The sequence below is a fragment of the Pongo pygmaeus genome, chromosome 9, assembly GCF_028885625.2.
Source record: "Pongo pygmaeus isolate AG05252 chromosome 9, NHGRI_mPonPyg2-v2.0_pri, whole genome shotgun sequence".
Lineage (NCBI taxonomy): Eukaryota > Metazoa > Chordata > Mammalia > Primates > Hominidae > Pongo > Pongo pygmaeus.
In genome coordinates, this window is record NC_072382.2 from 8,381,043 (window position 1) to 8,603,591 (window position 222,549).

Here is a 222,549-nt window from a genome sequence, read left to right on the forward strand (position 1 = left end):
TCGGGCCCCAGGACCAGCCGCGGCACTGTGGCCAGGCGACACCAGGCCACCACGGCCCCGCAGGCGTGGATGAGCAGCGTGAGGAGCAGGCACTTCCAGTGCGACTCGCGGCACAGGGAGCTTCCCAGGGACTGTTTCAGGGGCCGCTGCTGCAGGTGAGCAGAGAAAGGGAAGTCTGTGTCAGGTGGGGCCATCAGTGGGGCCTGCCACTTTGCTTAACCCGGCGGAGGGAGGTGATACCGTGAGCCCCATTTTACAGAGGAGGAAACTGAGGCTTAGAGGGATGAGCAGCTTGCTCCAGGCTTCACATTTCCAGCTCACTCACAGTGGCGCTGCAGATTCAAACCCAGGACTTGCTGCCCCAAACCCATCCTCCACTGTGCCCTGCTAGCAGTGGGCCAACCGCACACAGGACACAGCAGGCCCACCTCAGTCAGGAGGGATGGATCCTGACACTGGCTATTGTGGGTTCTGGTCCTGGCTCTGCCCTGATCTGCTGTGTGGACTTGGCTATATCTCTGCCCTCTCTGGGCCTTGATTCTTGGTCCTGTGGGTCTGGGAAGCCAGGGTGGAAGGGGTCTGAGGTGTAAACAGCATGGGTTTTGGAGTTCCACTGCCCAGGAGCCAGTGCTGGCTCCACCACCTACTGTATGACTTGGGCAGGTCCCTCATCCTCTCTGGACCTCAATTTCCTCATCTGTAAACTGGGTCTATTGTGAGGATTCAACAAGATCATATGTGTGACGAAGTGAGCACAGGGTCCGGCCATGGGAATAAATATGATCACCATTACCCTGAGGCTCCCTCTGGTCCCTTGTTCCACAGGGACTCAGAAGTCTCGGCAGAGGCTTTTGAGTTGACGAGAAAGAGGGAGCCTCAAGAACGGGGGAGGTGCGAGTCTTGGGGTGGGGAGCAGATGGAGGGCCATCCTCCACTCCCCATCTGTGCTGAGCAAGGGGGTGGGACACAGCTACTGGGCAGCAGGGGCCACTCCCTGGCTCAGAGGGCTTGCCACACCCTCCTTGGCAGGGCTGCCAGCCTAGCCACCTCACCCTCAGGTGCCATGGAGAGAGAAGCAGGTAGGGATAAAGTGGGGAGAGGGGAAGGGTAAAAAGGGGAGGAAAAAAGTGGAAACAACAGAAGGGGGGTTAAGGGGCCACCTCTCCTACCCCAGACCTACCAGGCCTCCAGAGGCCCAAGAGGAGAGGAACCACCCCCCAGCCCAGCCCAGATACAGCCTGTCCCCGTCACCCAAAAGGGGAGCACAGCGCCAGCTGACCTGCAAGGCCTGTCAGGTGCACACACACTTGTCCACGCCCCTCCAACACATGCTCATCACAGACCCACCCACCATGGAGGGCCACACTGCCTGTCACCCAGGAAACTCCAGACCCTCGCCTGTCCCCAGGGCAGACTCCCAGAACCGTAGCATGGTACACACACATACACACACACACACCACATACCCATCCACCACAGGACACACACGTGCACATACACGTTACACATGCAGTGAAGCCCAGAGACATACCAGACCTTCACCTGACCACAGTGCACATCTCCCCACCCCCCACTGCAAACTGGCCCCCACGCTCCTCAGACTCCACAGGGAGAGACCCGCCCACAACAGGACTCACTCACATGCACACACCTAGACCACTGGGTGACAACCCGAGCCAGGCACCCACTCGCCCCTCACCTGACTACAGGGCACACACACCCAATTCACACACCCACACAACACACACACAGAAGCAGGCTACATTCACCCAAATGCACACACAACCCCACTCACCACCCTATCACCCCACACATCACTTGAGGCCCCAGGTCCTGCATACCTTCCTGGCTAGGGCTGAGGAGGGGCCGTCGGGGGTCCCAGCCGCAGAATGGGCCCTCAATCCTCACCTCGAGGACAAGGAGAAGGGGTACCCAGGCACCTCCCTTCCTCTTCCCCTCCTCCCCTCTAGGCTCTGCGACTGCTGCTGCATTGCAGGCGCTGCCCGGACACCTCGTGAGCGGCTGGGCCGGGCTGGGGACCTGACCCCGCGGCCCTGGGGGTGGGGGCAGCATCCCCCGCTGCGCTGCGGCACTGGGACGCGTGGGGGCCAGGCGCTGACGTCACAGGACGGGCGAGGCTGGATGAGGGGGCGCCGGGGGCGGAAGTCGCCCCGCATATTGCTGTCCAGCCGCCCCACCCCTACCCCCAACGCGGGCCCCTGGACCCCTGGCAGGGCGCAGGTGACCCCAATGACGTCATTGGCCGTAGGAGCTCTGGGACTTCCCTCCTCAGCCCTTCTCTTGGGGTCGCCTTCTGCACTGGTCCCTCTCACGCCGCCCCAGGCCCGGCTCCGGCCCCCCCAGCGCCTGTACCTCTTCCCGCAGCGGCTCGCCGTCCGGGATGAGCGCGGGCACCTCCCCGCCGTCGCCAGCGCCGTCCTCGGGCATGGTGTCCTGGCTGCTTGGGCGGCCCCAGCCCGGGCACCGGGCATGATAGGAGGAAGCACGGAGGGCTGCGGCGCGGCCCCCGGGGGCGTCCGCTCGGCTCGGCGGCCGCGGAGGGAGTGCGCGGAGCTCGAGCCCGAGCGCGGCGGCAGCGGCGGCGGCGGCGGCGTTGGCGGCCCGGGTGCCCGGCGCCCCGCCCTCCGCTGACCCCGCCCCCGCGGCACCGGCGGCGCCGCCGGCAGCGCCTGGCACCGCGGGCGCTCCGCCCGCCCCCGAGAAGCCCCCCGCTGGGCGGCTGGACCCCTGGGTTCTCCTCCCTCCGCGCTCGCGCTCGCGACCTTGAGCTGGTCTAACCCTGTAGCGCCTGAGCTTTCCGGGCTGTAAAACCCTCGAGGAAGGAGAATCTCCAAGGTGGGTGGGCGCTCGCGGGGTCCCATCTCTAAGGAGTAGGCCCAGAGTTAAGCCCACCCAGATCCCATCCCCGAAACCTCACCTGGAGAAGAGGGTAGTTACAGCTGAGAAAAGCGTGATGAGTCTCACTGGCTGGGCAGGGGTGCTGGGCTCAGCTTAGGACAGGCAGGCTGGGGCCAGGACACAAGGGACCCTAGGCTGCGTGACCTTGGGCCAGCACGCTCCACTCTCAACCTCAGTTTTCCCATCTGAGAAATGTGGATAGAAGCTGGACTGAGTGGCTCATGCCTGTAATCCCAGCACTTTGGGAGACCGAAGTGGGAGGATCACTAGAGCCCAGGAATTCCAGCAGCCTTGGAAACATGGCGAAACCCTGCCTATACAAAAAATTAAAAAATGAGCTGGGCATGATGGTGTGGTGTGCACCTGTATTCCCAGCTACTCGGGAGGCTAAGACAGGAGGATCAATTGAGTCTGGGAGTAAGAGGCTGCAGTGAGCTGTGTTTGCACCACTGTTCTCCAGCTGCGTGACAAAGTGAGACCCTGTCTAGAAGGAGAAGGAGAAGGAGAAGAAGAAGAGAGAAAGAAAGAAAGAAAAAAGAAAGAAAGAAAGAAAGAAAAGACAAGACATAGAAAGGTTTTGGATTCAGTTTACAAGCATCCATCATGCCCTGTACTTCAGCCTGTGTGACAGAGTAAGACCCTGTCTTGAAGAAGAAGAAGACGAAGAAGAAGGGGGAGGAGGAGGAGGAAAAGAAAGAAAAGAAAAGAAAAGAAAAGAAAGAAAGAAAGAAAGAAAGAAAGAAAGAAAGAAAGAAAGAAAGAGAAAGAAAAGACATAGAAAGGTTTTGGATTCAGTTCACAAGCATCCATTGTGCCCTGCAGTGACATGGGAACTGACTTGCATTAGATGACCCCCTCCCAGGTACACGTGGCCCCAGTGCTACTTCCTAGCCCTCCAGGGCCTCAGAGCTTCACATCTGTGCCTGGGTCTGGCTTTGCTCCCAAACTAGACAATCTGGGCAGAAAATGAGCTGCAATACTGGTGGGTTAATTCATTTTGAATGTGCATGTGTTCAGGCAAAGAGCAACTCAAAGACCATTCAATTAAACATCCTTACCCACTTAAAGATTAGGTAATTGAGATGTGGACACAGGAAAGGACTGGTCCAGGGTTTTATCTATTTATTATGTATTTCTTGGACACAGATGTTTATTGGGTGTCTTCTATATGCAAGTATTGTGCTTGGCACTGGGAAGACAAGGGTGGAAGTGGAGAATGACAACAGGGCCTGTCCTCATGGAACTTACATGCAGGGCAAATTGGGTGCACCCAGAGGGGGCCTAGAACCCAGCCTATGACCTCCACCCCTGACCAGGTCAGGTCTCTGTCCCCTTTGTCCCTCTGAGAGGCACGAGATGAACTGACTCTTAAAGACAACTAGGCTTATGGACAAGTGGATATGAGGGGGAAGGGCATCCCAGGTGGAGGGGACCTCTGGGCAATGGCACTGCAATCAGACCACGTGGGCTGAGTTTGGGGAGCAGGAAGGTCATCTGGTGTAACTGGATACCTGGTAGCTAATTAGAGAGGTCGCAGAGAAGCTGCTCATGCTCTCTAGAAAGCGGTGGCTGAAGGTCTGTGAGAGGGAGACCCCTGAAGACTGTCCCCGCGGGGGTGGGAGTGATCAGAACCTGGGTGGAGAGAAAGGAACCCCCGGGACTACAAGTGAAGCTTGGGGGCCTCACTTCGAGAAGACCACAGGCCCGGCGATGACTCAGGAGTTTAGGCTGCAGCTTCAGGACGCAGATCAGCACACCTCTGCCCCCAAATCTGCTGGACTACGGGAGAGTCTATGGGACAGGCCCGGGGCAGGATCCTGCCCCACCTATACCACCCAATCTCTCAGACTTCGGATCCTCTGGGCCCCAGTTTTGCAGTATGCGTGTATGTGTGCGTGCGGCCACGCGCTCGCTAGGAGCGTGTGGTTCGAGACCCCAAATCTTCCCATCCGCAGGCCCCCGGGAGTCTACAGGATGGAGGCAGAGGCGGGAGGGCATTTTCAGCACCGGACGACGGACAGCACCCGCGCGGAGAAGAGGAGTGGGAGGCGGGAGGAGTCAGCATCCTGGGGCTTGCTTGGCAGCTCTGTCACTGATAGGTCCGGCCTCCCACCACCACCTCCGGGGCTGCCGGGGCTCCGTTCCAAGATTGGGTGAAGTGTAGGTGACGGGGGAGGAAAACAAGCCCAGAGAGGGAGGAACAGGCGCCCCGAAGGGCAGGGCTTGGTTGGAGCTTGACCGCCCCATTCCCTCCTGGAGTACGTCCCATCAAGGAAGCTTTGTTTCTGACTCCGGCCGCAGGTTACCTCTCGACTCCCTGGTGTAGTCGTGGCAGGGTGCGTCAAGTGCCTCACCGCGCAGGCGCGCAAATAATTCTCGCCCACCTTCTTCCTTAACTCTTCTATTGGCTGTTCCCACCGTGAACTGGCAAGCCCGTGATCCAATCCCAGGCACCGCAAGTCGCTCCGCCTGTCCCTCACCCGGATGTTGCCTTCTGCCGAATCCGCTCAGGCCAGAGATCGTCAGTGGCCAATTGGGAGAGGGGACGGGCGAGCCGGCGCCGCCGAAGAGCCAATGGCAGGCGCGGGGGATGACGCCGCGGACGTGGTGGCCGAGACCGGCGGGGTGGGGGACGTGTCGCGCGGCCGGGTGGCCTCGGTCGGTACCCTGGGCGCGGAGCAGCTGCCTCATTAGTATTCGTACCCACGAGGCGGCGCAGCGGGCCCTCGGGGAGAGCGAGCGTCGCGGCCATGGCTTATCACTCGGGCTACGGAGCCCACGGTGCGTGGGGCGCGGGCGGGGCGCGGCGCTGCCGGCGGGGGGAGAGTCGGCGGCGCGGCCCGCTCACCCCGAGGGAGATAGCGACTGGGACCGCTGCCCAGGGCGGGGGTGTCACTCGGGTTCCTGCCCCTCGCAACACTCCAACACGTCCCGGACTTCGCCCTCTCGGCCCAGTCCTGAGACCGGGCGGTGGTAGCACAGCTGGGAATCCCATGCCGGAGTCGGGCAAAAACGGGGTCCGCCTCCGCCTCCAGAAACTCCTTTGACTGTTGTGAACTTGATGAGGTCCCTGAGCACTGTCCAGGGCCTCCGGGTAGCCAGCTGTCGCCTCTCCCAGCTTTGTTCGCGGAAGGATGCCCTCCCAGTTATTTTCACCTAGCAAACTTCTACTCACTGTGGCTGAGTTCAGAGGTCACTTCCAATGAGAGGCCTTCAGAAACCCCAAGTGGGCAACCAGTTCTAGGCGCTGCCTCAGCTCTTCCTTTGCCTACATTTAGCAACGGATTTCTCGCAAAGGATCCCTCATCACAGTTTTTTCTCAGTTAGCTCCCCCTCACCCAGCTTGGGGTCCCCTCACTGATCGGTGCCTGCAGGACCCGTGCAGGGCTGTCCAGCCAGGGAAGGGGCGGTGGTTTGGGCTCATGCTTGGTACTTCTGTCATCTACTCTGATACCTCCAAACCCACAGGCTCCAAGCACAGGGCCCGGGCAGCCCCGGATCCCCCTCCCCTCTTCGATGACACAAGCGGTGGTTATTCCAGCCAGCCCGGGGGATACCCAGCCTCAGGAGCAGACGTGGCCTTCAGTGTCAGCCACTTGCTTGGGGACCCAATGGCCAATGTGGCTATGGCCTATGGCAGCTCCATCGCATCCCATGGGAAGGACATGGTGCACAAGGAGGTGTGGCCTGCCCCGGGGCACGGGTGGCAGAATTTTTGGCTAGGGCTGGGGCATCATGGGATTCCACCCGATTCCTCACAGTGCCCTCAGGAATGGAGCACACAGAGGGGCACCCTGAGGCCTGGGGTGCGGCTTGCCCACAGCCTCCTCTCTCCCCTCCCAGCTGCACCGTTTTGTGTCTGTGAGCAAACTCAAGTATTTTTTTGCTGTGGACACAGCCTACGTGGCCAAGAAGCTAGGGCTGCTGGTCTTCCCCTACACACACCAGGTGAGCTTCCTACCAAGGGAGCTGGTGGGCCTTCCTCATTCTGCCCGAGTCTGGCCCCCAGACCTCAACCCCCTTCTCTCCTCTTTTCTCTTCTTACCCTCCTGATGGGGCTGCTGCTGCCACTGCCAGAACTGGGAAGTGCAGTACAGTCGTGATGTTCCTCTGCCCCCCCGGCAAGACCTTAACGCCCCTGACCTCTATATCCCCAGTGAGTCTCCAACCTGGGCTGGGGAACGTGGTGGGGTGGGGTCGGGGGGGGCGCGGACCTGTGCCTTGAGGGATGAATGGGAACAGAGGCTCAGCTACTGAGTCAGCATTTGTTCTTGGTGCTTTGTGTATGTGTGGCAGTTGCAAGACACCAGGCAGGCAGTGCAGGGTGACCAGTAAGGAGCTTCCTGAATGTGCCTTCAGTGTCCCCAGGACACCCTTTTGAGACCTTCCTGTCTCTTGATTTGGACTATATCCCTTCCCAGCCTGGAGCTCTGGGTTTAGACCTGGCTTTGCAGATTCCAGCTGTGGGACTTCAGGCTGGTGATTTGTACTTTTCAGTAAAACAGGACTAATGTAGTCCCTACCCCAAAGGACTGTTGGAGAGATTCAGCGAGGTGATGTTTGCTCAGCACCTCACCTGGCACACAGGAAGGACGTAGGAAACATTAACTCTTATCATCGTTACTGCTTGTCCTCCAAGGCGTGCTCTGTTATCCCTTCTTCCAAGAAGCCTTTCCTGACCCCCAGAGCAAGTGGTGGCTCCCTTCTGGGTTCCCACAACTGCCTGTCCACATGGCATTTTTCAGGCTGCCCACATGTACAGCTGACTCTTCTCTGTCCTGTTGGCTGCACAGGGCCAGGCCCATCGTGGACACCCAGGGTGAGTGAATGTGCAGGGACCAGCCCGTAGATGAGCTTCCAGTGAGGGCAGCCAGTGGGACTGAGGGCAGGCAGCCAGCCTAGGTGTGCTGGGCAGCACAGGGGCTTCCATCCTTCATCCCGTGTGCCCATCGTAGCCACCGTGTAAGGCTGGAACCGGCATCCCCATTCTACATGTTGAAGCCAAGCCTCAGAGGAGCTTTGGTATCATTGAGGCCTCAGAGTTGACAGGTGGTACAGCTGATTTCCTGACTCCAGAACTCCAGACACTCCCCACTGGTGGTCATGTCAGTGCTTTCTTTTTCTTCTTTTGAGGCAGGGTCTCACTGTCGCCCAGTCTGGAGTACAGTGGTGTGATCTTGGCTCACTGCAACCTCTGCCTCTCAGGCTCAGGTGGCGATCCTCCTGCCTCAGTCTCCTGAGCAGCTGGGACTGCAGGCTACAGGTGCCGGCCACCAGGCCCAGCTAATTTTTGTATTTTTAGTAGAGACAGGGTTTTGCCATATTGCCCAGGCTGGTCTTGAACTCCTGGGCTCAAGTGAGCTGCCTGCCTTGGCCTCCCAAAGTGCTGGGATTACAGGCATGAGCTACTGCACCCAGCCAATTCTAGTGCTTTAAGCGGGGCAGAAGACAGAGTTAAAACTGCTGCTAATGCCTGGCTCCCACTGGCTCTGAGCTTTTATGAATACTGCCCAAAGTTAAACTTGGAGTTCCCTGCATTGTTGGGCAGCCAGAGCCCTAGCCAGTGCTGAGACTTAGAATTGCTGATTGCAGTGAGGTCGTCTTCATGGCCCCAGACTCAGGACAGCATGGGTGTCCACTGAACCTGCATTCTGGTCTTGCCAGAAACCAGTTTGGTCCCTGTATAGGCGGAACAATGGCCTTGGCCCATGATAGTTTCTGAGATGCAGCAGGAAACTGATGAGCTTCCCAGCACAGGGGCAGGAAAGGTGGCTTGTGGTTCTGGAAGAAGGGTCTGGTGGCATTTACACAGTAGGAGAGGGCTGATCGGAGACAGGCATCCCAGGCAGGGCATTTGGGAGCAGAATGTGGAGGTCAGGCCATGCTGGGCTATTCAGAGAAGGAAGTATGGGACGTGTCAGTGAACCCGAATGCCTAGTAAGGCAGCTCTGATGGAGGAAGCCAAGCTGATGGCATCTCTCTGGCACTTGGCAGCGATGGCCTTCATTACTTACGTGCTCCTGGCTGGGATGGCACTGGGCATTCAGAAAAGGTCAGTGCCAAACCCCTCCCTTACCCTCCCTTCCCTGTGAGCTTTTCTCCCAACCTCCCTAGGGCATATGTGGTGGTCCCCAGTTCACCCTTTGTTGCCCCAGTCTCTCTTCCTCACCCCTGCCTCAGGATGCCTGGCTCTGAGCCACCCTGCTTTGGCGCAGGTTCTCCCCGGAGGTGCTGGGCCTGTGTGCAAGCACAGCGCTGGTGTGGGTGGTGATGGAGGTGCTGGCCCTGCTCCTGGGCCTCTACCTGGCCACCGTGCGCAGTGACCTGAGCACCTTTCACCTGCTGGCCTACAGTGGCTACAAATACGTGGGGTGAGCACTTGTGGGCCAGGGGGAGGTGGCCTTGGGTCTGGGCCCGCATAGCTGTAGCCTCAAACTGTGACCCTGGACATGTCCCGGCCCCCAGTGGCCTCTAGCACTGCTCTGCTAAGAGGGAGCAGCTGTCTCCAGCAGTCTCCTGAGGACCTGCGTGCCATGCAGAGGTTGGGGAGGTGTTGAGAGTCACTCTGCGAGAGTCTTGGGGAGAGAAGGGGGTCTCAGATCCAGGTCCTGGGGCTGAGTCCTGGGCCTTCCATATCCCTTTGGGGTCTGGGTCCCTGTGGGGACAGATTGAGAGTAAAAGGCGCTGTGGGAGGTGGGGTCTAGCTGGGCTCTGGGCGTTGGGGGTAGGGCCAATCTCAGGCCTAGACCCCTGGGGGTCACCAACCCTTTCCTCCCACCCCCAGAATGATCCTCAGTGTGCTCACGGGGCTGCTGTTCGGCAGCGATGGCTACTACGTGGCGCTGGCCTGGACCTCATCGGCGCTCATGTACTTCATTGTGAGTCTGGCGCACCCCCCCATTCCCCTGCTTTCACTTGAGGGCAAACCTCCCCCTCCTGGCCAGGCTTCAGCTCTCCTTTCTTCCAGGTGCGCTCTTTGCGGACAGCAGCCCTGGGCCCCGACAGCATGGGGGGCCCCGTCCCCCGGCAGCGTCTCCAGCTCTACCTGACTCTGGGAGCTGCAGCCTTCCAGCCCCTCATCATATACTGGCTGACTTTCCACCTGGTCCGGTGACCCCCTGGCCCCAGATGGCACTGAGTTTTTCATTCATTGAAGATTTGATTTCCTTGACTTTGTCTGACCCTTGTTCCTGGGGCCTGATGGGGAGCTACAGATACCTCTGGGCCTCTGCATTGCCCAGGGGACCGGGCTTGGGGCTGTCTAGGAAGAAGGTGGACCCAGGGAGGGCTTCATGACTTTGGTGACCTTGATACTGCCTTGTAAGGGTTTCGGCAGCCTCAGCTGGGAAAGAGAAGATGGAAGGAGGCTGCTGAGGAGACCTGGAGGGCCTCTGATCCATCTGGGGGGCTCCAGCAGGGTCTGTGGGCTAGTGGGGTAAGACAAGCCAGGCTGGGGATTCAGCTTAGGGCTGCCCCCTATACAGTCCCTGTAATCGGCCCCCATCTCCTCTTCAAGCTTTCCAGGAGCAGAACCGGGGCCCACATATTTGCAGTAGTTTATTCATATTTTGTCACAAATGGCCGGGGAGGGGGTGCCGGACTCCTCCAGGCGACATAGAAAATAGGTCCAAGAGACAAGGTGGGCTGAGGTTGGGGCAGATGGAGACAGGGCTGGAGAAAGAGCCTGGGGGAGAGGGGAGGGCAGACTAGGGGTGGGGCTGCCCCCCTGCTGAGCCTGCTCATTCCCGGTGCGGGTACCCCCCCACCTGCAGGGGGAGCCTCAGGGTGGGGGTGGAGGGGGGTGGCCCAGAATTTCCAGGGTCAAGCTCTGCCCCTTGGCAGGGCCCAAGTTTCCCCCGAAATGGACAAGGCCGGAGGTCCTGCCCCTTCCAGGAATGACTGCCATGCCCACAGGCTGGCAGAGGAGCCCCTGCCCCTGTTTAGAGCTCTGCCCAGCCACTCTAGTCCAAGGGGGAGGGCTCTGAAGGCGGGGGGGGGGTTCCCCGCAGCAGCAGTTTGGGGGTTGGAGAGGCTGGGGGCACCAGTGCCCCCTCCCTCCCCAGGGCTGAGGCCTCTGCGGCCAAGGGGCAGGGCTGGGGGTGCACAGGCGTCCGGTCCGTTCTGGGCTCGCTCCCTGGCCGGCTTCCCCCTTAGAAACTCACCAACGTATAAACCATACTGTGGGAAGATGAGCCAGTGAGCCTAGCCCTGCACGCACACAGCCACCCAGATGCCCACCTGGCTACACCCTGGGCTGCCCTCAGTCCTCTAGGGCAAAAGGCAGGAACTTGGGATTGGAAGCGTGATGCCGGGACATCCCTTCCCTGAGTTCTGACTGCCGTGGGCAGGGCCTCACCTGTACAGGTAATAGAAGAAGGAGAGCAGGTAGAAGGCAAGTTTGCACCAGGACTCCTTCTGGCAGTAGTTGAGAATGTCGGCATTCATGATGGAGACCGCATCATACATGGCCTCAGAGCCGTCTGCAGGACGGTGGAAGTACCTGGGGCAGACAGGGGCTTGAGTGTCCGCCATCAGGGCTCCCACCCCCATGCTGCTCCTGTTCCCCATCTCAGCCTCCCCAAGGCAGCTGCTACCCTCACCTCCAGAGGTGGTAGAAGAGGAGGGGGATGTTGAGGCCCAGGGTCACCCACTCTGCTGCACACAGAAACATCAGACAGAAGAGGCCGTGGATGGAGTACTCTGGGACCACCAGCTGGGGGAGTGAGGGTGAGAGGTCAGCGGCCTGGTGCTATGACAGACCCAGGCTTCAAGGGCACAGAGAGGAGCTGGGGTTTGGGAGGTGCCCACCCACCGTGACCTCTGGGGATTAAAAGGCCTCTGGCTTCCCACTCCCTCCCAAGTAGAGTGGATCAAACAGGCCCAAAGCAGGGGAAGGCCTGGTCCTGGGCCACAGACAGTGTGGGCAGCGCTGGGCTAGGAGCCTTCTGCCCCCAGCCCTGACACTGACCTTCCTCAGGAGGCAGCAGATGCGTTCGATGTTTTTTAAACGCTCGCGCTGTTGGGGGAAGGAAAAGGCCGCGATGGGGGAGGCGGAGAAGCAGGTACTGGAGCAGCTCCCACCGCCCTGCATGTGGTCGCCAGGGGGCGCCAGAGCGGTCTCTGCGGCACTGTCGGCGCGGCCGGGAAGCAGCCGCGCCGTCCCCATGGCGACCGTCACCATGGAGGGGCCTTCACCCGCGTCTCCATGGCAACGGCCCAGAGCCTGGCAACCACCGCCCCGCCAGGAGGAACTCAGTCCTGAGCCCGCGCCAGGTGTTTGCTGGGGGCGGAGACAGAGAGGAAGGGGGCATGGCCGTAGGCCCCCCACCCTACCCCCGTCTTCCCGTCTCCCACCCCCAGCCCACGACAGATGGAAAGACAGACGGACGGACACACCTCAGCACAGCACATGTATCACTTACTGCCCGCGCAGGGTTCCCCTGGTCGATGGGGTTCTTGAAGTCGGTCCGCAGCTCATCAAAGGCTATGATCTGGGGGAGGCGCGTGTGCCCGTCAGGGTTGGGGCAGCAGCTTATGGCCTACCCCCAAGTCCTTCTGTGGGATAGTTTACTGAAGAGGACCAGCCAGGTGAAGCTTGTTGCAAAGGTGGAGAAACCGAGGCCCAGGGAGGGGCAGGGCCTGGTCCAAGGTCATTACAACAGTCCAGAAGGGAACCCTAGCGTCTGGATGCCCAGTTCAGGCCAATGTCCACTACACCCCCTTCCAAAACATCCCAAGACATGGCTTCGTGTCTGCCCTGCCAGGTCTCAGGCCCTGTGCTGAGCACTGGGGCTCCAGAGGCCTGGGATGCAGCCCCTGCCCGGGAGGAACCCAGGCCCAGAGGGATGATCGCTCTACCTTCCAGGTGATCAGGGGTTTGGGGTACAGGGATGACCTGGGGTGGGCACTTAACCCTATGTGGGGGGTGAGGGAGTTCAGGCTCGACTCGGAGTAGGTGTTGGTGAGCAAATGGGGGAAATGCAGTCCAAGCAGTAGAAGGTGCAATGGCAGAGGGGTGAAAGGTCAGGAGACATTCAGGAGGCTGCGGGTTTCATGGGGCTGGCATGACAGCGCAGCGAGCAGGAAGAAAAGAGGGAGTGGTGGAAGAGCAGCTGGAGAGTTCAGCAGAGCCAGACATGGGCGCCCTGTGAGGCCAGACTGGGAGTTTGGACTTTAACACAAAAATATTGGGGGGAGGCATTGAAGAGTACACAGCAGCAGAGTGGGGTGGTCAGGTCCATGTCTTAGGATTGGTCCATGTCTCAGGATTGGTGGGGCAGGAAATCCGAGCTCACTGACAGTCACAGCTGAGATCTAAGTGGTGCTTCTGCTGGCCGGTATGTGGATTAACTCATTTAATTCTTACAACCTAATGACTTAGGTACTAGTTTTATTTTCATGTTTGTTTTGCAGATGAGGAAGCTGAGGCAGGTTAAGTGACTTGTCCAGGGCCACACGGCTGGTTAGTGGATTCTAACCCAGTGTGACTCCAGGGTTAAAATTCCTAACCACTGTGTCATACTCAGGCCAGACCAGCAAGGGGATGGTTTGGAGGGTTAGGGGCAGGGCTGATGGTGGTCTGAGTGAGGAGAGTTGTCGTGGAGACGGAAGGCGTGCATGGGATGCTACAGCTTTTTAGGAGCCAGACTCCAGAGGGTTCAAATGGCCGAGAAGTGAAGGCAGAAGTCTAAGGTGGCTTCAGGTGTTGGGGTGTCTGGCAGACGGCAGTGTCCTCACGGGTGGAAACTCTCCAGGGGAGCAAGTGTTTGAGGGGATGATGGGATGGGCCTGGAAGGAGCTGACAGGTGACTTGGGGGAAATGGGCTGGCAGAGGAACCTGCTGGGGTCCCCTCCCGTCGGCTCCAGCCCTAGGATGAGGCAGCAGGCCCACCACCCCCAGGCATCCCAGACCCCAGACGGCTCAGAGAGAAAGAACATGGGCTTCCTGGAGGGAGCTAGGGCCATCTGGATCACGCCCCCCTCCCCCCGCCCAGCTCCCCATTGATTCTGGGCAGCCGCCGCTTGGCACACACAGCAACAGGGTCCACAGGGAGCAGAAGGGTGCCGTCTGTGCCCCAGAGCTGGCACCACCAGCAGGCAGCGGGCGTCGCACCTCCCACCCCCTAGGCTGCCTGGCGCTGACTCAGCCCCCCGGAACAAACAATCCCCCATGGTGACAGCTGACACGCGTCACTCACCACCAGGGTTGCCTAGGAACCACTGGGGCCCGGGCTGAGGGTCTGGAGTGGGATCTGGGGTCCTGCCCTGTAAGAGTCTAGTTCTTAGAAGCTGTGGACTGAGGACCACACCTCCTATCCCCTACCACCCAGCAGGCCGCACTAGGCACTCTGATGTGCACAGGTCCACTTTGCCGGCGAGGAACCAGACTCGGGACAAATGACTTGCTAAGATTGTCCAGCTAAATGGCTGAGTGGACAGAGTACCTCACACAGGTGCTCAATCAATATCTGTTGAATGAACAAAGACATTTCTTCAAAGCTTGGGCCTTTCCTCCCAGCCTGGGCACTCCACAAGGGCAAAGTTTGGGTTTTATTCATCCTTGACCCCCTCAAAGCCACCCAGAGCCTGATCTTTGGGAAGCATCAATGCAGGCGTGGTGAATAAACTGCTGAGAATCCCCTGAGGACAGGGACCCCACAGGGGCTGTGGGAAGGCCCTGGGTGGGGAAGGCCCCAAAAAGGGGCTTCTTGAATTCCAGGAGCCCTCTCCCAGGAGCTGGTCAGCTCTGCATTCCCTAGCCTGTGGCCCCCAGCTCCCTCCAGTCCTTAGAACCCTAGCCCTCCTGCCCCTACCCCACAGAAAGAAAAATAGAGTAACTCTGGGTGCGGGGGAGGGGAGGAAAGACAAAGCAACCAAGACCCAGAGAGAGAGCAGAGCCACGCCAGGGAGTGACAGGGCTGGAGCTGGAGTGTGTGCTGAGGTGCCTGTGGGGGCTCACTCCTCACACAGTAGGGGTTCAGTCTATGGAATCCCGATGTCAAAGAGCAAGGTGGCAGGGGATGGCAAAGGGAGCGCAGGGGGAACCATGGAGCAGGCGGCAGGTCCCAGGAAGAGAAAGGAGAGAGGAAGTGGGGAGCCCGGGAAAGAAGCAGGTGAGGCACCGGGAGGAAGGAGGGAAGGGCTATGGGAAATGGGATTGAGGGAGGGATAAGAGGACCCCCGAAAGGGAATGACAATCAGGGAGGTGTGCGCGGGAGGTGTGAGCAGAGGATGCTGAGCTGAGCCGGCCAGGGCCGAGCTGGGCAGGCTGTTACAGAGACAGGCACGGGGTTTGGGTGGGGGTGGGGAGGGAGGACAGTAAAGTGGGGCCAGGGGTCCCCAACAACCAGCTGGAGGCTGATTGATAGTTCCGTAGTGAGGGGACGGGGGGAGCCAGGCAGAGGAGACCCTGGAGGAGAGGGGCCAGAGGGGAGAAGGAGGGAGCCTGGGGGAAGCGATGGGTCGGATGCAGGATGAGGAATGGACATTTTGAAGAACCAGGTGTGAGGCTAGGCCAGGGTGAGGGACAGACCAAGGGGTATGTGAGACAAAGGGGAAGGGGAACAGGAAGAGGAGGGAAGCTGGAAAATGGAGAGAAAACCTGGGGGGCTGGGAAGCCCCCAACAGGAGGGGTAGGGAAACCCAAGGTGAGCCGGTGGTGGGGGCTAGGTCTCTGGGGGCTGATGAGAGCCAACTGCTGCTTGGTCAGGGAGGGGGCTGGAAAGGCAAAGGGTTAATGGACTCTGAGATCTGTGGGTCCTGTAAACAGATGCAGTTGCCATAGCAACCAGCTCCATCACTCTGGCTGGAAAAACCCACAAAGGGGGGGGGGCAGCAGACAGACAAACTGCCCGACGGACTAATGGAGGCGGCTGGATGGTGGTGGGGGGGGGGACGTAGAAGAAGATAAAGGAGCAAAAATTCCAGAATTCCACCCCCCACCTCACGGGCTGCATGGGGCAGAGGACGAGGGCAGAGGAGGGGGTCAGGGACCGACTGACATACACACAGACAGGCGGGGGCGGCGGAGGAAAGGGGGCCCCGGGGAAGAAAGCCGACCATGGGAGGTGTTAATGGGGGCGAAGCCGACAAGCCGACGGCTGGGGGATAGCAAGTTTCCTCTGGGCTCTGAGACCACCCGCCCTGGGTCCCTCCAGCTCCGCGTGGCCCCTGCCCCCCACCCCGCCCCCAGCCCCAGCCCCAGCCCGGCCTTACGTGCCAGATGACAAAGAAGATGAGGGAGGCGCACAGCACCAGGGTGAGCATGTAGCAGAACGCGGCGAAGGTGAACGCCATGGCCCCCGCGCCGGGCGGCGGCCCGGGGGGCGCCAGCGCGGGGCCCGGGCGCAAGGGGACGCCCCCCGGCCCGCGCTTAGGGCCGGCTGGGCATGGCCCGTGGGGCTCGGGGGAGGTGGGTGATGCGGCCGGGACCGGGACCGCGGGGCCGTGGGGGGCGCGGGGCGCGGGCCGGTGGGCTCGGGGGGCGCGTCCGCTGCCGGCTGCCCGGGCCCCGATCGCTCATCCTGCGATCCCTCGCCCGCGGCTCCCTCGCTCTCCAGCCCGCGAAGCCGGCGGGGCGGAGCCGGGGGCGGGGCCGCCGCGCGAGCGGCCTCGGGCGGGGCTGGGTCTCCGCGCGCCCCTCGTCTGCCCGCCCGGCTCGGGCGCCACCCCCAGCCCCGACGAGCCCGCGGCCCTTCACCCTCCGGACAGCGTAGACGCGGCCGTCCCCCGGCACCCCGCACCCCTCGGCACTCTAGCCACCGGCACAGCCGCACTCGGCCCCCTCGGGCGGGCGCTCAGGGCAGGGGCTGAAGTGCGAGGCACTTGTCACTGTCGGAGGCGGCAGAAGCACCTGGCTGGGACACACAGTGAAGCCAGGACAGGGGCTGAACGGGGGCAGCGGGGTTTTGGGGGGAGCTGAAGGAGGTCGGCCCAGGTGCAGTGGGGGCCCTCTCAGCGGTTGCCCGACCCCACATCTCTGCCCTCTGCCCCGCGAGTTGGCGGCGGCACGCCAGGTATGAGCTGATGGCCGCCCGCCTCTTTCCCTGACAAAACGGTGCTGGGCCCTTGGGGACAGACCACAGAAGCACAAGCAGCTTTCCTGGCCCCAGGAAACGGGGTCAAGGGCTTTCACCAGCAGCCTTAGGACACAGAAACCAAGCCAGGACCCCCGTACACCCCACCAAGCCCAGGGTTCCAGTTCCACCCCCCACCCCAAGGCTGGGCTTAGACCACAGACCACACTTGGCCACCACAACTTCCTTGCAAAAACCCTCAGCTCACCCGAGGGCCAATGGAAATTTATTAATTTTTTTTTGTCCTTTTCCATCTTTCCCCAAGTGGCTTTTCCTTGCAAAATGCCTGACATGACACCAGAGGGGAACCTGGGAGTGGGGGCCACCCCAAGGGGCAGCCCAGGGACTTAAATACAAGCTGGAGGGCAGGGCACAGGTGGGACAGGCAAGAGACAGCACGAGGGACATGGCTTCTCAGGGAGACCAAAGACTTGCTTTCTTGCAGGAAGCAGCTGTGCCAGAGGGCAGGGGACTAGGATCCTGGGTGCAGAGTGGGTGAGCAGAGAGGCCCCCAACCCTGGATGGAATCCACATTCCCCAGAGAAATAGTGGCAGGGGATGAGGGCCTCCCCTGGTGGGCTCCAGAGACCGAGGGGAGAGTGAGCCAGATGTGCTGCCTCGGGGAAAGGGAGGAGGTGCTAGCAGAGTGAGGGTTAAGGCTGGTGCCCAGCCTCTGGCACGGTGGGCCTTCTGCCTCCGCCTGACATGGGGACAAAGGGGCACGGTGGGCAGGCAGCGCATGGGTCTGTCTCTGGCAGGGCAGAGGGCGACAGGAGCAGACTCCCTCCAGGCTCAAGACACAGGCCCAGCGCTGCTACCCGCCCACCCGCCCTAGATATACTCAGACCCCACCGCAGCTGGACGGCTAGAGCTGGGAGTGTGGGAGGGGAGGGGAGGCGATGGGGAGAGGAAAGGGTGGGCTGCTGGGCCCCTGTGGCCTCCATGCCTGTCCTGAGGTCCAGCCCAGGGCCCTGGATCCCAGGTCCTGGATCCCCTGGCCACACTCCTGGCCCTGGGCACTGACTGCAGCCAGGGCAGTAGAGGCCGGGGAGACCCTCAGCTCTTGGGCAGGACAGCAGGAAGAAGGGGAAGGGGAGAAACCCAGTGTCGGGAGGGAGACCGACAGAAGAGCCCTCGTTCCAAAGAAAGGTGTGTAGGGGGGCATCTTGGAAAGTCACCTAGAGGCAGCAGCAGAGCAGGCCTCCGCCCTGCCTGGCCACAGGTCCTGAGTGTCCTCCCTTAGGGACTCTGACAGAACCGGGGCTCAGGGCAGCAGGCAGATGGGCCAGAGGGAGATGGGGAGCCCAGGACACCCCAAAGCCACAGACTCAAATGCCCCAGGAGAGGGAAAGGGAGGCACCTCCTGCCCCCTCCAGGGACATCATCTGGAGAAGGTGCCCCCTCCTGTCCCACTCCATGTGCCCCTCCTAGCAACAGCCACCGCCAGCCGGCTTTACAGGGGTGCTGTCAATCTTGAGATTGGGCCGCTCGCCCCCGGAGGCTGCCCCAGGCCCCATCCGCTTTTTGATCTCAGCAGCCATGGTCATGAACGCCTGCTCGACATTGGTGGCGTTCTTGGCACTCGTCTCCAAGAAGGGGATGCCCAGAGAGTCTGCAAACTCCTGACAAGGGAGAGGAGAGAAGAGGAGGAAAGAGCAGGGTGAGGGACAGCAGGCCCCAGCGCCCCCACCCCAGGCAGACTGGCCCGTCTGCTACCTTGGCTGTGGTGTTGTCCACCACCTTCTTGGTGGTGAGGTCGCTCTTGTTGCCCACCAGAAGCTTATTGACGTTCTCACTGGCATAGCGGTCAATCTCCTGCAGCCACTGCTTCACGTTGGCGTAGGACTCCTAAAGGGGGCCAGGGGCCAAAGTTATTTTGCTCCCAACTGTCGCCCCTACCCCAGGCCTGGAGAACAAGACCTTCTCTGAGGGGAACAGTACAGCTCCAGGCCCCTTGAGTCCTGGGCTCAGCGATGCAGAGGAAGCCCTCTGCTCCAGGCTGAACCTTCCTCCCTGCCCTCCTCCATCCGAGAGCCGGAACAGCCCCAGCAGCCTGCCAGCTGCCCCAACTTGGGCCTGCCAGCTCTGCTCCCTGCAGCTGTCTCTCTCCCTGAGACACTTGCAGGCCTCACCACATGTGAGAAGCAGAGAGCGGAGGGGAGACAGGAGCAGAGTGACAGGTCTGCAAGAGTCACAGTTCCCACCGTGGCCTGAAAGTCCCTTTAAGGTTTGAAGCCTTGGAGCACAGGAGGTTGAGGGGCCTCTCAGAGGCGGCCCTGGCCCATGGGGAGACAGAAATCCTGGGAACAGCCTAAAATTCATCCTACTTTTGGCACCAACAGCCTCATTACTCTGCTTCAGACTCTCCCAGCAGCTTGCGCCCCTACCCCCCACACAAAGGACAGGACTTTCAGGAAAGTGCTCGGGCTAGGGCCACTTATCCTCCTTAGGAGCCAGAGGCCTGGTGATGTCACACTGGCTCAAACTTAGACCTCTTGCCATGTTCCAAGTTGGGTCCTGCGCTAAGTGCTGGGGACAAAGGGGGAAATCATACTTGGGCCCTGCCCTAACACATTCACGGGACAGTAGATGAATAGACCAGGCCACACACAAGGGCAAAACAGGTTAGAAGGCAGGGGCTGGGGAGCCCCCAGATCACCTCTGCTTGAGGTGGGAGCAACAGTGGACCTAAGCCTGCAGGTGAGAACTGGCCTTGTGCGGGAGAGGTGCCAGCTGGGGAGCCAGCATGTGCCAGGTCACTCAACGGGAGGGACATGGTGTCTCTGGGGAATGGGAGGAAATGGAATGTTGTTGGGATGCAGACACTCAACAGGGAGGGGGGATGGGGGGGAGGGGGGAGGCGAAAGGGAAGAGGGGAGAGGGGGAAGGGGGGAGGAAAGAGGGGGGACTGGGGAGAGGCCAGAACACAGACTGTCTTAGCCTGGCTAAGTCTTGGACTTAGACTAGGAGCCAGTGGGCGTTTCTTAGGCCAGAAGCAACAGGATCACACCTATGCTAGTCCTGACAGGAGGCAGAGGCCAGATCAGAACAGCAAGATAGAGACCAACTGGGAATAGTTGGAATAACCCAGGGAAGAGAACGTGCACCGAGCCAGGGAAGCACACAGGATTTAGTCAGACCACTGCTGCTGAAGGCCTGGCTCAGCCATTTACTGTGTGATCTCAGGTATGTCACCTGACCACTCTGAGCCTCAGTTTCCTCATTTCTATAAACAGTACCTCCCAGAAGGGCTGATTGTGAGCATGAAGAGAAGGAACGCAGGCTTGTCTCATAACAAGTGCTTAATTGGCAAGAGCTGCTATTATCCTCATCACCGCTATTATTATGAGGGGACAGATTTGAGAAAGATGATGGGGAGAGAACAGAGGGGACTTGAGACTGACTGGATGTGGGAGGGAAGAGTTTTCTGGTCAGGCTGACAAGGATTGTGTCACAAAGATGGGGATGCAGCTGGGGCACAGTGGTATGTGTTTATAGTCCCAGTGATTTAGGAGGCTGAGGCAGGAGGATCCCTTAAGCCCAGGAGTTTGAGGTTACAATGAGCTATGATCACACCACTGCACTGCAGTCTGGGTGACAGAGTGAGACCCCACGTCTTAAAATAAATAAAAATATTAAAAATGGGGATGGAGGCGCTGGTTTGGGGAGAGATAGTGAGGCCAGCGCTGGACATCTGAGTTCTGCAGAGGCTGCTTGAGGGTGGGAAAGGGTGTGCTCAAAAGCCAAGAGCCCTCCAAAACTGGTTTGCCCTTCCCGTGAGACCGGCGGCAAGTTACTTAACACCTCTCCAAGCAAGTTTCCTCATCTAGAAAACACAAACCCCACCATTTAGTTTACTAGAGAAGATCACGAAGATCAGGATTCATACAGACACAATGTGCCAGTGTAGACATGGACAGAGGAGGGAAGCCACAGCCACGGCTGTTAGATGCAGGAATCACAGAACACAAGGCAGAAGCAAACCAGAGTGGCCGCAGCCATGCACAAGAGTAAGGAGGAGTCCAGGGCAGTGGGGAAGCACCAAACACAGGGTGATGGGAGGCAGCACTGGACAGACCAGCAAATAGACACTGACAATAGAGAATCGAGTGCTGCAGGAGACTGAGGAGCTGGGGACGGTCCACTTTTCAAGGAGAGAGAACAGTGTCCAAAGCCACGAGAGGTCTATCCACTGAAATAAGGTCACTGGATATATGGCAGTCAGGTGGGCCCTGGTAACCTGTCTGGGTGGTATGTAGCTTCCCCACAGCTCGTCCAGAGCTGGGGACATCATGAGTCCCTGGTGAGCTAAAGAGCCCGGCTGCTCCTCAGACCGGGAGTCTTCCCGGCCCACGGCTGATTTAAGCTTCTCCTTATCCCCAGGGATTGACCCTGTTAAGCAACAACATTTGGTAGAAAAAACAAAGCAGGTGGAATGAGCCATCCAGGCCTTCTGCCTCGGCCACCAGACTAGCTGAAGCACCCTCGGCAAGTCACCTCACCATCCTGAGCCCAACTCCTTACCTGTGCGATGGGAACACAGATCTCTTCTGAGCATCAGAGGCAATCTGAGGGCTGGGCCAAGTTCTGTAAACTATAAGGTTTCATGGAACCATTTCCAGCTCTTGCTACCACCGCCAGTCACACGGCACTAACGCTGCTGCTGAAGGCAGAGCTTCTGGGTCTCTGCTCGCATTGGGCCCAGAGCTCAAGCTTCCCCGCTTCTTTGTCTAAGGCCCTCTAATTGCCCCCCTGCACTGTGTCTTCACACAGGAAGCCACAGGCCCAGCATAGCAGCCAACCGCCTGACTAAACTCCCACAACACACAGGTGCCCAGAAGGTCTACAATAAGGTGGCAAGTTTGGCTTGGCGGGGAGGGAAGGTGTGAGGCCTTGTCCTGCCAAAACCTACAGCAGGGCTTTCGGAGGATCCATTTCTGTGGCTGTTTCCCTCCTTGTGAAATGAGTCCAAATACAGTCACCTATTTTTTTTCTTTTTCCTAGTTAGTTCCTGCAAGCAGACAAATACAGTGTCCTTTCCAGGAAGCATCAGGAAAGAGAGGACGGAAGAAGGAAAAAGAAGAGTCAAAGACCTAAGGCTAAGGAGGCCAAGCTGAGGATGGCTAGTCCCGGAGTACCTGGTCAGTGACGTCATACACCACGATGATGCCATGAGCCCCCCGGTAGTAGCTGGAAGTGATGGTCCGGAACCGTTCCTGGCCCGCTGTGTCCCACTAGGAGACAGTAGGCAGAGGAGCAGGTCAGCTGAGGTCCAGAGTCCCAGAGTCCCTTCCCTCCCAAGGTGGATACCTCTGTACCGGGGATTTTGGGAAGAGCGACACTCACGATCTGAAGTTTGATAGTTTTGCCATCTAGCTCGATGGTTCGGATCTTGAAGTCCACCCCGATGGTGCTGATGTAGCTCTCTGTGTACGTGTCATCCTGGAAGTTCAGGGGCCAGTGAAATGATGGGAGTGAATGAGGTGAGGCCCACTTGGAGAGCCTCCCTCCAGCTCCCTGCCCCAGCTGGGTCTCCGAACCACCAAGCCCCAATTCCCAGCACTCAGCTGGCCAGCCCTGTCTTGTTCAGGGCAGATGTGCTGCTGGCAGGTCTTACACCTTCACCCCTGGTTCCCAGATCTTGCAACTACTGTGCTCTGTGTTGTCCCTTCTCCCCCCAGCTGCCAGTCAGGACCCCAGGTGGATGTTATGGGAGGCTTCTTACTCACAGCAAACCGCAGGAGCAGGCATGACTTGCCCACGCCTGAGTCGCCAATCAAAAGCAGCTTAAACAGGTAGTCACTGGAGAGAGAAGATGCGAAGGTGTGAAGGGAGGCAGGGAGCCCACCTACCATCATCCTGGAGTCACAATTACAGGATTCCCCCACCCCATGAGGCATCCCTTGATTTCTTTTTATTTTTTTTTAGCAATAAGGTCTCACTCTGTCACCCAGGCTACAGTGCACTGAAGTGATCATGGCTCATTGCAGCCTCTACCTCGCAGGCTCAAAGTGATCTTCCCACCTCAGCCTCCCGAGTAGTTGGGACTTCAGGTGTCCACCACCACTTCTAGCTAATCTTTTTTTTTTTTTGAGACCGAGTTTCGCTCTTGTTGCCCAGGCTGGAGTGCAATGGCGCGATCTCGGCTCACTGCAACCTCCGCCTGCCAGGTTCAAGCAATTCTCCTGCCTCAGCCTCCCGAGTAGCTGGGATTACAGGCACCTGCCACCATGGCTGGCTAAGTTTTGTATTTTTAGTAGAGATAGGGTTTCATCGTGTTGGCCAGGCTGGTCTCGAACTCCTGACCTCAGGTGATCCACCTGCCTTGGCCTCCCAAAGTGCTGGGATTACAGGTGTGAGCCACCACACCCGGCCCCTGGCTAATCTTTTCATTTTTTATAGAGACGGGGTCTCACTATGTTGCCCAGGCTGGTCTCAAAACTCCCGGGTTTAATTGATTCACCTGCCTTGGCCTCTGAAAGTGCTGGGATTACAGGGGTGAGCCACTGCGCCTGGCCATCCCTTGGTTTAGAATACTATGATGCTCACCAGATCTTCCCACCAGTCCTGGTCAGGGAGGGCTGATGCCTCCCTCCACAAACAGCTAGCCCAAAGGGCTCTCAGCTTGCTGAGTCTAAATTCTCACTTTACGGAGAAAGAAATCAAGACACAGAGAGGCACGTGACCTGCCAAGGCGACAGAGCTGGGTATCCTACCCTGATTTCTGAGACTTCATGGTTTGGTCCAGTAGGGGCTATTTAGGGAATCCCCAGTACAGGCCCTGTGGTGTGCCTGGCTTGGCAGAGGAGGCCCCAGAAGTAGAAGCCAGGGCCCAGCCTAGAACCTATTAAGTGGAAAACCCACGTAAAGAGACTGATGGCTGGGTGCTGTGGCGTGTGCCTGTGGTCCCAGCTACTGGGGAGGCTGAAGCTGGAGGAGGACCCCTGGAGCCTAGGAGTGTATGACCAGCCTGGGTGATGCAGCACAACCCCGTCTCTCTTTTCTTTTGTTTTTTCGAGATGGAGTCTCGCTCTGTCACCAGGCTGGAGTGCAGTGGCACGATCTCGGCTCACTGCAACCTCTGACTCCCTCGTTCAAGCGATTCTCCTGTCTCACCCTCCAGAGTAGCTGGGATTACAGGCATGTGCCACCATGACTGGCTAATTTTTGTATTTTTAGTAGAGACGGGGCTTCACCATGTTGGCCAGGATGGTCTCGATCTCCTAACCTCGTGATCCACCCGCCTCGGCCTCCCAAAGTGCTGGGATTACAGGCGTGAGCCACTGCACCCGGCCAACCCCATCCATCTCTTTGGAGACAACAACAACAACAACAACAAACCTGTTATGAAGTCACCAGGAAGAGGTGATCAAGTTGCAAAGAAAATTGCACTTAAGGCTGGGTGCAGTGGCTGACACCTGTAATCCCAATACTTTGGAAGCCCGAGGCACGAGGATCATTTAAGCCTAGGAGTTTGAGATCAGGCTGGGAAACATATCGAGACCCTGTCTTTACAAAAAATTAAAAAATGTGCCAGGTGTGGTGGTGTGCCTCTGTATTCCCAGCTACTCAGGACGACAAGGCAGGAGGACTGCTTCAGCCCAAGAGTTGGAGACTGCAGTGAGCCATAATCACGCCACTGCACTCCAGCCTGGGTGACAGAGAGAGACCCTGTCTCAAAAAAAAAAAAAAAAAAGGTAAAAGGTAATCACATTTAATATTATTGGGTTCCAACCTGTGGACGGACCCTGTGTGAAGTACTTTAAATGCATCATCTCATTTAATCTTCACAACAGTTCAATGAAGTCAGTTTTGTCATTGTCAACTAATGAGGAAACCAGAGGCCAGAGAAGGGAAGTGACTTGCCCTAACTTACACAGTTTATCGCTTTAAGACTGAAACCAGGTTTGTCAGACTCCAAAGTCCCTTCGAGAGCCTGCTGGTTCCCTTCTCTGTTCCCCTCCCAATCCAGCTCAGAGCTTCACCCTTCCCCAAGGAAATCTGAGACCTGGATGTGGAGGAGAAAAAGGAAGTGGCAGAAGAGGAAGAAGATAACTGATACTTGGGGAAACCTATTAGTCCTGGGCATGAGATGTGGGCCACCTACCCGCAGGGGGAGTGACCAAGAGTGAGGAGAGTTTGAGGACCAGAGAATCCCACTGGAAGGGGGAAAGCAAATTCCATGTTCATCTAAACTTCACAGGCAGTGTGACAGCCAAGGGAAGGGGTGTGACGGTGGCGTTGGGGGCCTGAGCAAAAGCGAGGAGAGGGCGGGAAAGGACGGACTGCCGGGAGCGACAGGACAGCGCGACCCAGGCAAAGCGTAGGAGGCAGCCCCGGAAGAGAGGACCTGTGGGAGACGCGACCCAAGCGGCGCTTCGGGGCCTCCCGCGTAGTTGGCTAGCTTCTGGACCGGCCCCAGGAGCCGGGCTTCAGGAGAAAGAGAAGGGTAGAGGGATTCACTGCCCGACCTAAAGGGCCCGAGCCTGAACCCGAGACCAGAAACTATCAAGACGGGCTCCAAAACTCCGGGACAGTTGTCAAGCAGCAGGTGGGGAAACTGAGGCCTGAAGTGACCGGGACTGCGGGGTCATCTGACCGATAAGGCCTGGTAGGACCGGTGTCTCGGGCTCCAAGGGCTGCCCCTGGGGGTCGCCACGTCTGGGCCCCGGGTGCGAGGGCTCGGGGTTTTGAGCCGGGGTCCTGGGGCCCCTGGGGGGAGGGGCAGAACCCGGATGTGGGGGGGGGGGTCAGCGGAAGAGGGACCCGGATGTGGGGGCGCCGCACAGTCCTGACCCGGGCCAGACAACCCCGGTAAGCGTACAGCCCTGTATTCGGGATCGAGGCTGCGCTGGACGGCGCGGGCGGGGCTCACTCACTATTCGGGGTTCATGGCGGCAGCGGCGGCCCGCTCGGTCGCTCCCAGTCGGCTCTGCTCCGCCTCCCGTTCCAAGATGGTGGCCGCTCCGCCCCAGAGGCCCCGCCCGCGAAGCGCAGGCGCAAACGTCCTCTTCTCAGGCCTCGCCGCGCTGATTCTCGGAACTTGTAGTCTGAGACGTTCTCCAACTCAGCCCCGCTGCGCAGGCGTAGTCGGGGAGCCCGCGCCTCCGCGCCCACTCCCATTACTGCTGACGCATTGCCTTCTGGGGCTTGTAGTTTGCACGCCGGACGCACTTAGGCTTGAGGACAGTGCTGGAAAGCCTGACCGCGACTCGGTGTTTAGAAAGCTCAATTTAGGGCTGGGCTTGGCACGTTTCACATCTGTCTGACGGAGGTAGTCATCCTTGCCCTCCCAATACCCACGCTGTGAACATTAAATGAGAATGTGGGTTCTAGTAAGATTAGTAAAAGTCCATTTGTCCAGGGTTCTTCGTGTACTGGGCAGTCCTAACTCGCAGCCGCGTGTCATCACCCGCATTTCATAGATGAAAAAACTGAGTCTCGGGAAACTCACTCAAGGTCAAAAACTTTGTTAGGAACAGAGCTCATCAGAGCCCGCGGTCTCCAGAACCCCACAAGTGAGTGTTTAGGGAAAGCCTGACTTGTGGGCCCCCCACACAATTCCGGGGTGGGGCAGAATATCTGGGCCCACCTGCGCGGACAGCGGTTGAGCGAGACACACTGTCCCCCACTCACGCACGACCCTTCCCGGCTCCACCCCAGTCTAGAGACGCCGGGGGCCCCCGACCTCCGTCTCAAAACAAGCCCGGCTCAGATTCAAACCGTCTTTATTTCTACAGCAACATCTGAAAATAGAGAGCAGCCGCCTCACCCGCAACAGGGGGAGCCCCTCCTGCCACCAGGGGACCGTCGCCGCCCTTCGCGAGAAGCTGCAGGCGTGGCAGAATGGCTTGGTGGGCGGTGCCCGGGGCGTGCCTGGGCGGGGCCGGGTGAGAGGGGTAGTGCATAAGGCCGGGATGCGGGGCAGGACCCGGCGGTGGGAGGACGGACTAAAGGGAGGTCCCCGTCCTGGGGCACGGGGCGATGGCGGGGGTAGGACGCATCCCTCAGAGGCCAGGAGGAGCGCGAGAAGGTCCCAGGACCCCCTTGGGAGGCGCCGCTCCCGAGAATGTGGAGCCTGGGAGATACCACCGCACGGAATGGGGGTGATTAAGGCCTGGGCGGTACCACTAGAAGAGGGACGAGGGGAGGCCCGGGTAGTACCGTGGACTGAAGGGAGGGGCGCGGCCAATAACTTATTTCTCTATATACAGAAGCAACGGCCGGGTTGAGTCGGGAGGGAGGGCGAGGGTGCCGAAGGGCCGGCGAGTGCTTAGTGTTCTCGGCTCTGGGGTCTGGGGAGGCCGGGCCACTGAGTCTATGGTGGAGACTCCAGCCGGCACCTCCTGCTGGCCCAAACCTAGGGAAGAGGGCCCTGCTGGAAGGAATAAATAAGGGATCGAGCTGGAGTGGGCAGGCCCAGCCTCCAGGGCTCAGGCTGAGATGACAAGGGAGAAGGTTACCCTGAGATTGAACAGAAAAGACAGGGGCTGTGGGAGAGACTGGCGGGACAAGCAGCAGGCCCATGCGCAGGGCTGGGGTGAGGGGGGTGTGCCAGGTGGGCGCTCTGGTGACTGGCTGCCCCTTCAGCATTAGCCCACCAGGGAGCTTCGTCGGGAGAGGTCCATGGAGCTGGAGCTGAGAGTGCGGCTGTCAGAGAGACCTGTGCCTCCAGGCTGTGGGCAGAGGGGGCAGGTGGCTCAGCCTTGTGCTGCTGCCAGTCTGTGCCTCCCTGGCCTGAAGGGGCCTGACCCGGCAGAGGCAGCCGGAGTCCCTGAGCTGGGCAGAGGCAATGGCAGTTCCAACCCAAGGCCACGCCCTGGTGCCCCGACACTCCCGCCCATCTCCACAGTGACTGTGTTAGCACTGGCCGCTTACACGTCCACCCCCAGGAGAGGCTGGGTTCCCCTCATGTGTCTCCCCGTTGTCCAGCCCAAAGTAGGCCTGAGACAGAGCCAGGAACTGTTGCTGGATGAAGAGGCATGCTGGAGGGAAGCTTGGCAGCACGCATGCAGCCCCGGCCGCAGCTGCCCAGTGCCCAGACACCCGCCTGCCCCTACCTGGGTCGGCTCTTCCACGCTCTTGTTGAGGAAGTTGAGGGAACTGGCCCGCTTCATCCTGAGGGAAAAGGACAGCATGGGATTTGCCCAAGGAGGAACTCAGGGGAGATGGGGGCAGGGAGCAGGGTGGGGCTGGGGAGGGAGCAGACTGGTGGGTGGTGGAGCCTGAGAGGGATGGGGAGGTTGTCTGGGGTCAGTGGGGCACATTCTGGGTCAGCAGCTCATCCGGGGTTGCTGGGTGGTTCTTGAGGCTCACCTTGGTGGGGGGCTCACCTGGGGTTAGGGGGCTCCTGGGGGCTGCCCCCTTGCAGCTTCTTTACCAGCATCTCACTGCTGCGCCTCAGGGCGTCCCGGAGTTTCCCAAAGGAGCCGCTGCGCCGCAAGGAGCCACTGCCATCCTGCAGGTGGACAGGCTCGCCTCTAGGCCCCCTGGCCACCTAGGCTCCCAGCCCAGCCCGGCCCAGCCCCCGGACTCACCCCATTCCACTCAGCTGTAGATCCCGCATCCTCGAGGTCAGACTCAGACCGAGGCCCGGCACCCCCGGCCATGTCTCGGCTGCCGCGGCGGTCTCCCCGCCCGCCACTGCCATCTTTCAGCAATTCCACCACCTTGGTCTGGCTTGCGGGGTCCAAACCCTGAGGGAGGGGCAGGGGCATCAGGCAGTGACTGGACCATACCCAGGGCCACACAGGTGTCCGCCCACCCCCTCCTGCATGGAGCCCCACCTGCTTGCGGTTACGGCTGGCACAGTCCTCTAGCGTGTGCGCGGCTTCCAGCTTGCCCTGGCGCCGGTATAGGGCCCCCAAGCTGCGCAGGGTGGTGTTGACTGTGGGGCTGTGGATGGGACAGTCTCAAACTCCATGTTCCCCAAGACCCAGGGCCCATCCTGGCACCTGGCCCACAGGGGGCCCTGAGGAAGCGTGGACCTCCGGGGTAGCCAGAATCCATTCCCTCCCATGTCAAGCCCTGTGCTGGGCCCACCCAGCCTCTTCTGTCCTGGGGAAGTCACCCCAGGGCTGGGGACCTGGCCCCAGGGCCCTCATGGGATGTTGTCACCAGGACCAAAAGTTGGGAGACCCGGAGCAAGAGAATTAGGCTGAGAATTAGGAGACAGAGCCTTCTTGGGACAGGTGACCTGTGAGTTGGGCCTTGCCAGATGAGCAGCAGAGGAGGGGTGTGTTGGGGGTGAGAGTATGGAATGTGGAGCCCGCCCTGCTGTGCTCTGCTCCCCAGCCCAGCCCCGCCCCCCTCACCTGTCTACTTTACAGGCCTTGTACCAGCTGCCGTATTCCCCGTAGGGGGCGCTGTCCCGGCGCTTATCCTGGAGGAAAGAATGGTCACACGAAGTGAGAGCAGGCCCCCCTCTGCACATCCCAGCCTCCCCTGACAACCGCCCAGCCTGCCCCACAGAGCTACCTTGCTTTCCTCCCGCTCCTCTGCGTGCATCCAGATGGGCTTGTTGTCCCCTGGGGAGAGAAAGGGGACTGTCAGCAGCCTACCATATAGGTCTCACCTGGTTGGGCTGGACACAGGACTGGGGGGTCAGGGGAGGGGAGACCACGGTTGGGCTTCATTGAATGAATGAACAAGAGTAAGACCCAAAACACTACTGACCCTCTTCTGGACAAAGAGATGAGCAGAACAGACCCTTGCCCCCAGGCCACAGCCCAAGACATGTGCTAGGCCTGAATGATGGGCCAGGCTCCGAGGGACTCAGGAGCAGGAGACGACTGACCATCCGGGGCCAGAGGTGGTTTCCCAGAGTGGGAGACGCTGGGTCAGGCCCTCAAGGTGAGCAAGAGTCGCCAGTGGAGAAGGGGGATGCAAAGGCGTGTGAGGCACTGGCAGGCCAAGGGGGCTGCGTGAGTTGGGTATGTGCTCATGTGTGCAAACGTGAGCACAGGTGGCTGGGCACCATCTGAGGGTGAGGCTGATGACCAGCCAGGCCAAAGCCTGAGGGCTTGCCCTGCTGAGGGATTTGTCCTGGGTGCTGATGGCAGAGCAGGCCTGGGATGGATGGGCTAGAGGCACATGGTGACCACGCACTCACCATTGACAGAGCCAAACTCTTTCTCATGAGCGCGGGTGAGGATCTCCTTGTACAGGGTCTCCGCATCCTGGTACTTGCCCTGCTTCAGGTAGCAGGAAGCCTGGAAGCGGGAGACCCAGAGAGTGAGCGGGATGCATGCAGCCAAGCCTTTTTCTCTCCTTCTTCCCCAACCTCATCCCTGCCTCCCTCCTTCCCATCCTCCAGCCCCTCCCAGCCCCAAGGTACCAGGTTGTTCTTGGTCTTGGCCACATTGGGGTCATCGGGCCCAAGGCGTGTAGCATAGATCTCCAGTGCCCGCCGATAGTAGTATTCCACCTCCTCAGCTTTGCCCTGGTTCTGGCACAGCAGGGCCAGGTTGCTGAGCTGCTTGGCCACATCTGGGTGAAACTTGCCCAGGACCTGGGATGGGAGAGGGAGCCAGGGGTTGGGCTCAGGGCTGCCCGGGCCCCTGCCTCCCAGACCCCCGGCCTGCCCAGCCCTGCCTGTTCCCACCTTCTCCCGGATCTCCAGTGCCCGCTTGCACAACGGCTCAGCCTCCTTGTACTTGCCCCTCTTGCCATACAGGACCGCCAGGTTGTTTAGTGTCGCAGCCACCTGGAGGTGAGAGAATGGAAGCTTCTTGACCCAGGCCCTGCAGGACTCTGGGACCTGCAGGGGATGGGGCACAGCCCCCACCTCCCACCCAACCCTCACTCACGGCTGGGTGGTCCTTGCCCAGTGTTTTCTCCCGGATGGCCAGAGCATCATTGAGCAGGTGGGCAGCCTCCTTGTACTTGTTCTGATCCCTGGGAGCAGGTAGGAGCATGGTCAGGGCCGTCCTCCAGCTCAAGGCCCTCCCCAGTGGTCTGCAATCCCTGTGGTCACTCCTGTACTCACTGAGTGTGTATGACAGAGTGAGACCCAGAGTGTGGGGAGACCTGCTCAGCTCCTGCTTTCTGAGCTCCAGGGGCTGTAGGCAGTTTTCTCACAATTGGCTGGGGTGCGCAGTGCTGGGGTCCCACCGACTGCCTGGTGCCTAGCGTCCCTGGGCACCACATGGCTCTCCTGCTGCCCCTTTAGCGTGTCCCACTCTCCAGGTCCCAGTGCCTTTGCTCATGCTGGCTTTTTGCCATGGGAACCTTTTCTAGCCCTCTTGTGTTTGGGCAAACTCACTTTCTGGTAAAACCCCTCCTCCAGCCTTGGTGCCTGGAGAAGCTGTGTGGACTCCCCAGGACCCCTGGAGTCCTCATGTGCAGTCCCTCCCCAGTTCTGGCCAAGCCTCTCTCTTATACTAGACAGTTTTACTTGCATCTGTAGCCCAGCTCCATGCAGGTGGGCCACGAGTCCTGGCCCACAGCAGGCACCAAGGGTTAGTGATCCAGGGCTGGAGCCTTCCAGAAGAATTTGGGCATCCCAGAGAGTCCTCACCGATAGACCAGTGCCAGGATGTTCAGCATGGTGGCAACGTCAGGGTGGTCGTGGCCTGACGTCTTCTCCAGGTCTTCGAGTGCCTGCTTGCAGAGTGGCACAGCTACCTCGTAGCGGCCCTGTGAGGCGTATTGGATCACCAGGTTGTGCAGGGTGCGGAGCCGGGCCGGGATCTCGTAGCCCCCATGCTGACCAGACACATCCCCTCCTCCTGGGCTAGGGGCTGCAGGGCCAAGGGCGGGAGGTCAGATGTACCATCTGCCCACTGGGCTGGGATGGCACATGCCAGCTGTGCCTTTGAGCCACTTGACACATGGCCCTGGGCAAGTCACTAACCACTCTTTCTCAGTTTTCCCATTTATAGAGTGGGTCTAGTTACCCCATAGAAATGGGGTAGAGGCCCAGCTCCAGTACTTCAGGCTCTGTCTCCTGGGGCAAGCTGCCTAACCTCTGAGCCTGTGTCCCTGTGTACAGAGTGGAGGCTCCGATGCATAACCAGTACCATGAGCAAAGCAGGCACTGGCCCCACTGTGGCTGTCTGCATGTGCCTCCCTCAGAGGTGACTCGGAGAGGAAGAGAACTCTCCCAAGGGTCAGGGGAGCTAGTGGCAGAGCAACACTGGAAGCCAGGCTGGCGACTCCACAGCTCTTAACTGTGATGTCTGCCCCCCACAGAGCTGGGGGGATGTGAGAAGCAGCAGCACGTACAACTGTTCTTGAAGCTCTCACACACTAGGATGTCATGATCAGAAGTGACACAGGAAGGAACATGGCAGCCAGTCGGTCCCAAGGACCAAGAGTTCACACAACCTTTCCTTCCCCCACTCCGGAACTGCCCATCCGCACCTGGGCTCTGCTCATCCTCATTGGGGAACAGGTCATCCAATGTGTCTTTGGGGACGTCCCCCTTCTCCTCCTGGGGAGGAAGACAGGATGAGCATCAGGGAAGGAGGCACAGGGCAGCCAGGGTGTCTGTGGGCTGGGATGGAGCCAAATCTGCTCCATGCTGCCCCTCCCTGCTCCCAGGCCCCCTTGCTGGGCAACAGTGACCATGGTAGGAGCTCACGTTAGGGGAGGCGTCTTCATCCAACTTGCGGATCTGGCTCATGAACAGCAGGTGCTGCTTCTCCTCCTCGAGCTGGGCCACGGCCTGCTCACTGCGCTGCAGCTTCTGCTGTGTCCCCGCCAGCTCCTCACGCAGCCACTGGTTCTCCTGCACCAGGCGCCGCACCTGCGCCCGCAGCTTCTGCTTCTCTGATTCTACGGCCCCCAGGTGGCTCGACAATGCCAAGATCACCTGTGCAACCAGCCCAGGTAAGGGTCGGAGCCCTGTCAACCCCCTCGCCTATGACTGTAGCCTGGGCCTAGTTGGGCTCTGGGACCCAGTGAAGGGCCAGGCCTGGCCCTACAGTGAGGAGCTGCAGTTCTTTTCTCTCCTTGTCAAGGGAGAATCTCCTCAAGGCCCCCAACACATGGTAGTGCAAAGCCCAAACCCAGGAGGCTTGGGAGTCCCCAGTTCCTTCCTTCTGGGATCAGGAGAACCCCAAAAGAGCTAGTTGGGGTGCTGTGCTTTCCCTGAGCTACTAGCCCCTTCCTTCGTCTCTCCCTGGGTTGTACTCAAGCCCCTGCTGCCACAGCCACTAGGTTACTGCTCCCTGCCCCAGGGCTAGCGCTTGCCCACAGAACTCTGCTAGATGGCTGAAGGGCCACCCAAAGACTCCATCCCCACTTCTGCTGAGGGGCCACAGCATCCCCTGCCTTTCTGCAGCTCCCAGGTAGGGAAGGGGCATGTGTCCCAAATGCTCAGTTGGCATGAGGAGCCACAGGGGCAGGAAAAGTATCCAAAGGCCTTGGCCTCAACCCCCACCCCTCTCCCCAGCCTCTGTAACTCCTGTCCTTAGTTTCCAGTCTCTTCCTGCCTTCCTGCCTAGGGTCCAACCTCCCTTCTTGCTCTTTTTTTTTTTTTTAATTTAAGACAATGTCTCACTCTGTCACCTGGGCTGAAGGGCTATGGCACCGTCACAGCTCACTGCAGCCTCTACCTTCCAGGCTCAAGTGGGCCTTCCACCTCAGCCTCCTGAGTAACTGGGACTGCGGGTGCACACCACCACAGCTGGCTAATTTACAAATTTTTTTGGCCAGGCACGGTGGCTCACGCCTATAATCCTAGCACTTCAGGAGGCTGAGGTGGGCAGATCACGAGGTCAGGAGTTTGAGACCATCCTGGCCAACATGGTGAAACCCCATCTCTACTAAAAATACAAAAATTAGCTGGGTGTGGTGGCGCGTGCCTGTAGTCCCAGCTACTCAGGAGGCTGAGGCAGGAGAATCACTTGAACCTGAGAGGCAGAGGCTGCAGTGAGCTGAGATTGTGCCACTATACTCCAGCCTGGGCAACAGAGCGAGACTGTCTCAAAAAAAAAAAGAAACATTTTTTTTTTGTAGATACAGGGTCTCATGAACTCCTGGATTTAAGCAGTCTTCCCACCTGGGCCTCCCAAAGTGCTGGAATTACAGGTGTGAGCCACCACACCTGGCCTCTACCCTTTCCCAGTCCTTCACGGTGCAGGGTCATTTCTGCAGTGGTGTCTCCAGCTAGTCACACCTCCCGCTTTGCTCCAGCTTCACACATGGCCTTGATGCCCATGCCCTCCGTGCAGACTGTTCCCCCTCTGTGAGAGCGCATGTGCTCCACCAGGTGTGGGGCCCCCGAGTGGTCCTCTCCGCCTCTGACGGCCAACTGGCAGGGAGTGAATGTCGTTGCAGAGGGCCAGGCTGTCTGAGACCCTGTACTTTGTAGTTGGTTAGCAAATGCCTAAGTGACAGGTGTTTCCATAACCACTAGCTTAAAAAAAAAAAAAAATTCCCCCAACAGCCTGGAAGTGTACACAGCAGATGGCATGATCCCTATTTTAAAGACAAGGAAACCAAAATGATACAACTTCCCCAGGGTTCACGTGCCAGGCAGGGGCTCAGCCAAGCTCTGAGGGGAATAAAACAAGTCTAACTCCTTGTACATCCCAATGGCTGCTGGACATCTCCAACTGCATATCATCCTGGCAGCCTCAATTAAAGGGGGCCAAAACAGAGTTCTGATCCACCAAGGCCCTCTCCTCCCTTAATTTGCTTAAATCACAAACCTGGGAGTGATGCTGCCTCCCTTTCTCTCCCTTATTCCACCCCCATGTGTTGCTGGACCTATCTCCAGAACATACAGAACTGGTCCCTTTTCTCCACCGTCATAGCCACCCCTTAATTCCAAGCACCAGCTCTCATTTGAATTCCAGCAGTGGCTTCCTAACCACTCATTGGAGAGTGATTCCATCCTCGACCCACTGAGGTTTATTCTCCACATCTCAGCCAGAGAGAGTTTTTAGAAACTCAAGTCAGACTGTGTTGCCTGCCTGCTTAAAGCCCTCCAGAGGCTTTCTGATTTCCTGAGAATAAAACCCAAACCAACCAGGCCATGATCTGGCTCTTGGCTTCTCCCCAGGCCTCTTCTGTCCCTCTCTCCCTTCCATGAAGCTCCAGTCACACAGTTCTTCCCCGAGTTCCTCCACCACAAGCTCTTCCTACCCCAGGACCTTTGCACATGCAACTTCTCCCCCGCCTCCCTTTCCTGGAGGCTGGTTCATTTCTTCCCTCAGGTTTCAGTTTGTCATTTCCTCACAGAAGTCCTGCCTGACCAGTAGACAAGACTCGCTGCTGTGAGCTATCATAAAATCTTGTTCTTTTCTTTGCAGAACTCATCACAATTTGTAACAACCAATTATTTCTGTATGTGTGTTTTTGTCTCTAATAGGGCAGGAATCTTGTCTATTTTGTTGGGCCCTGTATCCACCTAATACCCTGGCTGGCCCTCAATAACTAATCTGTTAACGAGTGAATAGAAGAATGAATTGGTGGGAGACTGTGTTTCCTTAAGGATTTTCTTTCTGTTCTCATATGCCATCCAGTCTCCCTTAGGTAGAGGGGAGCCGGAAATGGGGCTCTGCGTGGGGGCGAGGGTGATCATGGTCTCCTAGGGCAGGGCCGGGGTCACCAAAGTGCATTTATTTCTTCAAAAGGTATTTACTGGGGTCCTAACATGGGGCTCCAGGAAACAGACGGTTCCCTGCTCTGATTCTTCTCCTACATTACCGGATTCCTCTTGAAGGCTCGATCCCTCCAGTGACCGCCCACCTCAGTACCCCAGACTGACCTACCTGGGCCTCCCCCAGCCCAAGCTCAATGGCTTCCAGGGAGCGACGCAGGAGGATGCAGCGCTCCTGCGAGCCAGGCTCGGCTTCGCCGGCCTCAGGCGCAACCAGAGGAGCCAGCAGAGCACGATGCTCCCCACGCAGAGTCTCCAGTCCCTGGATGACAGCCTTGGTGCCCAGCACGATCTCATCCTGGCTCAGCTTCTCCTCCCGCGGAAGCACCATCATGGCCATGGTTGTGGCGTCTGTGAGGACGAGGGTGCGGGCAGGCGGGCGCCGGGCCTGGGGCCACACCGCCGTCCGCCCTGGATTAGGTAAACAGGCGGTCCCCGGACGCCTGAGTCTCCCGTGTGCCCAGGTCCCCCAGCCGGCAGCCCGCACCGTGCCCGCGCTTGGCCTACAGAGGGCGCGCCCGGCTTGTCTAGGCCTGGGAGACGCAATGCGGTGCAGCCGAATCCTGCTTCGGCCCCAGACCACCGGCTTAGGCCGACTTAGGCAGCTTAGTGTCCGGATTTCCCCGGGGACCCCCTAACCAGGACAGGTATGGGGAACGTGGGGGCTCACTCCTGTGCAGGAGACCCCGGCCCCTCCGGCGATCCGGGCCCAGCCCCTTGGACAGCCCCATCCCCAACAGACAGGCCAAGCAGCGGAGCCCATCCTCCCGACGAGCCGACCCTGCGGAGGCCCTCCCACTAGAGGGGCTGAATACGCGGCCCCCAGTCCTTCCAGGCCACGCCCACGACGACCCCTCCCCTAGGCCAGCGCAACGCCCTGCGGCCTCTCCTGAAAAGGCCGCGCCCCCGCCCCGGGCCACCCGGGACCGCGCCCCCTACCAGTGCTGGCTCGATCCTCCTACAGGCCGTGCCCACGACGACCCCCTCCCCTAGGCCGACCCGGAGCCTCCTCCCCCGCTTTAGGGCCTGACCCCGTCTCCCGGCCCAATCGGCCCGCGCCGACCTGCGCCTGGTGCTCGGGCACGGCTCCGGCTCTGGCTGCCTCCCGCTTCACCCAGACCCGCAGCCGCGAGCCGGTCCCGCCGCCTCCATCCCGCCGGCCTTCCCAGCAGCCCCTGCGCCGCCTTAAAGGTGAAGCCGCTACCTCGGTGGCGTCGGAGGGGGCGAAACACGCTTCTCTCGGCCGGTTCGCTGCCTTAAAGGAGCGCGGGCCGGGCCGGCTCCAGCGGGAGGGGGACAGGGCGGGGCCATCAAGGCGGGGGCGGGGCGAGGACCCGCCCGGGGCGCAGTTCCCGGGGCCCGCCAGCCCCGAGGGGTGCCCTCGGCCGCAAAATGCCGCGGGGCCTCAGCGTGTGGAGCTGCTCGGGAGGTCGAACCCGAAGGTACCTAGTGTGGCGCCATGGCGCCATTGAGGACGTCGGGAGAAACTGAGGCGCAGGGAGAAGGTTGGGCTTCCTGGAGTACAGAGCGAGGCGCCACTAATTGAGCGCCTGCTGCGTGTTGCGCGCTTTGGTGCCCTGGGTTCATTGACTTAACGCTCACGAAGACCCGAGAAGTGAGTGCCGCTGTTATCTGGCTCGCAGATCTGACCCCAGGCTCCGCATCCCGGGGTCACATCTGGTGGGGGATGCACCATCTCTGACAGAGGTGGTTCAGTGCCCTTAGCTCAAGCACATCTGGTGACAGGTAGCTTACTACGTTTGGCTCTGAGACAACTCGAAAGGTTAGCAAAAATTTCCTCTGATAGACCCCGAAGTGCCTTCCTGCAGTGCTCATCCACAGCCCTAGCTCTGTCTTCAGAAAGAAGGCTGCTCCCTTGTGTCAGTTAAGGTATGTGGAGACAGCGATGGTGCCCCGCGTGGTCTCATCTCTTCCCTGGGCTGCCCCTGGTCTCTTCACTCAGTCCTACCGCAGTTTCCTGACCCTTCCCCATTCCAATTTCTCCTTTCTGGGTGTAGTCTAGCTTGTCGGTCTGGGTCCTGCTCAGAAGGTGGTGATCAGCCCAGGGCCCAGTGACCAGAGACAAGGAATGAACTGCAGAGATCAGAGGGACGGTCCCCCCATAATAAGGATGCCACCTGTCCACAAAAAAAAAGCTGCAAATCGGGCTGCCTTTGACACAAGTGAAGACCCTCTATTTTACACATCTCAGTTACATCCAACCAGGTTCTTCTCAAACCTGTGCTCTGCCAATGATTTTTTTTAAGTGACAGGTTCTTACTTTATCATCCAAGCTGGTGTGCAGTGGTGTGATCATAGCTCACTGTAACCTCAAACTCCTTTTTTTCTTTTTGAGATGGAGTCTGTCTCCCAGGCTGGAGTGCAGTGGCACGATCTTGGCTCACTGCAACCTCTGCCTCCAGGGTTCAAGCGATTCTCCTGCCTCAACATCCCCAGTAGCTGAGATTATAGCACCCACCACCACACCTAGCTAATTTTTTGTATTTTTAGTAGATACGGGTTTCACCGTGTTGGCCAGGATGGTCTCAAATTCCTGACCTCAGGTGATCCACTCACCTTGGCCTCGGCCCAGCCTGTAACCTCAAACTCTTGGGCTCACAAAATCTTCCCATTGTAGCCTCCCAAGAAGCTAGGACTACAAGTGCATGCCACTACACCTGGCTTTTTTTTTTTTTTTCCAATTTATTTTCTTAGAGACAGGTTCTCGATATGTTGCCCAGGCTGGTCTCAAGTGGTCCTCCATCTCGGCCTCCCAAAGTGCTGGGATTACAGGCATGAGACACCGTGACTGGCATGATTTTTTCCGGATAGCCAATACTTTCATTTGTGCAACATTCAAAAGACATACAAAGACTGAGCTCAGTGGCTCACACCTGTAATCCCAACACTTTGGGAGGCTGAGGCAGGTGGATCATCTGAAGTCAGGAGTTTGAGACCAGCTTGACCAACATAGTGAAACCCCGTCTCTACTAAAAATACAAAAATTAGCTGTGTGTGGTGGCACATGCCTGTAGTCCCAGCTACTGGAGAGGCTGAGGCAAGAGAATCACTTGAACCCGGGAGGCGGAGGTTGCAGTGAGCTGAGATGGCACCACTGCACTCCAGCCTGGGTGACAGAGACAGACTCTGTCTCAAAAAAAAAAAAAAAAAAAAAAAAACTTAAAAAAAAGAAGCAAACAAGCAAGTTACAATGAAATGTATCTCTGTGACTGCTGTCCTCAGCCATCCAGCCCCCCTCTCCGGAAGCACCTTCTGTTGTTTCTTATGTCCATTGATTATGTTATTTGCATCAGTGCTGAGCTTGTGTTTATCCTTATCCATTTCAGCTGGTCAGTTTTCCTCCAGGGCCCCTGAGGTTGGGGTCTGTTGCATTTGGGATCTGTGATCCTTCAGCCCTCACACTGGCCTTATTTTCCAGATATATTGCCACTGGTTGGGCTGGGCTCAGTGGCTCACACCTGTAATCCCAGCACTTTGTCAGGCTGAGGCGGGCAGATTGCTTGAGCTCAGAAGTTCAAGACTAGCCTGGGCAACATGGTGAAACCCCATCTCTACAAAAATACAAAAATTAGCTAGGCATGGTGGTGTGTACCTGTAGTCCTAGCAACTCAGGAGGCTGAGGTGGGAGGATGGCTCAAGCCAGGAGGTGGAGATTGCAGTGAGCAGAGAGAACATCATGCCACTGAACTCCAGCCTGGGTGGCAAAGCCAGACCCTGTCTCAAAATATATACCTACATATATGTTGCACTGATTGCATTTTGGTAAGTCTGCCTCTGTGCATAGAGACTACATCCAACCATGACTGGACTCCCATCTGGCCAGCATGTTCTGTTCACAGGGAGGAAACAGAATATGGAGCGCAAGGCACTTTTGTTCTTCATGACACTGGGTTTCAAAATCTTTTGAGAAATAACTTTCTTAGAAGGCTTTTCCTCTAGAGATTGAGATTTAGTGGTGCCAGGGTGAATCCTGGGCACCTCTTGGGACTTTTTTTTTTTTTTTTGAGATGGAGTCATGCTGTGTGGCCCAGGCTGGAGTGCAGTAGTGCAATCTTGGCTCACTGCAACCTCCGCCTTCTGGGTTCAAGCGATTCTTCTGCCTCTGCCTCCCGAGTAGCTGGGACTACAGGCGCATGCCACCACACCTGGCTAATTTTTGTGTTTTTACCAGAGATAGGGTTTTACCATTATTTTTACCATTTACCATTTACCATGATCTGCCCACCTCGGCCTCCCAAAGTGGACTTTTTTTTTTTTTTTTTAAGAGCCGAGGTCCCATTGTCACCCAGGGTGCAGTGCAGTGCCACAATCATAGTTCACTGCAGCTTGAACTCCTTGGCTCAAGTGATCCTCCCGCCTCAGCCTCTTGAGTAGCTGGGACTACAAGCAGGTGCTCACCATGCCCAGCTAATTTTTATTTTTTGTAAAGATGGGCTGTCCGTATGTTGCCCAGGGTGTTCTTGAACTACTGGGATCAAGCGATCGTCCCACCTCGGCCTCACAAAGTGCTGGGGTTACAGGTGTGAGCCACGGAGCCCGGCCACCTCTTGTGGCTTTAAAACTTAAGTGGTGCCTGTGCTGTGCACCCTGGATTGAAAGTGCTGTTTCAGTGTCTCTGTTTTGCAGGTGAAGAAACTGAGGCTCAGAGAAGTGAAAGGCGGCTGCACCAGGCTTAATGGGCTTTTTTGTTTGTTTGTTTGTTTTGAGACAGAGACTTGCTGTGTTCCCCAGGCAGGAGCGCAGTGGCACAATTTCGGCTCACTGCAACCTCTGCCTCCCAGGTTCACGCCATTCTCCTGCCTCAGCCTCCCGAGTAGCTGGGATTACAGGCGCCTGCCACCACACCTGGCTAATTTTTTGTTGGCCAGGCTAGTCTCAAACTCCTGACCTCAGGTGATCCGCTTGCCTCAGCCTCCCAAAGTGTTGGGATTACAGGTGTGAGCCACTGCGCCCGGCCAAGGAGCACATTTATTTTATCACCTTTTTTCCGGTAAATGGAGAGAACACTTCTCAATCTCCCTGTGTGAGTTGTGCAGGTTCCTCACTCCGATTGTTCTGCTCACCGTCTGTGGGCTTCAGTGGTTCCTTTGTGATTCTCCTTAGGTGCTGGCTGCTCCACCCCGTGTGCTGGTGGGGGAAGGCTGGGCCTTCCCTGCTGGTTCTCATGCTGTTATCGCTTAGCCTCGCATATGTTCGGCCCTTTCAGCCACTTGGTTTTTTATCTTGTCTCTGAGGATTGCACTGTGTGTCTGGAAGAGACTGTTACTTCATCCTGCACTGTCCTGTGCTCCCCCAGCAGCTGCTGATCTCATGCCAGGCTGCTGATGGGCACTGAGTAAATGGAGAATAAAGGAAGAAATCCATGCCCAGTGGTGATTCAGCTCCTTATGCTCTTTCCACAGTGCTCAGCAGCCCCCTGCCATCCCATGCCTGGGAAGTTGTTCTTGCTACTTTTAATATTACTGTTTCCTCCCTGAAAATCACTCCCACTTCTCTTACTGCATCCCTTTAGATCCTCGGAAGCCCTCGTCCCACTGAAATCTGCTTTCTTAAATTATTCTTTTTCTTTTGGCTAGATTCCTTCCCTTTCTCTGAAGTGGCTGGGGCACTTTTGCCAAGGCTATCATCCCACTTGAAATGTCAGCAGATAAGGGCGGGCACAGTGGCCCACGTCTGTAATCCCAGCACTTTGGGAGGCCAAGATGGGTGGATCACTTGAGGTCAGGAGTTTGAGGCTAGCCTGGCCAACATGGTGAAACTCCGTCTCTACTAAAAATACAAAAAATTAGCCAGGTGTGGTAGCTCTTGCCTGTAGTCCCAGCTACTTGGGAGGCTGAGGCAGGAGAATTGCTTGAACCTGAGAGGCGGAGGTTGCAGTGAGCCGAGATCGTGCCACTGCACTCCAGCCGGGGCAACAGAGTGAGACTCTGTCTCAAAAAAAAAAAAAAAAAAAAAGTCAGCACATTCACCCATAAGTGCTCAAGATGGGAGGCTCCTTAAAGACCATGTCTCCCCAGCTTCCTGAGCTTCCTGAGGGGCCCTTGTCTACCTTGGACACCACTAGTTGTTGGTTCTTTCTGCCACTGAGCCAAGAATCAGTCCACTCAAAGCTGTCCCCAGAGGCTCCTGGTTCCTGTCCTGTGGCCATATGGCAAATCTGCACCCTCTCTTCCTTGTGACCTCCCAGCCAGGGTAGACGGGTCCTGCCCTGCTCAGTGGAGGGACCGCAGGCCTTGGGGTCAGACTCAGCTAAGTTCAAAGCCGCGTTCCTCCATTTCCTAATGGCTTCACTTTTTAGGCATGGTCTGTTATTTTACCTGCTTCCTCATCTGTAAAGCAGGGTTCCTATTACCTACTTTGTTGGGTCATCCAGAGAATGCAATAAAATGGCATAAAGGGGCTGGGCGCGGTGGCTCACGCCTGTAATCCCAGCACTTTGGGAGGCCGAGGCGGGGGGATCACGAGGTCAGGAGATCGAGACCATCCTGGCTAACATGGTGAAACCCCGTCTCTACTAAAAATACAAAAAATTAGCTGGGCGTGGTGGCTCAGGAGGCTGAGGCAGGAAAATGGCGTGAACCCGGGAGGTGGAGCTTGCAGTGAGCCGAGATCGCGCCACTGCACTCCAGCCTGGGGGACAGAGCAAGACTCCGTCTGAAAAAACAAACAAACAAACAAAAAAGGCATAAAGACTTAACATTAGGCCTTGTACATAACAGACACTATTCCTAGTGGTTGTTTATTCTCATCACCATCAAGCTTAGTAGTCAACAGACCCTGAGTGCAAGGTGTGGAAAAAGAATGAGAAATATGGGGCAGCTTCTGCCTGCAGTGTTGTTGGACAGAGATGCATTCAGAATGAAGGTGAGCCATAAATGAGGCGGCAGAGACTGAACGGAAGCAAGCGTGAGCTGTGTGGTGTGGACAGCAGGTGCCCATGTGATCAGGAAGGAGATCAGCCCAGCGAGGGATGAGCTCACCTCTCCCCAACGTCAGCTCTCCCACAAGGTGGGGAGGCCCACATCTCCATCTCTGGCCCAGATCAGTCCCCTGAGCTCTACCCAGACCCATATATTCCACTTCCAGTTGGAATAGCACTAAGTCCTGTCCAAATCTCCTGCAGGGATGTTCTCACAGGGCAGTCAGTCTGTCCTGGACTCTCTTTCAACTCTTGTTTTCTTTTGTTTGAGATGGAGTTTCACTCTTGTTGCCCAGGCTGGAGTGCAATGGCATGGTCTTGGCTCACTGTAACCTCTGCTACCAGGGTTCAAGTGATTTTCCTGCTTCAGCCTCCTGAGTAGCTGGGATTACAGGCATGTGCCACCACGCCTGGCTAATTTTGTATTTTTAGTAGAGACGGGGTTTCACCATGTTGGTCAGGCTGGTTTTGAACTCCTGACCTCAGGTGATCTGCCCACCTCAGCCTCCCAAGGTGCTGAGCTACCATGCCAGGCCTCTTTTTTTGAGACGGGAGTCTCACTCTGTCGCCTGCCCAGGCTGGAGTGCAGTGCCGCGATCTCGGCACACCGCAACCTCTGCCTCTCAGGTTCAAGCGATTCTCGTGGCTCAGCTTCCCAAGTAGCTGGGATTACAGGTGCCCACCACTATGCCTGGCTAATTTTTGTATTTTTAGTAGAGACAGGGTTTCACCATGTTGGCCAGACTGGTCTCAAACTCCTGACCTCAAGTGATCTGTCTGCCTTGGCCTCCCAGACTGCTGGGATTACAGGCGTGAGCCGCCATGCCCGGCCTCAACTCTTGTTTTCTAACCAGCTACCAAAACCTGTTAATTCAACCTCTTAAGTCACTCTCAGATTTATCTATTCCCCTCCAACCCTTCCACCTTTACAATGTCCTCATCACATCTTTTCTAAATGGCTGCTGCAGCCTTCAAGCTCATCTGCTGGTCTGCAGAGCAGGTCTTGTTTCTCCCGGCATGTTGTATTAAGGAGATCTTTCTAAAATACATCGTCTCACTTCTCTGCCTAGGTCCCTTTGCCAGCTCCCCTGTCTCTCAGGACAGAGTGTGCAATCCTTGCTCCGGCTCACAGTAGTAACAGTAACAGCTACAAGGCTCCTCAGGGCCTAGACTCTTCCTCCGCTCCTGCCCCATTGGCACTCACCATCCCCATCGTCTCCAGCTGCACTGAGCCCTGTGTGGTTCTCGGCATCGGCCACATTCTCCCTTATCTCTGCTTTTGACATATGCTACTTCCTATGCCCAGAACATCCATCCTTGTCAGATGTCTTCAGGATGCCACTCAGGTGTCATTCCCTTTGGGACATCTTCTTGGACACCTCTTCCTGCAGGGTGGACATCCCTCCCGTGTGCACCAGTGCAACCTGTCATGCTGTGTGGTGATGGTCTGTTTGTCTCCCCTACTGGCCTTAGAGTTCCTGTATAGGTTGGGACCCAACCTAGGTTCATGCTGTACCTAGGACACGAACTAGTAGGAAGTTAATAAAAGCCAGATGTATGGATGGTTGGGAAGATGGGATCTGAGTAGGGCCCTGAGATATGGCCTGAGTCAGATGATGGCGTTTAGAAACCTGACCTCTTCTCAGCCGATCTGTGTGCATTGGACAAGTGACTTAACCCTCACTCACGCATTGAACCAACCTGCATGCGGGTCCGCCGCATGCCAGGGTGCTGGGTACTGCAACAGTGAGTCCGGCGGCTTGGGTCTTTGTCCTCCTGGAGCTCTCATTCGAATGTGGTACAGAGACATTTGCTGCAGGTAATAGTGAACTCTATGACTGAAGAGACAGAGGCTAACAACCAGGCTTTGGGTGGGGTGGTTGGGGAAGGCTGTTGGAGGAGGTGATACAAAGGCCACATCTTAAAGGAAAAGGAGCGTACTCTGGGGTTGGGAGAGGGATGTGAGCACGGAAAGGTCAGCTGTGGCTCGAGGGTGGTGAGCATGGCAGGGGGAAAGCAACTAGAAGTGAAGGTAGTGAGCCAGACCATGGGCCTGGTGGACGGTGGTTGGCCTCTATTCAGAGGGCACTGGGAGGACAGGACGACAAAGGACTCTACGCGAGGAAGGTGCCCTGGCTTACAGTTGGAAACAGCATTTGGGAGGCAGCGTGGACAAGAGTTGCTGATGGATTGGGAGGGGAGGCGCAGGATGAGTCCGGGTTTCTGGCTGGAGTAACAGGACTGAGGCTGGTGCCATTACCGACTGGGGAAGATCAAGGGAAATCAGGAGTCTTGCTTTGGCCATGTGAAGTCTGGGATGACTGTGAGTGTTCAGGTCGCAACATAAGTGGTTAGATGGGAGGCTCTAGAGTTGGGAGGGGAGGCTCTGACCTTTGGTTTCCTCCTTTGCAAAAGGAAGCATCAGCAGAATTGATTTCACAGGGAGGGCTGCTTTAAGGACTCCATGAAATAAACCATGTAAGGCACTCAGCAGCAGCCTGGCTCAAAGGAAATGCCCTGTAGGTGACGGTGACAGCTATTAATGTTGTCAGTCCTTGGACACAGCAGGTGAAAGGGGTGGCGAAAGAAGCAGTTTAAAGATTAGTCCGAAACCTCCTGTACAGGAGAATCCCAGATGATGCATGTAGGGACAATCAACGCCTCACCCGAGTGTGGGCTGCACCAGCGACTTCCTTCCAAAGAGAACAGCATGGGAGCAGGTGTGTGGAACTTTACAGTGAGGAGCCCAGGTCAACCTCATCAGTGATGTCATGTTGACGGCATGTGCCCTTCACAGGCTGTGCTGAGAAGGGCATTCACCTTTGAGGTCTTCCTCCCCACAACCTATAACCTCCATCCAGCCATGAAAAGAACATCAGACAATCCCCAACTGAGGGACATTCTACAAAATGCCTGACCAATACTCCTCAAAACTGTCAAGGTCATCAAAAATAGAGATCAAAAAGTCTAAGAAAATGTCACAGCCCAAAGGATCCTAAGAAGGCAGAATGGGCTGGATGTGTTGGTTCACGCCTGTAATCCTAGCACTTTGGGAGGCTAAAGTAGGAGGATTGATAACTGAGGTCAGTTCAAGACCCTATCTCTACCAAAAAAAACAAAAGAAAACAAAACAAAACAAAGAGCCAGGTGTAATGACACATGCCTGTAGTCCCAGATACCCAGAAGGCTGAGGTGGGAGGATGGCTTGAACCCAGGAGTTCCAGGCTGCAGTGAACTAAGATGGCACCACTGCACTCCAGCCTGGGCAACAGAGCAAGACCTGGTCTCTAAAATCAACAACAAAAAAGAAGACAGAATGATCAAGCGTAGTGTGGCATTCTGGGTGGGAGTCTGAAATGGAGAAAGGACATTAGGGAAAAACTAAGGACATGCATAAAATAGGGACATTTATTTATTTATTTGAGACAGAGTCTTACTCTGTCGCCCAGGTTGGAGTGCAGTGGTGCAATCTTGGCTCACTGCAACCTCCGCCTCCCGGGTTCAAGCGATTTTCTTGCCTCAGCCTCCCGAGTACCTGCGATTACAGGTGCCCACCACCATGCCCGGCTAACTTTTGTATTTTTAGTAGAGACGGGGTTTCACCACATTGGCTAGGCTGGTCTTGAACTCCTGACCTCAGGTGATCCACCTGCCTCAGCCTCCCCAAGTGCTGCGATTATGGGAGTGAACCACCGTGCCCGGCCAAAATAGGGACTTTAGTTAATAATCATGCATCATGACTGACTCACTAGTTATGACAAATGCACATGAATGCAACATGTTAACAGTAAGGGAAACTGGCAGGGTGGTATATAGCCACTCTTTCTACTATTTTTGCAACTTTTCCATAAATCTAAAGGTATTCTAAAATAAAATAGTTTACTTAAAAATAAAACCAGTCTGGAGTTGGCGTGCAGGTTAGATAGAGGCTCTTCCACTTTCTGCACCAAAAGGCCATCCCTTTGCCTTTAGTCTCTGGCGGACCTTGGGCAGCTCTGCTCTGGTCCAGCCTTAACTCCTGGTGACTGGGCACAGCTGCTTCAGGGTCTGAGTCAGCACCTTCCACCTGAGTTGCCTTGTGCTCCAAACTGTCCCTACACAGCTGATTTCCTCTTCTCTGCTCGGGCTTCTTACTTCTGAGCCTATGAGAAAACCCAGGTGTCTTTTGGGCTAAGGCATCAGTTAAAATGTCTTGAGTAGCACATCTGGATTTGGGACCCAATTCCAGCAGCAAGAGGGAACTTCATTCTGTAAACGAATATTTATTGTGCACCTGTGATGGGCCAAGCAGTATTTTGGGTGCCAAGGATACAACAGGGAAAAACATTTCCTCTTTTCTTGGAGCTTGCATTCTTATGGGAGAGACAAATGAATAATTAATGCCAAGGAGTGGGAAATACGAGTAAAAAAAAAAAAAAAAAAAGAGGGGTCGGAGAAGCGAAGGCCTCCTGAAGTGACATTTCAGCCAAGACCTGAATGAGGGAGCAAGCCACATGGGCCTGAGGGCAGCAGCAGGATGGACAGGACCAAAGGTCCTTGCAAAGGCCCTGAGGCCGAGTGGTGTTTGAGGAATGTTGAGAGGCCAGTGAGGAGGGGAAGCGTAAGAGGAATTAAGATCCAGCAGCTCCTGGGAGATCAGACCATGTGGGCCCCTCACAGGTGAGGCTTCAGCTTACACACCTAGGTGGGTGGGATACTCTGCACAGTTTGGATCAGCAATCCAACACGATCTGCTCAGCTCTGAAAAATCTCTGGCTATTGAGTGGAGAACAGGCTACAGGGAGAAGAGGGTGGGAGCAGGGATAATTAGGAGCCTATTGCAATATCCAGATAAGATAATCGCAGTAGAGGAAGGGGCGAGGCACTGTCAGGGTAAGCCTGGAGGATTTGCTCATGGATTAGATGGTGGGTACAAGAGAAACAGGAATCGAGGAGGATTCCCCAGTTTTCGGCCTCAGAACTGAAGAACTGAGTTAGCATTTACTAGGAGGGAAGTCTTCCCAGGGGAGCACATTTCACACCATGGGGCCAAGTGAGCTCCCTTTAGGGTTGAGTGTGGGGAGAGAGGAGGCTAGATTAGAGGCTGGAGCCCCAAGTCCTCCAGGGTTTCGAGGCTGGGAAGCTGAGGACACCGTAGCAAGGGAGGCCAAGAAGGAGAGGCCAGGGAGGTGAGAGGAGAGCACAGAGCTGTCCACAGGCCAGGTGGAAAGACTCACGCGGGTGATTATTTGCATCCAATGCTACTGATAGGACTGGGCAACCCAGGTCACTGGCAACTGTGGAAAGGAAACTTTTGGTGGGATTGTGAGGAAAAAACTGGAAGGGAGTGGGCACAAGTGGAGACGGGGAGCACACACAGCTCTTTGGAAGAGTTTTGCTCTAAGGGGAGCAGAGACAAGGCATGGCAGCTGAAGGGAATCTGGAAGTCTCCGGTCTTTAATATCGAGCTATATCCACTTGGGATGCATGTAAGTGGGTGCAAAGTCCTGGCAGAGGGGAGAACCTGCCATGCACGAGAGAGGGCGACTGTAGGAGAAAAGCCCTCAAGGAGTGAAGAGGGATGGGCCCCGAGAATGGGAGCAGGGTGGGGCATTTATTACCACAGAAGGGGAGGCTGAGGATATGGTGTCGGATGCAGACAGGCTGAGAGTTCACCCTTCACCCTCTGTCCTAGGTCTAAGCCAGAACCTAAGAGGGCCAGAAGCTGGGGTCCAAGTCTACTTGTCCCACCCCCTCCACTGGAACTCTCTGGCCCCCAGCTCTGCACGTCTCCTGCCCTGCAGCCCTCGCCTGGCTGTGCTCCGGGAAGGCCTCGTGGGCACTTCACCCTGCTCTGCAGCCACACTCACACTCTGGGTCCAGGTCACACTAGGTATGATTTGCTTCTCCTGGCCTTTCCTCTCACCAGCCCCGCTATCACCTCATTTAGAAGGCAGGTATGATTTTCATTTTCTAGGCTCAGAGAGTTTGTGCAGGGCCACACAGCTGGGTCCCCGAGCCTCTCTATGTGAGGTCGTCTGGGCACAGGGCTTGGGGAACCCAAGACTGAGGCCAGTGACAGCAGGCTCTGGATGGCCATCCACTCCTCTGGGGCTGTAAGCGCTGCCTCTCCTGCAAGCCTTCACCTCTGGACACTTCTTTTTTTTTTGAGACAGAGTCTCATTCTGTCATCCAGGCTGGAGTGCGGTGGCATGATCTCAGCTCACTGCAACCTCCGCCTCCCGGGTTCAAGTGATTCTCGTGCCTCAGCCTCCTGAGTAGCTGAGATTACAGGCACACACCACCACACCCGGCAAAATTTTTTTTTTTTTTTTTGAGACTGAGTCTCGCTGTGTCACCAGGCTGGAGTACAGTGGTGCGATCTGGGCTCACTGAAACCTCCACCTCCTGAGTTCAAGTGATTCTCCTGCCTCAGCCTCCTGAGTAGCTGGGATTACAGGCACGTGCCACCACACCCAGCTAATCTTTGTATTTTTAGTAGGCACGGGGTTTCACCATGTTGGCCAGGATGGTCTTGATCTCCTGACCTCATGATCCGCCCACCTCAGCCTCCCAAAGTGCTGGGATTACAGGTGTGAACCACCGCACCCAGCCAATTTTTTATATTTTTTAGTAAAGACAGGGTTTCGCCACATTGCCCAGGCTGGTCTCAAACTCCTGAGTTCGGGCAAAACGCCTGCCTTGGCCTCCCAAAGTGCTGGGATTACAGGCGTGAGCCACTGTGCCTGGCCACCTCTGGGCATTTCTTCATGGGGAAGGCTGTGTGTGCAGGCCTGTCTTGGAAGCCAGCGGAAAAACCGGGCGCCCAGGGAACAGTGGCTACCACTGCTTTCCATCTCTAAGTCAAGGGCGGGCAGGGAAAGGAACTCCACAAATGTACCTCAGCCCTATTCCCTCCACCTGCAGAGGCAAAGACCCCACTGGCTCAGACTTCACCAACCTGGAGCAGGGGAGAGAAGCTAAGTTCTGACCTTTGATCAGAAGATGGGGAAGCCACACTCAACACGTCACTGCCTTGGGAGGTGGATTTGGGGATGGTGGGTCCTGGGGAAAAACGGGCTTTTGGTGTGGAAATGACATCTTTCCTGTTTCTGACGTCTGCCTGCCTCATGCCGGGTGAGACACCTTCACGCCTGTCTCCATGACTGAGAACATGGGAGTATGCTTTTCTACCTACGTTCCTGGTGGATTTTCACTGGAGTCGGGCTGCACTGTGGAAAAGGGGTTGGGCAGCTCCTGTGGCACAGTGAGGGGGCACAGAAGCCCAAGGCAGTCGGTAAGAAATCACCAGTTTATTGAATGAAAAACCCAACATCAACTCAGTCCCTCCCACCCCCATCTCCTCTCTCTGGCCCAGGAGACGCTCAGGACAGCAGGGCTGAGCCCTGGGAAGGGCTGGAGGAGAGCTTGGGGGAGGTATGGAGAATGAGAAAAACACTTTCAAAACGAAGTTCTGTGCAAAAACTTCTGGGAAGGAGTGAGAGGACAAGAGAAAAGCTCCAAAGGGGCTGTGGGGCACAGAGGGCCGGGCTGGGGGGGTGCGGAGGGCTGGGCTGGGGCCCTGTGTCCTCAACCACTCCTGAGAACACGGACGGTCAGGATTAAGGGGCTCAGACCCCGGGTTGGTGAGAGGGAGGTGACAGGGAGGGAAGGAGCCTGCTGGAGGGAAACCTGGCTGGGAGGATGGGTCTGGGCCCAGGCCAGGGCCTAAGGAGGGGGAAGAACAGAGCAGGGAAAGGCAGAAAAACTGACACGGTGGGAGGAGGGAGATGAATGAGAGATGAAACAGAATGTCTCAGGGGCCGCAAACAGCATGTATGGTGGTGGGGGTCTGCCTCCCATCTCTCCAAGTCCAGGCAGAGCTGTGCTGGGTGAGGGGCTGGGAGGCAGAGGCAGGAGCATCATCAACAAGGTCAGAAGCCACGAAGACAGCGACCAGTGCACAGGGTGTGTCACATGGTACAACCAAGAGACTTGGCGTGCAAAGAACCAAAGAAACACTCAGGACGTACACGACATCTGCAGGGAACCTGGGGGTGGTGAGGAAGTCGTGCACGGGTGGTGGGGGGAGACTGGGAGGCCCCTCTGTCCTAGAAACACTGCGTCACCATAGCAACAGGGTCCTGGAGGCGGGGGAGCTGCCTCCTGCCCCTGTGAGCTGTGGAGCAGGGGTCCCGTGGGCTCAGGGTGCCCCCTTACCCTCCCTTGGGAAGCTCTGGGGCAGGTGGAGAACGCCACAAGAGTGGAAAGTGGCCCTGGGTCCTGCTGGAGGCGACAGAGTGAGTGGATCTGGCAGCTGCATCTTAGAGGACACCCTGGTGGCTGGAGGGGCCGGGGAAGGATTAGGCTCTCCTGCTGGGGACCAGGATTCCAGCTTTCTCATTTCCGGGAAGGAAACTGATAACCACAAGGCAGAGGTTGGAAGTCGGGTGAAGGAAGGCCTGGGGGACTCAGTCCTGGGGACTATGGGCACCAGAAGGCAAAACCAACACGGCTTGGGCCTGGAGCAGGAGGGAGAAGGGGAAAAGCGGGAACGAGGAGGGGCTGTGCAGGGGTGGGCTGGAGGGGAGGGGAAGGGAGGAGAGGCGTCCCTGTGGCAGTGTCCTTCGGGACCTGGGCGAGTGAGAGGCAGACCCTGGTGCCAGGGAAGGGATGCTGGGCCCGGGCCTGCTGGCCTCCCCCTGCCCGCAGGCGGTGAGGCTGGTGGCAGTGCCAGGAGGGAAAGTGGCTGGGAGACAGGGCCTCAGGTGGCCTTGCTGCCACTGAAGAGTCCCACTGGAAAGTGCTTGACATGGGTGGGCCACTGGGCTGCCAGCTGGAAGAACTTGATGTCACTCCACTCGACCCCATCGATGGACACTGGGGGTGACAGGAGAGGAGGGGTGACCAGACTGCTCAGGCCATCTCCCCAGGGCCCCTTGGGAAAGGCCATTGCCTGCCTCCCTCTCCAGTCCCTTTCTTGCCCTCCTCCCGGCCCTGCCCGCCCTCGCACCTCTCAGCATAGTCTGCTGCTGCTTGGCTGAGCAGATGAGGCGGCTGATGCCTTCAATGACCTGGCTCTTAGAATCCACCTCCTTTTCTCGGGGTTTCTTGCTCAGGAAGATGGTGGGAACTGGAAAGCAAGCAAGGCCACCTGTGTCCCAGCCCCTGGGGAAGCTACCACCCCTCTCCTCCCCAGCCCACTGTCCCCTTCTTCCTGTGGCGAGGGGAGGTGATCTGCAAACCAACCCCTCCTCCCTGGCACTGGGCTGTGGGTCAGGATCTTCAGGTTCCTGACTCAGTCCCAGCACTGGGCTGGTGACTTTGGCTAAGGTCCTACTCCTCCTCCCGGGACTCGATATCTTCGCCTGTTCAGCGAAGACCTTGGTCCAGATGGTCTCTGAAGTCCTTTCCAGCTGGAACGTTCTAGGCAGCCTGTGGGGCAGGGGCCTGCCTCCATATCAGGCGCATGCTCTATGCAGGTGCCAGTGCAGCATGAGTTTGTCCTCACGCTGTCCTGGGGATGCCGGGGAGTGCTCCCTGTTCCACTCTCACTCCAGAAAGGAAGCAAGGACAGGGAGGGCACTGCTGAGCAGGCAGCTGCCCCTTGCAAGTTTCTGTGCTGCAGGCCGTGGGTTTTGGCTGTGGGCCTGGCACAGCCCCATGCCTGACCCCCAAGGGGAACTCTGCAGAGGGGAGTCACACACAGAAATAGGCACAGCTGCTTTGCAGCACCCAAAGGAGGCAGGGTCGGGGTCATGCCAGTGCTGCAGGTGCACTACCAGTTGCGGGTCCCCAGCTGGCACCAATGGTGGCAGGCGCTGCCGCAGCACTGGCCCAGCCATGGGGGTTCCTGCCTCACTCCCACGCACAGGAGCTGGGCCAGCTCCAACTCCCCTCCAGCTCCTTAAGCTACCCCTTCTATCCAGAATGGACTGTATGCCCCTTAATCCTGAAAACACAACCACGTCCTTTCGCTCATGAGGCCTCTTTGGAGCGGCCTCCAGGGCTGGGTGCAAGTGCTCTACTCCTGCATCACAGGGACCTGGAGCTGTGGTATGGAGAGGCCTCTCCCTGTCTGCAGTCCACCCCGGACAGCAGTGGCCAGAAAGGCCCCCTTCATTACACAGTGGGAGCTGCCTCAGCCCCTAAAGTACTGGAGCTCAGCAGAGAGTGACGAAGCAACTCTCCGCAGCCTCGGTTTCCTGCATGACAGAAGGAATGGCCGTGTCCCTCGAGGGGAGGTGGGACTGCCCCCTCTGCACCCCATGCCAGACCATGGGATGCTTCTTCATCCCAAATATCCCAAAAGCAGATTTATTCCCAGGCCCTGAGAGAGGAGATGGGAGGCCTGGTGGCCCCTGGTCTTCCCGGCCTTGGGGGTACTTACCTTTCTTGTTCTTTTCTTTGGTGACCACAGTCATGGCCATGGTGCCAGAAAGCTGGGCCTCCCCACTATGGGGCAGGCGGGACACCTGCACCGAGCGGAAGACACTCTTGAGGGTGTTCTTTGAGCTGGCGTCCCTCTTGTCGCCTTCCCTCCTCCGCTCTCCGGGGTGGCCCAGCCAGTAGTCCACCTGGAGGCCAATCACGTCCCCATATGGGCTATTAGGGCTCCTGAGGAAAGGGAACAAAGAGGAGAGGTCAGCTCTGCCTTCAGCTCCCAACTACACAGGCCTGATGGGGTAGGGGCCACGCCAGCCCCCGGGGAGGGCAGGCTGAGGAAGGCTGCGGCTGTGTTCCCTCCAGCCACACAGAGCAGCTCATGTAGGAGAGGAGAATCAGGCTGATGTGAGAACAAAGCCAGGGAGAATAAAGGCCCAAGTCACGAAAAGGAAACCAAATAAAAGCTTCACAGGATGACAAGGGCAGCAGAGAAGGAAGCTTTATGAAGGAAGAAAGTGTGTGTGTACAGAAGTGCATGCGTGCACACGCACACACACACACACACGCACACACACACATGCCCAGCAGGCAAAGCCTGGGCTAAACTGAGTCTCGAGCTGGAGAGAAGGCCTGAGCCCAGGAGAAGCCCCTGCGGGCGGCTCTAGTGCAGCCTCAGGACAGCGGCTGGTGCCGCCCGACCTGCAGCTTTCTCCTTTTCATGGCACTCTTAGCTCAGCGATAATTTTAGCTCCCGGGAAAAGGGCTGATGTGTCTTGAAAGGAGGTGTCAGACACAATAGGTACACAGGCTAGGAAAGTCATCTGATTTTTCTCTTTCTGCCTCATTTCGGAGGTTCCATTAAAAAACAAGATTAACTTGGAAGGGAAAGGAGGTGGAGGGAAGGGTTGGTGCCAAGGCTCCCCAAATCCATGCTGGACAGAAACCCTTGCGCTGTGGGGTGAGATGAGAGAAAACGCCTCCAGGAGGCCAGGAACCTGAGGTCCCCAGGGCAGAACTTGGCCGCGTGGGTACTTCCTCCTTTCCTCTACTGTTCCCTCCAGAAGACCCTGGAGAGAAGTGCCCCGAGGAGCAGAGGGTGAAGGAGACCAGGGACTGGGATTCTAGCTCCGGGGCAGGCCTTGTGCCACCCAACACATTACTGGCACTTTGGGGGAAGCCGCCGGCCAATGCCACCCTCGCTGTTGCTACAAGGAAAGGGAAGAGGTGAAGGCAGAAGGCAGCGAAATGGGGGAAGGGAAGGCAGGCTGCTCCTTCCCAGCGCCGACCACGCCTGCTCTCCTCACCTCAGCCTTCTTGTCAGGAGCCCACCCCTCCACCCTCTCTCTGCCCCCTGCTGCTGGACCCTTGATCTAAACTGTAGATACTTGAGATCCTAAAGACACGGCCTCCTGCTATATCACCGCTTCCAGTGTCTCAGAGATTCAGCCTGAACCTGAGCTCCGCTGCTTGCTCCCGCTCCGGCTCCAGCTCTAGCGCCTCAGCAGGGCCGCCTCACTGTGCCAGGCGCTGACACGCATGTTCTTTTTCTCTTCTTTTTTAGAGACGTGGATTGTTTCCTTTAGAGAGGCCCTCTGACTGTCACCAAAGGAGACAATCCACGTCCCTAAAAAAGAAGAAAAAAGGAGGACACTAGAAAGGACAGCCCAATCCACGTCACTACGTGGCCCAGGCCTAGCTTTGAACTCCTGGGCTCAAGCGATCCTCCGGCCTTGGCCTCCGGAGTGGCTGGAACTACAGGATGAGGCCCAGTTTCCAAGTTCTTATGTAACCTGCTCCACAGTCCTGCGAGGTGGCCCCTTCACCTCTCTTCATTAGATGAAATTGAAGTTCAGTAACTTGTCTAAGCTAAGGCAGTGGAGAGACAAGACAGAACCACTCAAACCCACGTGTGTTTTATTTCCCAAGTGCCATGCTCTTTCTACCACCTGGGAGGTCCCATAACAACACCTGGGAGGTCCCATAACAACACCTGGGAGGTCCCATAACAACACCTGGGAGGTCCATAACAACACCTGGGAGGTCCCATAACAAGACACTTGCACAGCACTTCACAGGCCTCTCTGCCAACATTGTCTCATTCAACCCAATACTGTGAAACAGGGCAGAAAGTGTCCTCTCATGACCAGGCCGGCTAGTGATATGTCTCTGAATTCTAACTTTAGTGTTTTGGGTTTTTTTTTGAGAGACAGGGTCTTGCTGTCCCACAGGCTACAGTGCGGTGGCGCAGTCATGGCTCACTGCAGCCTCAAATTCCTGGGCTCAAGCAATCCTCCTGCCTCAGCCTGAGTAGCTAGGACCACAGGTGTGCACTACCGTGCCCGGCTTCCTGTGGCTACCTTCTGAGCCCATGTGCCTGTCACTGGAATCAGGTGGGTGGGCCTGATGGAGGGCATGGCAGGACAGGTACGGGCAGGAGCCTTACCCCACGATGGCCAGGGCACTGCTCATGGATGGGGAGGAGGGAGGGGTGGCCGTGGCATCTCGGCTCAGGCCCGAGCTGGAGGGTGGTGACGTGGAGGGCACAGTAAGGCTGACCACAGGAGAATCGTCCCCATCGCCTGTCAGGGGACAAACGACAAACACAGTTGGCCAGAGGAAGCTATCCCTGACTCGGTGGTGGCGAGGAGCCGGGGTTCCTGCCATCCCGCGGCCTGCTTTCCTCCTTTGGCCCCAGGCTCCTCCCACCTCCCCCAGCCACCACCGCAGCAGGGGAGTGAGGGCGCCCACAGGCTTCCTGCTCAAGCTCCGACTTCCCTCAGGGCATCCAGAGCTTAACTTCTGGCCTGCTGGACTAGAGGGAAGACAGGGAGGGCACTAGCCTCACTCCACAGAACAAGGGAGCCCCAGGCTCACCTGCTGTGGAGGGAGAGTCTTCAACCAGACCCACCTTCACCACCTGCAAGGAGAGAAGAGGCACTCATTAGATCCTCCTGTTAAAGCAGGCATGTTCTGATCCAACCAGAAACAGATGGGTGGCACAAGAGCCATCACTACACATTATTTTATTGTCGGCTTTAAAATCTTTGCACATCTGGGCCGGGCGTGGTGGCTCACGCTTGTAATCCCAGCACTTTGGGAGGCTGAGATAGGAGAATCGCTTGAACCCGGGAGGTGGAGGTTGCAGTGAGCTGAGATGGCGCCACTGCACTCCAGCCTAGGTAACAGAGCGAGACTCCATCTCAAAATAAATAAATACATCAAATAAATAAATAAGTAAATAAAAAAAATCTTGGCAAATCTGGAGCAGCCCAGCTGTAGAAACAAACAAAACAAAACAAAACAAAACTCAGTTGCAACAATGAGGTGGGGCATGCGAGACTTTGCAGCTCTTCTCTGGGGATAAAGCGCTGAAGGCAGGAACCACTGTGATGTCCTGATGTCGTTTCTCTAAGGTCCTATGGGCAGAGGGCCTAGGAAGATGGCTCTGTCTCTGCCAGGTGGGAGAGGCTAAAGGCCAAGTGGACGTGCTAAGGTGTGGACACCAGCCCTCTCCTCTCTGGTCTTCCTGGAATCTGGAGGTGTACTGAATGGGGGTGGGGGGATTCCTTAGGAATTTTCAATTCTCCATAGAGAATTCTGGAAAGGACAGCCTGGGCCCTCCAGTGGCTAGAAAAGAACACAGCCACAGACTAGGTGAGCATCCAGGCTGTGGTCTGAAGTGACAGGTAAAGTCCTGGGCCCTATCACCTGGGCCCAGTCCCAGGCAAAGAGGCAGCTGGGCTGGGAGTCCAGAGGGCTGGACCCTGGTGGGGCAAAATCTACCGCACAGGCCTGCAGGTGGTTGCCTGGAGGCTGCCGCGACAGCAAGGCTGTGTTTGCTGAAGTCTGTTCCGATTCTCTATGCGCCCTTCTTTTGATTCCCAGAGAGGAACAAATTGCCACTCTGGGGCTTCCTGGATACAACTCCCCTTCTCTCCTTGTTCGCCTGGCATTTGGTGAGGTTGCTAGCTCTTTTGGTTTTTAATTTGTTTTCAGTTTGTTATCTCTCTCTCTCTCTCGGTTGCGAGGCCTGAGTGAGCAGCAACTCACAGCTCCACGAAGATGTGTCAAACCACCAGCCACGGCTATGGGCCATGGTCTTGGGGCCTGTAATGTGGCTATGGGAGCAGCCCAGGGGCTAACTGGGGACTGGCTAGACTGCAGGACAGCAGGCTCTGCAAGGCACGAGAAGGGGCTGCTGGATTTCCCCAGCTCAGGTATCTCCTGAGATCACTCAAGACATCCACATCTTGGATGCGCAGAGATCAGGGAGAGCAGGGAGCTAGGCCCCCTCATCCACATGACCTCTCCCTGTCTAGAAGCTATGAGGGAGCCTCAAGGAAATTACAAAAAAAGATACAAGCTGGCAGGGCACGGTGGCTCACGCCTGTAATCCCAGCACTTTGGGAGGCTGAGGCAGGTGGATCTCTTGAGTCCAAGAGTTTGAGACCAGCCTGGGCACCATGGCGAAATGCCATCTCAGCAGAAAAATACAAAAATTAGCCGGGCTTGCCGTGCACGGTGGCTCAAGCCTGTAATCCCAGCACTTTGGGAGGCCAAGGCAGCTGGATCACAAGGTCAAGAGATCGAGACCAGCCTGGCCAACATGGTGAAACCCCGTCTCTACTAAAAATACAAAAATTAGCTGGGTGTGGTGGCACGCGCCTGTAATCCCAGCTACTCGGGAGGCTGAGGCAGGAGAATCACTTGAACCTGGGAGGCGGAGGTTGCAGTGAGTCGAGATCGTGCCACTGCACTCCCGCCTGGCAACAGAGTGAGACTCTGTCTCAAAAAAAAAAAAAAAAAAAATTAGCCAGGCATGGTGGCATGTACCTATGGTTCCAGCTACTCAGGAGGCTGAGGCAGGAGGATCACTTGAACCCAGGAGGCAGAGGTTGCAGTGAGCTGAGATTGTGCCATTGCACTCCAGTATGGGCAACAGAGTTAGACTCCATCTCATAAAAAAAAAAAAAAAAGTAAAAAAAGATAGAAGCTAGTTTGGAAGGGAAATGCAAAGCTCTTCTAAGTGGAAATCGGAGTTTTCAGTCCTGCTCCGGTGCCATGCTCCGGCCTCTGGCAGGACTGCACAGCTCCCCCGGACCCCTCCCTAGGTCAGGCTGAGCCTGTGGCCCAGCTGCTGATGAACAGACAGCCGGCAGTGCACCTGCCATGAGACATCCACGGGGTTCTTCCTTGACTTTCAAAGTTTACTAGTCTAGAGATTTCTCCTTGGCTAAATAGAAAAGGAAAGAAGAAAGCCTTCCTCTCAGTGGCCTATCCAACCATGAACACAGAAGTATCTGTTTTCAGACTTTTCTGAATGCTGCCTTCCACTACTACCAAAGCAGCTCCCTTTCCCGTGAGCCACATCTGGACATCACTCCCTGGGCGAAGGCAGCGAGGTCAGGGCCTGGTGTAATAAACAGGAGACACCAGTGATGGACCCAGGAACAGTTCGTGATTTGGAAAAGGTGGACACTAAAAGGGACAGCCCAATCCACGTCCCGGCCCAGGGTTTCTCCACCTCTGCACTACTGACACTTGGGGCCAAGCCATTCTCTGCTGCAGGACCTCCTGTGCACTGGAGGATGACCAGCGGCATCCCTGGCCTCCACCCACTGGGTATCCCCAGTATAACAACCAAACACGTCTCCAGACACTGCCAGGTAGTCCCTGGAGGCAAAATCTCCAGTGTCTGGAGAACCACTGTTCTAGATGAATCTTTTGTTTTCCTGTGTAAGGGGGAACAGGAAGACCAGGAGAACGGGTGGGGTGCCAAGCAGAGGGAGTCAGTACTCACGCCAATGAAGGGAATAAACTTCTGATAGGAGTCTTCATCAGGGCTGTTGGGAGACACAGGAGAGCTTCATAGTTAGTAGGAGAGACAGGGAGGAGTGCTGGGGACTTGGCCTTTCCTATCTCACTGTGGCTGTAGCAGAGTCCAGGATGCTGAGCTGCTTCTGCCCATCACATCCTGGGGCGGCATGGGGAAGGTCTGGGGCTTGCTGTGCATGTGGAGCTCACAAAATGAGGGCAAATGAACTGATCATGCAAACTACGCTCCCTGCTTCCCACGTCTGAGTTCCAGCTACGAGGATGGGCTGCTTTATACTGAAGGGCAGGAAAGGAAACTGATGAACTCAGGCTCCTATGGGTGGGAGGCCCTGGGCAAGGAAGGAGTGCTGGGGAGGTGGCGGTAAAAACCACTCATATCCTTTTGGGTTCCTATGAAGGAATATAGCATGTGGAGAAGGAAAATGTGAAACAGCAAGGAAGATTCAAGATTCCTCTAACCCACCCAACCTATTTTTAAGAAACCCCTCAAGGTCAAACTTACAACTTATGCCGGCAAGTCAGCATGGCTTCGGCCACGGGAAGCTGGTGTGTCGTGGCCGCCCCGTTGACGTACTGCATCACCCGCCCTGCCACGTCCAGTTGCTCTGCAGAAAAGCCAAGAGATCACTAACTGCCTACTGACTTCAGCTGGCAAACCTGCAGACCCTCTCGGAGAGGGCTCCCTTCCTGAGACCCGTCAGACTCTAGGAGTTGAGTGAAGGATGGGGCTCCACGGTCCTTCTGGTTTGAAGGAATCATGAGCCCAAGGATGGTCCTCTCCCTTCCAATCTTTGCAGTTCCTCAAAGCCCTGCTCTTTCTTGGGCCACGCACACCCTTCTTCTCATGTCCACTTGCTCCTGCCTGTCCTTGCACATACCCATCTGGTGGCCTGGAGGAGCCTCACCCCACAGACTTTTGACATCACCTCCTTCTCAGCTGCGCCAGGCCCTCACTACCTCGCAGCCTGGAAGAGCTCAACCTCATTCTGATCCCTGCCACCTTTATTTTTTTATCATTTTATTTTATTTTATTTTTGAGACAGAGTTTCACTCTGCTGCCCCAGCTGGAGTGCAGTGGCGTGATCACACTGCAGCCTCAACCTTCCGGTCTCAAGCAATTCTCCCACCTCAGCCTCCTGAGTAGCTGGGACTACAGGCGCACACCACCATACGCAGATAATTTTTGTATTTTTGTAGAGACAGGGTCTTGCTATGTTGCCCAGGCTGGTCTTGAACTCCTGGGTTCAAGTGATCCACCCACCTTGGCCTCCTAAAGTGCTGGGATTACAGGTGTGAGCCACCGTGCCCTTGATCCCTGCCACCTTTATTTGATATTCAAGAAAGCACCTGGTTGGTGTGGTGTTATTGATTTATCAAGTGACTGCTTTGTCACTTGACTGCTATTCTCTGCTCCTTGTATTTCATCTCTACAACTAGAGATGCCCTGGCCACTATGCCAGCATGGCCCTCGTTCCTTCCAGATGAACAGGAGCAGAGCAAATAGCAGAGGATGAAAACTGGCAGAGTGGAGGGGCTGTGTACAGTGAGCCTCCGCTTAATAAACACTTCTGGAAAAATGAATGGACAGAGTGACCGGGAAGGTGAGAGCTGCAGGGAGGAAAGCAGCATGACCTCAGCCTCCTTCTGCAGCCAGGCTGGCACCTGTGGACCCCGGGGGTGGGAGTAAGCTCCTTACACGGGGCCATTACCTGACACTGGTGGCTCTGAGCGACTGAACAGATCTCTCCAACCAGAATCCAGGAAGGAACTACTGTATTTACTGTCGACTGACCCCAAGTATTTGGCCACAGGGTGAGAACCTGGTAGATGGAAAACCAGAGGTGGTGAATTCGTCAGGAGATGAGACAGTGTGGGAGCAGCTGTCCCTGGCCACGGCCTTGGTCTCCTTGACTGTCCCTTCCTAGGCCCCAACCCCACCGTCCTGTTCCAGATGAGGCATCTGTCTACGGAACCCTCATGCCCGACGCCCTCCTGGTGCCTCCCGTCTTTACCGAGGGGGATGATGAGGAAGCGCATGTAGCCAAGCCAGTCGGAGGTCTTGTTGGCCAGGGACTTGACAAAGAACCTGAGGATGGAACTCAGGTAGCTCTGGCCTCCCACAGCAGCCACCTTCACTGGCCTCGGCATGGAAGAGTTGCAGTTGCAGCTGGGGAGGAAGGGGAGCGTCATAGCAGTGCTCAGGGGGTGCCAGGATCCTGCCCGGGGGAGGCCCAGAGCTGACTTTCTGTGATCTGAACAACTCACAGGGGAAAAGCAAACCAATCCACAAAATAAAACAGAGAGGATCATACAGGGAATAAGCCACAGTGCTTTCACAACCAAGAGAAAAATCCAGGGTCAGAGGGCATTGCCCATGAAGCAGACAGAACCGCTGAGGCTAACGTAGGACTTGGCAGTGTGCCTGGGATGCCCGCAGGGTGCGTGCCCCCAGGCCTGGAATCCATAGTTCTCTTTCACAAGGGCAAGGAACTTGGGCCTTTTAAGAAGGCCCTGAGGGTGGGGGAAGCACTGACTCTTGAGTGTCTAGCAGCATGTTGCAGATGGAAGGAATAAAAGATCTTTTTAAAACCTGTGTGTCCTCTCCTTCATCATGGGTTTAAGAGGATAAAGAAAGTCAAGGCATGGCAGGAGTCCAGGCAGGGAGGCAGGGAGTACAGGAATTGATATTTCCACCCCCGATCCTCTGGGGTCTGCAGGGGCCTCGAGCCCTACAGCCTGCTGCCGCCACCCCCCTAAACATACGCCGCTCTGCAGATTCTTGGTCTGATGAGGCCAGGAGGGTCTGTCATTGCTTAGAAGTCAGGGTGGGAAGATGAGGTCAGAGGGAATCTCTAAGGGCAAGAGAAGGGAGGCCAGAGCCCTTACTAGCGCTGGATCCGGGTGAGCAGGGCAGACAGCACGGCCTGGACCTCCACGGTGGAGCAGGTGCACACCACAGGCTTCCGCTGGTCCTGGAGCAGCTCAGCCACATACTGGGATGCGGAGGGAGGAAAGCAGGGACACAGGTGAGAACACATCACTCCTTCACAAAGGCCAAGAGGCAAGCGAGACCCAGACCAAGCTGCAGGGCTCCTGTCCTCTGCAGTTCAGACCGAAGCTGGGCAAAGGCAGCCAGGTCTCCAGACTGCCAGTAAGGAGAGGGTGGGGCCGACCCACAAGACACGCAGAGTGTGAGAGATGGGAAGCCTTAGGGGGTTTCACATGCTAGGACACTCCAGGTGTCCCCGGCACCAGTGTCTAAGCCAGGTGGACAGCGGTGAGGGAGCAGGCAGGGATACTCTGCCCTGCTGACCTGCCTTCATGGGGCAGCCCTGGAGGTTACAGCACGGTGCTTCTCGAGGGGCCTCCGTTCCGCTATGCTGCCTGACGCATGTGGCGCCCTGGAGGAATTACTGTTGCTTTTTGTTTGTTTGTATTTTAACATATGAGGAAGCTGAGGTACAGCAAACTTAGTGATTTAAGATCCCGCAAGTTGGACAATGACAGAAGTTGGACTAGAACTCAGAGTTCTAGGCTCAGTTCAGAGCAGGCGAGGGCTGATGGAGCGGTGAGTTTCCCACCTCCCCATGCAATAGCATGGAGGCCACACTGACAATGCAACCGGGCATTGCCTGCCCTCCAGGACCCCACATGGCCTCGCAGTTTCAGCACTTACCTGGCCCTGCCAGTCAGTGGTGTTCACCAGGATGACATTTTCTGGGAGGGCTGCATCTGACACCAGGATCTGATTGAGCTGGTCATACACCACCTTTCTTGGAATCTGCAGGAACAAAAGAAAGTGTCTCTTGTTAGGGAGGCCCCGGGGAGCCTGAGGACGGCGCTGCTGGACTGATGCATGAGGAGCCTCTGGAGCAGGGGTGTTAGAGAGAACAGATATGAGGGCTTTGGGAGGGAGACTCAGTCTCCCACTGGCCAGACCACGATGGAAAGGAGGAGAAAGAAGGAGCAAAGCGAGTCCTTAGAGGACACATGGAGCTGAGGAACAAAGCCACAGCGGTTGTCCTGCCAGGGCAGGTGGAGAGGATGGAGGTGCAGCAAGCCTCGCGGACGGGAAACGGTGTGGGTGGCAGGAGGGGCAGCAGCGTAAGAACCAGGAAGGGAGAGGCAGAGGGCGGCCAGCAGGTGCTCAGAGAAACAGAAACGAGGGCAGTGGGGAGAGAAATAATGAGAGTGGCAGCGAGTGCTGTGTGGGTACCTGCTGTCTGAGGGAACAAAAGGTATTTCAGGCACAGTGATTAACAAGAAGGACAATACCTCACCCCAGGCACTGGGCTATTCTAGTCTCAAGTTCATTTTCAGCCATGTAATAGCATGGAGCTCAGGAGGCCACACTGACAATGCACTTGATAAGTTATCAGGGGAATGAACAGGCTGGCTGTTTAACCCTAGCAGAACTGGAACTGTGTAAGGTGTGCCGGGAAAATCCCTGTCCCAGATCTCTGACACCACAGGCCTTCAAAAGGAGAACACAATTCCCGAGGCCCAGTTCTTCTGACTTCTTCTCCAGCCCACTCTCAGGTCCTTCCATTGAAACAGTTTAATATTGTTGGCTTCCCGGCTTGAAAGCACGATGACTGACCACAGCAATACTCAGGTCGGGAGCTCGGGTCACGGTGTCCCATGAGATCCAGAGGCTGCTGTCCTCTGCAACAGCGGATTCACGGCACAATCTCCAGACTGACGTCTGATGGAGGCAGAGACACCGGTGGTGTGGAATCGACACTCACAGCCGTGGCAGGCCAGGACCACACAGCGTTTTTGGCTCCCCTGCCTGCACCCTAGAGGTCAGCGTGGAAGCCAGTTCCACACTGGCAGTAAGCAAGGAATATAGGAGACCTCTCTAATTTAGTCCTTCTTCAAGAGTTTTTGTTCAGAGCATTTCCAAGTATTCCTCTTCTCTCCAACTAACTGTCCAAGGAAGCCAACAAAACAGAGCCTGAAGTTCAGGGAATCTCAGAGGGTCCTGGTGTTTTGGGGGCACCCAGAAGTACCTGTGTGCTGTGGCCCAGATCTGGGGAGCGCTCGCTGTCAGAACTGTTGGTCCTCTCACTCAGGGGCTTGGAGAGCTGCCGCTCCTTCAGGGGCGTGCTCCTCTTCTGCCGGGGTGTGTGCACCCCCTCCACTTTGCTGCCAGGGAGGTGGAGAAAGGGTGGTGAAATAGCCCCTCCAGCCCCAAACCTGCTGCCAGCCCCGCTTTTCCTCAGCCCTGAAGCCTACGCTAAGCACAGCTGCAGGCTGTATACTCTGCTTCCTTTCCATCTGCAGTACCTGGGGGAGGCAGAGCCCTGGAGATCTGTTTTGCTGGACTTCATGGGAGTTTTGACTTTCTCTGGCACAACCAGACTCGTGCTGGCATCTCCAAACATGTCCTGGTCAGTGATTTCCTACCATAGAGGAGAGGAAACAGTGAAGATGACCTCCCACTCAGTGACCACCCAGGAGCCTCCTTAGACTGGCCAGGCCCCACCACCATCCTGAGGAGAGAGTTACTCATTCTCTTTTCCCGAAAGCAAGTGGTCCTAAAGCTCCTGCCTCAGCTGAAGGAAAATCGCCACTGTTCACGGGTGACTGAGTACACCCCATGTGGGCACCATATGCTGCAATCCAGTAAATATCCAGTTAGAAACAACCTCCTGGCACACGATGAGTGGACTGATGACCTGCTGTCTCCAGGAGTGAAGAGGGGACCCCTAGATGCATCTCCCTGGTGCCCTGACCGGACCTTATCCGGTCTAGAAGACCAGGGAGGGCCATAGCCCCATTCCTTACCTTGGCCAAAGTCACCTGCATCTCCGTTGATTCTCCCTTCCTTCCTCATCCCCACGCCACTGCTGTCTGTCCCCGCTCTGGCCACACTCTCACATCCACCCTCTCTATCCCACCTTCTGAGCCCAGGACTTTGCCTTTCCTCAGATCACTTTTTTTTTTTTTGAGATGGACTTTCGCACTTATTGCCTAGGTTGGAGCGCAGTGGCGCAATCTTGGCGCAACCTTGGCTCACCGCAACCTCCGCCTCCCAAGTTCAAGCAATTCTCCTGCTTTAGCCTCTCGACTAGCTGGGATTACAAGCATGTGCCACCATGCCTGGCTAATTCTGTATTTCTTTTTTAGTAGAGATGGGGTTTCTCCATGTTGGTCAGGCTGGTCTCGAATTCCCGACATCCTTTTTTATTTATTTTATTGACTTATTTTATTTATTTATTTATTTTTGAGATGGAGTCTTGCTCTGTCGCCCAGGCTGGAGTGCAGTGGCGCGATCTCGGCTCACTGCAAGCTCCACCTCCTGGGTTCACGCCATTCTCCTGCCTGAGCTTCCCGAGTAGCTGGGACTACAGGCGCCCACCACCACGCCCGGCTAATTTTTTGTATTTTTAGTAGAGATGTGTTAGCCAGGATGGTCTCGATCTCCTGACCTCGTGATCTGCCCGCCTCGGCCTCCCAAAGTGCTGGGATTACAGGCGTGAGCCACCGCCCCCAGCCTAATTCCTGACATCCTTTTAAATTTTTTTAGACAGGGTCTTGCTCTCTTGCACAGCCTGGAGTGCAGTGGCATGGTCTCAGCTCACTGCAGCCTTGAACTCCTGGGCTCAAGTGGTTATCTTACCTCAGCCTTCCAAGTACAGGTGCATGCCAGCATGCCTGGCTAATTTTTTTGTATTACTATTTTTTTTTTTTTTTTGTAGAGACGGGTTTTTCCATGTTGCCCGGGCTGGTCTTGAATCCCCAGGCTCAAACAATATGCCTGCCTCAGCCTCCCAAAAGTACTGGGATTACAGGTGTGAGCCACCACACCTGGCCAAGTCTGATTCTTTAGTGGGGCCTCTGAGGCCCACCATGACCCAGCCTGGGCCACCTTTCTAAATTAATCTCCCATGCCTCCTCCCTGGGCCCACTACCTCCCTAACGGATCCAGCCCTCAGGGAGGACTCTGCTACCGATACAGGCCGCACACATGCCTACTTCCCTGCCTCTGCCTGGTCTTTATGTTTTCAAAATGTTTACTGAGGGCATAACTTCTATAAAGTAAGAAGCACAAATCTAGAATAGTCAACTTGAATTTTTATGCAAATATGCCCCCAGGTGACCATTAACCAGATCAAGACAGAACGTTCCAGCACTCCTGAGGGCTCCCTATGGCCCTCCCTCTCCCCGGGTAACAAGTATGCTGACGTCACCCTCATGGATTAGTTTTGCCTGTTTGTGAGTTTCACAGAACTGGAATCCTATGGTGTGCATTTTTTGGCATTCGGCTTCTTTTACTTACTCAACATTAAATTGCTGAGATTTGGCCAATCACTGAAGAGTTTTAATCAGGAAGTGACACAATTGGAATTTAATTTTGAAAAGGCCACACTGTACTTGCCACGTGCAGTACGGACTACGGTGGGGCCACAGTGGAAGCTGGTTTATTCAGATTACTGGTGAACTAGAAAATGTAAGTTAGGGTAGTGAGTTTTAAATCAATCTTGAATCAAGCCTAAATATATAAGATTTTTAATGTAGTCTTATTTACTACAGAAAACAATAAGGCTAAAATAATTCTTTCACAGATTCTAGTCAACTCCCAGCAGGTCCCACTGTAAGGCTCATCCCTAGATGGCATTCCGTAAAGTTCTCTGCTCCTTCCCCATAAGGGTCCTGCCTCTGGTCCCACGGGATGAACTTTGATGTAACCTGCAAAGCCCAGCTCAGATGTCGCTTCCCCAGTTTGCATCCCCTGTACCTCCCTGGGCCAGAGTCTCAGGGAGGTACAGGGGATGCAAACTGTGGCTCGCTCATGTTTGCATCTTCAGTGCCCAGCACAAGCAGGTGCACAGTAAATGCTTGTGCAATTCGACCTGTAAAAAAACTGGGCATCCCAACCAACTCAATTCCACTTCACCGGGGCTTAGGCCTGCACTCCTGGGCAGCTCCAGCACCTCTTAGAACACAGACCAGTACCAGTCAGAGACTAAATGTTGTGGGTTGCCTGGCCACGGAAAGAGCAACATCCAATGAGGAAGGGATGATTTTTCCAGGGAGAACGCTGGTGACAGATGGTGAGAAGTTTCCCCAACTAGCATTTGGTCAGCTCTTATTAAAGGGCAGAATGAGGACATTTCTGGTATACTAAGTTTGAGAGCAACCTGGTGTCTACACCAGGCAGTAGGTTGCATTCCACAGGTAACGATTTCAGGAGAAAGAGAGTGCAGGACATTCATAAGCCTGCAGATTTAGGTGAAATTTCTACGGTGGTCCTGAGGGTCCTTCTGCCTTTATTTCTAAAGGGACAAACACTATTTGAAACAGCTGAAACAGGAAACTGACCCATACATACCAGAGTGTCTGTTTCAGTCAAGCTGTCATCTTGGTTTTTAATCCAAGTAGATTTAAATTTTTCTAGAGCAGCCAATTCCATCTGCAAAAATTATAAGAATTAGTTATCGCTGATCCAAATAACTACCACTTTAATTTGGTTTACTAGGTCCCTATGAAGCTTAAAATACTTTCATTTAATCTCAAACCTCATAAAATCTTCAGGGCTTTTTTCTTATGTGGGCCGGGGGTGGGGTACATTTCTGTGAAAACCAGGTTTTGGAGGGATCAGTTATCTTTGTCATCAAGTCAATAACACGGAGATTCAGAACCCAGAAATTCTGACTCCACGAGATGTCACTAGGCAAGAGAAGCTCAAAATTTAGATGGCTTTGCTATTGCATCCATGAAGTCTTTGACCCTGGATCCAGTGAATACCCTTGCCCAGGAAGGACATAGAGGGGAGGCCTCCTTTGCTTGCCAGAGAAAGGAGTACGCTAGGTTCAGGTCTTTGATTTTGAGACTAAAGACATCTATGGTAGCCAAATGCTTTTTGCCTGCTGGGAACATCCAGGAAACCCTCTAACAGGATATACTAAGCAGAAAGACACCCAATGTTAAGCCATTTAGGTGTAAATTAATTCTCATTTGTCCCCAACTCTTATTAGCATTTCTCATAAATATTAAAAATTTCCTTTGCAAATATAGACACATAACCAGATTTTCCTGTTTGTTAATATTGCTTCTTGCTGTGCAGACAGCAACTCAAAGTCACCAGCAGTGACTTGTGGGTTGTACGTCTTAGATGCAGGGAAGGTACTAGTAGGCTTTAGTGAATCTTTTTGTTTCTTGTAGGGAACCATAGGAGGCAGAAAATATAAATGATATCCCACTTCCTCACAATGACTCAAAGTCCTTTCTCCAAGTCAATCATATAATACTGAGAGGCATCAGGTAGTAAGTTCAGGGTCACCTGGTAAACTATGGAACAAGGATCACCACAGCAGGCTCCCTATGTCACACTCTAAACCAGGGTTCCTCCACCTTGGCACGATTGACTTTTGGGGCTGGGTCATTCTTTATTGTGGGGGCCTATCTCGTGTGCTGTGGGATGTCTGGCAGCATCCCTGGCCTCTACTCACTAGGTGCTGGTAGTGACAACTCTCCACTCCCTACTTTGTGACAAACAAAAATGTCTCCAATCATTGCCATATGTCTGGGAGGCAAAATCATCCCCAGTTGAGAACCCCTCCTCCAGGCCATTTGCAGGACTAACTCAGCATGCCTGAGCCAGACCCTGGGACCCCAGATCTTCAGACGGTTTGGCTTGTGTAATGGCTCACAGCCACAGAACAGGTTGCTTCCAGATTGCAGAGCTAGCTCATTTACACCTTGTCTATATGATCAGCCAATGTTGTTGTTGCTGTTGTTTTTTTGAGACTGAATCTCACTCTATCGCCCAGGCTGGGGTGTAGTGGTGCGATCTTGGCTCACTGCAACCTCTGCCTCCCGGGTTCAAGTGATTTTCCTGCCTCAGCTTCCTGATTAGCTGGGATTACAAGTGTCTGCCACCATGCCTGCCTAATTTTTGTATTTTTAGTAGAGACAGGTTTTACCATGTTGATTGACCAGGCTGGTCTTGAACTCCTGACCTCAAGTGATCCACCTGCCTCAGCCTCCCATAGTGCTGGGATTACAGGTGTGAGCCACCACACCCAGCCTTGGCCAACGTTAATAGAATCTAGAATCATGGAAAAGCTCTGGTTACACCTGAGACTAAAGATAATTTCACTCCATTTTCGATCTCAATATGACAAATTAATTAAACGTGTTTTAAAGAGAATGAACTGGGTGATAACACAGGTCTGCTGGGAGGTTTTGAAGTAGCACGCCTTGTTGTTAAGCCCTATGACAGCTACAGCATTGCTTCCATGACAAAGCTGCAACATTTAGTAAGATCTTTATTCCCCCCAGCTTTATTAAGCTATAATTGACAAATAAAAATTGTATATATTTACAGTATACAACACGTTTTGATGTATGGATACACTGTGAGATGATTAAATCAAGGTAATTAGCATATCCATCTCCTGATCATATCTTTAACTTGGATTGGGCTTAGAGGACACCTGCTGGCTATTTACTGGCTCTTCCAGATGTCCCAGACAATCCTCCTGGGGACAAATTCCCAATTTCACCACATTTCTGTTCCTGCTTCTATAAACACTAAAGGGCTTTTCCCCCCAAAAGATGTGGGAACACCAGCAGGACTCCGGCTGTGTCTGACCAAGTGTTTGGCATGGGATGTGGATGAGGCATCACTAGAGGTCCCGGAAGTCTGCAGCACTATGCTCATGGACAATGTCAGCTGCTGCAGGGTGAGAGTGTAGGCCCGTGTCAGAGAGAAGGCGACAAGAGCGGGGAATGTGTAGGCTATCATTTCATGAAGAACTAGGCTCTAATGCCATTATTTATAGTGCTGTGGAAATCGCGACTTAGCAGCAGGCAGTCCTGGCTGGAAGTCTGCATCTGTGGCTGCCCTAACTGAAGCACTGTCAGGGCTCATTGTTATCAGCTTGGAGAACCAAATTATGTTGCCATTGTGTGCTCAAGCCTTGGGAAAATTCAACAACTGGAATAATCTGTATCAGCAGAAATTCTTTCTGGTTCTAGTGATAAACTGAATCCTCTAAAATGTGGGGAACAAAAAGCAAGATTAAGAAAAATAAATAAATAACAGTGCTAGGAAACCAGGGAAGAGAGGACACAAGTTGAGGTGGTGTGTGCACGCCTGCCTACATGTGCACAATCTCGTGGTTTTTCCTAATCCATTCAGAAGTTCTCCATTTAAGAGCACAGCCTTGTTCTGCTGTTCCCAAAGCGCCTTTCATAGCAAACGATTCCAAAGTTTCACACCCACATCCAGACATATGGGGCTCTTCAAAATAGAAATATCAGCACAGAACCAGCAAAGTGAGTCTGAAACGTGGCCAAGGGAACCGGAATTTGAAGGACTCACTAAAAAGACATCTAGATTCTATCAATTTTAGGAGTCCACAACTGAAATGGCACTAAGGAATTATAATAATAAAAGCAATAGTAGTCGGTGAGCAATGAGCAGTGCTCCGTGTGCAGTAAGTCAGTCGGGCACACCCCACGCGGCAGTCTGATGTGCATGATCCTGTTCCATCTCCTCACTACCTTGGGAGGCACGAGCTTTAACATGTACCTCGTAGATGAGGAAGCAAAGGCGTGGTAACACACCCAAGATCACACAGTCAGTGGAGTGGTGGAGTCAAGACTCAAACTCAGAAGCTCTACCCTGTCCCAAATGTGTTTTTGCCCTGACAGGGGCCCTTAGGCCATCATATTATAAAGGCTGACACTCAACTGGCTTTTTTTTTTTTTTTGAGATGGAGTCTTGCTCTGTTACCCAGGCTGGAGTGCAGTGGCGGGATCTTGGCTCAATGCAACCTCTGCTTCCCAGATTCAAGCAATTCTCTGCCTCAGCCTCGCGAGTAGCTGGGATTACAGGTGTGCACCACCATGCCTGGCTAATTTTGTATTTTTAGTAGAAACAGGGTTTTGCCATGTTGGCCAGGCTGGTCTCAAACTCCTGACCTCAAGTGATCCACCCACCTCAGCCTCCCAAAGTGCTGGGATTACAGGTGTGAGCCACCGTATCCGCCCTCAACTGGCTTTTGAGCCAAATGGGCTCCTATACCAACACCACAACCCTACAGATGAGGCACCGAGGCTCAGAGTGTCTAGGTAATTTTTTCTGTAAGTTTTATAGGTCAGGTAACTAACATTTATTGAACATCCACAGTGTTAGGTGTTCTGCTTACTGCTTTTAGGGCACTGTCTCAGTTAGTAATTTAGTTACATTTTGTTACATTAGGGCACTTGCTCTACATTCCTGGAACACTGAGAAAGAGTCCTCCCTCAGCCAGCTCCCAGGTATCTTCCTAGAGTCATCCCACATAGTTAAGAGGGAATTTGGCTCTCATGGCCAGGGGTCGGGTTTGCCCATGTGGATGGTGTCAATTCAGCAGGGCCATTCAGCAGTTCCATGTGAGGAAAAGCATCTCCAAGCCACATCCTAAACACTAATACTAAAGAAAGTGAGGTGGCTGGGTACACACTGCACTCCAGCCTGGGGAGTACAGCGAGACCCTATCTCAAAAAAAAAAAGGCCGGGCCCAGTGGCTCAAGCGTCTAATCCCAGCACTTTGGGAAGCTGAGGTGGATGGATCACCTGAGGTCAGAAGTTTGAGACCAGCCTGGCCAACATGGTGAAACCCCATCTCTACTAAAAATACAAAAATTAGCAGGGTGTGGGTGGCACGTGCCTGCAGTCCCAGCTACTCAGGAGGCTGCGGCAGGAGAACCGCTGGCACCCGGGAGGTGGAGGTTACATGAGCTGAGATTGCTCCATTGCACTCCTGCCTGGGCGATAAGAGCGAAACTCCGACTCAAATAAAATAAAATAAAAAATAAATTTAGAAAGTTTTTTTTTGTTTTTTTTTTTAAAGCGAGGTCTCCTCAGTTCTTGGATCCCCATGAACCCGGCCTGGAACAGCATCTAGGGTGCAGGGTCTGCAGGGGCAGGCCTTGGGTTTCTCACAGGGAGGAGTCTGTTTGGGCTGCAGTTTCCCACGCATTGCCTCACTAACGTCACGTGGGGCGCTGTCCTAAGCGGGAACAACGGTGAGCTGGGAGAGAGCCCCACCTGGTGGCAGCAGGCAGAAGGGCAGTCAGGGGATGCCCCAAGAGAAGGTGGTTTCCAGGACAGGCACCTGCCCTTTCAGACCCGTGCTTTTCAGCGGTAGAGGCCTCTCCTGTTTCCTATCATCTCCGCACAATTACTACGGATCTGCAGGGCGAGTTTGGTATTCCCCTTGGTGAACCATGACTAGGCTTCATCTGCCAGTAAAGCAGGTGAACAGGAGGACTTAAAGGATTTGTTTCTTTGATCCACAGAAAAGACACTGGGCTTTGGAGGGCAAATCCTAAGCTGGGCACTCACATCGCGACAACGCTCACTTGCCTTCCATTGTAAACGAAGGAAGAGCAGCTTCCTAGGGCCTGAGGTCACTTCAGGCTCACACCCACCCCTGCCTGTGATCTGCTGAGGGAGCAGGGCGTTTCTAGGAGGGGTGGAGCAAGGCCCAGGTCATGACTCCGGCTGCTACAGTACATGCCCCCTTTTCCCCTTGGTCACCAGGAAAAATGGAAACCTCTTGACTAAATTATAAATTTTCTCGGGGCACTGCTCCCCTGTATGGATTCTTGGCCCAATAAAGCCTACTAGGGCCTCCTGAGCACATCTCAGTGGCTCCCCTCCTCTCCACACCTGCTCCTTCCCCAGCCTGGTGCAGGGCCACTCACCACTGGCCAAACGCCCACTCCGTGCTACACTCTCAGCTACCACAGAACAGACACGAAGGGAGAGGTTTTTGTTTGTTGAGATAAGGTCTTTTTCTGTCACCTAGGCTGGAGAGCAGTGGTGCGATCACAGCTCACTGCAGCCTCTGCTTCCTGGGCTCAAGGGATCCTCCTGCCTCAGCCTCCCGAGTAGCTGGGTCTACAGACGTGCACCATCATGCCTGGCTAACTTCTGCATTTTTCGTAGAGACAGGCTTTCGCCATGTTGCTCAGGCTGGTTTCGAACTCCTGGGCTCAAATGATCCACCCGCCTTGGCCTCCCAAAGAGCTGGGATTATAGACATGAGTCACCATGCCCAGCAGAGGGGGAGATTGTATGTGTTCTGAGAGGGAAGGCTCTGGGCCATGGCAGAAACAGACCAAAAGGAACAACCCGGCCTGAGACAGCAATGACCCCAAAAAGCTAAGCTCCCAGCCAGACTGAGGGGAGGAAAACTGAGGCTGAAACAAGATGAGGCCATTTTCTTTTTTTTTTTTTGAGGGAGTCTTGCTCTGTCGCCAGGCTGGAGTGCAGTGGCTCAATCTTGGCTCACTGCAACCTCTGCCTTCCGGCTTCAAGTGATTCTCCTGCCTCAGCCTCCTGAGTAGCTGGGACTACAGGTGCACACCACCATGCCCGGGTGATTTTTGTATTTTTGTAGAGATGGGGTGTCACCATGTTGGCCAGGATGCTCTCGATCTCTTGACCTCATGATCTGCCCGACTCCACCTCCCAAAGTGCTAGGATTAGTCATGATCCACCGTGCCCAGCCAATGGGGCCACTTTTCTAAGGTCACAACATGAGCCCTGATCAGAGATGCAGAGGGCTGGAGCGCCAAGCCCTGACATGCCACGGTCCCGCCCCGCCCCATAGTCGCGGTCGTGCTCACAGGGCTGGTGGTGTCTTTTCCGAGGCTGCCCTTGCTGTTGAGGCTGCCAATCTCCGTCTGGGAGCTGGACTGCGACATCCCCTCAAAGAAAGGCCTGCAGTGAAGAGCACAGCCAGGGTCAGTGCTGCTAGGGCTCAGAACAGCACGCTGGGAGAGCTGAGTGGAGCTGGCATTCAGGGCGGGTCAACAAGCTACGGGTGTCCAGAACGCCCGGTGAGCAGGGAAGTGCGGGGTGAAGAGGAGGGGCGGGGCGGGAGAGGGGGTACTTCCTGAGAGTCCTATAGGACTTCTGTCAGTGAGAGGCAAAACAGTGACCTTCTCCAAGAGAGCCAGAGGTTCAGAAAGGATGAAGGACCAAGATTCCCTGGTAATAGAGGGGACAGCGAGGGAGGGGTCAGGAGACTGCTATGGCCAGGAAGGAGAGTCCGGAGGCCAGCTACAGAGATGGGGGCTCACTTGAGCTTGGGCTTTGGAGTGCTGAGGATGCTTTCTGTCTCCTCCATCTCAGGGCCACTGTCGCTGGGGTTGTACATCTCCAGACTGTCATACAATTCATCCAAGTCCTCTTCCACCTCCCGGATCTGCTCGCGGGACACATGCTCCAGCCCAAAGCCCACCTGCAGGGAAAAAAGAGTCTCTGAATTTAGGATCATCCCTATTAACAATTTTGGTCGACGAGCAGCTCCTTTCTCCTGGGCCACCCTTATGGTCCTGCTTAAGGGACACGCCAGAGCTTCACACTGGCTGGAGTAACCTTCATGTCATTTCCATGATCCAGCCTGAGGGCGGGGACATGGTGAGGCCACCTTCCCCCCAGTTCCTGCCACAGCTCCACACTGTGAAGCTGTGCCAGGAGGGACAGCTGAGGAATCCCGAGGCCCATCGCCCATGTGGGCTCTTCCTACCCTCCTTACAGCCCACAGGAAGGCGAAGCAATCGCTCTCAACAATTTTCATCTTTATCCCTCTGTTAGCCCACTGAGAGGCCTGTTTTAACAGGCCCCTCCCAGAGCCCAGGGAAAAGACTGCTTCTCTCTCAGCGGCCCATTCCTGTTATTCCAGGGCTGACTGCCAAGGACATTTCCACCTCACAAGCTGCTGCTCACTGATGTTCCCGTGGGATAAGAGGGAAAATTAAGTGACAACCGCAGCAGCATCCACCGGGTCTGTCCCTGTATCGCACGCCAGAGGCTTGGGCATCACCAAGGGTCAGGCGTAGCTGTGCTGCCCTGCATTGTGTGCATAGCCTCTTTCTCTTCTCCGCTCGCTTAAGTCCTTCTTAGCCACCCTCTCCCTTAGGGCTCTAGCAGGTATGCCACGGGGAGCAGGAATATTAATCCCGGAATCCTGACTCTCAGTGGTAATACAGAGTGTACTCCAGGGATGCTGGGTGAAAACCGGGGAATTCTACTCACCATTAACCTTGGGAGTAAGAGGCCATACCTCATCTGAAACTTTAAACCGCTTCAGGAGGGCCACAAACTTCTGTTTGATGTTAGGTTGCTGTAGGGACAAATTGCACGATAGTTCTCAGCTACGTCCACTTGGGGTCAATTCAAGTCAATAAACACCCACCAGAGCCCACTTTCATGACGAGCTATGGAAGGACACGAAGACTGGAGGACTTGGTCTCTGCCCTTGGCACTCAAAGCCTGTCAGGAAGACAGGCCAAATTCCAGTGTAGCTCCTGGGTCTTGGGTGCAGCTGTGGGGAGAAGGAATGTCTATCCCCAGGTCCTCTGCCCCCCTGTGCCCCAACACCTCCCAAATGTGGGTCTCCAGCTCATCTCTTTCTCTTGCCCTTTGGATTCACAGTGCCCACTGCTGACTCCTACCTGTGCATGCACAGTGCGGGCACCTCAGCCTTACCACCTCCACGGTGGAACGCAGCGCCGTGTCTTCTCCTTGCACTCCGATCCTCTTACTGATGTCACCAACACACCTGAACCCACATCTATGCCCGGAGTCTCTCCTTCTCGTTCTCCCCGCAGGCCCATTCTAGCTACCCCAGATCCTCCCTTTTCCATCTGTGACACCACCATTTCCAGTCAGGCCTTTCTCCTCGCCTCTCTGGGATCATAGCAACAACCTTCAGGAGACATCTCATAACCTGCCTGCCTATTTCTGGTCTTGTTCCCTCTACAGCCCACAGTGGTCCTTCCGAGTGCAAACCTGCTCATGCTACCCTCTGAAGAAGTCTTCATTGGCCTCCACTACTTGAACAGAGCTCAGCGGTCAGGCCTCTCCATGTCCGAAGCCTGGGTCTGCCTGTTTCTAGCCTTCTCTCTCTATTTGACCCTTCACACCCCATAGTCAAGTGGAAACTCACTGCTTTGAGTTCCTGGGAAAAACTGCATGCTGTTGTACTGGGCCTTTTCTTTTCTTTTTTTTTTTTTTTGAGATGGAGTCTTGCTCTGTCGCCAGGCTGGAGTGCAGTGGGGCGATCTCAGATCACTGCAACCTCTGCCTCCCTGGTTCAAGTGACTCTCCTGCCTCAGCCTCCTGAGTAGCTAGGATTACAGGCACGTGCCATCACACCAAGCTAATTTTTGTATTTTTAGTAGAGACGGGGTTTCACCATGTTGGCCAGGATGGTGTCAATCTCCTGACCTCATGATGCACCTGCCTCGGCTTCCCAAAGTGCTGGGATTATAGGCATAAGCCACAGCACTGTACTGGGCCTTTATATAGGGTATCTTCTGCCTTGAATAAAAATTTTCCCCAAATCCACTTGGTGAAGTTTTATTTTAAAAAACCCATCTCTCAGCATATCATCTGGGAAGCTGTCCTGGCACTCCTGGGACAGGTGGCCACAGTCCCCTGGTGTCATTGCAAAGCTCTGTCTTATGGCACCTGTCCTACTAGGCTACAATTATTTGTTGAAATCTGTGGTGTCACTAGACGCTGTGCGCTCGATGGCATGGACTAGGCCTTATCTCTCTGTCTCTGGGCATGATGCTTAGCTTGTGTTTATATGTACTTCCTGCCTGAATGACAGACTCGCCATCTGGGGATGAAAACAATGAACTCGCGAGGCTGATAGGTCTTCAAAGAAAGGGCAGAAAGGGCATTCACAGCAGAGAAAAAAAGTCAAGCTCCCAGTGACAGAGCAGCATGAGACATGTTCAGAGAAGGTCAAGTACATCTGTGTTCTTGGTGGGAGAGAAGAATGCGCATGCACAGAGGAGACAGGCACTAAGGGAGGTCACTAAGTCTCTGGGATAGAACTGGAAAGTGCCTGCAGCTTAAAAAAAAACATCTCGGAGGGAGTGAACATTATTAGCAGGAGCACTGAACTCCGGTCGTGTGCCATGGTCATGACAAGGAGGAGACCCCACGTAGGAAGAGGTGACTTATGAAGCTCTGGGGGCACCCGCTGGGAAGAAAATAGGGCCGCTTTCTGGTTACAGAGCAGGAAAAAGAAAGACTCAGCAGTAGGGGCTGACTAGAGAGAGATCCTACAGCTACTCCCTATTTCCAGAGTGCAATGGAGGTCAAGCATTTGGGGCACTGGTGACACACCTCATGGGGACCATTTGGAGCACCAATCAAGAGGTGGATACCTGAGGACAAGGAAACAGTCCTCCCACTCCCTAGTTGCTGACTGGATGGGAAATCCAGGTCACAGTCTCACGGATTTACCTGTAAGTCCAGTGACACCTCGGTGTGATGGGAGAGGTGACAGCATCTGGCCTCCGTCTCACCCCTGAAGGGGTGGGCATCTCGGCTCTCAGGGGGTTGGTCCCTAGGCTAGCTCTGCACTGGGGAGAATCAGGATGCCTCTGGGGAAATGGAGCTGTGAATTCCCCTTCGGAAATGCTCCCAGCACTTCTGGCCCTCCCACACTTCATGCAGGCACTCCAGAATCTGTCAAAGACCACCTAGAAATTCAGGTTTTTAGCTTCTCAGTTCAGGACTCAAATGTCATCAAAACAGTGACTCTTGAGGAAGTCTTATGGAGGAAAAGTATCAAAAGGCACCTGGTCTCCAAGGTTATGGATCCATTAAGGCAGGAATGATATCTGATGTAATTAAAGCTTAGCAAGCCCAGGGTCACAGGAGCACCCCACGACTAGCCTATTATCTCTGCCTAAGTTCAGCACATGATTAAAACTAGTGCTACTCCTAGAGGGAGCTGGCTTTCTCCCTGCAGAGGACAGCATGTGACATGAAGCAGCCACTGGAGTGGGTGGGAGGCGGTCTGTTCCCTGATGGACTACTATCTGTTCTGAATTCTACAAGAAGGGTTCTCCTCCTTTTTTCTATCTGACGATAACCTGAAGGATATAACACTCTTATCAGTAATTGTGGTTCCCAACAACAGTGAGTCTAATTGGGCGGTAGTGAGGATATAGAGCATGCATCGGAATCGTTGAAGGGATGACCCTGTGTTGATTTTAAGAAGCCTCCACTAGGCCTGAATATGCTGCTGCCAACCTACCCCCAGACTGAAAATCTTAGCCAACCACTCCCCAGACCTTTGAGGCTCACCCTTGTGATGGCAGACGTTGAGGTTAGTTTCCTCCGGGTCTTCTTCACTTTCCGGAGATCTTCGTCTTCGTAGAACAAGTCCTAAGTGGGTACAGGGACAGAATGAGGGTGGGAAACCCCAGGAGCTTCTTGGACATGCCATGTGAGGGACCACAGAAAGTTACCTGCCCATGCAATGGATCATCGCTGCCTTCCTGTTCTGATGAGAAACTCTCTTCCTCTTCCTCAGAATAATTGTCAATATCAGGAGAACGATCTGCAACAGACACCTGAGTAAGATAACCTTACAATGGGAAGATCTGGCCTAAGAGACTTCGATGGGCTGGAATCAATGGTTCTCTTTGGGTGGAAACACAGCCAGGGTGGAGGGGAGGGCCAGGGCCGAAGCCACATTTTACTTTCAGGGGTCTTTAAAGGTCTCTTGCCCAGGAACATCTCGGGCACTGTCTTGTTCAGCTTTCCCAGGATGGGCTCCCTCTTCGTAGGGTCTCCAGATGCTGCATGCATCTTACCAGAGAGCTTGGATTTGATTCCTTCATGGTCAATGGGCTGGCTGGACAGGGAGTAGATCTTTATTTCTGCCACAGGCACAGAGACATCCTTCACATTGCTGTGTAGGCCAAGCACCAGTGCGCCTTCATTAGGATGCTGCATCACCTAGGAGCCAGGAGAGGTGGTGGAGGCGTGTTACTACAGAGGCACCTGGAGAAACACAGCCAGGGAATGCACAAGCCCCCCAGGGGCAACAGCATTCTGCTGATACGTTTTCTTCCTTACTTTCAAATCCATGCCTACTTGCTTCACGGTCTTACTTTGTTTATTATTATTATTATTATTTATTTATTTATTTTTTGAGACGGAGTTTCTCACTGTCGCCCAGGCTGGAGTGCAGTGGCGTGATCTCGACTCACTGCAACCTCTGCCTCCCAGGTTCAAGCAATTCTCCTGCCTCAGGCTCCCAAGTAGCTGGGATTACAGGCATCTGCCACCACGCTCAGCTAATATTTTTTGCATTTTTAGTAGAGACAGGGTTTCACTATGTTGGCCAGGCTGGTCTCAAACTCCTGACCTCGTGATCTGCCTGCCTCGGCCTCCCAAGTGCTGGGATTACAAGTGTGAGCCACTGCACCCAGGCTGTTTTTTATTATTATTAAAGACAGGGTCTCACTCTGTCACCCAGGCTGGCACGCACTGGTGTGATCACAGCTCACTACAGTCTCGACCTCCCAGGCTCAAGTGATCCTCCTGCCTCAGCCTCAGTAGCTGGGACCACAGGCACACACCACCATGCCTGGCTAATTTTCTAATTTTATGTAGAGATGGGGTCTCACTATGTTGCCCAGTCTGATCTTGAACTCTTGGGATCAAGCAATCCTCCTGCCTTGGCCTCCCAAAGTGCTGGGATTACAGGCATGAGCCACTGCACTTGGCTTAAGGTCTTAACTTTAAAATTATCCCCAGAAGTGCTGGTCAGGGCCATGTGCTTAAAGATAACAATCAACGATTGAAAATGGCTGCTCGGGCCGGGTGCGATGGCTCACACCTGTAATCCCAGCACTTTGGGAGGCTGAAGCGGGCGGATCACGAGGTCAGGAGATCAAGACCATCCTGTCTAATACAGTAAAACCCCATCTCTACTAAAAATACAAAAAACTAGCCAGGCGTGGTGGTGGGCGCCTGTAGTCCCAGCTACTCAGGAGGCTGAGGCAGGAGAATCACTTGAACTCAGGAGGCAGAGGTTGCAGTGAGTCGTGATCGTGCCATTGCACTCCAGCCTGGGTCACAGAGCAACACTCCGTCTAAAAAAAAAGAAAAGAAAAGAAAATGGTTGCTCGGCCAGGCACAGTAGCCTGTTCCTGCAATCCCAGCACTTTGGGAGGCTGAGGCGGGCAGATTGCTTGAGTCCAGGAGTTTGAGACCAGCCTGAGCAACATGGTGGAACCCTGTCTCTACTAAAAACAAAAAAATCAGCTGGGTGTGGTGGCGCATGCCTGTAGTTGCAGCTACTCAGGAGGCTGAGGTGGGAGAATCACCTGAGCCCAGGAAGTCGAGGCTGTAGTGAGCTGTGATTGCACCACTGCATTCCAGCCTGGGTGACAGAGTGAGACTCTATCTCAGCAAAAAAAAAAAAAAAAAAAAAAGAAGAAGAAAGAGAAGAAAAAGAAGAAAGGAAGAAAGAATGGGGGAGAGAGAGAGAGAGAAGGAAGGAAGGAAGATGGAGGGAGGGAGGGAAAGGAAAGGAAGGAAAGGACAGAAAGGAAGAAAAAAGGAAGGAAGGAAGGAAGGAAAGAAATGGTTGCTAATCTCTAGGACTAATTTTAGTGTAAGTCCTTCACAGAGAAACTCGCTCTTGAGTCTGGGTGAGGCCAGGCCTATAGGTGGTGGTCGCCTGTCACTGGCTATGAGGAAAAGGAGCCCAGTCTACAGGGAATGGCAGAGCCTGGCGTAGCAGGGGCAGTGGGTGCTGGTGGGAATTCACTGTCCCCTGTCTCCACACTGACACAAACACTGACTGAGCAGGACAGAAAGATGGGCTGGGACTATCTCAAATTTTCTATCATGGCCACAAAATTGTTCCTATTTAATTTACTAAAGTACAGAAATAATTTTAAAAACAGATTAGTAGCTGCTTTCTTCTTCCCGTTAGGATTGAGAGGAACTGCCTGGCACACAGGGAGCTGCACCAATGAGTACATGTATTGAGAATAATCACAGCCTTTTTTTTTGAGATGGAGACTCGCTCTGTCGCCCAGGCTGGAGTGCAGTGGCGCGATCTTGGCTCACTGCAAGCTCCGCCTCCCGGGTTCACGCCATTCTCCTGCTTCAGCCTCCCGAGTAGCTGGGACTAGAGGCGCTCGCCACCACGCCCGGCTAATTTTTTGTATTTTTAGTAGAGATGGGGTTTCACCGTGTTAGCCAGGATGGTTTCAATCTCCTGACCTCGTGATCTGCCCGCCTCAGTCTCCCAAAGTGCTGGGATTACAGGCGTGAGCCACTGCGCCCGGCCCACAGCCTGACTTCTTACTATTCCAAAAGGGAATTAGAAACATGGAGAAAGAAAAGCTATAAACAGGCATTGGGTTGGAACTGAAATTATCAATGTATGCTCACGGTTAGATAGATCTGGACCTAGACCTGAAAGGAGCTGTGATGTGTGTGTAGACACGAGCACATGTGTGCATACAGACAGATCTTTCTCAGCTCTGTCTGCTCAGTGGGAGTGCATGACACCCAGTTGGGGACATGGGCACTCCTGGTACCCAGATCTTGGTTTCTGAACACCATCCTCCACTGAAAAGAACCAGGGCTCCTCAGAGAATCTGCTCATTCTGGGAGCTGGGTCAGGGAAAGTACAAGATGAGCCTGAAATGTTTTGTACCAGAAAGTATGGTAGGATGTAAAGAATGATGAGATATAGTACTAAGGACTCGAAGCCGGCATGAAGGGGCTCCCATGGGCCAAATCTGATAAGTTTGTGCATCAAAATAAAAAAATGATAGTAGCAGATTCAGCCCCATCAAATAAAAAAGGAATCCACGGTCCATAACTGATACAAATAAATGAGAGCAAAGGAAAAGCACTATCTTACTACAGAAAGCCAATTAATGAGGCCGGGAGCAGTGGCTCACGCCTGTAATCCCAGCACTCTGGGAGGCCAAAGCAGGCGGATCACTTGAGGCCAGGAGTTCAAGACCAGCCCGGACAACATGGTGAAACCCCATCTCTACTAAAAATATAAAAAAATTAGCCGGGCGTGGTGGCGGGCCCCTGTAATCCCAGCTACTCTGGAGGTTGAGGCAGGAGAATCGCTGGAACCCGGGAGGTAGAGGTTGCAGTGAGCCGAGATTGTGCCAGCGCACTCCAGCCTGGGTGATGAAGTGAGACTCTGTCTCGAAAATAAATAAATAAATAAATAAAGCCAATTAATAAATATGTAAGGATTGGTGGGATTAGAAATTCACTGTCTGGTAAGCATCAAAGTATAGTGATGACCAATTCAGGCAAGAATCATGAATAGATGCTAAAACTAGTGGGTGAAACGTGATAAGGAAAAAGATAGTTACCTTTCTTTTTCTCCTCGTAATATATTTACTTCCTCGTAAAATATTTTTTCCAGTAAGTACAAAATGCGTATTAATTAACTTTGTGGTGGAAAACCCCTGCAGACTCCATGTTAACCAAGTGATAATATCAGGCCGGGCACAGAGGCTGATGCCTGTAATCCCAGCACTTTGGGAGGCCAAGGAGGGAGGATCGCTTGAGCCTGGGAGTTTGAGACCAGCCTGGACAACAGAGCAAGACCTCGTCTCTAAAAAAAAAAAAAAAAAGTTAAGGCCAGGCGCAGTGGCTCACGCCTGTAATCTCAGCACTTTGGGAGGCCAAGGCGGGCGGATCACAAGGTCAGGAGATTGAGACCATCCTGGCTAACACGGTGAAACCCCGTCTCTACTAAAAAAAAAAAAAAAAAAAATTAGCTGGGCATGGTGGTGCACGCCTGTAGTCCCAGCTACTCAGGAGGCTAAGGTAGGAGAATCACTTGAACCTGGGAGGCGGGGGTTTCAGTGAGCCAAGATCGTGCCACTGCACTCCAGCCTGGCAACAGAGCAAGACTCCATCTCAAAAAAATAAAAGTAAAAATAAAAAAAATTAAAAGTTAATATCCCTGGGAAAGGAACCAATTGCCATCAGGTGCTGCCTAAGCTGCAATGAGAACAGAGCACTTCTGTGTTAATGCTGCCAGAAACACACAGGTGGAATCTAATCTTGAGGCAACATCAGGCGAACCTGGACTGAGGAGTATTCAAAAAAGTAACCAGCCTGTGTGCTTAAAAAATGTCAAGGTCATGAAAGGTAAGGAAAACCTAGGGGCTGCTGCAGACTGAAGGGGACGAAGGACACAGTGATATGCAGCACGTAATCCTAGATCAGATCCCAGGCCCATAAAGGGTATCACTGAGACACTCAGCACAATCCCAACAGGGACTGTGGGTTAGACGGCAATCTTATCTCAACATTAGTGTCCTGATCTTGATGGTGGCAGGGAGTTTAGACAGCAGAGTATTCTCATGTTAAGGAAATTAACATGGTGCAGTATTAATGTGTAATGGGGCATTGTGCCGGCAACTTACTCTCGGATGGCTCAGAAAATAATACCTATCAATATATCTATGAGGAGAGCGTAAGAAATGTGGTGATATGTTAAAGAACTTGGATGAATCCACATATGGGAATTCTTTGTACTATTCTTGTAACTTTTCTGAAAGTTTGAAATTTTATGTAATTTCTTGAGTTTTACCTTTTTAAAAATTAAAACTTTTCATGAAGGAGAAAGTACTTGATAAAAACAAGTATACTCTGAATTTCCAGCAAATAATTAACTTGTAAAACAGAATTAAGCACCTAGCCAGCAAGCTGGGAAAATCATCTGGAAGGCTCAACTGGCTGGGCTGGGGTCTTCCTTGGGCTCTGTGACTCAAAGGCCAACAGTCTGGAGACTGTGTTCCTCTCACCTCTGCCATGTTGATGAGTCCCACGGCCAAGGTCTTATAGCCTAAGATGGTCCGATTCTTGTAACGTTTTCTCCTTTGCAGCATGATCTGCAGCTTGTTGGCATCTCGCTTGAGGAAATGAGGGTACTACGAAATACAAAACAGAGTCGAGCATGGTTAAGGGGCAGCTGGGTCCTTGAGGGGTTCTAGAGGACACACAGTCTTTCTGTGCTTCAATTCTTCCTGTCTCTAAAAGGGGGCAGTCAGGGTTGAAAGGAGAGCCATGAAGTTGCTGCTGGTGGAGCTGATTCGGCTTGATGCCTGGCTTCCACGCCACAGCTCTGGGGTCCACATCCGTTCAGAAAACTGTCTCTTCCCTTGCCACTTTATCAGGTGTTTTCTCCGTGTGTTTCAATCCGGGCATGGAATTACTGGAATTACGATGAGAGGGACACCGACTAGGAGGGATACGGAGTAGAGGGGAAGGACGGAGATCCCGATGTGGAGGCTGACGGTGGCGCGGTCCACGGGGTGTGCGAGGATCACTAAGGAGATGTGATGTGGTGCAGCAGATGGCTAACAGTGTTAGCCAAGGCAGAGGAAGGGAAGGGGCCACGGTGCCTACCCAGGTTTCCACACCCTTACCGTCACTGGCTAAAGGGTTGCTTTGGCCCTCCAGGCCAGCCATAAACCTCCAGGTGACTTTTATTCATTTCTGCCCAAGTTAGGGAATGGGGGCTCTGGGCTGGCTAAAGGGTTGCTTTGGCCCTCCAGGCCAGCCATAAACCTCCAGGTGACTTTTATTCATTCTCGTCCAAGTTGGGGAATGGCTCTGGGATAAAACAGTCTCTGGGTTAGAGGACTATCTGGGGACTAGCCAGGATATAGCATGTTAGGGGCCTAAGATTAGGAGAGTCTCACCTGAAGGGAGAAGGTTAATTGGAGCTCTGTTTCCACCAGTCCACTAGCTGGAAGGACGATCTCATTGGAGCGAAGAATTCTTTTTGAACCCTGAAACCGAGAAGAAAAGTCTGGCCAGGTGCAGTGGCTTGTGCCAGTAATCCCAGCAGTTTGGGAGGCTGAGGCAGAAGGACTGCTTGGACTCAGGAGTTTGAGACCAGCCTGGGGCAACATAGTGAGACTCCTGTTTCTGCAAAAAATAAAAAAAATTGGCTGGGTGTGGCGGTACACATGCCTGTAGTCCAGCAACTCAGGAGGCTGAGGTGTGAGGATCACTTGAGCCCGGGAGTTCAGGCCTGCAGTGAGTCATGATCCTGCCACCGCACTCCAGCCTGGGTGACAGAGCGAGACCCTATCTCAAATAATATTAATCATAAAAAGAAAAAAAAATCTGTCAAAGCTGTGTCACCAAAAATCAGACCAAAAGAAATACTATGTTTGCAAACAACTTCTAAACTCTACAAGCATTCTTTAAAAAAAAAAAATTAAATTAAAATTTTTTTGAGACGAGTCTCATTCTGTCGCCCAGGCTGGACTGCAGTGGCATGATCTCGGCGCACTGCAACCTCCGCCTCCCGGGTTCAAGCGATTCTCCTGCCTCAGCCTCCTGAGTAGCTGGGACTACAGGCGCCTGCCACAATGCCCGGCTAATTTTTTTGTATTTTTAGTAGAGACACGGTTTCACCATATGTTGGCCTTGAACTCCTGACCTCAGATGATCAGCTCGCTTCAGCCTCCCAAAGTGCTGGGATTACAGGTATGAGTCACTGAGCCCAGCCCAAACATTCTTACAAGTCCAAGTATTTCATGAGTCTTTATTGTACTTATTTGAATCAAGCCTCTACCATAAGTCTGATTTTACATGTATGATGCTGTAGGGTGCATAAAAGGTTATCACAGCAAAATGATTTGTTAATGTCTGTGAGTTCCCAGCACCCCTGGGGAAGAGGCCGGTAGTGTCAGTCTCCAGGGTGTGTATGACCCTCCCTGCCCACTGTTCCTTTTTTTCCCCAGGAACTTCCTCTTTAACCTCCCTGCTCTCCAAACCTAATATTTGGGTTAGACAGCCCTCTTACTGCCATGTTGGCCGGGCTGGCCTCGAACTCCTGACTTCAAGTGATCCTCCCTCTGCCTCCCCAGGCATACTGCCTTGTCTCTGGGCCTTTTCATGTGCTTTTCTTCTCTTCTTGGATGCTTTTTTTGGCTTCTGAACACAAGTAACCAACTCGTCTTTCAGGTCTCAGCTGAATTTTTTTTCCAGGAACTTCCTCTTTAACCTCCCCGCCTCCAAACCTAGTATTTGGGTTAGACAGCCCTCTTACTGCCAGTTACTGAATCTCACTAAACTTCGAGATCCATGAGACAAAGATATGTCTTGTTCAATATGATTCCCAGCACACAAACGGTGTTGAATAAATTTGTCTAAAAAAAATCAGTTTTAAAATTAATACCAATAATAAAAAAACCCACAACATCCAAAGTTGGTAAGGATGTGGTAGGATTTCCAAATTCATTCATTGTTGAAGCAAAGTAAATTACAATAACCCTTTTAGAAAGTAGCCTGGCAATAAAGAAACATTTCCATTCAAAAATTGTAATCCTAAAAAATAAATTCTAAGGGCATGATTTTTATATATTATTTTCTTTTTTCCCCCTTGATCCCATGACCTTGGAGGGAATGATTTTTTTCTTTTTCTTCCTTTCTTTCTTTCTTTCTTTCTTTTTTTTTTTTTTTAAATAAAAAGACGAGGTCTCACTGTGTTGCCCAGGCTGGTCTTTAACTTCTGAGCTCAAATGATCTTCCCACTCAGCCTCCCAAAGTGCTAGGATTATAGGCCACCACGCTGGGCCGGGAATGAGTTTTAAAAAGAAGCAAATCTGTAAACAAGGAGCTGTTCATTGAAACACTATTTTTACTATTTTTATTTTTTATTTGTAGAGACAGGGTATCACTACATTACCCACGTTGGTCTTGAACTCCTCGGCTCAAGCGATCCTCCTGCCATGGCCTCCCAAAGTGCTGGGATTACAGATTTGAGCCCCACACTCATCCCTGTTTATAATTAATGACAAATTTTTGAGCTGCTCATCTCTCACGTGTCTCGGCAAAGCTGTGATTACTCTGGGAGCTGCTTCTGTTGAAATGGTACTATGCTGCGGTGCTGACCCTTAGGGGAAAATTCCACACATGGAAAAACGCCTCGGCCACCATGAGGCCACAATGAGACCAAGGAAGTGGAGCCCTGATGGTTATGTCATTCTATAGCGATGCTGCCTATGGGTAACAGCCACAGGGGGAAGGCTGGGTATAAAATCAGCAGAAGGCTGGGTGTGGTGGCGCCTGTAATCCCGGCACTTTGGGAGGCTGAGGTGGGTGGATCACCTGAGCTCAGGAGTTCGAGACCAGCCTGGGCAACACTGGGAAACCTCGTCTCTACAAAAAATACAAAAATTAGCCAGGCATAGTGGCGTGCACTTGTAATCTCAGCTACTCAGGAGGCTGAAGTGGGAGAATCATTTGAGCCTAGAAGGCAGAGGTTGCAATAAGCCAAGATCATATCATTGCACTCCAGCCTGAGCAACAGAGCGAGACTCTGTCTCAAAAAACAACAAAAATAAAATAACATCAGCAGAAGCACACAGTCAGCCCGCACACAGGCCAGGGCCTCAGGACACCCAGAAGCTCAAGTGCTATAGTGGCAACTGAAGACCGAATGCATCAAATAAACTATAAAAAGCAAAACTGACAGCCACTCTCTCCCACAAGACCCACACATTTATGAGATTCATGCCACAACTGGAAACTTGAACACTGATTTTGTGATATTAAGGTTTTTGTTTTGTTATTTTAGATAAGAGTCTTGCTCTGTCGACTAGGCTGGAGTACAGTGGTATGATCTCAGCTCACTGCAGTCTCTGCCTCCCAGGTTCAAGTGACTCTCTTGCCTTAGCCTCCTGAGTAGCTGGGATTACAGGTGCGTGCCATCACGCCTGGCTAATTTTTGTATTTTTAGTAGAGATGAGGTTTTATCATGTTGGCCAGGCTGGCCTCAAACTCCTGATCTCAAGTTATCCGCTCTCCTTGGCCTCCCAAAGTGCTGGCATTACAGGCATGAGCCACCACGTCCGGCCAAGGTGTGATAATGGTATCGTGGTTTTGTTTAAAAATACTGCCTACGCTTTTGAAATACATATTGACATATTTGTGGGTGAAATTCTATGATGTATGGATTGCCTCAAAATAACACTGGTGAAGGGAAACAGGTGGGGACACAGACGAAACGAGACTGGCCATGAGTTGATAACAATTGCAGCTTAGTAAGGGGTTCCAGGGAATTGTAAACTACTCTGTCTACTTTTGCACATGTTTGAGATTTTTCCAAAATAGAAGTTGAAAAAAGTAATCAGTGCTTAGGGTTCTTTTAAGATTTCTCAGCTTAGAGCAAATATTCACAGAATATGAAGACCTGAGGGCCTGGTCCTGGGTCTTCCCTCTGCCTGGAAGGCTCTTCTTCCAGATACCTGCACGGCCCTCACCTCCCTCAAAGTCTTTGGGTAAATGTCATCTTCTCAACCAGGTCTACCATGACCACCGTAGGGAATCTGTTAACTTCCTCCACCCCAGCCCTCTCCGTCCCCTTCATCTTATTTATTGTCACTATAGGACATCACCGTCCAACAGCAGTAGCCTCATTATATGATTATATGAACTCTCACCACCCAAGTATGTGCTCTAAATACCTGTAAAACTTTTATCCCAAATTCACTATCTGAATTTCAAACTCGCTAGAAGGAATCTGCGTGTGCAGGTAGCAGGATGCGGAGTGCAGTGTGTCACGGGATCACAGCCAGGCCCGGCCCAGCCCAGCCCTTTCAAGCACGGTGCACTACTGTCCTCATCTTTCCTACCCTTCCCCAAGGGTTAGCTTTCATGGGTTCCAGCATTTGCTTCTTCCAGGTGCCTGGGGCACTACCAACCAGGGTCCAATTTCAAAATTATTTTTAATATACTTTTGTATCATTTGTTTATCTATATAACAGTATATCTTCTTTTGCAGTATAGAAGCAAAACCATTTATATTTAATACTAAAGTAACATAGCACATTAAAATATCCAATATTGATATTAATATATTTTAAAAATTAGGTTACTGGTGTTTTATTATTATTATTTTGAGACAGTCTCACTCTGTTGCACAGGCTGGAGTGCAGTGGCGTGATCTTAACTCACTGCAACCTCCGCCTCCCGGGCTCAAGCGATTCTCCTGCCTCAGCTTCCCAAGTGGCTGGCACTACAGGCGTGTGCCACAACGCCCGGCTAATTTTTGTATTTTTAGTAGAGATGGGGTTTGACCATGTTGGCCAGGCTGGTCTTGAACTCCTGACCTCAGGTGATCCACCTGCCTTGGCCTCCCAAGTGCTGGGATTTACAGGCATGAACCACCGCGACCGGCCAGGTTACTGGTGTTTTAAATGCTTCTTATTTAAACCAAAAATTCTTATCATATAGATATTTAACAGTATTGTTGCTGGATGTGGTGGCTCATGCCTGTAATCCCAGCACTTAAGGAGGCAGAGGTGGAAGGATAGCTTGAGCCCAGGAGTATAAGAGCTGCCTGGGCAACATAGTGAGATCCCATTCTCAAAAAAAAAAAATTAAGAGTATTGTAGTGATATTCGAGGAAATTGGTTGGGGTTTCTTGGATGTCTGAAAATAAGTTGTTATTTTTCATTTATTCTTTATTTCAATTTTTAACTAATAATTTTTATGGGTACATGGCATATATATTTATGGGGTACATAAGACATTTTGGTACAGGTATACAACACGTAATAATCACATCAGGTTATATGGGGTATCCATCACCTCAAGCATTTATCATTTATTTATGTTACAAATATTCCAATTATACTTTTAGTTATTTTTAAATGTACTATAAATTACCACTGACTGTAATCGTCCTGTTGCACTATCAAATATCAGATCTTTAAAACATTTAAAAATTTTTTATAATTAAAATAATTTTTTTGGCTGGGCGTGGTGGCTCACGCCTGTAATCCCAGCACTTTGGGAGGCTGAGACGGGCAGATCACCTGAGGTCAGGTGTTCGAGACCAGCCTGGGCAACATGGTGAAACCCTGTCTCTACTAAAAATACAAAAATTAGCTGGGCATGGTGGTGCACACCTGTAATCCCAGCTACTTGGGAGGCTGAGGCAGGAGAATCGCTTGAACCTGGGAGGTGGAGGTTGCAGTGAGCTGAGATTGCGCCATTGCACTGCAGCCTAGGCAACAAGAGTGAAACTCCATCTCAAAAAAAAAAAAAGTTTTTAAAAAATAGAGATGGGGTTTCACTACAGTGCTCAGGCTGGTCTCAAACTACTGGACTCAAGGAATCTTCCTACCTCAGCCTCCCAAAGTGCTAGGATTACAGGCGTGAGCCACCATGCTTGGCTAAATACCAGATCTTATTCATTCTATGTTTTTGTATCCATTAACTATCATCACTGCCCGACTGCGCATATGAGCCTGTGGTAACCATCATTAGACTATCTCCATGACTTTAATTTTTAACTCCCAGAAGTAAGTGAGAACATTCAAAGTATGTCTTTCTGTGCCTGGCTTATTTCATTTAACATAATGTCCTCCAGTTCCATCCATGTTACTGCAAATGACAGGACCTCATTCTTTTTTATGGCTGCATAATACTCCATTATGTATATGTACATTTTCTTTATCAATTTGTCTGTTGATGGACACTTAGGTGCTTCCAAATCTTGGCTATTGTGAATAGTGCTACATGGGACTATTTTGGTTTTTTGAGGAAACTCCGTACTATTTTCCATATTCGCTGTACTAACTTACATTCCTACCAACAGTGTATGAGGGTTCCCTTTTCTCTACATCCTCACCAGCATTCACTATTGCCTGTCTTTTGGATAAAAACCATTTTAACTGGGGTGAGATGATATCTCATTGTAGTTTTGATTAGCATTTCTCTGACAATCAATGATGTTACACACCCTTTCATATGCCTGTTTGCCATTTGTAGGTCTTCTTTTGAGAGATGTCTATTCAGATCATTTGCCCATTTCTTAATCGGATTATTAGATATTTTCCTGGGTTGTTTGAGCTCCTTATATAGTCTGGTCATTAATCCCTTGTCAGATGAACAAGGGATCCCTTGTCGGCCTCTCATAGTGCTGGGATTACAGGCATGAGCTACCGTGCCTGGCCCAGAAGCTTTTTAACTTGATGTGATCCCATTTGTCCATTTTTGCTTTGGTTGCCAGTGCTGGGTATTACACAAGAAATCTCTGCCCAGATCAATTTCCTAGAGAGTTTCCCCAATGTTTTCTTTTATTTTTATTATTTTAGTGGCCAAAGCAGTTGGAAAAATGTTTTCTTTTAGTAGTGTCATAGTTTCAGGTATTAGATTTAAGTCTCCAGTCAATTTTTATCTGATTTTTGTATATAGTGAGAGATAAGAGTCTAGTTTAATTCCTCTGCATATAGATATCCAGTTTTCCCAGCATCATTTATTGAAGAGATGACTGTCGTTTCCCCAGTGTATGTTCTTGGCACCTTTGTTGAAAATTAGTTCACTGTAGATGTATGGATTTATTGCTAGATTCTCTATTCTCTTCCATTGGTGTAGGTGTTTGTTTTTATGCCAGTACTGTGCTGTTCTGGTTACTATAGTTCTGTAGTATAATTTGAAGTCAGATAATGTGATTTCTCTAATTTTGTTCTTTGTGCTCAGGATGACTTTGGCTATTCTGGGTCTTCTGTGGTTCCATATACATTTTAGGATTTTTTTTTTCTATTTCTGTGAAGAATGTCATTGGTATTTTGATAGGGATTGCATTGAATCTGTAGATTGCTTTGGGTGGGTGGTATGGACATTTTAACAATATTGATTCTTCCAATCCATGAATATGGAATATCTTTCCATTTTTTGTGTGTCCATTTAGATTTCTTGCATCAATGTTTTACAGTTTTTAATATAGAGATATTTCACTTCTTTGGTTAAGTTTATTCCTAGGTATCTTATTTGTAGCTCTTGTAAATGGGATTACTTTCTTGATTTCTTTTTCAGATTGTTCACTGTTGACATATAGAAATGCTACTGATTTCTGTACGTTGATTTTGTATCCTGCAACTTCACTGATTTTGTTTATCAGTTCTAATAGTTATTTTGTGAAGTATACGTTTTTCCACATAGAAGAGCATATCATTTGCAAACAAGGATAATTTGATTTCTTCCTTTCCAATCTGGATGCCTTTATTTCTTTCTCTTGCCTGATTGCTCTAGTTAGGACTTCCAGTACTATACTGAATAACAGTGGTGAAAGTGGGGATCCTTGTCTTGTTCCAGATCTTAAAGGAAAGGCTTTCAGTTTTTCTCCGTTCAGTCTGATACAAGCTATAGGTCTGTCATATATGGCTTTTATTGTGTTGAGGTATGTTTCTTTTATACCCATTTTTTGAGGATTTTTATCACGAAGCCTTGTTGAATTTTATCAAATGTTATTTCAGAAATATATATATATATATATATATATATTTTTTTTTTTTTTTTTTTTTTTTCCTAGAGATGAGGTTTTGCCGTGTTGCCCAGGCTGGTCTCAAACTCTTGGCCTCAAGTGATCCATCTACCTTGGCCTCCCAAAGTGCTGGGATTATAGGCGGGAGCCACAATGCCCAGCCATTTGGCATCAATTGAGATTATCACATGGGTTTTGTCTTTCATTCTGTTGATATGATGTATCACATTAATTGATTTGTGTATGCTGAACCATCCTTGCACATCCCTGGGATCTCACTTGATCATGATGAATGATGTTTTTAATGTGTTGCTGAACTCTGTTTGCTGGTATTTTCTTGACGATTTTTGCATCAATGGTCATCAGAGATACTGCCCTGTCACTTTCTTTGGTTCTGGTATCAGGGGAATATTGATCTCATAGACTGAGTCAGGAATTATTCTCTATTTTTTGAAATAGTTCTTCTTAAATGTTTGGTAAAATTCAGTAGTGAAGCTATCAAGGCCTGGGCTTTTCTTTGCTGGAAGACTTTGTTAATGGCATCTAGCTCATTTTTTGTTATTGGTCTATTCAGGTTTTGAATTTCTTCATGGTTTAATCTTGGAAGGTTGTATCTTTCCAGGAATTTATCCATTTCTTCTAGGTTTTCCAGTTTATTGGTATATAGCTGCTCATAGCAGCCACTAATGATCCTTTGAATTTCTGCAGTGTCAGTCACCTCTTTTTTCATCTCTGATTTATTTGGGCCTTCTTTTTTTCTTAGTTGGTCTGGCTAAAGGTTTATCCATTTTGTCTTCTCAAAAAACAACTCTTTGGCCGGGTGTGATGGCTCACACCTGTAATCTCAGCACCGAAGGCCAAGGCAAGCAGATCACCTGAGGTTGGGAGCTCAGGACCAGCCTGGCTAATAAGGTGAAACCTTGTATCTACTAAAAATACAAAAATTAGCCGCCATGGTGGTGCACGCTTGTAATCCCAACTACTCGGGAGACTGAGGCAGGAGAATCACTTGAACCTGGGAGGCAGAGGTTGCAATGAGCTGAGATTGCACCACTGTACTCCAGCATGGGCAACAAGAGTAAAACTCCATCTCGGAAAACAAACAAACAAAAAAAGACCCAAAACATTTCGTTTTGTTGACTTTTTTTTTTTCAATTTCATTTATTTCTGCTATGATGTTCATTATTTCTTTTCTTCTACTAATTTTGGGTTTGGTTTGTTCTTGCTTTTCTAGTTCTTTAAGAAGCATCATTAAGTTGTTTATTTGAAGTTTTTCTTCTTTTTTGATGTAAGCACTTATAGCTACAAACTTCCCTCTTGGTACTGCTTTTGCTGTATCCCATAGGTTTTGATATGTTGTGTTTCCATTATCATTTGTTTCAAGAAAATTTCAATTTCCTTTTTAATTTATTCATTGACCCACCGGTCATTTAGGAGCATACTGTTTAATTCCATGTGTGTCTATTGCTTTCAAAATTCCTTGCTGTTGATTTCTAGTTTTATTCCATTATGGTCAGGGAAGATGCCTGGTATTATTTCAACTTTATTTTTTTGAGACAGAGTCTCAGTCTGTCGCCCAGGCTGGAGTGCAGTGGCACAATCTCCACTCACTGCAACCTCCACCTCCAGGGTTCAAGCGATTCTCCTGCCTCAGCCTCCTAAGTAGCTGAGACTACAGGCGCCTGCCACCACATCCAGCTAATTTTTGTATTTTTAGGACAGACGGGCTGTCACCATGTTGGCCAGGATGCTCTTGATCTCCTGACCTCATGATCCACCCACCTTGGCCTCCCAAAGTGCTGGGATTACAGGTGTGAGTCACCACACCTGGCCTCAACTTTTTTTTTTGAATGTTTTAAGACTTGTTTTGTAACCTAACATATGGCCTATCCTTGAGAATGATCCACATGCTAAGGAAAAAAAAAAGTGTATTCTGCAGCCATTGGAAGAAATGTTCTGTAAATATCTATTCGGTCCATTTGGTCTATAGTGCGGTTAAGTCTGATGTTTCTTTATTTTGTCTGGATGATCTTTCCAGTGCTGAAAGTGGGGTGTTAAAGTCTCTAGCTATTGTTGTAATGGGGTCTAACACTCTCTTTAGCTCTAATAATATTTGCTTTATATATCTGGGTGCTCCAGTGTTGGGTGCATATATATTTACAATTGTTATATCCTCTTGCTGAGTTGACCTCTTTATAATTATATAATGAACTTGTCAATTTTTACAATTTTTGTCTTGAAATCTATTTTGTCTGATATAAGTATAGCTACTCCTACTCTTTTTTTGTTTGTTTCCATTTGCATAGAGTATATTTTTCCAACCCTTTATTTTTAGTCTCTATGTGTTTTTACAGGTCAAGTGTGATTCTTGTAGGCAATAGATGTTTGGATCATGTTTTCGTTTTTGTTTTTCTGAGACAGCGTCTCACTCTGTTGCCCAGGGTGGAGTGCACTGGCACAATCATAGCTCACTTTAGCTTTAACCTCCTGAGCTCAAGTGATCCTCCTACCTCAGACTCCTGAGTAGATGACTCTACAGATGCACACCACCACATCCAGCTAATTTTTCAAATTATTTGTAGACCCAAGGTCCTACTATGTTGTCCAAGCTGGTCTCAAATCCCTGGGCTCAAGCAATACTCTCACCTCAGCCTCCCAAAGTGCTGGGATTATAGGCATGAGCCACTGTGCCTAGCTGGGTCTTGTGTTTTTTTTTTTGTTTTTTGTTTTTTTGAGATGGAGTGTCGCACAGTTGCCTGGGTTGGAGTGTAGTGGTGTAATCTGGGCTCACTGCAACCTCCGCCTCCCAGATTCCAGCGATTCTCCTGCCTCAGCCTCCCAAGTAGCTGGGATTACAGGCGTGTGCCACCACACCCAGCTAATTTTTTGTATTTTTAGTAGAGATGGGGTTTCACTGTGTTGGCCAGGCTGGTCTCGATCTCCTGACCTCATGATCTGCCCGCCTTGGCTTCCCAAAGTGCTGGGATTACAGGCATGAGCCACTGTGCCCAGCTGGGTCTTATTTTTTAATGCGTTCAACTACTCTATGTCTTTTGATTGCAGAATTTTGTCCATTTACATTCAATGTTATTATTGATAAGTAAGGACTTACTATTGCCATTTTATTATTTGTTTTCTGGTTGTTTTGTGGTCTTATCTTCCTTCCTTCTTTCCTTCTTGTCTTTTTGTGAAAGTCATTTTCTCTGATGGTACGTTTTTAATTTCTTGCTTTTTTGTGTGTGTGTATCTGTTTTAGGGTTTTTTGATTTGCAGTTACCACGAGGCTTGCAAATAACATCTTATAACCCATTATTTTAAACTGAATGGTAAGTTAACTCTGATTACAGAAACAAAAAACAAAGAAGCAAAGAGAAAACCAATTAAAAACTCTATATTTCAACTTCATCCCCCCTCCCTCTTTTTTTTTTTTTTTTTTTTTTTTTTTTTTTTTTTTTTGAGATGGAGTCTCACTCTGTTGCCAAGGCTGGAGTACAGTGGCACCATCTTGGCTCACTGCAACCTCTGCCTCATGGGTTCAAGCAATTCTCCTGCCTCAGCCTCCTGAGTAGCTTGGATTACAGGCATGTGCCACCACACCTGGCTAATTTTGTATTTTTAGTAGAGACAGGGTTTCATCATGTTGGTCAGGCTGGTCTCGAACCCCTGACCTCAGGTGACCTGCCGCCTCAGCCTCCCAAAGAGCTGGGATTACAGGCATGAGCCACCGCGCCTGGCCCATAGTTATTATTTCTGATAGGCTTGTCTTTTAGTCTTCCTACTCAAAATATGAGTAATTTACACACCACAATTACAGTGTTGTGATATTCTGTATTTCTTATTTTTCCCACTTAAATAATAAAATATAGGCTTCTGCCATTCAACATATTTTCAGGAATGGATTAGATTTTAAGGAATGTGGCTGGGTGTGGTGGCTCACACCTGTAATCAGCACTTTGGGAGGCCAAGGTAGGTGGATCACTTGAGGTCAGGAGCTCGAGACCAGCCTGACCAACATGGTGAAACCCCATGTCTACTAAAAATACAAAAATTATGAGGTGTGGTGGTGCATGCCTGTAATCCCAGCAACTTGGGAGGCTGAGGCAGGAGAATCATTTGAACCCGGGAGGCGGAGTGTGCAGTGAGCTGAGATCACGCCATTGCACTCCAGCCTAGGCAACAAGAGCAAAACTCCATCTCAAAAAATAAAACAAAATTTTTCAGGAATGCCTATATATAATTTTCTTATTTTGTTTATTGTTTCTTTCCTTCTACTATAATAATTCTCAAATTTTTGGCCTCAGGACCTTTTTACACTCTTTTTTTTTTTTTTTGAGACGGAGTCTTGCTCTGTCATCCAGGCTGGAGTGCAGTGGTGCGATCTCGGCTCGCTGCAAGCTCCGACTCCTGGGTTCACGCCATTCTCCTGCCTCAGCCTCCCAAGTAGCTGGGACTACAGGTGCCTGCCACCACGCTTGGCTAATTTTTTGTATTTTTAGTAGAGATGGGGTTTCACCATGTTAGCCAGGATGGTCTCGATCTCCTGACCTCGTGATCCACCCGCCTCGGCCTCCCAAAGTCCTGGGATTACAGGTGTGAGCCACCACACACCCAGTCCTTTTTACACTCTTAGAAAGAATCCCAAATAGCTTTTGTGTATGTAGGTATATCTATCAATATTTTGTTTATGTAGGTTTATCTATCAATAGTCACCATATTATGAATTAAAACAGATATTTAAAAATATTTATTAATCCATTTAAAATTAACAATAAACCTATTATGTGTTTACATACAAAGTTTTAAAATGAAAAATATATGTTCCCCAAACAAAAATAATTTAGTGAGAAGACATAGTTTTTTAAAAAAATTACAGCTTTACTGGGATATAATTCAAATACCGTACAATTCACCCATTGAAAGTGTACAATTCAATGGCTTTCAGTATGTTCAGCGCTGTGCAACCATCACCACAGTCAGTGTCAGAACATTCTCATCATTCAACAAAGAAACCTCGTATTCTTTAATTATCACCCTCCGCAGTCTGCCCACCCCCACCCCTAACCCCTGGCAACTACAATCTATTTTCTGACCCTAGGGATCTGTCTATTTCATATAAATGGAATCATACAATATGTGGTCTTTTGTGTCTTGCTTCTTTCACTTAGCATCATGTTTTCAAGGTTCATCCACCTGGAGCATGGATGTACTTTGTTCTTTTTTATTGCCAAATAGTATTCCGAAGCTGTATGACTAGACCACATTTTATTTATCCATTCATCAGTTGACGGACTTGTATTGTTTCTACTTTTTAGCTTGTGAATAATTGTGTTATGAACATTTGCATGTTAGATTTTGTGTGTTTTCATTTCTCTTGTGGACATACCTAGGAGTAGAATTGCTAAGTCATATGGTTACTCTGTCTTTAACCTTTTGAGAACCGGGCATGGTGGCACAAGCCTATAATCCCAGCACTGGGAGGTCAAGGCAAGAGGATTGCTTGAGGCCAGGAGTTTGAGAGCAGCCTGGGCAACACAGCAAGACCTTGTCTCTAAAATAAAAACACAGTGGCTGCATTATTTGACATTCCCAACAGCAGTGTATGAGGGAAATGGCATAATTTTACATTTCTGTAAATCTTTTTAATGAATGACTTAATAGAAAACAATTAGATTCTCATTCCTATTTTGGACTCAATGTTTTGCAAAACATTACTTTGGCTGAGTATACGAAAAAAATCCAGACACAAAGTGATATATAGTTGGAAAAAAGAGGAGCATTTTAACCACCTTTTCAGACAACTGTGAACTTTTTTATTTATTTTTATTTTTTATTTTTAGAAACAAGGTCTCGTTCTGTTGCTCAGGGTGGAGTGCAGTGGTGTGATCATAACTCATTGTAAACTTGAACTCCTGGGCTTAGGCAATCCTCCTGCCTCAGCCTCCCAAATAGCTGGGACTGCAGGCATATGCCACCATGCCCAGATAGTTTTTATTTTTGGTAAAGATGGGGTCTTGCTGTGTTGCCCAGGATGGTCTTGAACTCCTGGGCTTGAATAATCCTCTCACCTTGGCCTCCCAAAGTGCTGGGATTACAGGTATGAGCCATTGTGACCAGCCAGTTGTGGACTATTTTCCTTTGATACTACACCATTAACTCTCTAAGTGGTAGTTTCCTAAAGATTAGTTGCAAAGTAAAAATTTTTTTTTCCAAAGTAGAATTTTAAATAATATCAATAAGACTTTTGTGCTCTTATATGTTAAAATCCAATTAACATAAAAAAATTAATGAAAAAACTAGGAAATCTGAAGTCTAATTTAATTAATAGTATCATACCAATGATAATTTCTTAGTTTTGATAAACGTACCATGGTTAAGAGAGATATTAGTGTTGGGAGAAGCTGGGTGGGGTATATACAGGAACTCTTTAGACTAACCCTGCATCTCTTGGGTACATTTAAAAGTATTTTAAAATAGAAAGTTAAAAACCCAATCCACTGGTCTATTTTGTTCTTTGAAAGGATCTTTTATTCAGCATGATTTTGTAAACTCACGCATTAGTCATTTAGAAAATATTCAAATGTTACATATTATACAATATAAAAAACTAAAAATCTTTAATATCACTTCTGACTTCTTCAGAAAAGTCTTTAAGAACTGGGAAGCTGTTAAGCTTTCAGTGACAGAAACAAGTTTTCCAAAATTCTAATTTTTACTTAAAAGCTCAAATTTTGGCCAGGTGTGGTAGCTCATGCCTGTAATCCCAGCACTTTGGGAGGCCAAGGTGGGCAGATTACCTGAGGTCAGGGGTTCGAAACCAACCTGGCCAACATGGTAAAACCCCGTCTCTACTAAAAATACACAAATTAGCCAGGCATGGCGGTGGGCGCCTGTAGTCCTAGCTACTCGGGAGGCTGACGCAGGAGAATCGCTTGAACCCAGGAGATGGAGATTGCAGTGAGCCGAGATCACGCCACTGAACAACAGGGGCAAGACTCTGTCTCAAACAACAAAAAAAAAGGTCAAATTTTATTTATCATTGGCAACCAATATTAAGTTGTTTTCCTTGAATTGATAGGGTAACTCTGTTCATTTTTAAGGAAACACTTTCCAAATACCTGAGTCTAAATAACCTGTTTGTCTGTAAGTCCCTCTTTGAAGTAAAAATGGTGTTCATGAAAAAAGCAGCTACTGTAGTTCACAACTCAGTAGCTCTACCTCACACAGGCACTAGTCTTAGAGACAGACATCGTACTTTGCTGTGAGGCAGAAGTGCTCAGTGTATACTTCCCATCTCATCACACAAAGTATGAAAAAGATGCAGACTCAAGGTTGAGATATAATAAATTAACAAGTTTTACTGCTTTCTTAAGAACATTCTTAAGCAAAACTGGCTTTCTCTCCCTTTTTTGAGTCGGAGTCTCGCTCTGTCACCCAGGCTGGAGTGCACTGGCACAAACAGCTCATTCCAGCCAGCTCCTAGGCTCAAGTGACCCTCCTGCCCCAGCCTCTCAAGTAGCTGGGACTACAGGGGTGGGCCACTGTGCCCAGCCCTTTTATCTTCTTATTTCACTCATGAGATGGTAAACAACACAATGACCTCTGGGACACTGGGGGCATGTGTGCTGAGGCACCAGCAGCTTTATCCACTGTTGCTCTTGTACTTTCAGTGCAAAAGTCAACATGCTGAAAAAGGCAAATAATGCCACAGTATTATCATGAAAATAGTTGTGGCCTCCTGTACCCCCTGAAAGTGTCTTAGAGACCTCAGGGTCTGCAGATCTCCTTTGGGGAATTACTGCTCAACGCTTCTTAAAGGCAGGGATTTTTGTCTGTTTTGATCACTGCTGTATCCCCTGTGCCTAGAACAATGTTTGGCACATAATAGATGTTCAATAAGTATTTATTATATGAATGCATAAATAAGTGACTGAATAAATGAATGTGGTGACATCTGTAATTACTTTCAGCTGCTTGGAAGTAGAACAATTTAAAAATTCAAAATATTTGTAGTTTTGGTATAATTTAGAATTATAGAATGTTAAATATTTAATCAGGAAATAAATTGTTTCTTTGGCAAAAGCATTTAGCTGCAGGGATGGCAAACACAGTGGGGAACTTTCAAAACCACCCCAACGGGAACTTTCAAAACCACAGGACAGCAACATTCTTTAGCAAAGGAAGCAATTCCTGAAAATGGGAACACTGCCTGTGACCTAGAAATGGGGACCAAAATTGGGAGAGGAGGACAAGACACTAATAGTTCACATCGCTGTCCCACACTTGCTTTCCCAACACAGTGTTTGGGAACATTTCATAGATTTGGAAGGAATTATGCATAAAATGAACAGAGAATTAGAATATAAGGTGGGACACACAGGAATTCATGAGTAATTAAAACATTTTAAGTTTTTGTTGTTGTTTTGAGATGGAGTCTCACTCTGTCACCCAGGCTGGACTGCAATTGCACAATCTCAGCTCACTGCAACCTCTCCCTCCCAGGCTCAAGCAATCCTCCTGCCTCAGCCTCCTGAGTAGCTGGGACTACAGGCACGCCTGGCTAATTTCACCATGCTGGCCAGGCTGGTCTTGAACTCCTGACCTTGAGTGATCCACCGCCTCAGCCTCCCAAAGTGCTGGGATTACAGGTGTGAGCCACAGTGCCCGGCCAAACATTTTAAGTTTTGAGGACTAAATTATGTATTTGAGACTAATGTCTTTATCCCAGAAAGAGGCCCAGGCACCTCAATATATGATTCACATACTGACAGTGATATAGAAGTGGATTTTAATGAAGGTGATATAGTACAATGAACTAGCTAATAAAATATTCTGGTTAGTAGGGAGTTATCATACAGTTTGCTATTTTTCAATGAGTAAGACTTCAGTAAATACACCGTCCTTAAGCTGAAGACTCCAGTCATTATTTAGTGACTCCAGAGGCACTGCAGAATCTCACTCTACTCCAGGGAGTCATAAGCAGAAAGGATTAATCAGTTAAGGGAGGTCTGGTAATGGGATTTAATGAGCACACAAATTACCCACTCTTTAGTTTCTGGTCCCAGTTCTGCCACTTGGTAATTAGCTGGCAACAGGTAAATTCCTGAGCCCTTCTATAATTCAGCTTTTCCCTTCTCCTTTCCTTAAATTCAGGAATACTTAAGAATACAAATGTTTGTGAAATATTTTGGGTCCCTTGAAAATACCAAATGTAAGGAGTTATACGTGGGATTTATATAGAGATAAAATATCCCAGTAAACTTTAAATTGCCAAGTCTGAAATAACAATCTGTAAGTTTCTTCCACCCTATAGAAAACCTCCAAGGTGCAAGCCGGGCGCGGTGGCTCACGCCTGTAATCCCAGCACTTTGGGAGGCTGAGGCAAGCGGATCACGAGGTCATGAGATCGAGACCATCCTGCCTAACACGGTGAAACCCTGTCTCTACTAAAAATACAAAAAATTAGCCGGGCGTGGTGGCAGGCCCCTGTAGTCCCAGCTACTCAGGAGGCTGAGGCAGGAGAATGGCGTGAACCCAGGAGGCGGAGCCTGCAGTGAGCCGAGATCGCGCCACTGCACTCCAGTCCGGGCGACAGAGCGAGACTCCGTCTCAAAAGAAAATAAAAGAAAACCTCCAAAGTGCTTCCCACACCTGTGCATCTACCTGGATCTAGCAATCCTGGGACTAAGAGTGAAACCAAAGCTAGCCAGCCTAGTAATTTCTGAGTAGTTTACAATAAACACTTTAGGATCTATATCACTTGATCCTCACAGTATGTGTAGGAAAAACCATTTCTGTTCTTCAGACAAAGAAAGGTTTGAAGAAACTGAGTGCCTTAACCAAGAGGCAGAGCTGGGCTCAGAAGGTCCCTTGAGCTCTGTTATCTTTCCACTGTGCACCTTGCTGTGCTGAGAGGAGGAAGACAGAGGTGGTCCCAGTGGTGTTTCTGAAGCCCCAGCAGTGGGCAAATGGTTATCCAGCTTCCCTGGGCCCCGAACAAACAGTCCTGCCCCACTCACCTGCAGCTTCACAGCGATGACCACTGAGTTAAGATCTTTGTCCATTTCTTTTAGCATGACGAGTTTCTTCAGGGTCAAGCTGAATAGCCTAGAAAAACAGAGAAGGAAGATGCTGTCATATGTGAGGAACTTACGAGAAAAGTGATGAACAATTGGTTAGGCAATCTGCCTTACCTGAAGCAAGAATGTGAGAACGCTGTCCTCAGTCCCAGGGGTCCCCTCTCTCAGTAGAAGAGCATCCCCTCTTACTTAATGTTTATACTTTTAAGAGATGGGTCTCACTATGTTGCCCAGACCAGACCCCTGGGCCCAAGGATCCTCCCCGTCTTGGCCTCCTGAGAAGCTGGGACCACAGGCACATGCCACCATGCCCAGCTTCTAAAGTTAAGTGTCAAAAGGTACATTATTGCGTGAACTTCCATGGATGTCATTTATCTCAAGCCAAAGGCAAAACATTTTCCATGCTTAGTATGTCGGAGCCATTTCTGAGGGGGAAGAGGAGACCAAGGGAGGAGAATCACACAGTCCCTCTTCTACTTTCCACCTGATCACACCTGACAGATGCACAGATGTAAATCTTTAGCAAGAGGAGATAATCCACATAAACAAAACATACATCATTTGGCAGGAAGTGGTTAAATGGCCACAAATTCTATTTCAGCTGCATTTTGCTCCAAATACGCAGAAAATCTTCAGTGCCCCAAATCAAGAAATTCCCTGCAACTCAAAAGTAACAGGATTGTCCCTCACTGTGGAGTCTCAGTAACTCTGCTCTGACTTGACCCTGGCCTTACCACAGCAGGGCCACCCTGGACTTCCAGCAGGAGTGGGAGGGAGACTCCGGACGTTGCCTTTCTGTGGCTGCCCGGGTGGTCAAAGTCTTTAAATATTCTTCTCTCGGAAGAGGTTCTGGGGAACGGGACACATGAGGGATGTTGCTGACCTGAGTCATGACAAGTCCAGAGAATCTGGCTGGATTTCATGCCTCTTTTTTCCTCCGTGCTGAGGCCCTCTAGGCCCTGTTCAGGTCCCTGTCTTGCGTCTCCACAGCCCTCCCTCAGCTCCAGCCACACTAACTTTCCTTTGGCTCCATGGCAGTGCCACCCTCTCTCGCCTCAGGGCCTTTGGAGGCTGCTGTTCTTTCTGTTGGCACCACCCTGCCACCTAACGCCTCCTCAGCCTTGGGTTATGCATTTTTGCCAGGAGAACTTCCCCCAATGCCTTGCAAAGTCTGTGATGTGTCCCCAGCACAATTCCTATCCTGCCACTGGAGTGTAACTTCCGGCGAGCAGGCAGCAGGCTTGCCTCTCCATCGCTTTTCCCCCAGCATCTGCCCAAATGCTGGGCACAGTATAGTTGCTCAGCAAATATTTGTTGCTCAGCAAATATTAAGTTTCCTAAAGTGGCTTCTAGATTAACAAAAGTATGTGAAGAAATTAATATAATTCATTTTTTTTTTTAAAGGCGCACAAATCCAGGTCAATAGAACTAAATTCTGGTTTTGAATTAACCTCACCCAAGTACTTTCTTTCTTTTTTTTTTTTTTTGAGACACAGTCTTGCTCTGTCGCCCAGGCTGGAGTGCAGTGGCATGATCTTGGCTCACTGAAGCCTCCACTTCCCGGGTTCCAGCAATTCTGCTCCCTCAGCCTCCTGGGTAGCTGGGATTACAGGCGCCCGCCATCATGCCCGGCTAATTTTTGTATTTTTAGTAGAGACCGGTTTCACCATGTTGGCCAGGCTGGTCTCGAACTCCTGACCTCAGGTGATCTGTCTGCCTCAGCTTTGCAAAGTGCTAGGATTACAGGCGTGAGCCACCACGCCCAGTCACCCAAGTACTTTCAAAGACCTGCTGACTAACACAAAGAAAAACAAATAGATCTCTTTCTTTGCTTTAAGCTAGAATCAAAATCATATACAATGTATGAAAGCTTATCAGGTCTCTTCATCTATATCATTTCACCTGGACCTCAAAAACAGGACTGTGTGGATGTGTTGGGGGCTCACTGTTCTACGCATGCAACAGAAAACATTTCAAGTGGAGTAGTGACCTGCCCAAATTCACTTATAGCCAGTAAATGACAGAGCTGGATTTTAACTCTAATCTCCTTGTGGTGGACCGAATACCCAATCCCCACCACCCAGATGTCATCTCCTAATCCCCAAAACCTGTGAATATGGTACCTTGGCAAAGTCCCACGGCAAAAGGGACTGTGCAGATGTGATTAAGTTAAGGCTCCTGAGATGGGGAGATTATCCTGGATTATCTGGGTGGGCCCAATATGATCACAAGAGCCTTTAAAAGAGGGGGCCAGGAAGGGCAGAGTCAGAGGAGGAAGCAGAGACTGGAGATGTGGCTGATGGCCTTGAAGATGGAGGGAGGGGTCAGGAGCCGAGGAATATGCAGCCTCAAGAAGCAGGAAAAGGCAAGAAAACAGTCCTTCCTTGCAGCCTCCAGAAGGAGCACCGCCCTGTCCACACCTTCCATGCTGCCCAGTGAAACCTATTTTGGACTCCTGACCTACAGAACTGCAAGATAATAAACGTGTGTTGTGTGAAGTCACTAAGTTTGTGGCCACTCGTCACAGCAGCAGTAGGAAGTGAACCACTCCTCATCCCAGGGCCTGGCCCTTCCCCATCACGTCACTGCCTCCTCAGCCTGTGACCTGGGTACCCTCAACTCTGATGTCCTAAAACACTCTCCTGACATCTGTTGCTCTGGAGCCTACTGGGTTCATGCTCTCTCCTCCAAAATCCCCCCTTCAATGACTGCCCACAGCACCGCCTGTTTCTCCCTTCCCTTCAGAGCAGAGATGTGCTGTCCCACAGGGAACTCTGGTTCTACTGATGCCAAAGGGATTGTTACAGTTCACAAATGGCTATTCAGAAATGTAGTTAACTCCTGCAGTCCCAGCTACTCAGGAGGCTGAGGTGGGAGGACTGCTTGAACTCAGTAGTTCGAGGCCAGCCTGGGCAACATAGAAAGATCCCAGTCTCTTAAAAATAAAAAGAAATGTGGGAGGCTGAGGCAGGAGAATCGCTTGAACCCAGCAGGTGGAGGCTGCAGTGAGCCGAGATTGCGCCATTGCACTCCAGCCTGGGTGACAGAGGGAGACTCCGTCTCAAAAAAAAACCAAAAAAAAAAAAAAAAAAAAAACAAAAAGAAATGTAGTTAACTATGTACATTGTTTGACTGAATTTTGTGCCTTGATGAAGGAACAAAATGATGGCTCAAAACGAAATGGGACATGACTGGGATGAGCAAATGGAAAAGACTGAATATGCCCAACGTTCGTCCTCATCTGAGGCTTGCCAAAATCAAATAAAATAGAAACAAATGTGAAATTCAAATGTTTTATTTGAGAAGAAAAAAAACTTCTGCAATTGGGGGCACACCTGTAGATCAGGTAGTCTTTGCTATGTCCAAAGAAGAAAGAGAAGCTTAGATGTTTTATAAAAAAGAGAAATGTTACTATTGCTCTTCACGAAAGTTCATCGGCCCAAGTAAAGTTTTGGGAAATTGGCAAGCTCTGATAGGTGAATGAGAGTGGAGGGCAAAACTAGTCTTAGAGCTGCAGCACGTCGTCACAGTAGACATCAGACAAAATGGGTTTCAGGTTATAGCAGGCAGTTTCAGCAGCCAGGTTTGCAGAGAATTCCATTTCTGGAGCAATGCCCTGAGTGCCTTTCCCCTAGTTTCTCGGCTCTGTTTTGGTTGGGTATGACGAGGATAACTCAATGTGTACGATCAACTTTTGCAGACGACTGCTAATCATGAACGCTTCTGATGGGTTAGGTTTCTCCTTGTTTTCAAAGCAAACATTTTCCACCTTCAAATTGATTTGTGGCTGCTGAATAAACTCACTGCAAGATAAAAGTCTCACAGGAGTCAGTCAGGGACATGCGTTTCTTCTCTGCTTAAGATTCTTCACTCATCAACACTGCCCACATTTGGAGAACATTCGCTCTGCGCCTGGTACTGAATCAGTTGTTGGAGTTGTAGAAAGATGTGGGCTACATAGTCCAGTGGGAAAGGCAAACAATCACGTTACGCTCTGTGCCGCTGCTCTATTATGCCCCAGAAGGCTCTTACATAACATATAAAACATCGTAGGATAATATGGCAGAATTATGTTAGGAGGAAAAAACATCACAGACCAATAAATATTTGTTGAATAAATAGACAAGACAGACCTTTATGCCACAGCACCTCATGTTAACAAGATGGCCAAGAAAGATTTAGTACCTTAGGTAAAGCAACAGCAAGACTGGATATGTTCCATGTTTTCATAGAAATGCCACACAACACACTGATTTTGAAACCTGTGGCAATCAGTTCAACAGGATTTTTTTGTTTTCAATGGCATGACTCAAGGGGACTTGGGGACTCAAATGTACTCTAATTCTTCAAAGTACAAGAAAATGTCTATCCTTCATTCAGCATCTATCAGGTACTAGTTGCTTGACATGCATTTCATTATCTCTTTTAAGTTCCACAGTAATGCTAAGAGGTGGGTATTATACCTATTTTACAGATACAGATGCTGGAAGAGTTAAGAAAATGTCCCCAGGTCACACAGGAAGTAGTCAAGACATGACGCACACTTAGGCCTATCACAGTCCAGAGACCAATTTAAGTTGGTATAAAGCATTTTATTAGCAAATTAGAAGAAATTATTTTAATTATAAGTGAACATTTTTAACATATATCTTAATATAACAGAGAACACTAAGGAAATAAGATAAATTTCTCTATAAACCTGCATTCGCACACATTTGATGGAAAGACTCCTAGATATAGTTGTGAGGATGACTCACGCTGACTGTGTCTGGCAAGATGTTGTAACGAAGTAGTCTCAGTGATTAGGAAGCTGAGTTAGTTAGCTGCCTACCCCAGGTTTCTTGCTACCCTATGTTTCACTGGTGGGCGCTTCTCATGCAGTGAAAATGTAGGATACAAGGCCTGAAAGGAAGAGTCTTTCCCTGATGACACTCCTGCTTTAATTGGTTTTTCTACAGCAGAAAATAATTTTACAGCAAAATTATAAAGGCTGATAATTCCAAGTGCTGGTGAAGATGTAGGGTAACCAGAACTTACACTTATGGCTGGGGACAGTGGAAAATGGTACAGTTACTCGAGAAAACCATTTGGTAGTTGATTAGATTTTACGTGTGTGTGTGTGTGTGTGTGTGTGTGTGTGTCTACTCCTATACCAAGCTCCCAAGGGAACCCAAGAGAAAGGAAGGCACACCACAACAAGACAGGTACAAGAACATTCAAAGCTTCTGCACAGCAAAGGAAACAATCTACAGAGTGAAAAGAATAAGATAAAATATTTGCAAACTACTCATCTAATGGGGGATTAATATCCAGAATATACAAATAACTGAAATATCTCAACAGCAAAAAAAAAAAAAAAAAAAAATCCGGTTAAAAAAAATCGCCAAACGATCTGAACAGACATTTCTCAAAGGAAAACATACAAATAGCCAACGAACATATAAAAAAAATTCAACATCCCTAATCATCAGGGAAACGCAAATCGAAACCACAATGAGGTATGATATTTCCCAGTTGGGCTGGCTACTATCAAAAGGACAAAAAATAACAAATGCTGGAGAGGATGCAGAGAAAAGCAAACTCTTCTACACTGTTGTAACTAGTGAATGTGAACTAGTGCAGCCACTATGGAGAACAGCATGGAGGTTCCTTCAAAAAACTACAAATAAAACTACCACATGATCCAGCAATCCCACTACTGGCAATCAGTTCAAAGGAAAGGAAATTATTGTATCAGGGAGACAATGCAGACCCCCATGTTTACCGAGCACCGTTCACAATAGCCAAGAGACGGAATCAACCTAGGGGTCTGACAACAGATGAATAGATAAAGAAAATGTGTTGTGCACATACCATGGAGTACTATTCAGCCATAAAAAAGCGTGAGATCCTGTCATTTGCAGCAACATGGATGGAACTGAGAATACTATGTTAAGTGAAATAAGCTGGGAATAGAAAGTAAAACACTGCATGTTCTCACTCACACATGGAAGCTAAAAAAGTTAATCTCATAGAAGTAAAAAGTAGAACAGATGATACCAGAGGCTGGGAATAGCAGGGGAAAGGGAGGGAAATTGAGAGATTTCTTAAAGGGTACAAAATTACAGCTAGATAGGAGGAATAAGCTGTAGTGTTCAGAAAGATGACTACAGTTAATAATAATATTAATTACACATAGCTAGCAGGAGGAGAGTCAATGTTCTCAACACAAAGAAATGATCAGCGTTTGAGATGATGGGTATGCTAATCTCCCTGTTGTGTTCATCATACATTTTATGTATCAAAACATCTCTACATACCCCATGAATATGTACAATTGGTCAATTTTAAAATTAAATAAAAAATTAAAAAATAAGGTTCAAAGCAGCTCCACTAACAATGGTCCTATACTGGAAACAACACACCCACCAACAGAAGAATGAACAAACAAAATGTAGTATAGAAAAAAGACCAAGCTATGATACATGTGACAACATGGATGATTCAAAACCACTACACTGAGCCAGAAGAGCCAGACCCAAAAGACTACGTACTGTCTTACCATCCACGTGAAGTTCAAGAACAGGTAAGACCAACATGTGGTGATGCCAGTACAGTGACTGAAGCAGGTGGAGGCACTGATTGGAAGGGATATGAGGGAGCCCTCTGGCTAACAACGGCAATGTTACGGGCCTACACACCAGCAGAAACCCACAGGGCTTATATCCAAAACCCATGCACTCCACTGTATGCAATCTGCACATTGATTTAAAAAAAAAAGGCCTGAATGAAGGCTGTAGAGTCAGATACACTCTGGTTTGAACTGCAGCTCTGTCACGTTACTCTGTCACTCATCTATCAGCCTTATAATGAGGCACATGCTGTTCTGGTCACTTGTGATACATCAGTAAACAAAGCAGACAAAATGTCCCGTCCTTGAGTTCACATTCTTGTGAAAGGACACAGTCAATAAGCAATAAACATAATAATTAGGTAAATTATGTAGTAGGTCAGACTGTGTGAATATAGAGCTAGGTATCGCGAGCATGAGGCAGAGGAGGGCGGGGAGGGCTGTAATTCTGAGTTAGGTGGCCAGGGTGGGCCTCCTTGAGAAGTTCTAGGTTGAGGGGAAGAAGTACATAGGGCTTAAGCTGGCTGCATGCTTGGTCTGCCTGTGAAACAGCAAGGCCAGGGAGCCTATGTGGGGCTGCACATGCAGGCCTCTGTAAACCATACGCAAGATGTGGCTTTTTTTTTTTTTTTAAGAGACAGGGTCTTGCTCTGTCACCCAGACTGCAATGCAATGGCATGATCAAAGCTCACTGCAATCTTGAACTTCTGGGACTCAAGCAATCCTCCCATCTCAACCTCCTAAGTAGCTGAGACTACAGGTGCATTCCACCACACCCAGCTAATTAGAAAAAAAAATTTTTTTTTGCAGCGATGGGGTCTCATTACGTTGCCCAGGCTGGTCTTTAACTCCTGGGCTCAAGTAATCCTCCTGCCTCGGCCTCCCAAAGTGCTGAAATCACAGGTGTGAGCCACTGCTCCCAGCTGATTTTTTCATTTTTACGTGAGAAAGAAAGAAACCTCTTCTTTGTGGTTTTTCTGTTATGTATGCAGGTGAACCTATCTTTAAGTACTGTTCACCAGGAACAGATTCCCAAGGTGTTAGGACTTTAGTTACAACCCCCCAAACATTAATACTTTCAAAAAGAACCAGTTGGCCAAATTATTCCCAAAGTCCATTTTAAAGGGCAGTGCCCTATCAGGAAACCCTGGGTCTCATCCTTATGAAGGAAGAGAAGATATCTCAAAAGCTGAAATAACAAAGTTCTCTCCAAGATCCCTAGGAGAGCCAAATCTCTACTTTCTGCTCTCTAGCTACCTCTGTGCTACAGTGGGCTGGAAGTCAGGTTCCATGGTCCAGCATGGGGATATGGCAGCTGGCTGAAGACTCCTCTGTCACTCCCCTCCCATCCTTTTCATCTGGGGATCAGGCAGAAGAACACTTCTAGCTGAGTCCCTACTTAAAGGGATTTCAAACACAATGGACAGCTGGGGTTCTCCTGCCAGTCCACCTTTGGAAGGTCAGTGAAAAGGTGGATGAGACAAGCAGGGCTCAATGTGCTGGAACTCTAAGAAGTCGAGTCTGCCTTCAAAGTAAAACAAAGTATTACAAAGATGATTAGAGTCCAAAGGACTTTTAAAGGAGGATCCCAGGTTACTCAGCTCAGAAATAATCTTCCTCTCTACACAGGCATTCTGAAAATATATTAGTAACAGGTCATTTATTTTCAACTTTTAAAACTCCATTTGGAAATCCTAGACCATCATTAATAAAACAATAACAAAACGCCGAATCCTGGTCCCTTGATCTGCTCTCACCCCTTACTTTTCATATTTTTATGAGTTCAGTGTTTTAGCCTGTCTTTGCCTCTCTTTGGGATCAATTTCCTTCCAATAAGAGCAGTCCAATAAGAGCAGCGAGGCAATAGCTATTCTAATTAGGCCGAGAGTTCCTGGCCTGTCCCCTCATTCCCTGCACCTCAAGCCATTTCTCTTCCACTTCGTAGGCATGCACGCCCTCGTGAGCCCTTGCAGAGAACATTCCCATTGCCACCAGCAGGAAGGACAGAGTACCACTGATAGAGTGTTCCCACAAAGACCTCCATCAGCCTTTTACTGTACGTATTCTCCATACTTAGCTCTGTGCTAGGAGCTGAAAAAGAAAAAAATGGGCATAATCTCTGCTTTTGAGCAATTCATAACCTAGTTGAAAGGACAGGATTTAAGTATATCAAACAATTAACCAATAAACGTGACAGTGCATAATTAAGTTCTGAATTACACAAAAGGAGATCACTGAGTAACTGGGCTAAGGCTTCAGTGAGGACATATTTGAGCACAAGCAAATTCTCTCAAGAAATTATTTAGCTCTCATTAGACTAAGTCTGAAAGAATAAGGCTGTCTACTTGATAACTGGGTACAGAAAAGAACAAAATATAGTGACAAGAATCTTTTGAAACCTAAATAATTCTAGTTTATACGTGACTGTAGGCTAAAGGAGAAACAGCCTTGAATAATTTCTACAAATGATCCTCAACTTGCATTTAACAGCTGTTTCTAACCTACTCTCATGCAAACTTGAGACACTCACTAAGAGAGAAATGGTCATATTCCATTCCCCTCTCATCTCTTTTTTTTTTTTTTTTTTTTTTTTTTTGAGACAGGGTCTCACTCTGTCACCCAGACTGGAGTGCAGTGGTGCGATCTCGGCTCACCGCAGCCTCCGCCTCTCAGGCTGAAGTGATTCTCCTGCCTCAGCCTCCCAAGTAGCTGGGATTACAGGTGTGTGCCACTACCACCCGGCTAATACCCTTCTAATAAGATATCAATAAACAGCAAAGTGGTCACATTTTGAACAGAAAAAAGGGGAAGAAAGGAGAAACAAAGATCTGGATGAAATAAAAACCTGAATAGTTAGACCCCAAATCAAAATGATGGTCGTGAGGTAGGAGGCAGAACTCTGGACCAGGTTGAAGACTGGCTGTAACAGAAAAGAGGCAACACCACCACTCCATAAGACACATACACTGGTGTATGTCAGTTTACCATTGCCATGGCAACACCCAGATGTCACTACTCCTTTCCATGGCAACAACCTGGAGGTTACCACCCTTTTTCTAGAAAATTCTGAATAATCTGCCTCTTAATTTGCATGTAATTAAGAGTGGGTATAAATACGACTGCAGAACTGCCACTGAGTGGCTGCTCTTGAGGCTGCCTACAGGGTCTATCCCTGCTCTGCAGAGCAGTCACAGCGCTTGAGACTGCCTACGGGGTCTATCCCTGCTCTGCAGAGTAGTCATGGCGCTGTAACACTGCCACCTCAATAAAGCTGGTTTCTTCTACCACTGGCTCACTCTTGAATTCTTTCCTAAGCAAAGCAAAGAACCTTCCTGGGCTAAGCCCCAATTCTGGGGCTTGCCTGTCCTGCACTGGTCCCTCTGTGACTAGAGCAGATAAATGCAAGGAATAGAAGACAAGTGACCTGGATTACTCCTTTGTCCTACCAAGAAATGGCTGTGTCATATGAGCAAGGCATTTTCCTCTCTGTGTGAGTTCTTTAATCAGAAGATGGAAAGAATAAGCTCTGCCTCTTCCCTTAACAGCATTTATTCACATAAAGAGTAAACCAAGAGAAAAAAAATTGTGAAAAAGGTTTTCCTTTGTGAGAGTAAAAACATTTCTAAAATTGTTTCTATTTTACAGGCACATGTGGAAGTCTCAGCAAGCTTCAACAATAACACCAACAAGTAAATTTCTGAGCAGTATATTCTTACTGCTGAAGAAGTTACCCAAATATATGTAGATACTGAACCTATTATTTCACATGAAATAGCATAATTTTGATTGTGAAACAATGAACTAAGGCATTATTTATTTATTTATTTATTTATCTATTTATTTTTGAGACAGGGTCTCACTCTGTCCCCCAGGCTGGAGTGCAGTGGGATGATCTCAGCTCACTGTGGCCTCCATCTCCTGGGCTCATGTGATTCTTCCACCTCAGCCTCCCAAGTAGCTGGGACCACATGTACACACCACCACACCCAGATCATTTTTGTATTTTTAGTAGAGATGAGGTTTCACCATGTTGCCCAGGCTGGTCTCAAACTCCAGTTCAAGTGATCTGCCTGCCTCAACCTCCTGAAGTGTTGGGATCACAGGTGTGAGCAACCACACCCAGCTTAAGGCATTATTTTTAAACCAGTAACCTTAAAGCAGATTCTTCAAAAGCAAAGCAACTAGACCAGGTATGGCGCCCCATGCCTATAATCCCAGAACTTTGGAGGGCTGAGGCAGGAGGATTGCTTGAGCTCAGGAGTTCAAGATCAGCCTGAGCACATAACTGAGGCCTCGTTTCTACGAAAAATAAAAACATTAAAAATTAGCCCAGGGTGGTGGCACACGCGCCCACGTGCCTACGTGCCTGTAGTTCCAGCTACTCAGGAGGCTAAGGTGAGAGGATCACATGAACCTGGGAGATGAGCTTGCAGTGAGCTATGATCACGCAACTGTACTCCAGCCTGGGTGACAGCAAGACCATGTCTCAAGAGGAAAAAAAAAAAAAAAAAAAAAAAAAAGCAAAGCAATTAAATTTTCTTCCCGAAAATGTTTGAATGGGGCAATTTCATCCTGAAATCACTCAAATGGGAGAATATCAGAGAATGAGAAAAAACTTAAGCCCAAACAATAAACAGAACCAAGGAACATCCTTAGGGATATTTTACTCCATAGCCACAGGACGTGGCTTTCTATGAAGTAGAGGGACATAAGATTCTAAGAAAATTTTCAGTTACTCAGGGTATGTTTATCTTTGGGTTATGAATGCCAATTACTTGCACAGAGCAACACGATGTATGACATTTTCTATCTCTCTCTGCAATCTCCTTCATGATAATTTTCTGGATTGGGAAACAGGCCTCAGAGGTAGGGTGTGGACTTTTGCTTATTAAAACCAGATACAAAAAGTCTCAGGTCCAAAGTAGCTCCTTTAGTGTTGCAGAAGAGACTTAAATGTAAGCTTTCTCATCTATAAAATAGAATTGCTGTGCGAACTAGCAAATTTGAAAAGTTCCTAGCATAGACTGGCATATCAGAAGTGCTCAAAAAGGTGAAGTGTCTTCCTTAAACTTTGCTGAAGAGAACCTTACATGTCATCAGCATTTGACGAATCCTAGTCACTTAAATTCCAGTTCTTCATTCATGACAACCCATTAGTCCATGTGTCTCAGTGACTGAGGCAAAGCAGGTATGTGGGAGGAACAAAAACAAACAAAAACTGGCCAGGGTGTGTGGGGAAAAAAAGAACAAACAAAAAACCATCCACGTTCCAGCCAAAACCAATTTGGGCAAGAACTAATCAAACAAAAATATATTATATCTAAGGGAGACTCCTAAGACAAGAAATATTAGGAACTTAATACATTATCATCTTAATAAGCTCAAAAGAAAAAATAAGCATAATTATTTTATTAGATGCTAAAAAAGGCATTTGATAAAATTCAACATACACTACTAATTTTAAAAGAGCAATGGGGCTGGGTGGGGTGGCTTACGCCTATAATCCCAGCCGAGGTAGGTGGATCACCTGAGGTCAGGAGTTCAAGACCAGCCTGGCCAACATGGTGAAATCCCATCTCTACTGAAAATACAAAAAATTAGCCGGGTGTGGTGGCGGACACCTGTAATCCCAGCTACTCAGGAGGCTGAGGCAGGAGAATCGTTTGAACCCTGGGAGGTGGAGGTTGCAGTGAGCTGAGATCCCGCCACTGCACTCCAGCCTGGGAAATGGAGTAAGACTCTATCTCAAAAAATAAAATAAAATAAAATAAAATAAAATAAAGAGCAATAGAAAAAAATACTTCCTTAACATAAATTTTAAAAATATATACTTTCCATAAATATATACGTCTACATATTTGTGCATAATTAGCATCAGGATTAACAATGAGAGACCAGAACATTCCTTCTGAAGACAAGAACAATATAAGGAAGGGCTTATCTCTATTACTTACATAAAACTCTGGAAAGCTGGCTGAAGTAATTAGAAATAAAAGGGATAGTGGTTGAAAGGGCTGGGCATGGTGGCTCACACCTGCAATCCCAGCACTTTGGGAGGCCAAGGAGGGCGGATCACTTGAGCCCAGGGGTTTGAGACCAGCCTGGGCAACATGGTGAAACCACATTTCTACAAAAAATTAAAAAATCTGTCAAGTATGGTGGCTCATGCCTGTAGTCCCAGCTATTAGGGAGGCTGAGGTAGGAGGATCACTTGAGCCCGGGAGGTCAAGGCTGCAGTGGGCTATGATTACACCACTGCAATCCAGCCTGGATGAGAGAGCAACATCCTATCTCAAAACTAAATAAGTAAAAAAATAAGGCTGGGCACAGTGGCGCACGCCTGTAATCCCAGCACTTTGGGAGGCCGAGGGTAGGCGGATCACCAGGTCAGGAAATCGAGACCACCTTTGCCAACACGGTGAAACCCTGTCTCTACTAAAAATACAAAAATTAGCTAGGTGTGGCAGTGTATGCCTGTAATCCCAGCTACTCAGGAAGCTGAGGCAGGAGAATTGCTTGAACCAGGGAGTGGGAGGTTGCAGTGAGCCAAGATCACGCCACTGCACTCCAGGCTGGCGACAGAGTGAGACTCCATCTCAGAAAAAAAAAAAAAAAAAAAGCTGAAAGAAAGAGACAATACAATCCTCATTTGTAAATATATGACTGTGTATTATTGGATCTCAGGAGAATCAACCAAAAAAGCTGGTGGAAGCATTAAGATAATATCTTGCTTTTTGTTTTTTTTGAGACATAGTTTCTGCCTGATGCCCAGGCTAGAGTGCAGTGGCGCGTTCGCGCTCGGCCAAGATAATATCAAATTAAAATATAAAAAATCTGCTGGGTGCAGTGGCTCATGCCTGTAATCCCAGCACTTTGGGAGGCTAAGGCAGGCAGATCACCTGAGGTCAGGAGTTTGAGACCAGCTTGGCCAACATGGTGAAACCCCATCTCTACTAAAAAAAATACAAAAATTAGGTCAGGCCTGGTGGCTCACGCCTATAATACCAGCACTTTGGGAGGCTGAGGTGAGCGCATCACCTGAGGTCAGGACTTCAGCCAACATGATGAAACCCCATCTCTACTAAAAATACAAACATTAGCCAGATGTGGCGGTGCATCGCAGCTGTTCGAGAAGCTAAGGCATGAGAATCGCTTGAACCTGGCAGGTGGAAGTTGCAGTGAGCCGAGATCATGCCACTGCACTCCAGCCTGGGCAAAAGAGGGAGACTCTGTCTCAAAATAAATACATAAAAATAAACAAACAAACAAACAATGGGAGCAAAAGGAACAGGCTGAACAGAATTCAGAGGGCCACAATTAATTGTTAAAGGGCACTTAAAGTACCTATGGTTCAAGTTAATTTCAAGCCCATTTATACAACTGAAGTAAAGATTAAACAAAGTCAATTAGAACCCAGAGTACTGGAGCTGAAAGTACTATTTCCAGTTTAGTGAAGGAAACTGAGGTCCAAAGAGATAACAGAAACCTTTTAAGTCAAGATACATTTCCTCTGATTAGAAAGGGTATATATGTTAATGTTATATTGACCCAAACATTACACAAGTTTCCCCCTGCAAAAGTGCTAGTTAATAGCTCCCAAAGAAATCTAGGAAACCTCTAGGACTGGCATGGTGGCTCACGTCTGTAATCCCAGCTTTGGAAGCCTGGGGTGGGCCGATCACCCGAGGTCTAAACAATATTTTTAATCTCAAACATTTTCCTGAATGTTTAAATTACTGCTTAAATAAAACTGGGAACAGCCCATTTGACCCTCGAATGGGTACTTTGAAAAGAAACATTTTAAATTACTTTACAAGGTAGAATGAAACTTGAGTTATAGCTGAAAAATACTGGATAGGTACTTAACAGAAAAAGAGAGCAAGTGGTCAATAAAATATAAAAAGATGGTTAAGTTCATTAGTAGCAAAGAAAATGCAAATCAAACCGCAGGGAGACAGTATTTCATTTTTACCAGACTGGCAAAAATCATAAATCTGACAACATCAAACGATGTGATGAGAGTGATTAAAACAACTAAACACTGCTGGTGGGTGGCGGGGGACAACTTAATACATTCATTCACTTTGGAGGGGTCTGGCCTTACCAGCAAAGGGGGAGAATGGACACACTCTGGGGCAGTGGTTCTTTAAGTGAGATAGTGTGATCTGGGACTCGTGGGAGTTCCTGAGACCCTTTCAGAAGATGTGCAAGGTCAAAGCTATTTTCAAAATAATTATATATTTTATTTCCTATTTCAACCTCATTCTCTCTCAAGTATACAGTGAGGTTTCTGACTATTGTTGGTACTGTAACAGATTGAATGCAGAAAGAGATGTGAGAACTTAGCTATTTTCTATTAAGCCACACAGTAAAGAGATCTGAAAAAATACAAAATAATGCCACACTTCTCACTATTTTTTTGTTTTGAAGCAGTTCTTTTTCATAAAAACACCAATTTTTATTTTTATTTTATTATTTTTAATTGTTATTCTAAATGAGTTACTAAGTAAACATTTAAAACATTTCTATTTCAATTTTAATACAGTAAATGTTGATAGATATAATCCACCATAAAACAGGAACAAGAATTTTTTAGCACTGCTCTTTGGAAAAAGCAAAAAATAAAAAAACTGCTTAACACTGCAAATGTCTATTACACACGCATACACATATAGTAATACAATGGAATACTACATAGCAGTGAAAAGGAAAGAATTACTGCTATACACAACAATAAGAAAATAGAACACATCCAGTACGGTTCCATATACCTGAAGCTCAAAACACGCAACACTAACAATATACTCTTCAAGAAGGCAAACACTCAAGGGAATGATAAAAACAGAATTTAGGATAGCAGTTACTTCTGAGAAGAAGTGAAAGGAATGAGAAAAAAGGTCATACAAGGAACTCCTGATAATTAAATTAATTTTCTTAAATTGGGTGGTAGGTTATTGGGTGTTTGTTGTAATGTGATTCTTTACATCATATATATACTAAATATTCCTATATATCTACTCAATACTTAGTAAAACACTTGATATTTAATATAACAACTAGAGATTATATTGGTTCAATTTTCTGGAAAAGATGAAGCAGATCTAAATATTAAAAATGGAACCTAGATACCTGGATGCATTAATTCACTACATTTTTCTTAAGCATCCACTATGGACTATTGTGCTAATTGTTGAATACAAATACTATTATGCTACAAATACAAATGTGCTAAATGTTGATACAAAATACGCAAAGTTCCCACTCTTAAAATGCTTACTGCAGCCTGGACAGCAACGTGAGACCCCGTGTCTACAAAAAAATTTAAAAATTAGCTGGGCATGGTGGTGTGAGAACTATGGGCCCAGCTACTTGCATGGCTGAGATGGGAGGATTGCTTGAACCCAGGAGGTCGAGGCTACAGTGAGCTATGATCGCACCATTACAGTTCGGCCTGAAAGACAGAGCAAGACCAGTCTCAAAAAGAAAACAAAACAAAAAAAACCTTACAGGAAGAGAAGGTGGACTTTTAATAGAAGGATAGAGTAGGTGCAGCAAATCAGCACACCTGCCAAGAACAACTGAAAAGTCTAGCTGAAATACAGAAATTATCTACTTTGGCCGGGTGCGGTGGCTCACACCTGTAATCCCAGCACTTTGGGAGGCCAAGGCGGGTGGATCACCTGAGGTCAGGAGTTCGAGACCAGCTTGACCGACATGGAGAAACCCCGTCTCTACTAAAAATACAAAATTAGCCAGGCATGGTGGCACATACCTGTAGTCCCAGCTACTTGGGAGGCTGAGGCAGGAGAATCACTTGAACCCGGGAGGCGGTGGATGCACTACTTTCAATTTGGGGAGAGGAGGCTGCTGTTTAGTAATATGCTCTCACAAAAATTAACACAAATTTCTCCTCTCAGAACATTTCTGAAAGTATTTTTAAACCTGGAGATCCTTTCCCCTTTCCAAGAAATCTTCCTATTCCTTTTTGCTATCCTTGCATTGCCCAAAACAGACTTGAAAAAGAACTGCCAGTAGCCCTGGGATAGACAGCCACTGTTGAAAAAGACCAATGAAGGAACAGGGATGGAGCTAAGTAAATCAAGAACGAACCCTGACCTCAGAGCATCCTCAGTCTAGTGAGAATGGCATGCAAACAACAGCATCACTTATAAGTGCTTTACTTGAGACATATGCAAGTTACTATGGAATGCAAAGGAGTGTCTGACGTCTTTCCTGGGGAGTAAGAGGAGGCTTCACAGAAAATAAGGATGAGTCGGAGCTCACCTGGCAGGGAGGGAGAAGACCACTCCAGTCAGAAAGAACATCATGTTCAAAGCCACAGAACTGGTTCTTTAAGAAAGCAGGTAAGTAGGTTGGAAATTAAGAGTGTATATGGGCCGGGCATGGTGGTTCACGCCTGTAATCCCAGCATTTTGGGAGGCGGAGGCAGGTGGATCACTGATATCAGGAGTCCGAGACCAGCCTGGCCAACATGGTGAAACCCCATCTTTACAAAAAATACAAAAATTAGCCAGGCATGGTAGCGCATGCCTGTAATCCTAGCTATTCGGGAGGCTGAGGGCAGGAGAATCCTTTGAACTTAGGAGGCAGACGTTGCAGTGAGCTGAGATCACGCCACTGCACTCCAGCTTGGGCAACAAGAGTGAAACTCCATCTCAAAAAAAAAAAAAAAAAAATCTGGATCTTATGCTGGACATAGAAATTAAAGGATTTTAGACAGGGGAGTAACATTAAAATGCAGATATACTCTCTTTAACTAAAATGCATGTTCTCACATAAGTGAGCGCTAAATACTGAGCACAAATGTACATAAATATGGGAACAACAGACATTGCAGACTACTAGAGATGGAGCTAGGTGGGGTGGTTTGTTTAAAACACTACCTATTGGGTACTATGATAACTACCTGGGTGACGGGATTTGTACTACAAACCTCTGCATCACACAATGTTCCCATGCAACAAATCTGCACATGTATCCACTATATCTAAAATAAAAGTTGAAATTTTTAAAAATGAAGGAAATAATGTCTCTATTTTGGAAAGTCCACTTTGGTCAAAGAGTGTGGAGTAGATTGGAAGTGGTGAGCATAAAGACAAGAAGAGTTAGGAAGTTACTGTAAATGTCCAGGTGAGAAATGATGAATTCCTGAACCTGGAATGTGGTCACTGAGATCAAAAGGAAAAACACTCAATCCGAGAAACATTTAGAAAGTGGAATCAACCCTGTGATATTTCAACCTACAGGATGCCAAGAGTAGAGAAGGAAAAATCAGAGGCGACGCTCAGGTTTCCGGGTTGAATGATCAGTACACATGTGATTGCCATTCACACCCCTCCCCAACATGGTTTCTGGAAATCCACTTGGTCCTGGAGAAGGTGACACCACCCTGGCTCCAGAAGTAAAGCCTGCGACCTATGTATGGGAAGCCATAAGCACACTCCATGTCCCCTAAAGGCCACTGGGACTGATGGAGTTTGCAGTGGAAGATAGCTCAGAACTTACACAAAATGTAGCAAAGTGACAGTGAAAGTGTAAAAGAAAAGTTAGACCTAGAAAACACAGAAGTTAGAGCTGAAATCTAATCTAGATGCAACGAATCTCCAAGGAAATAGACAGAATGGGTGAGGGGAATTATTCAAAGGGCCAATGGCAAAAAAATTTCCAGAATTTACCAAAGCCACTCACTCTCACATTTTAGAAAGCCCAACAAATTCAAAGGGAGGGTAAAGAAAAATGAATCCACAATCAAACATATTACTGTGAATCTGTAGAATACCAAAGACAAAGAAGACTTAAAAGCTGCCTGAGAAAAAGACAGAAGCACGCAGACTGACGACTTAAAACAAAACAAAACAAAACAAAACTGTATTGGTTTAATTTACATATTATAAAATTCACCAATTTTTTTTCTTTTTTTTTTTTCAGACAGAGTTTTGCTCTGTCGCCCAGGCAGACTAGTTGCACCAATGCAATGGTGCAATCTTGGCTCACTGCAACCTCTGCCTCCTGGGTTCAAGCAATTACCCCGCCTCAGCCTCCCGAGTAGCTGGAATTACAGGCGTCTGCCACCATGCCCAGCTCATTTTTGTAGTTTTAGTAGAGACAGGATTTCACCATGTTGGTGAGGCTGGTCTTGAACTCCTGACCTCAGGTGATCCACCCACCTTGGCCTCCCAAAGTGATGGGATCACAGGTGTGAGCCACTGCCCCTGGCCAAAATTCACCTATTTTAAACGTACAATTCAATGATCTTCAATAAATTTGTTAGATGGTGCAACCATCACCCCAATACAGTACTAGGATATTTTCATCATCAAAATATGACCCCTCGTGCCCATTTACAGTTAATTCCTATTTCCATTCCCTCCCAGGAAGCCAATCACGTCTCCATCTCTACAGGTCTGTCTTTTCTGGACACTTCATACAGAAGGGACAATACAATATGTGTGGCTTCTTTCCTTTAGCGTGTTTTGAGACTGACCCATTTGTAGCATGCATCAGTATTTTATTCATTTTATTGGTGAATAATATTTATTTATCCATTTATAAGTTGGTGGACACTTGAGTGGTTTCCACTTTTTAGTTTTAATGAATAATGATGTTATAAACACACAAGTCTTTGAACGCTTTGGACCCAGCTTTCATTTCTCCTGGGTGTATACTTACCACTGGAATTGCACGGTCATATGGTAAATTTATGTTTAACTTCTTATGAAACTGTCAAAGTATTTTCCAAAGTGGCTATGCCATTTTACATTCCTACCAGCAATGTATGAGGGTTCTTGTTTCTCTATATCCTCACCACCATTTATTATTGTCTGCCTTTCTGATTAAGGTCATTTCAGTAGGTGTTATCTTATTATGGTTTTTTGATTTTTTTCTTGTTATTTTATTTAATGTGGTTTTAATTTGGATTTCCTTCGAGACTAATTTGCCTTTCTCAAGCGACTAATGATTTTGAGCATCCTTTCAAGTGTTTATCTGGCATATCTTCTTTGGTAAAATCTCTATTCAAATCTTTTGCCTTTTTTTTTTGAGACAGTCTTGTTCCGTTGCCCAGCTGGAGTGCAATGGCACGATCTCGACTCACTGCAACCTCCACCTCCCAGGTTCAAGTGATTCTCATGCCTCAGCTTCCCGAGTAGCTGGGATTACAGGCGCGTGCCACCATGCCCAGCTAATTTTTGTATTTTTAGTAGAGACAGGGTTTTGCCATGTTGGCCAAGTTGGTCTCGAACTCCTGACCTCAGGTGTTCTGCCCACCTTGGCATCCCAAAGTGCTGGGATTACAGGTGTGAGCCACTGCGCCTGGCCCGAATCTTTTGCCCATTTTTAAACTGAGGTGTTTGTTGAGTGTTAGGTTCTTTTTGAGACGGAGTCTTGCTCTGTCGCCCAGGCTGGAGTGCGGTGGCATGATCTTGGCTCTCTACAACCTCCGCCTCCCGGGTTCAAGCGATTCTCCTGCCTCAGCCTCCCAAGTAGCTGGGATTACAGGCACACACCACCATGCCCAGCTAATTTTTTGTATTTTTTAGTAGCGACAGGATTTCACCATGATGGCCAAGCTGGTTTAGAACTCCTGACCTCAACTGATCCGACTACCTCAGCCTCCCAAAGTGCTAGGATTACAGGCGTGAGCCACTGCGCCTGGCTGAGTGTTAGGTTTTTTTACATAGTCTAGATACAAGTCTTTTATTTGACAATGGACTTTTAACAGCAATAATGGAATTCAGAAAATAAAAAATTTCTTCAATATGCTGAGAGAAAATAATTGTGAATACAGAATTGTATACATAGATAAAATATATTTTAGGAATGGGCATTAATTAAAGACTTTTCAGATGGCTGGATGTGGTGGCTTATGCCTGTAATGTCAGCACCTTGGGAGGTTGAAGTGGGAGGATCGCTTGAGCCCAGGAGTTTACAGACTGGGCAACATAGCAGGACCCTGTCTCCACCAAAAAAACAAAAAACAAAAAACCCAAAACCAAAAAACATTTTAAGATAAAAACAGAGTTTACTACCAGAATACTCTCACTAATATGTATTAATTACTGCTGTGTAACAATATTGATAACACTTTTTTTTTTGAGACAGAGTCTCGCTGTGTCCCCAGGCTGGCGTGCAGTGGCGCGATCTCAGCTCACTACAACCTCTGCCTCCCGGGTTCAAGCAATTCTCCTGCCTCAGCCTCCCAAGTAGCTAGGACTACAGGCGCGCGCCACCACGCCCGGCTAATTTTTGTATGTTTAGTAGAGACAGGGTTTCACCATGTTGGCCAGGATGGTCTCGATCTCTTGACCTTGTGATCTGGCAGCCTCGGCCTCCCAAAGTGCTGGGATGTGAGCTACCGCACCCGACTGCAAAACACATTTACTATCTCACAGTTTCTGTGTGTCAGAGATTCAGAAGCAGCTGGGCTAGGTGGTCCTAGCTCAGGGTCTCTTGTGAGGTTGCCATCCAGTTGGTGGCTGGGGCTACAGTCACTTTGATGGGGCTGCAGGATCTGCTTCCCGTGTGGCTGCCTTGCAAGGCTGGCCAGTTTGTACTGGCAGCTGACAGGGAGCCTCAGCTCCTCTCCACATGGAATCCTCCCAGGACTGCTTGATAACCTCATGACATGGCAGCCGGCATCCCACAGTGAGTGGCCCAAGAAAGAGCAAGGCAAAAAGGTGCAATGTATTTTACGACTCAGCCTCAGAAGTCACGCTCCATCACTGCTGCAACGTTCCAGTGCTTACACAGGTCAGCCCTCTTCGGTGTGGGCGTGTGAATCACAGAGAACTACCGTCATTGGGGAGACCCTGGAGGCTGGCTCACACATTTCATGAAGTGTCTTAAGGATATACCGTAAAAGTAAGGAAAGGTCCCAGAAAGATCGAGGATAGAAAAATAAATGATGGACAAAGAAAACTGTAAAAATATAGGGAAATTTAAACAAACAGTGCTTTTATAAAACAAGAATGGCAATGTCTGATTTACGCACAGTAAACAGTACGGTGGTGGGAGGAACTGACTGGATTAAAGCATTTTTTAGGGCCTTTAATTGTTTCAGAAGAGAATGGAAATTGACTAACTTTAAACTCTTAAGTATTCACATTCAAAGCTTGAGAGTAAACTAAGAAAATAAAAGTTGAATGTCTATCTTTCGAATGCATAGTTTAGAAAAATGGAATGAGGCCGGGCGTGGTGGCTCATGCCTGTAATCCCAGCACTTTGGGAGGCCGAGGCGGGCGGATCACCGGGTCAGGAGATCGAGACCATCCTGGCTAACATGGTGAAACCCCGTCTCTACTAAAAATACAAAAAATTAGCGGGGCATGGTGGTGGGCGCCTATAGTCCCAGCTACTCGGGAGGCTGAGGCAGGAGAATAGCGTGAACCTGGGAGGCGGAGCTTGCAGTGAGTCGAGATCGCACCACTGCACTCCAGCCTGGGCGACAGAGCGAGACTCCGTTTCAAAAAAAAAAAAAAGAAAAGAAAAATGGAATGAGAGAAAAACCATCAACGAATTCAAAAGGAGACAAGGCTAAAGAGTCATCCAGAAACAGAGACAACCCCCCCCGAAAAAAAGAACAAATAGAAAGCATAAGTTAAGATGGCAGAAAAAACACCTATGGATATCAATAGCCACATTAAGTATAAATATATTAAACTCCTAAGGTAAAAGATATAGATTACATTTATAAAACAAAACCCACTTATATGTTCTTCATAAGATTCACCTAGAAGAAGACTAGAAAGTTATACCAGATATATAATAATCAAAAGAAAGCTGGAATAGATAATATTAGACAAAATAGAATTACTAGAGAGAGAATCATCAGGAAGATAATTCTAGACCTATATAAACTTAATAAAATGCCTTAAAAATAAATACCACAAAAACTGACAAAAGTATAAGACAGTGACAAGCTTACTTATCAGAGGGGCATATTTTAACATACCTCTCTTTGTAATTGATAATTAAACAGAAAAAAATGCTAACATTACCAATATTCAAATGAACAGATGAAATCCGGAACCCCACAACAGGAGAATACACAATCTTTTCAAACATACATAGAATGTTTTCAAAAATTGATCTTGTATTTAGGTATAAAGTAAGTTACCAACAAATGTCCTTTTTTTTTTTTTTTTTTGAGACAGGGTTTTTTTTTTTTTTTCTGTCAACCAGGCTGCAGTGCAGTAGCACAATGTCGGCTCACTGCAATCTCTGCCTCCCAAGTAGCTAGGACTAACGTGCATGCCACCACACTCTGCAGATTTTTTTTTTTTTTTTTTTTTCAGAGATGAGGTTTCATCATGTTGCCCAGGCTGGTCTTGAACTCTTTGACTCAAGCTATCCACCTGCCTCAGCCTCCCAAAGTGCTAGGACTACAGGCATGAGTTACCACACCCACCCAGCCTCTACCAATAAATTTCAAAGAATCAGTAATATGAGAACTACTTTTTCTCATTAAAATGCAATTAAATTAGAAATCAGTAATAAGAAGATAACTTTAAAGAGAATGCATTTGACAGTATAGAAACAACCCTGTAAAGAACTCATGGGTCAAAGAAGAAGTTATAATATAAATCAGATAATATTCAGAACCAAACACTAAAATATGACGTATCAAAACTTTGCTATGCCATTAAAGCAGGTATTAGGGGAAACTTCATTTTATTATTTTTTAAAGGAAACAACAGCTTTAAGTAGTTATATGAGAAAAGAAGAAATGCTGAAATTAATGAATTAAGCAGCCATTAAGAAGTAAAAAATAAAGGGACCGCCAAATAAGCCTAAAAATCTAAAAGAAAGCAGGATAAAAGCAAATTTCACAAAATAGAAAGCATATATATCTTAGTCTTAAGAGGCTAATAAAATCTAGAAACCTAGAATTGTTTTTCAAGGAACACACTCCAGATTCAGCGAAGATTCATAAGACCACTTTATGCAAGTAAAGCTGGAAACTTAGATGAAAAAGGCAGATTTCTAGAAACATATAATTTAACAGAAATTATTAAGGAAGCTAGACAATACCTGAAAGTTTCTACAACTATTAAAGACAGCGATCAGTAGTTTAAAACTCTTCTGAAAATGAGAACACCAAGTCCAGATTATCTTCACAGGCAAATTCTACCAAACGTTCAAAGAAAATATCATTTTAATCTTATATACATTCTTCCAGAGGATCAAAAGGAGGAAACACTTTCCAATTCATTTCATAAAATTAACATAACCTCAGTACCCAAGAAAGAAAAATTATAAGCCAATCTCTTTTATGATCAGTAATGAAAAATTTTAAAACAAAATATTAGCAAAACAAATAATGTATTTAAAAAATAGCCGGGCACAGTGACTCACACCTGTAATCCCAGCACTTTGGGAGGCCAAGGCGGGTGGATTACAAGGTCAGGAGTTCGAGACCAGCCTGGCCAACATGGTGAATGAAACCCCATCTCTACTAAAGATACCAAAAAAAAAAAAAAAAATTAGCCAGGCGTGGTGGCACACACCTGTAATCCCAGCTACTCAGGAGGCTGAGGTAGGAGAATCGCTTGAACCAGGGAGGCAGAGGTTGCAGTGAGCCAAGATCAAGCCACTGCATTCCAGCCTGGGTGGCAGGGCGAGACTCTGTCTCCAAAAAAAAAAAGTCATGAACCAGTTAGATTTAGATTTATTTCAGGAATGTAAAGATGCTTTAACATTAGAAAACCAATGCCTGTAATCTTCATCATTAACAGATTAAAGGACAAAATATATTATCATTTCAACAGATTTATAGCAAGCATTTGGTAAAACTCAACATCCATTTATGATAAGTCCTCTTAGCAAACTTGGAATAGAAAACATTCCTTGACATAAAAGATACACACCAGAAATCTACAGCAAACACTTTAATAGTGAAACATTAGAATGTCCTCTTAAAAACTAGGAATAAGACAAGGTGTTCACCATTCCCACTTTTATTCAAGGTTATACTGTTATCAAGACTCTAGCTATTTGAGAAGGCTGTTCAGCTAAAAGCAAAAGAAGACCAGCTCAGTAAGAGAACAAAAAAGACATAAAAATATGAAGTTTGAAATGGAAGAAACAAAAGCCATTATCTGCAGGTTGATTTATGACAGCCCATTTGGGAAATCCAGAAGAATTCTCATTATTAGGATTAATGAGAGATTAACCAGGCTGCTAGATTTCTGAAACTCAAAAGCATTTCTAAACACCAGCAACAAAGAATTTAAAAATGTAAATTATATATATATAATTATATATATATAAAATAGTATATATATGTGTATATATATGTGTGTGTGTGTGTGTGTGTATATATATATATACTATTTAGGAAGCAACAAAAAATAAGACACCTAGGGATAAAACAAAATAATAGCAACAACTACCAACTACTGAGCATTTACTATGTGCCCCTATGAAGTAGAAACATTAGCGCCTATTTTTACAGATGAGGAAAATGAGGCACAGAGAGGCTGACTTACCCAAGATGACATTGTAAGCAGCTAGGTGAGGACTGAAACCAACAGGATTGAAACCCAAGATGATACTGTAAGCAGCTAAGTGAGGACTGAAACCCAGGTAGCCTGGTTCTGAAGCCTTTGCTCTTAAAACCACTACTCTATGCTGTCTCTACACTGTCTCGCTCCATAAGATGTGCAAGACCTGCGTGGAGTTGTAACATATACTGTACGTATACAAATGTCATTGTAAGACAAAAGAGATGCCATGTTCATGCACAAGAGACACTCTAGCATTGATATGTTGATTCTCCTCCAAATTGATATAAAAAATTAATACAACACTGATCAAAATTCCAACAGGATTTTCCACAGATGCTAATTCTAAAATTTATAAGGAGGAGCAGGCCAGGCACGGTGGCTCATGCCTGTCATCCCAACACTTTGGGAGGCCAGGGTGGGCAGATCAGTTAAGCCCAGGAGTTCAAGATCAGCCTGGGCAACATGGCGAGACCCCATCTCTACAAAAAATTTTTAAAAAGTAGCCAGGCATGGTGGTGGCATGTGCCTGTGGTCTCAGTTACTTGGGATGCTGGGGTGGGAAGATCGCTTGAGCCTGGGAAGTTGAGGTTGCAATGAGCCATGATCACACCACTGCAAGATACTCTTGAAGAAAAGAAACAAGGTGGGGAAATTAGGCTATCAGGTATCTAGATTTATTGTAAAGAAACGGTAGTTGAAGCAGTATGGTATTAGTGAAGAAACAACAAAAAGATCAATGAAACAGAATAGAATGCCCAGAAATAATCCCACAATCATGCAGAAACAATATAAGAAAAAGGCAGTATTTCAATAACTGGGAAAAAAAATAAACTATGAAATGCAAAAAAGGAAAGTTGGATCCACACCTCACACCATACATAAAAATAGTCTTCATGTAGCTTAAATACTTATATGTGAAAGGCAAAATTTTAGAATATTGGACAATATTTTTATGACTCCGAGGTAAGAGTAGATTTCTAAAAATAAGACATTGGAAACAATGAGAAATCCAACTATATTAAAATTAGGAATTTCTATTCATCAAGAGACACCAAAAAGAGACTCAAAAGACAAGCCAAAGGCAGCTGTGGTAGCTCATGCCTGTAATTCCAGCACTTTGGGAGGCAGAGGTGGGAGGATCAGTTGAGGCCGGGAGTTCAAGTTCGAGGTTGCAGTGAGCTATGACTGCACTCCAGCCTGGATCACAGAGTAAGACCCTGTCTCAAAAAAAAAAAAAAAAAAAAAAAAGACAAGCCAAAGCCATGAACCCAGAGAAGACTGAAACTCCTAATACTGACAAAGTGAAAGAACTGTAAGTCAGTAAGAAAAAGACTGACAAATCAATGGAAAAGTGGGCAAAAGACATGAACAGACGCTCCATGTTTCCGGAAGAGGAAACACTAATGGATAATAAATATACAAAAATATGCTCAAATCATTAGGAATCGTGGAAATGCAAATTGAAATCAAAATACCATTTTACACCCACAAAATTGGCAAAACTAGGTGTGTGTGAAGATGCGGCACGATGGGAACTCATATGCTGCTGGTGGGAGTATCAACTGGTACAATCACTTCAGAAACTATTAGGCATCCTCTTTTGAGGCTAAACATATGTGAAGTCCATGATCCAGCAATTTCACTCATTACCAGATGACAAGGGTAAGTTACTCATCTTCCTATGCCTCTGCTCCCTCATCTGAAAAATGAGCATTGTAATAATACCAACTCATAGGGTTGCTCTTAGTGCCCATATATATAAAAGCACTGAGAACACTGCCTGGCCATCATAAGTTCCTTATATACTAGACAATATTTGCACTGTTCTCATCAGAACCCAAGTGTACACTGTCAGAGGAGTAGACAAATCTGTAAATTCACACAATTAAAAGCTATCCAGCAATGAAAGTGAATGAACTAAGCTTAAGCTGCAGAAGACTACCTATAATATTGTACTATATCCAAATTCAAAACCAAGCAAAAATAACGATTAATTGTGCAGGGAAATACATATAGAATAAAACTTTAAAAAAGAGGATGAAACCTAAATAAAGTGAGGCTGGGATATTTGAAGGCAACAAGGAAAGGATGTCTAGTGCATGGCAAATGAAGACAGCTGCAAGATGTGACGTCAGGCTGGGCATGGTGGCTCATGCCTGTGATACCAGCACTTTGGGAGGCCAAGGCAGGTGGATCACCTGAGGTCAGGAGTTCGAGAGAGCCTGGCCAACATGGTGAAACCCCATCTCTACAAAAAATACAAAAATTAGCTGGGTGTAGTGGCGGGCACCTGTAGTCCCAGCTACTCGGGAGGCTGAGGCATGAGAATCGCTTGAACCCGGGAGGCGGAGGTTGCAGTGAGCCGAGACCATGCCGTTGCACTGCAGCCTGGGTGACAGAGTGAGACTCTGTCTCAAAAACAAAACAAACAAACAAACAAAAAGATGTGAGGTCAGAGGCAAACGGAGGCTGGACTATGCAGTAGGGACCTTTATTTTGTTTATGATGGAAAGCCACTGAAGAATTAGAAACAAAGGGGTGATAGAAAATGATTTGTGCAAGATCACCCTGCTGCTCGGTGAATAATGGACAAAGAAAGGGGAGAGTGGAAACAGGAAAACCAGTTAGGAGGCTGTGGCGTGGCCCAGGAAAGGCAGGAAGAAGTTTGTTTTGAAGTAGTGGTAAAGCTGGATTTAAGTGTGGAACTAGGAACACTGACAGAACTGACAGGTCTTGCTGATGATGAACTGAATGTGGGGTATGAGGCAAATAGAAAACTCCAAGATGTTTCTGGGCTTTTGGCTTGAGCAACAGGGTGGATGGATGGTGGTGCTGTTTAGTCAGACAAAGGATACTGGGAGAAGTTTTGGGGTGAATAGGGCAGAAAAGTCAGGACATGCAGTTTGAGACATCTTAAATATCTGAGTAGAAAACTGAATTACTATTAGGCCAGCTGCTTATGAGTTTTGATTTCAAGGGAAAGATCAGCCTAGAGAGACAGATTTAGGAGTCGAGGCATAGAGATGGTATTTAAAGCAATGGGATTGGCTAAGATCTTCCAGAGGAGGCTTCAGGTAGAAAAGAGAATAGGCCAAGAATGGGACCCTGGGTATTCCAAGGCTTAGAAGTCTGGCAGAGGAGAAAAGTTCGGCAAAGGAAACTGAGGAGCTGCCGATGAGGGAGGAAAACCGGAAGGACGCGCCTTCACAACTTAGAGAAGAAAGTGGTCGAGAAGATGTGTCAGATGCTGCCGAGGAGTGGAATAAGCTGAGAACAGAAAACTCATCACTGGATCTGGCAGAATGAAGAATACTGGTGACTACAATACTAGACATTTCAGTGGAGCAGGAAAAACATTTGACTAAAGGATCTTTCCTTCTTAGGAAGACAATCAGTTGCAGATGAAAGTGAGGACAGAGGACAAGATTTCAAGCTGCAATAAAGGGCATGCTGTACAGCAGAAGGAACCTGCACCTGCATCTTGGTCTCCACACTGGCCAGCAGTAAGGCCACCAACTCAGTTTCTAGCACAGCTTGTTAAGATGTTGGGACCACATGCTCTCCTCTAAGATCTCTTGTGGTTCTGAGGATTCCCTGTTAAGAAAGAAGTGAAGTTTCACCTGAGAATATAGGGAAGAGATGTGAAGGGGGACCTGAATGTAATGTCAACAAACTATAAACAATGTTTTAAAACTGTTATTTAAAAAAAATTTTAGAAGGCCAGGTGCAGTGGCTCACACCTGTAATTCCTGCACTTTGGGAGGCTGAGGCAGGAGGATCACTTGAGCTCAGGAGTTCAAGACCAGCCTGGGCAACATAATGAGACTTCATCTTTACAAAAAAAAATATATATATATTTTATTTATATATATATATATATATATATATATAAATAGACAGTGATCTCACTATGTTGCCCAGGCTGGATTTGAACTCCTGGGCTTAAAGAATCCGCCTGCCTCAGCCTCCCCAGTAGCTGGGACTATACTCACAAATGAAAATTTTTTTTTTAAATAGATCTGGTGTCACTCTAGAACTACACACAAGACAAATGGCATAGCACACAAGTGCCCAGAAAGGTTCAATTATGTCCTACCATATCATTACCCCAGGGTCACTGTGTTATTTTTGAAATCATATAGATCAGGAGTTGATCTGTATCTCCTCTGTAACGAGACTTGAGTGATGAACTGAAAAACGCACATGGAAGAAATCTTTAACTCTGTAGAGTTCGAAAGCTGCACAGTAATACCCAGAGGCTAAATATGAAGATTTTTGCTCTTTTTCCCAATTATGGAGGCATTACATCCAGATTCTGCCATTTCCCATGAACCTAAAAGCCAGGACAGGAAACACCAACTTGTGATTTCACTCTTTTTCCTTTCTTACTTGCATTCTCTCCTCGCTTGACTCCCCTCCCAGAAAGTTCAGCTTCTGACAGTCTTACAGTGCTTAAACAGAGTAAGAAAACTGCAATTTGGACTCAAGATGTCTTTATCTACAAAGACAATTAACATTTTTAAAAATAGGTCACAGAGGCCGAAACGACTTGCTATTTTACCTTTAAATGGTACATTTTAAAGCATTGTATAATCAGCTGGGGTTTTTTGACCAGAGATAATTCCATATTTCTCTGATCTCCCCTATCTATCCCACCTCAAGGCAAGACCTATATTTTGCTTTAGAAACAAACAGCTGCACTCAGAGAGAGAAAACAAAATAATCCTTAGACATTCCTGATAAAGGACTTCACAGACAGAAAATACCATTATCTTACTGTTTGAAACCAGAAGACTTTGATTCAAATAACAATACACGTCACATCATAGCTACCTATTCAAAGATCTTCCACCTTGTAAAGAAGAATTCTGGGATATGAATGAGCACCTTTAAGTCTACTGTTGAGACCCCAATACAGGAAGTACAAATTTTAGACCTAAGATCTGAATAATCATCTAGCTTTGTACCAGAAATGTTAGCAGCAATACAAAAACAAAGCATGGTCTCCAGGTAATTATAAATGCTGGGTGTGACTGAGATACTGGGATAGGAGAGCATCAGGTCAGACTACCAATAACTTTTTTTTCTTTTTGAGACAGGGTTTCACTCTGTCGCCCAGGCTGGAGCGCAGTGGAGCGATCTCAGCTCACTGCAACCTCTGCCCACCTCGTTCAAGCAGTCTCTCACCTTAGCCTCCCTGAGTAGCTAAGACTACAGGCACGCACCACCACACCCAACTAATTTCTGTATTGTTTCGTAGAGATGGTGTTTCACCATGTTGGCCAGGCTGGTCTCAAACTCCTGACCTCAAGTGATCCAACCACCTCGATCTCCCAAAGTTCTGGGATTACAGGTGTGAGCCACCACACCCGGCCACCAGTAACTATTTTTAAGGAGAAACTACAATAAACTTTTTTGTATTAATAGGAAATGAGACTTACTTATATCACTTTTAGATTTCTAGTTATTCTCCAATGGCAAATTTAATAACCATACTCAGTCTTCAAATTTTCCAAATAAAAAGGGTCATTTCATTACACCCATCAGGATTGCTGATATCTAAAATGGTATCTTTGACTTCTCTAACCCCACATTTACTGCGGATAAAATTTTAACATTGCTTACTTGGTTTCACATAATAGATGCAGTAGTCTTAGCAAATATATTTTTGCGTATGTACGTAAAATAATTTTCCCATTGACAACTTCAAATTATGCTTTATTTTCATCTCCTAAAGCTGCCACAACAAATTACCACAAACTTGGTGGTTTAAGACAATAATTTATTCTCTCACAGCTCTGGAGGCCAGAAGAGCAACACCAAGGTGTAGGCAGGGCTGTGTGGCCTGTAAAGGCTCTAAGGGAGCATCCCACCTGGCCCCTTCCAGCCCCCAGTGGCTGCTGGGAATCCTGGGCATTCTTGGCCCTGTCACTCCAACCTTGGCCTCTGTCTTCACATAGCTTTTCTCCCGTTTCTATGTCTTAAAACTCTCTCTCCTTCCTCTTATAAGAACATCAGGCCAGGCGCGGTGGCTCAGGCCTGTAATCCCAGCACTTTGGGAGGCCGAGATGGGCAGATCACCTAAGGTCAGGAGTTCTAGACCAGCCTGGTCAACATGGAGAAACCCTGTCTCTACTAAAAATACAAAAATTAGCCTGGCATGGTGGTGGGTGCCTGTAATCCCAGCTACTGGGAAGGCTGTGGCAGGAGAATCACTTGAACCTGGGAGGCAGAGCTTGCGGTGAGCTGAGATCACACCACTGCACTCCAGCCTGAGCTACAGAGACACTGTCTCAAAAAAAAAAAAAAAAAAAAAAAAAACCGACAACAACAACAACAACAAAATACATCAGTCATTGGATTTCAGGTCTATCTTCAATCCAAGAATATCTCATCTTCAAAGACTCTCAATCCAAATAAGGTCACATTCCTAAGTACCAGGGATTACTTGAGGGCCAATATTCAACCCACTACACCAATTAATATCCATCAGGTTGGGCTCCTAAAATAATGCGTGTTTGCCTCTCATGGCAATCATCACATTCCTCCTGGAATCCAACCTGACTGTGGAAAAGCTATTATTTACAGAAGTCAATAGGGAATCTCTCGAGGCTGTGAATGCTCATTCTCTAATTTATCTGTTTTGCAAATCAGAGTAAGGGTTTTTCTGTAGGAAAAAAAAATGTAGCCAATTGAATTTCTACTTCCTTTTCTGGCTGAGATTTAAAGTGGGAATTTAGTTATTGTCCCAATGAAATTAGAGTAATAGGATCATTTTTTTATTACCCACAATGTAGACATTCTTATCTTTTACTTGAGTTTTAAACCACGGATTCATTCACTTTTTTTTCTAATTGCCCAGGAAGAAATTATTTTCCAGTTAGCTAGGGGGAACTAAGATTCCATCTGCTCTACTTCAGTTTCCTTTCTCCACTCTAGTGCCTTCTTTATTTTTATTTATTTGGTGTTTTTATTTTTGTTTTAGAGATAGATTCTTGCTCTGTCCCTCAGGCTAGAGTACAGTAGTGTGATCTCGGCTCACTGAAGCTTTGAACTCCTGGGCTCTGATGATCCTAACCCCCTCAGCCTCCTGAGTAGCTGAAATGACAGGTACATGCCACCACGTCCGGCTAATTTTTTTTTAGTGCCTTTCAGACATCTGCCAGGTCATGCAAATTACATATTTGTGTATGTTTGTTTATCCCCTGTAGCACTTCTTGCCTGCCAGCACCACTCATTAGTGCTATATATATATATATATATATACACACACACATATATATGTATGTATATGTATGTGTATATATATATATTTTCTCTATTTCAGAGGTTGATGAAATTTCTTTAAACCTTGGCCATACACACAGACAGAATAACAACAACACCACAAACACATACACTTACCTCTGCCTCGCCTATTCCAGATGCTCTACATATATTAGCATCCTTTATCCTCACTAAGTGAGGGGTACTATTAGCCACATCTTACAGATGAGCAAACTGAGAGAGATGAACAGAGATTAGTAAACAGTGGGACCTGAATATGAACCCAGGTAGGTGGCTTCAGAGTCCATGTTCTTAACCACAATGCAAGCAAGACTGCCTCTGAGGATGTGCCCAGATGCTAACACTGTTCTATTAGTGGTGAGGTGATAGTTGAGTTTTTAAAAAATGCTTTTTGGTCAGGTGCAGTGGCTCACACCTATAATCCCAGCACTTTGGGAGGCCGAGGCAGGAGGATCGTTTGAGCCTAATGAGTTCAAGACCAGCCTGGGCAACATAGATGTCATTCCCACCCTCACTCCTCTGCCAAAAAAAAAATCAGCCAGGCATGATGGCACACCCCTGTAGTCCTAGCTACTTGGAAGGCTGAGGTGGGAGAATCACTCGAGCCCAGGAGATTGAGGATACAGTAAGTCATGTTGGGGCTACCGTACTCCATCTTGGCCAAGGGACCTCATCTCAAAAAAAAAAAAAAATAAGCTTTTCTATATATCCCACATTTCCTATAAAGATCATGCATTAATTTTTTTAATCAGGAAAATATTTTTTTAAACAAAACTTTCACAATTTGTGGGGGTGTAACATCATAATGGCAAACATATAACACTATAAGCCAGATACTGTAATGTGCAATGTATATAATTTAATCCTCAAAACAATTATAATCTTTATTTTATATTTGAGAAAACTGAGGTGCAGAAAAATTCAGTAGCTTACCTGAGGTCACGCAGCCAGTAGGTGTCAGCCAGGATCTAGCACCAATCTGTGTTAACTAGGTTAGGCTGCCTAAATTAGATATAAAACCTCGGTGTCAAACTCCAACTTGAATTACAGTCACACTGCACTAATGTGTTGAAGAACAGAGACCATGTCCAACTCTTACTTGAATCTAACTCCTAGCACAGTGGTTTAAAAGAAAACAGGAAATGTGTAGCTTATTTAATTAAACTATAACGTTTACCATTCAATATAAATATACTAAAGGGAGAAAATAAATCTGCTTTACCACACTAAGTATTAAAAAACCCAAGTGTTATCATTCTAACAGACTTCTTAATTGGACAATACTAGCTCAGATTAAAGGGCATTTAAATTACCCCTTTCTAAACAGTGTCACAAATGCAGAATATTTTCTCCCTCTGCCACTGGATGAGCTGGGCATGTTGCCAGATCTTTTTCTAATTAGGTCCTGTGGTTAATTTCTTAATCCGTTAGCATTTCCTTACACCTTGTTAAATGTAAAGATAGCTGGACTTTTTCCACTGTTTCTGTGAAAGTGGAGTAATCTTCCATGTCAGTCTCATAAGGGTGGACTGATCAACACTAAACAGCTGCCATCCTACACTTATCAGATCAGCAAATACCACCCGCTCCCCCACCCCCAAAACTGAAAAACCTAAGACAATCTCTTGGCCAGGCTGTGGGGAAGCAGGCACTAGCACCTAGCTTGTGGGAATGTAACTGGCACACCCCTACGGAGGGCAGTTTGGTAATGTCTCCCCACCTTGCATATGCACATACTCTTTGACTCAGTATTTCTTTTTTTTTTTGAGACTGAGTTTTGCTCTTGTTGCCCAGGCTGGAGGGCAATGGCGTGATCTCGGGTCACGGCAACCTCCATCTCCCGGGTTCAAGTGATTCTCCTGCCTCAGCTTCCTGAGTATCTGGGATTACTGGCATGTGCCACCATGCCCAGCTAATTTTGTATTTTTAGTAAAGACGGGGTTTCTCCATGTTGGTCAGGCTGGTCTTGAACTCCCGACTTCAGGTGATCCACCTGCCTTGGCCTCCCAAAGTGCTGGGATTATAGGCGTGAGCCACCACGCCCGGCCGACACCCTGCATTTCTGAAAACATTTTTCACTCTTGATTTGACAGTTTGACTAGGTGTAGAATTATAGACTGAAAATTTTTCCATCAGGCTTTAGATGGCATTAATCTATTATCTTTTAGATCCCAGTGCTATTGTTAACTGGTCTAATGTCACTTGTTTTAGATCATTTTTATGTGACTTTTCTCTCTGATGCCTTTAAAATTTGTCATCAATGTCACAAAATTTCATGACAATGTACTCTGTTGAGGGTCTTTTTCATCACTTTTTTCATTCTAGACACTGGGTGAGCTCTTACCCATCTGAGACATTTTTGGGGAAAACCTCTTGTGTTGCTTTTTAAATAATGCCTTGTCCTTCACCTTTCCAGAACTCCAATAGTCAGATGTTGGACCTCCTAGATATCCTTTAATTTTCTTTTTTCTTCCACTTATTGTCTGTTATCTTTGACCAACTGCTTTACTTTACTCTCTCTGCCACCCAGGTTGGAGTGTGGTGGTGTGGTCATAGCTCACTGCAGCCTAGAACTCCTGGGCTCACGCAATACTCCCACCTCAGCCACCCAAGTACTTAGAACTAAGGGTGTGCCCCACCACACCCAGTTAGTTTTTTCTGTTTTTTGTAGAGACAGGGTATCACCATATTGCACAGGCTGGTCTTAAAGTCCTGGTCTCAAGTGAGCCATCTACACTGGCCTCCCAAAGTGTTGGGATTACAGTTGTAAGCCACCACGCCTGGCCTATCTTCCAACCACTTTACTGCAATCTTCACTTAGTGAGATTTTTCAATTCTCAAGAACATTCTTGAATAGTTCCTTTATATGGCATCCTGCTCTTGTTTCCTTGATGTAACATCTTATCTCTGAGGAATTTGTTTTTCAAAGTGCAGGCCGGGCACAGTGGCTCACACGTGTAGTCCCAGCACTTTGGGAAGCCAAAACCAGTGGATCACTTGAGCTCAGGAGCTTCAGACTAGTCGGGCAACAGGGCAAAACCTTGTCTCTTCAAAAAATACAAAAAAATTAGCCAGGTGTGGTGGCGCGTATCTGTAGTCTCAGTTACTCGGGAGGCTGAGGTGAGAAGATCACTTGAGTCCAGGGGAAGGAGGCTGCAGTGAGCCAAGACTGTGATCATGCCACTGCACTCCAGCCTGGGCAACAGAGCCAGACCCTGTCTCAAAAAACAAAAGAGGTGCTAAAGAGCTAACTAGAAATTCTATGTGGATGAGTACCGCTTGCTTACTGTGGGACCTCACAGCATATGATGGGATAAGGAAATTCTAAATACCATGTTTGTTTGTTTGTTTTTCCCATAGGCTAGTCAATTTCCCCAGACAGAAATGTGATAATGTCCTGGCTGAGGGGCTTATAAATGAGTGTTCTAGGAGCCAAGGATGGGTCAGTTGCTCTGAGGTAAGTCTTTCAATGTCTTGGTGGGCAGAGATGGTGTCTGTGGTAACAAGCCCCACAGTCAAGACAGTAGGAGCCAAGATAGGAAGGTAGGTGGAAAGATCTGGCTGAATATGCAGACTTCAACTTGATCTACTATTTAGGGTAAGAAATCTGCCTCCCACCCTCATTTATAACAGGGTTTCCCCAGGTTAGACTTTGGCACACATATTCTTTGGGGATGGGAATCTGGGGTGCTAACTCTTCCACATTCAGAATTTCAACTCATTTTCCTGTTTTCAGCCCCAGTGTATATCCTATATTCACAGGTACCTAAAACTCATCTCAGAACATGGCCCACATGCGGCTGAAAACAGGATTGCTTCCTGTTAGCTTCCTCCACTGCGAATACTTAGTGGAGCAGATAAAGTTGAAACCTAAATGACTCATCATATATGCACCTACATTTCAGTTTTCAAAATTTTGTAGGGAAAAATTCTGGCCCACTGCGATCTCCTCTCCCAATCTCTTCATCCTTATAGATCTGTAACTTTTTCAAAAGAAAATTCCTTTACTGTCATTTTAGTGGGGTTGGGGAGGGAGGAAATATAATCCATCCCATTTCTCCATCTTTTCTAAAAGTCTCTCCTGACCCTGAAGACATCTGTTCATTTGTCATTGGTCACAACTTGGTAACATGTACCATCCTACGTAATTGAGGGGAGACAAAATTATCAAACAAAGCAAAATGACCAGAACTTGGGGTCAGAATATTCTTCCCAGAAGAACATCACCACAAAGAGGAATCTGATACCTGAACAAGAAAGAGGTTCTGGGAAAGACAATAAACAACCTAAAGTATAATCATCACCTAGAGAGTGAATACTGAATAGCTGCCTTTATTAAACCATGGAAAGATTTTTTTTTTTTTTTTTTTGAGACAGAGTCTCGCTCTGTCGCCCAGGCTGGAGTGCAGTGGCGCCATCTCGGCTCACTGCAAGCTCCGCCTCCCAGGTTCATGCCATTCTCCTGCCTCAGCCTCCCGAGTAGCTGGGATTACAGGTGCCTGCCACTACTCCCGGGTAATTTTTTGTATTTTTAGTAGAAACAGGGTTTCACCGTGTTAGCCAGGATGGTCTCGATCTCCTGACCTCGTGATCCGCCTGCCTCAGCCTCCCAAAGTGCTGGGATTACAGACATGAGCCACCGTGCCCAGCTGGAAAGATTTTTTTAAAAATCAACTTTAGGCCAGGCGCAGTGGCTCACGCCTGTAATCCCAGCACTTTGAGAGGCCAAGACGGACGGATCACTTAAGGCCAGGAGTTCAAGACCAGCCTGGCCAACATGGTGAACCCCATCTCTACTAAAAACACAAAAATTAGCTGGGCGTGGTGGTGCATGCCTGAATCCCAGCTGCGGAAAGCAGGAAAATGGCTTGAACCCGGGGAGGCAGAGGTTGCAGTGAGCCAAGATCACACACCACTGCACTCCAGCCTGGGGGACATAGCAAGACTCTTAAAAAAAAAAAAATATATATATATATATATATATATATATATATTATTTTAAAAAAGAAGAAACAACTTTGTGGAGGATATAATTTACAGACAATAAACAAAATTTACATACAACATACCAGTGGAAACACCCCCACAATAAAGACACTGAGCATTTCCATCACCCTTGAAAGTTCCTTGATGCCTCTTTGCAATCTTCCCTCCACCCAAGTCCCAGGCAATCACTCCTCTATTTTCTTGTCACTATCCACTGGTTTGCACCTTTGAGATTTTTATATAAATATACAGCATGTACACCTCTGGGTCTGGCTTCTTTCACAAAGCATGTTTTTGAGCCGGATCCATGCTGTCTAGAGCTCTTTTTTCCTGCTCAGAGCTCTCATTGGACTGGGACAGCACAGTTTGTTCATCCATTCACCTGATGAGCCCCCGGATTGTTTCCAGCCTTTGGCCATCATGAATACGCTGCTACGAACACTCATGGAGAAGCCTCTGCGTTTTCATTCCTCTCAGATAAATATCTAGGCATGGAATTACTGTATCCTTGAGTAACTGTTGTTTAACTTTAAAACAAAGTGCTGTTTTCTAAACTAGTACTACTTTACATTCTCAACAGAGGATATGAAAGTTCTGCTTGTGCCACATACTTGCCAACACCTGGCACTATCAGTCTCTTAAATTTTAGCCATACGTAGAGGGTAAAGAGCGGTAGTTCATTATGGCTGGAATTGCTTTTCTCTGATGATTAATAATATGAAGTATTTTATGTAGCTCCTGGCCACTGTTTTATCTTACCTTGTGAAGTATACTTTGAAATCTTTTGTGCATTTAAAAAATGGGGTTACTATTATTGAATTGTAAGAGTTCTTTACAATCCTTTGTCAGATTTATCTATTGTAAACATTTTATCCCATATTGTACATTTTCTTCATTCCTTTCTGAAGAGCAAACATTTTAATTTTGATAAAGTCCAATTTAGCATTCATTTATTTTAAGGTATGTGCTTTTTGTGTCCTACTTTGAAAATCTTTTCACACCCAGAAGTCACATGAACGTTTTCCCCTATAATTTTTCCAGAAGCTTTATAGTTTTAACTAGTTTAGGACTTTGGTCCGTTTTGAGCTTTCTGGGCAGCGTATAAGTTATGGGTTAATGTTTGTTTTCTTCCACACAGATATTTAGTTGCTGCTGTACCATGTGTTGAAAAGATGTTCCTTTCCCCATTGAATTGCCTCAGGACCTTTGCTGCAAATCAATTGTCTATTTATGTGTGGATCTATTTCTGGATTCCATCTTCTCATTTATGTACATGTCTATTATTTTGCCAGTATCACAGCCTTGCGGTGCTGTAAAAGTCAGTCCTCAATTTTTGCTGGCTTTGCCAGTTCTGAGTACTCTGCATTCCATACACATTCTAGAACCAGCTTTTCAATTTCTACAACAAAAATACAGCAGAAATTTTGATTGAGAATGTATTGAATCTACAGATGAATTTATAGAAAATTGATTATGTTTATGATACTGAGATTTCCAATCCACGAGCCTATTTATACTAATATTTTGTAGTTTTCAGTATGTAAGTTTTACATACATTTTGTTAAATTTATCCCTAGTACTTCATGTATTTGGATGATATGGCAAGTGGAACACTATACTTAAAATTTTTTTTCCAGTTATCTGTTTTTTTGGTATTCTGACCAAAACATAAATGGTTTTCTTGATATACTGACCTTGTATTCTCTTACAGTAGTGAGATCCTACTGTATCTCGCTAAACTCATTTACCAGTCCTAGTAGCCTTTTTATTTTTATTTTTTAGAGACAGGGTCTCACTCTGTTGCCCAGGCTGGAGGACAGTGGTGCTATCATAGCTCACTGCAGCCTTGAATTCCCAGGCTCAATCAATTCTCCTGCCTCAGCCTCTAGAGCAGCTAGGACTACGGGTGTGCACCACTACAATGAGCTAATTTTTAAAACTTTTTTGCAGAGATGGGATTTCACTATGTTGCCCAGGCTGGTCTTGAATTCCTGGCCTCAAGCAATACTCTTGCCCTGGACTCCCAAAGCACTGGGATTACTGACGTGAGCCACTGCACCTGGTTCAGTATTTTGAGGCTCTGTTATCAGGGACATACACATTGAAGATTTTTATAGCTCTGTAAGATACTGACTCTTTTATCATTATAAAGTATCTTTCATCTCTAACAATATTCCTCATCTTAAAATTTATTTCGTTTGATGTTAATATCACCACTTCAGCTTTCTTATGTGTATTCTTTTCATGGTATAATCTTTTTCCATCCTTTTACTTTTAACCTGTGTCTCTGTGTTTAAAGTGTGTCTCTTCTAAGCAAGTAAAATGTACAAATCTTACAACAGTAAATTTTCATTTGCCCTGCCCCATCTTAGTGCTACTGTTGTCATAATTACACCTATATATACATTATATGTTTAAAAGGTTTTTTTTGTTTGTTTGTTTTTGTTTTTGTTTTTTTGAGACAGTCTCGCTCTGTCACCCAGGCTGGACTGCAGTGGCACCATCTCGGCGCACTGCAAGCTCTGCCTCCCGGGTTCACACCATTCTCCTGCCTCAGCCTCCCAAGTAGCTGGGACTACAGGCACCCGCCACCATGCCTGGCTAATTTTTTGTATTTTTGGTAGAGACGGGGTTTCACCATATTAGCCAGGATGGTCTCGATCTCCCGACCTCATGATCTGCCCACCTCAGCCTCCCAAAGTGCTGGGATTACAGGCGTAAGCCACTGCGCCCGGCCAAGTTTTTTATTTTTTAGGTAGAGAAAAGGTCTCACCATGTTGCCCAAGCTGGCCTCAAACTTCTGGGCTCAAGTAATCCTCCCACCTTGGCCTCCCCATACAGGTGTGAGCCACTGTGACCAACCTATATGTACATTATAAACCCAGCACTACAGTGTTATAAAATCTTTACAATCTTGTTTCTTATGTCACCAGCAGGCACAGTGGCACACGCCTGTAGTCTCTGCTATTCAGGAGGCTGAAGCAGGACGATAGCTTGAGCCCAGGAGTTCAAGGCTATAGTGCACCATAATTGTCCTTGTGAATAGCCAACACACTCAAGCCTGGGCAACATAGTGAGACCCCCATCTCAAAAAAAAAATCATATGTATCTTAAAGAAATTAGAGAAGGAAAAATATTCATAGTCTTTTATATTTACCTACATATTTACTATTTCCAGTGCTCTTCATTTCTTCCTGTAGATGAAGTACCACCTGGTATCATTTCCCGTCATTCTGAAAACTTCTTTTAGTGGAAGTCTGCTGGTGATGAATTCTCTCAATTTTTGTTTTTCTGAAAATGTCTTTAGCCCTCATTTTTGAAAATGTGTTTCTCTGGATACTGGATTCTTGGTTGACAGGGTTTTTCTTTCAGTATTTGACTATACTGTCCCAGTGTCTTCTGGCCTCCTTCGTTTCTGATGAAAAGTCAGTCACATTTGTAACACTGATCCCTTTTATGTAATGTGTCACTTTTCTCTACCTGCTTCCCCTCCCCACGCAAGTTCAGAGACGTAATGTGCTGATGTTGTAACAAGGTTCAGAGGGTGGCACACCTCACACACATGCATGAACACCCAATCGTCACACTCATGAGCTACAAAAGGATCTCTATCTGCTTTTAAGATTTCCTTTTTATCTTTGGTTTCAGCAATTTGACTATGATGTGCCTATGAGTGCTTTTTCTTTGTGCTTAGACTCCACTGAACTTCTTGAATCTATAGTGTTTTCTACCATATTTAAGAAGTTTGGGGATATTATTTCTTCAAATATTGTTTTTTGCCTCTTTTTCTCTTCCCTTTCTAGGACTCCAAGTACACTTATATTAGGCTACCTGATATCGTCCTACAAGTCTCTGAGGCTCTACTCACTTTTCTTCAATCTTTGCTCCTCTCTTCATTGGATGGGATAATTTCTATTGATCTGTCTTCAACGGCACAGATTCTTTTCTCTGTCATTTCAAAACCGCTGTTGAGCACATCTAGTGAACTTTTTTTTTCTTTTGAGACATGTTGTCAGCCAGGCTGGAGTGCAGTGGCACAATCACAGCTCACTGCAGCCTCGATCTCTTGGGCTCAAGCGATCCTCCCACCTCAGCCTCCCAAGTAACTGGGACTACAGGCACATACCATCATGCCTGGCTCATTTTAAAACTGCTTTGTAGAGGTGGGGTCTCACTATGTTGCCTGGGCTGGTCTCAAACTCCTGAGCTCAAGTGATCCTGCTGCCTTGACCTCCCGAAGTTGTGGGATTATAAGTGTCAGCCACTGCAGCCGGCCTCCAGTGAGTTTTTACTTCAGCTATTACTTATTTGAGCTCTACAACTTCCATTTTTTCACTTTCCATTTCTTTGTTACAATTTCTCTATCTGTTCACTTATTTTTCCTTTAATTCTTTGATCAAATTTTCCTATAATTCTTTGATCATAGGACAGCGGCTTTGCAGTCTGCCTGCAAAATCCAACACTGTACCCACTTAGACGCTCAGAGTCAGTCTCTACTGACTGCTTTTCTTCCTATGAGTTAGACTTTCCACTTTATTTACATGTCTAGTAATTGTAGATTGAAAACTTGGCATTGTAGATAAGATGTTACACCAACTCTGGATTCTACTGTGTTCTTCTGAGGACTTTCTCTTTTTATATTCTAGTAGGCAGTTAACTTGCCTAAATTCAAACTGCAAACTGACTCTCCTGTTGTATGAAGCAGCTGCTATCTCTGCTCAGCTCTTACAACGTCTAGCCTAGCTCCCTGGGGTCTCCCATGCTTCTGTGTAATCTGGCAGACAGCCAGGGATTTAGGCTGATCATACTCAGATTTAGGGGCTCACACTCTCTGTGACTTTTATGTTCTTGTGATTTCCTCCTAAGTTTTCAGCTGTCTGGACAATATTAGGGTCTTTCCTCTGAACCCCAAGCCAGTAAGGCTTCAGCTTTCCACTGCTTCGCTGCTCACAGTTTAGGGATATACTGTTTTAAAAAGCATGAACCTCACAGATCTCATCTAGTATAGGTCTGTCTTTTAAGGGTACATTCCTCTCTAGCCTCTGCCTGCTTGCTTTGTTTCATTGGTTGGCTGGTTTTTATTTTTGTTTTTGTTTTGCTGGGCTCCCTGGGATTTCACTATACATTTATTTATTTTTTTAAATTTTATTTTATTATTATTATACTTTAAGTTTTAGGGTACATGTGTACAATGTGCAGGTTAGTTACATATGTATACATGCGCCATGCTGGTGTGCTGCACCCATTAACTCGTCATTTAGCATTAGGTATATCTCCTAAAGCTATCCCTCCCCGCTCCTCCCACCCCACAACAGTCCCCAGAGTGTGATGTTCCCCTTCCTGTGTCCATGTGTTCTCATTGTTCAATTTCCACCTATGAGTGAGAATATGCGGTGTTTGGTTTTTTGTTCTTGCGATAGTTTACTGAGAATCCAAATTCCTGGTTGACTATTAAACTCTAAATGTATTCCTTCTAAAAGGAATACATTTAGAGTTTAATAGTCAACCAGGAATTTGGGCAGTTTTCACTCAGATGTGGGGCCTCATCCTTTCTGTAGTCCTCTCTTGTTTCCAGGATTCCCCCCTGAACTTTCCAGCTTCTCTTCCATCCCTGACTTCCCTTCTTTGGCACCTCTCATCTGTAAGGCTGCAGCTTTCCACTATCATTTCTTTCTACTGAAACCACCATGGGTACTGATGCATAACCTCTCGCAAAAAAGTCACAAACGTGCAATTCTTGCTCCTTCTATTATAGTGTTTCAGGAGTCAATTCTCCTCAGGTTCTAGGGATAGCTTTCAGATGCTTGTAGTTGTTTCTTATATTTTACCCAGATCTTTCAACTGTTATCTGTAGGGGGGTTTATGCAACCACTTCACTCAATCTCCCTTAATGGAAATTTCCTCTAATCCAACAGGAAGTAATTTCCTTTTTGGATTTTTAAATATAACACCTTACTTTTAAAAGCATAGTGCTATAAACAAAACATTTAAAAGTAACACGTTTTCAAGTAATGAACAATAACACTTCAGTGGCAAAGTCCTAATTGTCTTTAGAAATTTATTAGATCAAATATTCCAAATGTTGCATGTGATAAAGCCATATAGCAAAGGTAGAAAGGCTTAAATTTTTTTTTTCTTTTTTAGTGAAAAGGAAACAACATAAAAGAAAAAGAATAGCTCAGTTAGATACAGGAATTCTGTTCCTAGAAACAGAATCTGTTTCCTGCCTAGAAGTCAGCAAAACCCAGTCTGTTCTACATTTAGTAACTGGAGAAGATGGGAAAAGCTAGAGCTCTTTGTTTCGGTTTTGTTTTGGTTTTGTTAGTCTCAATGGTTATTTTTGGGAGAAAGAGAAAGAACGTATGTCAGTGGATCAAATAACTGTATTATAGATTATTGGATTCCAATTGCTGTAGAGAATAATTACTATTTTATATGTCTTTAATAAAGTATAAATATTCACAGATGGTCTGTTATGTGCAAAGCACTATAAGATAGGAATAGAGAGAGGGGATGTGGGGGGAGGAACTGAACAAATATGAATAAGATCAGTTTTGGCCGGGTGTGGTGGCTCAAGCCTGTAATCCCAGCACTTTGGGAGGCCTAGACGGGTGGATCGCCTGAGATTGCAAGTTCGAGACCAGCCTGACCAACATGGAGAAACCCCATCTCTACTAAAAATACAAAATTAGCCAGGTGTGGTGGTGCATGCCTGTAATCCCAGCTACTCAGGAGGCTGAGGCAGGAGAATTGCTTGAACCCAGGAGGCAGAGGTTGCAGTGAGCCGAGATCATGCCACTGCACTCCAGCCTGGGCAACAAGAGCAAAACTCCGTCTCAAAAAAAAGATCAGTTTTTCCCCCCAAAGATATCTTATAATGTACTGAACAGACATGTAAAACACACACACACACACACACACACACACACACACACACAGGAACACAAGATGTGGAATGGATGTAGAAAGTGCTGTTTATAGACCGGGTACTTGATTTAATCTCACAATTTCAAATACAAAGTTAATGTTATGCTATGAGCTACTTTTTAAAATGTATATGTTTATAAAATATTTGTTTTTAAAGTAATAGTTCGAAAAGTAGAAAAAGTAGAAACACACAGTAGAAGAAAAACTCTTATTTTGGAAATATATAATGAAGTGGAACAATCCTATAAATCACCAGAGAAGATCACTATTAAAAGTCTGAAGAAAAAAAAGCACGTGTTGGCTGGGGATGGTGGCTCACACCTGTAATCCCAGCACTTTGGGAGGCCGAGGCAGGTGCATCACCTGAGGTCAGGAGTTCGAGACCAGCCTGACCAACGTGGTGAAAACCCGTCTCTACTAAAAATACAAAAATTAGTCGTGTGGTGGCGCACGCCTGTAATCCCAGCTACTCGGGAGGCTGAGGCAGGAGACTTGCTTGAACCCAGGAGGCGGAGGGTGCAATGAGCCAAGATCACACCATTACGCTCCAGAATGAGTGACAGAGGGAGACGCTATCTCAAAAAATAAATAAATAAATAAATAAATAAAAAATAAAAATAAAAAAATAAAAAAAAAGGGTGTGTGCATGTGCACATGCTCACACATACATTTGAGCATATACTTCTGTGCTGCTCAATCTCTTTTCGACCAAATGCATCACATTTAGCAACAGTTAAGCGGACACCTTTCCATGTTAAAACATATATAGTGACTTCATTCTTTTTTGTTTTGTTTTGTCTTGAGATGGAGCCTTACTCTGTCACCTGGGCTGAAGTGCAGTAGTGCGATCTCGGCTCACTGCACCCTCCACCTCCCTGGTTCAAGCGATTCTCACGCCTCAGCCTCCCAAGTAGCTGGGATTACAGGCGCATGCCAACATGCCCAGCTAATTTTTGTATTTTTAGTAGAGAAGAGGTTTCACCATGTTGGCCAGGATGGTCTTGAACTCCTGACCTCAAGTGATCCGCCCTCCTTGGCCTCCCAAAGTGCTGAGATTACAGGCGTGAGCCACTGCACCCGGCCTGACTTCATTCCTTTTAATGGTTATAATATTTAGTAAAAATAAATATACTACTTACTTAATCAGTCCCTTTCTGATGGGCATTTGACTTTTTTATAGTTTTTAGTTATTACAAAGTTATTGTAGTGTTTCTATATGTTCTTAAAACTGAAAGTCCTAAGTCAAAAGGACTAAACATTTAAATTTTTAGTGGCAAGCTAGGCGTGGTGCTCACACCTGTAATGCCAGCACTCTGGGAGGCCGAGGCAAGAAGATCATTTGAGGCCTGGAGTGTGCGTACAGCCTCACGAGACACCCATCTCTATAAAAAATACAAAAATTAGCCAGGCATGCTGGTGTGTGCCTGTAGTCCCAGCTACCTGGGAGGCTGAGCTGAGAGGATTACTTGAGCCCAGGAGGTCAAGGCTGCAGTAAGCTGTGATCACACCACTGCACTCTAGCCTGGGCAACAGAGTGAGACTCTGTCTCAAAAAAGAATAATAATAATAATTAATTTTTAAAAAGTAAATTTTTAATGGCTACTGCCCAACTAGCTTTCAAAAGGATTATGCCAATTACACTCAACAAACTACAAGAGAGTCTCAGGTATTTTTTTTTCCTTATGTTTTTTGTTATTATGGCCGTATATTTCATTTCTAAATTTTAAAAATTTATTTTTAATTTTTGTGGGTACATAGAAGGTGTATATATTTATAGGTTATTTGAGATGCTTTGATACAGGCATGCAATGCATAATAATCACATCAGGGTAAATGGGGTATCCATCACCTTAAGCATTTATCATTTGTGTCACAGACAATATATTAGTTATTTTTATATTACAATTATTTCTGACTATAGTCACACTGTTGTGCTAGCAAATACTAGCTCTTATTCTTTCTTTTTGTACCGATTAACTAACCCCACTTCCCTCCCACTCCCCCCTACCCTTCCCAGCCTCCAGGAATCACCCCTTTACTCTCTATTCTACATGTTTTAACTCCATAATACATTGTTATCATTTTTGCTTTTTACAGTCAATTACCATTTAGAAAACTTACAACATTAGAAAATTTGTTATGTTTACCTACATACTATTTTTAGCATTCTTTATTCCTTTAAATTGACCCAAGTTTCCACTGTTATCATTTTCCTCTTACCAAGAGAATGTTCTTTACTACTTTGAGCCTCAGCTATTTTTACATATTATCTTACATTTACCCAAATATTTGGCAATTTTGGTGTTCTTCCTTTAGTCTTATGGATCTGAATTACTGTCCATTGGCAGAATTTTCCTCTCAGTCAAAAAAACTTCTTTCAGGTAGATCTGGTAGCAAGCAATTCCTAGTCTTTGTTTATCTAGGAATGTCTTTATTTTGCCTTCATTTTTGAAGAATACTTTTGCTAGATATAAAAATTTTGTTTTTTTTTCTTTCAGTACTTTGAATATGTCACTCCATTGCCTTCTACCCTACACTGTTTCTGCTGAGAAGTCAGCAAACATTCATACTGTTACAATAAAAAACTTGAGGAATTATCTTTTTCTTGCTGCTTTCAAGACATTCTTATTATTTTTGTCTTTCTTTGTTTGTTTTTAGACAGTGTCTTACTTGGTCGCCCAAGCTGGAGTGCAGTGGCATGATGTCGGCTCACTGCAAGCTCCACTTCCCAGGTTCAAGTGATTCTCCTGCCTCAGCTGGGACTACAGGCATGTGCCATTACGCCTAGCTAATTTTTGTATTTTTTAGTAGAGATGGGGGTTTCACCATGTTGGCCAGGCTGGTCTCAAACTCCTGACCTCAAGTGATCTGCCCACCTTGGCCTCCCAAAGTGCTGGGGTTACAGGCGTGAGCCACTGCACTCGGCCTCTTTTTGTCTTTGCCTGTCAATTATTTGACCAGGATATGCCTAGGTGTGGATCATTCAATATTTATCCAATTTGAAGTTTTCATAGATTCATGATTTTCATCAAATGTAGGAAGTTTCTGGCTGTTACTTCATACATTTTTTTTCTGCCCTTTCTTCTCCTTTCCTTGTAGGATTCTGCGACGTGTGTGTTGGTATGCCTGATGTTGTCCCACAGATCTCTGAGGCTCTGTTCATTTTTTTCTCTCAGGTTCTTCAGATTGGCAGTTTCTATTGATCTATCTTTAAGTTCACTGATTCTTTCTTCTGTGTCTCAAATCTCATGTTGAATTCCTGTAGTGAATTTTTAATTTTAGTTACTGTATTTTTCATCTCCAGAATTTGCATTTGGTTCTTTTTTATAGTTTCTGTTTTATTGAGATTTATTGAGTCACTGTCATCATACATTTCTTTAAATATTTAAACTTGACATACATAGTTTCCTGTATTTCCTGAACACATCTATAATAGCTGTGTTGAAGTCTTTGTTTACTAAACCTAACAACTAGGCTCTCTCAGAGACAGTTTCTATTGACTGATTATCTTCCCTGAATATGAACAACCCTTTCCTGTTTTTTTGTCCCATTAGTGTTTGTTTTTTTGTTTGTTTTCTGTAGCCATTCCTTACAGACATAACCATAATAAATTACAGACATAATCATAATTTTAAAAAACTAGATGTTTTAGAGAATATATTGTAGCAACTCTCAACTGTAATTTTTCATGTGTGTTATTTCTTTAGTAATTTGCCTTGACTAAATCTACAAAATCTGTCTCCCCTGTGATGTGTGGCTATTTGATGTCTCTACTCAGTTTCTTTTCTTCTTTTCTTTCCAGTTTTTCTTTTCAAATTCTTGTTTTTATTTTTAAGCCTGATTTGCTAACACACAGCTTAGTGATCAGGCAATGATTGGTTACAGGTTGTGTTCGCATCTCTTGAGCCTGCTAGGCTTCCAATCTCTGCCCATGGGTCTGTGCAGGGTTAGGGAGCAAAAAGTTCAAGCAGTTTTCAGGTCTACCCCACTTTTCCTTTCGGATCAGCCCTGTCGCATTCCTTTATACATTCATGCAGATACCCAGCCAACCAGGGACAAACGGATACCATGGGATCTCTCTAGTTTTACCTGCATGTGTGCAGAGGCTTCTAAGTCAGCCAGAAATGTGTGCACAGCCCTTCAGACTCCTCTATAACTGTCTCATTTCCAGGATCTCTGTTAATTAAGTTTTGGGCTAGTTTGCCAGTCTGTTGCTTGACCCACTTGGGATAGCTCTCTCTCTACCAGAACTGTTGGCCTTCCTTGTTCTCTTGCTACTGAGGGTCATTACTTTCACTGTCAATGCCACCGGACGGGGGCTTTTCACCTGCACCAAATCAAGTGCATTCCCTCTGGCAGCCAAGCTTTAGTTTTCAGGGCCTGCTCTACCCTCACAGAACTACTACACCAATGGCAGGAGGGGATGGGAGTAACCCCCTATCATTTAGGCAAGGATGTCAAAGACTCCCATTGTTCTTACCTGAAGTTTGGCAGTTTCTCTTGGATGAATGCTTCTCCATTTATTTCTTGCATTTATTCTATTTCTAGAGCCCTGAAACTGTTGCTTTTAACAATTTTGTCTGGTATTATTGTTGTTTCATGGGGAGAGATTTTGACTTCCTCACTGTAACTACTAAAGTTCTGATTCTGTCCTCAGCTACTTTTAAATGCCCTCTTTCATCTTCAAACGTATCACCCCATCACATGACATAAAAGTGCATTGTAAGTCAAATGTGAGATCATCAAGAATAATGAACAGGCCTGGCACGATGGCTAACGTCTGTGATCCCAGCACTTTGGGAGGCCAAAGTGGGTGGATCACCTGAGGTCAGGAGTTCGAGACCAGCCTGGCCAACACGGTGAAACCCTATCTCTACTAAAAATACAAAAAATTAGCTGGGCGTCGTGGTGCATGCCTCTAATCTCAGCTACTTGGGAGGCCAAGGCAAGAGAATTGCTTGAACCTGGGAGGTGGAGGTTGCAGCGAGCCGAGATTGTGCCACTGCACTCCAGCCTCGGCAACAGAGCGAGATCCATCTCAAAGAAAAAAAAGAATAATGAACATACTTCACACCAGTTGTCTTTCTAAGCTATTATACCATGCATTTCTAGGTCTTGAGAGTGGAAAATGTAAAAGATTGCTGTACAACTCTATATTGATCTAACAATAAACCAAATAAATGCCTGTGTTTCCTTCAAGTCTTATCTAAGCACCTCGAGCAAGTTTTTCCTTCATTCTCACACATGAAAGAAAACTCAGACAGCCCTGATAGCCTTCTATGTATATCTGTACAAATAACAAATTCAAGATTTGTTTTCCTCTTCTCTAAAAAACTTTGTTTACTCTCTCAACATGATACATTTCCTTTTTGTTATAGAAATGGTCATACTGCGGTACCTTACCCTACTAAAACTGCAAATCACCTGGCTAGCTCTTGTCATACAGCAAACACATATTATTGTTACTATTAGTTAGTCTTCTCATTCTTTGATAAGGACCCAACCCAAGAAAAGGCTAAATATAGTCCATTATCAGTAAGAGGCAAACAGGAATCAAGGTTCAAGAACTTCTGACTCTTAGTTCTATGAATACGCACCTCACAAAATTAAAAGCATTTTTCAATATTGTTACCATGTTGACACCGTTAAGTTTGTGACAAAGCATTTACTTCACACAGTCCACTCTAAATTAATTCCAATATTACTTACGAAACTTTAAAAAATGCTTTGTTTCACAAAAGTCTTCAACAGGGGCCAGGTGCAGTGGCTCACCTCTGTACTCTCAGCACTTTGGGAGGCCAAGGCAGGCAGATCACTTGAGGTCAGGAGTTGGAGACCAGCCTGGCCAACATAGCGAAACCCCATTTCTACTAAAAATACAATAATTAGCCAGGCATGGTGGTGTGTGCCTGTAAACCCAGGTTCTTGGGAGGCTGAGACATGAGGATCGCCTGAACCCAGGAGGGAGAGGTTGCAATGAGCCGAGATTGTGCCACTGCACTCCAGCCTGGGCAACAGAGTAAGACTCTGTCTTAAAAAAACAAGAAAGAAGGTCTTAAACAGCAAATGGCTTCCCCAAACTAAGTACCATATATTAAATCAGGGAAAAAATCATGGCAAACTAAATTTCCCATTCATTTCTTCCTGGGGGTTAGTGGTAGAACATGACAGGCAGATGCGAATGGGAAGTGCAGTAACAATACTAACAAGGATTCAGAAGCAACCAGCCCCAGCCTCTGGAGAACCCACAGCACATTGGCATCAAGCAGACAGATAAGCCTTTGCTCTGCGGGCTTCGGACCTGTTCCAGAACCCTTCTCAGCCAGGGCAGAGCTCATAACACTGCAGCCTCCAAAGTGCTCCAACAGGGGATGCTCCACTTGGGGAAGGGGAGATGCTACAGGTGATGTCTCCTTTACAGCAAGAAGTTTTAAATAATCCAGACTCAGTCTCTTGAAGCCAGCAGTCCACTACAAGTAGAGTTAACTGATAAGGTGGAATTGATTACAAAAAGGTAATTCAATTGCAAGACTCCTGACAACACTATAATCTAATACTGCTTAGGAGGGAAATCACTCTTTCTTTTTGGCATTTTCATTAACAGCACCACCTGACTGCAGTTTAAAAAGCACCATCAGGAAAAACAGCCTCTTTCACTGTCCTTCCTAGATAGATTAATCTGACCTGTCTGTAAATAATGGAATTTCTATTCAAGCCCCAGCTTGTGATTCATTTTGTTTGCCCAGTAATGGCACGCGAGATGACAAGTATTCATGGACTGTGAGTTTTTTCCATGAAGGTGGCTAACAAGTAAGGGGACAGTGTTGAAACCCAAGACATCATTCAGAGAAACCCAAGCCTCACAGGGCTGCTCTCCTGGGAGAAGCAGTGTTAAATGGCAGCAGGTTGATCCTTCTTCCCTCTTTTTTTTTCTCTTAGTAGAGACGTTGCCCAGGCTGGTCACGAACCTTCTTTTTCAGGAGCCCCACTCCCATTCAGCTTAAATTGAAAGTTCTAACTATCAGGTTTTGACGCAATTATCTCCTTCCTCTTTTTTTTTTTTTTTTGATAAAATGCTGATAAGCCAGGCGCAGTGCCTCACGCCTGTAGTCCCAGCACCTTGGGAGGCCAAGGTGGGAGGATTGCCTGAGCTCAGGAGTTCAAGACCAGCCTGGGCACCATGGCGAAACCCCATCTCTACTAAAAAATACAAAAAATTAGCTAGGCATGGTGGCAAGTGCCCATGGTCCCAGCTACTCAGAAGGATCAGGTGTGAGGATCAGGTGGCGGTTGCAGTGAGCTGAGATCGCAGCGTTGCACTCCAGCCTGGGCGACAGTGTGAGACCTCGTCTCACCCAAAAAAATAAAAATAAAAATAAAAAAATGCTGATTCTTAAGCAATGAACACATTTTACCTGGGTTTTGGAAAAAATATATGCAGCCCAGCTGGGCAGTGACTGCACACCCAGCACACATTGGTACAGAACAATGTCCATAATCCCAGCACTCTGGGAGCCGGGGCAAGAGGATCAGTTGAGCCCAGCAGAGCAGCCTGGACAACATATCAAAACTGCATCTCTGGCCGGGAGTGGTGACTCATGCCTGTAATCCCAGCACTTTCGGAGGCCGAGGCGGGCAGATCTCTTGAGGTCAGGAGTTTGAGACCAGCCCAGCAGCCAACATGGTGAAACCCCGTCTCTACTAAAAACACAAAAATTAGCTGGGTGTGGTGGTGGGCGCCTGTAATCCCAGCTACTGAGGAGGCTGAAGCAGGAGAATCGCTTGAACCCGGGAGACAGAGGCTGCCGTGAGCTGAGATTGCGCCACTGCACTCCATTCTGGGTGACAAAGTGAGATTCCGTCTCAAAAAACAAAACAAAACAAACAAAAAACAACTGCATCTCCACAAAAAACAACAAAAAATAGCTATGTGTGGTGGCGCATACCTGTAGGGCCCATTACGTAGGAGGCTGAGGCACCAGGATCACTGGAGCCCAGAAGTCTGAGGTTACAATGAGCTTTTTTTTTTTTTTTTTTTTGAGATGGAGTCTCACTCTGTTGCCCAGGCTAGAGTGCAGTGGTGTGATCTCGGCTCACTGTAGCCTCCGCCTCCCGGGTTCAAGTGATTCTCCTGCCTCAGCCTCCTGAGTGGCCAGGACTACAGGCACCCAACACCATGCCCGCCTAATTTTTATATTTTTAGTAGAGATGGGGTTCTACCATGTTGGTCAGGCTGGCCTCAAACTCCTGATCTCAGGTGATCCGCCCATCTTGGCATCTGAAACTGCTGGGATTACAGGTGTGAGCAACAGTGCCTGGCCTACAATGAGTTTTCATTGCACCACTGCACTCTAGCCTGGGCCACATGGCGAGACTCTGTCTCTAGGGAAAAAAAAGGAAAAATGCATACAAATATATTTAATCTGTTCTGTGTTAATAACATTAGGAATGTGAAAAAGCCTTCCAAACTCATCAAAGGAGAACTTAAAGATATAAAAATAACATTTCATTAAACATATAAAAAGTTCAAGATATATAAAATTTTAAGACTTCATAAAATAGAATATTGCTGAATAAAAGAAAACAAAATGTGTAATGTACATAAAATATACGAATGTGAATTTATTCTTTGCATTTTAACAGCAAGAAATTGGAAACAATCTAAAGTCCATCAGCAAATAAGTTTCTAGTTAAATTATGGTAGATCCATACAATAAGATACTATAAAGCTGTTGAAAGAAAACAAAAAAAAGCTCTTCACGTGGACATGTGGAAAGATCTCCAAGATTAATTTTTTCATGAAAAAAGAAAATCAAGGTGCAGAACAATGTCCATAGTATGTTAATATTAATTTGTTTTAAGGTGAGAAAGAGACACTATATATAATTATATATAAATAAATTTATGTTTGCTTGTATATACATAAAAATAGTTGGAAAGATGCACAAGAAACTAATAAAGTACTTTTATTAATTTGGCAGGGTTGGAGGGGTGAGGAAAATTGGGAACTGAGCAGATGGGGAATTAAGGGGAGGACACTACTCACTGTGTATCTCCTTCTACATCTTTTGAATTTTGAACCTTGTAAATGTATTGCCTATTCACACATTTAAAAAAACGAACAAAGAGTTCTACCCAGTGGGCATCCCTCTCTCAGCCATGCACCGTGACGGCAGAGTACAAGTTATAAGTCACGCCTGAGTCTGGGAGGTCCACGGTTGGGAATCCATCACTGGCTTTTGTGAACAAGGCAGGTCACGCAGATACAAAGCATCTTTCCCTGTCTGCTGAAGTAAAATCCATGAATAACTTCTCCAAACATTCCTAACCAAAACTCTCATACATTAGGAAAAAGTTCCGAACTACGGCTCAGTCAAAAATCTCCTTGGTTTGCAAGCACAGCTGTAGAGCTAAAGTTTCAGCACCCTCTAAAAGCTTGTCAGAAATGCAGACTTTATAAGTCCCACCCCAGGCCAGCTGAATCAGAATCTGCATTTTAACAAGATACCCAGAAGATTCTTACCCGCATTAGAGTTTGAGAAGCACTGAGCTATGGTCCACTTTCAATTAAGGTTTTTACCACATCAGAGTTGGATTTTGAGCAAAAGCCACGTTATCAGATTCAGTAGGTGGGTAAAGGTTGGTTTTGTCAAATACAAGCAGGCCTTCTCCTGTAGTTTGGCACCACTTGAGTAACTACTATCAATATTTGCAACTTTACAACCACTATGGAGAACAGTTTGGAGGTTCCCCGAAAACTAAAAATAGAGCTACCTTACAATCCAGCAATCCCATTGCTAGGTATATACCCCAAATAAAGGAAATCAGTATAGAAAAGAGGTCTCTGCATTCCCACGTTTACTGCAGCCCTATTCACAGTAGGCAAGATCTGAAAGCAAGTGTCTATCAACAGATGAATGGATAAATAAATGCAGTGCATATACACAATGGAGTACTATTCGGCCACAAAAAAGAATGTGATCCTTTGGATGGATGGATGAAACATGGATGGAACTAGATCATTATGTTAAATAAAATAAGCTAGGCACAGAAAGACAAACTTCACATGTTCTCACTTACTTGTGAGAGCTAAAAATTAATACAATTAAACTCATGGAGACAAAGAGTAGAAGGATGGTTACCACAGACTGGGAAGGGTAGTGGTGGGGTTAGGGGGTGGATGGGAGGGAAGTGCGGAGGGCTAATGGATTAAAAAAAAAAAACAGTTACAAAGCATGAATAAGACCTAGTATTTGCTAGCACAACAGGGTGACTATAGTACAAAATAATTTAATTATACATTTTAAAGTAACCAAAAAGTATAACTGGATTGTCTGTAACACAAAGGATAAATGCTTGAGTTGGGACACCCCGCTTACCCTAATGTGATTATTATGCATTGCCTGCCTGTACCAAAACATCTTACGTGACCCATAAATATATACACCTACTATGTACCCACAAACATTAAAATTAAAAATTTATATATTTCGGGCTTAGCCACCACTATCTCAAGCACATCATGAAAACTAAAGGTAAACAGTAGCATGACGTTTTCAGGTTGCAAGCACTGGTTTCATAACAGGCTGTAAATTAATCCTAAAAGTCAGAACTTCTCTTTTTCAGTGGTTCTCAAACTTTGGTGTGCCTAAGGGTCACCTGGGTAACCTGTTTAAAAATACAGACAGCGGCCAGGCACGGCGGCTCATGCCCATAATCCCAACACTTTGGGAGGCTGAGGCGGGCAGATCATGAGGTCAAGGTATTGAGACCATCCTGGCCAACATGGTGAAACCCTGTCTCTACTCAAAATACAAAAATTAGCTGGGCGTGGTGGCGCATGTCTGTAGTCCCAGCTACTCAGGAGGCTGAGGCAGGAGAATCACTGGAGCCTGGGAGGTGGAGGTTGCAGTGAGCCAAGATCACGCCACTGCACTCCAGCTTGGGTGACAGAGCAAGACTTTGTCTCAAAAAAAAAAAAAAAAAAAAATGCAGACAGCAAGAGCTCACCTCTCAAGAGTCCTATTCAGTAGGTTCATCAGCAGTAAGCCTAACAATAATAAGAAACACAATATCAGGGCTGTGATTAGGGTGAGGCAAGCAAGGGACCCAGGGAACAAAACTTTAAGAAGTGCTTACTCTCAGGTGTGTGCAAGTGCCAAGACAGTAAGTGCCTCCTCACACACTTCGTGGGGCATGTCACTTGACTCACCCTAGTCTTGGTCCTGCAAAGTATAGGGTAGTCCATGGACCAGCAGCATCAGCATGGCCTGGGGACTTATTAAAAATGCAAAATCTGGCTAGGCACCATAGCTCACCCTGTAATCCCACTTTGGGTGGTTGCTTGGGGACAAGATTTCAATACCAGCCCAGGTAACATGGCAAGACTCCCATCTCTATAAATTTTTTTTTTTTAATTACCTGGGCACGGTAGCAGAAGTCTACAGTCCTATCTACAAAGAAGGCTGAGGCAGGAGCATCACTTCACTCCACGAGTTTGAGGCTGCAGTGAGCCATGATCAGGCCACTGCACTCTAGCCTGAGTGACAGAGTGTGATACTGTCCAATAAATAATTAAATAAATAAATGGGGAAAATCTTGGCCTACCCCATGACCTACTGAATCAGAATTTGCATTTTATGCTGGGTGCTGTGGCTCATGCCTGTAATCCCAGCACTTTGGAAGGCCAAGGCAGGTGGATCACCTGAGGTCAGGAGTTCAAGACCAGCCTGGCCAGCATGGTGAAACCGCATCTCTACTAAAAATAAAAAAAAGAAAAAAAAATAATTTGCATTTTAACAAGATTCTCAGGTTATTCCTGTTCACATTAAAGTCTGAGAAACAATGAATAGAAGGGATGCTCAAATTTAGTTCTGCAACTGAAACCAAAACCCTAAGCACTTTTTAACCTATCATGCTGCATTTCTAAAATAGGAAAGAGTGAGTAATGGCTCTCCACTGGAGTCCAAAGGACAGCCCAACAATGGCCAACATTATTGTCACCCCTTGGTCAATGGCCTGGATAACGACATAAGAGATGCTTATTAACCTGCAGGTGGCACAAAAGAGGAGGCTGGTGAGGCAGGAGGGAGCAGAGTCAGACCATCCCGACCGGCCGGATGCCAGGTAAGCACATAACAAGTTTTACATTTAGGTTAAAAATTTCAATAATGAAGGTATAAGATGTGTGTGGTGGTTTGCTTGGAAATAAAACATATGAAACACTCTAGGAATAAATCCAAAAGTGTGTCATGAATTTAATATAATCGCATTTCAAAACAGCAGGAAAAAATGAGTAATTCAATAATGTTGGAGTAACTAGACAGCTAGCTGGAAAAAAATTAATCTGAACCCCTACCTCACATCTTATCTTAAAATAAATTCTAGGTGCATAAAAGATTTAAGTACATACACACACACAAACACAAACACACACACTCACACAAATCCATTTAAGTACTAGCAGAAAATATGGGTATTTTTTAAACAGCCTCAAGTGGACAAGGCCTTTCTAAGTATGAATAAACTCCAAACGCATGAAGTCCAGAGGTCATTTTTTTAAAAAAGGCTACATTTTATTACATTAAAGAAAAAATTCTGCATGGCAAACACCAATGGAAATAGAGCTTGGAGACAAATGACGAAATGAGGGTTGGGGGGGGGCAATTTGTGACTCATATCCAAGACACAGGGCTATTTTCAAAAATCCCCAAAAATCAAGAAGAAAAAAGCCCAACAAGCCAAGAGAAAAGTGGGCAATGCTGAGGCTGGAGAGCCTATGGAGGCTGGGCACTGTCCTCAATAGCTGAAGACCACTTCTGTGGGAGTGAAAAAACTGAGTCATTCATTTCTACAAATGGTTAAATCAGGACTTATGGTGGAAATTCCCATGAGTTAAGTTTTAGCTGAACATAGAGAACTTACTAATAATTCGGGCAGTGCAGTCCATACAATGGAATGGGCCTGCTTAAAAAACTGCTGAATTCTTGTTCCGTGGAAGCACTGAGGCCAAGGGTAGATGAGGGTGAACTTGTATGAAGTTTTTTGGAAGGCATGAGATGGGAAACTAAACTGCACGATTACTGAGGGTGCTTAAAACCCTAAAATTATGCAATTCTATTCAAAGACTACATCCACTCTGGAAAACATAGGAGAATAAATCAAATAACGATGGGCTCTCACAGCTCCATAAAGACTGGAAGCCATGGTGCTCATCACTCCTAGCTTTTTATCCTAAGTAGGGTGTTCTCTGGAGTGGGGATGGAAGAGGACATGAAGGTTTTGTTAAATCGTAACTCCTGCACTCAGGAATATTTTGGTTTGTTTTGGTTTTTGGCATGTGTGTGTGTGTGTGTGTGTGTGTGTGTGTGTGTGTGTGGTAGCAGGATTGGGCAGTCCTGTTTCACATTCCTGGCGTGTGTGTGTGTGTGTGTGTGTGTGTGTGGTAGCGGGATTGGGCAGTCCTGTTTCACATTCCTCTCCTGGGTTCCCCAAACACTGAAAGCAAAAGCACAATTTTGAAAGAGAGTGAATTAGTGCTGGAGGGTTGAGTGTGAGGTCTCAGCAGCATAGCCACATAACCCGTAGGACATACTTACGTATCTACGTCATTTACGACAGTCCAATTATGAGCTAAAAGTCACAGACAAATCGGTAGCTCAATAATTCAACTGACAGGTGGACAGTGTTCTAGAAGCTAGTCTGGAAGGCACCTGGGCAGAGTCTGAAACCATGTTAAGAGGAGCGCAGGAGGCCGGGTGCGGTGACTCACGCCTGTAATCCCAGCACTTTGGGAGGCCAAGTGGGGTGGATCACTTGAGGTCAGGAGTTCGAGACCAGCCTAGCCAACATGGGGAAACCCCGTCTCTACTAAAAATACAAAAATTAGCCGGGCATGGTGGTAGGCACCTGTAATCCCAGCTACTCAGGAGAATGAGACAGAAGAATTGCTTGAACCCAGGAGGTGGAGGTTGCATTGAGCTGAGATTGCACCACTGCACTCCAGCCTGGGTGACAGAGCAAGGCTCTGTCTCAAAAAAAAAAAAAAAAAAAAAAGCACAGGAGAGGAGGCCAGCAGGGACAAGGGCAGGCCTCAGGCACCCACGGTACCTGCTGAACCTGTGCACAGTGTGTCTGGGTGACAGTGCTGGCATGTTTTCCACATAGAAAATCACTCTGTAATACTAGTAATTTATCAACTAAAGTTAAAATCAAGAACTTTCATTTATATTGAGTTCTAAAGCTTAAGCCAAAGCAATTTTAGTTGGAGAAAGCTGAGGAGCTAACAAAAACCCATAAAGATTCTGAAGGGTGCGCCTTACCTATCTCAGAGCTCGTGAAGACGGCAACCATGAGTCCTTAGCGTGGCTTCTAATTTCTCTTCAAAATCAAGGGCCTCCTTTCTTTTTGATATGGACACACCACTAAGTACTTTTTAGCCATTACCGGGACAAGCTTTTAGTTCAAAATATAATGAAAAGAATGAGTGGTGAGAAGAAATAAGATTTTTTTTTTTTTTGAGATGGAGTCTATCTATATTGCCCAGGCTGGAGTGCAGTGATGTGACCTCAGCTCACTGCAACCTCCACATCCCAGGTTCAAAGCCATCCTCCTGCCTCAGCCTCCCGAGTAGCTGGAGTAGCACCACACCCGGCTAATTTTTCTATTTTTAGTAGAGACAGGGTTTCACCATGATGGCCAGGCTGGTCTCGAACTCCTGACCTCAGGTGATCCACCTGCCTCAGCCTCCCAGTGCTGGGATTACAGGCGTGAGCCACTGCACTCGGCTGAAATAAGATATTTTTGAGGTAAGAGAGCAATAAATAAGAGAAGAAATAAGAAACCCGAAGAGGAGATAAGAAGGATTATCTCAGGCATAATTATCTAAGATTCAAGACAGAATAAAAGTGAGTAAATGCTGGGGAGTGAAGGGAATCCTCAGTGATGGTGAGAAAAAGATGACACCGTGACCAAGTTTCTACACTGGCCATCAGGGGGCACCATCGGTCAGAATAACACCCTGGCGCCAGGGTACAGGGAGCCCTACCTAACTGGACTTCCGTATGTATAGGCTGCTCCCACTTTGGGAACACATACTAAACTATAAGCCATTGGAAATGCTTTTACAGCCAGATGAAGAGAGAAAAAAAAATACATCAAAAACAAACACAAAGCCATCTGTCCCTATATTTGTACATCCAAATCAGAAATGGCAACAATATGTAGCCTGTCACTTGGATCCCAGAAGTAGCGAGGGCCAGAGAAAGCTGAAGAAATTTCATCACCTAGCCAGGTGTAGTGGCAGGCACCTGTAGGTCCCAGCTACTAGGGAGGCTGAGGCACAAGAATCACTTGAACCCGGGAGGCAGAGGTTGCAGTGAGCCGAGATTGTGCCACTGCACTCCAGCTTGGGGGACAGAGCGAGACTCCATCTCAAAAAAAAGAAAAGAAAAGAAAAAGAAAAAGAAAAAAATTTAATCACCGAGTCCCTGTTACTTCCGAAACTCAGCCGGCCTCACAACGGTCGAGGGCAGCAGCACAGTGGGGCAGTGGACTCCACACAAGGGGATGGTGGGGAATTACGCTAATGGGGATTTCAGGGAGGACAGAGAGGAACCTGGAACAATGACAATGTGATCAATGCCTCAGGAATAGGCATTTCATGCATAAGTTAGAGCTAGGTTCTCATATCTTTAAGAAATTAGAATAAACATGGGGTATGTATCACAGGCATCTGAAGAAGGAAGTCAACAACTTGCCCAGTATCACACTTAGCCAGGACAAGTAACCGTCTGGCTTGCTAATCCAGTTTCTTTCCATTAGATATTTTTATAAATAATTAAATTTGTGATGGGAAAAAAAGAAGAAAGCATTGCTTTAAGGTATATTTAACAAAAAAGTCTAGCTGGGCGCGGTGGCTCACACCTGTAATCCCAGCACTTTGGGGGTTTGAGATAGGAGGATCGCTTGAGGCCAGAAGTTCCAGACCAGTCTGACCGACAGATGTGGAACCCCATCTCTACAAAAAAATTGAAAAGCTAGCTGGGTGTAGTGGCATGTGCCTATAGTCCCTGCTACCCTGGAGGACAGCTTGAACACAGGAATCGGAGGCTGCAGTGAGCTATGATAGCACCACCTCAGCCTGGGCATGGTCTTCAGACTCAGACCTGCTGGCAGGCAAAAATCTTTCAATGACATCTCTTGATCTACATCACATTATAAACCACGGACATTATCAGCTGTTCCAATGACCTGCATCGAGGTTGGCAAGATCCTTTGCCCCAAGCATCAGTGCACAGTGATGCCTCCAGCGGCCACTAGTGAAGCCAAGGAGCAGAACATAGGAAAGAAACTCAGCTCCTCCATCTGGCAGCATATGGCTAGCCAGACCTAGTGCTCTATCTTGCAAAGCTAGCTATAAAGCTGAAGTGAGAGTCTTTAATGAATAAATGCAACAAATAAACTCTGCAAAGCAGAGTAATAATGGCTATACGAAGACAGGTGGCATGGGTTAGAGTAGCAGCAGGAGGCCATAAAGAGCCCAGGACAGATTCCAGAAATTTTCTGGAGTCAGAATGTATAGAACTTGCTGATAGATTGCACACGCAGAGCATGAAAAAGAAGCAAAGATGACTCCGGGGTTTTTGGCTTGAGCAACAGGGTGGAAGGCAGCACCATTTACAGTCGGCCCTCTGTACCCACAGGTTCCATATCCATGGATCAAAAATATTTAGGAAAAAAGCCAGGTGCCATGGCTCACTTCTGTAATCCCAGCACTTTGGGAGGCCAAGGCAGGGAGATCACTTGAGGTCACAAGTTGGAGACCAGCCTGGCCAACATGGTGAAACTCTGTCTCTACTAAAAATACAAAATTAGCTGGGCGTGGTGGCGTGTGCCTGTAATCCCAGCTAATCAGCAGACGAAGGCATGAGAATTGCTTGAACCTGGGAGGTGGAGGCTGCAGTGAGCAGAGATCCCACCACTGCACTCTAGCCTGGGCAAGAGAGTGAAACTCCATCTCAAGAAATATGTGCCTATATGTATATTTAGGGGAAAAAAAGGCTGGTTGCATCTATACTGAACATGTACAGACTTTTTTTTTCTTGTTTATTCCCTAAATAATACAGTATAACAACAATTTACATAGCATTTACATTGTATTAACTATTGTAAGTATTCAAGAGATTAAAGTACGAGGGAGGATGTGTGTAGGTTATATGCAAATACAGTGTCACTATATAAGGAACTTAAGCATCCGTGGATTTTGGTATCTGTATTAATCCGTTTTCACACTGCTATAAAGATACTACATGAGACTGGGTAATTTATAAAGGAAAGGGTTTTAATTGACTCGCAGTTCCACAAGGTAGGGGAGGCCTCAGGAAACTCACAATCATCGCAAAGGGGAAGCAAGCATGGACTGTCTCACATGGTGGCAGGAGAGAGAGGTGAGAGCACAGGAAAAAAGCACCATTTATAAAATCATCAGATCTTGTGAGAATTCACTCACTGTCACAAGAACAGCATGGAAGAAACCGCCCCCATAATCCAATCACTTGCCATCAGGTTCCTCCCTTAACACTCGGGGATTACAATTCAAGATGAGATTTGAGTGGGGACACACAGCTAACCTATATCAGTATCCATTGTGGAGGGCTGCTCATGGAACCAATCCCCCAGAGATACCAAGGGACAAGTGTACTTAGATGAATAAAGATTGGGAGAGGAACAGATTTTTTTTTTTTTTTAATGAGGAAGGGATAAAATAAATTTTAACAATGCTAAGTTTGAGATATCTATTAGATATTTAGGTGGGGCTATCAGGTAGACAGTGAGTATACAAATTTAGAGATCAGAGAAAAGATCAAACTGGAGATGTAAATTTGAGACACATATAAACCTAATTAGAAGAAAATACAGGATAATGCCTTTTTTTTACATAGAGATGGAGTCTTGCTACGTTGCCCAGGCTGGTCTTGAACTCCTGGCTTCAAGCAATCCTTCCACCTTGGCCTCCCAAAGTGCTGGGATTACAGGCATGAGCCACCATGCCTGGCCCAGAAAAGATTTCTTAAGTAAGACATCAAAAAGCACAAATCTTCATAAATGGAAAAACCAAAGGAAATGTCTAAATTAAAACAAAAGATTTCTGCTGAATAAAGGACACCACGAACAAAGTTAGCAGGTAGATGAGGGACAGAAGAAGACATCTGAAACATTTATAACTGCCTTAGGATTAATAGCTACAATATATAAGAAACTCTACTGGAAAAATGGGAAAATGATATGACCAGGTCATTCATGAAAGGAAAATCCAAAGACTACCCAGTATATACAGAAATCTAGCCATGCTCATTAGTAATCAGAGAAATGTGAGTTTAAAAAGATATTAATAACATGTGAAACCTGTCAAACTCACAAAAGTTTTAAAGTCAAATACTAGGGACTGCACTTAGTAGTGGAAATACAAATTAAGCAATCATGCATGACTTAGTGAAATTAAATATGATTATACTCTGTGACCCAACAATTATACTTGTTGGTATTTAGCCAGAGAAACTCTTGTACAAGTTTGTAAGAAGACATATATGAGGATTTTCTTATTAATTTATTTAGTTTTATCTTTTATTTGTTGAGATAGTCTCACTCTGTTGCCCAGGCTGGAGTGCAGTGGTGGCACAATCAAGGCTCACTGCAGCCTCAACCTCCTGGGCTCAAGCGATCCTCCTACCCCAGTCTCTCAAGTAGCTGGGACTACAGGCACATGCCACTGTGCCCAACTAAGTTTTTAATTTCTGGTAGAGATGAGGTTTTTGTCACATTGCCTGGGTTGGTCTCGAACTCCTGGGCTCAAGCGATCCTTCTGCCTCAGCCTCCCCAAAGTTCTGAGATTATAGGTGTGAGCCACTATACCCGCAGAGCATTATTTGTGGTACAGGGAGAACAAATAAGGTGTCTGTCACTAGGGGAACAGGCAAATAAAATGCAGTAGACAGAGCAATAAAAATACAATGCAGTGGTTAAAAGCACCATATAAACACAACACCAACAGAACTGAAAAACATAGTTTTAAATGAAGAAAGGATCAGAATGAGAACTATCATGTAATACTATTTATATAAATTTACAGAAAACACCATGTAAGAATACACATATATCCAAGGATACATATTAAACACATCAGAGAAGATGCTAATGGGAGTGGGATGAGAATGGGAGAAGAGATACAAAGTGACAACAGAAAACAATAAAAACACCAGGGACCCTTGCAATGTCAATATAATGGTATTGTAAAAATAACACATTTTTATTTGGAAGAAAAAGTAACAGATTCAAAGGGGCAGAAGGAAGTCTCCTTCTGCTTCAAATCTCCTTTCCAAACTGCTTGACATTTGGTTCATTTGACTTACCAGGTAAGGAAGGGGGCTAGAGGGGAGGGAGGGAGGAGGCCAACATGTATAAATGTGGCCTACTATATTGCATCTTGCACCCACTTTGACCATGGCATTTGTCATGCTGCTGAAATTATACATATACACAGCTATCTTCTCACCCTGAAAGTCATATCCTTAAGGGCAGGATTGTATCATATTCATCCTCATGCACCCAAAACCCAACTCGGGGGATGGTGCAAAGAATACATTCAATAAATGCTGACTGGCTGACTGGTTGGTTGGTTGGTAGACTGGATGGAAAATCAATCAAAATTATAATCCAGCTGAATTGTTTTCAGCTCAGGTGTACCCTTAGTGCTTGACTATTATAATGTAGCCAATTGAATGTTTAAAGAATTATCATAAATGGGTAGATGTCCTCCTAACATCATTTATTCTAGCATAAAAATGCATGTCCTTTTGGATGACAGACACATGGACAAACATCACAAAATTCAAGCTGTCTCTACAGCTGCAAGGAGAAATTAGAGACACTACTGCAAAATCAGAAGTATGAACGATAAAGTTAACTTGAGGTGAAGGGAAAAATAAAGATGCAGCACAAGCCAGGTAATCCTTGCTGCCCGGCAGTGCTGGGTGCCTCACACCTCTGACACTACTGATTCCACACTATGTGTATAATACACAAAAACCCTTCTTACTGGCCAAGCACAATAGCTCACACCATTATCCCAACACTTTGGGAGGCTGAGGGTGGATCACTTGAGCCCAAGAGTTCAAGACCAGCCTGGGCAATATAGTTAGGCCCCGTCTCTATTTTAATAATAATAATAATAATAATAATAATATTTTTTAAACCCTTTTTTTTTTTTGATATGGAGTCTTGCTCTGTCACCCAGCCTGGAGTGCAGTGGCGCGATCTCAGCTCACTGCCACCTCCACCTTCCAGGTACAAGTGATTCTCCTGCCTCAACTTCCTAAGTAGCTGGGATTACAGGTGCGTGCCACCACACCTGGCTGATTTTTGTATTTTTAGTAGAGACAGGGTTTCACCATCTTGGTCAGGCTGGTTTTGAACTCCTGACCTCAGGTAATCTGCCCACCTCGGCCTCCCCAAGTGCTGGGATTACAGGCATGAGCCACCACACCTGGCCCCTTCTTACTAATTTTAATCAATTTTTAAATTGACATTACAGTATAATTTACATACAATAAAATACACACATTTAAATGAACAGTTTGATTAGTTTAAATGTATGTACCCATGAAATCATCATCACAGCCAAGACGCAGATCATTCCCATCACCCCAAAAGATCCCTTGTGCCCCTCTGCAGCCACGCCACCCCTTTACCCAGGCTCCAGGCAACCACTACTCCATCTTTTGTCAAGATATCTCACTCACATTTTTTTTTTTTTGAGATGGAGTCCGGCTCTGTTGCCCAGGCTGGAGTGCAGTGGCGCGATCTCGGCTCACTGCAACCTCCGCCTCGCGGGTTCAAGTGATTCTCCTGCCTCAGCCTCTTGAGTAGCTAAGATTACAGGCGCGTGTCACTACGCCTGGCTAATTTTTGTAATTTTAGTACAGACGGGGTTTCCCCATGTTGGCCAGGCTGGTCTCGAACTCCCAACCTCAGGTGATCCACCCTCCTCAGCCTCCCAAAGTGCTGGGATTACAGGCATGAGCCACTGTGCCCGGCCCTCACTCACTTCTTAAATTTTAAAATTTAACTCTAAAATTTTCAAACATATACACAGTAGAAGAGTAGAATGAGCCTAGTTTGCCCAACACCCAGCTTCAACGATGTTTAATGCATAACCAATCCTGTGTCGGTGATTCTCCCACCTACTCCCTTGCCTGAGTTATTCTGAAGCAAATCACAGACAGCATTTCTTTTCGTATGTAACTATTTCAATATACATGTCTCTTTAAAGGATATTCTTTTAAAATGTATCCACAATTTTCACACTTCACAAATTTTTAAAATTTAATTATTTGTTGTCAATATTCAATATAAAATAAATTTCCTCTAACACATTTTTTAAATTTAATTATTTGTTGTCAATATTCAATATAAAATAAATTTCCTCTTGTCTTTTTTGGTTTGTTTCATAAAATAAACTTCTTAATACCATTAATACCACCAAATAATCAGTCAGTGTCCACATTTCCCAGATTGCCTCACATTTTCTTTATTTTGTCTGAATCAATCACGTATGACTATTGGTTCATTCATCTCTTCAATCTCTTTTTATCTATAGAGGCTTTTTTCTCACCTTTTCCCCTTATGATTTATTTGTTGAAAAAACTGTTCTGTTTATCCTATAATGCAGTTTGGAATTTGCTGATTCTATCCCCAAAAAGCCATTTACAATGTTTCTCCATCCCTCGTATTTCCTATAAATACACAGTAAGATCTAGGCGTTTTATCAAACGCGGGGTCTACTTTGGCAGCAAGGCTGCTTCACAGGTGGTGGTGTGCACACATACCAGGACTTACATATAATGTCCCATATGCCTTTTTCTGTCTCACTTTTTGAAAAATACCATCTTTTTCCTCAACTAACTAAAAATAAAAGCATTTACTGTAGAGTATTAGGACCATTTAATCTAGAAAAGTGTCACAGGACGTCAACTCCCATTTAACAGACTGATTCTGGCCTACAGTGTTCCTACAAAGAGACAAGCAGTCCTTGAGCCACTGTCTGAAATACACACAGTTCTGCCCACCACACTATGTCTGTCACTTATTTTAAGTTACACACTGAACGTACCCTGATGCACTTGTCTTCGTGTGTGTGTCCTGCTCCCCAGTTACACAGAGAAGAAGCCTTCTTATACCTCTTCAACATCTCCCATGAGCGCCCTGCACACAGACAGCACGGGTGAGTGAGGAGGACCAGGCGGTTCTCTGCTGAGGGGAGGCCCTTGATGCAGTTGGGCCCACTGGTTCTTCTCCACTTTCCTCCAGAGTCAGGATCCTTTCCACTTCCCCAACCGGAAAACAGAGGCACAGAGAAGAAACAGGAATGGTGAAGCAGGGGAAGGTTGCGCTGAGAACTCAAAATTCACTGGGGGTTCAGAAAACCTGTTGACGTAAATGTGTTTCTACTTGAATGCCTCCTCCTTCCCTTCGGGGAGACGTGAGTCTCAACACTGAGTCTTTGAGAGAAGGGACTACAGACATTGTGTAGACAGGAACCAGAGGGCCTTCCCGTTCTCCTTGTCAGGACAAGTCCCTGCTTGACAGCTAAATAATTACTAAGAGAACAAGAATCAGTTAGACAGAACCCATGATGAGCTTGGGATGTGAAAGAAAAGAAAGTCGTTTGCATCCTAACCTCACTGCAGGCCTGTAAAGATGAGGCACGCAGGGAAGTTAGAGTCATAGGCAGAAAAGGCCTCCCCTTCTTCCCGCTTTGATGAAAGGCTCCTCCACCTGCAGCAGTGTTGCACTAATAGCAACGAGGCCCTTGCTGCCAGTCACCTCCCACTCTTCTCTCTGCTTGGCTGGCTCTTTACTGCCTCCAGAAATAAAAGCTAGAATATGATACTTATTATGCTAATAATCACTCCCTAGTAAACATAAGTTCCAGAAGCACAAGCCTCTGCTTACAAACAGCATAACTGCCAATGCAAAAGGACATCACTTCTCCCTCATCCCTGCCCCCACCTAGGACAAGTGCAGATTAAATTAACAATTCTCAAAATTCCCAATGGTGTCAAAAGCATTTAAAGTTGCTGGGTCAAAGATTCATTTTTGCAGCAGACAACCACAAAGGATTTCAGTGTTACATACAGTGGAAATGATTGCAAGAAATTCTAAATATGGACAGACCAGTAATTTAAATTCATTTTCTAATGGCTAACACTTTTTTTTTTTTCCCCAGTTCAATAGCTGATTCTAAGTCAGGTTCCAATTAAGGAAAACAAGACCTAGTTTTCTGGTTCCACTGGGATTTACTTGTTCAGGGATTACCTGTCTGCCAGTTGTGAACCTGTTGTGACTAACACAAGCGTGTTTCAGAACAAGGAAACACCCTGATTACTGGAAGTCAAGGGCAAAGTAAAGCCCAAAACAAGGAACTCTCACTTTCTGTCTGGTGTGTTCCTCAGCAGGCCACTGCCTCTGTCTCTAACCAGAGATTACTGTATACAACTATGAAACCACTGGTGATAGAAATCAGAAAATAGAGCATGAGAAGCAAAATCCCACTAGTAATGTCGAACACTAACACATAAAGTGGACTACTGAAGCAAATACCTAAAAGATAAGTATTAGAGTTGCCCACATTTTTTTTTTTTTTTTTTTTTTTGAGGCAGAGTCTTGCTCTGTCATCCAGGCTAGAGTGCAATGGTACAATCTCGGCTCACTGCAACCTCTGCTCCCTGGGCTCAAGCAATTCTCCTGCCTCAGCCTCCCGAGTAGCTGGGATTACAGGCATGCGCCACCATGCATGACTAATTTTTGTATTTTTAGTAGAGACGAGGTTTCACTATGTTGGCCAGGCTGGTCTTGAACTCCTGACCTCAAGTAATCTGCCTGCCTCGGCCTCCCAAAGTGCTGGGATTACAGGCATGAGCCACCATGCCCGGCCTGCCCAGATATTTTAAACAGGAGTAATTTTCTTCAATTACTTGAATACCTGAATTATCCCAGTTTTCTACTTTATTTTATCTACACAGGCATAGTTAGACACTGGTTAGAGTAAGACTAGAGGCAAAAGACACCCCTGGTTACTCTACTTGAATCTGTGAGTAATGTATATTTTCATACACTTCGAATTATTTAACATGACTTAGCTCTCTGATCCTGGAAAATCACTCTGAATCCAGAACATCTTCAAAATAGAGGATGGAATAAAATTACTTCTAAGATCCTTTTGATTTATTTGGTTTATATCTTCTTTACTATGGGATCAAATCCCATTAAACAGCAAGCTAGTGGCTCAAAATATTTCAAATACTAGAACTTCATTGCAGCAAATGATGCTAAAAGTAGAAATTTAATTGCAATAAGATTTGGTCTACGCATTAATTGATGTGGTACTTCAATTTTTTATTTCCATAGGTTTTTGAGATTTTGGTGCACCCAACACCCAAGCAGTATACACTGTACCCAATTTGTAGTCTTTTATCCCTCACCTGCCTCCTACCCTTTCCCCCGAATCCCCAAAGTCCATTGTATCATTCTTATGCCTCTGCATCCTCATAGCTTAGCTCCCAGATGCTGTATTTTTAAAAAGAATTCATTGTTCACCAATGTTCATAAGCAGCATTATTCACAATGGACCAAAGGTGGAAGCCACCCAAATGTTCATCAATAAAGAGACAGACATGGAAAGAAACAGTTCCTCCTCCTCAATGGGATGTTCTGGTGTCTCCCTGTGGCACCTGGAACTGCGACAGGCCACCTGAGACCATGGGGAGCCAGCGGGCAAGCCTGTACTGAGGATGACAAAGCAGGAGGGCAAAATGAACTTGGCTCCTTGATGCCTTTGCCAGGCTGCTCAGTTAACCAGCACTGGACTCACCCTTGCCCCAGACTTTTGTTTTCTGAAATGATAAACATCTGTGTGTTTAAGTCATTGAGCTGGCTTTTCTGTTTCTTGAAGGTGAAAGCATTCTAACTGATGACACAGGCTGACCTAAGATGTCTGGCACACCATGAGACTTACGCAGTAATGAAAGGCAGAGTTTGATCTCCATAATTAACAAACTCACTGAAAGGCAAAACAGACCGTTCTTGTCATTAAAATGCAAGAAAGGCTTTAGAGCAGGTAAAGAACAACGTTAAAGTGCAGTAAGCAGATCCATACCTTTAGCCATTCAATACATAAACGTGGACCCAGAAGTTATCCTGAATGAACCAATTATGCCCCACTTCAGAAATATTAGAAGATGATGACTTAAAATACTGTCTTTATGATCACAACAACCCTAACTATATAACTCTAGGTTATATTATTCCCATTTTATAGATGAAGACACTGAAGCAGAGAAGAAGCTGAGTAACTTGCCCAAATCCACTATGTCCACAGTTTTCTCTGCCTGGAACTCTTCCTTCTCTTCACTTAGCTAATTCCCACACATCCTTCAGGTTTCAACTTAAATAAACAATCACTCCTTAGAAAAAAGGCTTCTTTGATGTGTTCAGACGAGGTCCAGAGCTCCTATTATGCTCCACTGCACTCCTGTTCTATGGCAGCATTTTGCCCATTCGAGATTAAATATTTGTCTTCCCACTAGAATGCCCATGGCCTGAAACAGTTCCGTCTTGTTCACCACTAGACGGTATTGCCAAAGCTGCTGTGCAGAATGCCTGCCCTTGACAGTCTCACAGTCTGATAGCGACACAGCCAGTAAATAGTTCCTTGGAGATATTGTGGCTTTAGTTCCAGACCACTGCAATAACGCAAGTCACATGAAATTATTTATTTCCCAGTGCATATAAAAGTTATGTTTACACTATACAGTAGTCTATCAACTGTGCAATAGCATTGTGTCTTAAAAAAAAAAAACAAAGTATATACTTTAATTTAAAAATGGGCTGGGTGCGGTGGCTCACGCCTGTAGTCCCAGCACTTTGGGAGGCTGAGGCGGGCGGATCAGAGGTCAGGAGATCGACACCATCCTGGCTAACATGGTAAAACCCCTCCTCTACTCAAAATAACAAAAATTAGCCGGGCGCGGTGGCAGGCGCCTGTAGTCCCAGCTACTCGGGAGGCTGAGGCAGAAGAATGGCGTGAACCCGGGAGGCGGAGCTTGCAGTGAGCTGAGATCACGCCACAGCACTCTAGCCTGGGCGACAGAGCAAAACTCTGTCTCAAAAAAATAAATAAATAAATAAAATAAAACAAAAAAATAAAAATGGCTTATTGAGCAAGGCGCAGTGGCTCACGCCTATAATCCCAGCACTTTGGGAGGCCGAGGCAGGTGGATCACCTTAGGTCAGGAGTTCAAGACCAGCCTGACCAGCCTGGCCAACATGGCAAAACCCTGTCTCTACTAAAAATACAAAAATTAGCTGGACCTGATGGCACGTGCCTGTAATCCCAGCTACTTGGGAAGCTGAGACAGGAGAATCGCTTGAACCCAGGAGGCGGAGGTTGCAGTGAGCCAAGACCATGCTACTGCACTCCAGCCTGGGTGACCGAGCAGGACTCCGTCTCATTAAAAAAAAAAAAAAAAAAAAAAGCTAACAATTATCTGAGCCCTCTGCAAGTTGCAATCTTTCTCCTGGTGGAGGGTCTTGCCTCAATGTTGATGGCTGCTGACTGATCAGGATGGTGACTGCTAAAGGTTGGGGTATCTGTGGCAATTTCTTAAAATAAGACAATGAAGTTTGTCACACTGACTCTTCCTTTCATTAAAGATTTCTCTAAAGCATGCAATACGTTTGATAGCATGCTACCCACAGCAGAATTTCTCTCAAAATTGGATTCAGTTCTCTCAAACCTTACTGCTGCTTTATCACTAAGTTTATGTAATACATAGTTATTGTTATAACTTATTGTAATACATTATCATTTCAACAGTGTTCACAGCATCTTTACCAGGAGTAGGTCCCATCTCAAGAAACCACTTTCTCTGCTCATCCATAAGAAACAACTGCTCATCTGTTCAAATTTTATCATGAGATTACAGCAATTCAGTCATATCCTCAGACCCCACTTCTAATTCCAGTTATCTTGCCATTTCCCCCACCTTTGCAGTTATTTCCTCCACTGAAGTCGTGAGCACCTTGAAATCATCCATGAGTCGAAATCAACTTCTTTCAAGCTCCTGTTGATGTTGATACTTTGACCTCCTCCCATGAACCACAAATGTTCTTAATGGCATCTAAAATGGTGAATCCCTTCCAGGTTTTAAATTTACTTTGCCCAGATCCATCAAAGGAATCACTACCTATGGCAGCTATAACCTTACAAAATGTTTCTTAACTAATAACACTTGAAAATTGAAAATATTCCTTTATCCATGGGCTGCGGCATGGACGTTGTGTTAACAGGCATGAAAACAACATTAATTTCTTTGTACATCTCCGTCTGAATTTTGGGTGACCAGGTGCACTGTCAATGAGCAGTAATATTTTGAAAGGAATCTCTTCTTCTGAGCAGGTCTCAACAGTGGGCTTAGAATATTCAGTAAACTATGCTCTAAACAGATATGCTGTCATCCAGGCTTTTTTGTTCCATTTATAGAGCACAGGCAGAGTAGATTGAGCATAATTTTTAAGGGCTCTAGAATTTTCAGAATGGTCAATGAGCATTGGCTTCAACTTAAAGTCACCAGCTGCATTCACCCCTAACAAGAGAGTCAGCCTGTCCTTTGAAATTTTGAAGCCAGATACTGACTTCTCCTCTCTAGCTATGAAAGTCCTAGATGGCATCTTCTTCCAACAGAGCAAGTCCTAGATGGCATCTTCTTCCAGTAGAGCACTGTTTCATCTCCATTGAAAATCTGTTGTTTAGTGTAGCCACCTTCATTTCATCATCTAGCCACCTTAGCTATATCTTCTGGATAACTTGCTACAGCTTCTGCATCAGCACTTGCTGCTTCACCCTGCATTCTTATGTTGCTTTTTTACTTAAAACTCATGAACCAACCTCTGCTAGCTTCAAACTTTTCTCCTGCAGCTTCCTCACCTCTCTGAGCCTTCATAAAATTGAAGAGAGTCAGGATCTTGCACTGAATCAAGCTTTGGCTTAAGGGAATGTTGCGGCTGGTTTGATCTTCTGTCCAGATCACTGAAACTTTCTCCACATCAGCAATAAGGTTGTTTTGCTTTCTTAGCATTCCGGAGTTCACTGGAGTAGCACTTTTAATTTCCTTCAGGCACTTTTCTTTTACATTCATAACTTGGTTAACTGCTGCAAGACGCCTGGTTTTTAGCCTGTCTTGGCTTTCAATATTCCTTCCTTACTAAGCTTAATCATTCCTAGCTTTTGATTTAAAGTGAGAGACATGTAACTCTTCCTTTCACTTGAACATTTAAAAGCCATTGTAGGGTTATTAATTGATCCAATTTCAATACTATATCTCATGAAATAGGGAGGCCTGAGGAGAGGAAGAGAGATGGGGGAATGGCCAGTCAGTGGAGCAGTCAGAGCACATGCCAACATTATCAATTAAGTCTAGCGTCTCGTACGGATGCGGTTCATGGCACCCCAAAACAATCCCAATAGCAGCATCAAAGATCACTGATCACCGTAACCAATACAATAATAAAAAAAATTTTAAATGCTGTAAGAATTACCAAAATGTGACACAGAAATACAAAGCAAGCACATGCTATTAGAAAAATAGTGCCAACAGACTTACTCAATGTAGGGTTGCCACAAATCTTCAATCTGTAAAAAATGCAGCATCTGCGAAGCACAATAAAGTGAAGCACAATAAAAGGAGGAGGTAGGGCCTGCACACAGTGGGAAGCAGAGAGAGGTGTGCACAGGCCCTGTGGAAGCACAGGGCTGGGGCGAGGGGGACTTCATGCAGACGTCCCTTGAACTGGGCTCTGAAGGGTAAGTAAGTTAGGAGAATAGAGAAGTGAGGAGTTCTAGCAGACAGAGCATAGGTATGTGTCCAGAGAGTTGGAGGCCATGAAACTTTAGAGTGGCACTAAGCTAAGCATTTCACATGGGTAATTTCAATTAATCTTCACAGCAAGTATTATTATCATTCCCAGAAGGAAATGGAAGGCCAAGATCATACACAGCTAGTAAGTAAATGGCAAAGCCAGGCTTTGAACCACAGCTATATTATATGGCTCCAAAGCGTATGCCCTTAACCACAATCTAATACATGTCTAGTTTCCTATGCATTGATATGATCTCATATAATTGCATGTAATTCAAATAATGCTGATTCTAGTAGAAAAGCTGGCTTTTAAAGGAACGCCATATCTCTTTCATTAAGCAAATCCTAAATCCAGCTATTTCACAAATTGAGTTTGATTAAAATGAAGTATATAATTAGCATTCAGGCTGGGTCTGGTGGCTCATGCCTGTAATCCTAGCACTTTGGGAGGCCAAGGCAGGTGGATCACTTGAGGTCAGGAGTTCAAGACTAGCCTGGCCAATATGGTGAAACCCCATCTCTACTAAAAATACAAAAATTAGCCAAGAGTGGTGGCACACAGGGGGCAGAGGTTGCAGTGAGCCGAGATCATGCCACTGCACTCCAGCCTGGGCAACAGAGCGATACTCTGTCTCAAAAAAAAAAAAAAGAGTTCACAGACATAATTTTCACAGTTATAGTAGATTAAATACCTATTAGTGCCAAGAGTTTTAAGAACATGATCTCAGTCCATTCTCATGAGGTCATTCTTACAGCCACATTTTCAGATGAGCTAACAAAGGTACACAGCATTTAGATAAGCTGCTCAAGGTCTCCTGGGCAGAAAGGGACAGAACCAGGATTCACACCGAGGTCACTCCTTCCACCATGCAGCAATGTCTCTACTGAGCTGAACGGTGCCTAGAGATGATCTAGTGTAATCCCAAACAATCCTACCATTTAGAGACCTGCAGGGAGGTTAAAGGACAGTTCTGACGTCCTTCAGCTAACAGCACACCAGGAGTGGATCCCGCATTTCCTATTCTCCAGGCAAGCATGTTCTATAATCATTCTGACTCATACCAGATACCCTATTTTTGAGAGATATTAAAATATTCCCATAACTAAATTCAAAACAGACAAAACAAGAATGAGGCAAATGCCTGTGCCTGTGCACTGAGATCCGCCTGAATTATGCTTTGGTGGGAGATAGGAAAAGAGATGTCTCAAATATATTCTGTGTACTACTTGCAACCAGCTAACAGAAGATAACAGGATTTCATGCATTCCTTTTGACTACCATCATTTTTTCAGCCTCCTGCCTTTCAGTAGGGCAGTTAAAGCATTAAACAGGAGCCAGCAAGCTTTCTCTGTAAAGGGCTTAATATTTCTGGCCTTGCAGGCCATGTCTCTGATGCAACTGTTCAATTCTACCGTTGTAGGGAGAAAGCAGCCACAGATCATATACAAACAAATGAGCATGGCTGTGTTCCGGTGAGGTTTACAGACAGAAATTTGAATTTCATATAATTTTCACAGTCACAAAATATTACTATTCTTTTGATGTTTTTCAGCTATAGCACTTAGAAAGGTATGTCTTATGGGCTACACAAAAACAGGCTGTGGGCCACAGAGTCTGGTGATCCTGCATTAAACCAAAGAAGTATTAACACTACCGGTCAGAAGAGAGCAGAGGACAAGCAGGGAGCAGGGGGCCTCTCCCTCGTCCATCTGGTGCCACTGGTTCAGGAAGCCTTCTTGGGCCACCCCCACTCCCACTCAGCTCAGGCGTCCCACTTCTGTGTTTTCCCTGACACTTGTGCCTACCTTTATCTTAGCACTTACCATAACATGTTGTGGTTGATCATTCAATTGTCTATATCTCCCCAATCACGAGGGCAAGCAACATTTTTTAGTTTCTGTATTCCTAGCTGACACAGATGCTCAAAAAAATATTTGGGAAAGGAGAGAAGGAAATAACGAGAAAATAAGCTCAGAATATCTTTTTTTCTTTCTTTTTTTTTTTTTTTTTTTTGTACACATGGGGTTTTGCCATGTTGCCTAAGCCCAGGCTGGTCTTAAACTCCTGAGCTCAGGTGATCGGTCCACTTCAGCCTCCCAAAGTGCTGGGATTACAGGCGTGAGCTACCACGCCTGGCCTAGAAAATATCCTTTTTATTTATTTATTTTTTAGAGACGAGGTCTCACTCTGTCACTCAGGCTGGAGTACAGTGGCACAATCATGGCTCACTGCAGCCTTGACTTCCCAGGCTCAAGTGATCCTCCCACCTCAGCCTCCCAAGGAGCTGGGACTACCAGTGCACACAACCACATCTGGCTGATATTTTCATTTTTTGCAGAGACAAGGTCTCCTTATGTTGCCTAGGGTGGTCTTGAGCTCCTGGGCTCAAGCAATCCTACCACCTCAGCCTCCCAAAGTGCCCGGATTATAGGCATGAGCCGCAGCACCCGGCCCCTGGCTGGAAATTCTTTTCTTTATACAGACACTAGGTAGCAGCTCAAGGTCTTGATAGTGGCTCAATGGCATACACATAACAGGTTAAATCAGTGGTTCACCTGTGTTTAGCATCTGTTAACCATCTATGCTGTTTATGTTCCATAAATATGCACCAACCCCTTAGTCTATTCTCTCTACTTATACCTACCTCGAAGGCAGGCATCTGATTACTAATGCAGACGAATAATCCAAACATACGTTTAAAATGACCCCCACATGTGCCAAAAAGGCTTCAGGGTACCCTGGGGTTCTACAGAACGCAAATGGAAAAAACATCCTATAACCACTAGTCTCAAAAGTGAATGACAGCTTCAAATAATTTAAAGCCACAATTACCAGATATAATAGGGAGATATGTGGAAAGTCTACCGCATCATTATCACATAAAGCATCAAAGAGGAAACAAACATCTTTTTTTTTCTTTTTTTTTGAGATGGCGTTTCACTCTTGTTGCCCAGGCTGGAGTGCAATGGCGCAATCTCGGCTCACTGCAACCTCACCTCCCGGGTTCAAGCAATTCTCCTGCCTCAGCCTCCCAAGTAGCTGAGATTACAGGCATGCGCCACTACGCCCGGCTAATTTTGTATTTTTAGTAGAGATGGGGTTTCTCCATGTTGGTCAGGCTGGTCGCGAACTCCTGACCTCAGGTGATCTGCCTGCCTCAGCCTCCCAAAGTGCTGGGATTACAGGCATGGGCCACGGTGCCCGGCCATAAACAAACATCTTTTAATCACATGTTGAGGGCTGGTCTTGTAACTCTAATGCGGGTCCTTAACCTTTTCCTTTTCTTTTTCTTTCTTTTTTTTTTTTTTTTTTTTGAGATGGAGTTTTCCTCTTGTCGCCCAGTCTAGAGTGCAGTGGTGCGATCTCGGCTCACTGCAACCTCTGCCTCCTGGGTTCAAGCGATTCTCCTGCCTCAGCCTCCTGAGTAGCTGGGATTACAGGTGCCCGCCACCATGCCCAGCTAATTTTTGGATTTTTAGGAGAGACATGATTTCACCATGTTGGCTAGGCTGGCTTCAAACTCCTGACCTCAAGTGATCCATCCGCCTAGGCCTCCCAAAGTGCTGGGATTACAGGTGTGAGCCACTGTGCCCAGACTCCTTAACCCTTTCAATGCCAGGGTCCCTTTGGCAGTCTGGAGAAGTCAGAGGACCCCTTTTCAGAGCAATGTTTTAATGCATAATACACATCGTTTTTAAAAGGAAACAATTTATAATAATAAAGCCACAGTACTAACCCTGATAATTCCTGTCTTCTTCCCCTGCTTAATTTTTTCTACCCAGCATTTATCCTTACCGAATTCACTATATACTGTCCTTTATTTGTGTTATCTTATTTAGTATATGTCTCCCCAACTAGAATCTGGGTTGGTTTGTTGTTTTTTTTTTTGAGATGGAGTCTCACTTGGTCACCCAGGCTGGAGCACAGTGGCACGATCTTAGCTCACTGCAACCTCCACCTCCCAGGCTCAAGTGACCCTCTCACCTCAGTCTTATGAGTAGCTGGGACCACAGACACGCACCACCACGCCTGGCTAATATTTTGTATTTTTGGTAGAGATGGGATTTCACCATGTTGCCCAGGCTGGTCTTGAACTCCTGAGCTCAAGTAATCCACCTGCCTCAGCCAAAGTGCTAGGATTACAGGCGTGAGCCACTGTGCCCAGCTAGAATCTAAGTTCTATGAAGGCAGAGATGTTAATCTATTTTGTTCACCACTCTATTTCCAAAAACCTAGAAAATGCCTGGTATAGAACAGATGCTCATAAGTATTTGTGGGATTATTAAATGAACTTTATGTCTCATAAGAGCTGTTTTCTAGCATTAATCTAAGGCAGTTCTTCTAGGTTCTCACAACCTTAGGAAAGATAATATGTAATACTTCATATTTACAAACAGCTTTTGGTGGGCACAGGAACCCTTTTGTAGACAGTCTCATTCATCCACAGTAGACCTAATATCTAATGACTGAGAAGAAAGAAGGGATGTGAGATGAGCAGTCAAATGCTTTCAGGCCAGAGAACAAAATCCATGACCCAGGCCCCTGCTTATTCGCTCTGCCTTTTGCCCCTGGAGCTTTAGCTGCTTTGCCTTAGAGGGCGGTCTCTCCCTCACTGAAGATACCTAATTGCACATTAGCAACAGGAAGGTTTCACTGGACCCAACCAGACTCATTCATAACAATAGCTACACATTCCTTTGCAACAAGGTTCTAGGATTTTCAACTTCTTGCCAAGGCAATTCTTAAATAGAGGAAATGGTTTTCTTTTCAAATTCATCTTAATCACAGTAAGTTACAAGGTTGACAAGAATTTAAAACCCTCAGATACGACAGCTGCCTATATTATTTGTCTAACAGGAGGAAAGCTTAAAGTCAAGATAACTGAAACCGCCAGAGAACAAAATAATCTCTAACAACTGCAACGCCTTCGTGCTTTAAGCGCACTTGTAACAAATTGAAAAGGAAAACCAGAAACCAAAAAAAGAAGGGGAGGAGGGAAGGTGAGGTTAATACCGAGGTCAGCTAATACGAAAGAAAAACAGGGTCTCAGGCTGTTTCATAACTAAACATGCAGGCAAAACCTAACAGGAAGGCAATTTTGGTCCTTCTTGGGTAGCTAAGACAAATGTCAGCCTGCTCTGCAGTCCCACTATTTGCTGAAAAGCAGAGCTGAAGAAACATACTTACCTCATGTGGGGTTGTGAAAGATTCAAATCCATCTACCTGAAATATAACTAATTCTGCTTAAACATCAGAATTTTCCATATTTGTGCATCTCCATATACAGGGCAAGGACACGGAAAGACAGGTTTCTTGCTTGTTTTAAATATTTTAAGTGCTAATAAACCAGCAACAGCTGGTCACCAGTAGAGGCTGGTAGAAAGTTCCACAGAAATTAGTGTATTAACAGGATTTCAAACTGAAAAAGGGAGAGAGAAAAAACATTTTTCACAAATGCTTGGCTCCAGCTCCATGGGAAAACATTAATTTAAAGCACTCATTATAACCAATTGCTGATCATGTTACAACTAAAGGTCACTGATCTAGTTTTTTTTTTTTTTTTTGAGATGGGGTCTCGCTCTATTACCTGGGCTGGAGTGCAGTGGCACAATCACAGCTCACTGCAGCCTTGACCTCCCAGGCTCAAGCAATCCTCCCACCGCAGCCTCCCAAGCAGCTGGGACCACAGCCATGAGCCAGCATGCCCAGCTAATTTTTGTATTTTTTTTGTAGAGATGGGGTCTCCCTATGTTACCCAGGCTGGTCTCTGACTCCTGGGTGCAAATGATCCTCCCACCTCAGCCTACTAAAGTGCTGGGATTACAAGTGTGAGCCACCACACCTGGCTTATAATTCTAGTTCTAATCCTTAGAGATGTGTGCTTCTTTTGAATGAGGTATACAAACTGTAAGAAAATTATGTAACCACTTATAGTGCTTTTGGTTTATAATCACACCTAAAGAGAAAGCCCTGAAGACACAATGCTAATGAAGTCCACAGTCACAGAGAACTTACATTCAACTTTTTCTTCTGAAACAAAGTTTTCAGTGTAGTTCTAACATTACAGTATCAGTGAGGCACTTCCCACCCTAATAAGCTTTTTAAAAAGGTAGAATAATTATATAACTAAATAAGAAATGAAAGACCCTAAAAACACAAATTATTTGCATTTTCTAAATTCATTTTTTGAGTGTTAGAGTGAAAATTAGAAATAAATGTCCATTTAGTAGGATTAGTTAAATAAACTGTGTTTTCTCCATTCTATGGCATACTAAGCAGCCATTAAAAAGTATGAGATAGGCCTGTAAGTACAAAAACAGAAAAATCCCCAAGATACTTTTTTTTTTTTTTTTTTTTGAGGCGGAGTCTTGCTCTGTCGCCCAGGCTGGAGTGCAGTGGTGGGATCTCAGCTCACTGCAACCTCTGCCTCCTGGGTTCACGCCATTCTCCTGCCTCAGCCTCCCGAGTGGCTAAGACTATAGGCACCCACCACCATTCCTGGCTAATTTTTTGTATTTTTAGTAGAGACGGGGTTTCACCGTGTTAGCCAGGATGGTCTCGATCTCCTGACCTTGTAATCCACCCAACTCAGCCTCCCAAAGTGCTGGGATTACAGGCATGAGCCACCGCGCCCGGCCCCCAAGATACGTTTTTATGTGAAAAAAAAAAACAAGCTGAACAACTCATAGTGATTCTGCTTACGTAAACAATGTCTATGTATCTGTACACATGTCCTATGTCAATGCTTAGGAAAAGATCTGGAAGAATGTCTGCCGAACTCTTAATCGTATTCTTGTCTGGGGAGGTGGAGAGATGCAAAAGAGCTTCAGTGGCACTTTCACATCATACCCTATGTGTTTGCTTGAGTACTTTATGAGGCTGTGGTCATATATCACTTGTAAAATAAAGTATTAATAAAGGAAGAAAGGACTGGGTGATTCTGTGAACTAAAGGGAGGAAAAATAAAAGATGAAAATTAGACTTGATACTAAATAAAGTGTATTAATGTCAGAGCAAGAGTTTGATCATGAGACAGTCAACTATTCACCAAATCTCTACACAGCTTTCAGTTCAGCTGCTGTATTAACAGAAACAGGAGGAATCCTAAACATAAAGACTACGACTTCTGAAGAGGAAGTCTGATCAAAGTATGCAAGTCGTCATACCTAAAGGACCTGAGAGTTTAAAATATACACTTCTTATGTCTTCTTGTTAAACTACATGTGCTGCAAACATTTTTTTTCCTTGCTTGTTACGTTGTAAAAGTGTCTGTTTGGAGATACTTAGTCTTTGAGGTGGAGACCCAACTAGCCTTGATGGTAAGTAAGTTCCAATAGCATATCTGAAGATAACCAATAACCCTGCAATTAGAAAGATGTTTTACCAACTAGAGATTGAGGACAAGACACCCAAAGGATGTTGGAACTGATTCAGAAACAGGAATGCAAGTACGTCTGGGATGAGTCAGCAGGTAGCTAGGAGATCTTGAAATTAAAAGAAAAGTCATCTGCCCAAGAAGTGGGTAGGTAAATAAAACAAAGGAAATCCAAAGTACATTTAAATGTCAGACACCAGTTCAACTTTGAGAAATAGTTTATATACAATAAAGTGGACCGATTTAATTGTACATTTTGATAAGTTCTGACAAATTTATACCTGTGTAATCACCACCATATTTAAGATACAGAACATTTCCATTACCCTAAAAGTTCTGTGTTCCATCCCAGTCAACCCTCTCCCATCCTGGGTTCTGGTTAGCCACTTTACTTACTATAAATTAAATGTCCTTTCTAGAATTTCGTATCAATGGAAACCTAAGTATGTGCTCTTCTGTGTAAGGCTTCCTTTCATGCAGCATAATGCTTTCAAGATTCATCCATATTCCACCATGTATCATTCTTTTTATAGCCAAATCATAGCCACAGTTTATTCATTCATGTGTTGATGGGCATTTGGGTTCTTTCCAGCTTTTGTTATTATGAACAAATCTGCTATGAATAAGCACCAGAGGCTTTTGATAACTTTCATTTCCCCATGCAGCACTGCCCATGTACTCTCAGTTCACTACAGCTCGACTCCTGGCACTGGCCCATGCACAATGGGAAAAGCAGTCACTTATTCAACAAATAGATATAAAGGGTCTACTGGATGTCAGGAACTGTTCAGGCACTGAGAACTCAGTCATGAACGAGACAGATATAACCCCTCTCCTGTAAAACCCACAAACAAAATCATGTCGGATAAGGTATGTAATAGAAAAAAAGTTTAAAGTAAAATATTAAGAAAGCAACGAGAGGCATGTGACTAACTGGGCGGTGAGGGAAGGCCTCTCTGAGCTGAGTGAGACCTGAATGACACCAAGGGGACAGCCATGTAACTTTCTGAGATCCAAGCATTCCCAAGAACTGCAAGCGCAAAGGCCCTAAGGAGAGACTGAGCCTCTCCTATCCAAGCAGCAGCAGAAGGCAGGCCATGTGGCAGGCATGCAGCGACCTAGGCGAAGCGGGTAAGAAACAGGCTGGAGAGCAGGTAGAGGCCAAGCCAGACAGGATCTTGTAGGCCAGGAGAAGAAGTCTGGGTTTTACTGGAGGGTATTAGGCAGGTGAGTGCAACAATCAGATCTGCATTTCAAAGAGACCACTCTGCCGGCAGTGTAGAGAAGACTGCGCAGGCAGTGAAACGGATCAATCTGGTGGCTACTCCGTGATGCAGGTGAGACAGGGTGGTGTGAACAACAGGAGAGCAAGGGAACCACGGGGGATGGGAAGGGTTCAGAATCAATAGCTCCTGCTGACAGACTAGATGAGGCAGGCATTATAAAGAAGAATCTGAGCTGGGTGCAGTGGCTCACACCTGTAATTCCAGCACTTTGAGAGGCCAAGGCAGGCGGATCACTTGAGGTCAGGAGTTTGAGACCAGCCTGGCCAACATGGTGAAACCCCGTCTCTACAATACAAAAATTAGCTGGGCGTAGTGGCGCATGCCTGTGATCCCAGCACCTAGGGAGGCTGAGGCAGGAGAATCACTTGAACCCTGGAGGTGGAGGTTGCAGTGAGCAGAGATCACGCCACTGCACTCCAGCCTGGGCAGAGTGAGTGAGTCAAAAACAAAAAACAAAGAATAATAATCTGGGATAATTCCTAGGTTTCTGGCTTAGGCAGCTAGGTGGATAATATAGTTGACTGAGGTGGGGAGAATTACAGGAAAAATAGGTTTGGCGTTGTGGAGAGAATCAAGAGTTAGGTCCTTGTATTAAATTCGTGATGCTGATCGAATATCCAAATGCAGATGTCAAATAGGCACTTGGATACATGAGTCTGGAGTTAAGAAGAAAAGTCAGTGCCACATGTCTGATATTAGGAAATAGTACCTGAAGCTAAGAAGTGGATTATAGAGACAGTTTTGCTTTTAAAACTAGTACAGTCATGCACTGCATAACAACATGCAGTCAGCAATAAACCACATATACAACAGGGGTCCCATAAGATTATAATGGAGTTGTTCTATACAGATGCAACATTTTTTATACTGTATTTTTACTGTACCTTTTCTATGTTTAGATCCACAAATACCACTTTGTTACAATTGCCTATTCAGTGCTGTACAGTTTTGTAGCTTAGGAGCAATAGGCCATACCACACAGCCTAGGTGCGTAGTGGGCTATGCCATCTAGGTTTGTGTAAGTGTACTCAATGATGACACGTTTCTCAGAACACATTCTCATCGTTAAGTGACACATGACCCCGTATATATACCTCTAGTGGCGTACCAGGATAATACCAGATAAATAGGTCAAGTGACTCCGAGATCAATTTTACTTAGACTTGGGAGGGTTGGTAGGGAAGAAAGTTTTGTAGCTGAACACACGTATAAAGAGTAAAATGTTGGCCAGGTGCTATGGCTCACGCCTGTAACACCAGCACCTTGGGAGGCTGAGACGGGAGGATCACTTGAGGTCAGGAGTTCATGACCAGCCTGGCCAACGTGGCAAAACCCCGTCTCTACTAAAATACAAAAATTAGCTGGGCGTGGTGGTGCACACCTGTAGTCCCAGGTACTCAGGAGGCTGAGGTAGGAGGATCACTTGAACCCAGGAGGCAGAGGCTGTAGTGAGCCGAGATCGCATCCCTGCACTCCGGCCTGGGCAACCAGAGTGAGATCCTTTCTCAAAAAAGAAAAAAAAAAAAAAAAAAAAAAAACTACAGGAAAGAGAAGGATCATTTCTATCAGACTTTAGAGTTTTTTGTGGAATGTGCTATGAAGACAAGACATGCCATTAAAATCAAGAGGCATTTAGCTAGACGCAGTGGCAGGTGCCTGTGGTCCCAGCTACTCAAGAAGCTGAGGCGGGAGGATCCCTTGAGCCCAGGAGGGCGAGGCTGCAGTGAGCAATGATCGTGCCTGTGAAAGCCACCATACTCCATCCTGGGTGACACGGTGAGAACTTGTCTATATATATATAAAAAAAAAAAATTTTTTTTAAATCAGGAGGCATTTGATATGAGTGTTGGTAGTTTATTAAAGGGTCATGAAGCAATCAGGCATGTAATAAGTACTTTTTAATTATTTCAATTCCATGAATCATCAATGAGACTAAGGTAAGATATAGCTACTCCCTCAATCTCAATGCTTTCAGAGAAATCAATTATACTCTCATAAACATATCTGAACACAGGCACCAGATCCGTTTAAAGTAAATGGCAACCAAGACAAACTTAATTTAATGTTATGTGTGTCCCGTTGAAAGGGGAAAAAGAAATACTGGCATACTATGTAAGGAATTCTCTGGAGCTGTAACTTATCAAATCACTTGTGCCGTTTATATCTTAAGAACTTCACAAAATACTGCATCAGTAACTGTAATTTCATAAACAGAGTATTAATGCTGGCTGACAACCTCCCTTATCACTTATTAATGGCAAACAGTAGGCTCTAACAGGAACTGCTTTCACTTAACACCAGGAATTGCCTTTGTAGAAAGCGAGGAGATGAGGAGAGAGAAACTAAAGGTTCAAGTCAAACTTACTAAGGAAAAGAAATCAGAAACAAATCAAAATCAATTTTTACTTCATCATCAATAGAGTATGAACAGAAAAGTCACTGGCTGTTGAAACAACACGGCAGAAAATTTGGAAGATAAAGGCTGGGGAGAGAGGTTGGAATAACTGTAGCGAAAGAACCAAAGCCAGGTGAAGATGAAGAAAAAGGGCTTAGGTTAGAGTGTGAAGGAACTACCTTCTTGTTACTATAAAGATGAGTGATGACAATAATGATGGTGACATGACTCATATGCTGTTGTGTGGTAAACTATGCACACATTTCTTGACAGACCTGAAAGACCATATGCGACCTTCTCTTTTTCTTTTACTTTTTGTTAAAATAGAGATGGGGTCTCACTATGTTGCCCATGCTGGTCTCAAACTCCTTGGCTCAAGTGATCCACCTCAGCCTCTCAAAGTACTGGGATTACATGCGTGAGCCACCATGCCTGGCCATATGCGACCTTCTCAATGAAACTTTTCCTGACACATCCATCCATCCCCAGGTACTCACCACCCTTCTCTGAAACTGGCTCTGTCTCCTCTACTGGTGGAGGGTACGGGATATCCCCTGCAGCTGGCATAAAACTTGGCATACGGTTTTGTCTTCAATAAATGCTAGTTTAAAAAGTGAATGAAGGCCATAGTGTCTGTGTGAGATATTGCACCTGAAGCAGAAGGTTATTTGTTCCAGTCAAAGAGGTATCACTTGTTATGGACTAAGTTGTGTCATCCTAAAATTCTCAGTTTTGTTTTGTTTTTAGAGACAGGGTCTTGCTGCTCTGTCATCCAGGCTGGAGTACAGTGGCACAAACATGGCTCATTGCAGCCCTGAATTCTTGGGCTCAAGCAATTCTCCTGCCTCAGCCCCAAGTAGCTAGGACTACAGACACATCACCACGCCCAGCTAATTCATTCATTCTTTCTTTCTTTCTCTTTCTTTCTCTCTCTTCTCTCTCTCTTTCTTTTTGAGACAAGGCCTCTCTGTCACTCAGGCTAGAGTGCAGTGGCACAATCATGGCTCACTGCAGCCTCAATCACCCAGGCTCTAGTGATCCTCCCACTTCAGCCTCCCAAGTAGCTTGGACTACAGGTACATACCACCCTGTCTGGTTAATTTTCTTTTTTTCTTTGTAGAGATAAGATCTTAATACCCAGGCTGCCAGCTTTTGTAGGATGGGAGGTCTTGCTATGATGCCCAGGCTGGTTTCAAACTCCTAGGCTCAAGCGATCCTCCCACTTTGGCCTCTCAAAGCTCTGAGATTGCAGGTGTGGGCCGCCATACCTGGCCCTAAATTCCTATACTGAAGCCCTAATCCCTAAAGTGATTGTATTTGGAGATAGTGCCCTAAGGATGTAATATGGTTAAATGAGGTCAGAAGGGTGGGGCCCTAATCTGATAGGGCTGGCATCCTTATTAAAGGAAGACACAAGGGCTTACATATGTTCTCTGCGCACAGAGGAAAGACCACATGAAGACACACCTAGAATGCGCCCGTCTGCAGCCAACAAGAAAGGCCTCACCAGAAACCAACCCCTACTGGCACCTTAATCTTGGACTTCCAGTCTCCAGAACTGTGAGAAAATGTTTGCTTTTTAAGCCACTCATTCTATGGTATTTTGTGATGGTAGCCCATGCAGACTAACACAACAGTCAAACTAGAAAATGGGCCTTGCTGGGTTCTCTTGGCCTTGTTGGCAGCTGTCATGATGTACAAAAGGGAGCTCCTTAGTAACAGATTATGAGATGGTGCCACATGCAGGGCATCAAGGCAAGGTCAGGACCAGTCCTACGAAGCTGGAATTAGATTTCTCCTAAGTGGGTAGATTAGGATGGGATCTGCAAAAGATGAGAGCAAGCTAGACATGGCAGCTCCAAGAGTGAAACACTATTAAGCCAGACTGTTGTAATACTTGTTGCATTCTCTATGCTGTTTCTCTATTGTTCTTAGTACTCAAAACACTTCCTTGAACTCTCCAGCCTATCTCAGTTATGCTAAGAAAAACCAAGAGAAGATGTTTTTGTCCTTGTTCATTAAAGGGGGAACAGAGCATCCCTGGCCAACGTGGTATAGTGGTAACAATCATATAAGTGAAAGAATTCCAAGCAGAGGGTGAAACTCAGTGTCCCAGCCATTTCATTCATTCAACAAATATTTACCAAGCACTTACCATGTGGTTGACCCTAATCTAACCACTGGGGATAGAACAGTGAACAAAATCGGTAAAAATCATGGCCCTCATGGAGCTTTCATTCTAGCTGGAAACAGGGAGACAGTAAACAATCAGCATAGTATACAGGAAAAGGATACAGTGTGTTAGCAGTTGGCAAGTGCTATGGAGAAAGGGAAGCAGGAATAATGTGGGGGGAGGGAAGCACAGGGCAGGCCTCACTGGGACGGTGACACATGAGCAAATACTTTGAGGAGGAGTGAAAACGAACCATGACTATGTGGCAGAGGCAGTGCAGACACCAAGGCAGGTCATAATTGACATTTTCAGGAAAGAGCAAAGAAGCCTGCGTGGCTGCAAGGGAGTGACCTGGGAGGAAGTAGTAGGTGGTCAGACTGGGGGAGGGTGCTGTCCGCTGGGAGTCATTTCATGTAGACTCACAGACCACTGAATGGCGTCTGAATGAAATGAGAACAGGTACTTCATCGTCTTCCCCACTGCTAAACCTGGGAGGTAATATTCCCTTAAGGAGTAGGCTTCTCAAAGGGTAAAATCTTTAGTATTTTGTTTTGTGCTGCAAAATTCCTGCCTGGGGCAAGAATGCTCACATGAAGCCCAGAGGCAATGGCTTGAACACCAACTGTAGATATCCTGGTAATGTAGTTTGGTAGAAGAAACACAAAAACCTATTTAGCAGCAAACTCACCACACAACCTTGGGAAAGGTATAAAGAACCAGTTTTGCATGTGGAGAAACTGAGGTACAAAGACAAGATTTATCTTTTTTTTTTTTTCTCTGAGACAGGGTCTCGCTTTGTCATCCAGGTTGCATGCAGTGCAGTGGTGTGATCCTGGCTTACTGCAGCCTCAACCTCTTGCGCTCAAGCGATCCTCCCACCTCAGCCTACCTCTTCACCTCCACCCAGTCGCTGGGATTACAGGCACGCACCACCACGCCTGGCTAATTTTTTTATTTTATTTTTTTTTATTTTTTGAAATGGAGTCTCATTCTGTCACCCAGGCTGGAGTGCAGTGGCACCATCTCAGCTCACTGCAACCTCCCCAGGTTCAAGTGATTCTCATGTCTCAGCCTTCCAGGTAGCTGGGATTACAGGTACGTGTCACCACGCCTGACTAATTTTTGTATTTTTAGTAGAGATGGGGTTTCACCATGTTGGCCAGGCTGGTCTTGAACTCCTGGCCTCAAGTGATCTGCCCACCTCAGTCTCCCAAAGTGCTGCGATTACAGGCGTGAGCCACTGCACTTGGCCATTTTTCTATTTTTTATTTTTCATTTTTTGTAGGTTCTCCCTCTGTCACCCAGGTTGGTCTTGAACTCCTGGGCTCATGCGCTCCTCCCGCCTCAGCCTCCCAAAGTGCTGGGATTACAGGTGTGAGCCACAGCGGTGGGCCTCAGCTACATTTTTAAAGGCAGGCTGAAAGTGAAATGAGAAGAAAACCAAATGACTACTCCAAATGACTTGCATCTACTAGAAAATACTGCCTTTACATGACACTGTGGAAAAGCTAGCCAGAATAAGAAGAAAGGAGGAATGACGCTTTGAGAAAACCCAAACATAAGACATTCTCACCCAGGCCACTCCTTTCTACCCTGCCTGTATAGGTTTCATCTCAAATAAGAAGGCTTTTATCTAAATGTAAGCTTGTAAACCCAATTCAGTTTCCAGCCAAGGATGCTTACAGGCATACTCCTCCCAGAAAGTATACCATAGCTGTGTATCTCAGGATAAAGTGGAATATCTATCCATAAAGCCTATTCTCCTTACCAATGCTGAGATTTCAACACCATCTCTAATTTCTGATTATTGTGTTATTTGTGATCCACATTAAAGATTCTATTTCTGTATATAGTGCAGAGAAGGGCATGGAAAGTTTATACATATTTAAAATCATTTCTGAAAAGATGAGTAAGCAATAGTATTAAAGAAAATTTTGGAGAGAAAAACCACCAAAAATTCCACTGTCTTAAAATGATTTCATTTTCACATTATCTTCCAGCCTTTGTCCGTATTCATTCATATTTTAGGGAGGCAGTGTGCATAAGATTTTGACCTACCATAAATATTTCTCCTCATTTCTATAGTTATCATAATTACTAGTTTGTTTGTTTGTTTGTTTTGAAACAGAGTTTCACTCTTGTTGCCCAGGATGGAGTGCAATGGCGCAATCTCAGCTCACTGCAACCTCTACCTCCCAGGTTCAAGCGATTCTCCCTCCTCAGCCTCTGGAGTAGCTGGGATTATGGGCATGCACCACCTCACCTGGCTAATATTGTATTTTTAGTAGAGATGGGGTTTTTCCATGTTGGTAAGGCTGATCTCGAACTCCCTACCTCAGGTGATCTGCCCGCCTCGGCCTCCCAAAGTGTTGGGATTACAGGAGTGAGCCACCGTGCCCAGCCTATAATTACTAGTTTTAACTGCTGCTTAATACTCCATTGTACTAATGAAACAATTTTCTGAACTTTCGGGAAAAATTATAACAGATTTACATAATAACATAATTGCCACCTACAAATATATCATCCTTGTTCCCCCAAGAAACTCCAAACGTGTGTAATACAGAAGAGAAGCAAAAAGACTAAAATATTTGCTTACTTATTCAACAATTACTTACTGAATGCCTACTAAATGTCTGGCATTGATCCAGGCCCTGCCAATAGAGTAGTGAGGAAAAGACAAAAACCTCTGATTTCATAGAGCTTAGTTCACAATATAAAATCAAATAATAATCAAACAGAGGCACAGAGCTTCTTAGACTTACTTTCTCAGGCTATAAAATGAATGATAAAGACAGAGCAAAACAAAATCCACTGTTTCTGACTCCTGTATACCCCTATATATCACAAAGACATGGCTGTTTCTAATCCATATACTCTACTCAACTCCTCTGACAGCAAGCACTAAATCCAGGGCCCAGTTTCTTCTAGATCAGAGGTTGGCAAACTTTTTCTATGAAGGGCCAGATAGTAGTATTTGGGGCTTTACAGGTCATAGAGTCTCTGCTGCAACTGCTTGACTCTGCCCATCGTGGGGTTCATGAAAGCAGCCATATAAAACAATACATCAACAAATGGGTGTGGTTGTTTTCCAGTAAAACTTTATTTACAAACACAGACTGAGAACAGGATTTGGGCTACAAATCTTGGTTTTTCAACCCTGTTCTATAGGGTTCAAAATGACTACTATTAACCAGAAATAGAAGGAAGATACACGTGCTGTCCTCAACTGGAAAATTCCATTAAGTTTACCTTTGCCGTGACTGACATTTGCAATTTCCTTTCCGCCCAGTGCCACAGCCCTAAATCAGACTTTTATTACCTTTCACTTACACACGGTCCCTGATTTTCCATGTGTTATTCCCTCTATCTGAATTCCCTTCCTCTCATTCACCATCTATTAAAATCTTCTCTTTGTAAATTCCAACTAAAGTGACTGCAAATCAAATAAAATTAAGGACTTACTATTAATTATTTTAGGAGAGATAATGGTATTGTGGTTATGTATTTTTTAAAGTGTCCCTATCTTTTGAAGATACATATTGAAATTATTACAAAAGAAATGTGATGATGTCTGGGATTTGCTTCAAGATAATCTGGGAGTGGGAGTCGGGGCAGGGGATGGGGGCACAGATAAAAGGTGGTGAGTACATAGGGATGCATCACACACCTTTCTCTATTTTTGTATATTTAAAAATTTTCCAGCTGGGCACAGTGGCTCATGCCTGTAATCCCAGCACTTTGGGAGGCTGAGGCAGATAGATCACTTGAAGTCAAGAGTTTGAGACCAGCCTGGCCAACATGGTGAAACCCCGTCTCTATTAAAAAAAAATACAAAAATCAGCCAGGCGTGGTGGTGCACACCTGTAATCCCAGCTACTGGGGAGGCTGAGATAAGAGAAACACTTGAACCCAGGAGGTGGAGGCTGCAGTGAGCTGAGATTGTGCCACTGTACTCCAGCCCCAGATTCCGCCTCAAAAAAAAAAAAAAAAAAAAAAAAATCCAAACAAAAAACTGAAAAGAAAAATTCCATGTCAAATGCCAGATTCTAAAGGGACTAATGCCCTTTTCTCCTAAATTACCTCACATGTAACTCTAGTTGTTACTTATTTCAATCTGCTCTGTCTTGCAGTGAGCGGTATATACCAAGATGGGGAGCTCTCTAAGGACAGGCCTGAGTCACACACATCCTTGCAGCTTTCTCCATGTACTTTACATATAATTGACGTCCCACGTTCTGTTGAACTTATCTGAAAAAAGACCAAACCAAACAGACTACAGGGAAAACCAACAAGAGGAAGACCTTTCACTCACCTCCCCTAATCAAAATTAAATCTTAAGGACTTTTATCATTTCAACTGTGCCATTTATATAAAACTCACAGGTTGGCCAGGCTTGGTGGCTCATGCCTGTAATCCCACCACTTTCAGAGGCCAAGGCAGACGGATCACTTCAGGTCAGGAGTTCCAGACCAGCCTGGCCAAAATGGTAAAACCCATTCTCCACTAAAAATACAAAAATTAGCCGGGTGTGGTAGCACGCACCTTTAATCCCAGCTACTCGGGAAGCTGAGGCAGGAGAATGGCTTGAACCTGGGAGGTGGAGGTTGCAGTGAGCCGAGATCGTGCCACTGTACTCCAGCCTGGGACACAGAGTAAGATCTGTCTCCAAAATAAATAAAATGAAATAAATAAAAATAAATAAAACTCACAGGCCATCTCACTCTGAGCTTCAGTAATCCAGCCTACAAGGAGAAAATAACAACCATTTCCCTCAACTTTCCTACAGCCGGTGGGGCATGGGGAGAGCAGTATTTTTATTCCTAAAAAGATGACATTATTATTTTACACTGATTTCAAGGCCACCAGTATTTTTAATAATAATAATACTAAACTTGGCTGGGCACAGTGGTTCAGGCTTGTAATCTCAGCATTTTAGGAGGCCAAGGTAGACAGATCACTTGAGGTCAGGAGTTCCAGACCAGCCTGGCCAACATGGTGAAACCCCTTCTCTACTAAAAATAGAAAAATTAGCCTGGCGTGGTGGCAGGCGCCTGTAGTCCCAGCTACTTGGGAGGCTGAGACAGGAGAATCGCTTGAACCTGGGAGGCGGAGGTTGCAGTGAGCAGAGATTGCACCACTGCACTCCAGCCTGGGTGAGAGAGTGAGACCCATCTCAAAATAAAAAATAAAATAATAATAATAATAATAATAATAATGGTAAACCCAATGGAAGCAGAGTGGTTATCAGGGTCAGAATCACTGTCTGTCCTGTTCATTCTGCATCCCTTTTCTAGCTGTACTGCAGATCTCCTCTGTAACATAAAAGGGCAAATAAATCCTTCTTCAGCCATTCAATTGAACTAATTATTACACGTGGCCTAGGTTGGTTTGATTTGGAGAAGAGATCAAGGATGTTCCCATCAGGTAGCTCTGGTTTCAAATTTTAAATGCCTTCAATGCGTCAGAAAGACTAGCAAACTCACATTGTTATATTTAGCAAAAGATTCCTTCAGCCTACACCATATAAAATGAAAATAAAAACTCTCCTTCTAAAAAACTCACAGCTTTTTAAAGATCAGAACTTAATGCATCAAGTATAAATACACTGGACCCTGGTCTGGAATGAAAATATTTCAGTCACTGTCTGGGCCCACCACTAACAGCAAGTGATGCTAAGCGAGACAGAGCTCTCCCCCCAGTAACCGTCTCCCTTTATAGCTTTGTCTATCAACTCCAGTCCTATCCTTGGACTCACTCCCTGCTCCTATGTATTCAACTGCCTGGTAGGTAATTTTAGTGCATATAAAAAAAATACTCATTTCCCCGCTAAAACCAACCAACACCCCCCACCACCACCATTTTCCCAACTTCCCACCCACTTTGATGACACATCAGGTTGAAGACCCCAGGAATACCTAGTACTCCTCCTCTTTCTCATTCCTGACTACCTTTTCTTTGAAGCCTGTCCCTCTCTATTCCTATCCGCTCATGATCAAATAACCAAATCAGAAAACAGAGCATGTGCAGCATCTAAAAAGAACAAATTAGAATGAAACCTCTTGATTTACAGGGATTTCTCCAAGGTGTTCAGAAAAACAGGATGCAAAAATTAGTTTCAATGTGATTCTATTTTTTAAAAACAATATTCCCAACTCACTGTATGTATGTGTATATACATTTCTGTACCACACAAGAATGAAGAAAAGCATGAACGGATGCATACATGAGTTAGCTGGCAGCAGGGTTCTGCAAAAAGAGAAAGTGAAAAGAAAAGGAAATGGGGCAAGCATACCTATATACCAGTAGATGTAAGTGTTTAAAACTTTTAAACAAAATGAATTAAAAATACTGAAAGAATGCAACTGTACAAATGATCTTCCATTCTTCCAGAAAATAGTGTATTTTTAAATTCTGTGCCAGTCTTAAAACATATCTATAAATTCTTTAACAGTCCTCTCATGAAAAAGTGGAAACAAATTACCCTCCCCCTGAATATGGCCGGCTTTAGTGACTTCCTTCTAACCAGCAGAATGCAGTAGAAATGAGGCCGTGTGACTCTCTAGGCTGGAGGAGGCCAGGCACTGAGGCTTCCGCCAGCTCGCTCTTGCTTGTGTGATGCCTGCCCTTGGAACCCAGCCACCGTACTGTGAGGAAACCAAGCAGCCACATGGAAAGGCCACTACAGGTGTTCCAGCCACAGTTCTCACGGAGGTCCCAGCTAATAGCTGGCACCAGCTGCCAGACATCACATGGTGAGGGAGCCTGCACAAGATTCTAGCCTCCGCCCCTGGACGCTCCAACTTCGAACCAGCCCACCTCACTTGAGTGCCGCAGAGAGAATTGAGTATTATTGCTGAGCTCTGCCCAAAGTGCAGTTTGTATGCGAAATAGTTCTGCCCTTATTTTAAGTGATAACTTTTGGAGAGGCTTTTTTACACAACAGTATATAATGGAACAAATACTACTTATGATTTTGCAGAGTAAATCGGCTTCTCACTTTCCACCTCTATTGTCTTATGAGTCACTGTTACGAAGTTTACACATGTCTGTTTTCCTGCTTCCACCTACTAGTGCTCAAGGACACAGGGTGCTGAGGTGGGGGTGTGAGGGCACGTGCAGATGTGGTAGACAGAAGGCAAGGTCAGGGTAGTTGAAAGACCAGTTACAAGGAGCAAATAAGTAAATATACTGAGAATAGTGAAAGCTAGGTTTCTTCCAAGTACCTCTTGGAAGAGGTACTTATAAACATGCAAAGGGCTTACACTGGAGAGAACCCTAAAATGTTACATTGGAATTTAAGAGATCAGTCTGAATACATGGTTTTTAAGATATATAAAGAAAAAGGCAGGCGTGGTGGCCCACGCCTGTAATCCCAGCACTTTGGGAGGCCAAGGCGGGCGGATCATCTGAGGTCAGGAGTTCAAGACCAGCCTGACCAACATGGCAAGACCACGTCTCTACTAAAAATACAAAATTAGCCGGGTGTGCTGGCGGATGCCTGTAATCCCAGCTACTCGGGGGTTGAGGCAGGAGAACTGCTTGAACCCAGGAGGCGGAGGTTGCAGTGAGCCGAGGTTGCAGTGAGCTAAGGTTGCGGTGAACCGAGATTGCGCCATTGCCCTCCAGCCTGGGCAACAAGAGCAAAACTCCATCTCAAAAAACAAAAACAGATATAGGCCAGGCATGGTGGCTCATGCCTATAATCCCAGCATTTTGGGAGGCCAAGGTGGGTAGACCACTTGAGCTCAGGAGTTCAAGACCAGCCTGAATAACACGGCAAAATCCCAACTCTACAAAAAATACAAAAATTAGCTGGGTGTGGTGGCACATGTTTGTGGTCCCAGCTACTCAGGAGGCTGAGGTGGGAGGATGACTTGAGCTCAGGAGGCGGAGGTTGCAGTTAGCTGATATCGAGCGACTGTACTCCAGCCTAGGCGACAGAGCCAGATCCTGCCCTCAAAACCCCCCCAAAAAGAAAACGATATAGAAAGTGATAGGCTGGGCACGGTGGCTTATGCCTGTAACCCCAGCACTTTGGGAGGCCGAGGCAGGTGGATCACGAGGTCGGGAGATCGAGACCACCCTGGCTAACACAGTGAAACCCCATCTCTACTAAAAATACAAAAAAATTAGCCGAGTATGGTGGTGGGCGCCTGTAGACCCAGCTACTCGGGAGGCTGAGGCAGGAAAATGGAGTGAACCTGGGAGGCGGAGCTTGTAGTGACCAGAGATTGTGCCATTGCACTGCAGCCTGGGAGACAGAGCGACACTCTGTCTCAAAAATAAATAAATAATAAATAAATAACTATTAGCTGGGTGTGGTGGCATGCGCCTGTAGTAGCAGCTACTTGAGAGGCTGAGGCAGGAGAACTGCTTGAGCCCTGGAGGCGGAGGTTGCAGTGAGCTGAGATTGTGCCACTGCACTCCAGCTTGGGCTACAGAGTAAGACTCCATCGAAAAGGGACAGGAAAAGGGAAAAAAGAAAAGAAAAGAAAAACAATGGCATTACAGTAAGAAAAACAGAGATACCTGGAAGACACCAACATGAGCAGGTGATGAGGGCCAACAACAGCAGTAACAGGGCTGGTTAACAGAACGTGCCCCTTGATGTGATGTGCTGAGACTATTACAGCATCATTTTTGTGATACTTTTGTCAAGAAATCATGACCTGAATTTGGTCATAAGGAAATACTACAAGATCCGCCTTGCCAATCATCCTACAAGACATCTAACGGTTGTGGACAAGGCCGACCGGGATGACAAAGGATGATCCCAGACTGGAGGGTGTGAAGAGACGCTGATAGCTAGGTGCAATGCACACTCCTCCCTGGGATTCTGGGACAAAACAGAAATGAGACATAGTTGGGGCAGCAAAATGTGAATGGGGTCAATAGACTGGACAATAGGGTTTTATCACTGCAAATTGCCTGACTTAAAGGAGTATGTAGTGGTTATTTGGGAGTGCCCTTAACTGGGGGAAAATAAACGCTGAAATATTTAAGGGTGCTAGGATAGCATGTGCATAACATGGTCTCAAATGACCCAGAAAAAACTGATTTAGAGAGAGAAACAGCACAATGGAGTAAATGCAGTAAAACGTGAACAGTTTGGAAATCTGCATGAGGTGAGAGGAATGTGCAAGTTCCTCCCCATCACAGACTAGAAGAAAACTCTATCAGATACACACACAAACATACAACACACATTCATGCAGAGACACACACACACACATCTGATAAAGAACTTAACCTGTCATATATAAATAACTTCTACAAATAAATTATAAAAAGACGAACATATCAATTCTTCTTCTTCTTATTTTTATTATTTTTGAGACGGAATCTCACTCTGTAGCCCAAGCTGGAGTGTGGTGGCATGATCTGCACTCACTGAAACTTCCATCTCCCAAGCTCAAGTGATTCTCGTGCCTCAGCCTCCTGAGTAGCTGGGACTACAGGCGTCCACCACCATGCCCGGCTAATTTTTTGTATCTTAGTAGAGACGAGGTTTCACCATGTTGCCAGGGTGGTCTCGAACTCCTCAGCTCAGGCGATCCGCCCACCTTGGCCTCCCAAAGTGCCGGGATTACAGGTGTAAACCACCATGCCCAGCCTACCTATTTTTAAAATAGGAAAAAGACTTGAACAGATACTTCGCAAAAGAAGGTATCCAAATGTCCAATTAGCAGGTATTCCATGTCATTAGGGAAATGCAAATTAAAGCCTCGGAGTTTCCATTTCATGCCCACTAACACGGCTACAATTTAAAAGACACAGGCACCAAATGTCGGTGAAGACACAGAGCAACAGGAACTATATTGCTAGTATTAGTTACCTACTGTAGCATAATAATACTAGCAAAGCTTAGTAGCAGCTTAAACTAATGCATGTTTATTATCTCACAGATTCTATAGGTCAAAAGCCCAGGTACAGCTTAGCTGGGTCCTCTATAAGGTGCCATCAAGGTGTTGGCTGAGACAATGGTCTCATCTGAGAACTGAGTGGGATAGGATCTGTTTCCAAGCACACATGGTTGTTGGCAACACTCAGTTCCTTGTGGGCTGCTGGACTGAGGGCCACAGTTGCTTGCTGGCTGTGGGTTTGAAGCTGCCCTGAGCTCCCTGCCACAGGTCCCTCTCCATAGGCAGCTCACAACACAGCACCAAAGCCAGCAAGAGAGAGAGTCTCCTCACAAGATGAGCATTACAATCTGACTCGGAATAATCAGGTATGCATGACCATACATGTTCTGTCACCTCTGCCATATTCTATCAGTGAGGAGTCAATCACAGGTCCCACCTGCACCCAAGGGCACAGGACTACTAGGCCATAAATACCAGGAGACAGGGATCATGGGGGCCACTTCAGAATCTGTCTGCCTCAGTTAGTGGGAATGTAAACTGACACAATCGCTTTGAAAAATTGGCAGTTTCTTACAAAGTTTAAACATACACCTACTCTAAGACACACCATTCCACTCCAAAATATGTACCCCCAAACAAATGAAAATGGGCTGGGCGTGGTGGCTCATGCCTATAATCCCAGCACTTTGGGAGTGTGAAGCAAGAGGATTCCACGAAGCCAGGAGTTCAAAACCGGTATGGGCAACAAAGCGAGACTGTCTCTACACTAAAAAAAAAAAAGAGAGAGAGAGGGAGAAATGAAAATGTATGTCTGTAAAAACACTTGTATAAGAATGTTCATAGTGGCTGGGCGCAGTGGCTCAGGCCTGTAATCCCAGCACTTTGGGAGGCCGAGGCGGGCAGATCACCTGAGATCAGGAGTTTGAGACCAGCCTGACCAACATGGAGAAACCCCGTCTCTACAAAATACAAAAAATTAGCCAGGCGTGGTGGCGCATGCCTGTAATTCCAGCTACTAGGGAGGTTGAGGCAGGGGAATCGCTTGAACCCGGGAGGCGGAGGTTGCAGTGAGCCAAGATCGCGCCATTGCACTCCAGCCTCGGCAATAAGAACGAAACTCCCGTCTCAAAAAAAAAAAAAATTCATAGCAACTTTGTAAAGAATCTATATGTCCATCAACAGGAGAATGGATATGCAAATTATATCATCTTTCAATGAAATACTTGGAAATAAAAAAGAATGAACTAATAGCTGGGTGTGGTGGCTCACGCCTCTAATCCCAGTACTTTGGGAGGCTGAGGCAGGTGGATCACTTGAGCTTGGGAAGTTAAGGCTGCAGTGAGCCATGATTGCATCACTGTACTCCAGCCTTGGTGACACAGTGAAACACCGTATGTCAAAAAAAGAAAGAAAGAAAGAGAAAAAGAGAAAGAGAAAGAGAAAGAAAGAAAGAAAGAAAGAAAGAAAGAGAAAGAAAGAAAGAGATAAAAGAAAACCAGGCATGGTGGCTCACTTGAGGTCAGGAGTTCAAGACCAGCCTGGGCAACTGGCAAAACCCCGTCTCTACTAAAAATAAAAAAATTAGCTGAGCATGGTAGAGCATGCCTGTAATCCCAGTTGCTTGGAAGGCTGAGGCAGAAGAATTCCTTCAACCCGGGAGGTGGAGGTTGCAGTGAACTAAGATCACGCCATTGCATTCCAGCCTGGGCAACAGAGTGAGATTCTGTCTCAAAAATTAAAAAAAAAAAAAGAAAAAATTACAAACTTATTGGGAAAATGTGGGTGCTGATGAAAAAGCCAAACAGTCTTCGACAGCTGGAATTCACCAGATAATATCTAAAGATTGTTTTCTAAATAAGTCTGTAGAACTACTTGACTCTCTAAAATATATGTATAACTTTGATTAAAAATAAAAGCAATAATGAGGCCGGGTGTGGTGGCTCATGCCTGTAATCCCAGCACTTTGGGAGGCCAAGGCGGGCGGACCACTTGAGGTCAGGAGTTCGAGACCATCCTGGCCAACATGGTGAAACTCCGTCTCTACTAAAAATACAAAAATTAGCCAGGCACGGTAGCATGTGCCTGTAACCCCTGCTATTCGGGAGGCTGAGGCAGGAGAATCACTTGAACCCAAGAGGTTGAGTTTGCAGTAAGCGGAGATCACATCACTACACTCCAGAGTGGGCAAAAGAGTAAGTCTCCATCTCAAAACAATAACAATGAGAAAAAAAAACTACTGGGGAATTTGGACTACCAAAAAATAAAACCAGGCTGGGTGTGGTGGCTCACACCTATAATCCTAGCACTTTGGGAGGCTGAGGTGGGTGGACTGCTTGAGCTCAGGAGTTCGAGACCAGCCTGGACAACTTGGTGAAACCCCATCTCTACTAAAAACACAAAAATTAGCTTGGTGTGGTGGCACACACCTGTAATGCTAGAGACTCGGGAGGCTGAGGCCTGAGAATCACTTTAACTCGGGAGGCAGAGGTTGCAGTGATCTGAGATCCACCACTGCACTCCAGCCTGGGCTGGAGTGAGAGTCTGTCTCAAAAAATAAATAAATAAAACAAACCAGGGAGGAAAGTAATCAAATGCTGAAACTTCAAATGACACAAAAACACAATTAAAAGGAGCATTTGTCTTTTATAAGAATCTATATGCTAAATGTAATGCTAATTAAAGAGACTAAGATTTACTGGGGTGGAGACATCATATTGAAATTCAATATTTTATTAGTATTAGGCATATCCCATATTAAAATTGTAAAAACTGTATCCCTTCTTCTTCACAACTTACATTCCAAGTTCTCATTATCTTTTTATCCACTAACAGGCCAAGGATTTCTCAATCCATTGGCTGGAAAGTCAGGGTTATCATGAATTTATATGAAAGAGAATCCAATTTTAATAATGTATCACCTATATTCATCTGATACCTTTCACTGAGGAACATAAAACTCTTTAGTGATTCTATCTTTCTCCTCAGAGCATTTCTAAGCAGTAAGACAATGAAGGGTCTGGAAAGTGAGTGGTTTGCCTACTTTCATTTACAAAATCAGAATTAAGACACAGGAATCCCAACAGATCAGTGCTCTTGTTGCCTTCCTACATACACACACTTTTAGAAAACAGGTGCCACTTTTAGGCAGGGCACGGTGGCTGATGCCTGTAATCCCAGCACTTTGGGAGGCTGAAGCAGGAGGATTGCTTGAGTCCAGGAGTTCACCAGCCTGGGCAACAGTGGGACCTTGTCTCTACAAAAAATAAACAAAATTATCTGGGTGTGGCAGCACGGGCCTGTAGTCCCAGCTACTTCCAAGGCTGAGATGGGAGGATTGCTTGGGCCTGGAAGGTTCAGGCTGCAGTGAGCTGAGATCATGCCACTGTGCTCCAGCATGGGCAACAGAGCAAGACCCTATCTGAAAAAAAAAAAAGAAAGGAAAGAAGAGAAAAGAAAAGCCAAGCCAAACCAAGTCAAGCTAAGCCACTTTCCGTAAGTTATGGCTAAACTGTCCACATTCAAAGAACCCCAAACTGGATGGATCCAAACTATTTAGGAGGTTTCCTCTTGGTAATCATGACCACAGTCCTGGCAAAGAAGAGTTAACAAATACATGAATTTATACCAATGGCTTTTTTTTTTTTTTTTTTTTTTTTTTTTGAGACGGAGTCTCGCTCTGTCCTCCAGGCTGGAGTGCAGTGGCGCGATCTTGGCTCACTGCAAGCTCCGCCTCCCGGGTTCACGCCATTCTCCTGCCTCAGCCTCTCGAGTAGCTGGGACTACAGGTACCCGCCACCATACCCGGCTAATTTTTTGTATCTTTAGTAGAGATGGAGTTTCACTGTGTTAGCCAGGATGGTCTCGATCTCCTGACCTTGTGATCCACCCACCTCAGCATCCCAAAGTGCTGGGATTACAGACGTGAGCCACCGCGCCCGGCCACCAATGGCATTTCTATAGTGCTCTGAGATACAAAGCATTTATAAGTTGTCTCATCTGTTCTTCCCAAGAACTCTGAGTAGTCAGCTAGATAGTTATATTTACTTATTTCTATTTCGAGGAGAAGACTGAGCCTCAAAAGGTCATAGACCCCAAATCACAGAGTTTCTAATTGTTAAAAGAAGGATTTAATTATTCTGGTTCCAAGTCCAGCATTCAATCCACTCTACCAGGAAGCTTGTAAACAGAAGTCTGTAAAGATTAACCATTTGCTAATTTTTAAAGTCTAGGTTGTATTAATAAATGGCAACACTTGAAACTGTTGACTTTATTTTAGGTCTCTTCCTAAAACAAAGAAGCAAAAAAATCACACGCACTTGGGGACATTCAAGCATGCTTACATTTATGGACTATAATAACTGTCATAATAAGAGCAAAATGTCTTTAACAATTGAGTCTCAAAAGAATGATGGTGGTGGTAATGTCTCTGGGGTTGTCACAATGATTGAGAATTCACTGACATTCAGTGGTGGGAAAAATAAGAATGCCAAACATCCTACAACCCACAGTTGTGGGAACCTTCGAGTCCTGCACAATTAAGAAATGACTAGCTTCCCACATGATTTTCAACATTCATGTAAGTGAAAACATTCTGCTCAGGGACAGAATGAGGTTTTGTAGGGCCTACAGCTTAAAAAAGAGTCCTCTATAAGAAAAAGCATACAAAATTACAATTACAAAATTAGCTTTAGGGTTTAAAAATATCAAATATATAGGAATACATCTAAAGAAAGGTGCAGAATACTTCTATGCTAAAATATGCAAAACCATGACCTAAATAAATAAAGGGACATATGTCTATGAATTAAGATTCAATTTTAAAGATTTCAATTCTCTGCAAATCAATCCATAGATCAATGCAATCCTGAATAAAATTTCTCCCTCAAGAGAAGTTTTTAAGGAAACTGAAAAGCTGATTCTAAAATTTCTAAGGAAATGCAAAGGCAAAGACTACCTTAAGGCAATTATGAAGAAGCACAAAGCGGGAAGACACACTACGTAACAGGCCTATTATAAAGATACAGTCACTGAGACAGGGCGGCGTTGATGCAAGGATGGACAGACTGACCGATGGTACAGAATAGAAAGCCTAAAATTAGAACTACATGTAAAGTATCATGGGACTTATGATCAAGGTGATAATGCAGTGCAGTGGGAAAAGGATGACCTTGAAAATAAATGGTACAGGGTTGAGTATCCATATCAGGGGAAATGTGTCTTAATCCATACCTCACATCACATACAAATATCAATTTCAGATGGACTGGAACTCTAAATGTCGAAGGCAAACAATAAAACTTTTAGAAGAAAACAGTAGAGGACATCTTCATGATCTTAGAGTAGGCAAAGATTTCTTAAATAGAAAATAAAAGGTACTAAACAAAGGAAAAAATTGATAAATTGAATTATAAGATTTAGAATTTCTGTTCATCGAAAGCCATCGAGTAAAAAGGTTGCTTGATGATATCATGTCATAAGAATAAATAAATAAATAAATAAATATAAAGAGTAAAAAAGGAACACACAGAGTATGAGAAGACATTTTTGAGAAAAACAACTCCTAAAGGTAAATAAGAAACAGAGAGACAACCAAAATAGATAAATGTGCAACCAACCTGAACAGACAGTTTATAAAAGAGGATACGCACACGGCCAACAAATACATGAAAAGGTGCTCAACATCATCGGGGAAATGCAAATTAAAGCCATAGGAGAAATCATTTTACTCCAGCCCGATTCTTTGTCTTGAAAAAGGCAAAAAAAAAAAACCCAAAAAACAGAAAACAATTGTTGGTGGAGATGTGCAGCAACAGGAACTTTCATATATTGCTCAGCTGAATATACTGTCCATATACCCCACAACCCGGCAATCTGACTCCCAGATATATACTGCAGAGAAATGAGTGCTTTGGTCTACCAACAGACACGTACAAGAATGCCCACAGTAGCACTATTCAGCATAGCCCAAACTGGAAATCTCCCATACAGCCATCAACAGCAGACTGTTTACACAAACTGTGATATACTCACACCATGGAATACAGTACTACACAGCAACAAGATTACATTCACTACAACTCCATGCAACAAGGTGGATGCATCACATAAACATAATGTTGAGCAGCAGAAGTTAGATACAAGTGTTCTTGGTTGGGCTCATGCCTGTTATCCCAGCACTGTGGGAGGCCAAGGCAGGTGGATCACCTGAGGTCAGGCATTCAAGACCAGCCTGGCCAACATGGTGAAACCCTTCCTCTACTAAAAATACAAAAAATTAGCAGGGCATGGTGGCGCATGCCTGTAGTCCCAGCTACATGGGAATGCCGAGGCAGGAGAATCACTTGAACCTGGGAGGCGGAGGTTGCAGTGAGCCGAGACGGTGCCATTGCACTCCAGCCTGGGCGACAGAGCAAGACTCCGTCTCAAAAAAAGAAACAAAACAAAAAAAACAAGTGTTCTTTTGTACTTCATCCACTGTGTGAAGTACAAAAGCAGGCAAAACTAACGCATGCTGCTGGAAATTAGGAAACTAGTTATCGTTGGTGGAGTGGGAGGGGTGGTATTAGAAGGGGGCATGGTAATGTTCTGGGGAGTTGGTAATGTTTCTTGATGTGAGTGCTGGTTATATATGTTCAGTTTATGAAAATTTATCAAGTTGGGCTTATTATATATGTCCTTTTCTGAGTGTACATGACATTTCAAACAAAAGGTTTTTTGTTTATTTCCATGACACAGCCTTAGAAGGCCCTGAAAACGTGCTCAAAAGGTGTTTGGGGCCGGCCCCACACCTGTAATCCCAGCACTTTGGGAGGCAGAGCTGGGTGGATCACTTGAGGTCAGGAGTTCGAGATCAGCCTGACCAACTTGGTGAAACCCCATTTCTACAAAAAAATTAAAACATTGGCCAGGTGTGGTGGTGTGTGCCTGTAATCCCAACTACTCAGGAGGCTGAGGCACGAGAATCACTTGAGCCTGGGAGGCGGAGGTTGCCATGAGCTGAGATCACACCACTACACTCCAGCCTGGCGGACAGAATGAGACCCTGTCTCAAGGGGAAAAAAAAAAAGGTGTTTTTGCTTTTGTTTTTCTAATTAGGGCCCTGGAAGTAGCCTGTGCATGTATAGGGCCCTAAAACTTAAGCTTCATCAGGTTCATAACTTCTTTGGCCCTGACAGACACATCATCTAAGTAAAAAGCAGTTTATAACTATCTCAGCCTAGACCTAAAAAGATCTTACAAAGAAATCATAAGCATTTTTTCACCACTAAATATACACTAAATTTTCCAGGAATGTAACTACTATGTAAATAAGGGAAAGATTATACTTTGTTTTGTGTAGAACTTTATGAAGATTTATTCACCATTTTAGAAAATCATATCGCCAATGGCATTGCTACATATCTGAGTCACCAACACAATACACTTGTATTGGCCTTTATTTATAGGTGTCATATTCACACAGATAAAGCCACGTGCACCCACAAGTACCTGATGGCTCCAGTTTCCAATGTGCTGTGAGCATTTACATTTGTCTTCTGAGAATTTACACAGAAATACATATTTTATTACCATAATGTTTTATTACCACAATGTTCCTTTTATTTTTCTTTCATATTACAGTTAAGACGTTGTAGACAGGTCAGTAGATTTTATCTGGGAATCTTATTTCAGGATATTAAAGGAAGTCATAGGCTATGACAGGGTTGAGAACTAGTTACAAACCATCAGTCTATTGTTAAGAACTGTAAAGAGAATTCTAATTCCTAAACTTGGTAACTATTCTTTTATACTACTCACCTCACCAAAATCACAAGTTGAATAATACACTTAACTAAAATGTAAAAGAACGAACGAAAGAAACAAATGAAAACCCAGCTGTCATTTTCAAGAGTAATTATCTAAGTATATCTATCATAAATTTGATCTAAACGTAATGAGCAGAACGAGAGGGAAATAGGAGTTCAAACTGCAAACTCTGAGTCCTTTGCCTTTATAAAACAGTAAGATCCAGTTTGGCAGTCTTGAGCAAAGGGCTCCATTATTTTTCTGTTCTCTTTCAAAAATAGCTCCACCTTCAAGATTACACAAATTAGATCATTCTGCAGCAGGATTCCTTCTCACAGAGCAGCTCCTAGGAAGTGCAGACAGGCTGTCTGATACAGCAAACCAGTCTTTTAAAAAAGAAAAAACTCTTACAGTTACATTAGAAAAGAAAAAAATATTAAAAAAGAAAAAAACATGATGTTTTGGACTTTCCTATTTCACTGGGCTAGTGACAAAGGCTATGGGGCTACAGTTATTAATGGCTTCTGCAATCTACCTCTTTGGAAACCATCAAATAAATAAGGATTGCAGAGGGGACACCAGACAGCAAACACAACAGCAGAGTAATTAGGGCTATTGAGAGTCAGCCATTCCCACAGCATCACTGTGGCCTAAAGCATAAGAAGAACTCATCCAGGTTTTTAAAACAATCAGGTGCCAACCTATGGATTATTCTATCACCCAGTACATTCCCAAGAAATTTTATTTCCAATTAATTACAAATGGCAAAAGTGGAAACAAAAAAACTCCCTCAAGAGCTCTGTTACACAGATCTCATTCTCACAGAAAGTCGCTAAGATAAAGAGATGACAATAATTATTTTTAAAGAAAACAAACAGAAAACTGACACAAAGAAGTTAAATGAAATATTGGTGTCATCCTTGAATCCTTTTGTTCTGTCACACCTCAAATCCAATCCATAGGCAAATCCTTCAGGCTTGACAATATGCCCAGACTCCCACCACTTTCTCATCTCCACCTCCACCACCCTAGTCCAAGCCAGCATCAGCTCCCACCTAGATCATCACAGCAGCCCCCCGACCGGACTCCCTGCTTCCACACACAGTGGTCAGGGGTTCTTTTAGGGTGGAAGTGACCATCATGCCTCTTCGCTGATGGTCAAATGCCCCAGTGACTTCCCATCTCACTCACGGTCAAAGCCAGAGTCCTACAATGGCCTGTGAGATCACCCCTTTCACCTCTCTGATTTTATCCATTACTCTCTCTTTAATTCATCTGGCTCCAGCCAAACTGGCCTCCTGGATGCTCTGGAACCTGCCAGTACTTCTTGTTCCTTCTACTGGGGGGCCTCATCCCATAAAATTCACCCAGCTTACCTAAATGTGTGTTCCATGTGGCTGGCTCGCTTTCTGAGGTCTTTCTAGACCACCTTGTTTAAAACCGTGACCTCTTTCCTCTGCCCACTTATCCCCATCCAGCTTTATTCTTCCCGTCCAACACACCCTAATATTTGCTCACTCACTCACTACTGCCTGCTGCCCACCCTGTCCCCAGAAGGTAAGCTCCGCAAAAGCTGGAATTTCTGTCTGTTTTGTTCACTGCTCTCTCCTCAGTATCCAAGCAGTGACTGGTCTGTAATGTGTGCTCAATAAGTATCTTTCAACTAAATGAGGAAACAGTAGAGGTACGTGCAGGAAGAGTTACAGAGACTTATTCAAACCCACATGGTGGGGTAAAGCCAAGTAAGAAATCAAACTTTAATGTCAAAGCATTTCTGGCACATGGTTTTAAAGAGACTATAGCAATTTGCTGGCTTTTTTTTCCTCCACATTTATTATAATTGGCAGAAATACCTAAATAACAAACAAGAAAACAGAGCCACAGTCCTAAACAGTCATTCTTCTATGGCTGTTCTCTTAAGTGGATTTAAATACAATGAAGCCTCTCCACACTTGATACAAGGCATTCATTTATCAGTGTGGCTGCCTTAGAACAAGGCCCTTCTGGAGCCTAAGTAAATATATCACTTGGCCCAAGTCCAAAGCATACCAAACCAACCTTCTGCCAGATCTTAGATCTGGGAGACCATGACCCATTTCCAGCCCAAGCTTGCTTCCCCAGTGAGATGATACTTTCCTTTTTCTCCATGGAGGGAAAAATCAACCAAAGGGATTAATGGCCAGTGTTTAATAATTACGGCCATTCTTTTTATACTTTTTTTGAAAGGAGAGATAGGACTATCTACAAGTAATAAAAACAAAGCGATAATGACATTACATGCATTTAATGAACAATTCTCCCCACTAACGGCAAAGGCATAAACAATTTATTGCATATCTTGGTGGCAGAGAGGAAATACAATTAAATCCATTAATAGCCACAGGAGTTTTTATGTTCCCAGAGGACCTTGGTTTCCAGAGTTGCTCATTCATTTTCATCCACACCAAAAACGGTGCATGGGAGAGATGACAGAGTGCTGTCAACTACTTTCTACATATTTTAACTCTGAGGACGTAATTTCATAAACAATAGACTTAAGGCGTATTACACTGCCCCATTCCATCGCCTGTGATTTAAAGTACCAAACAAAAACCTGCTCGTGAAGACAATGTAAAAGGTGGCTAATATGAGAGAGCTGCTGCAATATAAATATTATACCATCATATTCATAGTTTCACTGACACTCCTCAAAGATGTGAAGGTCATGATTTCTATGAACATAGATGCTCAGACATTTTATTTTATTTTATTTTATATTTTTTGAGACAAGAGTTTCGCTCTTGCTGCCCAGGCTGGAGTGCAATGGCATGATCTTGGCTGACTGCAACCTCTGCCTCTTGGGTTCAAGCGATTCTCCTGTCTCAGCCTCCCAAGTAGCTGAGATTACAGGCGACCGCCACACGCCTGGCTAATTTTTTTGTATTTTTAGTAGAGATGGAGTTTCACCATGTTGGCCAGGTAACTCCTGACCTCAGGTAATCCACCCACCTCAGCCTCCCAAAGTGCTGGGATTACAGGCGTGAGCTACAGCGCCCAGCCTGATGCGCAAACATTTAACAAACAAACATTTTATCTATCTTCATAACAAATGAGGTGTTTTTTTGTTTTTTTTTTTTAAGGTGGCCAGACATAGTGGCTCACACCTGTAATCCCAATACTTTGCGAAGCTGAGGTGAGAGGATCACCTGAGGCCAGGGCAACATGGCAAAACCCCATCTCTACAAATAATTTAAAAATTAGCCGGGTATGGTGATGCGGACCTGTACTTGGAAGACTGAGGTTAGAGGATCACTTGAGTCCAGGAATTTGAGGCTGCAGTGAGCTATGATTGTACCACTGCACTCCAGCCTGGGGGACAGAGTAAGACTGTCTCAAAAACAAACAAACAAACAAACAAACAAAACCAAAAAACTAAAGAAAGCAGTTGTGCCCCATGTTCCAGTCTATGCTCTTCATTAAGCCCTGATGTTTACCATGAGAATCCATTCATCATTAAGATCCAGATTCAAGGAAATGTTAATCTGTGTTTTATACATTCTTAAAGAAGAACCAGAAACAAGTAAATATAATTGTAGATTTCCAACCAAAATGGAAAAATAAAGTCCTGATGCTTATTAAAGGTGAAAATTAACATACACCCAAAGATCTACATGTTTCAGAAGAGACCACAAATGTATTATCAGATTTCTCCTGTAAAAGCAGAATGTAGTTTTTCTGTGGTTTGAGACACAAAAAGGAAAACTTAAAAAGACAAGAGAAAAAAAAATTAACTACATTTAAACCCTCATTTTCCTAGGAGTTGCTCAGTTTTCATTGGTGACAAATGGCAAGCTGTAAACCGGTTCAGTTGCTCTTCTGGCTGCCAAACCAGGGCTAAAGAAGTCAGCAGGTAAAACAGGGAAGCTGTCAAGTCAAGCTGGCTCAAAACAAAGCTGTGGTTTGCAGGCGGGGCCTGTACCATCTCTTCCGTTCATATAAGCTGGCAGGATGTAGAAACAGGATCCCGACCCAGCCACTGCTTCAGAGAACCAAAATATTTTGTTTTGACTTTGTAGTCTAATAAGCTTGGGGTTTGGCAGGATCTGTGCCTCAGGTGAACCCAAGACCTTGTGATGGTCCCACCGAGGAAATCTGAATATTACCCTAATTCTAGAAAGAAAGTATGTTTGTTTTGTTTGTTTTGTTTTGGTTGAGAGGGGGGCAGGGAAGACAGAGAAATTAGGTTGACAAGAAAAATAGCAACAGTAATAGCTAATATTAAGTGCTTTCTATGTTGCCACACACACGATTAACATGTGTTAATAACAAAATTAACCTTATTTAATTCTGATGATAATCCTGTGAGATAGGGACTTTTCTTTTTTTTTTTTTTTTTTTTGAGACAGGGTCTTGATCTGTCGCTCAGACTGGAGTGCAGTAGTGTGAACACAGCTCACTGCGTTCTCGACTTCCTGAGCGCACACAATCCTCCAGCCTCAGCCTCCCAAGTAGCTGGGACCACAGGCGTGTGCCACCAAGCCCAGCTAATTTTTTTTCTATTTTTTGTACAGACGGGGTCTCCCTATGTTGCCCAGGCTGGTCTCGAACTCCTGGGCTCAAGCAATCCTTCCACCTCAGCCTCCCAAATTGTTGGGGTTGTAAGTGTGAGCCACCACACTCAGCAGGGACAATTATTATGCCCATTTACAGATGAAAAACATTGAAGCATTATAGAGGTTAAAAACTTGCCCAGAGTCACTCAAATAGTAAAATCTGACCTGACTGGCTCCAGAACCCACACTCACAGCCTCTATGCCACACAGCCTCTCGCTGTCTATGATGGAAATTGAGCAGCGTTCTGTAATTCCAGCTGGCAAAGAATAAGGCATTAAATATTATTTGTCAGCTATGACAACCAGACATGGCTTGGGGGACCAAGTTTAAACACAGAAACGGCTCTGGTGTCCGGCAATCACGAGTCATGAGACAAATCCCAGCCCCACCCATTTTTAAACTGTGTAGTCTTAAAAAAATGCCTTCACCTCACAGGGCCTCAATTTTCCCTTCTGAGAAAAGGGATCGTAGCACCTGGCTCTGGCAGTTTTGTGGCACACAGTAAATGCTCAGGTCATCAGCTTCACTGCAGCGAGCATCAGCGCAACTGTCACCTTACCAGAGGCCCTCCCTGAACAAGACAGCCTTTCCCCCCACACTCAGTTCCCCACCACACTATTCTTTGTGACTCTACTTGCTATCTGACCATTTATCACAGATATAACAATATAATTGTTTCTCATCTGTCACCCCCACCAGAAAGCACACCCTTGGAGAGAATGGACTTTGTCAGCCTGTCTGCTGCTGCTTCTCCAGAGCCTCAATCAGTGCTTGGCACACAGAAACACTCAGTAAATATTTGGTGAATGGATGAATTGTGCATAACAGATAGTCATTCAATAAACATTATAAAACACTATAGGAAAATCAGTGTCATTGATTTGACAAATGTAGTTATTGAGCATCTATAAAGTAACTAAACAAAGGAACAAGATTATTTCCGGTAATGGCGAGTAGGTGTGAAGTAGCTTTATAAACTCCCAGAAGGGGTTGGGCAGGTGAGGACAGCCTTCCAAGGTAGCAGGTCAGTGAAGAGCTGAATGATACCCAGGAGCTAGTCTCAGTGATCCAAGGATCACTGAGTATCATAGGTAGAGGGAACAGCAAATGCAAAAGCCCTAAGGTGAGGGTGACCCACTGCAGGAGCAAGGGGAGAACGCAAAGGTGAGGTCAAAGACATGGGAAGGGGCTGCATCATTTAGCATCTCCTGAACCATGAAAAGGGGATCTTTTTTAAGTATGACGGAAAGTTATTGGATGGTGTCTCTTATCTTCACCCACTAGAATGCAGACCTCACGAGATCAAGGATTTTGCTTGCGGCACATATCAGCTGGTCTATAAGCTTTTGCTAAATGAATGAACTGGAAGATTATAGGGGGGGTGTGAGAAGTTCTGATTTTCATTTTAAAATATCACTCTGAACTGCCACTAGTGGTAACTTTCTGGGAAGGACTAAGGTGGCAGAGGTTGGGAGGGATTACAATGCAATGTGTTTGAGAGGTACCATAAAACAGAAAAACAGAAGGGAAAAGCTGTTCCCTAAACCCTGAAGCCATTTGGTGTTTGTAAACAAGAGGCAGGAAAAGGTTAGTGAGGAGGGATCAGTAAATGATGACTGATGCCCCAAGCCTTAGTGTGTTCTAAACTTTTTTTTTACCCAGACCATTTCCCAGCAATAAACTATAAAAAAAAAAAAAAAAAAACCTGCTACAAAGAATGTCTCACCTACCAAGAGGAACAAAAGAAAACTCACAGACAGATACAGAAGTGCACATACTCACACACAAACACACACAATGTTTCAGAAAAACAACTGAAAAGAGGCTGGGCGGTGGCTCACGCCAGTAATCTGCTGAGGCGGGCTTGAGGTCAGGAGTTCAAGACTAGCCTGGCCATCATGGTGAAAGCCTGTCTCTACTAAAAATACAAAAATTAGTCAGGCATGGTGGTATGCACCTGTAATCCCAGCTACTTGGGAGGCTGAGGCAGGAGAATCACTTGAACCCGGGAGACAGAGGTTGCAGTGAGCTGAGATCGCGCCACTGCACTCCAGCCTGGGCAAGAGAGCAAGACTCTGTCTCAAAAAGAAAAAAGAAAAAGGAAAGAAAACAGCTGAAAAGAAAAAACGCCTTCCTATATCTCAGCACAATAACCAGTCTAGCCTGGGTGCGGTGGCTTACGCCTGTAATCCCAACACTATGGAAGGCTGAGGCAGGAGGATTGCTCGAGCCTAGGAGTTCGAGATCAGCCTGGGCAGCATAGTGGGACCTTGTCTCTGCAAAAAATTAAAAAGTTACCAGGGCATGTTGGCGTGTGCCTGTGGTTCCAGCTACTTGGGAGTCTAAGGAGAGAGGATCACTTGAACCCAGGAGATTGAGGCTGCAGAGTGAGCTGCGTTCATGCCACTGCATTCCAGTTTGGGCAACAGAGTGAGAGCCTATCTCAAAATCAAAAACAAAATAAGCAGTCTAAAATCCCTCAGAGACAATTAACATGCCAGTCATACCCAAAATGTTAGCTGGGGGAAATCCTATTCATAATAAGGTTTTGAGAGGTAGTTTGGAAAACTAGTTTAGAAAGAAATCACATAACCACTAATGTGTCCAAAAGATCTGTCATTTGGAGGAGTTACACAGACTACAAAGAGGGGAACAGGTGTTACAGTAGGGAACAGATTTAAGGCGTCACTCCTTTCACATCTACCTATATTTATACCAGGTCACTAAAAAACATACACAGCAAATTACCCACGGCACAATTTCTAAGATGCATATAGTTCTAAAAAGTGTTTTTGCCAAAATGGCCTGTGGATACCACTGTATTTACAAAACTAAAAGTACTGAAAGTGCTGAAACGATGAAGGGAGCCCAGGTTGATCTGAGAGTTGACGCAGATCATTACTCACAAGGAGAAAAGAGGAAGAACGATATTTGAGATTCAGAAAAATTGTTGAAGCTAGCACTAAACTCAAATATTCCAACCTTTGTTGTACCTTAAAAACCTTACAGTTGGCCAGGCATGGTTGCTTACAACTGTAATCCCAGCACCTTGGGAGGCTGAGGTAGGCGAATCACCTGAGGTCAGGAGTTTGATACCAGCCTGGCCAACATGATGAAACCCCATCTCTACTAAAAATACAAAATTATCCATGCATGGTGGTGCATGCCTGGAATCCCAGCTACTCGGGAGGCTGAGGCAGGAGAATTGCTTGAACCTGGGAGGTGGAGGAGACTGCGCCTTTACACTCCAGCCTAGGTGACAAGAGCAAAACTCCGTCTCAAAAAAAAAAAACAACTTACAATTTAAAAGGATCTGCACAAAATTAAATAAACAAACCTGCCATCAACACTTTTATCACCTATGCCTCGCCATCTACCTCAACACAAGGAAAGTAATGATTTAGAACATTCTCTATTCAACCATTTTTGTTTGAGACAGGGTCTTACTCTGTTGCCCAGGCTAGAGTACAGGGGCGAGATCATGGCTCATTGAAGCATCGACCTCCAGAGCTCAAGTGCTCTTCCCACCTCAGCCTCCAGAGTAGCTGGGACCACAGGCGCACACCACCACACCTGGCTAATTTTATTTTTTGTGGAGACGGGGTTGCCATGTTGTCTATGCTGGTCTCGAACTCCTGGGCTCAAGTGATCCTTCCGCGTCAGCCTCCCAAAGTGCTGGGATGACAGGCGTGAGCCACCACGCCCAGCCTTGGAATGTTTTAATAAACTATTTTCTAGAAGTTTTCTAGATGTGTTTCATTGGTTAGCTGTCTGTTCTACTGCGATTCCCAAGGTCAAGAGGCAGGGTGCAGGTCTGCCTAAGTGGGGATCCCTGAGTTGTGACCAAAACCATTCTCTGGTTTTTAATGAGATAACGGGGAACACAGGTCCAGTCAACTGCCCTGTGAACGTCTATAAGGGGTAACACTCTAGAGCTGGTGCATATCTTGGTCTCTAAAACCTTTGGAAGCTGGTTATTCCTCTATCTAGGTCCACAAAGAAGACCCTGTCAGTGCTCACCGACCTAAGAGACTGCCCACCTTGCTTGATGGCCCTCTGAAAGAAGTTCTAAGTCCTACTCCAAACTCTGACTTTCCTCAAGAGCCCTCAATATCACCCCAAGCCCTATGCTGGAAGAAGACCAATGCTGGCAAATCATTCCCACAGCTACGCTAGATTTCCACGGAATTTCTGGAATGTGACAACATGGGTGCAAGCCAGGCCAACACCAAATTTCAGAGGACCCACCATGTAGATGCATGCTAGCATCTACATCAACACCTTCAAGTCCAGGCCAGTCCAGGTGCAGTGCCTCACATCTGTAATCCCAGCACTTTGGGAGGCCGAGGCCGGCGGATCACTTGAGGTCAGAAGTTCGAAACCAGCCTGGCCAACATGGGGAAACCCCGTGTCTACTAAAAATACAAAAATGTGCTGGGCGTGGTGGTGCGCGCCTATAGTCCCAGCTACCTGGGAGGCTGAGGCTCAAGAATCCTGGGAGGTGTAGGTTGCAGTGAGCCGAGATCGCACCATTGCACTCCAGCCTGGGCGACAGAATAAGACTCTGTCTCGAAAAAAAAAAAAAAGCCCAGGTCCAAACTGGACAAGCCTCCTGAACTGAGGTAGTGAAAAGACGCAGCTCAAACATTTTCTGACGCGTACCCGCCCTCATTCCAGCACCGACAACAACAGCGACAACTTACTGGCTTAGCTAAGAAATTGGAAAACTAGTTTAGAAAGAAATCACATAACCGCTAAGGTGTCCAAAAGATCTGTAAATCAATACATGTAAAATGGACTCTGTGAAAGTCATTATCTTTCTCACTCAAGTAATCTGAGCTTCCACAGGGACGATGGATACTATTACCCTGATAGAGATGATATTCTATTACAACACTCACAATGTGAAATTCAAATCTCCTAAGGTACAAACATGCTTTTAAGACTTTTAATGTGGCAGAGCGCGGTAGCTCACGTCTGTAATCCCAGCACTTTGGGAGGCCGAGGCGGTGGGTCACGAGGTCAGGAGATCGAGATCATCCTGGCTAACATGGTAAAACCCTGTCTCTACTAAAAATATAAAAAATTACCCGGGCGTGGTGGCGGGCACCTGCAGTCCTAGCTACTTGGGAGGCTGAGGCAGGAGAATGGCGTGAACCCGGGAGGCGGAGCTTACAGTGAGCCAGTGAGCCGAGATCGCGCCACTGCACTCCAGCCGGGGGACAGAGCGAGACTCCGTCTCAAAAAAAAAAAAAAAAAAAAAGACTTTTAATACTAGGGTAGTAATAGAAATTTCATCAGGTCTTTCTTATTTGATCAATTACATTTACTTTATACCCATAATTTAAGAAATGCTTTCTCCGATGCTTCTATAGATCCAATTTTATATACATTTCATCCACATCTAAGAATGGATGGTAAGTAAAAGTACTCCCATAAAGATGAAAAAACTAAGGCATGGGCCGGGCACAGTGGTTCACGCCTGTATCCCAGTACTTTGGGAGACTGAGGCGTGAGGATCACTTGAGCCCAGGAGTTCGAGACCAGCCTGGGCAACACAGCAAGACCCCGTCTCTACAAAAAATCTTAAAATCAGTCTGGCATGGTGGCAAGTGCCTATGGTCCCAGCTACTCGGGAGGCTGAGGTGAGAGGAATGCTTGAGCCCAGGAGGTCTAGGTTGCAATGAGCCGTGATTGTGCCACTGCACTCCAACCTGAGTAATAAAGCAAGACTGTGTCTCAAAAAAACAAAACAAAGGCCGGGCGCGGTGGCTCACGCCTGTAATCCCAGCACTTTGGGAGGCCAAGGCGGGAGGATCACGAGCTCAGGAGATCGAGACCATCCTGGCTAACACAGTGAAACCCCGTCTGTACAAAAAAACACAAAAAATTAGCCAGGCATGGTGGCAGGCGCCTGTAGTCCCAGCTACTCGGGAGGCTGAGGCAGGAGAATGAAGCAAACCTGGGAGGCGGAGCTTGCAGTGAGCCAAGATCGCACCACTGCACTCCAGCCTGGGTGACAGAGCAAGACTCCGTCTCAAAAAAAAAAAAAAAACACCAAAAAATAAATTAATAAAATTAAACTAATGCATGGAAGAGTTTGTCCTAGTATATAGTAAGAAGATAGAGTAGTATATCTTGGCTTGTATAGTGCTTCTGTGGTTAAAGGGGCAACTGCCCCCAAGCGTTTTCATGAAAGTAACACTTCTGCTGCTGGTCAGTCATGCCGACTCAGCTATGGCCACCTTCTGTGGCTCCAACGCTTTTGTCCATTAAGGCTGGACCTCAGCACCCACTTAAAAAAAATGTGGCCTAAGGAGAAATGTGACTGATAACTGCCGAACTCCTATCCTACCCTAAGTTCACATACACATAAGGGTATGCAAATGGGCTTTGGATATGGTTTGCGAGTGATACAGCAGAGCACATTTCATCTATTAATAATCACTTTTATGCCACTGAGGAAATTTTGAATGCTTGTAAAATTTAGTAATTTTTCTGCCTCTCCTACTTACAGCAACACAAAAAAAGAAAAGAACATCAGGGAAACCTCACCATACAAAGGCAGAAGGGAAGGGATCAACAACGAGGCTCTAAAACCCTTTCTTTAACATCAAGCAACATGCCACCTGGTCCCCATAACCCTGCACCACGGTCCGTGCCATACTGGACCATAGTAGAGGAAGTACTACTTAGCATGAAGGGAAAACAATGCTAACTTCTAGAGCTTGAATTTCATAAAAGATAAAGGAACTATAGCAAAACTACCTTTTTGTAACAGAATCTTAAAAGCCAACTGTATTTCACAGTGATTACCTCTGGGAAGTGACAAGAGGGATGGACTGGGGGCTTTTTCCTTTGTGTTTTCCATCTTCCCATACTGCTCAAATTTCTAATCATGGACATATATTAATCATTTTGTCTTTTAAAAAAGTGCTGGTAAAAGGCTGGGCACAGAGGCTCACACCTGTAATCTCAGCACTTTGGGAGTCCGAGGTAGGAGGATAGCTTGAAGCAAGGAGTTCAAGACCAGCCTGGGCAACATAGTGAGACCCTGTTTAAAAAAATATATATATAGCCAGGTATGGTGGCACATGCCTATAGTCCCAGCTACTTGGGAGGCTGAGGCTGGAGGATTGCTGAGCCCAGGAGTTGGAGGCTGCAGTGAGCTATGACTGCGCCACTGCACTGTAGCCTGGATGACAGAGCAAGACTCTATCTAAAGAAAAAAAACAAAAAATGCTGGTGAAAAATGTGATCAACAGAACAATTTCATTCTTTTAAAACCAGCTGTGAGTAAACTATTCATCTATATAAAGTTTTTCAAAAGTACTATGTATTCTGGGGGAATTTAACAGATGTTAAATAAGAGCAGACACCTACCTGAGGAATAACTACACTGCTCTTTATTTAAATATCTAACACAGGAAACGGTATTTTTTTCAAAAGAAAATTATATTTTGACAGGCATCAAGAAAAGCAGCAGGACCTTCCTAACACTGTACTGTTTGAGCCCCTCTTCTCTGCCCTAAGAGACCAAATCCCACGACACTCTTATGCACACCTAACCTTAGATCCACAGTCATGTTTACATTTCTAAAGGGCATGTATCTCATATATCTGTGTCCCATTTGAGTTACATGAGACAAGAATGTTAATCCCTCCACAGAGGGCAGCACGTTGCCAATATATTCTAAACAACATGAACAAGGACACCCAGGAGACCTCAAATTAACCAGATGACTCTAATAATTGGAAAGACCAATGGCAGGCCATTTTCTCCCCACAGGGTGTTATTCCGGCCTGCAAAATGCTCAAAGAGTGCATGTGTTCCACAAGGAGTGAGGAGGTACAAGGGTGATGGATGGAAAACAAGGTGGGAGCAGGACAGTGGACAAGCTGAAGGACTGGTCAGTAAACGTGACATAACTGCACACTCCCAGAATGCAAAAATAAGTCCGCCTAAGCCGCTCACAGCAAGTTAGCATAATAATTATACATTTGATCAGGATGCCTGGCTGTTTCTTAGGCTAGTAATTTATTACGTGGACTTTGCAGTGACCAAGAGACCTAGGGGCAGACCAAACATCAACAGCAGTCAATGATTTCATTCACGCCCCTCTGCTGCAGCTCCTTGCCAGTAGGCTCACGCCTTTTCAACCTAACAAGATGGAGAAGGCAGCTGCCCAAACATCACCAAACATAGGCATGGAAGTGAAGGAGGAATGGGAAAGGCTGGACCCATGTAGGAAGAAGGAACACGGTGTTTCTATGTGTGAAAGAGGTGGGTTAGCATACTTCAGCGATAGATGGGCCTGTATAGAAAGAGAGAGGCCTGCTTAGGATCAAGAGAGGAACACCATCACATACTCAACTCTCGCTTGAGCTTGGTGTTGTGCTATGGATCTGGCCCCAGCAAACTAAACTAATGTGGCTCCTGATTTCCCTAGAGAAAGGACAGAGGGAAAAAAAATAATGTGTAAATCTGTTAAGTGATGTGGAAACACAGAGTGGAAGGAGCCTGTGGAAACAATCTACCTTTGCCTAGTGAAGTCCCAGATCTATACCCTGCGAGCAGCAATCCCACCCCTCCATATGAATACAACCTAAAGAAACTTCTGCACAAGAGCACTAGGAGTCCTGGGGGGAAATGTGTGCATTACTGTGGGTGTTAAACAGGAAACAACCTACACATTCAAGAGAATTACGGTATATTCATTCACACAACAGAATACTACCCATCACGAAAATATTTAAACTATGGCTACCATACCACATGGATGATTCTCACAAACCTAACGCTGATTTTAAAAAAATAAAAAAACCAATCAAGTCACAGAACACATACAGGATGACACCATTTATACAAACTTCAAGAACATTCAGAACTATAAAATATATAGAGATGCGTTATGTAGTAAAACTAATTTTTTTCTAACAAGGGAAATGATAAACACAATTCAAAATAGTGTTTACCTTTGTAGAAGGAAGAGGGGAGATAGGAAGGGGCACCCTGAGAGCTTCAACAGAAGTGCTAATGCTCTTTTCCTTAAGCTGAGTGAAAACAGAAAGATGTACTCTCATCATTCCTATCTGGGATATATATATATAACAATATTATCCAGAATAAAGGAGGGGAAAGGAAGACAGTTGAGGGAGGAGCCCAGCAATGCTCTCTAACTCTGACTTACACATCCGTCTGCCTAACCAACAGTGAGGAGAGAGCCCAAGACTTCAAGGCAACAGAATCAACTCAGCTAAAAGGTGACAAAAAAGAACACCTCCAGGCACTTCTCTGGGCTTTCTGGGTGAAACCAGCTCCACACACCGTCTTATTCAAGTGGCAAACTGTAAGACACAGCACACTGTCCCCAGAGTTGGAGACAGACTGCCTTGCCAATACAGAAACAAAATATTCCCAAACTCAGGCCTATTTTGCCAATGGAAGGAAAGTCCCCAGATGGTTCCAACAGACAGAGAGGAATGGATTGAATTTAGGAACAAGGCAGTAATTTCATAGAGCCCTGCAGAGCTGGGAGATTCTGGGACCAGTTTTAGTGGGGGAGGGGAGGTAAAAATACACTTGAGGACACATTAAATAGGGCCCCAAAACTAAGAGCCTAGCGCTTGGGACAGAACGTGTGTAACATGAAGTTCAAATGAACTTGTGTGCCGAAGGCTAATGAGAAGCCCCTAGGGTGATTATATGAGCTTTACCTGCAAGAGGTGACAATCGAGTTTGGCACATGCTGAGTCTATTGGGAAATAATATCAAGAGATCTATACCACATCCATGTATGTACAGCCCCCGGCGCCGGCGAGGCAGGAGAGTGACATGCTCGGGGAAACTGACTGCCAGGAAGGCCAGATTCGGTCAGCCCAACAGGAGAAAGCCCGGGCCGAGGCCAGAAGGTCCCTCGGGGAGGACAGAAAGGTGGTCCCGGCCCCAGGCAGAAGGTGGGGCTGCCAGGAGAGGGCGGGTCCCCGTGGCAGGAGTCCCAGGAGGCCTGGCTGGAGCCAGGCCGGGCCGCGGGACAGTCGGGGAGATGGAGGGCGGGGACCCCTTGGGTGCTGAGGCGGGGAGGGCTGGGCCCCGGCGGCCACCCCGCTCCCCCGGCGCCCCGCCGCACCCTCCCGCGCTCACCTAGGCACGCAGCTGGACGAGCTCCGGTCCACCTCCCAGGTGGCGTACAGGTTCATCTGCACCGGGGCGGGGGTGCGGCCTGGCCCCGGGCCGCCGGGAGGCGCGGAGCCCGAGGCCACCGCCACGGCCATGGAGGTGGAGGTGGACGAGGATGAAGAGGAGGCAGCCGCCGCCGAGGTGGACGAGGACGACGAGGTGGCCTGGGCCAGCTTGGGGGGCGTCGGCTGCTGCGGCGGCTGCTGCTGCTGCGGCGGCGGTGGCTGCTGAGGGGACTGGGCGACCCCGGATCCCCGCTGGCCGCTGCCGCCCCCGGCGCCTCCGGGACCACCGCCCGCCCCTCCGCGTTCCGCCATGGCCCGGCTAGGCGGGGGTTACAGAGGCCGAGGCGACGCCGATCTGGCTCCCAGGCTTCCCCCGCGGCGGCGGCGGCGGCGGGGGCTCAGCAGCCTCCTCAGCCCGCCTGCCCGAGCGCGAGCCGCCAGCGAGCTGCACGCACGCGCGGGGCCTCTGGGCGCGCGGGCCTCGCGCTTGACCGCCGCTGCCTGTTGCGGCCCGCGCGGCCGACACGGGTGGGCGTGTCCGGGAGGGGGCGGGGAGCCCGGCCCGCGCGGCCCCACCCAGCGCGGAGGGGCCGGGCCGGGCGCGCTCGCGCCCTGCGTGCAGCGGCGCGCGCCCACGGGTCCTGCCCTCAAATCCGCTGCCCGTCCGCCCCTGCTCCTCCCTTCCCCGCCCACGGTCGGCCGCGGCCCCGCCAGCGGAAACCCGGCTTTTCCGGGACTCGGTCCCTGCAGGGAGGGGGCTGCCGCGGGAGCGCGCCTCGGCCTCTCGGGTCTTCGGAGCCAATGAGGAACCCGCCGCCAGCGGTGGGGGTCTGCCCGGGGAAGCCAGCTCTCCGCCTGCAGACCTAGCCCTGTCCTGCGGCCCCGGCAAACAGAGAGGTCGGCGGAGACCCGGGGCCCGCTGCCACCGCGGGTGCCTGTGATCCGGGAAGTTCCCGCCCCGAGGGCAAGCGGGGGTCAGGGACCTGGAGTCCAGAAGGTTCTTCGCATAAGTGAATTCTCAAGCTATCCCGGGGCCCATCTGGAGCCAACCTTCCTCTTCTTTCCCTACCCCCCAAATCCCTCTTTAGAGTGCCAGTGCTTTGTTGCTTACCAAATTTCTAAAATTCCATTCCTCCTAAGGCCTAGCTCAGCTGCCACGTCCTATCTGGATCACCACCCCCACCAACCCCGAGACCATCTTGAACCCTCCAGCAAGTGAGCGCCTCCACTGGTGCACTTAAACACCAACAGTAGTACAACAGCAGCGCATGACTCCCCTCCCCACAGGCTGGCAAATGCCCGTGGGAGCCAGTGATCCAGACTGCTCTAGTCTGTCAGAAAGGCTGCTCAGGACCAGGGGATTACAACCTGAAGAAAGTAAGTCCCCTCATCCCACACACAAACCCCAAATCCCAACGACTAGTGTTGCTGGAACCCAAGGGTTCACATGGACTCAAGACAATTTAGCTTTTGAGCTGTTATCGCACAGGTAAGGACTTGAACTTCTGGTCACAAGGTCAGTTGGGCAGGCCTGCCCTGGCCTATTTACCAAGCCCACTGTTACTTCCTCCGCCGCGCTAGGGCGCTAATCTGGCTATTTTTACTCCCCAAGGACAAAGTAGTAAGGTCAAACCAGACCTAGAG

At 47.2% G+C, this 222,549-nt stretch overlaps 7 protein-coding genes, 1 long non-coding RNA gene and 1 other non-coding gene across 21 annotated transcripts in view; 3 read left to right on the top strand and 6 right to left on the bottom strand.

Annotated features, from left to right (window-relative positions):
• TMEM151A (transmembrane protein 151A) overlaps positions 1–2,618 on the bottom strand; it is a 4,910-nt gene extending 2,292 nt beyond the window's left edge. The window contains exons 1-2 of the mRNA XM_054440592.2: positions 2,374–2,618; positions 1–149 (exon numbers count right to left, since the gene is read on the bottom strand). The exon at positions 1–149 is cut by the window's left edge and continues 2,292 nt beyond it. Coding sequence (XP_054296567.1) covers positions 1–149; positions 2,374–2,448 — 224 coding nt within the window. The 5' untranslated portion in view covers positions 2,449–2,618. The remainder of the gene's footprint in view (positions 150–2,373) is intronic.
• Positions 2,619–5,433: 2,815 nt separating this feature from the next.
• YIF1A (Yip1 interacting factor homolog A, membrane trafficking protein) lies at positions 5,434–10,090 on the top strand. Of its 6 annotated transcripts, XM_063671693.1 has the most exons (9): positions 5,472–5,700; positions 6,388–6,599; positions 6,763–6,867; positions 6,997–7,075; positions 7,559–7,738; positions 8,914–8,971; positions 9,135–9,290; positions 9,704–9,797; positions 9,887–10,090. In XM_063671693.1, the coding sequence occupies exons 1-9, from the start codon at positions 5,670–5,672 to the stop codon at positions 10,031–10,033; spliced, it is 1,062 nt and encodes a 353-aa protein (XP_063527763.1). In that variant the 5' UTR covers positions 5,472–5,669; the 3' UTR covers positions 10,034–10,090. The 6 variants fall into 6 exon arrangements, with proteins under 6 accessions (XP_054296568.1, XP_063527763.1, XP_054296569.1 ...); XM_054440593.2 differs by lacking the exon at positions 7,559–7,738 and having other exon boundaries at positions 5,434–5,700; XM_063671695.1 differs by lacking the exon at positions 9,135–9,290 and having other exon boundaries at positions 5,520–5,700.
• Positions 10,091–10,463: 373 nt separating this feature from the next.
• CNIH2 (cornichon family AMPA receptor auxiliary protein 2) lies at positions 10,464–16,498 on the bottom strand. Its single transcript, XM_054440596.2, has 6 exons — positions 16,135–16,498; positions 12,342–12,410; positions 11,888–11,935; positions 11,520–11,632; positions 11,276–11,419; positions 10,464–11,097 (listed from the first exon to the last, which is right to left on the bottom strand). The coding sequence occupies exons 1-6, from the start codon at positions 16,213–16,215 to the stop codon at positions 11,070–11,072; spliced, it is 483 nt and encodes a 160-aa protein (XP_054296571.1). The 5' UTR covers positions 16,216–16,498; the 3' UTR covers positions 10,464–11,069.
• A 679-nt stretch (positions 16,499–17,177) lies between these two features.
• Positions 17,178–26,465, bottom strand: RAB1B (RAB1B, member RAS oncogene family). Its single transcript, XM_054440595.2, has 6 exons — positions 25,874–26,465; positions 22,724–22,796; positions 22,341–22,436; positions 22,133–22,228; positions 18,711–18,842; positions 17,178–18,616 (listed from the first exon to the last, which is right to left on the bottom strand). Exons 1-6 carry the CDS (start codon positions 25,885–25,887, stop codon positions 18,422–18,424), a joined length of 606 nt encoding a protein of 201 aa, XP_054296570.1. The 5' UTR covers positions 25,888–26,465; the 3' UTR covers positions 17,178–18,421.
• A 240-nt stretch (positions 26,466–26,705) lies between these two features.
• On the bottom strand, positions 26,706–36,933 carry KLC2 (kinesin light chain 2). 8 transcript variants are annotated; one of them, XM_054440601.2, is made up of 16 exons: positions 36,668–36,933; positions 35,717–35,955; positions 32,578–32,808; positions 32,358–32,427; positions 31,513–31,735; positions 30,803–30,890; positions 30,598–30,699; positions 30,331–30,504; positions 30,106–30,205; positions 29,472–29,521; positions 29,309–29,376; positions 28,781–28,889; positions 28,532–28,690; positions 28,328–28,452; positions 28,055–28,112; positions 26,706–27,670 (listed from the first exon to the last, which is right to left on the bottom strand). In XM_054440601.2, the coding sequence occupies exons 2-16, from the start codon at positions 35,942–35,944 to the stop codon at positions 27,587–27,589; spliced, it is 1,869 nt and encodes a 622-aa protein (XP_054296576.1). In that variant the 5' UTR covers positions 35,945–35,955; positions 36,668–36,933; the 3' UTR covers positions 26,706–27,586. The 8 variants fall into 8 exon arrangements, with proteins under 8 accessions (XP_054296576.1, XP_063527768.1, XP_063527769.1 ...); XM_063671698.1 differs by having other exon boundaries at positions 35,717–36,015; positions 36,809–36,911; XM_063671699.1 differs by having other exon boundaries at positions 35,717–35,992; positions 36,809–36,906.
• A 13-nt stretch (positions 36,934–36,946) lies between these two features.
• On the top strand, positions 36,947–50,201 carry LOC129008391 (uncharacterized). Its single transcript, XM_054440606.2, has 3 exons — positions 36,947–37,046; positions 48,219–48,416; positions 49,451–50,201. The coding sequence occupies exons 1-3, from the start codon at positions 36,997–36,999 to the stop codon at positions 49,512–49,514; spliced, it is 312 nt and encodes a 103-aa protein (XP_054296581.1). The 5' UTR covers positions 36,947–36,996; the 3' UTR covers positions 49,515–50,201.
• PACS1 (phosphofurin acidic cluster sorting protein 1) lies at positions 49,817–221,436 on the bottom strand. Its single transcript, XM_054440604.2, has 24 exons — positions 220,865–221,436; positions 101,880–101,967; positions 84,278–84,367; positions 83,378–83,503; positions 78,380–78,524; positions 78,032–78,123; positions 77,868–77,948; positions 74,821–74,880; positions 73,835–73,995; positions 73,379–73,472; positions 67,083–67,163; positions 64,034–64,149; positions 63,757–63,892; positions 62,421–62,525; positions 61,631–61,737; positions 60,757–60,911; positions 60,454–60,564; positions 59,247–59,349; positions 58,710–58,752; positions 55,784–55,826; positions 55,353–55,488; positions 52,914–53,140; positions 51,537–51,656; positions 49,817–51,403 (listed from the first exon to the last, which is right to left on the bottom strand). The coding sequence occupies exons 1-24, from the start codon at positions 221,215–221,217 to the stop codon at positions 51,288–51,290; spliced, it is 2,889 nt and encodes a 962-aa protein (XP_054296579.1). The 5' UTR covers positions 221,218–221,436; the 3' UTR covers positions 49,817–51,287.
• Positions 142,848–142,952, bottom strand: LOC129009178 (small nucleolar RNA U13). Its single transcript, XR_008492709.1, has one exon. It is a non-coding gene; the product is annotated as a small nucleolar RNA U13 (small nucleolar RNA).
• Positions 158,134–171,946, top strand: LOC129008392 (uncharacterized). Its single transcript, XR_008492541.2, has 3 exons — positions 158,134–158,399; positions 168,482–168,552; positions 170,739–171,946. It is a non-coding gene; the product is annotated as an uncharacterized LOC129008392 (long non-coding RNA).
• Positions 221,437–222,549: the final 1,113 nt, after the last annotated feature.

Coding starts and splice junctions, on each gene's coding strand:
- YIF1A (XM_063671693.1), top strand. CDS start 5,670: ATGGCTTATCACTCGGGCTACGGAGCCCACG. Junction 8,972..9,134: donor GCACTGGGCATTCAGAAAAG/GTCAGTGCCAAA, acceptor GCTTTGGCGCAG/GTTCTCCCCGGAGGTGCTGG. Junction 9,798..9,886: donor CGGCGCTCATGTACTTCATT/GTGAGTCTGGCG, acceptor CCTTTCTTCCAG/GTGCGCTCTTTGCGGACAGC.
- CNIH2 (XM_054440596.2), bottom strand. CDS start 16,215: ATGGCGTTCACCTTCGCCGCGTTCTGCTACATGCTCACCCTGGTGCTG. Junction 12,411..16,134: donor TCTTCTTTGTCATCTGGCAC/GTAAGGCCGGGC, acceptor CGCCTCCCCCAG/ATCATAGCCTTTGATGAGCT. Junction 11,098..11,275: donor TTCTTCTATTACCTGTACAG/GTGAGGCCCTGC, acceptor ATCTTCCCACAG/TATGGTTTATACGTTGGTGA.
- RAB1B (XM_054440595.2), bottom strand. Junction 22,437..22,723: donor GCCTGCTCCTGCGGTTTGCT/GTGAGTAAGAAG, acceptor CTGAACTTCCAG/GATGACACGTACACAGAGAG. Junction 18,617..18,710: donor TGGACAACACCACAGCCAAG/GTAGCAGACGGG, acceptor CTCCCTTGTCAG/GAGTTTGCAGACTCTCTGGG.
- KLC2 (XM_054440601.2), bottom strand. CDS start 35,944: ATGGCCATGATGGTGCTTCCGCGGGAGGAGAAGCTGAGCCAGGATGAG. Junction 32,428..32,577: donor ATGAAGACGCCTCCCCTAAC/GTGAGCTCCTAC, acceptor CTTCCTCCCCAG/GAGGAGAAGGGGGACGTCCC. Junction 30,700..30,802: donor TGGGCAAGGACCACCCAGCC/GTGAGTGAGGGT, acceptor TCTCACCTCCAG/GTGGCTGCGACACTAAACAA.
- LOC129008391 (XM_054440606.2), top strand. CDS start 36,997: ATGCCGCGGGGCCTCAGCGTGTGGAGCTGCTCGGGAGGTCGAACCCGA. Junction 37,047..48,218: donor TCGGGAGGTCGAACCCGAAG/GTACCTAGTGTG, acceptor CCTCTGTCCTAG/GTCTAAGCCAGAACCTAAGA. Junction 48,417..49,450: donor CTGGGTCCAGGTCACACTAG/GTATGATTTGCT, acceptor CTCCACCTGCAG/AGGCAAAGACCCCACTGGCT.
- PACS1 (XM_054440604.2), bottom strand. CDS start 221,217: ATGGCGGAACGCGGAGGGGCGGGCGGTGGTCCCGGAGGCGCCGGGGGC. Junction 78,525..83,377: donor GACTCATCAACATGGCAGAG/GTGAGAGGAACA, acceptor CCTGGCTCCTAG/GTGATGCAGCATCCTAATGA. Junction 59,350..60,453: donor CTCAGAGCCACCAGTGTCAG/GTAATGGCCCCG, acceptor GCTTTTCTGCAG/AGCAACTGGACGTGGCAGGG.